This window comes from Gallinula chloropus, assembly GCF_964237585.1.
Source record: "Gallinula chloropus genome assembly, chromosome: 1".
Lineage (NCBI taxonomy): Eukaryota > Metazoa > Chordata > Aves > Gruiformes > Rallidae > Gallinula > Gallinula chloropus.
The window spans coordinates 87,006,820-87,259,160 of record NC_140085.1 but is presented as its reverse complement, the minus strand read 5'-3'; the positions used below and the strand labels follow the sequence as shown (position 1 = coordinate 87,259,160).

Sequence of the window (252,341 nt, the reverse complement as noted above, 5' to 3'; positions counted from 1 at the left end):
GGCTGCTGTTGATGGAGGACTATAGGCTGCTTCTGCCCCGTCATGACAAGTGCTGCTTGAATGAACAGGAGCACAGACAATCGACAGCGCCTGTTTTGGCTTTCTGCAGTTGAAGCAGGGCTCAGCACGCAGGCCAAAGCAGCTGCTGCTGCAAGCCAGGCCCGTCACTGGCAGCAGGTTGCTGCTAATGCAAAGGGTGAAGCTGTTGATTCTGAGGAAGGCCCCAGACGTTTCCTCTGGCTGCTGGACCACGTGTGCTGCATTATTGCTAACTCGATAACACGATGAGCATGGTCAAGCGCCAAGTCCGGGGTGACTGTACTGTCTAACCCCATTCAAACCAGTTTCTGTGTCTGCTTTCAGGCTAAATCAGTTTTTATCTGAGTGTGCTTGAGGCCAGGGCACTGCAGCTCAGGCTGAAAATAGAAATCTATTTCTCAAGCTGTCCCTGCTCCCACTGCAGGTTGGGAAGTCACAGTAGAGTGATGTCCTCTGAACATCAGATGATGGAGGGTGAGATCTCCGTCAACACCACAAAACAGGAATGTTTTAATCTTTTCTGTTAAGCTCCCAAAAATTGGTGTCCTCCATCCAAACTCCTCTTTTCCTGTGTTAATGCCTCCTTCAAACAGACTCAGATTAAACAGACTGTTGCTCTGTGAGAGCCGAGGGATTTGAAGATCCCCTGGAGGAAGGGCGGAAAAATAGCATCACCTCCTCCCTGACACATCTAAGGAGCCCTGCATGGGCACTGCCTGCTGTGCCAGGGCATGCTGCTGGGAAGTGTAACAGGGCCTGGGGAGGGGAGCGGCCAGCTCGGCTTGGGTCTCTGTCTCCCGCTGCTCCCCATAGGAGAGGAGAGAAAATTGTCTCAGGAACCAAATGCACGACAAAGCCTTCACAGAAATGAAAAGCTTAGGATCAGGTGGGAGGATGTGAGGCCTGTCAGCAGCAGGGCAAACCAGCAGGCTGTCCAGTACGCTCTCCTGGGCAGGCTGTGGAGGAGTATGTATTGGCATGAACAAGAGAGGCTGTGGGCTTGGTTCCGAGGAGGAGGAGGGCATCATGCACTGCTGCAGATCACTGCTCTGGGACTGGTAACCTCTGGGCAAGGTAACCGTGTCCCTGGCTGGTTTGCAGGAGGCTTTGCAGTATTGATCAAAGCCTGGGCAGCCAAGGATCTCTAAGCATCATGATACACTCCAGTTTCAAGTGCATTAACTGTGAGTAAACACGGCTTCTTCTCCAGGAGCGTGGAAGCTGGGACTGAAGAGTAGCTTCTGTCTGCTGAGCTGCTTCCAGAGTAATGATCAATATTTATAAAGCCCAAGGAGATCATCGCTCATAGGCCTGATAGGAGGCGTAGCCGGGCGCTTGAAGCTGTTATAAGATGCGATTGCGCACAGAGTCACGGAGAGGCCGCTGTCTAAAAGGAGGCAGCCCAAGGCGTGGGGAGTGATGTCTGATTGCTGGTGCTCCTGGAAAGCTGCCTGCCTGCCTGCCTGCATGTGCCCTCCTAGCAGAGCACAGCGCCGGTCTGTCTGGGACTTCAACCCTGTCACTCTGTGGCAGAGCTATTTTCTCTCTCTTTCAGAGTTATCCAGGGACATCTGGGTTTTTGCCTGTTTGGGGTACCTAAATGAGCTGCCAGAAGGTAGTTTCTTATTTACCAGAATTAATTAGATTGAGAGGGAGATTGAACCTATTTTATATTCAAACACAAATCAGTTTTTTGAAGAGCCTGCCATATCATTAAAGAATGTACTAAGGACAGTGTTTGTGCAACCTCCTGGAAGCAGCAAATGCAGAGTCTCTGAACAAGATGCTTTAAATATAATAGGTATCTTTGCTTAAAATATGTTTCTGACCTAAATATAATTTAATTTCCATCCCTTTGAACAGTTTGATGCTAATAAACCAGCCAGGGATGGCAGAGAGGCGGCTGAGCCAGCCGCATGGGAAGTGACTCGGCTCCACTGCAGTGCGTTAGAGACCCTTCCTGCACCCGGGCTGCACGCAGCCACCAATGCGCAAGTCCTGCCTAGAGCTGGCCACAGCAGCAGGAGGAAACCTTGGGCTGCTCAGCCAGAGAAACAGGCAGAAATCCAGCCTGAAAATTAGGGCTGATCAAATATTGTTCCACGAGCACTAATGCCTGTGTGGGGAAAAAAAAGGTACATCTGGCAAGGAGGAAAAATCACATCTTGTACAGATGTGATTAAAGCCCTGAAATACTGCTGCTGCTTATGTTTCACCTGGAACCCATGTTGCCAGTCTCTGCCATCCCATCGCTTGCTGGAAGAAGGAGGGTGAGCAGAGGTAATTTTGCAGCGAGCTAAAATTGTGTGTAGAGCTGAGAAACCTGGCTCGGTTCCACCCAGTAAAGGGATCCTCCTGTCCTTAATTTTTTTTCCCTGTGCTTCTGACAATGGAAATCTGCCAGATCCTACACCAAATTTGGCAGGTGTTGTCTGCGGTGTCCATGCTTTTCCTATGTCCTCTCAGTCCTCTTAACGTACATTGAGGGGGAGGAGGGAGAGCAGTATGCCAAGCACCTGCAATGGTCGCTAGGGCTGACCTGGGTGTGCTTGGGTTGCAGCGTCTGAACCACCCCAGTGCCATATGGGGGAAGGAATGGTTGGCTCATTTCGATCAGATTATCCATACCTGCCCTTTGCAAAGGTGCTGGTTGTTCTTCTTCTCCTGGTCAGCGCTGACAGACTCTGAGAAACTCAGCCCCTCTGCAGTCACACACAGGTGTCAATTTAAAATGACATTTTGGTCCCTTCTCTGCTACTGCCACCACCAGCAGCAGCTCTGGCTCTGGCCACGTCCGCTCGTGGGGCATGTGGCACTGCCACGCTGCAGCAGAGGTCCAGTGCGCAGGTCTCAGCCATGGCTGCCTCTGCCTGTGCCACATCCTGGCAGAGGGGATAAACGAAGGATGGGGTAGGTCTGTGTCTTCTGCAGGGATGAGGCTTTGGCTGGGCTCAGGGGCAGCACTTGTTACACCCCCTAATTTCCTACAGTGGAGAGGGAGGTGGCATCAGCCACAGGCTGGTCACTTGCTCACACCGCGATCTTTTGCTGCTTGAACTTGATGTCATTTGGTGGGATTGGATTTGTTCTTTATTTTTTTTTTTCACCCTTGTTCTTTTTGGTCCTTGGCAATATTTTGAGTGGCTGAATTTTTCATGAGGTTTTCCTGCTGCTTCTACCAAAAAAATAAAACAAACTTCTCTTTTTTTGGTTTTTTTTTGGAATGCAAATGAGACTGTAAAATCTTTTTAGGGAGATGTGTCTGCTCTCCCTGCGCTGTCACCACAATTACTCTTCCTTTGCTCTGCAAGTCTTTCTTCCAAGAAGAAGCACTTTCAACATCTCTCAGCCCTTCTGGTGATGACAGGAGATGAAAACTATCCCCATTACAACAGGGAAGATTGGAGGGAAATGGGGTTAGAAGGAGATAGGGCCTTCAGAAATTGATGCATCGGGAGAGAAATTTTACTTTCACACCTATTTCCAGGCCAACACGGGGGCCTTATCCAAGCAAAGAAAAATGCAATATACTGAAGAGGGACTTGGCTCACGGTGCGTTTATCCTGTCATATTCCTTGACCTCAGAGCCCATTAGGAAGGGTAATATTCTCCAAGCGTGCCAGCCTCTTGGGTGTTATGCAAAGGAATTGGGAAGGTCACAAGTGAAGCAGTCAGCTTCAGTGGGAGCCTGCAGAGCCGTTTGAATCACCCAACTCCTCCTTTCATGGAGCTGGAAGGTTTGGTGCATGAATAACTGGCAGCAAAAACGAGTCTGGTGTCACCTTATAAAGTTCCTCTTTCTCCCAGTGTTTCACCTGAGTGTGCTGGTATGTCTGTGTGTAAGACACCAGTGCATAACGCAGGGGCTGCCAAGCCCTCCCCAAACCTGTAATCCCTTCAAGAACGTTAGCAGGTAAGAAATTTTGTGTAGTTCCAGTAGCAGCTGCTGCCAAGAGCAGCAAATAAGAGTTGAAGTTGTTATTATCTAGACAGGCACGTTGCTGCAGCCCATCTGTAGTCTGGAATAAAAAGCTTATCTCCATAGATGGCAGGCCATGGGTTCTTCAGTTGGGCAGGTGTCCGAATGCCCCCTTTTCAGCCCTTTCAGAGTTCTGGGGGCTTTTTTTAACTCCTTGCGTTTTTCGTTCGGGCATTAGCATCTTCAGTGCACCGATGGACCAGGTGCTATCATGAACTGAAGACCTCTGGCTTGGAATCATACTAATGAGCTCCTCCTGGGACTGCCAATTCACATGCTAATGGAGTTTGCCCCGGGAAAGGTGTGAGTCAAGCCATTAGAAACACTGAAAACAAGCCAAATGAATACTCTGAATGGAAGCACATTTGTTCAGGTGGTCAAAACCAATAAACAGGAGATGAACAGCTACCTGCCTGCAGAAAAGTGTCTGGTGCACTTCAAGTTTGCAGTGGACATAAAACCTGCTCGTTTCTCTCTCAGTAATAAAAAGAGCATGGACTCTGGAAATCCATGTTGGGAAGGAAATAAATCAGTGCTAAGGTTTTACTTCCAACGTTTGTTGAGTAGAAAGGAGCAATGGAACAGGTCCTTTCTCTGCCCCAGATGAAACACCCTTTGGCATTTGGGAATGTAACAATGAAGCAGAAATGGGAACTGCTCTGACCACATGGCTGCTGATAGGTTGCTCTCAATGGGAAAGACAGCATTTTTTTAGCACTAGAAGGAGCTGAACTGGAGTGGGACTGGTGCAGCTTGTGCCACAGCAGTGACAACTGCAGAAGCACAGAGAGTTGTTGGGATTCAGGTACTTGTCCTCATCCTCAGTGGCTTTTAAAGGAGCCATGACCACATAGCAGGATTCATGGAGCAGGTTAGCAGAAAGAGCCTTATGTGGAGCATGGTCTGCTGGAGGTGGTTACTCTTGTTCCTTCCTGGCCCTGCTACTTCCCTCTCTTCCCCTCCCTCCCCCCTTCCATTGTATTTGAAGAGGGAAAATACAAAAAAAAATACTCTCCTTAAACTGGGAGTACAAAACAGATGATTCCCAAGCCTGTATCTTAATGGCAAGGAATTGAGAAGAAGCATCGGTGTTTGTAGGTGACTCTCAGTCCATCTTGCTGATAAGTTTTCCTCACACCAGGGGCTGTAACTGTACAAAATCACACAATCTCAGAATGGTTAAGGTTGGATGGGACCTCTGGAGGTCATCTGGTCCAACCCCCCACCTTGAGCAGGCTGCACTCAGGATGATGTCCAGGCAGCTTTTGAGTATTTTCAACAATGGAGACTCCACAACCTTCCTGGGAAACCTGTGCCAGTGCTCTGCCACCCTGAACATTTCCTGATGTTCAGGCAGAGCCTCTTGTGTTCCAGTTCATGTCCACTGACTCTCGTCCTGCCACTGGAGAAGATTCTGTTTCCATTCTCCTTATGCCCTCTCTTCAGATATTTATATACACTGATAAGATGCCCCTGAGACTTCTCTGCTCCAGGCTGAACAGCCCCAGCTCTCTCAGCCTCTCCTCAGATGAGAGATGCTGCAGGGCCTTCATTGGATCCTCTCCTGTATGTCCATTTCTTGTACTGGGGGGCCCAGAACGGCACTCCAAGTGTGTCTTCATCACTGCTGAATAAAGGGGAAAGATCACTTCCTCTGGCCTACTGGCAATCCTTTGTCTAATGCAGCAAAGGATACCATGTGCCTTCCTTGCAACAAGGCCACAGTCATGGTTCATGTTTAACTTGGTGTCCACCAGGACTCCTCAGATCCTTTTCTGTCAAGCTGCTTCCCGGCTGGGTGTCCCCAAAACATACTAGTCTATGGGGTTGTTCCTCCCCAGGTAATGAGCTTGTTGAATTTCATGAGGTTCCTGTCAGCCCACTTCTCCAGCTTGGTGAGGTCCCTCTGGATGGCAGCACATCGCTCTGGTGTATCAGCCACTCCTCCCAGCCTGGTCCCATCAGTAAACTCGCTGAGGGCACACTCTGCCCCATTATACAGACCATTAATGAAGATGAACAGGTTTGGATCCAGTAGCTGCCCCTGGGGTACACCACTAAGTTAGTAGCCTCCTACTAGACTTTTTGCCACTGACCACTACCTGGCGTGGCCCTTCAGACACTTCAGTCCCTTCAGTCCACCTCACCGTCTTCTCATCCGGCTTGTACTTCATCGGTTTCTCTATGGGAGAGAGTGCCAAGGCCTTCCTGGAGTCCAGAATATCCACTGTTCTCCCCTCATCTACCAGGGCAGTCACTTCATCATAGAAGCTTATCAAGTAGGTCCAGCGTGACATTCCCTTGGTGAATCCACGCTGGCTACTCCTGATGATACGAGTGCTCGGTGGTATGACTGCTCCAAGCAAGGGTTTTGCTCCTGGCTGTGCTCCCTTTGCCACCCAGCAGCAGTGCTTGCAAAGCTTCCACCTCTGACAAGTGGAACATCCTGGTGCAGGCACAGGAGAGGGGGAGCTGCATTGCTGGAGCTGGTGGGGGAGGAGAGAGGGGTTGTTCTCTTCAACCCGTCTGGAGGGGACAGGGCAGAGGGGTCCCATGTGCATTTTCAAGGCACTGCATGACTGCTGGGTGAAGACTGCCCGTGGAAGTGGACAGAAAGATGGAGAAGTATCAGGAGAGCAATAAACACAGCACTTACCTTCTCCTTAATCACAGCCCGGCCTTCAGGAGGTCTGCAGGGAGAGCTAATGGATTAAATACAGGTATTAAATGAAATCTTGGAAACGTTTCCCTCACCTGGCAGGACTGAGAAGCTGATGGTACATGAGAGCACTCCCAGCGTGTCTGAGCTGTAAGGGGCAGCCAAAGCAGCGAGGGCCACGGTTGCTTGTAGCTGACCATGGGCTTTAATAACATGGGTTTGCCCTGTGTGTGCCAAGGCCAATCCTGAAATTTCCGGATGATGCCCTTCAGCAGTCCCGGATGGACTCAACAGGGTGTTCTTCAAGTTTTTAGCCTGAGGAGGTCAGTCTGGTTGATTTCACTATGAGTACTTGCTGCAGTGCTTGATCATCTGGACACAGGAATAGAGGTGCAGATGACACCAAACTGGGAGGAGCTGTTGACTCCACTGAGGATGGAGAAGCCTGGCAGAGAGACCTGGAGAGATCAGAGAGCTGGGCAATCACCAACAGCATAGAGTTTAACAAGGACGAGTGCCAGATTCTGCACCTGGGAAGGGGCAACCCTGGCTGCACAGGCAGACGGGGGGATCAGATGCTGGAGGCCAGCCATGCTGAGAGAGATTTGGGGGTCTTGGACAACAGCAAGTTAAACATGAGCCAGCAGTGTGCCCAGGCAGCCAGGAGGGCCGACCGTACCCTGGGGTGCATCAAGCACGGCACAGGCCAGGGAGGGGTTTGTCCTGGTCTGCACTGCACTGGTGCTGCCTCACCTTGAGTACTGGGTGCAGTTTTGGGTGCCACGGTACAAGAGGAACACAGAACTATTGGGAGTGTCCAGAGGTGGGCAACAAGGATGGCAAAGGGTCTGGAGGGGAAGTCTTATGAGGAGAGGCTGAAGTCCCTTGGTTTGTACAGCCTGGAGAAGAGGAGGCTGAGGGGAGACCTCATCATGGTCTGTGGCTTCCTGACGAGGGGGAGTGAAGGGGCAGGTCCCGATCTCCTCTCTTTGGTGACCAGTGAAAACGCAAGGGAATGTCATGAAGCTGCGACAGGGGAGGTTTAGGTTGGCTATTAGGAAGAGGTTCTTTACAGAGAGGGTGGTTGAGCACTGGAACAGGTTCCCCAGGAAAGTGGTCACAGCACCGAGCTTGACTGAGTTCAAGGGACCCTTGTGGGTTCCTTCCAACTCAGCACATTCTATGTTTCTGTGGTCTGCAGAGCTGGGCTCCATTCACAAGGCACGTGAGCCAAAGACTACAGCAGCATCCCAAGAGATGCCTTGATCAGTTATTGATATGACCTGCACAAAATCTTGCAAAGGTGGCTTTTAAAATGCTTCTTTGGCTTATAAGTGTCTTTTTATCAGAAGGAAGCCTCCAAGATGTGTGCCTGAAGAAGAGGGGTCATCTCTGTCCTTGTGCTGTGGGTGGCCAGGTACAGATAGGAGCTCAGCAGGAAGGTTTTGGTGAGTAAAAGCACTGTTCACAACAGAGGAGTGGAGGTGGAACAACGTATGGTTAATCATATACCTTAGCACAGCAGGTTTTAATGCTGGCAACATTCTCGAGCCATAGGGTATCACCTTTGGTGCTGCTTTCAGCAAGGCTGCAGTAAGCTTTCCTCCTCCTTCCTCTCCTGGGGACTCCTTCTCCTTAAAAACATTAGGAAAAGTGGCATTTATCATAATTTTAGGTATTTATCCAGAATGTGGGAACTGGTCCTGCCCCTCAGGTGACAGCAGCACACCAGGAGGGCTTGTTTGCTTTCTCTTTTACTAAGTGGACGGGGTGGTTGGAGTCCCTTCATGACCAGGTGGCTTGTGAGCGTTCGTGGAGGGGACAGCTCTGCCCAGAGCTGAAACCAACACTGTGAACTCAACTCCAAAAAACTGAGCTTCGAGCACTGTGGGCAAAGCTAGCACATCTGCTGGGGGAAAGCAAATGGCATTAATAAATGGCATGGTAATTCAAAGTATTTTCTCAATGTAAGGCTAAATGAATGTAATGCACTTCTTAGGGACAAATCAACAGCAATCAGTCTAATCAAATCGACGTTTAAAATAATCCGACACAAGTAGAAAATCCTATTTAGCTAAGTAATGATGCTAGTCGTTTTATTCAATCACTTTCCCAGCATAAAGAGAATCCTTCATCTTTGAAGTCAGAGACCTTAGTTTCTCCCTTTCCTAGCCCACTTCCCCTTGCTTTTCAGAGGGTCACTGGCTAGGACATCCATCTCCTACAGTCCTCCTGCCATCACCATCTAAATAAAACCTCAGCAGGAGTCACGCTTCGTTAATAGACACCATTAACACCTTCTGGTTGCCTAATACAAACGCCAGGTGACATATTGTCATTAGAGATTGCTTGAGCATCACTGGGAGTGCACACACTACCACCCCCACCCACGCACCTCCCTCCTTCCCCATTAGATTTTAGGCAAGCCCACGCTGCACTCGCTCCCACCGCAGTTTTGGCAGTGGGGAAAGGCCAGGTCAGTGAGGTGTAGCCAAGCAATGGTCAGCATCAGGTCTGGTGTGTAGCTGCTGTGGGACCACGGGAGGCAGCGGCAGCGCAGCAAAGCTGAGCCCGCCGGTGGGTCCTAAGGTAAGTCAAGCAGCTGTGGTTATAACAAAGCAGCAGGGTATTAATGTGGACAATAAACCGGCCTTAAAATTTGGAGTGTCTGCTCGCAGACACAGGAGCTGGGAATGAGCAGCTGCTGAACTCGGCGGGCACACGCAGGCACTGCCGTCCTCTCGTAAGGCTGTAGCACACACAGTCCCAACACTGCACTCACTGTGCAACTTTAGGTCCTTGGCTTGGTTTGAATTCAAGGAACTTTTAACTCACTGCTAATTTGCCTCCTCTTTGTAATTCTGTTTCTGAAATTAAGAATCATCGTTTCCTTCTCCTTGTGCTCCGGAGAAGCAGCTGCACCTTTGTAGAGCTGTGACAGCCAGCATGGGCAAAGGTCCATAATTCAGGAAGGTGCTTAGACTTAGCTTCTTCCTCACCCAGGCTACTGTTCAGTCTTTTCTAGCCATCTCATAGTTTTGTGGGTGGGTGATCTACTGGTTTTGACTTACTAAGGCATCTTCTTCCTGCCCAGGAGTCTCCAGACTCCAAAAATGGTTTTGCCCCCCTACTTTTGCTCTTTTTAATTCCCAGAGTCCCAGCAGGGAAATAGCCCTTTCCTTTGGTCCTTGGCTCTGTCACCACGTCTACTGCCTTGGTTTCAAGGAGAAGTCCATACATGGGAAACTTCTTCAGAAATTCTCCATTTACCAGGGTTGAATCTCCCCAGCTCTGGAGAGAAATGGCAATGAAGTTGCTTGTCTGTTACATGATCTGCCATCTGGAGAGATTACCCTCGACATGGAAAGGAGCTTGTGTGAGCTGAGGGATTCAAGCACATCTCAGCAGTTTGGATGTACAAACTTTCCAAGAGTATCAGGTACAAAAGATACCACTGTGCCATTCCAGTACAGTGAATTCGAAGATGTAAATTTAAGGATGTAGCCAATGCAACTACCTGAGCTCTGGCTTCCCAGGGACATCAAGTCTCCTCTCTCTTTCCTCAGTCTGGGCATTGGAAGGTGGGATACATGCAATCTCTGGTCTCTGAGATCCTGGAGATCATCCAGGGGCTGGGCTACTAGGGTGGGCTGAAGAACCTCAGTAACATGGAACATAATGGAGAGCAAAGAGCAAGGGTGCCACAGGGGCTCTGCAGGGAGGGAGTGCGGGCTTGGGAATACTTCCCCATTCCTCTTGTTCCCATTGGCTCCTGCAGTCCCCAGTTCTCTGTTAGCATGGGCCTGTCCCAGTGCCCCTGCACCACGCTGTTCCCAGGGCACGAGGCAGTGTGGCAGAGAAATACACTGTTTGCTCTGGAACAGCAGGAATGCCATCAGAACAGATGCCTTTGCAGTCCACGTGGCTTTACACAGAGATTGCTGCACAGACCATCCCTGTGCCTGCCCTGTGCCGAGCTCACTGGCCCCATGGTTTAATCGCTGTGGCTCCACGCTGTGCAAATGCTGCCCAAGTGCTTCTGGACCGCAGCTGGTAACAGCAGCGATGGCTCTGCTTGCGGAGTAGGATGTCCAAGCCATGACACCACCCTGGACTTGAAATGGCACTACCAGAGCCAGGTCCCATGTCTCCATCTGTAGCACAACAAACCGATGGTCTGGACAAATACCATGTGAAAAGCTGGGATTTTATTGTATTTGCAAACACGTGCATCTCCACAAAAGTGCCCGGCAGCAGCTGTCCTGACAGGCATGGTGGCATGCTCAGCCACCCACCACAGCAGCACTGTCAGAAGGGGAGAGGGCTGCTGCAGGCTGCTCCCCAGGGATGGCGATGCTGCGAGCTCAGAGGAGGAGCTGGTCCTTGGGGAGGAATGGGAAATCATCGCGCAAAGGTGTCGTGTGAGCTCTGGAGCTGCGTGATCAAGTGAGCCAAACACCCTTCGTGTATCGCGGACTTGCTTCTTCATGCAGCCACCAAGAAGGCTCAGCTGTCATTTTTTTCCAGCTGATGCTGGTGGCAGATGCTTGGGGTGGGGGGTGGATGGCACCACACTGTGAACGGAAGGGTTTAGCTGCACCAGTGTACATCCCTGCTGTAATGGAGGCTGATGCCTGCATCTGCACTTCGTTCCTACAGCAGCTCTGTCCCCTCTCCCCCTTCTCCTCTCTAATAAAGACATCCTGCCACGCATCACATTTTTCAGGAAGGCTCATAGTTGCCAGTTGCCCTGGCTTTGTCTTTGTGCAGGCCTGGAAAAGAAAAGGCAGCCTCTTCCTCTGCCCCCATTAATTCCCCCGTTAATCAGATCACAATGAAAGGGAAGCGGCAGTGTAATTTAATTGTCCTCTGAGCACAGCAAGGTGGAGAGGGATGCTGGTGAGGAGGAGTCCTGCCCCTGAGATGGCTTCTTTATTTCCCTGGATTTTGCTTTGGAGGATGATGGGGGGAGGGGGTGGATATCTTGGTTCAGTGTCCTCTCTTAGGTCCCTTCTCACACTAGCTGGGGATGTATTGCTCAAGTTTGCGGTGCTGCAGCATCCTCCCATCAGGAGAAGGAGAAAATCGAGACATCCTCACTCTGTACTGGATGTAGGGGTGGGGGATGGGGATTAATTAGGCAATCGTTGCGCACAGCTCTGAAATACAAAGTGCTGTCAGGCAGCCCCTGTAACTTGGCAGAGCATCGTTGGATCCTGTCCTGTCTCCAGCGAGTGGGAGTCGGGGGAGAGATCTGTGTTTGGAGTATTTCCTGCAGAGAGACAAGCTCCTTAACAAAGAGAGGAGCAGCAGCAGCAGCAGCCAGAGTCACCGCAGCTGATGTGGGTTGTGGAGTGACTCTGGAGCTCAGTTTAAAAGCACCAGAGGCTCAGGCACAGCGCTGAGCTGCCTGGGGTGGGGAGGTGAGGTAAGCTCTGCTACCTGGGCACCAGTATGCCTCTGCACTATGGGGGTCTTGCCCCTGGGTTAAGCCTGTGGTACTGGAGGTTACAGCACGGTTTTTCCATCAGGGCTTGCAGCTGGGCTGGGATACCTTCTCTCCTGTGCAGGGTCTGCTACTACAGACAGACAGCTGCTGTGCTGCTGTGTGGTGTGTTTGCACTCTCGCTTTTTCTTCAGCTTTTCTTTAAAGACGGTGTTGGCCCTTTTCTTCCTCTTAAATTCTTTGCATTCTACTAAAGCTTTCCCCAGTTTGAAATTTCTCAGGAAATTGTCACTAACGATTTAGAAATCCCATTAAATCATTTTTTTTTTACTGGGAACCTACTAGCTGGCCTGGTGAGAAGGCTCAAGAAAGGTGTTGAGCTGGAGTTGAAGGACACTAGGACTTCCTTTTCCCACTTTGATCATGGGTAAATTTATTCTTGGAGGCTCTGATACACGTGAGCTTGTATGTGACAGAGAGATCAGCAGCAGGATCTTTCTCCATTGTGGTGGAAGACACTGCACAGCTCTCCTTGCCCAAATGGCTGGAACAAGATGGGGGAGGAGAGTGGGGCTACCCTGAGCTTCTCTGAAGGAGGTGAGCTGGGGATTCAGGTCTAATCAGCAGGGATCCACTGCAAATGAAGCAAAGGCAGGAGGTGACACAGCTGGGGAATGGGACTGGCAGAGGATGTCTCACTCAACATACTGTAAAACCCACGTGGGTAGATGGGATCAACTTGCCTTGCTATGAGCCATTCTCCTGGTTTCAGCCTAGGATAGAGCTGATTTTCTGTAACTTCTTATTATTGTTACACACCCCTCTGCTACCCCAGTAAACTCTCCTTAGCCCAACCTGTGAGGTTAGGTTTTCTTGGTTTTCTTTACCCTCCCTTCCCCCAATCTCCCCTCCTTCCTCCTTAGAACAAGTGGCTGCATGGTGCTCAGTTGGGGCGAAACCACGACAGCAGTGAAGGAAGGGAGGGTAAGCAGCTGTGGCCGGCCTTAGCATTGTCAGCCTGTCACAGAGACACCAAAGCCTCCTTCCTCTCAGTACTGGCCTGATGTCCAGGCCCTGCTGTTGTCCAACGGCTTGTGCCATGGCTGTAGGTGATGGATTTCCCATCTTGCCCTGCAGGGAGAGATGTTCTCTGGTCCTGTTTCTCCCGTGCCTCCACAGCCTTCCCTCTTCACTGAACACGCTGTGCAGGATGCAGGGGTGTCCCAACCAGCTGCGGTGAGAGGGTGAGAGGACTGTGTTCTCTTCCTGTGTCCAGGTGAGAAAGGGCATTAAAAAGATGATATGGGTTAAGGTAGCTCCACGTGGGGCTGCAGCTGCCCGACACAGCCTAAACAGAGAGAGGTTTTCAAGGAGAAAGTGGTGTGGGGTGGTACTGGTCTATCCTCAGCTCTCTGGGAGATCCCAGAGGAAGGGTGGTGGCTGCTCATAAGAGTGGCAGTTCATCTGGAACAGGAGGTAGGCTGGATACAGGACCAGCACTGAGAAAATGCTGCAGCAGCTCCGCAGGGGAAGGTATGTTGCTGTGCCTGGATGTGTGCTGTATGGCTGCCTGGAGAAAAGGCTGGAGCTAGAAGCAGCACGAGGCCTGGCAGTAACACCCCAAGCAACGCTTGTGGCTAACAACTCCACAAGCTTTCTACTGCAATCCTGAGCTCTGTTCCCCATCTTCCACCTGCTCCCACCCCCCTTGCATAACTGGGCATTTATTCCCCTATTGCTACTTCCCCAGCATCGATCTCCTTATGTCTCCTTGAGTTCATCCTACCGCCTTGCTCAGTCTGGCTGAGCTGTTTCGGTCCCAACCGTCCTTCCTTCCTCTAGCAAGGCCTCGTCTCTCTGTGGTGGCAGGGGGTGGAAAGCTGCAGCCCAGATACTTGGGATGAATTGGAAGCAAGTGAAAACAAGGTCACTCTAATTGCTGCCATCACTGGACTTGTCAATAACAGGAGTCTCCTGTTGATTTATAGATGACCTGGATTTAAATAGTCACATCACAGTGTGCTGCACCTGTGGAAACCTCTCACAAGCCCTTTAACTGCTGCTGGGCACAAGAGGCCATTAGCTGCATGAACTGGGACCTACAATTACACGCAAGGATTTTTGTGGATTAGACTGTTTGGTGCTCTCTGCCCTGAAATTCCCAACCTGGTCTTCAGCTCCTCTCCCTCATGAAGACCAAAAGGCCTTGCTGGGAAAATATTCCTCTTTCCTCACTTTAAAATGTCTGGAGTAGAAAGTCTGCATGCTCTGACTTCCCCCCCAGTATCTTGCAATTAATTAATCCCAGGTCACATCTGAATATCTTTTGAGACACAGGCGTGATGCTAATCCACTTGCATAGGAAAAGGCATATGAAGATAATTGCTTCTGCATCCCTTTTAATAGAGGAAGAATGTCTGATGGCTGGAGAATCCCTTCCTTGTGTATTACTGTTTTCATTTAAATCCTACAAAATAATGACGTACATTGATGTACTTATCAGAATTTTGACCCCTGAATTACCACTGGATCAGACAGCTACTGCTGGCCAGCGTCCAGTCTACTGCAAACTGGCTGGTTCTGCAACATCAGGTTGAGATGGGCTGGTAACAATCTCCCTGTGAAGAGTGGCCCTCACCTGCCCGGGTTAGGCTTAGGCTTCTGACCAGAAGTGGTGGGAAATGCTCTGCAGGAACATGGCCTTTCTAAAATCCTGAGAGAAGTAGATAGGAGCAAGGATATACGTAGTTCATCAAGTGACTTCACCTGCCAGGTCCTGATTCCCAGCCCCGTGTCTCTTCAGTAGCCATGTACTCATGGCTTCCAGGTCCCCTGTTCCTTGCCAGCCCTTCTGAAGTAATTTTTCCTGGTTTGGAGCTGAATATTTTTCTTCCAGCTTGTTCTCCTAACTGGTTAATACCCAACCTGTGTCTAAATCAGATCCCAAGTTCCAACACGGATGTCACTAACGGCACAGCTGCTGAACAGGCGAAGTAAGAAAGATGCAAACCAGAACGACAGGCAAACACACTCTGACACTTGAGATGTTTATAACCCAGACTATTTACAGTGAGATGTCAAACATCATCTGAAGATGAGCAGAGAGTCTTGTAAGCAAGCAAGCAATAAAAATAACACCAGCTTAAAAACACGCATAAAGTGCCTCTGAGCCTGGTCACTTGAAGGATGTCTTAGGTATGAGAAATCCAGCCCCTTTGCTTGCCATGTCATAAGGAACTGCAATATCAGACAACCTAAAAAAATGCAACCTGATTTCATTACTGGTGCATATAAGTCTAAATCCCATTGAATCACAGAATGGTTAAGGTTGGAAGGAACCTTAAAGATCACCAAGTTCCAATCCCCCTGCCACGGGCAGGGACACCTCTCACTAGACCAAGCTGTCCAAGGTCCCATCCAACCTGGCCTTGAACACCTCCAGGGAGGGGGCATCCACCACCTCCCTGGGCAACCTGTGCCAGTGTCTCACTACCCTCATAGTAAAGAATTTCTTCCCCCTTCCAATTTAAAACCATTCCCCCTCATCCTATCACTCCGTACCCTTCTAAAAAGTCACTCACCAGCTTTCTTGTAGGCCTTTTCAGGCAATGGAAGGCCGCTATAAGGTCCCTCTGGAGCCTTCTTTTCTCTGGGCTGATTAACCCCAACTCTCTCAGCCTGTCTTTACAGGAGAGGTGCTCCAGCCCTCTAATCATCTTCATGGCCCTCCTCTGGACCCATTCCAACAGTTCCATGTCCTTCTTGTATTAGGGACTCCAGAACTGGACACAGTACTCCAGGTGGGGTCTCACAAGAGCAGAGTAGGGGGGCAGAATCACCTCCCCTGACTTGCTGGCCATGCTCCTTTTGGTGCAGCACAGGATGTAGTTGGCTTTCTTGCAAACGCTCATTGTTGGCTCATGTCAAGCAGCAGGGCTGCTCTCAATCAAATTATCTCCCAGCCAGTATTGATGAGGATTGCCCTAAGCCAGGTGCAGGGCCTTGCACTTGTCCTCGTTGAATATCATGTGGTTCACATGGACTCACTTCTCCAGGTCCCTCAGGATGACATCCTGTCCTTTCAGCATCTCAACTGCAAACTTGCTGACGGTGCACTCAACCTCACTGTCAATGTCATTGATGAAAATATTAAATAATACTGGTCCCAGTATGGATCCTTGAGGTACACCACTTGCCTTGCCTCCACTTAATCAGCAGCTTCTGATGGGTTTTTCTTCTAAGTAATCTTTGTAGAGAACTTGTCAAGCAGCAGTCCCTGTTGGGGGAAAGCTAGATGTTGACAGCAGTCACTGCAACCTTGAAAGCTTAAAGAGAAGCTCTTTATTTTATAGATAGAGGATATCTTTCTGGAGACCAAATTGAAAATACCACGACTTGTTTCATTTGCGCTCACAGCACTATTCATCAATGCTGTGTGAATGGCAAATTCTAGGAAAAAGGCTCTTAAGCTGAAGGTGAGGCTGTAAGTACATGTGCTTGTGCCTGTCTGTATACACATTTTTATACACATACATATGCCCTTTATAAATTACTTGTACAAGAAAGAAAGGTACGGTTTCCCTCAAAGATGTTCTCCTCTACATGAGAGGCAAGGTGTGGGACACGGTGCCCTTAAGTCAGGTTGTCTTAGGTCCAATATCTATGTACTAAGTTAACTCAAGACTTACCTGATTTTAAACCCTGTATGAAGCTCTCAGGCAAAATACCCACAAGACCACTGTCCCTTCAGTATCTTGTATCCCTGCTTCTCATGCAGGGACCTTGACAGTCCCTTTTCAGCCTCCAAACCCATGACATTTTTGGGGAGTGGGATGTGCTGAAGTCACCCCCTCCCCCCACCCTTTCTTACTGGGGAGTAGTGATGGAGTTGGAAGGACTTAGACCTGGAAGATCAGCAGCACTGCCAGGTTCGCACCAACATGCGGAAGAACTTTTTCACAGTGAGGGTGACGGAGCAGTGGAATAGGCTGCCCAGGGAGGTGGTTGAGTCTCCTTCTCTGGAGATATTCAAGTCTCGTCTGGATGCCTATCTGTGTAATATGAGATAGCGAGCCTGCTTTGGCAGGGGGGTTGGACCCGATGATCTCTTGAGGTCCCTTCCAACCCCTAAGATTCTGTGATTCTGTGATTCTGTGGTTCTAAAGTAAGATAGGAGGAAGATAAGGAATAAGATATGTGAGGGACTGAATAGTTTAAGACCATTGCCTAGGAAGAAAAGGATGATGAAGCTCCCAGAGGAAGCATTATTTGCTTGCTTATGTGATTTCACTGGGTCCCTCTAGTTCATGGGTTTTCAGGCATCATCGTTGTGATCACCAGGAAGGGATTTCTCCAGAAAGCACCACATACAGTGTGGGACTGATCACTGTGGGATGTTGCAAGGGCAGAAACCATAAACATATTCAAAGAGACATAGAAAAAAAGAAATCAGTAGATGAATTTGGTGTTAGACAAGGTGTAATTTCTGACTTAGCAACTGTCTGTTTAGGAATGTCTTCTTCCCCATGGTCTTGGTTTTTCACTTCCTTCTAAGCTTATTCCACTCATTATATCAGTACCTGGTCCCAATGATCTCTTGCTCCCACTCAATATTTTTTTAAGTTTAATTTTTTAAGTTTAAAATTAGGAGATACAAGACTCTGTCCTTTCCGGTCTGTTCTTGGGAACTGCTAACATCCTTGGTGAAGGCAGCTTTGAGCACTGCACTGCTCCTGGGACTGTGGCCCACCACTTACAAGGTCTGGTTTTCCCCAACGTAAAGTGGGGGATTTTTCTCTGCTGGTTACAGAGCTCTTGTAACTGACACACTCCATACCCCTATTCTCAAGGGTCAAGGTGTGGATCTCATCCCACAAATCCCAGCCCTGATTCTGGAAGGTCCTCCTACTCAGATGACCCCTATTTACTTATTTCACCTGAAGATCCAGCCTTCACAGTGAAAGAAGGAGCTGGGGAAAAAAAAAGAAAGAATTTTAATTAACACTACTGGTGGTTTATGGAAGAAATGCAGTAAGAAACACCTTCAGTGTCAGACTGATATTAAACCAATTTAAAAATTACTTTTCCTCCTTTGAAATCAAAAATAATTAACTCTCCAGTGCTGGCAATGTAATAACAGCTTTGAGTGGTAGTGCATATCTTTAGTACCTTAGTTGTCCAGTTATGAGAGACCCTTGGGGATGGGGTTTATAAAAAATCTATTATCTCCGTATCAAAGAGGGTTTTTTTTTCATTTTAGAGAGTTCATGGTCACAGAAATGTCAAGTTTTGCACAAGCTGTAATAAACAGCAAGGATGACTGACTGCTGGGCAACACGGATATCTGGAAATGGACAGACATTTATTTCCCTGGATGCTTAGGAAGAGATTTTGGCGGTTGCATTTGCTGAAGTTAACCCCCAATTCCTGCGCGGGTGTCGGAAACTCCCAGTGGGAATACTGAGCAAACAGGAGTATTTTCCTTGATCAAGAATCATTAAGAGCAGAATCTCACCGTGCTTCAGTGGTTTTGCCAGCCACTGCCTGGCTTCAAGGCTAAATACATTCTGTGACAAAACTCTTCGGTCCTCTGTGCTTTAGGAAGACTCTCTGGATCTCTCACACAATTGACTGTACATGGCAAGATGCACAGATCTGCTCCGTACAATGGGATGAACACAACTTCCAGCCTCAGCTCTGGGGGGATCAAGCCACATCTTCCCAAAGTGGCAGTGGGCAGAAAAGGCACTGGGCTTGGCTTGCAGAAGCCACACAGGGGAAGAAAAAAAGCGATTCAATAAATGGAGTTCACAGATGCACAAACTAACTGAAGTCAGGAAGGTGCTCTGGAGGCCACCCAGTCCAAAGTCCTGCTCACAACAGGCCTAATTAAAGCCCAATTAAAGATTATTTATGGTTTTCTCCAGCTGAGTATCTCCAAGAAGGGAGATTTCATAACTTCTTTAGGCACCATTTCAGTCTTTGGTGACCTGTATAATGAAGAAGCTTTTTCTATACCACATTTGAATTTCTCACATTCCACCTTGTACCTGTGGCCTCTGCTGCTACAGCACATCTCTGAGGAAAGTCTGGCTCCATCTTCTCCATGCCTTCCCATGGGAAGGGCAGTAAGAGCTCCCCTTCTCATTTCCCCTCTCATCTTACAGCTGAAGAAACCCTGTTCTCACAGCCTCTCCCCATATGTCATAGGCTGCTGTTCCACAACTGTTTCAGCAACCTGCCACTGAACTCTGTGTTACTATCTATCTTTACTGGGGACCCCCAAATGGCACATGATATTCCAGATGCGTTGTTTGGATGGGTGAAAAAACCCCATGATTCTGCACCTGGAAACCCCAAATTTAGTGTCAGCAACATGCTCCCGAACCCCTCTCCCTTTACCTCCCAAGTTTCAGCAGGTGATTGGAAACAAAAATGGGTGTAGGCATCAGATCAGCCATGAGTCCAAACTGTCACAGCCCCAGGCTCTGAACATCCTCTGAAATGCAAGTGTTCCTGCAGGCTGTGGCAAAGGCAGCCGTTGAGTGTGAAGTTCAGCTGCACCCTGTCTGTGAGCAGTTGGACCAGCGCTGGAGCACAGCCCACTCCCCTGCTCTGGGATGACCACAGTGGCAGCAGATCCTGGGCTGGGAGGAGAACTGGGTACGGGACCCTGCAACCACATGCAAGGCAGGAGTGGGTTGTTGGGGTAAAGCTACTTAGAGAAATGACGTGAAATAAGAACATCAAGACTAGAAATGTGTAACCTTTGATGCTCTGTGGCTTTTGCAGGTGGAGGAGGAAGGCATGGGGGGTGCACCCAGGGATCTGGGGGCTGTGGGGATCCAATTTTTCTCCATGCCAGTTATTCGCTCGGCGCTTACGGAAGTTCAGCAGCTCCTTTCTCTGGCGACGAGTGGGTGGGTGGGGAGGGAGGCACAGAGCTAACGTGGTGGGTTTTAAGAAGCATCTGCTGAGGCAGAAAGCAGAGCCGAAGGAAACGCAAGGGACTGTGGAGCCTTCCCTCCCACCCGCCGTGCTGCTGTTACTGGCAGGCAGCAGAGTAATGTCTTCACGTGGTTTGAAACAGCTTGTTAAATATTGTTAAATGGCTTAAACATTCTCAAGGAGATTTGGATTAAAGTACAGACTTTCAGTACTTTTTACTATTTATATTTGCAACTGATTTCCCCACCCCCCCCTCCCCGTTTTCAGGCTGAGACTCTCTGTATATTTCTGTGACAAATCGCTCACCCTAATTATTGTGCCATTTAGAACAAAAAAGCAAGGGGCTGGCAGTGAGAGAAGGTTTTGCTATATTATGCATGTATATTTACATATTCCATTTTATTCTAATGGAATGTTCTAGGCACATGAGAGGCCCAGGTTAGCTTAGAGGCAGATAGCAGCCTAGAAAATTTATTTTCACAACAAAGCCTGACGTTGAAGCCAAGATGTCCCATCCAGCAGGCTGAATTATCAGGACATGTGCATGTAGGATGCTTCCCTTCACAGCCCTCTCTTGTCCTGCAGTATTCACTCATTCAGAGCTGCTGCCCTGCCATTTTGCTACATCAGAAATCCTCTCAAGAAGCTGTTTTTGATGCACGGGAGTGGTTTTTACTTTACCTTTGGCTTTCAGAAGCAAATGGGTGGATGCCTTGAGAGAGGAGAGCGAATGAACTTCACAAAACTCACAGAGGCCTCACACAGTCCATTAACATTGAAAGCCACCCTGTGCCGTGCTGCCAGCACCGTCAAAGCGTCACCGGTTATTTATGCCGCCGCAGCCAAACACTTCAGTAGCGACTGTAAATGAGCAGCGAGCTTGATGAAGATATGAAGTTGCCAAGTCCCACCCTGCATAACCCAGTGCCTGTCGCTGCCCTTGGGCACTGCAGGGCCGGCTGCCGCCCCGCACAGGGAGTCCAGGGCTGCATTCCCTGCAGGGCTGCGTTTCGTGGGAGCTTCAGCACTGTTGCCGCAGTCTCACGTTTCATAAAGTTCGGTGCTAGTTGAAAAGTGTTCGCTCTGGTTTAATTCAGGTGGCTCAGTGCTGCCTGTGTGGTTTTCATAGGGAGGAGTAAGCCGAATACCCTGCTTCTAATGAAGAATTGAGGTTGGAACATAAAGTAGCAACTCACTGCAGGTCACGTATGAAAAATGCCTCTGCCTGTCCGGAGCTGTTGTATTTCTTCAGCGCGCAGGGGATTTTTCTGACACTCCTGAAGTTAAGCTGCCAGCAGGTTATAAACCAAAAGGGATTCAATTAGAGCCTGTCTATTCTTCATCCAGGGTGCCCAGGCTTCCTTGCCACGCAATCTCTGTAACGGCAAGAAGCCACGTGCTGCTCCACCTAAAACACCAGAGGAGATCCCTGGGAGCTGCTCCATGGTGAGAAACGACCCCATCTGCAAACTTCACCTCATCTCTGGGCCCTCCACCAGCACTGTTGGGTCCCAGGCTCTTCTGGCAAGCCCACCCCATTAGCCAGGGCTTGGATGAGTGACAAAAGTCCCAACAGAGGAGCTGGATGCTACAGATCTGGAGTGAAACAATCTTCTACTTGCTGGGAAGGAGAAAGATTTCCTTTCAGAAAGGACAAAAACGAGTCACTCGGAGAACCAGAAATGGGTGGCTCCCTCCTGGAAATGCTGACAAACTCCGCTGTGTGCAGACTGACTCCCTCTGCACCCACAGTCATCCATTTGGTACTTTCCCAAGACAATTTCCAGAGGTCAACTACTGTCAAATAATTGTTACAAGGAAAAATGTTAGCATAAAAATAAGGATATTATTTTTGAGAGAAGCTAATTATATTCCCCAAAGCCTACAGCCTGTCATTCTGAGAAGCCTCTTGATTTCAAGTCCATCTTAATAGAGACAAGAAGTGAAAGTGGCAACCAGTAATGACCATTACAAACCTTATTATATATAACAAATGTGAATAACAGATAGTCTGAGAGCTGTGCAAACAAGTCACCAGCTAGGAAAGAGACAGTTGATGGAGGAAGATAAAACATTAATGAAAAAATCCTGGGTTTAAGGATTAAGAGCAAGAAGGCAATACTTAAGTATACTAAGACCTAATGAAACCCTTGCTATTATACAGGAGAATAAGACTTAAAGGGTCCTCCTGGGTCATCAAATCATCATGCTATCTGTAGTGCCATACCATATAATCCTCTTCACGGAAATAGTGAACCTAATGTTAAAGTAGTTCTTTTTGTCTCCCAATCCCAAGGGGAGCATAGAAACAATTCTATAACCCAGTATTTTGATTGGTTATAATCTCCTTGTGATTTCATACTTAAATTTGTCTCTTGGCATTTCACACCTGTTTTCCCTCACCAAAAAAAAAAACCAAAAAAACTCACTCATCAAGTTCAGTAATGCCTCTTCCCTTCATTAGTACTGGGAGGTCCAGTGTCGAAGAAGGCAGAGTTCCCAACTGTGGTACACAAAAAGAAGAAATATTCACTGAATATTTATGCTCTGTATTTGGAAACAAACGGGGTCTGTTTATTTCACAGGAAGGAAGAAGTACTTTCTATCTCATCAGTAGCAACGAAGAACGTCAAATAGCAACCATTGTAGCGACGTACGGTAGCAGTAGCAGAAAAACTGTGACCAAGAATATTTAAAGTGGTGTCTGAGGAGCTTCCAGAATCACTGACAGTGCTCTTGTATGAAATACTGAAAGAAGAGAGAAGCAAGAAAGAACCAGAAGAGTGCTGAAGTTACAATGTCGATGAAACAGCATGAACCAGGGTCGTCTTTAGAGATCACGGCATCCTGGGCACCACTCCTCTGCACATACAGAAGGCTTTGGTTGTATGTCTGTCTGGTATCTCCTGCAGACAATCCGAGCATCCGTGCAGCTGGTGTCATGCTGATCACGTGAGAGCCAGAAGCACGCCAGCCCCTTGAAACTGTGAGTCCATTCTTAAAAATGGTATTGTGATTACCTGGGTTTCCCAAGACCAATTGGTCTGACACTAGTCCCATGCAAGATTCTGGCTAAGCAGATGGGGGATGTAGATAAAGCATTAATGAAAGGTAGCACAGTCAATGACAGCCAATGCCAAAACCTATTTTCTTAAAAGCAATCAATGAAACCTCTTATAAAAATGAGATTTCATATTTACATTATTAAAGGTATCTTTATAGATCGCTGGAAATCAGAGATGGCTATTTGACAGTTTCATGTGTCTTTCTGATTAAAAAAAAGCAATTAAAAAAATAAGTGTAGCCTGGAGTACATTGGTGAGATTAAAGACTGGTTCATAGATGTCCAAGTAATTGTCAAAGAGAAAGAGCTCAGTAAGTAGTTTTCATGAGAGCCTCAAGTTCATCCAGAGAAGATCAAGAACTGACTTTGGTTGTGATCTATAAATACACGCCAGGGCAGCAATTTCTGGCAGTGGGTAGCTCTATCATCTCACTAAGCTGGATTTGTCAAACTGTAGCTAAGACTGGAGCTACACAAATTCCAGGTAGGAAGAAGGAAAGGTTTTGAACAGGGAGCAGCCAACAGCCAGCCCAGCTCCTCAGGCAGAGTGGATTTCACCACAGTTTGAAAACTGCCCTTTGCCCAGAGAAACTCAATGCCGGCAGCCCCTGCAAGGGCTGGTGAGCAGCGGAGGCAGCAAGTCTGACTCAGGGGAACTTAGTGTGCCTTACTGTTTTGGTAAGGGGCATGGGTGTCTTTCCATCTTAATTACTTCAGTTTCTTCCCCCAGTGCACAGTGGCGGTGTCACCTCACGCCACAGGACGTGCCTTGTTACGAGCTCTCCAGTTGGTGAGCCCGTCAGTTCCCAGGGGACCGCAGAGAACCAGCAAGAGCATCACACCCTGTGTGGGTATTTCGTGGCGCCTGTCACTGCATCTAAGCTTTGCCTCTCTCTTCTTCATGGTGCTGTGTGGGACAGCCACCAAACCTGGGTCAGATATAACAACACACATTCGTGATAACTCTTGCAGTAGCAAGCACCCGGTCATTGCCTCCATGCACTGTGTTTCAATCAGCTGCCTGGGCTATTTTCAAGCCAGGTGCTTGAATTTCACTATCTGATCTGCTGCAAGGGAATCACTCAGCTAAATATCTGATGTCGTATCACAGTACTTCTGGCACTGCAACTTCTGCGACGTTAGCTTGGGAAGAGAGGAACCTGCATAACCAGCTCCCTAAGTATCTAGTCTCAGTAAAAGACTTCTGGGGCAATCTGAAAAGCATTAGATGATGGGGGAATAAACTAACAGAGAGACTCAGCTGGCCAGCAATGCCCACCAGACTCCCAAATGAGAACAAACACTTTACTGGTAGGAAGACCATCTTGGCCCTGCCAAGTCAGTCAGTGCCACCTGGGGTATTGTTGACCTGTGTGGTTGCTGCTTAGAGGACAAACAGGTCTCTGCTTTTAGAACAAAAAGATGCACAAAGTGAAAACTTGGGGTAGTCATGGTAATGGTATCTCTGGCACTTTTCCATAAGCCACTGGTGAAGTAGCCTCAGAGCAGAGTGAACCAGTTTGTGTTTGGGGTGGGGAGGCTGGGATGGGGTTTGGACTGGTGCAGTGACTCACTGGAGTGCTTCTGGAGCAAGATTTTGTCTTCTATTGCACCCCAAAGGAATCTGCCTGTGTGTTCCAAGACTGCTCCACTCTGCAAGCCAAAGCAGGAGGCAGGGGCCAACCGGGAAAGTCTCATCAAAAGCACTCACCTAATCCAAACTAAAATGCTGATGCTGAGATGCCTACAGATGCTCACGCTGCAGTATGCAGGAGACTAATGGAGATGAATATTTAGGGTTATCAAACTGTGAGAAAAATTGCTACCATTGGCACATCTTTTTCTTATGGTGAAACTGCTTAAAGGAGGAAGCATTTTTTTCCTTCACGTCATCACAGAAGGTCAACCGACTTTGTATGGGTGCCAGACTCTCACGTCTGCTGTTAAAGTGATGGAACTTCTGTGCCTAATCACACCGTGGCTGATAATGACAAGGGAAGGGCAATCTTGCTAATTCACTTTTTTTCTTTTACTTAAGTAGCTTGAACAACGGGCGTATATATAAATATATATATATATATACTATGTGGCATCTTCATATGTCACTGGAAGGAAATATAAATGCCACGAGTACATTCTTTCTTGTACTCTCTCTGAAAATGCTGAATCTTAGCACATAGAAGTGCTTGCTTTTAATGCAAAACCAGCGTTGGGCATACTCTGCAGGATCTGATCCAAAGCTTGCTGAAGTCTATGGAAAGTTATCTTTGACGGGACTCTGAACAGGCTCACGGAGCTGTTTCCCACACTGTGAAGTGAACTGGCTTAGAAGTACCATGATAGTATCTTTTTCAAAAATGTCCACAAAATCAAGGCATACAGAGTGAGAGACAGACAGCATGTAGGAGAGATCTACCTGCCTGTCCTACGTATTTCAGCAAAACAAGTCAAAGCATCTGTCAAGACGTACAAGGTTGAGTCTACAAAGCTCTAAGTGTTGTTTGAGGTGATGAAAGCACTTTCATTGACCTCTCTGGAGAATCAAGCACTGTAAGTGTCAAATCCCAAGGCTTAGTGAGGCAGAAAGTATTTTCCCCTTCTCTTTTTCCTTTGGACATCAGTAGCTTTGCTTTGCTTTCCCCTGTTCTGGTTCTCTGTGTTGCAGGCAGGGAAGGAGAAAGGCTGAAGTACGCAAGCCCAGACATTTTCTGTTGGCTTATGACACGGCATGAATATGCTATAATGGCCAGAGTCTGTATTTATTGTCAGAATTTAATTTCAAGTCTTGATCCTTACCTGCCCATCCTTTCTAATATTCCCTGGATACAAGGAAATGCCATTGCAGTGGCCATTGATATATTGGATAGGGGATGGTTGCTGCCAAAGTAGTGATGATCAAAGGATGGCACACTTCTCTTTATATGTATGGAAAGACATTTTCAGTTATTCAGAAGCAGCACTGGAAAAAATCCACATCCCAATTAAGGCATGAACTGTGTGGCTTGCGAGGTGCAGGGAAGTGGTTGCGAGTCCCTTCGGCAGAGACTGCTTGAGAAATGGCAGCAATGGGTGCTGTAACATTGGCAGAGGGAGAAAACATCACGAATATGAATGGGATGGGAATAAGTGATGCCATCATCATCCATCTGTGTGAGCTTCTCCATAGCTGTTGTAAAAAGTTCCTAGTTTTTCTGATGCCTGTGACCACAGACTGCTGCTAATTGTCTGTATGCCCACCAGGCAGCATGGCTACCTCCCCTTGCTGTGGGTTACAATGCAAAAGCTTGATCCCTCTTCCCACTAGAAGGCTTTTTCCTTACCTAACATTAGCCAGCAGCTTCATGGGCCTTCTCTTCTAGTGGGTCAGTCATGAATTCTCATCTCCCTCTTCATCTTTTTCTAATCTCAGCTGAAAACATCACTGGTTGTTTTCCTTTTCTGTGGTCTCTTAACATGCTTTTTTTTTTTTTGGTACACTAGTATTTATTATTTAAAGCAGTGCCTGTATTATTTAACTCCCTGAGCATTTTTGGGACATAGTTCCCATGAAAGAGGCTGTGTAGCATCATGCTAACTGTGAAATAACACTGAGTGTGCCACTGGAACAGCTTTCTACTGTCAAAGTGTTCACAGATTTAGAAATACCACCTCTAGTTTTTCTCAGGTGGTCCATAAACATGTCTGTGCATGCACGCACATGTGTCTGTGCATACGCTTCCCTGTGTCTGTGGTATGTCTCAGGAGGATGCGATAACCTGCCAGATAATCTGCAGAGCCTTTGCCCTGCTGCAGCCTTCTGTTCCGGTTAGTGTGCATCCTTGGCTGCTCCGCCGGCACACCAGGCTGTTCCCTAAGTGCTTCTGTCTCAGATAGACGTGGGCTCTTCTCCCCTCCATGCCCAAGCTGGCCACTTCCTCCTGCAGATTAAGCTACAGGTTTGTGATAGCATGCATGTCTAATGCGTGAAACAAATCAGCTAACCATTTCACAAACACCAACTCTCTCTTTCAGCCCAAATGACATTTGTTTTACTTTATTTTTGGGGACAGACTGTCTCTGTCCATTCTACACGCCGACTGCTCTTTCTGCCAATCCACTATGGGACTATTTAGTGACTCCAGCTGAATTTTCAGTCCCGGGGATCAAGGGCTGTTACGTGATTTATTTATTTTTTTTGCCTGTGATTTGCTAGTCACCCTCTGACTTCTCCCCACACTGCTCCTCTTCCTCTCGTTCAGCCACAGGTTTGTCAGAGCCCTGGGCTATGTGTGCTCTGTGGGTCTGTTTTAGTCCCCTGTCAATTATTCTTCCTTGTTTAAGGTAACGACGCGTATCACATTTTATTACTCTGGCTCATGTGCCTTTCACATCATTGCTTTTGAAACACCGAATTTATTCTGAAATGCATCTAGCTTTTAGTCTATCTCCTCACCATTTCCTAAACCCAGGGGGATTTTGTGTGTCGGTTTTGCATCTCCTTTTGCTGGCCACAGCTGTGTCCATGCTCCAGGATTATTGCTCAGGCTTCTGTGAGAAACATGGAAATATTTTTCTTCTCTCTTCTCTGACTTCCAAGCTTTTTAGCCACCTCTGCCCCTACTTCCTCTCCCTTCTGAGCCTTAAGTGCTGTGCTCCCTTGTCAGCCATTGTGTCCAACACAATGATGAAATGACCGGGGTGTGTGGAAGTGCTTGCCGACACTTCAGTATTATCTTCTCCGGCAGGATATCACAGTTAACCCTCTGTCTCCGTTGCCCTTTATAACTGCCTTACTTTAATTTTGAGAGAATTCTCCACTTGCAGCAGCATGGGATTAGTGTCTCAGCTGCTGCTGCTGCATACAGGCAGAGAGCCAGTTTCCTCTCCCATCCCATCACCAAAACGTCTCACACTTGACCACCTGTATCACTGCGTGATTAAGGGCAGCGCTGAGCTGTTTATCCCTCTTGCAGGTCCTCCATGCCAGTATCCCCTTCTGGCAGGGATGAGTTTCACCTGTGAAGCTGAATTTTGTAGAGGGCACACATGATGATTTTAGAGGAGTTCCAGCTACCACCTTCCCAGATGCAGGGAAGCTCCTGGTTCTGCTTGACAGCTTCTAAAACTGAGCTGTAGCTGGCTGAGGGGGGTGGGAATGGGAGCAACACACGGTGTTTGCAATATAAACAGGATTTAAGACTTCCTCAGATGCCTATACTTTTGCCAACTCCAAATGATAAAAAGCCTCTGCTGCTGTATAGCTCCAGCAAAAGCACGATACTGGCCTTTGACTTGGGTTGAAGGGATTTCTAGCACTTCACAGGATCTTGGCAGTTGCCAGTGTCTTACAGAGCTGAGAAAGCTGAGTCTGAGGGGCTTTTATACTGTATATGCCAATGTAGCTGCTCTAGGGCCAGAGTTACAGGTTTCAATCCCATCCTGCAGCTCTCAATGAACTTGGAACAATCCCACACCCTTTCCATGCCCCAGTTTGCCTTTTCTAAGAGAGCGCAATAGTATTTTTCTCTTATTTCAGAGGGGCTGTTGAGAACATATTAGTTCATGTTAATAAAGCAGTTGGATACCCTTCAGTTATTGCAGGAAAGATATGCAGAGTATTTTGGTTTATTGTATTTGTATGAAGACTGAAACAACCATAAAGACTGAGTGAACTGGGGCTGTTCAGCCTCAAGAAAAGACTAAGAGGGGATCTTATTAGTGTTTATAAGTATCTTAAGTGTGGGACACAGGGGGAAATGGCCAACCTCTTTTCAATTGTCTGTGGGGACAGGACAAGAGGCAATGGCCTCAAGTTGGAGCACAGGAAGTTCCACACCAATATGTGGAAGAACTTTTTCACAGTGAGGGTGACAGAGCCCTGGGACAGGCTGCCCAGGGGGGTGTGGAGTCTCCTCTGGAGATATTCAAGACCCATCTAGGAACTACCTGAGCAATCTGTCCTAGGGAACCTGCTCTGGCAGGGGTGTTGGACCCGATGATCTCTTGAGGTCCCTTCCAACCCCTAAGATTCTATGATTCTTTGATTTCCCATTGAAAAGGATAATACCTTTAGAAAGCCTTACCTAACAGAAAGTAGGAAGCAATAAGACAAATCACAAGACAGATCTATGAATCAACTATCTGATCACGAAAGATCAGAGAAAACTGGAATATAGACTATTACACAATGTAGCACAACAAAACGTATGCTGGGTAACCAGCTGGATAATTACAACTGCTGATAATTACTTATGAGCATTCCTGAAAAGGAAGCATGACCCTAAACATTATCAACTGGGGAAGAGTATAAAACAGCTTCCCTTTCAAAAAAGAGAACTGCTTCCTTTTTATACAAGCAATGGAGGACAGGGAGCCAGAACACAAAGAACACTACATCAATAGCTAACAAACAGGTAGAGGAATTAATAAAGTAGTTGTGTAAGCAGCTACAGCAAAATAAGGTGATAAATAGCAGTCAGCTGGGGCTTATAATGCATCTGGCAAACCAACTTAATTATATTCTTTGATGGGATAACAAGCCTAGTGGACAAAAAATGCTCCACAGTAGCATTTTGTATAGTTCCCTGAGATGTCCTTATATATGGATTACTGAAATCTGAATGTTACTTCTCAACCTCCAGCCCTTCCAGTGTGTGCCAAGTGCAGGGACACGTGCCATTCCATGCAGTGTTTAGCAGCCAACGCACAGCTGTTTTAAACTATATGACTTTTTTAAGGATGTTTTCTCAACCCACAAATCTACAAAAGCCACTGAATGAGAAGTGGATTATACTACATCCTTTTACATAAGAAGGATTTGAATCTCAAACTTTGGTATTCCAGAGGGGCTCAAAACCACGACTATGCAGATGTTTTGCTATTAGAGCAGCCAGTAAATGTGGTGCTTATAATCTTGGTTTGTTTTGCCATCAGAGGGCAGTTGGCAGCTTGCTGGAGGTGGAAAAAATTGAGGGACCTGTGAGCACACACAGAAGGTTATTGCCCAAAGAGGCATGCTCACCTCCTCCTTGCTGACTGACACCACTTGCCTGCCTCATCTCTCATGCTGGGAGGTGACACTGTTCATGCGTCCGCACTTCTTTCAGCCGGCGCAGGAGGTCTTTCCCTGGCTTTCTCTCTAATGCTCTTTCAGGCAACTAGGAAGAAGCCTAGGAGAGGTGTAGAATGGTGTAAATCTAAGTAATGTCATGCCATGTCTGATGCTCTCTGAAGAGGTTATGAGCTCTGTTGGAAACACAAGCCATGGCCAGCTCGTTGGCATTACTACAGTATAAGGTATTGGTTCCCTGTGTCCTGGGTTTGGGTCTATAAACACCATGGGATCCAGTGGTTAAAAACTGCATAGCCAGCACAAGGACTGTGTTGCTGCTAGGAGGCAAAAGCATGAGCCAGGTATGGCATGGATGGCATGGATCAGATCTGCTAACACCAAAGTACTAGAAAATTCATGAATCTCACTGTGGTCTTGCTACTGGAGGAGGAAAAAAAGCCGTATTCTTAGGAGATGTCACACATGAACACAGTTTGCTCCATTTCTCCTGAGAAGGTGTGGAGCAAGTATTTGAACTCAGTTGTGACCTATAGTTGACCTCTATGAGTCGTCTCTTTAAGCTGAATGACAACAAAACCAGAAAAACTATTTTTTTTGGGAGATGACAACAGAGTGTCCACTACAGAAATGTCAAGTGGGGTGCGAAACCGATGATACGTCTGTCTTGTACAAAGCCTGGTGAAAAACTGCCAAGCACCCAGGGTAAGTGCTAGTGGCGGAGGATTAGGCAAGGAGGTCTCCTGTCATGCCCAAGCAACCCCTCTCAATTTGAAAATCTGCTGCACAGAGCCTAACCATACCTGCAGGGCAGAAGAACAGAAGCACGTACCTAACTCCGGAGGGTGAGAACACACAAAATTCAGGCTAGAGAAATGAGCTGAAATCAATAAACTGAAGTTCAACCCCAATAAATATAAAGGAAGGGATGAATAAACATGAGTACAGGGAAATGGAGAGAGATCACAGAAAAGAGTCGTAGGGTTAATGAGAACATGGTCAAGGGGGAACTGCTAGATATGGCTGGCACAAACACGCAAAATGCTGTATCGGACGGATATTGGGATTAATAGGTGTCATGACTTTAAGCAAGTAACATAGCTGGAGAGTATTAAAGAATATTTTGGTCAGCACAATTAAAGAATACCTAAGCCTGCTGAAATGAGATAAATGAATGCAAAAATGATTAAATCTGGGCCCATTCTGTTTGTTAAAAAATAAAAAGGCAACCTAACACTTAGAGTAAGGTTTTCTTAGTGTTGATATGGGTAAGTGTCCTAACTATGCGGCTTAGGGGAACAGGACCTCAGATCCCTCTATGTGATAAAATGGAATCAACCATTTCCAATTACCCACATTTGCAGGAACTACAGTTTTGTTTACTTGTGGCTTCATGTGCTGTGTATTTATGAATGGAACAACCCGTAACTAATCATACATTATTGCTGTGGCCGTGCCCATGGATTAGTGAGGGGGGAATGTACACACAGGCATAAGCAGCAAAACTGTCTCTGTTCTTCCATTTATACACCAGTAGCTGCTGAACAATGACGAGATGTCCACTCCAGTTTCGGATTAGGGAGGAGGTGAGCATGGGCTACAGCCTTGCCAAGAAACAGAATGGGATGGCAAAGGAAAGAAAAAAAGATCCCAAATAAGTCAAAAATTAAATAAGTTTAAAGTTAAAACATAACCAGGATACCTCACAGGTAATGACAGAAATTGTAAACATGATGGTGAAGTTTTAATCTTTAACTATTTTACAATTAGTTTGTTACATCAATCATGGCAGAAAAACCTTCTGAATACAAGCTAAACACAAACTACTGGCTTCTCATTCTGAAACAGATCTAACAGCAACAGCCCAAAGCAAAGTTGACCCTGGAAAGAAATTATAACTTGTCTCTGTTTAACTTCAGCTCTTAGGAACTACTGATGGTAGTTACTGGAGAAATACCCAGCTACCATTGCTACATCTACACAGCTAAAGGCCACTCAGAGACACTTGCCCCAATTTCTAAGCCAACTCATGAAGTGCAGCAGTGCCCCTGGCCAGGGCCAATCCTCTCTAGAGAGCAGCCACATGCATTCTGCCTTATGCTTGCTCTGGGAATCCTCTGAATTCCCCACAGAGCTCCCTTGGCCATGAGACACAACTCTTGCTTGTGCTTTTCCTTCTTTCTCAGTTCAGTGTGTGTTAAAACACAAGACCTGTGCTGCATCCCCACCTGTTTTTAAGTGGGTCCATGCCCCTACCAAAGGTTAGTGGAGGTATTTCATTCTCCAATCCCAGGTCTTCTGGGCTAGATAGTGACTCAGCTCACATGTTTCAGATCTACTTCTTTTGAGGAGAGGTGGTGTGATACAGGTCCTGCAGCTGTGCAGAAGATGAGAGTCTGTTATGCTTGCAAGACAGGTCTTAATTACTAAGTGCAAATTGTTATTTGGTGTTAAAGTGCTGGAAGAAGATAAATGAAAGCAGAGGAAATATTCAGTAGCTGCTGAAAAGGACCTACAACACCCAGACACAAGGAGGTAGCTCATTAAGTACTTGCTTTGGGCTCAGAAGACAGTGGCACTAGAATTACTTTTGTTTGCAGCTGTAGGTTCTGGTTTGGCTGAGATTTGTGTTTTCTATTTATACCTTAATGGGTTTTGATGTGTTTCTTTTTGGTATGGGAATTAATTGCCTATAATCCACCTAGAGCCTGTGCTTCAATCCATTTGTCAATCATTTTTCTTTCATAGTGTCTCTAAGCCAGCGGCAGAAATAAGGACTACTATATAAGCACAGAGAAATCCTTCCAGTACAGAGCAGACCATTCACAACTACCACTGTGAAATGCCAGCACAAATAAGTATGTGATATTCAATGGCTGAATTCCATCCAAAAAGTACACTGAAGTAGCAGGAGCTGTTGCCAGACTGAATTGCAGAGACAATCTCTCCTCCTAAAGACCAGTTTGTCATTCTGTTTTACCTGTCCTGTATTTTCTATTGCAAATCTTGAAGAAATTGCAGAGGAGAAAAAAATTAGCAAGGGACTAAGTTGCAAAGAAGTAGCAAAGTAAATCAGTATTTTTCCACAGATAAATCACAGCTACTTCAGAATGGCAAGGAGCCCCGACTTGTGATGTCACCCCCTAACCCAGGTGCATGACCAGAGATGTCTGGTGGTACCTTAGGAGAGCAGGACAGATGTGAAGTTTGACCTTACATCCGTGTTTCCTGAAATAAGAGGATACGGTGGGTCTAGGGGCTTGCTTGAGAGCTGCTCCTTGTTAAATGGAGCTTGTAACTCTCTTTACTACAAATCATCCATGCCTGTTTGCTGGGGAGGATCAGGAGGGAACATGAGGAATTGCAGCCACTCTCCAGCTAGGACCCAGAATGCGTGTCTGCCTCTGCTGCCCTTCCTGATCCTTCCCACTGTTTCCCCAAAAATAACAGAGCATATGAACAAGTATTTGGTCACCTCTCCATCGTGCTTTGTCACTGCTACACATGGCCTTGGCAGTCTATAGTTTTCCAGGGAGAGAGAAAGCGAAACAAACACACAAACAAAAACAGAAGGAAAGATGGAGGAGTGGATGAGAAGCTAACAATTTCTGAAACTGTAAAACGTGGCAGGCTTTGGTTTTATGGCATCATGGTGGATGGCTGCACAATGAAGAGCTGGCTTCTGTTGTTAGCAATGCTATCAGCAATTTCCCATCCAGCTGGGAAAGATTTTTTGTTAATACACATCATGATTTTAATAGCATGTGTGTAGGTGGTGAAGAATTGGATTTTTTTAAACTTTATAATCAAGGTGAGAGGAGGCAGGCACAGTACATTAAGAGAAGCATGCAGTGTCAAAATACTCTCATCTATTATCCCCCAGGTCACACTGGCAGATCCTTCCCACCTCCCACCTACTGACTGGTCTTAAAGTTGGGAACTGTACCCTGCTTTGAGCACTTGGCTTCCTTGATTTATTATAAAAACTGCACTAAAGGTGGAGAAGCAGTACCGCTGAGTGCATCTGTTAATTGCAGAGGTTAAAAGTGATTGCTCACACTTTGTATCCAAAAAAGTCTACGTGCAGACTTCAACATAATCTGGGTTTATGGAAGGGAATTTCAACACTGTTTGCTCAGTACAAGATGAAAAGGAATATGCAAAAAAGCAAAAACCTATCAAAGACAAGGCAATTAGTAGTTTTGCTGTTAGTACACGTAAATGCAATTGAAAACTGGAGCTTTGCACTCTGGTAACTTGGGTTTAAAGCACAGCCTGCTTCATCCTCATAAGAATGCTGATACTCCACCCTAATGACAGGGAGACAGACTCCAGAGCTGCTGCTTCTGCCGCTTTGCCCCCATGGCTGCTGGAAGGGGCCACCTCCCCTGCGCTCCTCCTACTTCCCTCACATTAGCCCTAAGCTCCAGAGGTTGTGGAACTGTGAGCTGAGCTGAGCAAACAAGCTGGTCTGTCAGAAAAACTGACAGAGCCACACAGCAAACAGTTTCAGCGTGTTGATCTGAGTTGTATGTGCGACCTGGCAAGATCTGGTAGGAGGGATGGAGCGCGAGGCAAGGGAGAGACGGCTGGTGTAGCGTCAGATTAAGCCAGGCCTGGGTTGCCCTACTATCATCAAAGCAAAGCCCAACTGAGTAGTCAACCATTACTCAGCTTAGAGACCCTCAGAGCAGTAGTCTGAGGATTCTTCTTCCTCTTTGTAAGACAAGGGGAAGATTGATTGAAAACTCAGGCAGTTGGCCTGGTGTCCTGTAATTAACACAAAACCATTAGGCCCAGTGCTAAGTTTGCTGGTCCACAGATGTGCTGAGGACTCCTCTGCACTCACGATGGGGAAGGACAGTGATCCATTCATCCTGCTGGCTGTTCACTCAATGGAGCTCTGACTTCAAATATGGCAGGGCATATGCTGTCTCCAAGGTTGGCACAGCATCCTCTGTGCTTTTACGTCAGCCACATTTGCTTTGGATGACATGAACTTTCCAACCCTTCCAGTGTGGCTCATGTCTGAAAGGTTTTGCAGTGGTTCCATAGTCTTGGCCCTAAAGTCGTTGCTTTTTTCTTCCTGCAGGCTCCCTATAATTTCATCCACTAACACAGATTTAACCACCATTGCTATACTGACATAGTACTCAGGTTTTGTCTGACATAATTTTGGGGCTAGCTAGCTGTCAAGTGAAATTCAGTATGGCCAAAGCAGAAAGGTGATTTTTTTCCCCCTCCATCTCTGTTACTCCCTCTTCTTTTCCCAAATCAACATTGAAAACCCATGTCCTCCCCCTAACATCGCTATCTATTCTGAATCTGCTTTCTCACAAGTGTCCCATTCAGGTTCTGTTTAAGCCTTTAAAATCCAGTCTGTCCTGTTCACTGACCCAACTACATCTCTCAAATGCCATTGGCTTATCAGCTCCTGCTTCTAATAATGCAGTGAGAACAGATATTTTACTGCTTCTGGCTATTACATTATTACAAAAATATTATCTGTCTACTTACCAGCCAGAGCAGGTTGCATGGCAAAAAAAAAAAGTGAGGCCCAAACAAGATGTTTCAAATAACATTTGCAATGCAGCCAGAAAATAAAGCACAAGAGCATCTTGTTTCACGAGTTCTGTACCTGTGAGTTATGCCAGGCAAAAACTGAGACTCAGTATGCTTTTATACATTGTTATTTAAAATTAATAGAATTAATATTTTTATCTCAGCACAATAGCAAGGGATTGTAAATATGGTATTTTATACTTAAAAATCATTTTAATGTAGTATCAGAAAGACTGTGATCAAGGACCTTACCTATCTCCTGGTATTTTATGTGTAACTGTTCCTAGAAGTTGGAAAAACTTCAAAAGGAAGTTGAAGCCAGCTTAACTGAGCTACCTTTCCTGAGGTAAACCAGCATCTGTAAAAATATAATGATCCCTCTCTTCCAGGAAGGATTTTGTGAGGTAGGATTCTCCCAGAGCTCTGTGAAGAGTCTTAGGGGATTTCCTTGCTGGATGAGTCTAGTGTGCAGGCTGTGTGAACAAATGCCTTAGATGAAGCTAGAACAGAATACCTGCTTAAGAAGATTAATGACTGGATTCCTTAAAAGCTACTTACAGGAGAGCTGATCTCTTATGCATGAGCCAAAGACAATTAATTAAAATGGGTCAATTAGCCTGTCAAATACAACATGTATCCAGAGTTCAAGCTTTTATGTATTCACACCAGAAATTGTAAAATAAAAGGAGGGGGAAGACCTATTTGAATCATACATGGTCGATGAAGAATATGAATTGGTGAAGAGGTAGAACACTTCCTTTGGTTTCCTTGAGTCCCACACTTGTGAACAGGTAAATGTTGATGTGGTGGGTCCTGTCATCACAGCAGCCCTCTGCATCTGCAGTGTCCACAGGGTAACAGAGTCAGAACAAACTAGAGAGACAGAAAAATGTGAAACAAAACCATTTATCAAGTGGAGGACTCAAGTCCCATTTATGTGAGCAGAGAGGGAATTGTAAGTAACTCAAGTCTTCTCTTCCTCCAAATAAATATAGTGGCATCAGGAGTACCAGAATAGAAAAACCTTAAAATGTTGAGATTTTTGTCCTAAGGATGCAGCACAAACTGAATATTTGGCACAACCTCCTGGAAAGAAAAGATAAACCCACTTCGATAGGATCAGTTTTGGTGAGCCTAAACTAAATGCAGTGATCAAAATACTAAGTCAGGCAGTTATGTCACATATTTTAAAGAATAGACTGATGAGAACTAGAAACCTTCTTTGTTCTATCAGTCATTCGAAGTGCATTTCCTTCCCAATGTGTCTAGAATCCGCACAAGCATCAATGTATGTAAATTCAGCGATGAAAGCAATAATTCATACTGGTAGGAAAGCATAATGCATTTCTAGTTTGAATGCCAATCATCCTCCATAGGTTATATTGCTCAGAAATGAATAGGAAGTGTATGTGCACCTGATCAAAACTGAACATTTCAAAAGGCACACAATCCATAAAATATCTGGGGATCTCAACGCTGCAAATGAGTGAGAACTTTGAGTTTACAGCTTGTCTGTGAGCATACAGCAGATGCAAAGCAGGGCTGGGATGCTGTGTTCACACTAACCAAGAATGGAAAGTTTAGACACTCTACCTGATTTTTCAAGAAATGCTGGGCTCATAAGGAAAAGGTCAGAATCTGTAATGTCAGGGGGGACAAGGGTAAGGAGTGTTTGATGAATCACCCAAACTCCTGCAGTCCAGGCAACAGTATGCAAACTTAAATATGGAATAAATTAGTATTTAGACCTGTTATACCTACTCACCTTCAAACCTGCCAATAGGTGAAACAAATGACTAAAATACATGACAAATGAAGGAAAAGTAGCGTGCTCAGGTTTGGGTGCATGTGATTTAATAAATGCCAGATTCTTAGTGTTATCCTTTAGACCAGGCTTTACAGTTTGATTTACCTTACAGAAATGAGAAAATAACTCTCAAACATACAGAAAACTGAATTCTTCATATCAAATATCAAAATGCTCCATATGATTTTTAGGTTTGAACACTTTCCTAATGCTGGAGCCAAACATTAAATGTGATTTTCCTTGTGGATAGAGATGAGCATGATGTGACCCAGATGAGTGGGCTACACAATTATTTTCTAGTCACTTATTAGAACAATAGAAAGAAAAATTTTGGAATTCTTTTCCTGTCTTTGGGCAACAGAGCATGGCTTTATGTCACAGATTGGATAAGTGAGTACATCAGTCTGGTGTATCCCTCCTAGAAGGCAGAGGGTCTGTCTGAGAGAGACTTGAATTTGCAATGTGGGAGGATGGTCTCTACCAGATTATCTCAGAAAATTCCCCCTGCAGCTTCTTGGGGAACTCGTTTGGTTCAACGGTCATCATACAAAGCCTGAGATATAGGACAGCTGCGTTTAATTCTTCGCTGACAACAGACATCAAACTGGCCAAGGTTAGGATAGACTGTCACTGATAGTCTGGCCCATATTAAGCTCTCCCTCACACAGACTTGCTCACCCACTAAGTGTAACCCTCCAACCAAATGAAGCGGCTGTAGTTCCTGCCCAAGCTGCAGAACCTGACTCACATCAGGTTTAGTGGTGGAACTTGCTTGCCACCCTTTCCTAAGAGCATGGGACTTCCCCTGTGCTTCAGTTCCACAGGGCAGCTGCATCTCCCAAGAACTGTGCCACAGCCCCTTGCTTCTGTTTCTTGGGCACTGCTTCTCCCTTCTGGCACTCAAACTGAGAGGCCCTTGTGCTCATCCCTAAATCTCGGTTCAAACAGACCATTCCTCCCGTTCAGCTTCAGTCCTGCAGCAAAACCAACAGAGCACATTTCCCTCACTCAATTGTGTGTTCTAGAGATACATGGCATACATGACAGGCTGATCAGAAGCTATGGGAACAGAAGCAACATGATGACCATAATCAGGTGAGGTGAGAAGAATAGAGAGCCTTTCCTGTATCAGCAATTAAAAAGCTTTGCTCAGCAAGAAGAAATGGAAAGAGTCACCAGTGTGATGAGACCAATATCCTGGCTCGCTCTTTGTTCTTCCTTAGAAGAGCATTTCTCTAGTCATCTCTTGCTTGACACACCTTATTTTGGAGTACAGTGGAAGAAGGAGCCTGGCACAACTCAGCTGCAGAATGTCCCTCAAAAATGTAATAAATCCAAGTTCTCCAGGTTCTTTCTTAAATGAAAGAAGTGAAGTTTAACAGGCCTGAGTCACTGGCAAATCCTTTATAAAGGACGGGAGTGGAGGTTGGTGACAGATACTTTGGGCTAGTTTGAGTCAACGGGGAGACTGAATAAATATGTCATGTCTAGAAGATAGTTCTACTATGAATAAAATGCAAGCAACATCTTGAAAAAATAGCTTTGATATTTTCAAAGCAAACACTTCCTATTTTAATTTACATTTAGACATTTACTGCAATATATTTACAAATATTTTAATACTGTTTTTAGCTCCTGAACTGGAAAACAAATTATTCCTGTCAAACTACATGAAATATACTGATTATATACTGAAGAGTTAAGCTCAAATCTGGCCTGAGGTGGATAGCGGGCATTCTCATTTCCTTCAGTGCTTGAAGAAATGGCCATATATAAGATTACACACAGAGCACAAATTGCAGGACAGGCTTTATATTCAGCATTATGTTGCAGACCAGCACCACACTAACTTTTTAACTGGAAAAGCACTCTGCAAATACACACTACTTGAAGGATGCGGATGGGACAGCAAGGATTTGAAGACCCTGAGACAACTCAATCCAAGCCAGGCACTACATACTAAGTTCCTATTTGATATATCACATAGGCATAAAGCAAATCCCTGACTGAGAGACAGAACAAGGGCTGAGGAATAATACAGCTGTCATTCCTGGCATGAAGAAACATTTTTTTTTAAACTTCTAGGACTGATTGGATTTTCACTGCTAAGATTTCTGCCAGACTTCCTTTCAATGAAGCCTCGAGATTAGGATGGAATATTTTATAGGATACTTGCAGAGGAGACAGAATGGTCTGATATGCCTTCAATTTGTTCTTAGATAAAAGATTAAAGGGGAAAAAAGGCATGACGGAGGGAGGGGGGGAGGATGGCAGAGGAGTCATTGCAGTGATCAAATTCAGCCACTGACTAGCTCAGCCTGATGCAATCCTTAGACTGGTGATTCGGTGGTTTACAGTCTTTCTGCAACGAAGGACGAAGGCATGGCTCTGGTCAGGAAGTGGCCCTGGTTTGGTGAATGGTTTGAGGGGATGACGCTATAGACTATTAGCTAGGTTTTCTTCACAGACTTCATAAAAGGGTTGAAAGTCAGACTGCAGGTAGCATTTCTTCCCTGGAGCCTTCTGATGAGGCTGTTTATTATGAAGTATTGCTTAGTCTAGAAGAGACAAGCGTATCGGTCCTGCAGGTCAATAGTAATGTATTTACAGAACATCTCAATTGTTAAAAATGAAAGATGCAGACATAAAACTGAATGCTCTTAATGACAGAAGGATTGAAATACTGGCATGTAGACTCCATGTTCCTTTTGCTCTTCTCCTTTTCTCTTCCTGCCTTCATCTTTCCAGCTCTTCCTTTTTGCAGATACCTTCACTAAATTTCAGGCCATCAATGCAAGTTGCCAGTCACCAGCTTTTGGATCAAGGTTACAGCAGGTCTAGACTTTTCTATGAAGATTTTTTTGCACAGAAACCCAGGATGTGATATCTGATGTTTCATGAACTGACACATTATATTTTTGGTTCCTATGATTCACTGAACTAGTTTGAGTGAATGGACCTTTTTACCCTGTAATTTAAGCTGAAGGATATTGAAGGGCAGCTGAAATTTTCCCCAGCTAAAAAGAAGTCTCTTTTCTGTGAGTACTGGAAGAAACCCCTCCCCCCAAAATGCAAATTGTGCTGATGGCTTTTCTGCAGAGCAAGTGTAGACTCATTAAATGTTGGTTTGTGGGATTTTTTTTCCTTTCTAACTCCTTATGCTCTTACTTTATAGTCTCCTGTAAGTGGAATATGAATTCAAAGATTATGTTTAAAACTTGCAAGACTGTGTGGGTTTGAAAGCAACCAAGAGAAGTAGCCCAGTCCTAATTGAGACCTTTGCTAGTGCAGAATCTAGTAAAACGAACCAACAATTTGCAATACATTAGCTGACATTTCAAATGCCACTGACAATTTGCAAAAAACTCAGAGCAATAATGGGAAAAGGCATAAAACATCAAATTTGTTGCAAAGCTGACAACAAAAAGAATATTCACCGTGAATTACAGTCTTCCTGATTTGCTAAAGCTCTTACTGATTCTGCTTTAATAAAGGATCTTGTTCTCTCAAGGGATTTAAATACAGTAGATTATCTAATGTGCTCAACTACTGCTTTGCATACTTTATCTGAATGCTTATCCTTGATGACTTGGAAATCCGTGATCCCTTGCTAACGTGTTTGAGAGGGTGACTGGACAGTGGGTGATCTGGCTCTGTATTACCTGGATAGATACAGATTTGGTCAAGAACCACTAGCCTTTCTTTCTATTGAGAACTATCACATGTTCATAGCTCTTTTTGAAAGCTGTTGTGAGAACTAATAAAAACTGACTTTGAAAAGGCATTGGTTCCTGCTGTTTTGCAGCTACTAGAGAAGATGAAAACATTCAGAATGGAAAAAGCAATGAAAATTTTTGGAAAAAAAAATCAGAAGACGTACATATTGATCAAAAGTCAGACATATGCTTGGTGGAAATTAAAACTTCAGGGTAAGAAAACAACAACTTTGCTTTCTGAAAATCTGCACCAGTTACTCAAAATGTTTTAATGAACCATTACACCTTTTGACTTATTGGATGTGTGTAGGCTGGGTTGCAAACGTGGGTCATTAGAGTTCAAATAGCAGCAGGACCTGGGTAAGCCAAACAGTTTTGTCTAATCCTTACTGAAGGACTAAGAGGCAAAAGAGGCAGCTAAGCTATGTGACAGGTAGTGATCTGTAAAATGAAGTATTAAGAAAAGGGCTTAAGAGGAAGAACTAGAAGACTGTGCATGGAATACAATGTAAGCTGGCTGCAGAGAGAAGGCCAAAAATAATCAGCCTGAGAACGACAGTAAAGACTGATAAGAAATCTGGGGCAACATGGTATATATTGACTCTCCTAGTATTTACCCAGCCTCTTAGGCCAGTTTTGTGACTGAGGCAAGGCCCCACATTGTTATGACTAGACCTCAAGCTATCCTGATTAGACATCCCAGAGTTGCCGATTTGCTGTAGTAAAGTAGTAACGACACAGCAAATAATTGCTGTGCAGATAATAATCTCCATTCCTTTAACTTTCATGTGGCTTCTGTTGCAGGCTGTGATTTACAATCTGTTAGAAAAAAGACTCCAGCCTTCAGAGCAACCAAATCTAGGCTGAGTCCCACTTCAGCCTTGGGAGAGCCCTCTGCAAGAAATACACTGCTCTACTGCAACAGGGCAGTCTGTAAAGACTAGTAAAAAAATTATGCCCCTGACTGGTGGCTTGTGATAATTTCTCATCGAGATATACAGCCCTTCCTGGGTAGGGCATATATTTAGAATATAACTCAGTAGGCCACTATTACAATGAAGTTATACTGTATGCCTGAGACAAACTAAGTTTAACAAAAAGGAGACTACCCTTACTTTGCTGTGCCCTGGCTATCTTTGCACTGGCTCTGGTGCTTGTCTGACCCTGCACAGAGGAAATCCAGCCCATTAATGCAAAACAAAACTACTGACTTTGCTGGCAAATTAATTTATTGCTGAAGGGGCAAAAAAACCTAAGGGCTCAAGTGGATGGAGGACCTTTCAACAGCAATGAGAATGGATCACCTCAATCTCTAACAGATAACTCTGTCCATAGGGTAATTTATACCTGTGCTTGACCCACTGTGCAAAATGGAGTTTTTATTATGGAATTATTTCTCAGTTTTGTACATCCCATCTTGTCACAGTTTCATTAAGAAATCTTGTCTCCAAGCATGCATGAAAGATCTAATTTTTATGGTAAGTATTTCCATCCTGTACTTGTGAAGCAAAAAAAAAAAAAAAAGAAAGATGATGTTTTAATATTACATGAAGAGGATGAATTATTTTTCTATCCATTGACACCTATGGAGGGTGAAAATGGCACTCCTGTTTTCCAGTCAGCAATCTCTGTGGCATCTGAGTATCCAAAGATCCTGAAACAGTGGGAGACTTCTAGCCTACTAATGTTAATTTTTAACAGTTCTCTGTTCAACCACAAATTCGACAGGCCGAAGGAAACCTCATGTTCTCAAAAGAATCAAGCTGCATGACCCAAGTAATAACAGCCCTGACGTCCTAAATAATCCTAGGCAAAACAGTGATGCTACGCAAATTAAAGCAGTCATGCTATGTGTGATTCAATCAATAAGGAGTTGAAGGGTGGGAATATAATGAAGGCAAGTCCACATGGCTTTATGGAAATAAGTCTTGACAAGCAGGCCTGACTTCACTTTTTGATGAGATTACAGGTTTGTTTGATCAAGGTAGCCACATGGATGTGATAGACTTGGACCTTCTTAATGAATTTGATTTAGTACTGCTTGACATTTTGATTAAAACATTAGCATTATATAGCCTTAATAAAACACATTAAATAGATTAAGATCTGGCTAATTGATAGAGTTCAGCAAGCTGTTCTAACCAGATACTCAGCACTGACTGGGGATATTTTTAGTGGGGCTCTGCAGGCAGGAACACTATGCTTGCTGCCATTTGATGTTCTGGAATTACATAGAAACATGGGTAATACTGGCAAACGTCCCAAAGTCTAATGAGGAATGGGCAGCTATGGAAAGTCACCGGTTAGCCTGCATTGGCATAAATGGGTTTCTGGTATTTGATTCTGATGTCTCTTCAGTTCTGCACAAGCATGGAGGTTTTCTTGAAGGGTATAGTTGCGAGGCTGTGGCGTAGTCAGCTGCTGATGGGCATACAGTGACTTCTCTCAAGGCTCAGTGATTTTAACTACTAAGTCATATATTATCAAAAAGAGTAGCATGAATAGGAGTCGGGTCTCTTTAGCCTGGAGGAGAGGAGATTGAGACGTGACCTCATCAACGTCTATAAAGATGTATAGGGCGAGTGTCAGGAGGATGGAGCCAGGCTCTTCCCAGTGATGTCCAGCGATAGGACAAGAAGCAACGGGTGCAAGCTGGAGCATAGGAGGCTCCATGCAAACATAAGAAAAAGCTTTTTCACTGTGAGGGTGAAAAGAGCACTGGCACAGGCTGCCCAGAGAGGTTGTGGAGTCTCCTTCTCCGGAGACGTTCAACATCTGCCTGGACACATTCTTGTGTGACCTAACCTAGGTGATCATGCTCTAGCGGGGAGGGATTGGACGAGATGATCTCCATCAGTCCCTCTCAACCCATTCTGTGAATCATTAGAAAAGTGTAAACTGTGGAACCAGGAGCCACCTATGAATAATCTTTAAAAGGCAAAGAAGCCTTATTGCACATTTCTACATGTCTTTATTTAAACTTGCACCAATACAAGCCTGAGATTAAACTATTTTTGCAGCTTTACAAGGTCAGGAAATTCTAGCCCACTAGCTGAAGCAGAATTTGCTATCAAAAAATAAAAGAAGCAAGCCAGATGAGGTAAGCAAAAATACCCACAAAAAAGAACAGACCAGAACTTTAATGATCAGTCATACAGAAAGCATACACAATCTCTACTACTATCAGTTTCTTGTCAGCTGATCTAAGCACATCTTTTTCTGATTCTCCACTTTCTCAGTAAACTCTTGAATCAGACTGAGATTAGATAATGCTGAATGAATATTAGTCTCCTTTTCTTGGTTTGATTCTGACTAATCTTTATAATATTACTACATGAGGTCACAAGCTTACCTAAGAAAAAAAGAGAGTTTGTATTGATGTTGATAGTGTAGACTGTTAAGGGTGCTCTCCTTCTCAGCAAAATCTTGCTAGGAAACTGTTATCCTTTTAAACACTTGGTTTCTGTCTGACCTTGCAGTACAAGATGACTGATAAATGTAAAAGATACTGTCCAGAAGAAAATATTGAGGAAATACTCTCTCCTCTCACTATCTAAAATACAGATTCAGAGACATATATTATTTCATTTGTTATCATTTTAACATCGAAAATCTTTCCACATTGTTTTATAATTTTGACAACTGAGAACTAAACCTCTTGGTATTCAAAGCTATGGAAACTCCGAAGTGTCTTACCAAACATCAGTATCATCTAAACATAGTGCAAAACCCCAACTGGACACCTCACCTGTCTACTGTTTTTTTCACCACTATACAAAAAGCAAATGTCTTTTTCTGTATCAAAACTAAATTATCATTTTTCCCCCCTTTTTTGTTGTTTAACAACACAACTCACCAGCTAGATTCCTCAATGGGACCCTTTTCTGTGCATGTCATCCCTATTACTGAGTTTTCAGCACTGTCCTGTCTCCCCCTGCACCACCCCACAACTCTCATTTCCATCCCTCTGCCTCTACTTCTGGATCTGTACGTAAATTTTGCTCAAAGTTGGACACAAAAGGGACCTACACGCCTTACATTCACAAGTAGTAAGCCACAGTATTTTTCTCAGTTGGTGTTTTTAAATAGGACTGCTCAGTGTTTTGTTGAGCAGTATTTGGGTTGTTTGTTGGCTGGGTTTTTTTCTTTTTTTCTTCTATAAGTCTGTTTTCCCAACAGTGCATTGGCAGTGTGAGGATCCTTGCCCTTTTGGATACTCTGACATATCATCTAATCATCAATATCCAGCTCTTCATACTGATTCTCTGAAAGACAAATGTTGCTGCTATTCCAAAAACATACGCGTTTTATTCCACTTCCAAAGGCTTTTATCATTCCTCTAATTTTGGTCCTTCTTTTTCTCCACTTAAAACTAACCACCATTACCTTATCAGATTTTCAGATTATCAGATATGGGGCCATTACATTATCAGATTTTCTTCTTCTAGCACCTACTGACTCCTATTCTTTTTTTCAAGTCCACCTGTGACATTTTCCTCATCCTAATTATTTATTTTTCAACCTTATTCTTCCCTTTTCTATTTAGAATTCATGTTTTTATCTTTCTTTGGAGTTTTGTTAGCTCTTTTTCCTCCTCCACTTGCACTGCCTGTGGTGAACGTATCAGTAGGACTCTTCAAATAGCTTCAGATGAATTCTGACTTTTTCTTTATTCTCCGAGACCCTACACTTAACATCTTTACAGACTTATTTACTCAGTTCCACACTCCTTTTAATTTCTGTCTCCTCGCCACACTCACAGATCTTGCTTCTCAGGCAAAGTTCTCTTCCTCTTTTCTTCTGGCTACAGAAAGTTATCAACCTTTCCAGTTTCATCAGCAACGCGCCTTATTTTTCAGGAGGGCGTTAAGTGAAGCTGCAGTTAAGCCTCTGAGGCTTTGTTATCGTTCAGATGGGGAGTACCTGTGGAAAATAAATAAATACGGAGCTCAGGGTAAGAAGCCAAAATAAACACTGCTGCCTCGCTTCACAGAACTGTAGGGTTTACCAAAGACAGTTTAGCTGTTAAGACTCTATACTAAGCACGCCTGAAGAACCTGCAAGATGAGGTGACCAACGGGCACCCCTTCTGCGCTTCGCACCCTCCAAGAGGCGCGACGCGTTTCACACCGCACAGCACCAGCCTGCTGCTCCTCACACCGCTCCAGCCAGCCCCAAGCTGCCAGCGCCACGCCAGAAGCCGCTTTCAACGGCTACCTCGTTTGTTTCTAACCTGACCAAGCCTCTTAGAGCGCCCTGCGTGCGGTGCAACGCTCCTCGGGACGCGTCGCGCCTCAGAGGCGCCGCGGACGCCATCCCGCGCGACTTCCGCCACCCGGGGGGCGAGCTGCCCAGAGCCACCGCCGCACCCACGGCCGCTCCCGGGCGGGCAGCCGCGGGTGACCGTGTTCCCCTGGGGAAGGCCAAGGGGATTTGCGCCTGTGGTGCCGGGCGGTATCGGCGGGCGGGCTGGACACCCTCCCGCATCGGAAATGGAGGCGCTGCCCTGCTCGGGGCCTCGCTCTACCACCGCCGGGCCCGCCGCCTCCCGTGACGTCTCGGGCTGGATTGGCCTGCAGCTGAGAGGCCAACTTCAGCTCTCCACCGACACACGGGCTGCTCTTCTCACCCCCCCGGCCCCGCTGCCCCTCCGGCCTCCACCGCGGGGAGCTCTTCGCCCTCGGAGCGGCCGCAGCGCTGCGCACGCCGCCGCGACGGAGGCCGCTCCCGCTCCCGCCGCATTGGGGCGTGGCCGGCGAGGGGGCGGCCCCGCCCCCACGCTGCCCGCAGGTTACCCGCCACGGGTCTGACCCCGCCCCTGGGCCCCCCTCCCTTCCCACCCGGTTTAAGCCGGGCGGCGGAGCGCCGTGGAAGGCAGGCTCTGGGAGGCGGCAAACGCGCATTGGATGCTTTTCCCATTGGTGAGAGCGCTTGCCCATCTCTGCAGCGCCCCAATCAGAGGCCGCGAATCCCAGTGGCGGACAGCCCCGCTGTCCCTACTGTAGCGAAGTGTCGGACTGAGGCTCCGCCGACCTGTTGAGAGCAGTCCCCGCCCTCCTCCCCTCTCCGCCAATCACGTCCACCCAACTTGCCCTCCGCGACCTATCGGAAGCTGCCGCCTCTGTCAATCACCAGCCTTTGCCCCGCCCTCCCTCCCAGTGGAACTTGGCGCTCGGTCGCACCCTGGTACGACGGCGGCGGCGGGGCGGAGCAGGGCGGGGCGGGGCGGGGCGGGGCGTGGAGGGGAGGGCGGGCGTGGGAGAGGAGGAGGAGCTGCGGCTGCCGCCGCCGACGGCGAAGGTTTCAGTACCTCGGAGAACGCAGCCGAGCGCACCGGGCGGGTGGGAGCCGCCGCAGCCGGCTGGGACCGCAGCCGCCACCGCCACCCTCCGCTCATCTGCCCCGCTTACCTGTCCCGCTCCTCTCCCGCCCCACCCCGCGCTCCCACCGCGCCAGGCACAGGCGCTCCCGGGGACCGTTAGGAACCGTCGCCTCAGAGCGAGCGGCCGCGTCAGGCTCGTCGCCCCGGTTACCCCCGGCGCTGAGGGAGTCCGGTCCCCCTGGAGCCGTCCCGGGGGTACGGCGTCGGCACAGCCTCGGTGACCGGGACGGGCGGGGAGGTCTGAGGGGGTCCGTCATCTCAGATCGTCAGTCCGGGACGGCCGGACTGGCTGAGGGGGTCGCTCGTTACCGTCGTTCGGTCCTGACGGAGCTGCGGCTGGGGCGGTGCGTGGCGAGCGGTTGACGAGGGAAGTGAGGGGCTCCCACCCCGCCGCGGGGCGGCCGCGCACCCTCCTGGCCGGCAGCCCGGCGGCGAGAGGAGGATCAAGGGCAGCAGCGGCTGCCGGCGCGCTCCGGGGCGGGCAGATAACTAGGGAGCGGGAGTCGCGGCAGCAGCTCTGGGAGGAGGGCAGCGGCGGGGGAGAGGGAATCCGCTCCTCAGAAAGCCTGGCGGCAGCGGTACCCCTGCCCCACAGGGTCTTCTTGAGGGGAAGGGGAAATTGAACGTAGCCGGATTTTTGTAGTTTTGGGAAGATAATCAAGTGTCGGAAGCAAAGCCTAGTCAGGAGAGATAGAGAGATGGAGCCTACTGTTTCGGATGCCGGCTTGATTTTTTCATTTACTTTCCGGTTTTAACCGCTGCTAAATGTGGATTTTGGGAGAGAACCCGATGGCAGTTGTTCCATTGTTCCTTATTTGAACGTAAATCTTAGTTTTGCTGCTTGTGGATTTTTTTTTTCTAAATAATTTTTTTAAAGGACCGTTGCAGGTAGCTTTTCCATCTGACAAAATGAAGCCTTTGTATTTTTCGATCAATTATACCTAATATTGGCATTCTGCTTGGTACGAGGGGCTTAAAGTGCTGCCTCACTCAGAGGATCATTAAAGACTTTTTCTCCTGCTACGTGTAGCTGAATGTGTTACGACACATCCTTTCTCTCCCCAAAAATCTTCCGAAAGAGTTTTCCAAAATGAAGAAATTTAATTTTCGCAAAGTTTTGGACGGTTTAACTGCCTCATCCCCTGGTGGAAGCAGTGGTGGTGGTGGAAGCGGGGCTGGTGGTGGCTCTGTGCACCCAGGAGGGACTGCAGGAGCTGCAGGGACTCCCAGAGATGAGATCCAGGAGACGCTCACTTCAGATTATTTTCAAATTTGTAAGGTAAGGGCTGTAATTTCTTCTACTATGAAAACAATAAACGCTACATTGTGTGCGAGGGCAGTTGTGTGATACCAATAAGCCTTTTACTTGAGAACTGCAGTGGTTGTATAAGGACTTTGGAATGGAAAGAGAGATCCTGATGTTTTTTTCTTCCTGCTGCAGAGTTGGAGTGGTCAGTAAATTCATAAAAATGTTTATTTCAGCATTCAGGACCAAATCCTAGGTTCGTGCTTGAACCCCGACTAGTAATAATCGTGGGCAGGAAAGCAAATAAATTGGTGCTAGTACAGGTAATGTTTACAAGTAATTAGAAATTCGAAATTCTGTACATTTGCTTCCCCTCCTCACTCTTCTCATCCTCTCTTCCTTCCCTTTTTTCTGAAGAAAAAGGTACAGGCTAGGAATAAAAGACAGAGCAGTGATTTCTGAACCTAGCACTTAAATTATTTGTGAGTGATTGGATGTGGATTCAAGGTGTGTTTTTTTAGCAGTAGTACTGACGATAATGATTTTATGATGATAAACTTAGTGAGCTAGCATATATACCAAAAGCTGCTAATTTTGTTTGGCATTGTTTTTCTCCTAGTTTCAGCTAGGATAGAGTTAATTTTCACGAGGAGCTGGGACTGTTTTTTCATGTGTTCCTGAGGTCTCTAAGTGGGATTTTTTTCCTTTTTAGTAGAAAGCATAAAGTATCCCTGTGTGTTTTCTGTTTTCTGCAACAAAGCTTTCAGTGGTGTTCTTAAATGCACAGGTAAAATAAACAAAAACTGATATTTCTGACCAGCCCTGGAATATGAAAGCCCTACTTCTGTAATGAAGACCAAAAATGTAAGGGGAGATAATATTATGATATTTGGCTGTTATCTTCAACTTTGACAGTTATTCTCTTGGCTTTACTAGGAGTTTTGTTTGTGTATTTAGCTTCAAAACCAGAAATTTTAATTAGTCCAATTAGTCCAATATTAAGAGTAAATGAACTTCACCTATTAAGTATACTTTCCTTTTATTACACAGATACCAACTGATTTGAAATTTAGGTTATGGGCAATTCCAGTGCATTCTCATTGGATTTTTTGTGTGCTTTGGGAAGAGTGAAGAAATACAAACAAACAAGAGAAACCTGTTAAGACAATCTGTGTGTAGATCAGGTCCTTGTGAAACAGAGAGCTTTCCTGATCTCAGATAACCATGATTCTCATTCTGTTTGGTTTTCAGCTACTGATGGTGTCAAAACTCTTATAAAGAGTTCAGGGGAAGAAGGATGAGCCCCCATGATTCAGAGACCTTTGGAACAGATTCTACATAAGTCTAATCTCTGGAGGTTTCATAGTTCTTTTCCATCCTGAACCAAAACAGGTTCGGGCCCTTTGAGTGAAATTATTCTGTAGTTTATTAGGGTGTCAGTGATCAGTGCATTATAATCATACCTGCTTCCCAGGGTTTTATTTCACTCCTTTTGCTTCTGCACACAGTATTTTGGCTTTTTATGAAGCTCCAGGTATTTAGTACAGTGATTTCCCATTTTTGTCACTTAAGTAGAAAGATAATGTAAATTATAAGAAGATACATTGAAATGTCATTAGATCTGACATTCTGAGACTTAGAAGTAAGGCTAAAACTCAACATGGGTCTTTGTTTTTAAGTCATTTCATGGGGCCAAAGATCTGTATTTAGTATGACATATTTTTATTTTGCATGGCATATTTGTAAAAATAGATAACAGAAGATAAATCGATATTAATATTCTGCCTAACTTGAAGACAGTTTGTGTTATGTTCTGTTAGGTCTACTTGGAAATGTGTCTGATGGATCTACTTTGAAACTGATCTATTTAGTGTGTAGGAATATGTCATTTTGAGAGGATTTCAGTAGGTGAAATCGGTAGCTCTTAGGTTAAAATGTTGTCAATAAAGTAAGTATTTGTATAGGAAGGCTTTTGGTTGCTTGCAGCAACACTTGCTTATGAATGCATGGTACTGCAGAAGTCTGGAGTACACAGAACACGGACTTCCTTTCTTCAAGACACAAAAGTATGCTAAAAGCAAACTTCTAAAATACTCAGTGACTGTGTGCTCAGAAAATACTGCAGTGTTTATTCAACAGGCTCTGCCTGATCAGCGATATTACAGTTTGGTAACATTACAAGCATGTTTGAGTGAACTAACAAAATCCCACAGGCCCCGGTCCTGTGTTGTATACCAAGCAAGTGTACCAAAGGCAGTAGGACTTGACGCAGGCGCAGCTTTCATCCTGCATGCTTCAGGGTGTAAGATCTGAGCCATAATTTGTACCTTAATCAATTGGAATTAAATTAAAAATACAGAAAGATAGATAAAAAACCTACTGTCTTCCCAAAGCTTTTGTTGTGTAAAGCTTCTGGTATTTCAGTCGTGCATTTTTATGTTAAGTTACATAAGTTATATAGGCTGCATATTTAAGGATCTGTGAGCCTGCTGCACACAAAATTGAGTAAAGCTAATGGCAGCTTTGGTTTGTTATGATCTGCAGGATCAAGACAGATGAGCTCAGAGTCTTACATAGCACCCCAAACTGGTTTTCCTTTCTTTGCTAATTATAAAAATCTTCATTTAGATATGAAACATAAAAGCTGACTCATAGTTAAGAATTAAAGGGCCTTACCCTGCAGTTTTTGTTTAAATAAATCACCTTTCTGAAGTTTGTGGGAGGTCTGCTTGACTAAAAACATAGATCCAATCCTCTACCAGAACACTTTTATTGGTAACACACCTGATGGTATTAGTAACACACCTGAAAGCACGCTCTCCATTTTGTGCCATTTTTAGGATGCTTATTACCATAATGTCTTTTTGAGATAGTTTCCTTCTATTGAGTTCTAATTTATGAGTATTTCATTTTACACTGAGATGTTCACAATGAGTTACTTTTGGCATTTGTATGTAAATCATTAATGTAATCTTCTCTATTGAAAGGCTTAAAAAGGAATATTCTTGAAAGTATTACATATGACATAACTATGACCTTTTGTAAGCATAATAGATTTTAATGTTGGTAGTTCTGTTAAGGAATCAGTGGCACCATTTTTGAAGTATTCATGTAATGTGAAATTTTGTCAGAATAATATTTTGTGACAACAGGAAGCTGAGGTATAGTTTTTTATATCAAAGGCTGGTCATGGGATTTGGGTATCCAAATCGAAGTCATGAAAATATCGATTAGAGTTCACTTGAATGTGTGAGATGGCCGCATCATGCTAAAAAACAGGCATGATCCAATAGAATATGTTAGTAAAGTCTGTGTTAATGGTGGTAGACCTAGTTTCCTTGGTTTTGCTTCTTTGTATTTTCCCTCTGTATATGTGTTGTTTGGGGTTTTTTTGGAAAGATTATTTTAGGCTTGCCTATGTTTGTTCATAGCATATGGAAACTAAAATACAGCACTGGGGACAGATCTCCTATTAATATATGAAATGAAAACACTCACAGCTAGCATGTTCTAAATCATTTGAGTAGAAATTTGAGCAGAAAGGGCATAAAAGGAGAAAACAGTGATTTTATCACTTTTGCAGAAGGTTGATTGTTCGGGGATGACGTGGTTGGGAAAAACTGAACCAGAATGAAGATGTACATTTTTGTGAACACAGAGTGCATATTATTCATGAAAAGAAGTCTCCCATAGAGAACTACATAAGCTTTTCTTGAAGAGCAATCACAGAGTTGGATTTGTAGAGCATGATGTTAATAACTTTCTGCAGAAAATTTTTGAAATCAAGAACTCAGTTAAGAGCATGGAAACAGTTGTAATTTACTAGACGTACAATTAATCTAGTCCAGTATGTTCTTGAGCTGCAGGCAGCAACCAGATACCCGAGAAAAGGTTCAAGAAGTGCTGAATTAATCATTTTCTCCCAGAATTATTCTCTAAGTGCTGCTGTTTATAGAAGCATGAGATTTCTGTTCTCTCCAAAACTGGTCTTTGGTGTTATTACTAGGTAGTCATGCTATCTTATAAACACCCCTTTGAATTTTGCTGTATTATATATATAGTCGTAGTTTCAATATGCACATTACCCAGTCTTTATACAAAACCCATGGAGGCCAGAATAGTTTAAGGGGTTTTGTTGAAACTGGTATGGAATCTGATGGCTGATTACAATTGTGCTCTCATAACCCTACTTATTTTTGACAAAAACAGGCTCTCAAGATGCATCCAACCAGTAGCTAATTTATATACCTTAATTATCTGTATTTTCTGTAAGGGGGTCTTAAAATTTAATTCCCAGAGTTTATAGATGGCAATACTTTATTTTGCCAACCTATGAAGATGAACATTTAGTCCCTATTGACAGCCATCAAGTGGGTACTTTAACTGCAAGTACAACATGACACTACAGTTCAGTGATAATAGAGAGAAAATGAATTTTGGAACAGCGGTTTAAGAACAATTCTGCAGTAGCACATAGTTCTATTTTTGATTATAAATAATAATAATAAAGTCTTTGTTATAAGTGTTAGGTTGAACTGTTCTGTTAATCTATGTCATTTCCATAGTAAGGTCCTGCAGGAGAAAAAAAGTTGTGAAGAGCTAAAATTCAGAGAAAACATATTTTGAAAAGACATTTTAAAAAAGTCTTAACCTTTAATTTTAAGTGGTCAGAGTTCTTAAGTGTTAAATATGATAATGTTGAGAAGGATTTTTCCTATATACCAGTGTTTGGATCTAATGTTAGGTGCAAAACCCTCTTCTGTTTAAAACTACAGATTCATAAATGGCACTTCTGTAATTAGATTATGGTAATTTTATGAAAGGTGTGATGACCATAATGTATTTTTAAAGTATGTTTATATTAGAAATAAGACCCATCAGTGGTAAAGAACATGGCATGTCAAAAGCTTCCTTTTAAAGATATTGGAAGATTTTAAGCTACTTATAGTAGTACAGCTGACTCTTGTTTTCCTTTTGGCAAATCTTTTTGCATCACTATTTTTGACTGTTAATCAAATACTAATCCTAAATGTATTAATACAGACCCTTCATGGCCGACACATGCAATTACTGCTTGAAATCCATTTTAAGACTTTTAAGATTGCAAAACATTAGACTTCAAACTTCCAAATTTCTTAAGTTTGCTTGTGCATACAACCTTTTAATTACATGATCCCATATTTCTTCTACAGGTCTAATTTAGTAAAACAAATTGCATTTGCTCAATGGAAAGCACTTCAATATTTCTTTACGTACTTAGAAATCAGAGCATACATGAATATTAAGTTCCCCATGGACTTTTGCAACAGAAGTGCTCACCACTGTAGTTTTGAAAGCTTTATAAACATTAATGAGTTGACCTTCATAATATTTCTGTGAGATGGAGATATTATTCCTGCTCTATAGATGAGGAACTGAGGCACAGAAAATCCCAAGCACCAGACTTAGTGTCCACTGTTTTGAGTTCCCAGCTTAAGATGCTTCGCGTCTGATGTTTTTTAGCTTAGTTTTTATACCACTGTTCACATTATGTGTCCCATTGTTCTCAGGCTGATGCAAGTATTCCACATGTATACAGAATACTCTTTAGGGTAGTTACGTATACTGCCAATTTATATGTCCAGCTTAGATAGTCAGAATGATTCTGAATTCCCTTTCTGTCTCATGACTACAAATGGAATTCTGGCTCCGTGTCATACCTGTGAAATGTGCCCAAGATGTATGAATGTCATCACCCTCCATTATCTCAAATTGGTCAATCACATAATGGAAACATGATTAGCAACTACAGGTGAAAAACTGTATTCATGGCCCTTGAATGAATGACCATTTATAAAACTAAGTGATAAAAGCACTGATAGAGTTTCCTTTCTGCAAATTTCTATCTGAATTATAACTTGCGCTTTCCTATTTTGTATGAAATAGACGAGTTTGTTAGACAGCAGCTCTTTGTTTACCCTTGGTCTGTCCATAGGACTGACCAGACTGCACTATGCATGGGCGGAGGCAGAAGTTCTGTTGCAGAAAAAGAAGATAATTTAATTAATCCCTACAAGAGGGGAACAAATTAATGTTGCATAGATTATTGCAGCAGAAAAATTAGAATGTACACAGATTTTATGGTTGACCTTGCATTTTTAGCAATATAAGAAACATAGAATATCTTGAGTTGGAAGAGATCCATGAGGATCACTCCTGGCTCAACACAGGAAAACCTAAAAGTTAAATAATTTACTGTAATTTTGTGTGCCATTTCAAGTGGGTTTCTTGAGGGTTTATTTTGGATATTAATCAAAGGTTTAATTGATTTCAGAGAGAATTATCCTCTTCACTGAAAGTATATATAAAGAATAGCTTAATATTTTCTATGTTATGGGCTCACTTTTTCACAGGTACTTGTTCAGAGATCCAAGCATCATTACAATTCAGTCTTCCTTCCCTGAGCTGATGATGAGATCGGGAAATTCCTGGATATCGTAGAAATGGTGAAATTTTAGGAGCACGAAGGAAATTCATCTTGTTGGCCCATATCTCAGGGAGTGTTCTGATCATAGAGCTGCTATGTAAAACAGTGGCTGTACAAACAACTTTTCTTTCCTATTTATAAAAAGACTTAATTTTTTAAACAAATGACTGAGAAATTACTTAGAGTTTCATGATTAAGAACATGAAGTAGTGGGAACTTTTTTTCCAAGTAGAAATACATATATTATATAAAGTATGCAACTGTCTTCAGTGGAGGTGGACTAAATCAAAGACAGACCCTGTTCTCACTTGTTTAGTTTAAATGAATCTCCGTTCATATCTGTCTCTTATTCTGAGACATCTGATACTCCCTGGTGTATGGTATATGCCCAGTATATGAGGTCTGTATGAAAATACTGTGAGAAGTTACTATTAATACATTTGCTTTATAAACAGAGAAAAGATAGCAATAGGGAAGTGAACTAATATACCCAAAACTACATGAATGGATGTATCTATTGGATATTCTAAGAAAAAGTGTTTATAAAAGTAGCTTATAGGGATATATTCATTTCTCACAATATATGTTAGAATCATTATAAGGGAAAGTTAGGGGACTGTATGATTAGAAGTATAAGTAACGTGCATCTGTGGAGAGGAGAGAAAGCAATATTGTTAGGTACAGATGGCTGGTAAATATGCTCAAATGTAATAAGATGTTATCTGTGTGCAGTGCTGTGTCCATTCCTAACAGATTACCAGCAAAGGCTATGAATAGTGAAAAATACTAGAGACAATCTGTCACCTGTAGCTAGGGTCAAAGTCTGATGAGGTACACTTTTTATGGTTCCTTTGAAGTTAAGTTGTATGAAGTCCCTTAATATTTAAGGCTTTGAATTGGTGAATGTATATGCTTAAATGTAGCCTTACTGAATTCAGTGGTATATGTGCAGATACAGGTGTATGTGGTAGCATGTCTTTTTGCAGAGTTTGAATTCAATCAATTAAAAATAATTGCTTATATTTCATTAAAAAATCTTCTACGTAAAAATGCTGTGAGGTCAAACACTCATAAGTCAGGTCCCTTATTCAGCAAGTACTGTTATGTCTATGTGTGGCATGTGTGGCAATCTAGTATTTTCTTTTTCCTTGAAATATCTGCTTGTACTTTGCTCCTGTCCTCCATCATATTTGGTTTCACTAGTACACAACATATGGGAAGGATGGATGCTATTCTCTATGTGTTCTTTTGTGTGTTCCTGTGAGGAAAAAATCTCTGCACTATCCACTTGATACCACCAAAAGTAGTATTAAATAAATTATGAATGCTTATTTCAGCTTCGTTCATCCCGTTCTATTGTATCCTTTAAGGCTTGATATGTGCTTTCAGTTACACCTGTTCTGCATCAGCTGTATTACAGACATATTATGCTGTGGTTGTGGATAAAAGTTAATTGTAGTGGGTCCAAAGAACCCTAATTTGTTTATTGTTTCACCCTACATGTATTTTTAAATGCTCACTGAATGAGGCAAAGACAGGGAAACTAGCATGTGGTTATGTAAACAGAGAACCGATTCTTATGATCTTTGGATATAGTGTCTTCATTTGTGTATGTGAGCTATGCCCTTGGTAGCATTATGGGCAGTGAAGTGGGGGATAGCCATGTGCAAGATCTGATGGATTTCACTGCTGTTAGAGGGCAAAAAGCTGCCACAAAATATCTCCATTTCATTTGGAATGTATCTATATACGTGAGATGAGATGCTGGGTAATATCTCCAGATTAAATTCTCAATTCAACATCAGAAAAAAAAAAAGTCATCAAATTGCATACAATATGTGCACAGAAAAAAGGTAGGACAAAATTCATTATGAATTAGTAATAAGATTCAACAGTCTTTTAAATACTAGTAATGAAATCTGATAATATCATTAGTATACAGGAATGCCAAATTATATTGCAAAATAAAATATTTCCACAGGAATACACTAGTACATATTATCTCTGTAGCAAAAAGGGTTTTAACAGTGTTTCTACAGCTTTAAAAAAATCCAAACCCAACAAACCCAACCTTCAAGAATTTTATTCTAGTAGCAAAATTTTCTTCTATTGTAGTAGCATGGAATTCTCCTGCAAAATTTTTTAAATTCTCCAATATTTCTAATTTTTTAACATTAAAATAGTCTGAAAGCAGCAAACAAAACATCTACTTCAAAACAGTAACCACAATCAACCATAACAGAACAGGACATATTTAGCCTGCAGTAGCTGTCCTGTTGGGAGGACATGCAAAATTAATTAGAGTTATTGCTATGTTGGTATGATGTAGCTTTAATAAAAAACAGATTTTAAAAAAAATGTTATTTCTCATTAAATTTATGAAATTTTTCTATTCGTTGCATCCATAGTCATCGTGAAGACAACAATACTTTCTTGTCAGCGTTATCACATATGTTGAATGATTTTACAATTCTTGTAATTTCTCACAAAACAAATCTCCATCAGACAACTGATATTCTTAATCATATGGTTAAATGATGCAAAAACAACAATAAAATGAATATGTACTACTACTTGAATTACTTTGGCTACAATGATTCCCCATTTGAACAGAAGTCTTGCTTAAAGAAGTAAGTAGGTCAAATTGAAGTTTGAAATCAGTGGTTTAGGGTTTGAGGGGTTTTTTATTATTTTACATTAAAGCCAAGGCCAAATGTAGTTTCATGCTAGTACGTAGCGTTTTTCGGTAGCTTTACGCCCTATTTATTCTGCCCTGTTAAATGGCAAAAGCGAGAAGTTGTTATAGCATTTTAACTGAACAATGGATGCATTCTCCATTTTCCTGCCTTTTTGTTTATGTCTTTTTTTTTTTTTTTTTTTTTTTTTAACTGGCTAGAGCTCTCTTAGAAAGACTAGGAAGGGAAGAGGTGAAATTATTTTACATATAACGTCTTCTCTTAGGATTTCCCCAGAGGTGATAATACTTACCTTGAGATGTTTATCTTCATGTATTACCCTGTAACATATTTTTTTAACTTACTATGCTGTAACTCAGTGCTGTAGTAGATGTGTCAAGATGGTGTAGTCAACTAGTGGTTGCTTGGCCACAGCAACACTGATTTAAATAGATCAAACAATTAAGATTAAAATCCAGCCACTCTGCTTTGAGCAGGTGGGTTTGCACTAGACAGTATGCAGAATTCCCCTCCAACTTCACCTGTGCTGTGCATTGGGAATAATGCAGTTCAGGGATCCATGTAAATTTATTTATTTGCGGATTTTTCTGTCTGAATTATGTTTTTGATACACTACAGTATATTTCAAAGAACAAGCATGAGAGGGATGCTTTGTGAAATTCAGAAGGACTTATTTTCCCCCTGCATTTCACTTTACTTGGTTGTTTCATTATGAATCATACACAAATAGGACCATCCTTATTTGATAGTCTTTAAAATCCAGTTTGCAGAACTGAAAATAACTGGAAAAAGTTCTGTGAAGTTTCTGCAGATATTTTTTACATGAAAAGAGGAGCTCTAATGAGGACTGCAAGTTTTGTTCATTTTATTTATTTTTTAAAACTAATTGTCTGGAAGATGCTTTTGGATGTGCTTTCTTTTTCAGGGCTAAGCAATATAAGGAAATTGAAAAATTAGGTAATGTCTGGTAGAAGTAGCATGTTTCCAAAAAAAGCCATATGGTCTGCTTACAGACTTTTAAAAATTGTAGTTAAAACAATACATATTAAAATATAGACTTGATACTAATTTTTGCAACATTCTGCTTTAGTTTAAGTGCACTGAGCTGCTTCCAAAGAAAAAGAAGGCTTCATATGTTCATTGTACAAAAATGTATAATATACAAGTCAGTGCACCTCAAGGAGGAGTTAAGACAGGGGTAAAATGATGCAGTAAATAAAGTGTTACCATTTTTTATTGTGTTTTGATACTGCCTGTCTTCCTGAAACAGAATGAATATTCATGGCTCTCTTGAAACATGAGGGTGATCATAGTGTCAGAGTTCAAGGAGCATCTGGATGATGCTTCTAGTCATATAGTTTAGTTTTAGGTAGTCCTGCAAGGAGCAGGGAGTTGGACTTGATGAGTCCCTTCCAACTGGAGATATTCTGTGATTCGCTTCAAATACTCTAGTATATATTTCTTATTTTTTCATAGACATTTAATTATCAGCGTATAAGATCTATGAAACTAAATTGCTAGAGTTCAGGTTGTGTGTTTAAAGTCTGGTTTTATGTCCAAGACAGCTGGTTTCACAAAATTCTACCATAGCTTATTGAATGACCTTTTATACCTAAGTTCTTTTGTCTTTTAATTTTTAAATTACAAAACTTAATTTGCCTATTTCTGAAAGTATTATTCTACTATGTCAAAAGTTGTGTATGTAAATATAATGGAACTTTTTTACTAATCTTACTTGATCCCTGCGCATATCTTCTCTTCTTGCTACGGTATTCCTTATTTCAGTAACACTTCTCTTTTCCTGTGTGTACCCATATTTTCCACGGGGTTTTTTTTACTATTTTCCTCCACCAATACTGATCTCCTTTTTCTTCCCCTCTCAGACGTGCTGCTGCTGGTGAAGATAATAAGCTCATAAGAAATACCCTGCTGAGACAAACCAATGGTCCGTATCACCCAGCAGTCAGTCTCTGACAGTGGCAATAGAATATGTCATTTAGGGAGAGTAATAAGTTAGATCACTTTCTGCAGTCCATTCCCTTTCTAATCTCCCATCATCCACCACCACTGGATTGGAGATGTCAGAGAGTGTATCCTTTTAGAATCCATTTATCCGTAATGTCCATGAATTTGTCTAATGGCTTTTTGAACCCGCTGATACTGTCAGCCTTCACAACCTCCTTTGGCAGCAAGTTTCAGAACTTCATTACCTGTTGTGTAAAGAAGTATTTTAGATTTTTTTCTGGTTTAAATTAACCTTCCATTTGCTTTGAGTTGCTCTGTGGTTTTGCCGAGTAACAATTCTGCATTTAGCTTACCCGCTCGCTTGATTATGTAGGTCTCAGTCATACCACCCTACAGTGTTCTCTTCTCCAAACTGAAGTTGCAGCACTTTTGGTCTTTCCTGATAAGGCTTGTGTCCATCACCTTGAGCATCAGTTGCCTTCCCAGTAGCAACTCTGACCTGACCACTTCAGATGTGGAGACTACAACTGTATACAATACTCGGTGGTCTCACAGGAGTTTTATATAGCAGCAAAGTGATTCCCTGTGTCTTATTTATTATACTGTTCCTGATGATTCTGAAAATTACTCGGCTTTTTGTGTTGCTGGTGCGTATTACACCAAAGACTTAAGTAGAATGTCAGCCATGCTCGCAAAAACACTTTCTTGAGCTGTGAAAGCTAGTTCCAAATTCAGCATTGCGTCAGCATAGTTAAGATAAATTCCCTTGCCCTAGATGCCTTATCTTACATCTATCTAGCTCTAGAGTTCCTTGTGTTGATGGCTTTTTCCAAATGACTGTTTCTAGCTTTTAGGTGCAGAGAAACACAGAGTAAAACAACAATCAATGGGTATCTTTATCCAAGAGAAAGAAAAAAAAAAAATGTAGCTTTTAGAATATCCTGTGTACATGCTCAGAAGCACTGGATCCTAATGTAGGGTAAGAGCTAAATGTCAACCATGGTTTGAAAAGTGAAAATTTAACTTAAAAAAAATCCCTCCTGTATCATTTTCTTAGGTTGGAAGCCTTCTGATATCTTGGCCTCTTTTTATCTTTCCTGAGCAGGGAGCAGTCTTACTAATCAGCCGTTCCAGTCACAGAAGCCTATAAAGGAAGGATGTCACGATCCTATAGCATGGCAGCTCATCTTTCTCATTTTCACTACAACTTCCCTGGAAGCTGTAATCATTGACTTTTTTTAGTTTCCTACATAGCTGAATAAGAGGCTAAATAGGTATCAGTCAATACTGCATCCTCTATTCCTTAAACCAATAATGCTTGCTTCAATGAGACTTTTGCATGTGGCATTTTGGTCACAATTTGGAATTAGATTCTATATCCTGAGTCCCAGACTTAGACTACATAGTTAATTTTTAACAAATAGAAATTTTCTCAAAATATTTGCCTCAGTAAATTGATTTTGTTGACAGATGTTACACAAAACAGGGTATCTGTAAAATACAAGCAGAAAAGTTACAAAATGGATGTTTATGCAAATTAGCAGGAACAGCTTTGACTATTAACCCTATTACTTAATTTGTACAGGTAAAAATCAAGTTTACTCACGTGTTTTTTTTTATATCTAGCGAATATAAAAGTCACTTTGAAAAAAATGGTGTCTTTATAGTCTAATATAAATTACCATAGAACAAAATTTAAGAAAAATTTATACTGAAAAAGTTCATTAGATGCCATGTGAATAATTATACTGGAAATTGTGTATTATTACTAGTGTGATTTTCTTTTTATCATGATATCTTAGTAAATGATTGTTGTTATGTTCTGTACAGCATGTTAAGATGTTAATTGGTAGAACACTGGCAAGCCCAAATAATCAATTTCCTATATTAATTTAGGTAAATTGGTTGTGTAAAGATTACTAAATGATATATACATGCAATTTACCAAAGAATATTTGCTTAAAAGTATTTAAAATAGAATTTAAGAAAACAAGGAAGCTGAACAAAGGTTTATGCTGAAATTGTAACTGCGTTTGTTCTGTTTTAAATAAATTATTTCAAATATCACACATGAACCTCATGTCTTGGGGAGCACAGACTGCATTTAGAGCAAAAAAGGAGAGATAAAAGAAAGCTGGATAATGTAGAGAAAAGCAGTCCTGGCTCCATCTGCTGTCTGCTTTTTCTCTCCACCCCCTGCTTTGCTTCTTTTTAATTTCCTTTCATCCTTAGGGCATTCAGGGTAGGTAGGTCCTGTGTTTCTTTGAACACAGACTGTTGGTTTTGGGTACTTTTTTCTGCTTGTCCCTGCTACTGAGATAGATTCCTCCCCCCCCCCCCCCCCCAATTACACTACCTTTTTCTGCATTTTCTGTTCACTATTAGTAGTTTTGGACTATATAGTTCCTACTAGACACAGCTCAGACTAAGTAGAAACATACTCTTTCTTTTTTTTTTAGCCTTGGATCAAGTCAATTTTGTGTCCTTGCCTATTTCTTCACCAGTGTTTGTAAAAGCTGTAAGGAAGCCCAGGCAAAGTTCTAGAATCTTTACTTACTTAGGTATTTATGCTCACACCTGCATTATCAATGCACAATTGAAAAATCTCCTTCAAGTGCTAGCTTTTCAAGTTCATTTTTCTCACTATCCTTGGAAATAGAAGGGTTGTTGGGTCAAGGCTGAGAAGAGTCTGGCTGTCTGAAGTGTTGGAACTTGTCCCTCTTCTTCTGTTGAACAGGCTTGATCTTCAGAACCACTTCTGAGACTGCTCTAATTTGTGCCAAAATCTCAATCATAAAGACATCTCTTTCTGCCTTAATTGTGTATAGTATATCTTTGTTATCCTTCCAGACTGGTTTTCTTTTATTAAGGGTCCTAATAAATATAAATATTTCACTTTAAAATTGTCATTTACTTGGAGGTTCAATAGACTTCAACAGTATTTTTTTAATGTCCCAAATGGCAGAATTTTGCATTCACAAGAACTTCCCAATTGGAATTAGAGTAGATACTCAAATTTGGAAAATGGCTGCAAAAGAGAAATAACACTTTTGAGCTGAGCCTAGAGTTCAATAATTTTAACTGAACTATGATCCTGAAAAGACGTGTATCACTGTACTTCAAAAACACGGTTCTGTCTGAATAACAGGATCCAGTTAAAGTTCTCCAAATGAAAACTCTGAATGTAGGTTGTAAAAATACTGAAAATACAAAGCAGATGCTAAATACATGGGCAAGAATGCAAATATGTCTTTAAAAATATTGGTCTTTATGTTCTTAAATCTAAAAAAGTAGTACTGAAAGCTCCAGTCATAGTTAAACATCAGAAAAATTAACTGTGACTCAAATTGCTAGAAGTTAAGAATTTACTTTAGAGAGGATTTCTAAAAATTATTAATAAAAAAGATAATTAGTCAAATATATGACATTTGTTTCAGAGAGGGAAGAAGATTTCTTCACAAGAGTTCAGAAAGCTCAGATATAATAGAAGATCAGTAATGCAGTTAGGCCAAACATTCAACAGACTAGAAAATACGACTCACAATTCCTGATCTTTTTGCAATATGAAAAGTGAAACCTATTTTATAGTATGTAAGTCTAGTTCCAGCTTAGATGTCAGAATAAAAAAAAACCAACAAACAACCAAACATTGCAGTGATCCTACCACTTGAGAAGATGGATAGGTTGAAAAAAAAAACCAACCAAAAAACCCCAACCCATGATAAAGCAAACCAAACTAGAAATAAGAGTTGGGGAGATCTTTGATAAATGTTTACATTAACATTAAAAATTAGTTACTTTTCTAAAAGTTGCTGAAGGAGCATATCTTTCTAGATCTTCGCAGTCTAGAAACTAATACTTAGACATTCTTTTAAAAGTTGCCCCTTATCAGCAATAATTAAGACATGAGATGAGTAAGATTATTTTTTTTAAGGAAGTGGTTATTTGCTGAAAAGCATACATTTGATTGTTCCCAGCCTACTTGTGAATATCAGTTCAAGTGTTTCCAGCTGTAGTGAAGAGTTGCAGTGATACAGCTGTAGAAATTATCAGCTGCCTTTTACTCAACAGGTTGGCAATTAAGGAATCCCTTTTGTTGAAGTTGTTCTATAAAGACTGCTGAATGCTTCAGCAGACACAGTTAATAAACAAGATAATGTCAAGTAAGAGAAAAATATCTCAAAAAGTTAAAATTTCCTAGAATTTGAAGCACTTCCTCCCCAATACCAATCATATAGCAAAAATAGAGTCAATCCTAGAGCTCAATATTAGATTAAATATTTAAAATTATTATAAATAATAATTATTATAATATTTTAACTCCATTTTAGGTTAGTCATGCACATAAATGAAATTAACTTCACTTTTTATGTTTATTTGTATAGCGTAGTCTAGTTATTTTCAATCTTTTTCTTATATTAGAGTTCTCCATCAGGTTTTTCCTCATAAGGATCAGGCAGGTCGTATTGGTCATAACCTCCAGGTTAAGATAACTTAAAATATTTGTGGCACTTTTCAAACTCAAAGATGCATAGTGCCATGCTCTGTTCATTTTCTCCCCAAGGTATCTCGGCGAAAATTAGAATGAAGAGCACAGTATTATAAATAAAGATTAAGAAAAGATGAGTGGTTCAGTCACTCACTTTGAGAACATCTTCTCTGGCAACTCTGGGTTTTTTAAAAATTGATATTAAGGATTTTAACCTTATAGATTTGATTCCATGTATTTGTTTATTAGATCTCTTCCCCTGGACATGTTCCATTTCTGTTGAGGCTGTTCGTGGCTGTTTTAAAAGCACGTTTGCTTTTTTCTATTCTTCAATTTACAGTTCAGCTGCCTTCCATATTGAGGTTATATTTCAGTATACCATTAAGCAATATGTACCAGTTGTCTATTGACGTATCTGTTACAACAAAATTGTGCAAAACATCATCACTGAGTATCTGGAAATTGGCATGAGTGAAATTCATGGAATCATGGAATGTTTGGGTTGGAAGGGACCTTGAAGATCATCTAGTTCCTACTTCTCTGCAGGTTGCCCAAAGCCTCACTTTATCCCTTATAATACTTTCCTTGAAATGTATTGCAAATACGACAAGATATAACAAAATACAGATCCTCTTGCTATATGCATATCACAAAGTATACATGCTGTTATCTGTGGTTCCCGTTCAATCACTTTGCTCATTTCTTCTGTTTCAGACGGTTCGCCATGGTTTTCCTTACTTACCTACTGCCTTAGCTTTTGACCCAGTTCAGAAAATTCTGGCAATTGGAACAAGAACAGGAGCCATACGAATGTATCCTTTCTCGTTCAGAATTTACATCGTTGCTATGCATTTGTAATACAGTGATGTGGATCATTTTCTACAAGCACTCAGGTAAGGTTACAGTTTCTGCTGTTATGTTCTAATTCATTTTGCTTTCATAGATGGGCTAGAAAAGGATGTGCTGTTGACAAATTACCATTAGGTCCTTAAGATGTCCAAAGAAAAAAGATAATTCTTTTATTTTGGCATATGTTTTTGGCATATGCTATTTATTATAATGCAGATTTATTTTTAGTGTTTTTTAGCATGTAAGGTAGACACTTTCAGTATGTGAAGGTAAACTACAAAGTGGTAATTGAGCAAGATGCAAATGTTGGGCAATAAATGAATACATTGCTGCAATGCAACTAGCCAGCTGTAGACATCTTCACTGTAGACATCTATGTATAAGATAGTGTTTAAACTCTTCTAAGTGAATGGTGGGAAGTAAGTGATTTTAGGGTGGAATTCATCACTTCCTGGTGGAGATGATGAAACACTATGAAAGTGCCTGTTTCTCTTCATTAATTATAAAAGTACATCAGTGCTAGCACTTCATGTGTATTTTTATACAGTAGGAATTTTGTTAGAAGTTGACAGAGAATAAATGTAATGAAAATTTGAAAACTCTGATTTTAAAAAACCCTGCAAATGTTTAACTGAGACATATTTCAAAATGCTTCTCTGCATAATTTTTAGCTTTTCATGGTTCAAATGTATTCAAATTTGGTGAAAATACAGATAAAGTGAGGAAAAAAGAAGAAAGAATATTACTGGAAGGTATAAAGGTTACAGGATAATAATAGTAAGTAATAACATGATATGTTTTGCAACCAGTTGCATTCTGGGTTGAAAGTAGGGCACAATGCTGAATAAAATAACAATCGGATCTTTTCTGGTTCTTTTGCTAGCCTTGTTTTCAAAGTAACTGTGAACCTGATGAACCCAAAGAAATGTTACAAAGTAAAGAATAACCTCCTCCTGGAGAACCAGTCTGTGCCTCCTGTAACATGACTAAAACCTTGTTTCCTCCATTTTTTGTGCTCTTATTCTGAACAGTTACATTTTTATACATTTTAATACATTTTCTATCTGATCCAGAACTTTTCACAAGACTTAACTAAACTTTGAGTTGTGTGACAGGCTTTGATTTGATAGTTCTCTTAATATTTATCCATTTGAAGTAGATTGAATATATTCTGTTCGATTACAAAGGGGAAAATCTCTTTGAATTTGTGCGCCTCTGGGAAAGTGCAAGTATATTAGTCATACTTTCTTCTTTTGGGAGGTATGCAAGTCTATAAAGCTGGAGTTTTGTCTCTGGAAGCTTCATTGGTATGTTCTGTGAGTGGGGTGTAGGGAATTTAATGAGTAGATGTAGGAAAAAGACCTTGCAGAAAACTGACTCCCGAGCTCACCTTTTCCTTCCATTTCAGCAACATGACTTTTGTGAGAGCAGTGCTGTTACTGACTAAGCATCCTAAAAATTTATAAATCACTCCTCAAAGAAAAATGCAGGTGCAGAGCCTGAATTAATACATGTTCATTTAGAATTAAGTTAAACCTGCATGTTCCCTGCCACTGGAATGGAACGTGCAGTGGAAAATCAGCTATATCCCTACCTTTATATGAAACTATATATATAAATCTTCCATTATAATGGATGACAAGAAGAGGGGAGAATGATTTTCAGAGCACCCTTCCCTTTAATATCTTTCCTCCAATTTTGCTAGCAAACACCTACCATGTTCACAGAAAATTTTCTACCACTTCTAGTATCTGAATCAAGCAAGAACATCAAGATTATTGGGGAGTTTCTTTTTTTTTTTAAGGGAAGTCATCTCATAACATAAATGCTTCTCAGAAGCCTGGTTTGCTTAATTGAGCACTGAGTTAGTTAATGGAAGCTGTGCTTTGAAGACAGGGTGCTATAAAAAGGATTACTTATTTATTCATTTTAACTAAGGCTTCTCCACTTGTCTTTCAAAGGTTCATAGAACATATTACATAAAAAGCCTAGATGTGCACTAATAACTTTGCATTTGTACACAAGGCTGAACAGTAATCAGTGAACAGGGCCTGGGATAACAGGCAGAACACTGCTCATATACGCAAATCTCGTTGCAACTGTTTGTAATTGTTGAAATAAAATCAAGGTGTAACAGATTTATAGTACATTTGAAAATACAATTAATAATGAAATTTCTTTAAGGAAACTGAGAAAATACAGATGTTGATGGCTCAGTTTTCCACAATAACCTGCAAAAGTACTATTTAACAGAGCTGTACAGTTTCATTCTGCTATGAATGTGTTAGGTAACAGAGAGACTTTGTTCCATACGTTTTGTTTGGTTGCTTCTAAATTGCAGTGTGGATGGAGTGAAAGGACAGACTATTTAGCTACCATCAGAAAAATGTATCGAATAATTTATTTGTTTATTGGTAACACCAAAAAGGCCTAGTTTGGATCAGACTTTGCTGCGCTGGGCAGCACAGGAGCATAGAAAGACAGAATTTATGATTAATATTCATGAAATGATGTAGAAAAGTTTTCCTGCAACAAGTGTAAGTTACATAATGTTATTCTTGCCTCCCTGTCTCCCTAGAAGTTCACCAAGTATTGGTATTTCTATTGGTTACAAGTTAACAGGTCTCAACGGACAAGCTGCTTGTTTCCAAAGAAAATGAAGCATGTACCTCTGTGTTGGGAATTAATGTTTAACATTGCACCTTCAGGTGATCATTTCAAATGATCCAGCAGCAGTACTGAAATTGACTATGCTAAATTGGCCTGAAATAGAGTATATTATTCATAAGTTGCCATTAGAGTACAGAGATAAATGAAAATTCATTTTGGTATGAGAGTCAATTTGTCTTCTCCTAGATTTCTTTCCAGGCTGCTTTAGATGCAACTGCTATAGCTTCTATAGCAATGGGAATTGCTGTTACTATGCTCTACTGATCCTAGCAGTCTCTGTGGGTTTCTCAAGGAACTTCAAACAACAATGTAGGTTTTACCTACACTGATGACTGCTGGGTACTGGATCCTCATAGGGACAGCTATACTCCAGCCTCAGAATGAGAGTGTGCTGCAAGTCATCGATGAAAGAATGTCTTCTTATTACCAATACAAGCTAACAAAACCTGCAAATAAAGGGTGAAAACCCCACTCTTTAAACAACTGCTATGCCATCTGGTCATTCTTTTCCTTTGTCCTAGACACAGCAAATTTTATTTCCCTTCTGAGGACTCTTTTAGTATTTGAAGCCTGTTCTCAGCTGTAATACCTTTGATCATTTCTGGTATCATTGCTTGATACCACTCTACCTGGACTATCCTTGCTTCAGGCAAACACATTCAGATGAAGAGGGGCTATGAAATTGAATTCCTACAACATTACTACAACTCTAGTCCCAATCTGCAGAACCTTCTGACATTACACAGAATAAAACAAAGTGTGCAGTCTTTGGTTGGTATCAGGGTTGGACTGGATCACCATACAAGGGGGCAAGAAAAAGAGATTTGGTCAGAATTAAGTCTCTTCCTCAGGAAAAAGAGAAGCCTGGGGGTTTGTCACATTCTTGATTTGAATAAATATATTATTGAATCATAGAATTGTTTGCATTGGAAGGGACCTTAAAGATCATGCAGTTCCAACTGCCCTGCACCATGGATAAGGACTGGACGCTAAACACTAGACCAGGTTACTCAAAGAACCACCCACGTTGGCCTTGAAGACTTCCAGGGAGGAGGCATCCACAGCTTCTTTGGGCAACCTGCCGGTGCCTCACCAGTGATTATTCCATTATCATGTCTGAACCAGTGGCATGTTGCTCTCATTTCAGGAGTCGTATTTCTCGATTTCATTTATTCAGCTCACAAATGCTTCTTAAAAATCATTATAGGTACTTTCTGGAGTCACTGAAACATTTTGTGACTGTCCAGATCTGGGGCCCCAATACAAGAAAGACGTATAGCTGTTGCAGAGCATTTAGAGGAGGCCATGAAGATGATTAGAGGGCTGGAGCACCTCCCCTATGAAGAGAGGCTGAGGGAGCTGGGCTTGTTCAGCCTAGAGAAGAGAAGGCTGTGGAGGGACTTCATTGCAGCCTTCCAGTACCTGAAGAGAGCATACAAACAGGAGGGGAATCAGCTCTTTAAAAGGGTAGATAATGGCAGGACAAGGGGAACAGACTAAAGCTAAAGGAGGGAAGGTTTAGATTAGATATTAGGGGGAAGTTCTTTACAGAGAGAGTGGTGAGGTTCTGGAACAGGCTGCCTGGAGAGGTGTGGATGACCTGTACCTGGAGGTGTTCAAGGCCAGGTTGGATGGGGCCCTGGGCAACCTTGTGTAGATCCAGGCCTGGAGGTTGGTGTCCCTGCCTGTGGCAGGGGGGTTGGAGCTCTATGATCCTTGGGGTCCCTTCCAACCCTGACCATTCTGTGATTCTTCTAGCACATCAGAGATGCGCTTAGCCAGTACAGCGACCTACTTCAAACATGTAGAGTATCTGTGTAATTTTTATATTGAACTGCTGATTATTTGGTGGTCTGTTGCAGTAAGAATTTCTGAAAGACTCTTCTATGGCAATTATCATATTTGTTTATTAAGGTATAAGAGAAAGTTTGCCTTAAATCCAGTGCAAAGAAAACAATTTACCATGTCCAAAGTGACCTCCACACCACTGAAAGCTTATCCATCAACAGATAGGATTAAATTAGTAACATATCTTTGGATGTGCGTTGATGTTGTCTATTAATGTCATTAATATATTTTCTTTAGACTGTTGTTGTGGATGCAGGTTATGGGGCATGCAAATCTTCATTTTCACTGTTTGTTGCTCGAGCAAAAAAAATAAGCCATCTATAACAAAGGCAAAGCCTTTCTAATAATAACAGCTTGCTGTATTCCAGTGCTATCAGACGATATAGTAGCCACTCTATTTCTAAGGAAACAAAATTATTCTGACTCAGTAGCACATGAAAGTGGAAGTGTGGCTCTGCCCTCACCTTTTGTTTAGCTGCATAGTTCTGACACTTTCCTTGCTCTGACTCTGGTGCTCACCAGATCTTTCTGTAAGTAATACATTTCACTACCCTGGAAAAAATACTTGTTCTTCTTTTTCTGTGCTACTTTTTTTGCCAGCTAGTGAACTGAATTATCTGGCTCCTGCCTCTGGTGCTAGTCAGAATGATGCATAGGAAGCTGGAAAGAGTGTATTGTTGGGACTGGACAGAGAGGGAGATAGAGGAAAAATAGAAAATTTGGCAGTAAGGAGCAGGTGATTAGATTGACTTGTCCGGCTATGTGAAAATGCATCACAGAAATCCAGCAGTGACAGAATGCAGTTAGCCACAAAATATAGAAATAGCCTTTCAATTTTGAAAGCTATGGAAGATAGCCTATTTTGCTTATGTTTCAAAATCTTCACGTAAAGCAATTTGCAAAGCACAAAAATTCTCCAGGCTCTGCTCACGAAAGATTCTGCTTTTGGATCATATTTGGAATAATTTTTCTGGCCTGTTTTATGTGCTTCTTCCCATGCTTTGATATCAAGGGTCATTTTTGAATGTCAAATACAGTACAGCAATACTTATCTTAATAGATACATTTTGTGAAAAACAAAACACGACTTCAAGAATGCAAGGAAGGAAAACACCATCCTGGCTTGTATCAGAAATAGTGTGGCCAGCAGGACTAGGGAAGTGATCATCCCCCTGTGCTCAGCACTGATGAAGCTGCATCGAGTGCTGTGTTCAGTTTTGATGTTAGAGTGTGTCCAAAGAAGGGCAACAAATCTGGTGAAAGGTCTCAAGCTTGGGTCTTAAGAGGAGCAGCTGAGGGAACTGGGGTTGTTCAGACTGGAGAAAGGAGGCTGAGGGGAGACCATATCGCTCTCTATAACTCCCTGAAAGGAGGTTGTAACCAGCTGGGTGTGAGTCTCTTCTCCCAGATAACAAAAGATAGGACAAGAAGAAATATCCTCAAGTTGCCCCAGGGAAGGTTTAGATAGAATATTAGGAAAAATTTCTTCATTGAAAAAGTTGTCAAGCACTGGAACAGGCTCCCCAGGGTTGTGGTTGAGGCACCATCCCTGTAGGTGTTTAAAATAAGTGTAGATGTGTCACTTAGAGAAATGGTTTAGTGGTGGATCTGGTGGTGCTAGGTTAATGGTTGGTCTGGATGACCTTCAGGGTCTTTTCCAACCTAAATGGTTTATGAGATAAGATTATCTCAGTTCTTTTTAATAAACAGGCCATAATCATATACTTGATGCCAGAGTTGTTATCGCAAGTAAAGGGGAAGGTGAAATCTAAACCTAAGATAGCCCACTTGAACAGCACGGATCCTCAGCAGCTGATGTGCACAGAGAAACTGGGAGGTAAAACTGATGGTGTTTGTGCACTTGAAGAAAAAAATCAAACAAAGAAAACAAATAGCACTAATTAAATCATTGCCCGAGGAGTTCTGAGGAAGCATGGAATTTTACAGTAGTTAAAGGAAGTGTGGTAAAAAATGACATCAGGTTGGATGTACTTTCAAAGAAAATAAGAGAATATAACTTGAGGTTTTGGTCTGTGAGAAGGATGGTATAATATCTAAATATAAAGTGTGACAGATTTACTCTCCCTGGAACTGCTGTCTCTTAATCTAAACAAGGTTTCAGTAGATCTTTATCCTTAAAATAAGCCAACTGTGTTCCATGCTATTTACTCTATGTGATTTATTGGGCAGATGGAATGGGGGAAGCACAGACAAGATCATAAAACCAAAGTTCTGTTATTTGACTTGGAAGAATCATTGATGCATTTCATCTTTATCTCATTGTGGAATACATTTGGGATTTTTCCAGAGCACTTGAGTGATTCAGAAACATAAACCTCGCTGAGAGTCCATGCTCCTATCACAAGTTCTTTATCCCCCTCCGGGAATCAACACATACATGCATGTTTTTTTCTATATATGTAGATATCTAACTAGGCTATTACATACGTTAATTCATCGATCCAAAATAATAAAAAATTATATAAGATATAAAAATAATCACTTTACCCGTATGATTCAATCTGACAGAACCAGAGTTTGGGTAATTTTAGACCTATGCTGAGATTACTATGCATCTGGTTAGGTGTGCTCTCATTTCTACATATTAGGTCTTTGCATAATCCATAAATTTGGGTCCATTGGTATCCCCGGCATCTTTCACACTTTTTAAGTAAGCAGGTTAAATATCTTACAGTTTAATGTACTGAGCTTCCTTCACTTTCAGTTGGTGTTCATTGAGGAGGTAAAAATGGAATCTGACATCTTCAAATAAATCTATTAAGGAAAAATAGATTTTCATCTATTTGGAGATGCACATAAAAATGGCACGCAGGTGGATGGATCTGGCAGCATTTTAATCAGAGCTGATGAATGTGTTTATTGATTTTAATAAAAAACCCCAAACAACTTACTGTGATATTGAAGTGATAACTAGCGGTGGTAGTCAACCATTTCAAAGATGCAATGTGTCTTAATTAGACTTTGTGTGAGCTTTAGAGCTTTTCCTACCTTTTTTGTTCAAAACTTTGTCAGCAACAGAAGTGTTGTCATGCATAGGAAGTAATGCACATCAATTTGCCTTCCTTTCCAGTCTGCTAATTATCTTTTTTAGACAAATATCCATGACCTAAATTTGGCAAACATCCTTAAAACACAGACATTTGCAGTCAGACTCTGCACTTATTTATTTTGATTATTCTTCTTTTGCTTTTATCTAGTGAATATTCTTTGTGGGAGACAGAATTAATATTTCTCCAGATGAATTAGGAATACTAATATCTATCAAAGAAGCAAACTCAAAGTACATAGGTACATACATACGCTGAGATTATTCTTGTGAAGAGAAACCTATTTCTGTCTAGCTACAGACACTCATTCCACTCAAATTCTTGATGGTTACTTAAAAGTTAGGTGTCTTTTTTGTATATAGGATGTTTATGGGGGAGGCTATGGACAAAAGGGAGCTGTGGAGGACTGAATGCCTTTTATGAGGTAGACTACAGTGACTGTGAATAATTGTCTCTGCATGGGTAATTCCGATGTAGAAGATCTTTGGGACTTTCTGAAATCACAGAGATCTTACTGTGGGTCTTCTGCAGCAAGGAACATGAACCACATGTTGGTGGTTCAGTATGAGGTGGGACAGATGTTGTTGTACACTATTTCAATCAAAAATTTAGGTATAGGTGTAGGAAAATGCATGATTTTCCTGAGGTCTCAAAAGTGGGAAGATGGACAAAACAGAAAATATGATATTATTCATGAGAGGGTGAAGGAAAGGTTTTCTTGAAGAGCTTTCATTTCCCTCATCTGGTTTCCTTGATGAGGCTCTTTTCCCCTCATCCACAGCCAGCTCAGTCCTTCTTAACTGTGACCTAGTTTCACTCTAGTTCTCATAGTTCTTAAGTTTCTGTTCCTCAGCCTGTATGTTATTAGTGGCAGCAAACAAGCAATATTCTTTCAGTCACCACCTTTCTTCTGACCTGTGCAAAGCAGCCTCTGAATGACATTTTTCTATGGAAACTTGAAGTCAAGGACCATGGTGTTTTCTGAGAGCTTCAGATGTAGCATTTAAAGGCACAGTCGTACAGAAGAAGGAATCAACAAAGAGCGCCACTGGAGAAACCAAGATTGTCTAAAAGAGACTGTGGATCAGAAAATGTCTAAGCCAAGTCTTAGGAGGCATCAAAGCATGTAAGCATAGCATCAATCTCATCCAGAGGGAGCCACAGAAAGGGAAATGACTTAGAATATTTGGGTGCATATTCCTTTTTAGTGCTGGTGTGATGAAGGTCAAAGATGTTTTAGAAATTTGTATGTAGACCTCATCACCTAAGCACATTTCTACCAACCTGCTCAATCCCTTTCTAGACACACAGTAAAGTGCATAGCCTTCCCAGTAAGATTGCAGAGTACCATCCTCAGCACTTGGATCATTTACAGAATATGAGAGGTAGAACTGGTCCTTATATTCTTGCCTGAATGGAAATGCTGCCCTAAGTCCCTGCAGAGGTTTTATGAGGGACAGCAGGCACAGATGATTTGGAGACAACTGGGACCATTAACCTCTAATCTCTTATATAACCCTTTGCACTCAGACAAGCACTTCTGACTTCATGTCTACATATCCTAGAGGCTAGTCAAACCAGAAACGGGCTCCATCATTGTCGAGGCATATTCTCATGACCCAGCAACATGGAGATTATGCAACATCTATTATGGTGTTGGCAAGCACCCAAGCAGTGTTAAAGATCCTGTCTCTGAATGTAAACAAGGCATTAGTCTTCATCTTAGGCCACAGTTAGGAAAGGCACAGACATTATGAGTACTACCTTACAGCAGAGAGGCTCTGCAATTCTTCTCCACACCTGAAACTTTTGCATCAGCTGCTGATCATTTCACATCCTGAGGATAATGCTACCCCACAAATCCTGGCTTTTTTTCTGTGACCAGAACCTCCAGTCAGTCATACACGAAGCAATCATGGTGGAAAGGACTCACAGAAAAATTATTTGGCTTATCTTCCTCTACAGAAAAGGAGGTCCAGGAGTTCATTAAGAGGTACTTCAAATGTAGGATTGACAGGTGCAGGATTAAATTGCTTTCCTCTTCTGAAAGACCTCACAACCTCACCCAAACTTGTACTGGGTAGTTGGAGGGACTTGTACCTGGAGGAAACAGGCACCATTGTGCTGGTCAGAAATGGTACAAGCAGGAAAAAGAAAATTAGAAGTAAGACAGACCTTATGTGGGCAGTGGTGGCCTGTGCAGTCACGTGGGCAATGAAGTGTTAATGTCATCTGAGAGAGAGGCACTGAATGCCAGTGTGGTACTGTCCAGATAGCCTGTAACTAAGTAAGGAAAGGCTTGTGGGTAAGTGCCTCTCATACTAATGTTAAAAAGCAGATCTCAAGTTTGAATTAAATCCCTTGAAAGAAATGAACTGAAAATGTGAGGTCTCAGCACAAACTTCTGCTTCTATTATAATGTAGATATAACCAATGTTCCTGCAGATTTCTTGTGGAAGGAGCCATGAATGATGCAAGATGGTGAGTCCTAATCTACTTATTTTCAGTTAAGTGCCACTTTATCATCTGGGATGTTTTTTCAAAGGAATTTTTTCAGTTGCTGGTCAAAAATGATCCTCTGGCCATATAGTAAACAACTAATATTGGTATCACATTCCACAAAATCATATACTGGTACCAGATTTATCAATCACTTCTTAAAGTAGTTGAAGAAACTCTAAAAAAAATCAGATGGGAAGCATGCCTTCATTGTGAAATATCTGGAAGGCAACTTCAGTAGTTTGGCAAAGCATCATTATTTGTGAAGCACATGGGAAGTTGTATCTCTTTAGTTGATATTTTTGGGAATTTCACCCTATCTTTTTTCAATGGATTAGGTGCATGAGGGGTGAAAACATGAAAAGGGAGAAATAGCTAAAAATAGGAAGACAGCTATCAGCAATGTGAAGAAAGTTACTAGTTTTCTCTTGGTAAGGTTAGTCCTTTGTGGTTAGACAGTGCTGACTAAAACTTAACCAGCAGGAGGTAATGAAAGCATATAGCCACAGCAGCTGGAATTGTACAGTAAAAGACACACACTCTTCTGGTAAAGAATGTACATTGCAAATTTTTGCTTAAGCCCCACAACGTAAGGGAATGAAAATTATGTCCATGCCAGGCTTCTGAATTATGCTCTGTGTTGTTACAGTAATGTCCTCATCACCTCTTCTGATTTCATGTTGATATGCAAAGATCAGTACAATAAAATCATCCCCAATAACTACTTTAAAGACTAGCTATCGTAAACAAAGCACATAGTATTTAAAGAATGGTCTGTCTGCCATTGTACTAACATTGTGCATGTAGGCAAAGGTGGACTTAGGAAGCATCCAAGTGATGCTGGCTTTTCAGAAAAGAAGAGTGCTTTCCTGTATATTCTGTCTTTGTGAATGTTTACATTATAGGCAAGGTGCATTAGGTATTACATCCCAGATATTGTAATTACAGTATCTTTCCTTGATTCTTTCTTGTGGTGGGTTGACCCAGGCAGCACTTAAGCAGCACACAGCTGCTCACTCCCCCCCGGAGGGGGGGGGGGGGGGGGGGAATTGGAAAAACAATTAGTTCAGCTAGAGGCAGTTAATAAGTAAAGCAAAACTGTGCCTGCAAGCAAAGCAAAATAAGGAATTTGTTCTCTACTTCCCAGCAGTATGCAGGGTTCCAGGCGCTTCCTAGAAAGCAGGTCCCCAGCATGTGGAACAGTTAGTTACCTGGGAAGACAAATGTCCCATCCACAAACATTCATGCTGCCTCCTTTCCCTGACAATCATGCTGATCATGTTGATGTATGTTATGGAATATCACTTTGGGTAAGCTGTCCTGGTCTGTCCTCTCCAAAACTGTTGTGTATTCCCAGCCTCCTCATTGTGGGGACAGAGTGGGCAAAACAGAAAAAATCGATGCTGTGCAAGCACTGCTTCACAATAGCAAAACCTCTGGTGTGTTATCAACACATTTTAAGTCACATACCTAGACTGCCATCAGAAAAATCAGCCCCATCACAGCCAGACTCTTCTGTAAAATTCTGAGGTACTCTTTTTGAACAGTTGTGGTTTTCAGAGAACGATGACTGGAAATCTAGTGACCTTCATGTGCTTTCATTGTAAAACTGCTGACTGTAGCAAAAACAAGATTTCACAATCTTCACTCTAATTAGTGATTATAACTGCTTTTCAGTAAACAGTATCTGGGATTTTTTTTTCATTTGGCTAACTAAATGTTAGCAAGTCTATATCAATGCATTGATATTCAACATTAGCTCTAAAATGCTCACAGATAGCATAAGAAGGAAATACTGTAAATTGATTCTTTTGTACTATGGTTGATTTCGGGGCTTGGTAGGGTTTTTTGATTTGGGTTTGTTGGGGTTTTTTGTGATTGCTCCATGAAAGCTAAAGCCCTAATCACCCATTACACTGCTAGATTTTAAGCAGCTACAGAAGGTGCATTTTCAATGCTGAGACTTTTAGAGGAGTTTGAGTTTCTGTTTTGTTATTTAGCTGCATTTTGTACCATGCAAAATTGATAGCTCTGTGGTGTTACATATTTCAATTGCTTCAATAAATAAGAATTGGATGAATTATGTGGTCTGATCTAAGACACCAACTTCAAATGCGCTGTGCTTTTATTATGAGATAAATCGATGTGATGTGTGGTAAAAATATACTAACGTTTGAGTAAATTCATGTAGTAGGCATGTACATGATTAGCTTTACTCAATTATATAGTGTCTTGGAAGCCTGTGATTAGAACCTGACAACCTAGTCCTTTAAAATAATTGTTTTAATTGTTGGGATTTTTTTCTTATATGATCCATGTAAGTTCACAGGTTTCTTGACTTCAGATGGGGATAGATATTTGCCCCAGTTCCTGTTATATTATGACAGTAATGCTTTCTTTTTCACAGCAGTTTTTTTAACCTTAATTTGTAGAGTTTGAGAGATTTCACTTTAAGTTAAATGCTTAGACCTAAGGAGTGGCTAACACAATAGAACAGTACTTTATCTATTGAGGAACTTGATTTAAAATATGTGATTTGGTTAGGGGAGGTGTCCTATATTTCTTCTACAGACATCATACACTTTAATCAGTAGACTATTTGCATCATTTTAATGCCAGTTCATCTTATCTTACTAGACACATTCATGAAAAGGACATAATTTTGAAACCTGAGAATACAGTCTCTTAGATAAATCTTAAATTAAAACTTGACTTTGGATTTGGACATTTTTGAGACAGAAAATGAAGCGCTAGGAAAAAGAAGTGTTTAGGTGCCATTGGTGAAATCAAGCAAGCAAAGTAATGTTTGTATTTCCCTGTAGTGTTATAATAAGAGGCTCCTGGAAGCTAAGAGTGACTTCAGGGTGATGCAAAGAAGAGATTCTTTACATATGTCCTATTTCACTGTGGACAGTAATGTAACTGCCAGCCCATAAATAGAGCATAAGTATCACTGTCTGTCTCTCCTGGTTTTTTTGAGAGTTATCCAAATAGTATGAAATGAGCTACTAAATTTCTATAAATTGTAAGTTGTACATGTCAGTATTTTTTCCACAATATTTTCAAGCCAAAGTGACTTGACAAATTCTCAGTTCTTACACATCTTTATTTTGTCCTTTTCCGCCTAGTCTTCTGCAAGGCTTGAGGTATTTCTCATGTTACTTATTCATTAAAACTGCAGAATATTTTCTTTGCCTTTTTCTAGTGTTACAAGCTACTTGTTTTTTCTCTGGTTTCAGTTTAGGAAGTGGTGTTTATCTGCTCATTCAAGGTGTGAGAGATTTGGTCTATTTACTTCCTGAAGGAACCAAGTAATCCAATTTATACGTGAGATACTTTTGTTAAGAAATCATGTGAGCCCTTGAGAGATAGGAGTATATACTCTTAGTGATACATCTGCTTGCATGGAGAACTGAAATAGTTAAGGGAGGGACTTCTGTAAAACCGCTATATGGAGATAACAGCACGTGAAGCCTTAAGACCTGACATTACTCACAAGAACAGCTTCACTGAAATATGTAATACTAAAACCTGTACTGGAGTGCCTAAGCAAGATTTAAGTGGAATTCAGACATCTAAACCAGAAATTTCTGCTCAGTTTTCTAACCTGGAAAATGCCCAGCCTCTTCAGATGCTTTAAGTGTTGTGGAGACACCCGCAAGTTACTTTAAGAGGGTCATGTAGTTCAGCATCTGTCTCGTGATAGAGCACTAATATGATTAATCAACCAGACCCTTCTCTAGCAACCTCTGTGAAAGGAGTAAGATCTGACAGACCATCTCATTTTTTCTCAGAAACTGAACATAAAATGCAGTGGTGGATGCTGCTTCTAAGAGTTTGTGCACATCCTGTATCCATTGACTTGTACTGTGGATGTACTGACCTGAGATAAGGGAGTATCAGTTCAGTTTTCTCAGCAAAAAGTTTAAACCTACACATCCCATTACACACAACAACGTATTTACTACCATAACATATATACCTTTGAGGTATTTTTCACCTTAAGGTGTTTCACTTGGCAGGAAAAGCAAGCACAACTTTGTCCTTACAGGATAATGGTTTATTCACATAATTTAAAGTAGGAATCTTGCACTCCTGTCCATGCTCAAGGACTGTCTATTAATTTTACTTTGAACAGTGATTAGATGCAATAATTTTAACATCTAAAATTATTGTCAAATTTGTAGATCATGGTATCTTAGCAAGACAGAGAATTTAATTCATAATAGCTTCATGTGTTTGTTTTAGAGAAGTTTTCCCTATAATACTTTACACTGAAAGATCAAATGGTACCTGATAGATATGTTAATTTCAAAGTAGCTCTTAATTTCAGAGTTGCCTGTCTGGGGCCATAGCTCTTGCCTTTAGTGAAGGTATTTATTTTTTATTAGCAAACCATTGGATATCACATACAGATTATAGTAAGGGCTGGAACACAACGCCTCTCCACTTCAGGTGAAAACCTGCTTGCCATGATTTCTTGTTCTGCCTTGCCTTCTCCCCCACACCTCTGCATCCTGCCCTTCTGAACTGAAAGAATCAAGAGTTACTGTAGTTCTGAGGAGACTGATCAGGACACTGTCCTCATAAAACTATTGTTGTAAGCAGGGTAACTGTTCATTTTTGGGTTGTTGTTATTTTTGGATGCAAGAAATGCTGAACAGTTAATGGGCAGGTTTTGCGTGCATTGTAAATATGCCTTTTAATTCATAGTATAAGGTGTTTGATGGCTAGAGACACTCACAAACTTAGAACTGCCTCAACAGAATTTTTGGAGATAAAAGATTTCATCTTTAGCAAGGCCCAAGACTTGCCTTTTCAAGTCTTTTGGCCTTTAATAAATAAAGCCTTTAACTTGGTTACCCCTGTTCCTACATGTAAAGTTGAAAAGCATCTACCAGTGTCACAAAGTCTTATAAAGTGTAGTTTTAAAATTCTTTTAGGATTAAGAATACCAGAATTATATTTTCCAAAGCTATAGCAATATATTCACAACAGAGTGGTGAGCACCGTTAAAAACATCTGTGAATTACCCTGTGCATTTTGGTCATTCCTCCACAGTGGTTTTTTATTAAAGTGAATGAATAGCCATGCTTGACCACATATTTGTCAATTAAAATAAAATTTAATATAAAAAATTGACATGAAATTAGTTTAAACATAATTCAACATCCTCTGTTCAGCTAGAATAGGGTTAATTTTCACCAGAATTTGGGATGGGAAACAGCCAGGACAGGTGACCAAAATTAGCCAAAGGGGGTATTCCATACAATATGATGTCATGCTCAGTATAAAAGAGGCACCATGGCTCCAGGATGTGCAGCTTGGGGACAGTCTAGCTTTGTGAAGGGTCTGAGTTGTATGGTTTGGTGAGAAATTGTATTGTGTATCACCAGTTTTGTATATTCTGTTATAATGTTGTTTCCCTCTCATTGTACTGTCCCAGTAAACTTTCCTTATCCATAACCACTGACAGGGTTTGCCTTTGTCTCCCCATTCTTCTCTGCATCCCTCCCAGGGAAGGGGGGAGTGTCAGGGGAAGGTGGTGAGCTAGTGGCCACATGATGCTTGGCTGCTTGGCTGGGGCTAAACTTTGACACTCACCTAAATAAAAAGCATCATCCGGACTGTAGGCTTTTCAAGGTGCCAGATGTCCCAGATACCAAGAAAACAAATCTGGAAATTCCAGTTTTTTCTGAAACAACAGGAGATGCAGATTCTTCTGTGAGGATCATGTCTAAGAATATCTACTCCTGTGCTCCTAAAGTTCACGGCTTAGGTTTCCTAGCATTGCAACTGTCAAATGAAGGGGAATAGCAATTGAAAAGCTGTTTTAATGTATCGGTTCTTTCTGTTTTAATTGAGAGGTCATTCTTGTCTACTTGGAAGTGGAAGAATCACTTCATTAGCCTGACAATTTTTACTACAACAAAGAAGCTTTCTCAATTTCTTTTAAGGCTAAATTAAATCACAGAGAAATCAATATCTGCAATAAGAAAACAGTGTAATTTTCAGGACTGCTGAACAACTTAAGGACTTGAGATGTTTTCCGGTTGTTAAAAAAAAAAAAAGCCAACATTTAAACAATTTTAAAGAATATAGAAATAATGCTACACATTCTTGTAAGGAGGCTATAACCAGTGTTACGTAGCGAATCAAGGTTGTACAGGCAAAATTAATCTCGCAATTGATAGTATTTTTGAATTCATGGTTATAATATACAGTCTTTTAACACTCCTATAACACTTCAGTATGATCATATAATAATTCTCTAAGAAATAGAGTTAGTTTTGCACTGGTACAGGAATCATAACTTATTTTGTTGATTTAAATGTATTTAAATCATGAGTACAAAAATTAATTAACTGTTATGTAAAATTAGCTGGATTCCAGAAAAAAACCAAAACCAACTATAAAGTAGCTCTGAAATAAAATCTGAATTAGAAATAGCCAAACCTATTAAAACCATTAGTTTATTTCCTTTCTCGTTAGCAGCTTTACATTTCTAGTTAAAACTGTAATAGGTTATCATCCTGCTAGCCAGAGATACCTTTACAGTCCAAGTTTAAATTGAGTATTTCTCACTTTTACTTTCTCTTCTTCTCCCTTAGAAGGGCGTGGAAAGAACTAATATTGTCTGTAGTTCCAGTGATGCTTATGTGGGAAAGCCTGTCAGTATGCCATGGAGCTGTGAATGTCTATTGTGAATGTAGTTGAGCCTGGCCTCAAAGGCATAGCAGATAAAATTTAATTTGCACATGTTACTGCTTGTAACATACCAAATAAAGCTTACCTAAACTAGATGATTTGAGATTTTGATACCAAGTATTTTCAAGCTGCTTGAAGAATTAGGTGGAGCAGCCTCATGCAAGCATCTTTCATTCAAAAAGCAGGAAAACCTTTCATTTCTCACAAACTTTCTTAAATGCATATATAGAGAATTTCTTATTAATCAACCAACTACAACACTATTAAGTGTTATTTAAGTGAGTATTTTTATACTACCCATGAAAAAGATGCTCTTTTTTAAAGCAGGGTTTTTTTTCAGTTCTAGTCAATCTATGGTTATATAATCATGGTATGTATGCCCTGGAGTCTTCTTGTCACTGCTCATTTCAGTTATTTTTGAGACATGATTCTGGAAATTTATGCAGGGTATTTTTACCAACAGTATCTTGTAAAGTTATATTTTAAAGAGAAATTGAGCTGTGAATCTTAGTGTCAGAGTCAAGCTCATAAGCATATAGGATCTCTCATGGGGCTTTTTTGTTGCAACAATTATATTCAACAAGCTGTTTACAGTTAGTTATATGGATTCACAGTTCTCTTCCTAGAATTCCTGCTGTAAGTTTAGATTCTTCTGATGTGCATAAGCAATTATACTTATTTTTCCTTCTTTTAGAAATTATGTTGAATTTGTTGACTTTTCACATGGCCATCATCTTGCTCTTTCACCAAATTTGTTTAGGTCTGTTTAGAGATTCTTGCTAAACTCGCTAAACCAAATGACCTTGTCACATATCACTTTTGAGGTCCTTAACAGTTGAAGAACTGTATCAAACATATTGTGACTTCAGTCTAAGTGACATTGCTTTTGGCGACACAGTCTTCAGAATGTCAAAATCACTATTGAAAATGGACTGTGCTTCTCTATCTCCCACACATTTTTTACATGTTTTTCTGTTTCTTTAAGATGTGACTGGGAATTTCTGAAGTTTGTTAGAATTCAGGAGAGGGGTGAGGGGTGGGGGTGAGGGGGTGGTGTTCATTTTGTTAGGATAGCTACTATTTCCTACCATAATTTTTAATCAGTGGAGGGATTTTCTCAGTTGCATCATTGTTTTCCAGTAAGGACACTATCTGAAGTGTTTTGACAACTGTGGAAATTGTTGTCTAGTTTCATTGACCAAGAAGTTTCACATAATACACCAAATCAGCATCTGTCTGGGTTCCGGCCAGGCCAGAGTTAACCTCCCCATGCAGCCATCTCAGGTGGTCTGAGTCAGCCCAGGCTGTTTCCACACCAGCTGACATCAGTCCCCCATAAAAGGGGCTGGCCAGGGAGGGTATTCTGGGTGCTTCCAGGGTGGTCTGAGTGTGGCTGGGGCATCAGGTCAGTCCTTGCATCTTGTCATACTCTCTTCTTGTTGGGTCACTAAGGTACTCAGCGGTGTGAGTGAAATTTGCTATGGGCTGTTATTGTTGCCCTTTCATGGTGCTTTTGTCAGTAAACTGTCCTTATGCCAGCCTATGGAGGCTCTGTCTATTTCTTCTCCAGGAGTGAGCAAGCAGCTGTGTGTTGTCCTCAGTCACTGTTTGGGGCTGAACTACCACAGTATCATATGAACTTCTTTGGAGGAATTACTGTTATTTTTTAGGGGTTAATGGTTAGCAGAAGTTCTTTATTGTTATATGTCTTGTTTAAATTTCAATGAGTTTGCTAGGTGTTCATGTAAGACTTACCAATTTGTAATTTCCCAGATCATACCAAGCGTGTAATATCATCCATGCAGTTTTGGGTGGGGGGAGGGTATGTGGCATGTTTCACTACCATCCATTCTCCTTCATTACTAGGCTTCTTCCAAAATATGATGTAAATATAATCTAAACCTACTAGTAATTTACTTAGGATATTATCTGTTGATTTCTGAACCTATGTTTCTGATATCCTCATCTCTAATAGTGTTACCTAACACACACAAAAAAAGGAGTGTACAAAAAGGATCCTTCACTAATACACTCTGTTAAAAGCTGAATCAAAGAAGCAATTAAGTTTTTTTAATATTCTTTGATTGTTTCCTTTAGCTCTGGGTAACCAAGGAGATTCCTCAGGTTTTGTTGTTGGTACTACTGTTCTGTAAGCTTGCTGTTTCCAATGTGATCAAAACATTTTGCATTTGTTTTTTTCCTTTACCTCTCTTAATACTCTGAACACTCGTGTAAATCTAGAGCAACTCTTCTGATTATTCCAGATGGATATTGTACTTAACACCTCCACACAGCTGACTACATTTCCCCCCAGGTTTTATTCTCCTAATTAAAATAAAATAAGATGTTTGAACAAGAACATATATTTGCTTTTTATGGTATTGGGCAAAGAGTTGTATTAAAAATTGGTTTTGCATAAAGAAGTTTGGACTGTTAGACCAGCTACTATTTTTATAAAATCTCCCTTGTAAATATTTTCCTCTATCTTCTGTAGGAATAATGGCATCCGTACTGGTTCCATCTTGTTTTATAGGTAACAGTCTTTACTTGAAATCTATTTGGACTTCCATGGGTTTTTAAAACTAAGATCTCTCTTATTAACCAAGGGTGTAACGCTAAGCAAAGTCTATGGAATCATATGGTTCTGCTGGATCTCTGTGAGGTTTTTTGAGAAAGGAAGTTGAAACACTTAAGAAGCATCTCCTGTAAAGAAAAACAGAATTCATTAGATCTTGCACTTGCAGGTTTGCACTGACTTTCAACTAGAACAGTTCTAAATCAGTATTTTTTTTAATCTATGCTGTTATGAATTCAAACTGCAAAAAGCAGTGCTATAGAATGGGGGGAAAGGCAGTATCTCTTAGGGAGACTTTTAATCACCAAGTATGAAAATGATTAAAATGGATAGTGGTAGTGACTCAACACAGCTCTTTAATGACAGATGGGTAAAGAACATAGATTCTTTGATTTCTAGGCTGGCACTTCAGCCAGAAGGATCTAATTCAATGACATTTAACCTGAAAACTAGTGTGCAAGTTTCTGGTGAAAATGTATGTGTTGTTTTCCAGACCATAAGGAATTCAGGACTCATTTCCATATTCTTCTGCATTGTGCTGCTGTAATAGCAACGTCAAAATAGCAATGTGTAATGTGTTATGGTTAAGCACATCCTGTTCCTTATTTTCTCAATACACTTTACTTTAGCTGAGGCTTGATCCATAGGTTCTAGATTACATATTACAGTCATTGGATGGCATATGTGGCATACATGGAAATTGTTCTCAGAATCAGGTTTTGAGCACTGTGATGGCATATGCAGGCATTTGTTTAATGTTTACCTACATACAGAAATGCTGTATAAAAACATGGGATAAATAGGTTCAATGTGCACGTTCCTCAAATGTAAGAAGAGGTTGTAAAAATTTCATGGCCCAAATGTGCGTCACTGTGTTATTTTAGTTCCTGTCTGAAGTGAGGAAAAAAAGAGAATACACACAAAGACAAAAGAAAGGAAGATATTCTTGGCAGTTGTATACTTCCAGATTGCATTTGCATCTTGGGGGGGCTGGAGGGGGTGTATCTGGGAAAATGCTGTGTAATGTGACCACCTGTCAGGAAAATCACCACCTGTCTCCAGTCTTGATCTTAGTTATTTAGAGTATTAAGAGAACAGGAAAAAATAGTGGTATCCCTGTAAGTGAAAACAGTTGATAGCTTGATATTTTAAAATTACAAACTATTGCCTAGGTAATAAAAGGCTGAGTAAATTGTTTGTACTGTGTATCAGAATATCAGTCTAAGGCTGACAGAACTGGTTCTTGATATCTATATGTATGTTAATGTACAGATTCTGTAAGCCTACATATTTGGTTTAAATTTTCTTTTATCTCACACTCCTTTCAGTCACAGTGGCAAATTATAATCACTATTGCTTATGAGTTCAAGCAACCACGAACCTTATCTATACTGTGGAATCCTGTTGTTGGCTCTTTTACCACCTTTCTTCCAAACATGCAATGTGAAGGTTGTCCTTTGTCACTTCTTCCTTCTAATCTAGACAATTCTGTGATTCTACGATTCTGGTGTAGAATACTGTTCTGCTATTGCAGGGGAATCTAATATTCAGTTCCAGCATCTTCACAGAATCACAAGATTGGAAAACACCTTTAAGATCTAGTCCAACCCATCCTGTCCTATGCTAAACCATATCCCTAAGTACCTCATCTACCATTTTTTAAACACATCCAGGGATGGTGACTCAACCCTTTCCCTGGGGAGCCTGTTCCAGGCCCTGACAACTTTTTCAGTGAAGAATTTTTTTCCTAACATCTAACCTGAACCTGCCCTGGCACAGCTTTGTGCCATTTCCCCCTCTCCCATCACCTGTCACCTGGCTGAAGAGACCATCTCTCTACAATCTCCTCTCAGATAACTGTAGGCTGTGATAAGATCTCCCTTCAAACTACTTACTCTCCATATAACGTGGTATTTCTTCTATTTCACAAATCTGCAGCCCCTTTCCTGCATCCTCTCCGTATCAGCAGATACCCATATTAAAGCTGTTTTAGCAAACCCAGGAGACCCAAACTCCCCCTTGCCTATTGTTCCTCTGCAGCTTACTATCCCTGTGGAAGTTTCTCAGCTCTGATAACTTCTACAGTGTCTCAGTTCTCAATATACCTGGTGAGACTTATCCTACTTGTTCATCTGCTAAAGCTGCCAGGTTTTGCAGAGCCCTGACCTTCCTTTGCTACTGCTGTGCAGGCTTCCACCAGCTGTGGGCCTACCTGAGCTAGGTGCCTGGAGTACAGTTGTGGTAGGAAAGAACTCACTCCCTACTTGGGAATATGTGTATGTGTTGGGAGGCTAGCCCATACTGATCAGTCTGCTGCTGCAGGTGATGTTATTACAGTACCTATGCTTTGTGATTTACCTGCCTGAATTGTAGTCACATCTTTGCTGGGTGTATGATTGTCTTTTTGTAACTAGAGGCTGTGCTCTTTTCATACTTTATTGTAACTCATAAATGTTTAAGACAGCTTTTGAGCAATTAGTGCTGCTTCTGCTCTAGGAGTTATGAATTTGTTATGTGCAGTGATTTTCATAATGTGTCACCTTAATTGATTTCAGTCAGTTTGGCAAAGAAAAGCAGTAAAACTGAAAACATGTAAGATTGCAGTTTTCTAGTTGCATGAATAATGTGCAATATGAATTCTAATTTATGTTCATGGGAAAAAAAAAAACAAACCCAAAAATGGCTTATTCCACTCTATTCTTAACCTGGAAATATGCTGACACATCTAATACATCATAAGATGTACTTTACACGTGATTTACCTTAGTTAGCAGCTCACTGGGTCCCATACTTGTGCTTCCTATTTATGTAGTGACCTTACATTTGAATGCAACTCGTTTTATAATGCTTAAAGACAAATAACCTTTCACAGCTATTAAAATGTGGGGAGAAAAAACCCAACAAAACCTGTTGGACTAGAAATGCCTTTTTCTACAAGTGTGTATTTCTTATTCATCCCTTATGCATGACCTATCAGACTGAAGTGGCTTGTGGAGAGGAAAAGCAGTCACAAGATAAAATACTAGGAGCAGCACTAGAAGAATTCTGGTGCATGTTTATTTTTAAAAATCCACACCAAAAAGTTGTTTAAAGGAAAGAATTCTTGACTTGTGACCACAGGCAAACATTTTTCATGAGTAGGAAAATACGTCTACTTGTTTATCTGTAATCATTCTCCTCTCATAATGTGATCATATGTGCCTGATACTTCCTGGATATCTTGAGAATTCATGCCTTAGTGAGTTCTCTGTTTGGAGCTGAATTTGGCTATTTGACCTTGATAGAGAAGATCACCTGCCAAGGCTCGCAGTCGCCTGTGTAACTGGAAACGGTGAGCTGTGCTGTGTACATACATTAGTTAAGGAAGTACTGAGGAAGAGTGGTGCTGCAGTTCCTGGGACTAGCCTTTCAACCACTGCTTTCTCTGATTAGATCTTATTCATTTGCCTTTTTTAGCCTTTTTTTTTTCCCTGTGTGTTTTGGGGGAAGTCTAAGTGAGGCCTTTCTAGTATCTCCACAGGAAAGGTCAGAAAAAAGCATTGAAATCATGAACTTGTTTCATTTTGTGTGAGAGAATATGCAAATCCAGTTCTTTTGTCCTGTAATTGGGTTTTCCCAACACCACCTATTTCAGAATTTAGGATCACAATAACTCAAGCCATTTTGAAACGTAATCCAGAGCATATTGTGCCACAGTGGGTATTCAAATTTAAAAATGTTGTCCTGGATGTCTACTTGATAGACTTGATCTAGATTTAGAATTCCAATTGTTTGGATTAATTTAAACTGAAAGTTGCAGAAGAAAACCTTGCAGCAGAAAATGTGTTCTCTTTTTGCTGCTTTAATGTGTTCAGAGCCAATTCACAAACTAAAAAAATAAGTTGTTTTTGATTTAAACACTTCAAGGGGTTTTTTTTTTTTTGCTTTTAAGATTCCTTAGGCATTAAAATTTGTATGACTGGTTATATATTTACCTAAAGCCTCAGGTCATCATCAGATGATGCCTCCATCATTCCTGACCTCAGTGAAATCTTTGTTTGAAGTTCTAATTACATGATTAGTTTTATTCTATTGGTACGGTGAATGGCTGGAAACCTCTTTGTTGAAACTGTTCACAAAATCCCCCACTTTGTGCTGATGCGAATAGTGCAAGGTGTTTTTTCCATTTGCATACTCTCCCTTTAGTCAAGGATTAATTTACAGCCTTTTCCTTTGTAAAATACTGTTACAAATAGGAAATAAGATTAACAGAGTCACTTCCTGGTTGCTTTTACTTGCTGATGTTTTGCTGTGTAATATACACTGATGTGAAGTATGACAGTTTCAATTTGATTGTCATATAGTAATTTAATACTACTGTGGTTCCAAAATCTACAGAAACTAATTTAAATTAGAAACAAAATTGTCAAAGAGAAGTTAAATATACTAAAAAAAGTAGTGGGAAAACCCACCAAAGTATTGTAGGCTGTAACAATATTTTAGAACCTAGATGCCTTATGTTAGATTTCTAGTCTATTTAGGCAGCTAAGAATAGTTTTTTTTTTTTTCCTGAAGTAACAAGCCAACAAATCAATATAATTTAATTTAATAAGATTTCATATATATATTTGTGTGTGTAATGAACACCCACAAAAAAAATCAAGCATTTTATCTCTTTTTTTTAAAAAACTATTTTTTGATTTAAGGTCTTCAGGACTAAAAGATGAAAAAAGTTGGAATATAGTATTTAACATCTTAAAAGGTTGCAGCAGCACAGTTGATTTAAACTAATCTGCATGTATTCCTGCTCTCAGGATCGGTTCCATTCAGTACTCTTCACCACCAACCAGCATCCCCATCAATTTGTCAGGCGTCTTGCATGTTTTACTGACAAAAAGACAAGGCAAAGCAGAAAGATCATACAAACAAGCAGGATAAAGACAAGTCACAGAGTTAGAAAGACAGTAAGATCTTTCAAAAGATTGAGTGTGATTATATATCAGTCTAGATTTTTTTTTTTTACTGAAAACTGCAAAACTCAATGAAGAACATCTCTGTTTTCAGCAGCGCATCTTGAGATGTAGGATAACTACTCTTTAATCAGAGTTTTCACATATAAGGCCTTATCTCAACAATTATTTTTTTCTTATTCCAGAAGGATATCTATATACGTAGTACCAAATTCCAAATAGCTTTTTTTGCCATCAATTTAAAGTGATGTCTGCATGAGCTAATTAGTTTTAAATAATACCATAGTCCTAAGCTTTAACCTTCCTATTCAGATGTTACTGGAAAATGTGACTATGCCCTCCCTAACTTTAAAATTTATTTATATACATATTTTTAATCACAGTTTTGCTTTATTTTTTTTAGCCTGTCAGATGCTACAGGTTATCCAAAAACTCTAACATAATTAATCCACAGTTCAAATATTTGCATGAGTCTCTAATTTCCATCCTACTGTCCTTTTGCCTTTTAATTTCCCAGTTCTTTAAGGGAATTGTCACTGATGTTAAACGATCAGCATTTTACAGTCTGCTACCAGAAGTGAGTTATTGTTGACAACATTCCTAAATCAGTTAAAAGCAGGTTCCCACAGGGCAAATATTGCATGTGTACACATTGTTTACAGCTTCTGTGTGGTCGTTTTGATAATAAAAGTAGGAAAAAGGTCCTGGGAAGTAAGCCATGCAGAGATTTGCTCTTTAATTTTGACAGTATGTTGGCTGCTGCATGATCTTCATGAAGGCTAGAAATAAAAAGTGCAGTTCTTTTTAAAAAAATCACCATCAGTGACTGAGACAGATGCTCTTTAGAATGAAATTTAATGATATGTGGCATTCAGGTAGTCTAAATGTTTTTTCACCTGTCAACCTATTCCTTATCTTATTCTATTTAACTAATTTTGTCAGATCTTTCTGTATTACTGATAGCTTGTCATGAAATAATGAAAAGTGTTATGACTCTCTTTGCTCTGTCCCCTTTCCTCTTTCACTGTTCTCTAAGTGAACACTTTACTATTGTGAGCATTTTGTGAATAAGAATCTTTTCTTTGAGTGGCTGAGTTTTAAAATGTTTTATAACAACCAGATATCAGTCTTTGAGCTTCTGTTCCTTTTATTTCCTTGTTGCAGTTTCATTATTGCTGATGAAAATCTTTTATATATATACTGAGTTGTTTCAAAATATTTTTAACTGATATAAAAGCAGGCGTGTTTTATCAGTCAAGCATAAGTTTACAGTTTAACAAATATTAGAAATCAAGCAATATGTGCAGAACAGTTGTAAATATAAACGTACATTATACAAAACAATATACATGGGAAAAATATGCATAGAACAGAGCAAATACTATGAGATATGCTGTATGTTGAAGCAATATTCAAGTCTTGTTTCTTAAGGTTGCTGAACTCAGTTGAGAGGTACTAAATTACCTATGTTACATTTTATGCTTCAGATGGCTGTGCTAGGGAGTTTGCTGAGTACATGCCCTTGCATCCTCAGAATGTAGGACATGTGTAGCAGTTGCATAAGCAGAAAAGTCCTCAGCCAATTTATATGCTGGATTTTCCTGTCTGTATTGTGAAGACAGAGGAGCGAGATGGGGATAAATCAGAACACATTGAGGATAGATATCTCTCATACTTCAGGATTTTCCTGAAGCCAGGGAATGTTTTTGCCATCTATACTTATTTTAGAAAAACTCAAGCAAGCCACGTAGTTCCCCCACTGACTTTTGCAGTCTTGGAAAAGGATTCCACAGCGCTGAGGTTCTTAACCAGGTTGTTTTTTTTTTTTTAACATTCATAGAAGCAAATCCTTCAGGATTATTTTTTTTTAACCTCTAGAGCCAGAGCATTCTTAGCCTGCCATTTTTTTTAACCATAGCTCATCTTCCTTTTCATCACTCCAGATGTTTTAATAGTAAAGCAAAGTTTTTACGTAGCTGGACTTAAGATCGTATGAATAAGATTGCATTTTACACCTGATTATTTCTTTTTTCCCCAATCACTATTTATGACTCTCTTCACATGTTTCAAATTTTCCTCACCTGTTTTCACTTTTTTTTTTTAGTTGTGAGTAATCAGACTAGGTATGGGCGGTGCAAAAATATGTCCCTCTGAGGGAATACTTGCTGAACTCCAAGAACTGGAGTATTGTGCCTCAAAACTACTCATGTTTTTCTGTTTCCTGAGGTGTTATCTAGCATAACACTTGACCAGGATCTATTGTGGGCCCAAGGTTTTTTCCTTTTGCTTTCTATTTTCACTTCAAAGTCTCTGAAATAATGTGAGGGCTGTGTTTCAACCCTATAGCATAGTGTTTTTTATAGTGCAAGACAAAGAATATGTCTTACAAGCTCCAGAATATGGTAGGAATGCATGCAGTGGTATTTGAGGATGAAATCATTTGGGGATGCAGCTGAAGTATCTGTTGAGCAGAAGAAGCCAAACCAGGTGCAGCCTTTTCATATTGTCTACGGAGAGTGCTCCTTGGAATATTCCTCCCTCTGAACCACTCCCTTGAAGGACTCTGTCACAGTTCTGCATAACTGGGTACTGGCAGGGAATGGGAGGCTGCAAAGGATGGCTGCTGTAAGAAGCAGCTAGAAACTCTCTGCAGGCCTCAGAAGGTAAACATTGGTTGATTCAAGGTCAGAGTTGCTGCTGACCAAGGCTGAGCCAATTGGTGATGGTCACAGGGCCTCTGGGAATCACATATAGGAGAAAAAAAGAAAACCGCAAGCAACTGCTTTTTGCCCCCAGAGAAGGGAATGAGAAGATGTAAGAAACTGTTTAGGCACCAAGGCTGTTGAGTTGGGGAGGAGAAAGATGCCCCAGCAGCCCATGGAGAAACCCACAGTGGAGCGGGTGTTCCCTTGCAGCCCATGGAAAAGACTGAGACCCCACCTGCAGCCCGTGGAGAGGCTCCATGCTGGAGCAGGTGGAGACATACGGGAGATGCTGTGACGCACGTTGGAGCAAGCCCCTGCCAGTACTTGTAGCCCATGGAGAGAGACAGACACACAGAGATGAGCAAGAGAAGAGATTTACACCAGAACAGGTTTGCTGGGGGAGGCTGGTGACCCCATGGAGGACTGGGACTGAGAGACATTGTGATTTATGACAGCCCGCCATAGCAGTGACCCACGCCACAGCAGCTGCTGAAGAGCTAAAGCCCTGTGGGAAAGGACTCATGTTGGAGAAGTTTGTGGAGGACTGTCTCCAGTGGGTGGGACCCCATGGTGCATCAGGGAGAGGGTGTAGAATGAATGCCCCCCCAGCCCCTGGCTAAGAAGGAAACCAACTTGCAAGGAACTGACCTAAGCCCCCATTTCCCCAGTCCCTGCCCCCCCTGTGCTACAATGCCGGGGGAAGAAGGGAGCGAAATCATGACTAAAGGGACGTCTGCTAAGAAGGGAGGGGTGGGGGGAAGATGCTTTAAGATCCAGTTGTGCTTCTTTAAGATCTGGTTGTGCTTCTCATTATCCGACTCTGGTTTCACTGTGTGTGTAGTGTAATAAATTGATAGTTTTCTTTCCTTTCACTCTGTGTTGAGTTTGTTTTGCCCACTGATGTTGATTACAGGATGAGCTTTCCCTGTCCTTATCTTGGCTCCTGAGCCTCTCAATGTATATTTTCTCCCTTGTCCTAACTAAAAAGGGGAGTGATAGACTGACTTTGGTGGGCGTTTGGCCTCCAGCCAGGCCCAAACCACCACGGACTCAGAGCTAGCTAAATGCATGCCTTCAAAACAGCCTGGGAGCTTGGTAACAATTACATTATGTGGACAGTCAGGGAATCTGCTCCTAGCTTTGCTCCTGGGTATTATTGTACTTAGCAGAATAGGTACAGTAATCTGCCTTCCAAGTGCTCCTTACATTTTGGAGTACTTACACATTTATTTACTGCATTTATATTCCACTGTATTTAAACAGTAGATGCAAATGAATTTGATGTTGTCAGAATCAGGCAGTCTGAATACTTAAAGGTCCCTACCTAATTAACCAGGAGTTATGTCAATTATGGCAATGTCACTGAGGTCTTTTCTTGGGATCAGGCACATTATCTAAAGACTGCATTCCTTGGGCTTGTCAGCCAGCTGCTCTTGTCCAGCATGAATTTTTTATTCTGCAGACATTGAGTTACTAAAGCCACCTATACATTAATTTTAAATAGTACACATGATATCTGCTATGCTTATATTTTACAATCTTAGGTACCCATAGTGTCACTGAAGTGTCATATTAATAAATGAACATATGATGCTTCATTATTTATTTATTATAACCTTATCAATAAGACAAGACATGAGACTTGTGAAGGCAAACTGCAGAGTTCACCGTTTTTTACTGGTTTCCTGTATCACCCTCGTTATTTTAAAAATAACAACTTTGTCCCAAGATTCCAATTTGTGCTTTTTAAAAAAAGTCAGCTTTCAGGAATTGCTTCTTATTATGGCTTTCTCAGATTGAAGAGCTCTTTAGCAGTACTTTTTTTTTCTTCTTGAATCAGATTTATAGACAATGAGCAAATCACAGGATGTAATGTGTTGGAATGGACCTTTAAAGGTCATCTAGTCCAACTGCCCTGTAGTAAGCAGGCACACCTTTAACTAGATCAGGTTACTCACAACCCCATCAATCCTGATCTTGAATGCCTCCAGGGACTGGGACACCACCTCTCTGAGCAACCTGTTCCAGTGTCTTATCACCCTCATAGATTAGACATTAGGAAGAAGTTCTTATCTAAGCCTCCCCTGCTCTAGTTTCATGGAATCATAGAATGGTTAAGGCTGGAAGGGACCTTAAAGATTATGAAGTTCCAATGGCCCTGCCATGGGCAGGGACACCTCTCACTGGGCCACACTGCTCAGGCCCCATCCAACCTGGCCTTGAACACCTCCAGGGAGTGGGCAGCCACCACCTCTCTGGGCAACCTATGCCAGTGCCTCACCACCCTCATATTGAAGAATTTTCTTTTCCTTATATCCGATCTAAATTTACCCCCTTCCAATTTAAAGCCGTTTCCCCTTGTCCTATCACTACATGCCCATCTAAAAAGTCCCTCCCCAGCTTTCTTCTAGGCCCCCTTCAGGTACTGGAAGGCTGCTATAAGATCCCCCCCTAGAGCCACCTTTTCTCCAGGCTGATTAACCCCAACTCTCTCATCCTGTCTTTACAGGAGAGGTGCTCCAGCCCTCTAATCATCTTTGTGGCACTCCTCTGGACCTGTTCCAAGAGTTCCATGTCCTTATATTAGGGACTCTGGAGCTGGACACAGTACTTCAGGCGAGGTCTCACAAGAGCAGAGTAGGGGGGCAGAATCACCTCCCTTGACTTGCTGGCCATGCTCCTTTTGATGCAGCACAGGATATGGTTGGCTTTCTGGCCAGCGCTCGTTGGCTCATGTCGAGCTTCTCATCCACCATGACCCCTAAGTCCTCCTCTGCGGGGCTGCTCTCCATTGCATCATCTCCCAGACTATATTGGTAATGAGGATTGCCCTAACCCAGGTGCAGGACCTTGCATTTGTCCTTGTTGAACCTCATGTGGTTCACATGGGCCCACTTCTCCAGGTCCCTCTGGACGACATCCTGTCCTTCCAGTATGTCAACTGCACCACTCAGCTTGGTGTCATCTGAAAACTTGCTGAGGGTGCACTCAACTTCACCATCAACGTCATTGATGAAGATACTAAATAATACCAGTCCCAGTACAGACCTCTGAGGGACACCACTTGTTACAGATCTCCATCTGGACATCGAGCCATTGATGACTACTCTCTGGGTGCAATCATCCAACCAATTGCTTTTCCACTGAACAGTCCACTCATCAAATCCATATCTCTCCAGTTTAGAGAGAAGGATGTTGTGAGGGACTGCCAAAGGTTTTACAGAAGTCCAGATAGATTACATCCATCACCCTTCCTGTGTCCTCTGATGCAGTCATCCCATCGTAGAAAGCCACGAGTTTGGTCAGGCAGGACATGCCCCTGGGGAAGCCAAGCTCACTGTCTTGAATCACCTCACTGCCTTCCGTATGCCTTAGCATAGCTTCTAGGAGGATCTCTTTCATCATCTTCCCAGGCACAGAGGTGGTTTTAATAGCTTAAAAATCATTGCTCCTTGTTCTACTGCTACATGCCCTTCCCCAGGTTTCCTGTAAGGTTCCCTTCATCTCACTCTTCTTTTTGATAAACTGTACTGGTAGCTTTTATACTATCTCTGAGTCTTTTCTATCTTCCCTTTGTGTCTGTGAATATCACAATATTCCATTAGCTGTCTTGACACTGTCTCTGATTTCACTGCCATGTATCCAAAGGCCAAGATAGCAATTGGTTTTAGAGGTAGTTCATAGTAAGTTGCTTGTGTGTTATGATTCCCGAATCCTACTTAATCACGACTTTTTAGGATTTGGTCCTTCATTTTGTTTGTCTGGGTCATGGGCTTGGGAATTCAGCAGGTCTGACTTTCCTCCTTTTTATTTTTCCTCAAAGAATGCCTGTTGTGTTGATTGAAGATTTTACTGGCACTGGTTTAACTTTAAAGTGACTAATGAAATGTGAGAATAACCTTGATCTTTGGAGCCTTACTAGAAGCATCACAGAATCATCATGGTTGGAAAGGACCTTTAGAGATCTAGTCCAACCCCACTGCCAAGCAGGTTCACCTAGAGTTTGTCACACAGGTACACATCTAGGCAAGTTTTGAAAGTCTTCAGAGAGGGAGATTGCACAACTTCTCTGAATAGTTCATTTCAGTTCTCTGTCACTCTTGTAGTAAAGAAACTTTTCCTCATGTTGAGGTGGAACTTCCTACATTCCAGTTTATGTCCATGCCCCCTTTTCCAATCACTTGGCACCAGTGACGAGACTGGCCCCATCTTCTTGACACCCACCCTTCAGGCATTTATACATATTGATCAGATCTCCTCTCAGCTATCTGTTCCCCTGGCTGAACAGACCCAGGTCTCCCAGCCTTTCCTCGTAAGAGAGATGTTCCATTCCCTTAATCGTACTCATAATTCCCTTAATTATCTCTCTCATGACAGAAAGGACCTCATGAAATTATCTGGTACCTTTGTTTCTGGCACATTAGCGGTGGATTTTAATAAAGTAATTTTGGGACCACCTAGTGAATTCTGAAGAATGTAATTTGGCAGTCTTGCATTGCATTTTGTTTAGGAAGATCATCTGGCTAAAAGATTCTCTGTGTTATATCTGTTATATGGTTTACTGTTTCTCAAACATGTTTGTGACGTGAAATGGATTAAAGGATCGTAGAGATGTTGCAGCATGTTCCACTTCTTGGTTTTGAAGGGTCATCTCACTAATTTTTAACTCTAATATATGGTAAAAAACTCCACCCTATATCTGATGAGATTCGGTTGGCTAGTTTTCCAAAAATGCAGGCAAACCTCCAGAAGGAAAAATTTGTTTCTTTCTAGGCGTTTTCTGTTTGAGGAAGCAACTTCATGTTTACATAGCTATCCACCTTCCATGTCAGAGTTTTGCATGACAGCAGTATCTATGTTTTCAGAAGAGAAAAGAATGAGTAGGAATCATGTATTTCTCCATATCAAGTAGGGGAACTCTCATGGAAGGCTGTTGTCTGAGTGTGGCTTTGTAAGACCGTTCTGCAGGTCAGTGTAAGAAGTGAGAATGTACTGTCTGTACCGTTGAACAGTGCTTAGTGTTGACATCCTTAAAGCAATATTCAGTCTCTTTCTAACTTAGATATGTCTACTGAAACAGAATTACAGTAATGCAAAAAACATCTAACAAAAACCTGCAACCTGTGTCATGTGAAAGATAAAATTATCTTATAGTAATAATTCCCTTTTGCTTTAAAAGCTTGTTATGAATCTCTTTTTCTTTTTAATGTAATCATTAAAAAATCACCATACACAAAATCGGGAAGGCCATTCCATTTTCCAGTAATTTGTTCATATGCCTTTTGAAGATATCCTAAAGATCCTGCTAGCAAATAATTTGATTACATGAAACTATTTCCTTTGCTGTTTCCGAGCAAGATATTACCAAATTTAATAGCACCAAAATATACTCCATAACTTGATATTTATAAATTGCCACAGTCCAAAATGAAACTGGATTATTTTTACTCCTAAATCCAGAATGGCTTTTTGAGATTCTGTTAAGACCTTTTATTTTTCTATGTCCCAGACAATTTAGAGTTTAAAACTAATATAATTCCTTGAGGTATCTAGACTTTAAGGGTGAAATCTATCTCAAAATTGCTGAAAGCAAACTTGTGGGCAAGCTGCAATAGATCACTACATCACTCAGAATTATACTGACTCAAAGGAACATTGAAAGGTTCTCTCAGTGAGTTTGTGTGCAATGAATTACTGTTGTTCATATATCTATTACCTAATGGCAATATTATATCTAGTATTTATTTTAAGTTAGAGACACTGGGAAAATAATTTTTATTATGGTAATAAGAGCAGAATATAACTCAGGAAGCCATGTGTTTAAAATAAAAGCTGCTTATGTCTGTCATTATAATTTTAATTCTTTCTCTTGGAAATACTCTAGAGGTGATCTTTAATCACCGGACTAGGCAGTAATTTTTCCACAGGATTCTTAACATTAAAGTTATCTGATGGATTATATTTGGATTAAGATACACATTAATTTCTTCTTAGATTACTTCTTTCTATTAGCACAATCTTGCTGCCATCATAATAATGCTACGTAGCTTCCAAGTCATTGGATGTGGCAAGCATTTGGTCTATTTGAAGTCCAGAAAACTTGGATGAGTTACTACAATTTTCCATCTGGGTATACTTAGAAATACCTTCTGGCTGATGTTTAGAAATCTTAAAAGAGGAGACAAGAAGAGTACTTGTGTATCCTCCATGCAAAGCTCCCATAAACTCAAACTTATGCATTTTTTAGTTTGAAATGTACAATTATATATGCAAAAGGACACCTGTTATAATATTCTGTAACTATGGCCTTAACATTTAGATACCCATCTATTGGAAGTGATACCTTAAAAGAATGAGATGAAAGAAAGATGAAAGAAAGCCTATCAAATGGAAATAATAGTAGAATAGAAGTAGCAGAAGCTTCACGTTGCTGGAGTGTGAGGGTAAATTTGCATTGAATGAAATTTAAAATGGTCATTCTCACAGATTTATAAAATGTAGAGGTAACATCACGTTTCTTTTCAAAGCATGAAAGTGTTATCACTGGTCTTTCTCCTCAATGTAGCAAAAGGAGAAAGGGTAATGACAGTTTCAAAGATAAGCAACATGATTAAAAAACACTGACTAATGCTTTATACAAATGCAGAAATGGCAAATGGGCATTTTGACTGCAATGTACTGCCTGAATTATTAAATAGCTGAGGAATGAAAATGAGCAGAATTTTGGCAGGCTTCTTAAAAAGCTCATGCAGAGTTTGCCTTTTCCTTAATTGCTGCTCTTTCTAGGGGAAAAATACATAGATTTTATTAGTTTGTTTCATCTATTTAGGTTAACTCATTGATATTATTAGAACACAACATTTCAGGAATCCCAAAATCTGTAGAACAGTCTGCCCTCTGCTGCTTTTCTTAATAAACTAGATATAAGGAAGGCCTGAATTCTTATGTCCTTTCTTCCTTTGACTTGTTCTTACAATTTTGTTATGCTTCACAGTCCTAATCTTTGTTGACCAAATTTAATTACCCTGTAGGTAATTAAAAATCCCTGGTAGGATTTTTTGGGCTTCAAATGCGTGCCTACAGTAGTGTTGTAATGTGTAATCCTTTAGCACCCCAGCACCAGAAATGGGTTCATAGACAATGTTCCAACTTACATTTAGATATTCACATCACCACTGTGAATATACAGCAGATTCTCTCACCAGTGTTAACAGTATACACTGCACAAGTTGGATGCTGCACAATCAGTGGGACTAAACAGATAACTTATTGTTGCAGAAAAAGATGAAACATGGAAAAGGAAGATCCTTTCTAAGTTTCCAGAACCTTGAAACTCTAGAAAATTATTCAGCTGCCACCTGAATAGTTCTTTTTCATTTCTTTACTGCTTCAGATGGAGAAAAAAATGAAAAGTGAACCAATCTGCAAGGAAAATAAATGGCAGGAACTTACATTTTTATTACTTAAAGGTTTTGTAAGTAGGTACTGTAAGGAAGTCAAAGAATTCGGATTAATGATTTTTGGTAATCAGTTAGACAATGCACAATAAGAGGATAGACTAAATTATGTTTTTAAAGTCTTTTGATCTGATAAACAGAACTTTTGTTTCTCAGAGTTCTACCCTTTTTTATGTTACAGCAAATATCTTGGTTGCATACAATTTGAAAAATGACAAGATATATTATCCTACAGCATATAAATACGTACTACTTTTTCCAATCTGTGTAGCCATTTCTAATAAAATCCTGACTCTATGTGTATAGTTTTTCTGCTTTAATACATTAATTAATTGATACATACTTCAATGGATTTTTCTCTCCTACCTGCATGGTATGTGCAACTAGACATTAGAAACTCATGGTTTTGTATAATGAGTGCTGTACACAATATCTTTGTTTGCCAAGTTAAAGGAAAGCTTGCTTAGCTCTAAAAAAACCATTACATTTTAAATTGTCTGTAAACATAACTTGAGGGTTATCATCTTAGGTTCATAATTTGAGAGTTGAGGTGATTCGTGCTTTCTTGGCTTAGCAAAGGATGGAAATGAAATAAATGCTTCAGTAAGGATTAGTTGGTGTTGATACTATTGATTTGGTTCCTCTTGGGACCAAAGGTCACACTGACTGCTAAAAAGAGAAAGTGGCTGAGCAAAAGGCCACTGACTTAGAGCGAAGTTGTTATTAGAGGTGGCTCAGTAAATATTGTCCTTTCAGCTGTAAGCTGAGCTGGGACTTCTGCAGAAATTGTTGCTTCTTTTTTTATTTCACTGGGTTCAAGAGGGCAATTCTGAGTACTGTATGGAATAATATGAGTAACATAAACTTTAGGAAAAGTACAGATTTCAAGTACAGCAGTCATATTCTGTCAGTTGATTTATATATACAGAATATGTCTGTATGACAGATATTTGTGTATATATAGGTACACGTATGTACTTCCAAGTTCTTTGTTTTACTAAAAGGATTTAGCAGCAATTGGAAAGGGATTAAGTAGATAGAAAGTGAGATCACCTTCTTGCAAAGCTTGTGTTAGTTTATGGTCTGAAAACCAGAACCAGGATTGGATTTATTTTTTCTGTTTTCTCCAGGTTATGTGCATAGCTCAGGTTTTTATGGTTATTGCCTAAGGTTAGTTTCTATCTCCACATGTTACAAGAGGAAAAAAAGATGAATAGCCAATGTTTGCTAGATTCTGATAAATTAACTATTGCACATCCATGAAGTCTTTTGACTTCCTTTGTCCTCCTTTATGATTTTCTAGTGTTTTCTCTTTTTATTTGCATCTTGTTTCCAAGGTCTGGAGGAGGAAAATTGAAGGATTTTCACTGTAAAATTCTTCTGTGTGCTATGAACTTACATCAGTCCAACATGGAGGTTCAGTATTATGGAAACAGAATTGCATAAGCTGGGTATTGTTTGTTCCTGACTGTTCTCCAGATTGAAGTAGCTTCCTTTTCTAAGTTCTTTGTTCACCATTCTGGTCACTGTGCTTTTCACTTGTTCAGGCAAATGCACGTTGACTATATGGAGTGCTGTGGTCTACTTTCATATTATCCCTAATCTTTCTGATTTTTGGCTTGCCTTTCTAAGGACTTTTCTTTCATTCTCTCAGTATTTTGCGCAGTCCAACTTTTACCAGAATTTACATTATTGGTTTCAGTGACTGCTGCCTCTGAAGGGTGGAGAAGCAGCACTGAAAGCTTACTGCAGGGTGAGTCAGATGAAACACAATGAAAGAACATTTGAGGGAATTCTAGAGTTCCTTCAGACTTTGGGACTGACATTGACATTTTTCAAGGTAAACTTTGTGTCTCTGGAGATTGCCTATGCAAGTGTTATACATCATGCAGCCTCACTTAAGGTCTTTGAAAGCTTTAAATGTTCCATGGTCTTCATTTGTCCTCTACAAAAGAATAAATTTCACTGTGACTGAGGCAGTGTCTTGTTGAGCAGACATTGACCATGTGCCAAATGCAGAAGTGAACAAGTTTGGTTTGCTTACCTTGAGATTTTTTTTTTCCAGGCTGGATGACTTTTAGTTTTGTTTTCTGGAATAGTAGCAGAAACATCTTCCAAACAGCAGTACACGAGAAAAATTAAATGGGGAGGTGTGGGGTCTAGGGTTCGTGTTTTGGAGGGGCAAGTTAACATGTGAGATCTCAGCTTGGTCAGCTCTGATTACATGTGATTCAGGGTGGATGACAGCATGTCTGACGGAACAAGATGGGCCTCTTACATACACAGAACAGGAACAAAAAGTGGAGAGTGTGCAGTGAGGCCTCTAATTTTGTTAGGAGGGTATGGGCTTATGGCTGAAGAATGGAACACTCAGGTGCTGTGGCACAGCCAATGGCTAGGAGAGTGGTCTGGGGGTGGTACCTTTCACAGTTAAATCAAGACTTTTCCTATGTGCCTCATAAAGAAAGGAAGTATTGTATATTTATCAAAGCTGCAGTCTTCAGGTTGGAGACTGATGCCCAGACAAACATTTACATCCTTAAAAAGGATGAAGTGAGAGATATTCTCTCATTAACAGTTCAAATATATCTGTAGTTCATGGACTGTAAAATTTTCAAAAATCATTTTATGTTTATATATAACAGTAATTTAACTCTTCTGAAAAAAATAACACCCTCATAGACATTAGTACATGATTTTTGCACCTGGGTTAAGAAAAGGTCACCATCATCATTATAATTGTCTCAGACTTTAGCCTAGAGCTGTGGAAAGATACAACAGATCAACTATTTCAGAGTTGGCAGGGCTCATGTCTTTAGGGAGGCCAGGCCTAAGGTGAAACTAGACTATTTTCTGTTCCTTCTCCCATTATATTACCTTACTTTGTTCTGTGAGTTGTAAAAGTCTGAATACTCTGTTTTCCTCTTCTTTCTGCTGCAGTCTTTCCATTTCCCATTTAGGTATTCATGGGAGTTTTCACACAGTGTAAGGATAACCAGTTTAATTATCACTTTTTCGTGCTGAAGAAATAAGCATAGTGAACTATTTTACTGAAACACTGAAATAAAAAGGAATTACAAGTTGATAGTGAAGGATAAATTACCGCCTTTGCTATTTTAATAAGTAGTATTTATTCAGTTACAGAACCATATAACTATTTTCTGTGATTATATAAATTACAAGATAACCTGTATTTTAAAGTACAAATAGCAATAGTAAAAACCATGTAAAATTTATAACAAATTATAAATTATTACAGTAGACTGAACAACTGATGCATAGCAATAAACAACTGTATTTTCCTTTTATAGACTTACGAATCTTTTAGTAAAATAGTCATGAATTTTCCAAATATTGCTGGTTTTACTAACATGTTTATGTCAAATACTCTGTGTAGATTTTGTGTGCCAGACCTTGTTCTACTGATTTTGGGTGCCTCATGGGTACCTTAAATGAGAATGAGGGTCTAGCCTTTCATAGGAATCTGACCACAAGTACTTTCTCACTGAAAATTGAAGATTCTAATACATATACACATAATACACAAATATGTTTGTGTATGTATTTTATTTATATGTGTGTACATATATAAGCTCTAATGACCAATAGTGTTGTGCATATAGAGTAAGACAGATGATTTGATAGATAAAAGCTGTATGCATTGAATGGTGAAGGGTCTGGAGAGGAAGTCTTATGAGGAGAGGCTGAAGTCCCTCTGTTTGTACAGCCTGGAGAAAAGGAGGCTGAGGGGAGACCTCATGGTGGTCTGTGGCTTCCTGACGAGAGGGAGTGCAGGGGCAAGCATCAATCTCCTCTCTTTGGTGACCAGCGATAGAATCCAAGGGAACAGCGTGAAGCTGCAGCAGGGGAGGTTTAGGTTGGCTATTAGGAAGAGGTTCTTTACTGAGAGGGTGGTCGGGCACTGGAACGGGCTCCCCAGGGAAGTGGTCACAGCACCAAGCTTGAAACGTCTGGATGATGCTCTCAGTCACACGGTCTGACTTGGCTGGCCCTGTGTGGAGCCAGGAGTTGGACTTGATGGTCCTTATTGGTCCCTTCCAACTCAGGATATTCTATGATTCTATGAATGTACAGACAGTTTGAATTTAATAGTTTTCTGTAGAATTTAAGAAGTCCCTTGTTTTGCCTCTGGATATATAATTTGTGGGGGGTAGAAGATACTTTTCTGGAAAAAATATCAGCCAGTTTAGAACAAAACCTCAAAACATGGAGGTCAGAAAAAAATCGTTGGGTTTAGTTATTTTATATTACTATCTGAGGTTTTCTTCAAGTATATTTAGTAGATCTGATATATTTCTGAATCTGTTAAATGAAGTAAAGGTATCAAAACAATATATTAACAATGGTTTCATGCATATTAATATATCTGAAATATTGTAGTGATCAAGCTATGTACAGCTGTCTGAAGACCTGCACAGCATCACTTTTTGTTAAAGCAACCAAAAATAATGAATTCCTTTATAGCTGATGCATTTTTAAAAATAGTTTATTAATCATGGGAATAGTGTGATACTGTAAAAAGATCATATGGCAACAAAAATAACTGTCAGAAAGACATAACTGAACATGCAAAACATATTGTCTATGCTTCCACAAGCTTTTTTCAGGTCCCAGATCACAGTTATTAATTTGTAAGAAGTCCTCTGCATGTTTGGAGTAACAGCAAGTGTGAGGACCCCCATAGGTACCGACACACGTAATGTGGGAGAAGTGTATTCCGCCAGCAGACATACCATGGGCATAGTATGGTCTTCACCCCTTCCAAAGTGGGGACCATACCAGTGTCTACTTTGCAAGTATACAGAAGAGAGGTTCTTCTCATTAACTTGTGTCCAGAGCTATCTCACTCCCAGTGGATCTGTTTCTTCCTTTCCCTTTTTTTTTTGGTTTGTGCCCTGAGAATGTCAGAAATTCTAAGCCCTCAGGGAGGTCTGGGGGTTGCCTGCTTGGATGGAAAAGAGTAGTCAGTTCTGCTGTAATGTGGGATTGTGGTGAGGCAGAGGGGCAATGCTGCTCCTGTGTTCTGGGTAGGAAGAAGAGAGGCAAGGCTGTGCTGTGTTCTCTCACTCCACTCTGGGGAAATGTCCGAAGCTGTGCTTTTTGCTTTCCACTGATGTAATCCTTTCTTTCCTTGAGTCTTAGGGTGGCTTTGCGCAATGTAATAGATCTTCTCTTACTGCTTGGTGGATAACTTCTCCTGTTCCCTTATCTTCATACTTAAAGGCAAATGGAGCCTGAAGGACGGGAAGAATTCCTGCTCTTCCTTATCTTTCATGATTACAAAATTGTCTTCATGCTTGTCCTTAGTTCCCTACAGTTTCAGACTTTTAAATGAATTAGCCTCTTAGTCTAGCAGTATTTGTCCCCAAGCAGACTGTGTCAATTTCTGCTTCAGTGACCTTTTTATTATGCACACCTGGAACAGATTCTGTATCAGGCTCTGTATCGTGCATCAGAGCTTGGTGAAAATTTCAAATGTACTTTTTCATAAGTTATTACAAGGACTAGTTACTGGGTTAAGAATGTTTTCCTCTGAAATAGTGAGAATTTTTTTTTCTATAACCATACATTCACTAATTCCTGGAGGAGAAACAGACAGAGCCTCCCTGGTTTGGGATAGGGACGGTTTACTGACACCAGTGCAGTGAAAGGGGAACAGTAACAGCCCATGGCAAATTTCACTCACATCTGGTGATAACACAGTACTGCACTAACATGAGGATGGATCCAACACCCCAGCCACACTCAGACTGCCCTGGAGGCACCCAGGAGCACCACTCCTGGATCAGCCCCTTTTACAGGCTGAGTGGTGCCAGGTGGTGTGGAAACACCCTGTGCTAACTCAACTCACCTGGGCTGGCGGTTTGGGGAGGTTAACTCTGGCCTAGGCAGGACCAGGAGACTTTCATACTGTATGAAGGGCGATGATAATTAGAAAGAGCACAGAAAATATTCTAACTTCAAAATATCAGGTAAATATTGTGTGCTGTTGCTTACCTGACGTGATCTGTGTTACATTTGTCCACCTGATATTTTCCTCAGATGCTTTTTTAAAATAATGCAGTTTATATAGCTAAAAAAATCAAAAGCCTTTTCTCTGAAGTCCAATAAATTATTAGTGAAAACCAAGGAATTAGCAGCAATGAGAGCTCTGTGGCTAATGAAAAATAAATCGCAGTTGAAATGTCTGACTTTTGAAAAGCCATGCTGCCGTGCTTGGGAAATGTATATTTTAGTGTATAGCCAAATGTTTATTTTTAAAGGTTTAGGTGCTTTCTTTGAAACAAAAGGCATTTTGTGTAGTTCTTCAATAATTCTGGGATTTCTGTGTTTCTTTCTCAGTAGTAAGGAGAAAAAAGGAACTTCTAAAGCGCATTAATGAGCTACATAAAGATTGACCCTCAAAATGAGAGGTGCTGTTAAAGGTGAGGAAGGCATTCCTCAACTTCTTTTTGGTGCTTCATTACACTGTAAGGCTAAAAATATTTTCACTAATGAGTTTTCACATTACCCAAGACTTTATATGTTGAATAGAATACCTGGAATGGTGCAATCAAAGAATTTAGAATTCTGTATTGAATAGCTAATTCTATAGCTAGTGACTGTGCTCTGAGAATCTGCTTTAGGACTGGGTTAATGTTTTTCATTAACTTGGGTCTGGAGATGATACTAGGATTCTTCTTTAGTTAGAAGTACAGTTTTGAATATGATAGACATTTGACAGGTGAGAACTTCCATTTTGAGCCACAGAGTGCACAAGAGAGTCTATAATTTAGAATGTCTAAATGTCTAGATGTCTTAAATCACATCAGAAGACAGGGTAGGTGAGAGGAGAATGAGACGGCAAAATAATTAACATTGAGAAATCTGTTACTTGGACAGGAAATTTCCCAAAGTGTCCTAAAAATTTGTCTGGCAGTCTCTCTCTCTCCCTACTGCACAGTAGCAGAGACTTTGATTATACCAACTAGCTACAGACCATTACTTTTCTGGCAGCCTTCCTGGTTAGGAAGCACACAAATCTGATATACAAGCTCCGGCATGTTTGTGAGTAGCAGCAGCTGCAGTTTACCTACTGAAGACTTCATAAATGCCATACCACACCACAGCTTAGTCTCATCTTTACCTGTAAAGAAGGTGCAAAGAGAAGGAGCTTGCATTTACCTTTTCTGATCAGGGGCATACAGGCTGCCCCTGGACTTAGAGATGACAATTTTAGATCTCTCTTAAGCGTCTGCATAAAAGACTAATAGATTACTTCATCTTCAGAGGCAAGGCTGTCTTCTTGTGAAACAGTTGGTAATTTAGATAAAATTAATAAATTATTTCAATGAAGAAGCAGAATGCATGTTTAATTTTCTTTAAAGTGAATACTTGATATCCCTCTCCATTTATGATTCTATATCTTAAAGTAAGGGTTATTATTTAGAGAATTGGTTGATTGCCATACCAAGAGGAGTGTGTGTTACTGACACTGAAGTTTAACAGTTGACTGCTACATCACTAGCTTAATTCTGACCTGGTGGTTGAGGTAATACTTGTAGTAGAGACATAAATTACCAGTCTGAAATCATAGAATCATAGAATGCTTTGGGTTGGAAGGGACCTCGAAGGTCGTCTACTTCCAACTCTGCAGCCATGGTCAGGGACACCCTCACTAGAAAAAGTTGCCCAAAACCCCATCTAACCTGGCCTTAAATGCCTCCAGGGATGGGGCTTCCACAACCTCCCTGGGTTTAGGACTGCATAAATGTTTTTAGTGTGTAGCTAAATGTTTATTTTTGAAGATTTGGGTTTTAAAGAAAATCTAGGTATGACTATGTAGCGCGAAGGCAGTGCATGTTAGGGAAGCTTTCACGGTTTTATCACTTTTGCTTGCCCTTTTTTTGTGAGTTTTTGTGATTGTAAATGTAGAACTCTTGAGAGATTTACAGGAGAGAGACAAAAATTATCTGGCTGGAAAAAGTATGTTATAATGAGAGACCTGAGGATCTCAGTCTGATATAGTTTATTAGAAAAAAGACTAAATGATGGTTTCACTACTGTGTACATGTCCTTTAACAGGAGTAAAATGGTTGCTTTAAAGGTTTTCTAAACCAACAGAAAAACACGTTAGTGGCTTGAAATTAAAGTCTGACAAATTGCTTTAATATTTTTAGCAATATGTGTAGTTAGTTTTGAAATGAATTGTGAAGGAAAGCCGAAGTGTCTTAATTTTAAAAAAAATCTTCAACGTTACTGCCTTTCTGGAAAACAGGCGTCTGTTAAACAGAATTGTCTTCATTGAGGTTATACAGGAGGTCAGACCAGACCTTGTCATGCTCCAACAACCAGGAACATTTGCTGGTTTCTCCATTAACTATCAGAGAATTTTAGTTTTAAAAATTTAATATTACTCAGAGTAATTTTTTCTTTAGTACCTTGTTTAGCTTGAGTTTTGTTTGGGTTTTTTTTATCTCCTCCTGACTGTTTTAATGCTAATCCAGCAATTCTAGTATGATTTGTAAAACTGGAGCTGGCAACAGAAGAGAGCTAATGATGAAAGGGCTTTATAGTAAGAGCTTTGGTTAGACAATCAATAATTGACTAGTCGTATCATTTATAATAACATGATATATTACACAGCAATCTGAAATAAATTCAGTGCTAGAAAAAGTGAGAATCTTGGAAAATTAAGCACAAATCTGCTTCAAATTTAATAATATTTCTTGTAAAAAACTTGCCAAAATATACCTAAATTAATGCAGGACACTGACATGCAAGGCAGCTCATGGTATCTCACTCAAGGCTTAAAACACAGGAGGAGCTGCCTTGATTTCTGCTTTGCTACCTGTATTTCTAACCAGGACTTTGCTGGTAAGCAGCTACAGTAGCTTTGCTTGGCATTGTTTCCTTCATGTGAAGAATTTCTGATCTTCAGCAGGCTGCAGAGCAGTGATATCAGGGTTCAAGTATGGCACCTACGTTATGCTAGAGGAACAGTATTGCCGGGAATATCATTGTGGGACAAATATGGCCAGCATACAAGTACGTTATATATGCGAAGACAATGCCTGTTACAGGAAATACACCTCTTTCATGAAGACAGGCTGAGAGAGTTGGGCTTATTCAGTCTGGAAAAGAAAAGGTTCTAGGGATATTACAGCCTGCCAGTACCTAAAGGTACAGGAAAGATGGAGAGGGACTCTATCAGGGACTGTAGTGGTAGGACAAGGGGCAATGAGTTTAAACTAAAAGAGGGTTGATTTAGATTAGATATTAGAGAAAAATTCTTCACTGTGAGGGCAGTGAGGCACTGGAGAAGGTTACCCAGAGAAGCTGGATGGGGCTTTGGGCAACCTGGTCTAGTGGAGGGTGTCACTGCCCATAGTGCAGTGGGGTTGGAACTGCATGATCTTTACAGTCCCTTCCAACACAAACGAGTCTGTAATTCCATGATTCTAAGAACTCCTGTTGAATGCTGTGCCTCTTTGGGCAAGATGGTGGTGGGTTGACAGTTGGACTTGATGATCTTAGAGGTCTTTTCAAACCTTGAAGGTTCTGTGATTCTGTGAAATAGGGTTTTAAAAAGGTTGTAGTGGAGTGCATTAAAGCTGGTGTCATTGTCCACAGTGAACTCAACTTGAAATTTAGAGACTTTAACCTTTTACTGAGTTGCAAAGTAAAAATTCATGAAATCTATGGTGTTTATTTGAGTTATTAGGTAGATAAATAATTCAGATACTTTAATTGCTATTTGATAAATATTGTTGCATATATCCTTTTTTGATGTCAGACCGTCCACTTAATTCTGATACTATCACTATCATTTTACAGTCCCATTAATAAGAAGTCTGACAGATGATTAGTATACAATGAATATGGATGCTGAAGATTAGAATAGGCTGTGGGAAATATAAATGTCTTCATGAATTGGATTTAATATCTGCTTTGATGTGCATGCCTTAATTTAAAAAATAGATAATTTTGTTATGGGATCATAGAAAACAGGCTGAGCAACCAATGCCATCTAACTCTTTGTAGTCCAGCAAATGCAGATCTTAGTCCTGGGAAAAGTTCTGGTGTGGCAAATTTACGATTATCTTATTCTTGACAGGATTGGCATGGAAAATGTTTGTTCACAGGCTAGAGGTAGGGCTCCTTTTCAATAGCTGATTGTTTCAAACCAAACAAAATTGAAATCAGGCCACAAGAAAAATGGACACTGACTCAGAGATCAAAGGTCTAGTTTAGGAATTAACCTCCTTTGTGTACATAGAACTGAACTCATAAGCAAATCCAAACCTAGAAAAGAACTTTTCACTATAGGGTACAACAGCAGAAGACTTTTTGTGTAGTTTTCTTGTTTTTGTGGAGAAATCAGTACAGGTATTGAATGTACATATTCTACATAATCATAGTTTAACTTGCTGGAACATAGGTGTTGTAGGTACCTGTCAGTTTCAAGTTCTGATTCCTGTCTTTGGCAGAGAGGAGCAGAGAGATCCACACAAATGTTTCTTCTTTTTTCATTTTCTTACTAATCAGTTCAGGTTTTCATGCTACAAATTAGTGTTATGATGCAAAAATCAGTAAAGTGTGTAACTTTATCCAAGCCATGGCCTTAGATTTTTATCGTGTATTAGGATGTGAGTTTAGCTCATCTTTAAGAGATATCCATCAGCAAATTTGGACAAAAAAGCCTCCAACCATTGTCAATAGCTGTAAGTATATCTTGTCAAAGCTTGTTCTAATATATCAGTATTCTCACAAGACTTTCTAGTACAGCTTCTGCCTTATCCATACAGATACTGTCATTTCCTTGTGCAAAACTAAACTCTGAATCTGTTTACCCACTCTTCGAAGATTCTGAGTCCTTCCAAAGTATAAAAATTACATGAGAAGTCTTTGTTGAAAAAACTGAGAGTTTTATATTGTTTATGGGTTTTTAGGGTGGTTGTTTTGGTTTTTTCCTGGAGTATGTCAGAAAGGAAGCTTTTTCTTCTACTGCCATACCGCAATTTTAAAATTCCTTTTACATTATGAAGTTTTGATTTTCCTATGCTGAGTCAGTGACTTGCTGGATAGAATGATCTCATTTTTCTGCCTCTTGCAAGCACTGATCAGCTATATCCTTCTTTCCTTGCTATATTCCCCTTACCCTGCCTCTAAACCTTTCTCTCTCTTCCACTGAGTTTCTGTGTGTATGTGTGTGTGCACTTGTCTTTTATAATCTGATTAAGTATTTTGAGCTGATTTAGAAAATACATTGTGATCCTGTCCCACAAGGGCTTCTCTGACAAATCCATATTCCTTTGGGAAGCTGATAGATACTTGAGCTTCAAGTATTGGACATCATCTGCTTGTTTTGGTAAACTAAGCCACAAGGTGGGGGGTTACAATTGAAAGTGGGCAGTCCAGTTTTCAGGATCCCAATGTTTTACTAGACACACATCCTAAACAATGTGATATTCATTGAAGTGGAATGAAGATAAGTATCTCTCTTCCCCCAGGCTTTGCTCCATATCAAACCTTTGTATTTATATTCTTTTATGTACCTTAAAATTAATCTAGATGTTCATTTTTATGGTGTACATGAAATAACAGTTCTAGGAAAAATAAAACATTTTTCCCCATTTAGAGTAATAACTTGTATTAGTACAAAAGCAAAACAGGGGTGCAGAGGTGCAGAAACTGTGCAGAAGTGCTCTTTATATTTTAATATTTTTCAAGTCATATAGACAATATAGGGTTATAGAAATAAATGTTTGTGATTAATGTAATAGATATAGCCTTTATGTTCCTGAATGTTAGCAATGTTTATTAGGATTTAACATAATGAAAGCTAACACAACATTTCTATGTTTAACTTCCCAAAGAAAGTCTCTGATTTGACTTTGACATTAGTAACAGTCAGAGCCTTTAATTAGTCAAACATTAGTCACCCTTCCCAATTCTACCTGCACTTTAGGTACTAAAACTTTAATATAGGTATGCAAGTAATATCCCTGACTTCTGAAAATCAGTGCGGGGAGAAGCTCACACAGTGTGTACACTGTCAAGCTGAATTTCTCCCTATCTTGCTCCAAGTTTCTCTTCTCCATTTGCTCATGCTACATCCTAAGATAGCCCTTAGGATTCTGTATATGCCGTAAAAGCTGTCTCTCCCTAGGTTAATAATTAAAATTAATATGGGGACTTCTCTAGTAGGCAGTACGGGTGGCCTACACCATGTCTTGCTTCCTCTGCCCAATTTGTTTCCCTGCACACTTTATCCCTTGCATCACACTGCAGAAAAGCAAGTTAGATGGGTTTAAGGTATTTTACTCATTGTCTCGAGTAGACGGGGCCCTGGTGCTGTCTTATATTGTGCTGGGCTGGATCTGCAGCTGTTACTGCAGATCTACTTCCTGAAGTAGATAACAAAGCCTGTAGATCTTTGCCAAAGATGATAGCAGTGGTAAAACAGGGTTGGCTTGATAGCCAGGCAGCCTCAGCAGTTTCTGCTGGCTCTCTTCATCCTGTACAAAGGGATTTGAATTATTGGAAGCCACTATCCCCCCCAGCACCATATTGCTGTCAGCTACCTGGCAGAGCATCAGCATGAGAGCTATGCTTCAGTTATGGTAGTCCTTCAGTTCTCTCAGATTCTGTAATGAATAATCCCTTGGAGGGAGGTAGAGCTCTCAGTCTTTTAAATTTGAATTGCCAAGGAAGTGTAAAAGTAGCTTTGATCCCTTCTGATTCTTGTCCAACAAGATCTAGAATTGGGTTATTCTGAAACTAATACTGTATTAGTATGGCATGCTCTGAAACTGTCCTGCTTCACTGAAACATTCAGTCTTTCAGTAATTGGCATGGAAAAACTGGAATCCTGAGAGATTTCCGCTATGCCCTGCTTTATTCCCAGAAGTAATCACACTTTTCTTAAAATGATAATGTTCGTTGGAAGTTACTCAGTATTCGCTAACTCTGCTTTCAAAACGTTACTCATGTTTTAACCCATGTTAACTAATGTGATTATAAATTTTAATGCAAATAAAACATAAATGCTTAACACGACTGACATCAAACATGAACATAGTTTGTATAACAAAATCTACAAGTGTCAGTTTCAAGTGGAAAGTCAGTTCATACTCAATTACACCAAAAGAGCTTATTGAAATACAGTTTAACTCGCTGCTTATTACCTATTTCATGTAATTTGAATGGAAGGGCTGATTAACAGCGGTCCATAGTGTACTTTACTTAAAATATCTTATGCAACTCAGAAGAATTATAAGATTGATGTAATGTAGATAACCTTTTACCTATATTTTGCTAGAAAGATAGAGAAAAAGGGTAATGCCTTTTCCATGTAATTTTCTGCTGAAAATTTATCTTAAAATAATTTAGGTATACAATAATAGAAATAAAAACTTTTTAAGGTTTACTGTCAGACATTTGGAACGCTTTTTAACATAGGTACATTTACAGTATCCTTTATATTGAACTAAGTCCAAGAAAAAAACTTCACCTGATACTTCAATAGATTTTTGTCAAACTCTAAATTTTCCTAAATTTTTTGGTTTTTTCAAATTGTATTTCTTCCAACTTGAATAACTTCATTGCAAGTTTTGACATCTATTGATAATATGTGAGTTCTTGTGTGTTTATATATCTACTTTTACTTAACAATTGAAATTCTAGATTAACATCTATCTCATTAAGTGTCAAAAATAAGTTTATAGATTTGTGAAAGTGCTGGGTATTAATACAGCTTAACTGAAATTTATGGAAATGTCACATACCTGCTTTTCTGGGGCAGGAATTACTCCCTAATTTAACAAATTGAACCTGCTTTTAATAAGTCTTGGAATGTGAAGTATTTTTGTGTTATACCAGAACGCTCCTGAAATCATCCAATACTAAACACAATGATAGAACTGATGGAGTTGATGAATTTGAGGAATTGCTCATAAACTAAGAAGCTGTGAGCAGTTTCTGTTAATTCATAAAACTATTTAGTCTTTTAGGCAGCACTGCAATGCCTAAAAAGAATATAATTTATGACTTCAGCATCTATATTATCTTGTAGTTGGATAAACACTGAAATACCTGAATAAAAGTCTTTTAAAGTAATTATTTCCTTTGGCATATTATAGAGCACATTCCTTGGAACAATGGAAACGTTCAAACTAACAAGCAAACAAACCTATAGGTGACAACTTACAAAGCCTGAGTCAAGATCAGGTGCTGTCTTAATGCATTAATACCTGTGTATTAGTGCATTTTAGTCTGACAAAAGTGCTCTTGCATAGTACGTCTCTAAGTATATGCATAATTATGCTAAGATATCTCAGTTAAAGCCAAATGTTCTGTGATGTTAAACATGGGAATTTTGAGGCTTATTGGATAAGGTTGAAAATGTCTTTCAGGGACTAAGTTTCTTTAAATTCATTCTGTGATTTATTTTGTTCTTATTTAGGATGTTGATTATTAGGCTCTGCATATAATGGTGAATTTAACTTTGAAAGAGAACAGGTAGATTATAAAAAGCATTTATTTTGTATTTTGTGCTTAAAGAACTCCTTAATCTTGTTGCTAAGATGCTCTTAATTGTTTTGAGAAGTATAGAATTATCTCACTTTTTCAGTAGAAATTTTTCATTAATTGTTTTGGTTCTATGTTGAATTGTTGATAATTCTAAGCAAAGCAGGTTTGGGGTGATCTTAGCACCTGGTAAGAGTAAAATCCAGGACATTCTCTTTGCGAGACTGAGCACAAAATGGCCTGTGTTAAGCAGTCACATATGTGCTCCTGATTGCACAGTAGAGCTCATCTTAAAACTCTGTAATTGCTCATGAAACACAGAACTGTGGTTGTAAAGCACTCATTGCTATGAAGTACCTGGCATGAAGAATTAGTCAGAATTAATCAGGGCAACTGTTAATTATTGTAAAACCTGTAAACAGAGATTTTTTTCATCCCTATATCTGTATTAGACAAAGTAAACAGTGAAACACTTTCAGGTTGAGAAGAGAACATCAACTAATAATCTTTTCTCATCTCCTACAGACTACAGACTTGGTCATAGGACCTTCATCACTTTATTCCTAGTCCAGTGGTGGAGGCTGGGAAATACACTGCATGCAGTCTTCTTGTAAAAATTTCCAGTAATGGCTAATTGCTGTCTCTGTTTAAAAGATGTGTATTCTCATGCTCTTCCTTGACATGGATGAAGGATTATTATATTATTTTAGTTACATAAATTTCCATAGCAACTGCAGGAGGAATTAATATTTGGGAAAATGTCTTTTTACTTTTAGATATATTTAGTTTGACATGTCTTTTGACCTTTTTTTATAAAGACTCGTTATGTGATCAGTTTTCATTCTATCTTCTGCTGTCACCAGTTGTTCTTCATAACTGGCAGCTATGAAGAACATCAGCACCTTGTGATTACTGTTACAAATTGATAAAAACTCAGTGACCACTTAAATCAGTGCTGTACGAAAATATTATGTAAATATTATATAGATAATCTTCCATTTTCTTCTTGAAGAGCACAAGCAAAACTTCCTCAAATCTTTTTTGAACCTGTTACCAAGCAATCTGATGATACAGAGTACAAGCAGGGGTAACACCAATACTAACACAACGTTTGCACTTAACTTTTAAATGCAGTGGGCTTTAGTATAGAGTCATTGTAGATGGTAGCTTTTGTTATCAGTAATCTGCATGTGTTATGTGTGTTTTGGGTGTACAGATACACATGGAGCAAATACTGTGTTAAATATTAATATCTGAAGGCTGAGAAGGAAAAAAATAAGGCTGAGTTAAAGCTACCTCTATGATTTCTTTTGTAAGAGAGTGTATGTTGTTAGACTACCATCTGTGTCCAGTGTGTACAGATGGCTAGCAAATGGTATCATTTGCATAGTCCTCTTAAAAGGCAGTAAATTGAATAAAATGCAGTTCTGCTATCAATTTTTTTATCTATATCTCTATGTGTTGCTGTGCAGGCTCTTGGTGATGTTAAAGTGACTTTTGGATGTTAGAAGATACACAGCCCTCAAATTATGGCTCAGTTTAGTTTTCCATAGCATCTAGTATACGTTAGGACAAGAGCATCATTCTCTGCCAGCTTATGCTCTCTGTAGCTTTTTACTAGGTGTGTTAGTAAACAAGATTTACAGATATGCTCCTCTTTGGCTGCATTTGGACATTTGTCTGAAAGAACAGCCCCTGTGATTATGATCAGTACACTCTTCACTCACTTCTGCACCCATCGTCTGTCATCTTTTTATGTGTCAGTGAGCTTATGGAGGTTTCTGACTACCTAGGAAAAAAAAAAGAGGGAACACATTGTAAATGCAGATTCTTAATGTTGTTTGTTACTGCTACAAAAGTACAACCACAGATTAGTAACCAAATGGCTCCCTTGGAGGTGAATTTAGAGCTAGGCCATTTCTGTTAATTTATATATATACACACACACACGAATGGAAATGAAAAAATATTTATATTCCATGAATATGAAACTATTCACCTACATGTTATTTGCAAAACATTGCTAAAATCTTTCACAATTTTCACACTTTGCTATTTCAAGTTTAGGGTTGATTGAGTGCAATCATATGGTGATTGTATGTGTATTCAGTTTCTGGAACAGATGATTCCCAAAATGACAAAGATCTTGGAAGGTAGTCTCACAAAGAGGTGAAAATATGAGTGTTGGTAATGCTTGTGGGATCTGTAGATATTTTGGGAAATAAAATAGCTTCTAAATTCATAGGAATCAAAAAATTGTGAATAGTGTTGATGTGAGTTTGCATTTTACTTGGCTAAATGATCATATTTTTCATAGTAGTCATTCAGCTATCCAACTGTAGTCTGTATAGAGAGACTTGTCATTAAATAGAAGATATCTGTAAGTGCTTTAACCTGGAAGAAATTAAAGTTGATGAAAACATTTTTTTTCAGCCTTTATATATCATAATGGATATTTAACTGTTCCTGAGATCGACTCATATGATTTGTATGCATGAACAGAGAAATCTATGTCGAGAAAAATAAACAAGACAAAGGTCACTGTAGACCTAAAGCTTACACTTACTGGTGCAAAAATGTTTGTCTGTATTTATAAAACACATCATGTTTAGCATCCTAAGAAACATGCAAGTGCAGCAATATTTCACCTTTTCATACTGGAGGGTAAATGAAAAGGCTCTTTATCTAAATAGCGAATGAACTCAAGACGTAATGAAGCTCATTGTAAAACTGACACCTATGTTTAAAACAAACCCCACTAAAACTTACTGTTTGAAGCAGTGTCTCATGAATTGACAGCAAATAGAAGACCATAAAACTAGAATTAGGTTCCATGTCCTTTTTAAGGAATTTGGCGAGCTGAACTACATGTAGTTAACAGAATTAAGCTCAGTAGGGAGGCGCTTAGTTTTTGCAAAGCAATGAAGGTATCAAAACCCACAAACAATATGATTTCCTGATTTGCTAAGGTAATTAAGAGGTGTTACACAGACACATTAAAAACTACATTGAATATAACGAATAATAAAATGTTATATACATTTCTAGATTATATTAAAGAATCCATTACCAAGATGATATCACAGAATTGTAGGGCTTGGAAGATTGAGTCCAAAATATGTGGCTCTGTTTTTGATAGTAGGAAGAAGTTGAGAACAAATTCTAAAACATATAGGAAAAAACATAGCAACTATTCAAAAGCTAACAAAGCTGCTGTGTGATAGAGAATAAAAGATCTCAAGGCTTTTTGTTGTTATTTATACAGAAGGTTTATGTAGAAACAGCTTTGTCACAGTTTTAAAGCAGGAAACTTCTGCTAATATAAAGTTACTTAATATAGCATTGAAAGGCATAATGAGATCCAAAGACTTGAAACTGAAGCTAAATGTATTGATTCTAGACTTAATTCTATAGCATGACATCCTTAATACTCAGGATAACTAAACACTGCAGCAATATACTTTAGAAATCAGGGATTCTCTGCTGTTTTGAAATGTGTAAATGAAGATAAAATATCTCATGGAAAGAGAAAAACCCCTCAGTTTGAAGCCCAATTGAAGTGCAAAGCTGTGGCATTTATTTGTACCAGAACATGCACTCTCCTTGTTAGACAGAAAATTAATGTATGTGAGACTTACAGAAATTCCATGAAGGAGCTGTAAAAGTACATATTCCAGGAACTGAAAGTAGCTGTACTCAGAACTGCAAATCTAGATGATGAAGATGTTTTCATCATTGTTATCTTTTGACCAAATCCATCCAGTGACATAGCTACAACTGATTAACCACCTGGTGGTTTTAGTTGGTTAAGGGTATGGTTGAATCCTTTGACCATTCTATTATTCCATTATTTAGTTAAATAAGTTGGTGCTTTTTAAACTGATAAATCACTCAACCCAGTGGAATAGGTCTTCTGCAAGAAAAAGCTGTCCTATATTCAAGTTACACGCTAAATCAATTTTACAGTTCGTTTATATAATGGAGTAACACCAGCCCACATGCATCTGCTCTTAGGGTGCTGCATATTCCTACTCAAACATGTACAAGTGAGTGTACATCAGATGATGGGACTTCTTCAAGCAGCAAAGCTACTTCTGCACCTCCCCACAATTCCCAAATGTTTTAAAGAAGACGCTATAAATGGGGTTTGCCTGGCTGGACATCCAGGCCCAGAGACTTGGGAATGGAGCTAAATCCAGCTGGTGGCAGGTCACAAGTGGTGTTCCCCAGGGCTTGGTGCTGGGGCTGGTCCTGTTTAACATCTTCATTAATGGTCTGTGCAAGGAGATTGACTACACCTTTAGTAAGTTTGCAGATGACACCAAATTGTGTGGGAGTGTCAATCTGCTGGAAGGTAGGATGGTTCTGCAGAGGGACATGGACAGGCTGGATTGATGGGCAGAGTCCAGCTTTATGGGGTTCAACAAGGCCAAGTGCTGTGTTCTACACTTTGGTCACAATAACCCCAGACAGTGTTACAGGTTGGGGGCAGAGTGCCTGGAGAGCTCCCTGGAGGAGAATGACCTGGTGGTATTAGTCGACAGCCGTCTGAACATGAGCTGGCAGTGTGCCCAGGCAGCCAAGAAGGCCAACCGCATCCTGGCTTGTATCAGGAACAGTGGAACCAGCAGTAGGAGAGAAGTGAGAACTCCATTATACTCAGCTCTGGTGAGGCCACATCTTGAGTACTGTGTTCAGTTTTGGGCCCCTCAGTACAGGAAGGATATTTTGATGCTGGAGCACATCCAGAGGAGAGTAATGAAGCTGGTGGTCTTGAGCACAAGTCCTGTGAGGAGCAGCTGCGGGAGCTGGGACTTTTTAGTCTTGAGAAAAGGAGGCTGAGGGGAGACCTTATGGCTCCCTACAACTATCTGCAAGGACAGTTGCAGAGATGTTGGGTTTGGTCTCTTCTCTCTAGTGAAAAGCAATAGGATGAGAGGGAATGGGTTGGAATTGCACTAAGGGAGATATCAAGAAGAATTTCTTTACTGAAAGGTTTGCCAAACATTGGAATAGGCTGCCCAGGAAGGTGATGGACTCACCATCCTTGGAGCTATTTAAAAGGCGTATAGATATCGTCCTTAAGGACATGATCTAGAGGTGGACTAGGCAGGGTTAGTCTGTGTTTGAACTCAATGATCTAAAGGTTCTCTTCCAACCCAGGAGATTCTATGATTTTGATGTGTGTCTTTTAATAATACAGTGGGTGTGAGATTATAGTTTGTGTTTAATAATTATTACTCCTTACTTTGGTGGTCATTTCTGTACATAAGATTGTTTTTAGCCACAGAAGTAGTTAGTTAAGTAGTAAAAGAGTTGCTTTTTTCCATAGCTTGGTGTCATATTCTTCTACAGAAGCGGTTTGGTTTCAAAAGGTGCTGTATGTAGGTTTTTTTGTTAATTTTTTTACTTGACAGGGGATATTTATTAGATGTTTGGCATGCCTTGGCAGGAAATCTTTTTTAATACCATGTCTTCAGATCCTCAGCCTTGCAAGGAGAATCAAAACAGACTACAGTTCTTGTTATTGCACAAAGATTTAATCTGAAAACACTTGGATTTCACCCTACTAAAGAATCACCCATCTTAATGATGAAAAACATGTCTTACCTTTGTACACACAGGTCCTAAAAAGTTAAGTAGCTGTTGCAGGTAACAGTAGTCTCAACTCCAGAAGGCAGCAATATCTGCACTTTTAGTTCTCAGCAAATACTCAAGACTTTCATGTCTTCGGATTCCATCAGTACTCACCTCTGAGAAGAATGAGGCATCATATTTAAATATTTCATGGAATAAGAAAGGTGTGGCTGCTGTGGAAAGTTTGGTTGTAGGTGATGCTTATGAGAACCTTTGCCCATTGATACCACTCCTATGTATGTAGATATTCACTGGCAACTTTGGTTTCCAGTAAAATATACCCACATATGCGTGTGCTCTGTCATCAGGCATTCAAGATACTATAAGATGGATATGACATGAGAATATCACATAAATATTTACTGATCTTTATATAAGTGACCAAAAAGATTTAGAGGGAAAATCTTAATCAAATTATAATATTGGGAAATGGAAATTTTCTTCAATTTGTGATGGAATGGCCCAAGAATTGAAAATGTTCATTCATTGTTAGTAATGTATTATGCTACCATGGAAGTCTACATCTTGGAAGTGGAATACAGGTATTTAAAATTAGCCATCCTAACAACTGATTGTTTTGGGTTTTTTTTCCTGAAATAATGATAAACTTTGGAAGAACAGGGTGTTGAAGTGGTCTATGAAAAACTTTTGCTTTCAAGTAAATACAGAACAAAATATCTGATTTCATATATACAGATCTTAAAACCAGGATTGAATGTTGTTTTCAGAAAGTATATTGCTCTGTTAGAATGTTAACTACTCTCACGCCTTCACTGCTTGATGTGCATAGTTCTGATTCTACTTCTTTCACTCTGGATCCCAACAGACATGCAGACTTAGTTTTCATCTTTTCCCCTTTTATGTATAAATTAAAATAATCTGGCATAGCTATGAAGGCCCCTGGGAGCCCCAACATTCTGTTAAGAGAAAGAAGATAAAGTCTGGCTTTTACCTTCAGAACCTATGACATCTACTTTGAGGTATTCGGATGCATCTGTATTAGTCCTCCCTTTTCTTAGTGTCTTCAGAGATAGTCCAGTCTCCCCAATAGCAGACTCATTATTAAATAAAAAAGCAAAAGTTAAAAAGTTCAGTCCAAAGCCTGTACTGTATCTGCTTTTGCTGCATGTCCTGGTGAAGTACACTGGTATGAAAAAATTTCATGAGATAACGTTGTACTTCTCCATGCTTGGCAACAAAGTGCAGAATTTACAGAAGATGGGCTGAAGTGCCAAGAACATGTGCCAAGTCATCATATCTCTTCATCTCCTTCTGCTGGAAGGTCCTTCACCATATTTGAAAACCACCAGCAATCAGTGATAATGCTGCTATTTCAGCATCCGTCTTTACTTCAGGGCAATTGGCCAGACTGAAGCAGACGGCACCATTTCTCTCTTATTTTAGTAATCTGTGAAGTATTTCAGGGTGAACACTTATGCAAATAAGTGTGAATTATTGGAGAGTGCTTTGTTTGTTTGGGATATGCTGAAATAAATAATCTACTTTGTTAGGATGCTTCGTAGAAAACTAATTTAGTGTGATACTGATGCTGAAGGTGACAACTGCTTAATCAGGGCAATGCTAGCGTAATTTTCATTACGGACTATCATTAGCTGGTGCCAAGTATTTATACTGAATATAAAGTTCAAGCTAAAGGGAAAACACATCTAAAAACTACCACTCAGTTTGAAATCCTGTGGGTTGGTTGATTGCTTGGTTTTGGCACCAATCTTGCCGCCTCTTACCTTACAAGAAGTAGTGTGAAACAGTACAGAATGCCACAGAGCACTCCATTCAGAATGGACCAGAGGATTACCATCAACCCTTAAAAAGTATCCTAGACTACCATATATCTTTATTTCCCATTTTAAATAGTTTGTTTAAATGAGGCACTGTTTTTTATTACTCTGTGGGTTATGACTGTGTTCAGGACTACAGTTTGGGATCAAGGGGCAAATAGAATTACTTAGATTTTTTTTCTCTACTTTGCTGTCCTCTAATGTAGTGATGATGTTTTATACACAGCTTTTCATCCATAGATACCATTACATTGAAATGACTGTCAAAGAAGACACTGTATTCTTTTGTAAATCTCTCTGTCTAGCTTTCAAATAGGGAATTGAAGGCACAGGGTAGAAAATATACTCTTTATTTTTTTTTTCTCTAAGGTTATCCAGTAGACAGGTTGACAAAGTCAGGAGTAGAGCTCAGGTCTCTCAAGGCCAGTTGTTTCAATTAAACTACTCATTTAACCGATGGAGAAGTAATTACTTAATAATTTAAAGTTTTAACCCTCAAATTTGCTAATCAATGGTCTTTACTTCCCTGAGGCCAATTTCAGAATAGTTTGCTGCAAGTCTCTTTACTTATGAAAGAGGGAATAAAGATCTTGACATTTGTCTGCAGTATAGGAAGAGAGTTGGGATTTCTGTTCAGGATTTTCCAGTAGTATGATCATATGTAGCAAGTAGATAGGAATTTATGTTGTAAAGTCTTGTTCCTCATCATAATCTTGGATTTAGAGGTGTTTCACTTGTTTCATACAACATAGTTGATAATATGTTTCATATATATATATAATCTTTCATTATAATAATATATTTCTTGCTTTATTTTTTATTTTTAATAATTTTCTGGAGCAACAGTTTCTTGTTAAAGTGTCTGACTGAGATGGGAAAGGTATTCACTTAAGTGAGGGAGATGGCAATTTAGTGTGCAGAGGAAAAGACTGAAAGAGAACAGCTCGAAAGCTACATTCATGATCTATCCAGACAGCAAGACAGTGCTGCAAAGCAGTGTGTCGATGTTGATTCCAAGTGCAGTAGATGGGTTGCCAGCAGCAGTGTAACTGTGGTTTCACTTGAACTGGAGGTTGGACCAGGAACGTAGTTGATAAATAGATTGGGGTAACTGCATAGCAGTGCATTGTGTTTCTCTTGATGATACGGGGAGCAATAGCTACATGTGCGCTTTTATGTAAGTGTTAAATGACTCACTCTAAAAAGCATTTTCTCAGATTTAAAAAAGAACGTCTGCTACAGAACTGTGTTCCTGACCTTATTCTTAAATTATTAATTTTATGATGTTTTGATAAGTACAAAAATTAGATACATTCACGGGTTGTATGAACCAATAAGGGATAAAAAGAAATTTTAGATGCATCCTGCTGAGCTTTTGTGTTAATTCATGTACTTTATTTCATAGGCAAAAAAACCCAGGCAAGAACTCACAATTGCACATGTTTCAGGCTGATGATGTTGGTGCTTTAATTAGAACATTAGAAAGTCAGCATGAATTCTTTTGTTTTACAGAAAGCAAGAAGAACTGAGGTTAATTAAAGGTTAATTAGAATTTAATTGGTAGCTTGTGGGGTTTTCCTCCCCCCCCCTCTTTATTTCTGGTGATAACAGGAATGTTAGAATCCTTGACTTTGATGGCAACAGATTGGGCAGGCCTGGTGTTGATTGCTACTGCCAACATGAAAGCGGTGCTGCAGTCCTGCAGCTCCAGTTCTTAATCAATGAGGTAAGAAAATATTTATTCTGATTCTTTTGTATAAATTTAGTTGAGTAAGTCCATTAGTGTATTGTAACTGAGCGATACAACTTTTCACATTGACAAATTATGCCAACAAGTGAGTGATATGCTCCTGCGTATGCATCAATATAAAGTACGGAGCAAAAGGCAGTCAATATAGGAGTGTGTGCAGGTAGATGTAAAGTCCATTAAATTATTACATATGCTGCACAGTCCTGTCCCAAATAAAAATTAATAAATGAGTTAAATCTTTCTATGGAAATATATCGACAGTTACTGGCTGAAAACTCAATAGTTGGGGATATGCTAGTACTTGAAGCAAGGAGAAGCAATTGCAAGGGTCATCAATCAAACCAGCATGCTTAGATTTGTAAATGGTTTGTTAAAATCAAGCTTAGACAACAGAAAGAAATGGTGACAGATTATAGTTTACTCTGTGCAGAAAACCTCTGGAAATGGTAATAGATAATAAGACTTTCTGAACCATATAAATCTCAGGGTTTTGTCTAGAACCTCTTAACTAGGCTAAAGTATAAGCTAGTTTTTAATTCATTTTCTCCGATGATATAAGGAAAGTCTTGGTGGTTTTGCATCCTCTTTCTAATCATGAAGATCTTCTCATGAGACCTTTTTAATGAAAGAGTTTTAGGTTTGTGGGTTTTTTAAAACCTGGAAGATAACTTATTTTTTTTCTTACACTTGTTGAGAGCAACTACCCAAACCACAGAAACTGAGGACGGAGGACTAAAACTTTAGTCCAGCAGAATTCTTTAGAGGAAGGCAGAGATGAAAACAGGGAGTCCAAGATTCGAGTCAGTGTTTTCTTCTGATTATGTGACCAGCAGAACCCATAATACATAATTTGATTTCTGTGGTGGAGCTTCTCTCTGACAAACTCTTGGGGAGATGAGAATTAAAGCATGGATTACAAGTCCCACCTTCGTAAATTTTATTTATGTCAACATTAAAAAGAACAGTTGTCAGGATTAGGAAGGAAGTCCAAGATGCAAAAACGATAAATTTATCAGTCAGAGTTCATATGATTCAATCTTCCAGTTATGTTCTTGTCCTTTCTCAGAATTATGTTTTGGCGATATCTAGTTCCTATCTGCCATAGTAATACACAGGGGTTGATCCTTTGTACTAGACCTGATCTGAGGTGTAAATGTGGTAAACCACCATAGCGGCAGTAGAGAGCCTCCCTGCAGTCCATTTTCACATGGGACAACTGTTTCATGGTTAGGAGAAAGATGGTAGGAAGGAAGTAGAGGAAGTCCACTTCAAGTTGTCCAGGCAGATAGAGGTCTGGACCTTGGAAAATGCCCATTTTGGGGGCATCAGAAGCAGTCTACAGAGTGTTTCTGAGTGTGATAAAGGCTCTGTTCTTTTGTCTACATCTCTTAGTTCTTCTTAAGTCCTCTCCCTCTGCTACCGATCCCCACTCTCTTACCTTCATCTTCTTTTCACAGTTTTAATTTTGAAATTCATGTTGTCCTGATATGACTATTAAACTGTTCTTAGTGCTGTCACTTGTGTGTATGTGTGTATACTAACCCCTTTTTCCTTTAGATACATCCTTCACACCTTTTAAAATGTTGTCTGTCCTCCTTTTTATTGCTGTGCGTATTTAGAAATATGTGAGTTCACATTTATAGCCTTGGTACAAAGCTTTATTTTGCATTTTAAATTGTAGGAATTTTAATTTAACTTTGTCTGATCTTGTGCTAAATGAAACTATTTACATTTAGCAGATCAATTTAAATTTACACTTATGATAGAATATATTTTTATCAAAGAAAGCAACCATTTTTAATAAACTGTTATCATTTTCTACACACAGATCATTAACAGTGAGGATCACTTAGGAATAAGAGAGAATCTGCCAAAAAGTAATCTTTTGTGCTGCATTTTGTGTCTGCTCTAGGGTGCTTTGGTCAGTGCAAGTGCAGATGATGCACTTCATTTGTGGAATCTCCGACAGAAACGGCCAGCTATTCTACATTCTCTGAAATTTAACAGGGAAAGGTAAGACTATATGACACAGAGGAGCAATCTCGTAATAATATTAATGCTTTCCTGATTTCTAATAACAGCTTATTAGTTTGCCTTTCTAAAAAAAGATATAGTTTTGTCTTGTAATTATTTCTTCTATTATTCAAGTCTTGTTTACACAGGAAAAAATCTTCACTTTATTTTTCTACAGCCTCTCAGAATTAGAAAAAATTTGCCTACTATTTGTCAAGATGTTTTTTATTTTACCTTCTATTTGAATGAGCCGGTATGAACAGTAGTGTGTTTTTCTTAACACCAGACATCAGCACTGTAATTCTTTCAGTTGATCAGCTCTTCAGTACTAGCCAGAGTACCTCAGCTGGCTTTATCAGGGAAATAACACTTTTCTCTGTCTTTAAAAGGGTTTATTTTTCTGAAATACTGGAAGTTTAGCAGAAATAAATGGTAAATCTGAGGAAACTAAATTTTACTTTATCACTACTAAACTATAGAAATTCTTACTAATAATAGATTGAATGAGTGGTTGTAATTTTCAAACTCAAACAGAAGCCTAGCACTTTAATCTGTATTTGGTCACCCAAGTAGAACCTGCTACAGTATTACAGAATTTGAATGCTCTATTTTTATTAAGAAAAAGTTCTGTGTTTCTATAAAAGAATTAGGTCAGTAGTCAGAAGAACAAGGTTCAGTGCATTAATGCAGCGGTTGTTTTTTTTGTGAGTCCTTGAGCAATATAGTTATTCTGTATTTCATCTTTTGAAAACATAGGTATAATGCATAGTATGGGGTTTTTTGAAGTTTAAGTGATGCTGTTATTTTCTTAGTGTATATATATTACTTCTTGAGGTAGAGCAACTTCTAGGTATTTTTATATATGCTTTTGCAGTGATGAAAGGTATGGTACTTTGCTCTACCTATGAACTAAACAGGCTCATCAAAGCTTAGCTGCTGCAAATCTGGAAATTATTATCGAAATAGAGTTTTTATTTGTTGATATATTTCTGAATAATGAACATGTTTTCACTTAACTCGCAACTTAGTGACATTTGTGGGAAGTTCCATGTAAATATTTAGAAAATGTACATCTTAAGTCCACAGGGTTTAAAACCTATAGCAAAAGTTTATCAAGTGGCTTGGGACTGCATGAGGGAAGATGAAAAAGAAAACTTTTATGTACCTTTGCTATCTGCTTTGGGACAGTAAGTCATCATTTTACATATGTTGAAATATTTGAATATTGGTATTCTCATCAGGTAGGTACATTATCCACAATCTGTCATAAACATCATTAGAAGCTACTCTAGTTCTCCCAGCCAGCAACTTTCCATACAACATAAGGAATCAATGCTTATGAGAATGCAGTGTCAGTTTGCCTATCATTTCTCTTCAGAGGCACACATGGTATCTTGGTCAGAATTTTACCAGAATCTCTTGATGAACTCACACCCATTTGGGCTTTGCTACAAGCAAAATGTTTGTCATGACATTACCTAAATTTTTTTTTGCTTCTGACAGCCTAAAGCATTGAACAAAATATTTGGAAACATGTTGTTCAGAGTAATGAAAACCTTGGCATAAAACCAAGTATCATATAATGACATTTTTGAACTGAAGTTTAAAAAGAATCTGAGGATGTAGCTATTTGTAACAATTACATAGCTAGCTATACTGCCTTTTGGGAAAGACTGTATGTTACAAGCAAAAAAAAAAAAAAGCTATTTTATGAATATTTTAAGTAACTGGTGCAATCACTTCCATTTAAATAATTTTATTAGTATATCAAAGGCTATGAGGTAAATATCCTGATGCATTGCTATATAATACTGTCAAATAACTAACCCCATTTTAAAATTATTTAATAAAATTTTCAGTGAGGTTTATAGGCAGTCCTTTTCTTCTCAGGATTCTCTAGAACCACCCCTAAGTTTTGGGGGGGGGGGTTGTATTTAAGCACTTGGTTCCAGAACAAAATCTCTTAATTTTTATTTTATTTTCGTCTCACATACATGTCAATTAATTTCAAATGATCTAACTTGCGTTTTTCTAAACATGATTAAACATTTAGTAAGTAAAATTCAACATAAGCTCTAGCCAAGTAGCAAAAAAGTAACGCTAAACCCCTCACTAACCCTCTCATTAGCATGGAACACTTCTCTGTATATATGTTTTACAGTTAAATCTGAAATAGAGCATTGAACTTTTTTCTGAATACATTTTTTTGTGTTTGAGCACAGAAGTTACGGATTCTGTGATGCTCAGAGAAAGAGCAAGTAATGGTTGCCTTAGCTATAAGAAATTTATGTTAAATGTATGTAAGGGGAAATTAGGAGGATGTTAAGGCAGCAAGATAATTTATTTTCTTCAAGAAATTCAAAGGCCCATCTTCACTGTTGGAAGAATTAAAAAATATTTTCACTCTCTAATCTTGCAGAGGGAGATTGAGGGAAAGCAAGAATCATAATTTAGAGAGAAAGGCTCTTTTGTCGTGTTTAACACTTGTGAACCAACAAATGAGCTGGTTTTCTTATTTCTTAAATGGGGAGAAGTGCTTGTTGACAAAGAACACTTTATAAAATACTGATGCATGTTTAGCTTATACAGAGAAGTGTTTACACAGGGAAACACTCGTTCTTACAACCACACTATTTTAAAATTAAATTGAATTATGAATTAGACAGCTTTTACAGAACAAAACTAAAAATTATTGAGATCCAGTTTTCCTTTGAAAATGGAGCATACTGTTGCTTCAAATTCCCTTATTTGCATGTCTCTCTTGAGGATTTATAAAAATTGAAATTTTATTCATTATTTGTCTTCTTGATACATGGTTTATTTCCAAATTATTTGCTCAACAATTGGGATATTTACTTCATGAAGTGATGCAATATGATGCACTTAATTACTTGAATTTCTAATATGTTATCTGCTTTTGATGAGGAAGATCATTGTGCTAGTCCAGATTCTTGATTAATTTGACTTCAGTTAATTAGCTTTCATGTAGAACTCGTTTATTCTGAGTTTTTAAAATATTTGATGCATGAACCATACAGCTGTTGGATTCTGTTAGGTGGATAAATGCTGCTTAACTCTTCGGCTATTACTCAGTGCAACAGTCTTCATGTGGTTGAACTGTTTAATTTGTAATTTGCTTCTGTTTCTTGATATTTAAGATTGCAGGGTAATGGACTGAAATCTGCTCTTAGCAGTGTTTATGTTTATGTATATGTTTATGCAACTACTTGAGTCAAATTTTCCCAAGCGTATATATATACTCCCTCCCACAAAAATCAAAACCATGTTCGTTCTTTTCCTCGGGTGTTGGTGACAACATAGATGTAAAAAGCAAAGAACTCTTAAATACAAACACAAATCTAGTTTGTAAATAGGTTTGCAGCACACTGGTTATATTCCACTTGTCATGTAGTGTTCAGTATTAAGGCGCTGGACAGTTTATAAATAATACTTCACTAAAAATATTTACTTTTGTATCCATTTGGTCATAGTTTGCAACTTCTCCAGATTCGTTGTCTTCTATTGTTAAACTATTTTTCTTCTTGTGAAGGATTTTATATGGTATGTTCTTAGCAACAAGCTTTCTTCTAGAATAGTGTTGTGTTGCTCAAATAATTCTGGGATATGTTGATGCAGTATTAACAAAATTAACTTGGCTATGATAGTTCACTGCTCCTTTACTGTGTCTCTCAAGAGCAAGTGTAGAAGGAACACTGAAGAATGAGACATAATGGCAAACTTATTTTTGTTCTATAGTCTTAATTACATGGACTTTTTAGCAGATTATATGGTTTTGCCTTCTACCAAAATATAAGGTTATCATCTTAAATTTCTATTGCTATAGTTAGAAGGTAATACAATGCATTAAGAACCTTCAGGAAAATGTGAATGTAAGTAATATGTTTCAGTGGTCAGCTCCATACTAAGAGCTGTAATGGTAACACAGTTATTCAAAGCCATACTTGACAGTGGAATATGGTTGATAATATATCAATTTCTGTTCCATTTACAAATACAAAACACAGGTAAAGCACTTTAACCTCTGGAAACACTCCATAAGAATCTCTCCAGTACTTTGGAAGGGTATGGTTATGTTCCTTATGTTAATCCTTCCTTTTCCTTCTTTGATGTCATAGAGATGCCAGATTCATCTTCGGTAGATGTTTCAGGCAAAATAAGTAACTTGGCTACTGGAACTAGACACTGCAAGAAACATAATGATTAATCTAAACCCCTGAAAACTCTTATAGGCCTTGTTGGTTTTTTTTTAATGCAGTCAGAGCAGGCTTCAGCAAGTAGAGCTTTGAATATACAACAGTTTACATACTTCTGTTACAGCACAGTGCAACTGGGATAGGAAAAACCAGCAAGGATTACAGTGTGAAATCCAGGTCATTTAGGCCTGCGTGCATTAGTTTCACATTTGAACACGGTTCATGGCCTGTTACTCTGAAGCTGAGCTAATTCACTGTGTTGACTGACATGTGGGTTAGCCCTTCTTTTAGCCCGTGCTGACTGGCGTGTTACAAGTAAGCCAACAGCACTGCAAGAGTTTATCCACTGGTACTTAGCAGACCAGAGCACAGTGTGCAAGTTCTGCTGGGTCTTTAAATCCGTCTGCATGCACTCTGCACAAATGCCGTACCGGTACTATAAATGTCCTTCTGCAGGGGAACCATCAGGTGACACAATCTGTATTAACTGGCTTTGGGGCTTTGATCTGGAACACTTTCTTCTGTTAAGGGTATGCTGGCACAGAGAAGAGGAGCCTTTTAAAGCAATGATCTCAGTCAGCTGTAACTTACTGCAAATTAGAAACTTGAAATTTTTGCAGTATTTGAACAAGGTTCTTGAAAGTGGTACCGCAGTGCTAGGAAGCAAGGAGAGAAAAAGGATATTTTTTGATCTGCTGACTTTTCTTTTGTGTGTTGGTCTATATTCTTTCCTGAGAGCAGCTGTATCTTTGTCTACCTGTCTTGTGGGATTTTGTATCCTGTGTTATTAAGAGTTTACCTCATCTAAATGACAGCAAGATGTTACTGAAGTAATACTGGTGACTGGCTGTGCAGTCTCAGCAGTAGGGATTTGTGAATTACTAAGATGATGTCTCATTGGCTGTTCAAGGAACTAAATTCCTGTGGTTGCCCACTCATAAGCGAGCCTCCTGGTTAATATTGTCTAAATGCAAACTCTTTATATGCTTTCAAACTAGTCAGAGGCTCCTCATCGAGCATGAAAAGTAGTTCATAGGCCCAGTGCAGTTGCACGGTCATGCTACAGTGCAAAATAGGTTCTGATTACATGGTGTGGTGCAGCATTTAGCTGTACAGAAAAATCACAGAATTCAGATACAACATGATATTTCACAGTATAATCCTGCCTGTCTTTTACCCTGAGAGACAGATTGTGGAAAGGATTTAAACGTTTTTAGGCTGATGATGGAAAAAAATGAGGAAAGCATGGAAAGTATCCTGTTGATTGCTATTCACCTCCACATCTTGAAAAAATTCTTTTCACAAAACTTCTTTGTGCAGATTCTTTTCTTTTTTGTGTGTGTGTTTTTTTTTTTTTATGAAGACAGCACAGATCTCAAACATGCAAGGTAAATATTAAATGTGTGTGGTATGGTCTTGCCTCAGCATTTGTCACTTTTTAAAGAATTATGCTTAGGTGTTTCAGTAACCAATTAATTTTGTTTGCATGCAGTTATTGAGTGTGGGAAGGTTTCTGAAGCTCATAAAGAACTTCAGGTCTATAGGGCTGTGCATTAGTACTGCAGGGCAGGAAAGCAAATTTTGTCAGATGTCAGTTCAGACAGGCAAAAGACTGGATACCAAGTTGGGACCAACCCAAATTATGTTGATGTGATTACTAAACACCTCTGCCTTCTCCATTTAAAAATAAAATAAATTCAAAATCACAACATTACATTCTTTTTTCCAGTCTTGTGTTATGTTATGGAAAATTTCTTAGTATGCTTGATCCATAGGATTATTGAAAGCCATACACTCATCCTGGAAGGGTGGTATACAACCTAGTTGAAATGGTGAATGTCTTTGTCATAAAAAGAAGTCTAGACAAGCATTTTGGAGTTTGGGATTTGTTTTTTTTTCTTCAGTATGCATTAGCTAAACAATCAAGAAAGAGCAAAACATACAAAAGATAGATTAACTTGTTGCTACCAAGGGAGCAGCAGTTTTAATTAGATTTATGTGATTATGGAATTCCGGTAAAGTAGAATGAAAATTCATGTAATCCATAATATTTTCTTTTAAATACATCTTAAATATGTGGACCTTATGGATTGGAGTTGAAGGGAACTTCTCAATCTAGTTCCCTGCAGTTGCAGACCAGACAACTCTTATATCTACTTCTACATAATGAACAAGCTGATTGTGTTTTGCATCAAGAGATGCTGGTCCCTTATGATCCCATAAGAAAGGCACTCAGACTCTGTAAGGTATCATTCAAAATGTTATTGATTAGAGCTAGCACTATCAACTACAAGAGAATAGTACTCAAGATCATCTTACATCCCTATAGATGCTGCGAACACCAAGTTGTGCAGCATCAAATAGGCTTCCAGCCAGTAGGCTGTGCAGACCCCATCCATACATAGGGGTATCCCATTTTGATCCTTCAAGTTATTATGGGATTTCTCTGATAGGAAAACAAATGCATTCCTTATTGCTAGTGTAAAACAGAAAGGACATTCACACTAAAACTTCCTGCTGCACTCTTAGGTAAAGGTACCATGCAGATGGTGCAGTCGCCAAGTGGGACCTGCCTGCGGCTCTGCTGTTAGCAGGAGCTGAGCCTGTCCTGCGGCACGAGGCAGCCTGAAGGCCGCCCTGTACACCAGCCAGCACAGGCTCAGGTTAACTGCTGCACAGATCACTAATTCCTTTGCATGCAAAGGCCTTCTGGTCAGGATCATGACACTATCATATCACTATTCAAGCTTAAGGACACTGTTCTTCCTATTATGGAAAACTGTTCCATGCTAATTTTGTCCTGCTGATGTCAAGAAACCTTCTGTCTTCAAGATTAAATTTATTTTTATGATGCTTTTATACCCATTTATTCTGATATTCTGGTCTCTACATTGTCAGACATTTTAAATAATTTGTCTCTCTACTTTGCAGTTAAACAGCTCATTCATATCCATTCACAATCTGCTTTTTCCTTCTTTTTCACTACAAAAATCAAGATTCTCTGTTTTCCTTTGTAAATTTGTGTCTTCGTTCCCTTTTCTTTTCTTTGGCCTTTCTTCTCATACCAGTTCTTGCTGAGCTGATGATTACACAAGGAAACATATTCTATCTAGAGAGGGTCCCATCTGTTCTGGGAGCACAGGCATTACCATTTTCTTTTGTAATCTCTGCAGGAATATGTTTACTGGTGCATATCATAATAATGTCTTCCTTTTACATGGCTTCACCTTATCAGTGATAGTGGTCTTGCTGTGATTGACTAATAAACCCATTACACCTCTTCACTGGTGTATATCTAGCTAGCAGGGAATATGCTGCTTTGCAGCGATATCCTTTAACAGTGAAAGCAAAATGAGACAAGCAAAAAGGAAATTATCTCTTTCCATCATTTCTGTATCCTGAGTTCCAACCCTAAAGTGGAAGTTCTTATTCTTTGAAGTTTGAGGCCTTGCCCTTTGCATTTTGAATTTCATTCTGTTTCTTTTACTCTTGCAAATTGTCCTTTCTCTATAATATTGTGTCCCTGAGAGGTTTCATTAGCATTAGAACCAAGATCAGCTGTAAAACTGATACTTGAGAATCCCTCAAATATCCAATGAAATATTTCCTTTTCAGTAAAATCAAGTGGAAAACAGACATTAAAAACAGAAGTTATTGCGATGGTTTTTATAAATGATGCATTTAATTTTGACATACTGTAGATATCCTGCAATTGGAATCCATCATGGAATAGTCTACCTTTGATAAAACCTACCTTCCCTATTTTACCACAGCTTTTCAAAATTTGTCCTTTTCAAACTCCAAAACTTACAGTATTTTTTAAAGTATATTTGAGCAGTTAGTATTAACATTACAGTCACAGTAGCATAGAGGACAATATGACTTTATATAACTTTTTATTATTTTTTTTTATGCCTGCATTCCTGGGTGGGATTTATAATGCAATCTGACATGTGCCACTGTAGAGAAAGTTTTGCAAGAAGTTAAGCTGGCTAGTTTAAAACTAGGTTGATTTCACCATGCTTAAATTACACCAGCGGGTATATTATTCTAAAATAACATCACCTCTTATTAATTCATTGACTGTTTATAAGAGAAATCTCTCAGTTGTAATTTCCAGGAATATCTAGACCTCCAATTATTAGCAATACCTGTTTTCTAATCTGAACACAATGCAGTCATCACTCTTAAAATTGCAGAAGTTCTGGTAATATTTTTCATTCTAGAATATTAAAAAGATCTCTGTTTATATCCAAATCCAACCTTGAATTTTAGAATCTGTGTTCTTTTTTTAATGGTGATTTTTACAGTCTTCCCCCAAAGTAGTTTTTAGTCTCCACCAGGAGTCTGCCAATATTATTTTCCGTTTCAATTAAAAATGTCCTTAAGTGCATTATACCACAGTATCTGGTTTTATACCTGCTAGCTAAAGAACTTATCTGAAGGCAAATAAAGCTGTTTAAGAGATTTAAGATCTATTTTTACACTGTTCTGTACGTAAAGCTTCTATTTCCATAATCAGACTTTAAAATATGCAATAATAACATTAGCACAGTATACACATTCTGAATTACTTAATTTTTTGACGTCACCTGGCCACCTCTGGTGGTGTGCCTAACTTGTGCATTGCTTGCTTTCTTCAGGAAAAAATCCTTTAACTCTCAGCAGCAGCCGTAATGTTGCTGTACACTACAGAACTTTAGTTCATATGCTGAGAAATGTTTGTTGTTTCTAATGCTTCATAGGAAATAAAGCATGTTTGTCAGTAGATTTCTGCTTTTTTAAGAAAACACAGGGTAATGTGTTATATTGTATTGCCAAATTGCTTGAAGGCCAGGTTTGGATAGTGTTGCAGTTTTGTGTGGCTGGGTTCTGGTGGAGGAGGGGGCTGCAGGGGTGGCTCCTGCAAGAAGCAGCCAGAAGCTCTCTGCAGGTCCCCCAGAGCAAACAGCAGCCAGCTCAAGGCTGGAGTTGTTGCTGACCAAGGCCGAGCCCATCAGCGACGGTCACACCACCTATGGGAATCATATTTAGGAGAAAAAAACCTCACAAGCAGCCACTCCTTGCCACCAGAGAAGGGAGTGAGGAGATGTAAGGAGCTGTGCAGGTACCAAGGGCAGTGAAGGGGGGAGGAGGCACCCCAGGTGCCGCCAGAGAGAAAGATTCCCCTGCAGCCCACAGAGAAGACCATGCTGGAGCAGGCTGTCCCCCTGCAGCCCATGGGAGAGGATGGGGAGCAGAAACCCCACATGCAGCCTGTGGAGAGGCCCCATGCTGGAGCAGGTGGAGATATACAGAAGATGCTGTGACCCCATGTTGGAGCAAGCCTCTGCCAGAACTTGCAGCCCATGGAGAGAGAGACACACACAGAGATGAGAGAGACATGTGCCGAAGCAGGTTTGCTGGGGGGGAGGCTAAGAAGGAAAACCACTCGTAAGGAACTTACTGAAACCCCCATTCCCCCATTCCCTGCCTCTCCCAGTACCACAATGTGGGGAGGAGAAGGGAGTGAAAGCATGACTAAAGTGCAGTTTGCTAAGAAGGGAGGGGTGAGGAGAGGTGCTTTAAGATGTGGTCGCACTTCTCCTTATCTGACTTTGGTTTCACTGTGTATAAATTAGAGTTTCCTTTCCTTTGTTCTGTGCTGAGTCTGTTTTGCCCTTGACACTGATTGCAGAATGATCTCTCCCTGTCCTCATCTCGACTCCTGAGCCTCTCAATATCTATTTTCTCCTCTGTCCAGCCAAAAAGAGGAGTGATAGAGCAGCTTTAGTGGGTGTCTGGCCTCCACCCAGAGCCAAACCACCACAGATAGAAAAATTGAATATTTACAAAACGGCCACAGTTTGAATAACCATGATTTGCAGCCATGGTCATAACAAACGAGAAGTCCAATACTGTAATAGAACTATGCATCATTTATTTCATACCATACATATTCATATTAGAAAATAGCTAAAGAAGATGTCTCTTAAAATTTCAACAAGTTCAGACAGCATAAACAGTCCACATTATCAGTGGGAATGTTCAGCTTGTTGCAGTATAGTTACAGGCATTCCGTGGTTTTATTTTTTGATGTTTTCAAATTTGAGTTTTGAGATGTAGATTCATAATCCTGTTCATATCTGTCCTTTGTCTTTTGTCACATTAGATTCCCAGGCACATATTAAATCAGTGAAGAACATTCACCCATTCTGTTGCAGTAAGTCGTTTGGTTCTTGGAAACCACAACACCCCTTTCCTGCCCAGGCACATGGCAGCTTCAATCAGAATCCAATGCAATGATTTAGGATACTTTTCCTTCTGTCACAATAAACTCTGGGCATTATTCCAGTAAATCAGAAATAGAGCTAGTAATGTCAGTGTTGAGATTATCTCATTAAACAGTACATGAGCAGGAAGAGGAGAGAGACTACAAATTGCAGAAAAACAAGGACCGTTAATCACAGAGTCCCTGTCTACTGAAGCATAACAAATGAGAACAGCTGGTCTCCAATAAGTCTACATGATTTTAATTGATGGAAGCTGTTAAGAAAAAAAACTGTGTATGCACAGTAAAAGTATACATGGTAAAAATGGAAGTTTTTTTACTTTGAAGTCAATTCAGTATTTCAATGAGTCATTCAAATAACTTGATCAATATGGATATAAAATAGGTTTTAAATTTATTACAGTAAAAATGTATGATGAACACGGATCTGTATATGTTGCAGCAAGCAGGGTATAAAATACTATATTTACTTTTCTACCAGCTGTGTAAAGTCAAGCTGATTAGCAAAAAATAAGTTTCAAACTTCCATCTTCAACCTCGGTCCAAATTTACTGTTTTGAAACTGTAAGACTGGGAAGCAAAACCTGCATTTTTCATTTATAGCTTCTATGTTGGGTAAAAGGATGAGAGAAACTCTACCCATAGGTATGGGTTGGGTTTTTTTAATGCAGCTGCTACAAAATCGATGAAAGAAATAAATCAAAAACGTCTTTTATGAGAACTTATCTCAATCTTCTGTCCTTTGTTATTTGGCTTTTTTTATTGTAAAGAAACTCAGTAGCCCTTGTTATGGTCTGTTTTGCCCACCACTGTCATTATGCTTGGTATTACAATTCCATTTTTACACTTGCTTTCCATTTATTTCTTTGATGTTTAAGTACTATGACTGAGAAATGGTGATTTCACAAGCTAGCAGACAGGAGAAAAATCACGTCCGCTGTCTTTCCCCTAAAGAAGAAAGCATAATGAGGTTTGCCAACCCCATTTCATTGATTTACTCCACTAACTTTGTGGAAATTTTATTTTCATTTTTAGTGTCTAATGACCTTGAGTTGGCATCAGAAACAAATTGGAAGCCAATAAAAAGTACGCTGGTTTCTTCCAGGATCTTTTTCTCTTTAAGGAAGCAAGTTTTCTTATAATTTCCTTTTTTTTTTTTCCATGGGTCCAAGTCTAAATGTTCAACTTGTTCAGTTTACTGTGTTGCCATTGTGTAATACTAAAGATCTAACCAGGGAGAGTATGCCACTGTCATTGTCAATGATCCTGCTCCCACATGTAAAACATCCCAATGCATTTACAGTCAAAACTGTAACAGGGACTTGACAAAAGAGGGGTTTTGCTGTACATATGTGCAAGAAGAAAGGAAGTAATTTTCTGCCATCCTGAAGATTAAACAAATTATTAGTTGCACAGGCTACAAACTTTGTCATCCATATGTGTTATGGCATGTAGAACAGGCCAGGATGATCTTCTGTGGAGTTGTAAGAAGGGGTAGTTGTAAGAAATAAAACTGCTAAAAAAGAGCGGACCTGTTGCATGCTCTATGCTTCGACTGTTGAAGTAGGATAAAGAGAAGCAAACCCAAATATTAGAACACCTTCTACCCATCCCTCTCTTCTTCCCAGGCTCGATTTCACTCCTCATACCTCTATGTCCTCCTCCCAGCAACGCAGGGGGACAGAATGGGGGCTGTGGTCAGCTGTTGTCCCAACCACTCCTTCCTCCTCAAGGGGAGGACTCCTTACACTCTTCCCTTACTCCAGCATGTGGTCCCTGCCATGGGGGACATTCCTCACCAACTTCTCTAGTATGAGCCCTTCCCACAGGCTACAAACTGCTCTAGTGTGAGTTCCTTCTACAGGGTGCAGACTTGCAGTAACAAGCTGTTTCAGCGTGGAGCCCCCGTGAAGTCACAAGTCCTGCCAGAAAACCTGTTCCAGCCTGGGATGCTCTCGCTATGGGGCTACAGGTCCTTGCAGAAGCTTGCTCCAGCACAGGCTTCCCACAGGGTCACAGCCTCCTTTAGGTGTCTCCACCTGCTGTGGTGTGGGTTCTTCCATGGGCTGCAGGTGGGTATCTGCGCCACCATCATCCGCCGTGGGCTGCAGGAGAAGAGCGTGCTTCACCATGGTCTTCTCCATGGGTACAGGGGAATCTTTACACCAGTGCCTGGAGTACCTTCTCCTCCTCCTTCTTCACTGACCTGGGTGTCTGCAAGGCTGTTCCTCTCAAATGTTCTCACTCCTTTCTCTGGTTGTAATTGTTTCTGGTGGTTTTACACACACATCTACCCCCGCCTCCCACGCCCCCCACCCCCCCACCCCCCTTAACTACATTAACCCAGAGGCTCTACCAGTGTTGCTGATTGGCTTGGCCCTGGCCAACAGCAAGTCCATCTTAGAGCCATCTGGCATTGTCTCTACTGAACATGAGAGAAGCTTCTAGCAGGTTCTCAAAGAATCCACTCCTGTGGCCCCTCAAGCTACCAAAACTTTGTCACACAAACCCAATACACAAATTGAGAATGGGCCTAACTTTGGACTTGCAGGGTTCTTCCACTTGTCCAAAAGTTTCTCACAGAAACTTGTAGCATTTGAAGAAACAGAAGAACAGCCTATTTTTACTCTAGATTGTTTTAATCAGAAACAAGGAAAATGAGGAATTGAATATACAATTGATAGTTCTTTGTTTTGCACTTTATATTTTAGGTTTTTAACACTTCAAAAGATTAATAATCATTCCTAATTTCTAAAATTCAGAATGCTTCAGAATGTGCCAATAGATCCAAAGAAAAGTGAAATCCAGCCACAGACAAAACCAAAATACGTCGAGAAAGAAATAGTTTGTTGACAGCATTTCTTAAAATTTTCCAATTTTTTTTCCTGCTTCCCGTATACCTCTTTTTTATTCTTGTAGCTTATGTGCATTTCAGGTAAGGAATGACATGAAAAATGCATGTATCTTAAACACTGAAAGCAGCAGTGGACAACCAGCCAGGTGACGTCTCTAAAGAATTTGCAGAACAGCTGCATGAGCTTTTTTTGTTTTGTCAAAGCAAAAAACTATATAAGGAATCCATGAGTGCTTTTTAAGCTTATTTGTCCAAAATGAATCTGTAAGGTCAGAATGCTTTCGTAACATTTTTTTCTAAGTAGAATTTATAGAAATGGGAAGGAGGGGTGTCTTAATTATACACAGCACATTCACAAGTAGCTATAAGAGTACTTTGCTTGGGATATATTTATATTGAAATTCTACTTTAAAGATGGAATCTTGATTTGCTGTCCCTCAGCATTTGTAAGGAATCTACCGTCATTTATATTCTTTAAATCAAGACAGGTGTCTTTCAATATATGCTAGTTCAAGTGGTGATTAACTTGCAGAAATACTTTGGCCTGTGTTAAGCAGAAGAGAGGAACTCCAAATGTTTATTTCTTGTATTACAATTGACAGATTCAATTATTGCTGTTGTACAAATAGTGACCAATATAAAATAAAGACAAATAGAATTGTTTTGTGAACTGATTGGGTGAACTGAGTAATCTGAGATACAAATCTTGAAAGGGACTTTGGCAAAGAGCTGTACAGCACTAGAAAGTTACCACTGCTTTGACTCCGTATCTCGTTCATGTTCCTTCGTAAGGAATATGTATTGAATTCCATCATGTAAAGCAATTAATTTTACCATCTCTTTCTTTAGAACATTGATTTCTACAGACTACTTTAAGAGAACTAAGATTAAGTAATGGCTTCAAGTGGTCATTTTATTGATAGTTTGGTCAGGAAACAGGCACAGTAGTATGTGAACTAAATGGTGACTTGTTTCACAGTGTTTGATTGTAAATAGACTTTCATTATTAACTTAGAATTTCTTGCTACAGATGATTCACTGAGTAGTTATAAACAGAATAGTCACATTCATCTCCTGACTAATTCGATGGAAAAATAGAACTAAGTTCTAAATATTACACTCTTCATTAGATACTCTACACCTACCCAGTCCTGTGATAAACTTTAATTGCAGTGTATGCACAATAGTCTTAAAACAATAATTTATATTTGAGCAGTCTGTGTAACACTCAACTGGAAAAAAAAATCCAGAGATGGAAATGTTTTTGCAGTATTTGGTGTTCAGATATCCCTAAATTCTCCAATACCTCTGTTATTGCTGTCACCAGGATCCAATACAATTTATGAACAGTGAGTTTTCAGCTCCACTTCCTTCTACAGAAGTAATGAACACATAAAATAAGGAGGACCAATTGTTTTTAACTCAAAAGACATGTTGACTGATGCTAGCAGAAAATATATGTGAAACACAAGATTTTGCTTAATTTAAATTAAAACTAAATCACACATTTAAAAAACAAGTGGTTCCACAAGAATCAGTCTCAAAGGCAAGTTTGGTTCATTCACTGTCTGCTAGGATTGGCGGGGAGGGGGGGTGGTGTTCCTAGTAAGTTTTTTAAATTCTCTTGTGTAGTATGCAGAGAATCTAATTTGAATAGGAGAAAATTTCATGTTGTGATACAGTATCACCAAATCCTGAAAGGAAAAACTGTCCGGATGTATGAGACTACTATGTATTTCATTTGACTCTTAGTCATACCAGTTAGTTAGTAATTTAACTATTTCCTGTACTCTTATGTCAGCCCAAACAGTAAATTAAACTTCTAGTTTAAGTAAAACATCAGAAATCCTAATAATGGAGTTCATCTTGGATCTTTGCCTTCCTAGGACTTCCTGGTATATAGTGACTCAAACAGACCATGCTGCAGGGGAGACACTGCAGCCATTAACATGCACGGTCGCAGCTCACATCTATCTGGGGAACTGCACAGCCATCTGCTGCAAACACATCACCTGGTATGGACAGCAGACTGAATGGATTGCTGCTGTTCTACGTGGGTTCTACATGTCTTACAGAGCTGATGAGCTCCAAATTTATACTTATTTAAAATTTATTATTTTAATATATATATATAGTACAGGGAGAAGAGTAAATGCCTCCAGAGGCCAAATACCTCATAATTTACATCCTTTGCTTGATCTACTGGAGACAACTCCTTTTCTCCATTGTCTATAGCTTTAGCCTGTGCTTCTGTTTAGGCACTTCATGTCAACTACAAATTGCTTTTTATCTGTCTAAAAATTCTTATGTGTGTTTCATGACTTAAAGCAATAATCTCAGCTTCAACATTCCTCTGCCCCTGTAAATTTGTAAGATTTCCATCTTTTCTGAGTGCCTGGATGGTTTACCTTTTTTGGGTAGGATTCTGAGAGGGATTTCAAGCTGATGTTTGTTTTTTTGTAGGATCTTAGAGAAACTGAACCCTTCTGCTAGTCAGTGCTGTTATACATGTTCTATGCTTGTCCATATCTGTATAATGGGAAAAGGCATAGTATAAATTTAGTTGCAGTTTTGATGTCAAGCAATGAGTAATTAAATAATTAAATTGGAAAAACTGTTCATCATTTTGACAAAAATCCATTTATTCTTCCCCCCCCCTTTCGCAGCTCTCCCCACTCTCCACCAGGAATAGTGTTCCAGGAAAATTTTCAGTACTAACAGCAGAAAAACAAAAATAACAAAGCAGAGGCTGGAGGAAGTGCTCTTAAAATTATCTTTTGTTTTTCTTGGAGCAACATGATTAGTAATAAAGATGATTTTTTAATTTGCTTGTGGGATATGTAACTCATCCACAATGAAAACTACAGTATGAGACTTCATTGTTTTCTTTTGAAGCAGCCATGACGTAATTTCAGCTCTTACATCGAAGGTGTTCATTAAAATTCTGAGGCTCATTTCAAAGCTTTCAAACCTCAAAACTGAGTTAATATTTTCTTTAAAAATGAAAAGTCAATAATATGTAAAGCAGTTTGCATTTAATTCACATAATGTAAGAGAAAACTACTCCAGAGCAGTGCATAATTTTCTAGGAATATGAAAATCATGTGACTTTGGTGCAACAATGGACAAGGAGAAACAGTTTTAAACCAAAAGAAGGTAGATCTAGATTAAGATAAAAGGAAGGAATTCTTCCTTGTGAGGGTGGTGAGGTGCTGGCCACAGAGAAGCTGTGGCTGCCCCCTCCTTGGCAGTGTTCAAGGCTGGGTTGGATGGGGCCTTGGGCAGCCTGGTCTAGTGGAAGGTTTCCCTGCCCATAGTGCAGGGGGTGGTGAAACTAGATGATCTTTAAGGTCGCTTGCAACCCAAACCATTTCATGATTATATGATTAATCAGAGTACTGAAAATCAATATGCTCCTAGGTAGACTTGAACCTGTTTAGTCTGATGACAACTGCTAGAATTTGGATTAGCAGCATTCGTGTCAACTAAGGGTCACTTTGTAGCTCGTGAGTTGTTTGTCAGTCACTAGACAGATGCATTTTCAACACTTCCAAGGTCGCAAAAATTTTCTTTTCCTGTAATGTAATAGTTTGCTACAGAAAAAGTGCTGAATGAACATCAGTGTGAAGAGGTTAAGAGGATTTATCAACCACAGGCGAGGGAGGTTTTTGCATGGGCTGGGACCTAACAGAGTATGTGTGTATTTTGGAGTGCAAAATAAAATTTGAGCTAGTTAAAAATTGAAAGAAATAAGAAGAAATTGGACTAAATGTGAATCTAACTGCAGGTTAGTTAGTAGAATTCTCTGTATGTTTATGATGTTATACTGAACTGTACTTGGTAATGTTGTTATTTATTGCCCCGTGCTCCCAGACAGCAAATAAAGGGAATGTTTTCTTGTGTGAATGATGGTGTTACACATCTGTTGTACAAAACATTAATCCTGCTGATGTCCATTAACTTCTGTTTGTTGAATTGGAAAAATTGCTTATTCTGAGAAAGAATATTAAAAAGCCTAACTTAGATACCATCATCCTGCAATTTACTTACTTGTGGAGCTTCTGTTTCCTGCCCTTAGTTTAGGCAGACCAGATGGCTCTGTTTTGTTTCATGTTCTGTTTTATGATTTTTCTGGAGATGACCACCAAAACATGTACATCCTTCAAAATGCTGTGCCTGATCAACAGGCTTTTCTGAAGTTATAAAATAGAAGGAACAATTATTTCACCTGTAAAAGTGTTAAAAAATATTAATACAATATTCAGTTGCTTTTTTTGTTTTTTTTTTTTTCTTTCCAGGATTACTTACTGCCATCTACCTTTTCAGAGTAAATGGCTTTACGTTGGAACAGAGAGGGGAAATACACACATTGTAAATATCGAGTCCTTCATTCTTTCTGGATATGTTATCATGTGGAACAAGGCAATAGAACTGTAAGTGCAAAATTTTTTCCATTTGTGTCTATGGTCATTGTTTTAGCTCTCTTAAGGTTAATTTTTAATAATAATTTCTTTCTGTAAATACTAACAAATATTTTGAAAACCTTTTATTTAATGAATGCATATGCTGTATTAACTGATTTATTATGGGATATTATGAATTCAAATTTATGATAGAGACCATGTAATTATGTTGTATATAGAAGAAAAAGTTATTTGGCAATCTGTTTAACTATGCAGTTACATGAAATAGGAACACGGTTTGCAGATGACACCAAGCTGGGCAGAAGTGTTGTTTTGCTTAAGGGTAGGAAGACTCTAGAGAGGGGGCTGCACATCCTGGATCAATGGGCCAAGGCCCATTGATGTTCCACAGAGTCAAGTGCCAAGTACTGCAGTTGGTTCACGACAACCCCATACAATGCTACAGGCTTGGAGAAGAGGGGCTGGAAAGCTGCCCAGTAAAAAAAGACCTGGGTCAACAGCTGGCTGAATATGATCCAACAGTGTGCTCAGGTGGCTGAGAAGACCAAAAGCATCCTGGTTTGTATCAGAAACACTGTGGCCAGAAGTACAAGGGAAGTGATCATCCCCCTGTGTTTGGCACTGGTGAGGCTGCACCTTGAGTCCTGTGATCAGTTTTGGGCCCCTCACTACCAGAAAAGCATTGAGGTGTTGGAGCATGTCCAGAGAAGGGCAATGAGGCTGGTGAAGGATCTAGAGTACAAATCCTATGAGGACCAGCTGAGGGAACTGGGGTTGTTCAGCCTAGAGAAAAGGAGGTTGAGGGGGGAACTTCTCGCTCTCTACAACTACCTGAAAGGAGGTTGTAGCCAGGTTCACATGGGTCTCTTCTCCCAAGTAACAAGCAAGAAGACAAGAAGAATTTTTCTCAGGTTGCACCAGGGGAGGTTTAGGTTGGATATTAGGAAAATTTCTTCACCAAAAGGGTTGTGAAGCACTAGAATGTGCTTCCCAGGGGAGTGGTTGAGTCACTATCCCTGGAGGTATTTAAAATATGTGTAGATGTGGTGCTTAGGGACAGGGTCTCATGGTGGACTTGGCAGTGCTAAATTAATGGTTGGAGTTGATGATCCTAAGGATCATTTCCAACCTAAATGATTATATGATTCTGTGAAATACAGATAATCATTAGTCTCACGAAATAAAATTCTACTGTTTTTATGAGAGTAGCTGGATCACCACCTCCTCCAAACATCCTACAAATAGAATAATGCAGAACTTTTTTTCATTGAACTGTAGAATAATTTAGATGAGAAGGCACAAGAGGTCTCTAGAGCAAGCCTCCTGCTCAACACAGGGCTAAGTTAGATCAGGATCATCCAAACGTAATGCAGTGATAGGAAAGGTAATAAGTGTCTGTTGAATTACATTGCTCTGACAGGCTAACACTGGTGCTTGTGTTATGGGTATGAAATTGAGAGAAACTTGTATAAAAATCCAACTGGGATAAATCTACGCTTCCTGCAAGTAAAAGTGTTAACAGAAACTCTGCTGTTTCATCCATGAAGTTCCAGCAAGAGGAACTGCTGCAGGCAAACACATAGTACTTCATGTTGTTTTTGAGACATCTGCTTCATCATCTGAGGAACCTGTAACCTCTGGTAGTAAACTGAAATTCACCAAGCTCAATGAACCAAGAGGACAGTATCTAAGAATAGGGCTACAGGACTACAGTGTTTAATCTAATTCTCTGTACATAGCTGAGATGACATTGATAGCAACCACTTTTCTCCAAAATTGTCCCTTTTCCCCTTTTTTGCCCTCCATTATCATTACTGGCTTTCACTAATCACTGTGTCCCCCAGCTTGACAAAACTGATGCCCTGTTTTCTGCCTTCCACTCTACCTCCATCAGACTTCATAGGCACAGTTATAAAAATCTGCTTCTGTCTTTAAAGGAGATAAAAGCAAGGATTCAAATGGAATTGGGATTCAGAAAATCTGCTGGTTAATCTTTTGTCTGGTTCTCAATTTTGGAATGTTTATTTGTCCTGCCTTTGTCAGGCTCTGCTCAGTAGCTTTGGCTGAAAAATTATTGCTGGAAAATATGGTTTAATCATTAATATGTTCATTCTGATGAGTTCTTCAGGTGGGATGTATCTTAATTATTTTTTCTTTCTTACTTTTTCTTGGTGACATTGACATATTAGAGGAGTTTTTTATTCCTATATTTAAAAATGTGTATTTATAGATTATATCGTGTTCATGACCCCTTTGAAACAAAGAAACACATTTTTGTTCTGTGTGCATTCAGAATTTTCTTTCTTCCAGATATTAGGATTTTTCTATTCTATGTGGAAATAAATCTGAATTTTTTTAATGAAGTGGAAGCCACCAAGTTTCACTTCCTAATTCTTTCAAAATTATTTTGGATAAATCTGTTTTTTTTAATGGCCACAACAGATATATTTTTTTCATAGGAACAGAGCAGAACGATGCCTCTCTTCAACAAAAAGTATTTAGGAAATAAGGGCTGACTACTAACAAGTTTCAGTACTGAGTTGTTTTAGGTAGGCTAGATGTGCAAGAAGATACCTCTCTAGAACTTCTAGTTAACAAGCAGCTTCTCCTAACTATGTTCTTTGTATTGCCTAGGCAGGGGTATACCTAGATTTTTGCAGGTTTTTTTTTCCTAATCTTCTGTAAGCTGTGAAAGGTAATGACTATGTAATGCAGATAGGCCTTGTCATCTCAAGTGCATGGAGGTGTTGGGTGGTTACCATAATAGTTGCTTCTCCTAAAAAGCTAGTTTGCCATGTACTGCTTTGGTGGCAGTTGAGCATGGGTGTTACTCATTCATTACTCTATCTAGTTCTATAAATTTTACAAGTATAACTCGATCCCTCTAAGTGCTGTGCTAGTTAGTCTAAGAAGGCTGTAACCTCTCCACTCAATCTCATCATGTATTTCTTGATATGGAATCAAAGTTGTTGTTGTCTGTGTTAAACAGGTACACAGAGAGTCCTGTATGTCTCCAGATTTATTTCTCTGTGTTAGGGTAAAAGGCTGGTGGGCCTAATGGTGGTGTTTGCCATAGCAGCCACCCTTAACAGGTGCTATAGCAGTGCTGAAGTTGAAGCTTGGTGACTTTTCTCAGTAATTTGAACTTTCTCCGGTACTATTACTTTCTTGTAGGAAAAAATGATTAGCTTTTAAAGGGAATGTAAAATTCATAGGATGGGCTTATGGTAGTACACTTTTCTTTACTTTAGAATTGTTCTGAGACATATTCTTGAGATAATTTGGGGGGGGCCATGGACATGTTCTTATTTTATTTTTTAATCTTTGCATTATTTTCATATAATCTTCACATAATTTTCCTATTTTAGTATTACAGAATCATACAGTAATTCATGTTGGAAGGCCCCTTGGGAATTTTCTAAACCAATTTCCTACTCAGAGGAAGATGAGCTATAAGATCAGGTTGTTCAGAGTTTTATAGGCTCATAGGACCAGTTGTTATTAGGTACTTTAGAGGTTGCAAGAAAATAGGAAAACATATGTATGTATGTAGCAAACAATGCAAGAGGTAACAGTGCTCGTAACATTATTTTTCATTCTGAGATAGATTCTGTTATTTCAGTTAGTTTGTAGATGTTGCTATTCTCTATAAAGCACGGAAGGAGAGGGTTTGCCTTTTGTGCAAGCATATTTGTGTCAAACTTGTTGGCAAGGTAATCCAGTAAATGAGATTGCTCTGCTGCTACATTCAAGTCCTCAGTTTAGATGGAAAATGAAATTTTGAGTGTGTCCTATTTGTGTGTCATCTGCACAAACAAGCCTGAAGGATAAAGTTCTTATCTCTTTGTGCAATTCTCATCCATTTTCTAAAACTGCTGTCTAAGTCCACCAAGATAACTTGAGTTTCTTTCAAAATCCCTTCTCAATTTTTTCACTAACTTGTACCTACTTATAGTGAAATTTTCATAATGCAGATTTAACTCAGTCATCCTCAAGATTTCATTTTGTCATCAAGGCTTTGTAGAGAAAACTGACAGGGCATTGAACCAGTTAATTTTTTTAAAACCTGAAATGCTTCAACTTTGGAAGGTTAAACTATGTATTACCATACCTAAGTCACTGTAAAGCTACACTATTTGGTTAGAGTAGGAAAAAAACCCCACAACAAAAAACCAAGCTGAAATTCCAGTTCTCTTCGTTTTTCAGAAAGTGGTTGAAGAGGGCCTTTATATACATTGCTGGTTGTTTCAATGGACCTAGCCTTGTACAGAACTGAGAAAGAACATGAGAATACAAGGATTTTTAGAAGAATTTTCTGCAGCAATTCTTGTCTAGGCCATTTTCTACCATCTTATGCTTTGTCACTGCTTCAGACCACAGTGAAACATCTTTTCATCTAAGAATGAAGAATAACTAAAAATGTTTTCACTTGCCATTTCTGTCATGTAGCAGAGCTAGTCCTTTGCCAGAAATGTTTGGGGCTCATGATGCTGTTTGGCTTTCTACTCTTTAATAAGAAAACAGTTTCTCACTTTTCTTTCAAAATGTGTAGAAACAGATCTGGAAGACAAAAATAGTCAATAAGTCTGTCTCCATTTAGTCCAACTACATTGAGATTAGTTTTCTCAGCCTGCAGGATTTTGGAAGGTCATGTGGCATTGAGAAGGGAATGAGGATCTTAATGTGAGTCCAGTGAACTCCAAAAATGAGAAATCTGCATTGTTAGCTTCCTTCCCAAGCATAGATTCCAGTGTCTGAACACCCAACTAACAAATGAATAACAAACTTGTCAAAATTTATGGGCTTTGGAATGTCAAAGAATTGGGTAGATTGGAACTTAAATATGGCAGAGGTGTATAATACGATAGAGTCTTCCCTCTCTTTGCCCTTCCCTTGCCCAGACCCATTTTCTGGATGTGTCTCTTTGCACTGCACCTCTGTGACAAGCAGAACTGTGGAAGATGTCTGACTGCTGGTGCTTATGCACATGCATTTCTCAGCACTGTCACATTCAGTCATCTCCAACTCTGTAACAGTGACTCATAGAGATGTTTTTTCCCCCTCTCCTGACTCCTTTTACCACTTTCTACCACCAGATCTTCATTCTTCTCAAAAAGTGTTTCTGTAGTTGTGCAGGCTAATTTTTTTCAGGAGGAAAATTGTTTTCTCTTGATTTGATTCTATTTTGTCATATATTACTTTTACCTGTTTTAAATATTATCTTCATACTTTAAGTTCTTAAAACAGTTAGTCATTGTTTCTTAGAGTGCATAAAACTTCACAGCATGATGAATACATCATATATGTATTTTCCACATTTTCATGGTCCAAATGATAACTTTGCTGAAGACTTCTTTTTGAGTTTTCTAATTTTAGAATAAAATAATTAAAAGCTTCCATCCTTACAAGTTTCTTGAAGACTCCTGCTTCACAGTGAATGGTTTCTTCATTTCAGTCCTGTTATTCTGAGCAAGAGTCAAGTCTTAGAGCATTTTAACTCTCTCATCTCCCAAAATGAACATGTATTAAATAAATTAATGCCTGCTGAAGTGCGAAACACCTCAAACTACCACCAGTTTCTTAACAGACTTCTAGTTCTGGACAGCTGTCTTGGGAAGCCTTTGTTACATTTTTCAGTTCTTCTGCAGTCTGTTTTTGTGGGCTTTAAGACCAGCAAAGGCTATGAAATGTTGCAGTGTTTTGTATCATTAGTTCATACTTTCTTCTTGCTCTCTTGAAGGCAGCTTTTACTTCAGGAATTTCTAACTGCAAATCATTGCTGCTATTTTTTTGGACTTGACCTTTTTTTTTTCCTTTTCCCTTTCTGCTGTGTATGGACTCAGCTTTCTGTTTTATCTCTTTTATGGTTTTTCAAAGCTTTTATTTTATCAGTCATCCTGAGCTGTACCCCAGCCAGTATTTGGGAATGAAGAATTCTCTGCTTAAATATTTCACTTGTGCCTTATTTTGACCCACTCTTTCTTCATTATTTTCTCCCTTCTCAAGGGATAGGATGTCTTTAGTTTTTGCACAGTCTCCTAAAGCCAGCTCCAAGGAATGCCTATACACAAGTATCTGGCATCAGCACTAGTGTGTTTTATTCACAATAGCTTCCAATGTGGTTGGTTTCCCAGTACCTCTTTATCCCTTCCAGGAGCTGTTGGATCTCTGCATTTGTTTTTAATGTAATTCAACAGTACTTTTCTTTCTTTTTAAGTTGTTCCACAATGACAACACGCAACTTTACACTAGAGTTGCCAAGGAGACTGAAACAGCAGTGAAGGGAAAGAAAACATTTTCTATATACCCAAGCTACATGAGGCAAAATCTTTTTGTATGTAGACATTTTCACATGCAGTATGATTTACTGTATCAAAGTAGTATTTACTGTATCTGTAGCCCTGATAGTGTTTCATGAGTTCTGTAAACTAAAATTATTGATAATATAGTTAACTAAATAATTGCTTCATTTAATCCTACTTGTAGTGTGGTCATGATGTCTACCCTTAGAAGAAATTTTAGACCCCAATGGTGGACACTCCTTTTCCAAGCAACACTTCTCTAAGGGCTCAAAAAGCCATTGCTATTATTTCTATTTATGCATACTTTCCCTGAAGAAACAAGAAGATACAAGTCATAAGGCAGTGATCTTCCTTTGGCAGACTATTTCTGGACTTAGTGTGGTGCACATGATTATCTTTGGATAGTCCTACACTATAAAGATGAAGAAAGGAAGATGTGTTGCCAGAGAAGGTTCATCACAGCTCTCCTCCTGTTTCCAGACATAGGGCAGATTCAGAGCAACAAGCAAAAAACTATGCCAAATGGAGAAGGTTATAACTCTTTCTTCCATAGTTTTCTTCCCTGCTCTGTCGGAACTGGTGTTATTTTGTATGGGTATATGCTCCCCCAGAATATCTACCCCAAGATAGGACTGTGCATGTCCCATCTCAATCCACACAAAGAAATTTGTGCTGCACCTTGTGAATATTCCTTATTGTTTAGTCCAAAGAGGAATCTGTTTTGATGCAAGTATTTTACTTGATATATATAAAAAAAAATTCTTGGAGCACCAGAAAGGCCATGCAAGAAAGCAGTCAGGGAATAGCATCTACAGTTCCAAAATGCTTCATGAACATCTGATGTGGTCACCCCAGAAACAGTGTGATCTTATCTGTGATGGCATATCTAAGAAATGAGTTTAAGTTATACAGTTGTTTAAGACCCTTTCTCATTTCCTGACAGAGTAGTTGTTATGACTGCCAAACTCAGTAGACTTTCTGTTTCCTCCTGCCTATGTAGAATGAAAGCTGGCAGCTGTTCAGTGAACAAGGTATTTGTGGTGGGTGGACCCTGGCTGGTTGTGAGACCCCTACCTAGCTGCTCTTTCACTCCCCATCCTCAAATGGACTGGGAAAAAAAATAAGATGGAGACCTTCATGGGTGAAGATAAAGACAGGGAGATCACATACCAGTTACTGCCAGTGGACAAAGCAGACTTGACTTGGAGAAAATTTAATTTCTTGCCAGTTAAAATAGAGTAGAATGTTGAGAGATGGGAAAAATTGAACACCTTCTTCACAACTCTCAAATTCATTTCTTCATTCCCAGCTCCTCTTTCTCCTTTTCCCTCATTCCCTCTGAGCAGTGCAGGGAGATGGATGAGAGTTGTGGTTGTTCCATTACAGCTTCTCTCTGCTGCTCTTTCCTCCTAACACTTTTCCCGTACTCTGTCACAGGTCATTCCACAGGCTGCAGTCCTTCAGGATAAACCTGCTCCAGTGTGGGCATCCACAGGCTCCAGGGATCATACTGCTCTGACATGGTCGTTCCATGAGCAGCAGAGGAATCTCTGCTCTGGTGCTTGGACTGCCTCCTCCCCTCCTCTTTGCTGACGCTCACAGGGCTGTTTCTCACACTGTTTTGCTGTCTGCCTGTGCAGCGGATTTTGCCCTTTCTTGCACACAGTTTCCCAGTGGTGTCACCGTCTTGGCTGAGGGGCTCAGCCATGCACTGCAGTGGGTCTGTCAGAGCCATCTGGAGACAACTGTGTCTTCCACAGGGCAGCCCTGACCTCTCCTCACAGAGATACCACCCTACCTCCTCTGAATTCCTCACTGCCAGCACTTAGATATCTACATGCTGTATTTAACATAAAAGAGCTAACAAGAATGGAACCAAAGGCTAGTGGTATTCATGTGAAAGCAAAACAATGGTTCATTGAGTCTTTTGATAGAGTGACATACCTGGCAAACAACTAAACTATTAAAATACTGAGGAGTAAGATAATATTAAAAGAATGCTTATATCACATATGGCAAAAAGAGAATGAGGAAAAATCAAATCTCATACATTTGGTTGATAGACTGCTGTGTTTGGTATCAACTTTGCTGATAATGTATATGAAGCTCTTACCCAGCCAAACTAAAGAAATATCTAGGAACCTAATAATGGAAGCATAATACTTCTAAAATAAACAAGAAGTGGGTAATATCCCGAAAAGCAAACAATAAATTTGTAAATCCCAGGATCCCCCAACTGTTGTTTACAATAGATTCAAGAGACAAATGGAGAGGGCAGGAAAATATTTTGTATTGGTGAAGGTTACCACTTTTAACTGAGGTCTTAGCATGGAAATCTGAGGCTACTCCCCTGCGAGAATATAAGGTAGCAGTAAGACTGGTAGTAAAAGACAATTTTATATCATTTACACAGGAACAGCTGGTTTGTGTGACAGTGAAAATATAATTAGCCTAAGGTTAGATGTAATGTACTATGACTACAGATCATGTAAGAGTTTGCTTACCCAAAGACAAATGGGTACATTCTATGGTAAGCAATGACATATTTATCTTATAACAGTGGCAGAGATTTATCTAAATCGGTTTTGACTTCTAAAAGTGGTAGGTACAAAGAGCAGCCTAGATGGGATCATCCTGTAGCTTGGAAAGACAGTGTGCTTTTTCCCTTTCTCTCTCCATTTGACCCAGTTTTGCCACTAGTCCTGGTCAAGCACCAGTATTGCTATGGCCAAGCAACCCAGCCTGGATACTGGTTGGTTCAGTAGACTGTAATAACCACCAAAACCAGTGTGCCTTGCCAGCCTATGTGTGCCCCTTTCACTATTTTGTCTGCTGCCAGCTTGGTCATGCCTGATGTTTGCTTGGCTCTGCTCCCTATTCTATCATGTGTCAGTGGTTCTTATCTGGCTAAAAAGTGAAGTTTCGTATGTTGCCTCTTCATGGTTTTTTCCTCTTAATCTTTTCCTTCCTTCTTTGCTTATCATGACACAGGCAGCATGTACCCCAAACAGAACTAGTTCTTTCCATCAACATACACTGGCCCATTCAGTAGATGAACCTATGTTCACTTCAGCCTAGAATGTCCCAAGATTTCATATTCACTCCTTCAGAATAGATGTACAAGATGTGTGTGGGTCTAAGCACTGCTTTCAGATATCCTTGTCTCACTCCTCAGTTCCCCATCACTGCCTATCTACCCTGCCTGCTCCAGTCTGGTGTTGTGGTAATTATTTTTTATTCCAGTAGAGGTCACTCAGAAACTCAGCCAGAGGGGACCCTTCTGGGGAGTTGTCTTGGATAAGAATGACAGCCAGATCTCCCACCAGCTGCATCTTTGCAAAACTTGTTGCATGCCATGTCTCAAGCCAGATGGGTACTTGCTGCTGACACTAGTAAAGATATTCTGGATAGAATGTTATCCTATAAACTGTCTGTCCACTGCTTTCCTGCTGATCTCATTTCTGTGCTGGGCTATGTTGCAGAAGCCATTGTCACCAAGAGCTCATATAGTAACGTGCTGCAGGTATCTGTGTAAACTTGATTTGTCAAAGCTGAAGATGGTGGCATGGCATCACCTCATGGACAAAGCCCACTAAGGAAAGTGCTTGCCATATTGCTACTAGCTTGAGTATGCAGCTAGGAGTTATGCTGAAATATATGTGAAGGGGTGGGGTATAGTCTTGGAGGGTTGTCTAGCCTTTAGGTCACTTGATGTTTTCTATCCATTTGGCCTGCAATAAACTTAGTTTGGAAGGTCTAAGGATGTCTGGAATAATTTTTCATTGTCTTTAGCTGAGAGGTAAATATTAGACAAGGTATTTGCCACTCTGCTTTGGCCCAGCTTTGGTGCATGACCAAACAGATTAAATATTTAAAACATTCTACTGGCAGAAAATAGAGTCCAGAGGAAAGTAGGTATGCTTTTAAGAATGTTGGATTATACTGTTTTGGGAAGGGGAAAGCTATATACTCCACAGTATTTTAATGTTTGAGTTGTGTGGGAATTTTTGCATAGCACTCTGATCTTTATTTGAAGTCTGACCTGGTAGAACAGGGGTCAGTTTTGCTGTAGTACCATATTTGAGACAAAGGAAGAGAAATACTTTATATTTAGGAAAATCCTTTGAGCAATTTGGCTGGAGAACCTTGTTTTGGTTTGGTTTTTTAATTCTCTTGCAGATTTTTTAAAAACTTGTAGCCTTGATGGTTTTAGGGATGGCTTCTAGGTAAACTTTTAGCTTTATGGTCCCTGCCAATCTCTGTCATATTCTTTGTTTCCTGGTGACCTATGGTGAACCAAGACCTGACATGCAAGCCTAGATCTTAAGCTGAACTCCAAGGGACATGTGCTCTCACCCCAGAAACTAGATGGAAGAAGGGTCCTGTTCTGTGTAGGCATTCAAATAGCCCGAAGCTTTATGAACTGATGCTTGTCTTCTTGCTCTGTACGACTGCCAGGGCCTAAAGGTCTGGTCAGAAAAGAGGACAGTTGAAAAATCTTCATCTGTCCATTCAGTTTCCTATGATTTGTGTTTGCTGGTCAGGTGCTGGACATCAGTGACTTAAGCAGCAGTCCATCTATGAAGTTGCATGCTGCGTTGTTGGTACATGTTACAAAAGAGAGGGGACAGCAGGAACCATAAGTAATCTTTATAGAGGCTTACGAAGACTTTTGAGATGGGTCTCACTGAACATGCATTGTGAGTGCAATTGTATTGGTCTGAAAATGTCATAGGGCATTACAAAATAGACAAAGCCAAGATGCTGATGCATTTCCAAAACCTCACTGAAGTAATGCTAAGAAGCTGCCTGATAGAGCAACGTAGATGAGATTACTGAAGCCTTGTCATTAATGAGACTGGATCTTGGTGAGTCTTGCTATTGGTATTTTAAATTAATCCAGTGAAGACTTTGCAATGCTTGATAGATTATCCTTGAAATCAAGCAAGTGAGGAGGTAAGGCAGAAGGAGAGAGAGTAGAGAATAGAAAAGGCAAAAAGCCTTTGAAATGAGAGAGAGGGAAATACAGTAATAGGAGGAATAGTGCTTGGGTTTTTTTTTTTTAAATAGAAGAATGGATTCATCAACAAAGGAGAATATTTGCCTCTAATGGCAAGAAGGAAATAGAGGAGAGAGAATCTGAAAAGATACAGGTAACTTTCAGATAGCTATCTTCCCCTGTAGGGCTTTTTAGAATTACTTTTAAATAATTGGAGGTACATGTTAACACACCTAGAAACTAAGGCAAGCACCTAGATCTTCATACAAAAAACACTTACAGATTTGAATTTATTTTTGTCTTGCAGATCCACAAAGACTCACCCTGGGCCGGTTGTACATTTAAGTGACAGCCCAAGAGATGAGGGAAAAGTGAGTACAACTAATGGTATAAAATATTTCAATATTTCATAACCTTTATTTGCCTTGATAGCTCTTTCTTTTTTTTTTACCCACTAACTTTATCATGTTTTCTTTAACCCTTACTATTTTACAGTGTTTAAGAAAGAAATTCTCTTTGTGCAGTTTTAATGAATAAAAAGCTGATAGAGACAACATACTGTACTTTGAAGCTTCATAACAAATCAAACTTTGACTTTGCTTAAGTAAGAATTGAGTAAAATTATTTCAGTACGTGGATAAACACGCTATTGTGAAGCCATGATAGTAAGTTTTCATAAGATAATCAGTCTTTTCTGATACAGAAATACTAACTACATAGTAACCCGCATTTGGAACTTGCTGCTGTTTGTAAACAGAGTTAAAAACAGCAAAGAGCTGTCAAGTGGAAGTAAAATACATAGTCAGCATGTTAGGGTCATGATTGATATCAGGAGGCAAAATGGGAGGTGGCTTTACTTGCATGGTAGTTTGTCCAAAATGAGATTTGGTTGCCAGAGTACCAGTTTTATTAGAATTTTTTATTTATGTGTGGCTACTGAATTTTTGAGCATTAGGCCTGTGTGGAAGGGGCATTTAGCTGTCTCATCTTTTCTGATCACTTTTGCCAGTTGCATTTTAGTGTGTATTTATGAAGGGCTGCATCTTACAAATAGTGTATCTATTTGATACTGTGCCTCACGTAGCAGCTGATGGTTATTGAAAAGTAGCAGCAGTTTGAATTCCTGATGCTGATATGGAGGATATCAAGCTGAAATGAATATGGGTACCAAGAAAAACACTGATGACTACATCTGAATTTCATTTGCATTTTCCAATCTTGGACTTATCCATATTGTAAGGTGATCTGTATGCACTTGCCATCCAGCCAGCCCTCCAACAAGCTAGAGCAGAACTCTAAGCCTTCTTAGAAGAAACAAAATAGGTTGAGCAACTTAGAATACATGAAATAAATTAATTAAATGCTACAAAGCATAGTGTTTTAACCTCAAACCAGAAGCCATTAAGAGATTCTATTTAACTATCTATGGCAAAATACCTGATAAAACTGAAGGCTTATTGATGAGGCATAAGTCTTGTTCACTGGCCACAAAATGCTTATGACTAATCTAAAGCACATGATGTAGGGAAAAAGAATAAACTGCTAAAAGAAAAGAAATGTCTTGTGAGTGAACATCTCTTACACGAATGTCATGCACCGTGTCCAAACAGAAACCTAAAATATTTTGACTTCAGCATATAAAAAGAAGATTAAAACGTCCCTGGAAAAGGAGTTAGAGGAGAGCTTACTTGCAAATACGATTGCTTGTTGCTCAGAGGGCACACTGGAGACATCTGGGTACTGATGAAGTATTAGCATCATAACAACAGCAACAGCAAAATGAGATGGATCCCTGTGAAAAACAAACATTGGAAATTTATGAGAGAAAGAGTAACAAATGTAAGCGATTCTGAAAGCATCCCAGTGCAATTGCTTATATCATTGATAGAGGGTGATGTAAAGAACAAATTGGTGCTAAAAAAATGCCTGCAGATTTGCTGAATGTGGAATTTATGGTGTTTGATGTGTATAAGGAGATATCAGTAAAAGGCACAGACAGATATAAGAGAAGATCCAAGCACTAAATCAAAAGATGTAGTCCTAGATCAAGAAAATCCAACAGTAGAGGGGGAAAAAAAATTAAACCGAATTTTTCAATTAAGTCTCATTAAGCTTTGGTTGAAAGGATGAAGGATAAAACAATCTTTCTTCAGAATGGTGAAAACATGGGGATAAAAACACTTCTTGAGTTTGGCATAGTCAGAAACAATCTATAAAAGAGAATAAGAATATGTGATCAGGTTTTCTGGACTTCAGGAGGCTGCGAAACTGAACAGTGAAATGGTAGGTTAAATACTTTCTTTTGTAAGTATTCAGTGTAAATTATGTGAAGTGATATGTGTGCGGGAGAGTATTTCTGACTTTACATACACAACAATCGGTTTGAGCTGATCATTGCTGCTTGGTATCTAGAGCTTAATGAAAATTAAGAAAATTGAGAGTTTAATTAAAATGTTAGCTCAATGCTTGGTAGTGTCCAACAAAGAAAATCAAAATTAGGCATTACCTGGACAAGATTAGAGAACAAAACAGGGCTATTGCTTAAATGCATGGTTGACTTGCCTGCTGAATACTGAGTATAATATTTGTCATTCTGCCTCAAAAAGAAGGTAATTGTGCTAAAGTAAATTCAGAGAAGGTGCAAGGTTTTCTGTGTGAGACAAAACTAAGTGAGACAGGACAATTCACTGTGGAAAAGAGCTGCTTGTGATTCCAAATCTGAAAACCATAATTGTTACAAAAAGGGTACAAACAGTGCATAATCTTTTTCAATGCAAAAACTAAAAGGATATCAAATGAAGCTGACAAAAGCCAGATTCCAATAAGGCAATTAAGTTCCTCAAATGTGCAAATAATAGAAGCTATAAAGCCTTCTCCAAATGGTGTTGTGGGTGCTGAAAATTAATATTGGCCACAAGGGACACTAGAAAACTTAACACAAAGGAAATCAATTTGAGGGTTACTAGAGAGGTTTGCTGAATTTTCCTAAAAGGTTATTAAAGATGAGGCAAAACGGAATCATGTCTAGTTGAGGAGTTGGCTATCTTTGACTGAGAAAATTATGGTTTTAGGCTGAGAGAATATGTGAGAGTATGATAAAGGTACTTGCCCTCTTCATATTGTTCTTTGATATTTCCTCTTGGCCGTTGAAGTACAAGATACTGTGACATGTAAACATTTTGTTTAATTTATCAGAGTTGTTCTTAGGTAATAGAACTGTTTCAGGATAGTGTGACAGACTTTGCTTTGCTCCTCAGCTTCAAGTTAACGAAAGACTACCAAGAGGTGTTGGTGGAGGAAATCTCAGATTCCTCACATTACCTCATGGGGGGCAGCAGAAGAAAGTGTTCTTTACCTATGCTCCAGGAATTAAATAGTAGGTACAAATCAGTCATTAACATGCTCAAAATACAGATATTCTTGTACTCTACAAGTACAAGAGTATTGTACTCTGCAAGGGTCTAGTAGTATATCCTTCTCTGGAGTATCACGAAGTTGTTTACAGATTTGGGCATGTTTCATTGGAGTAAAAAAGTAGCATTCTCCTATGGGGACTAAGTGGTTGAGAGTCCTAAACTTTTCCAGATCTAGGAAAATCATAAGATCTCTTTTTGAAAGCCAGGAAAATTTGTGTTCTGACTGTATATTAATCTTTTAAAAAATCTTTAGATATCTAAAAGTTCCGGTTTGTATCTGTACAGTTTTTCTGTACCAAGAGAGAATGTAATTCCAGAATATTTCTGCCATGCAAAATTTTTCCAGAGTACCCTCCAGGCAAACTATCAAGACAGACTTTGGACGTGGTCTCTTTTATGAATCTAGCAAGCTGTGACGGGAAGATAGACGACAAAGAGAATTTGTGTGTGTAATTTGTCACTTAAGAACAATTTGGGGACCTAGTGATTAAGTCCATGAAATATAACTGCCAAATCAATGAGTAAGGGTACATTAGGAACAGACTGAAAGTGCACAGACATTTTTAAGTGGCAGATCCATAGCAAACATGATTTTTCTTGCTGACACAGGAGAAGACATTAACTGCAATGATCTGCAGTTTCCCAGCAACTGGAGAAAGCTTAATAGGAAAAGGTTTAATGTTATTAACTATTAGCTGGTGAGCTAAACTTCTGATCTCTGAGTCTGTGTTTTGAGATCTAATAACACCTAAATACAGTGTGCATTTAACAGGCTTAGTTTTTTCCTCACAGCTGTTTTGTGCTACCAGGATGAGTAAGGGGCTGGCTGGCACGTACCAGGATGCAATTAATTGATTTTAAAGGAGAAATCTCCCTAAAACACCACCATCAAAAGCTTTACATAAAGAAGGATTTATTAAGTCACAATGTGGAGCAACTCCACTAGACAAAGAAGATGTTTGCAGGACTCCGGTTTCTTCTGCCTTCGAACTCTGCCCAGCATTCTACATCATTTTTAACCTAATTAAGCATGAGTAATTAAATAAGGTGCCAGAAAACACAAGCTGAAGAGAAATCAGGTTTTTACTTCCTTGACTCTTTTTACATGCATTTTTCTTCTTTTTCTATGTTTTCTCCCTCAGTTGCATTTATGGATGTTTTATTTTTTACCTCATCAAATACTACGGACATAGAGCTTGTTCTATAGGTGTCCCAGGTGCTCACTGTGGCCAAGAGGAGTACAAATATTTGAGTTTCCTATGGTTCAACCAGGTCAGAGTTCATCATAAATATACCTAGACTAATCACATTCACCCAGTTGGAATTCTGACTTTATTGTCATACCATAGTACTAGTGGTTTAGCTGCCTGGCTACCGAGAGAGACAGATTCCTGGCCACACAGCAAATCTGTTTGCAACTTCTCTGAAATCGCAACACTTTGTATCCTGCAATTCAATAGTGCTGTTGTGCATTAATCATTTCAGCAATAGATCAGATGAAATGCTGTCTCTAATAGGAGGTATTTAACCTTTCAGTGTGATTACCTGGAGTGTGATCTCTTTGCAAAAGAGAGTGATAAAAATCAAAAGACAAGCCTGCTTCACCAGGGAGAAAGGCTCATTATAAAACAGGGTCACAAACTACATGCTTTTCTATTCCTTCAGTTTCCTGAATATATGTGTACAAAAACTGAGGTGAAAAGAATACTGGTAGATATGAACTGAATTCCAGTGGTTTGGTACCCAGCAGTAATGCACTGTAGCAAATCCTTGTTAGGATAACAGTAAGGAAGGCAGTCAAACTCATAACATAATGATTAAAATACCATGTATTGGTATTTTAATATATGATAATTATCTTACATTCCTTCAGAAGGTAGGAACCCCAACTTGTTCAGATGGATGGACCTACAATCAGGATACAGCATGCTGTGCTGGTCCCTCTGTGGAGAGGTTTGCCAGCATTTTGGTCTTTAGAGATCTCAGAAGAATCACAGAATCACTAGGTTAGAAAAGACCTTTAAGATCATCAAGTCCAACCATTCCTGTCCTATGCTAAACCATATCCCCAAGTACCTCATCTACCATTTTTTTAAACACATCCAGGGAAGGTGACTCAGCCCCCTCCCTGGGCAGCCTGTTCCAGGCCCTGACAGCTCTTTCAGTGAAAAATCTTTTCCTAGCATCTAACCTGACCCTGCCCTGGCACAGCTTAGTGCCATTTCCCCTTGTCCTATCTCCTGTCACCTGGCTGAAGAGACCATCAGCCACCTCTCTACAGCCTCCTTTCAGGTAATTGTAGATGGTGATAAGATCTCCCCTCAGCTTCCTCTTCTCCAGACTAAGCATCCCCAGCTCCCTCAGCCGCTCCTCATATGATTTGAACTCCAGCCCCTTCACCAGGCTGGTTGCCCTTCTCTGGACGCACTCGAGGACCTCAATGTCCTTCTCATGGTGAGGAGCCCAGAACTGAACACAGCGCTCAAGGTGTGGCCTCAGCAATGCTGAATACAGGGGCACAGTCACCTCCCCAGACATACTGGCCACACTGTTTTGTTTGTTTGTTTGTTTGTTTTTTCTATTTGTTTCTACTGTCAAGCGAAAGGATATTCACATGAGAACATGCTACCTTACATTAAGATAACGACAAGGTCACACAAGTGCTGTAATGACCTTTACCAAGTGGGAACTGCCTGCAGGCTGCTTCTTTGCAATTAGACAGCAAAGTTTACCTTGTGGCCATGGAATATGTGCAGCACAACACAGGCTTGGTAGCCAAGTGCTAGGCGCAGCACAACATCACACAGCACAGGCCTGCACCTACCCAGGTTAACTGTTGTGTGGATCACTAACTCCTGGTTATACATTTGTCTTCCATTTAGGATCACTAAGCCAACAGCAAAACCAGTTGCAGTAAGACACTTCTTTGTTCATTCTCTCAATGGCAATCTATTATTCCAAAATACCATATGGCATCCTGACACAAATGCTATCCAGTTAGCTGCATGCTTTCTGAACAGGATGGCTTTACACATTTACTCTGCCACAGAATCCCATATGGACCCGTCCAGAGAAAAAATGATAAATATTCTGGAGTTTCTCTGGGACACTTTGATTTTTTTTCAGAAGCAGAATTGTTAAATAATCAGATACTGTTCATATGCAGGTATTAAATATACTAACAATAAATCATTCCTAGATTAGGTAATACATCTTCCTATAGTGAATATTCTCCTGGCAATATAAAGAATCATATCTAGTAGGACTGAGAGTATTCCCAGCCTCTTTTATAGCAGTATTGATGTATCAATTATATTCAACTTGGAAATCAAGTGATGTTTTGTTTAGCAGCCCAGCCAAGTTTCATTTTTATGGTTATGTAAGCTAAAGTGAGTGAAGGCAAAGATGCTGGTAAGGTCTCACAGAGTGAGACAGTCTCATCATTCATCTGCTCATATTCTTAATATAGAAACTGTAAATTCTTGTCTGCATTCTGTGATCCATGTGTTTATGGACAAAGAACATCTGCAGTTATCACTGCCAGTTGTATAAAATACTTAATAACTAAAATGTGTAAGTCTGTCAGTTTGTTCTTTTTCTGTCTTCATGTCCAGGACATATTCTTAGGAAGATAGGCTCTATAGAAAACTATTTCCAGGACACCTAAGTAGACCAGACTTCATACCTTCCTTAAGATCTGCAATTAAATGTGTTGAAATCTTCATACTGAAATACTCAATACAGTGCCAGAACAATAATTCAATTCTTTTCAATAGAGACAAGGAGAAAGGATTGTGTCTTATTTTTCTCCTGGGCACCATTTTTCTTCTCTTTTATCTTTTGACAAATCTTACTTGCTGGTATTTCCCAGGTGTGTATGATGATATGACATGCTAGCTCTAGAAGTAAAAATTGGCATGCCAGTTAATTTTTAATTTCTAGGAAAGCAAGCAATTTATTCTCTGCAAGAGGAGGAGTTCAAAATGTTTTAATGTAATAGCAAGCAGAAATTAAAGGAATATGTGTAGCTGAATGAGAATTTAATCTGGTGATTCTTTGATTTGAAGTTAAGTGATCTCTTAGGTGTCAGTTTCCCCTCCAACCAGGGGCAAGGAAGGGAAGAACTAAGATGCTATGATCTTCTTTTCTCAGCAGATACACAATTGTAAAGACTATCCAGGAACATAATCTTTCAGGGAAAAAAAAAACACAAAAGACACAAAAGCAACCAAAGAAACAAACAAGCAAAGGAACATGAAGCATGTTTTTCCTTCCATATTAAAACTTTCATTGTCACTAATGAGAAGTAATTTATACTGAAAGGCAATTTGAGAGCTGGGTATTACATGTAGTACGAACTACAGTCCAATCTTGCACATACTTTTGGCTTTTCTTTTTGTAGTGCGTGTTTATTTTTTAAAATATATCTTGAAACCACAAAGTTCTTCAATATGTGTATATACCTTTTGACTCTGAAAGTATAATAGTGTTTGTTTCCCTTTTCCAGCTACTGATAGGCTATGAAAATGGGACTGTAGTACTGTGGGACTTACGATCTAAAAGAGCTGATCTGAGAGCTTATTATGATGAGGTAAGCAGTTTCCATTACTTCAGTAAAACTGTTATTCAGCAGTTTGTCCTATGTCTTGTTCTGTAAATACTGTTTGTGCTATGCTTTTCATCAGGTTATTGACAATAGAAATCAAAACCTGCAATCTGTAGTCCTAATGATTTATGCTCTCATGAGTGTCTTACAACACAGAGTCTCTTCCCCTTGATTCTGACAAGGTCATCAGCTGCTGTGTGGGGATCCTTAGTTGAACGGAGCTTAGTAATGAGCTGGTATGAGATATAGCTACATTAGGAATTATATAGTTGTCTTTACTCTCTTTAGTATTACTAGAACATTAATTAGAATATTAGACACATTATTTTGTAGGGTTATTGATATTACCTAGTAATCAAGACCTGATTAAAAAGTTTTCAAAATTGTATTCTCATAGTTTTATCAGACAATTATCTCTTGTCATCTGTAAACAGATTGTATCAAATACAGACACAGTTCTTGTATCAATAAACAGGCTGTTTCAAAAATAGCTATATTCCTAGCTGCTATGTTTTTAGTACTAGGCGTAGGAAAAACATCCTTTGTTCTGACAGCCCTTCTATAAAGTTCACTGGGAATGAATGTGAATGCAACTACAACTGAAGGTAGAAAAGGTCCTTTTCTTTAAAGTGATCCAGGCAGTAATTGGTTCCCTGTAGTTCTCTTTCTTTTTTTGTCTTGTCATCTCATTACATTTAAGTAGTATACACCTTTATTTTTGCTCTAAAAAGTAATTGGAATATATCTGAATCCTGCACTCTTTCAGGCCTGTTTTCACAGACACATTAGCACTACACTGTGCTTCAGGGTTAAGAATCTGAGCATCTACATAGCAAATGTTCTAGAGGACAGGGTAATTTGGAGCTTATACAGGCTGGCAGTGAAGCCTCAAGACATGCCCACCAAACTGTCTCTAAATGACAGTCTATCTGTGTGAAACTGTACATGTTATATTACTTAAGGCTGGACAACTTCTTCCTTTTACAAATCTCCTGGGAGTGAAAGTTGTTCACTTGATGTCCTCCCTCGTCATCAGAATGAGAGAACATAAACCAGGATCTTCATAATACTGTTCCCATTTTATTTTATATTTTTTGCTTGTTGAGGCAAAGTGGATGGGTGTTGAAAATTTCTCATACAATTTAGTTGTTCCACATTTTTCAATATTGGCCTCAGGAACCTTTCTTGGCCTTCTTATCAGCCATGTGCTTTCCTTCTCAGTGGTTACCTGCTCTGTCATTATTCCACTTTGTGCAACTTGTGATGAGTTGCTATCATCTGCTTGCAACTGAAATTGTTGCAAGATTCTTCTTTTGTCTTTAAAAGGGTTGTGTCACTAGCCATTGTTCCAGACTTTCAGGCTCCAGACCAATAATGTTCCTGATCTGCTAGGATTCCCCTAGGGAGCCCCTAAAAAGCGGTCCTTTTTAAGTCCTGGGTTATATAGCTTTTGTGAGTCAAAAATTACTGGTTCAGTATGTGTTACTTGGCATTTAGCAACAACCCAAGTTTTGAAACCTAGGCCTCTTCTTACAGATTGGTCACCTAAGATCATAGTCCAGAAAACATTGCTCCTGCTCACCCTCACCATTTTGTCTGGACTTCATGTAAGGCCTCTGTGTCCCAAGGCATCTGACCAATCCTCTGATACCGTTCTGGTGCTGAGCCAGCCAGTCACAATTGCAGGGTATCTGTGGGGTCTCAAATAAATTGCTGTAAATGTTCTGTATCTTCACTGAATACTGAAATGCCTCTTTGAATGGGGCCTGAGTGAAATTAATCCAGCCTCATTTTGCTATCATTATGCTTTCTTTAACACCAGTTTTTCTGGTACTTTCTACTAATGTAGTCACTGGATTTGATAGTGAAAAAAATTGAAATCTCCTCTATCTCACCGCTTCCTCTTCTGGCATCTTTAAGGATCATCAGATGGTATGATCTTTTCTGGCTTATCAGTTGAGCAGATATTTCTGTTCCATATCAAAAATTCCCTTGGCACCACACTTCTCCATTAAGGGAGCACTTGGTGTGTATTGTAAGAAACAGCTCATTTTCTTGTCTTTGAATGGACTGTGAGCATTCGTCACCAAGGCAATTTCTTTCTTTGCAATCTTCTTCAGATAGCTGTCCAGCTTGATAATGTCACTCAAAATAAATGTCAGCAACCTCAGGACTCCATCTGACTACTCATCCTTTCACATGATCAAACCTAACCTAGATTTCTCCTGTGTTACCATTGATGACATTGGTTTTTGGTCTCCTCAATCAACTGTTGAGAAGGTGGCTCTCTCTTGTTATTCAGATCTGTAAGATCTGTCATTGTGCACTACAGGAGTGAGAAGTTAACAGCGGATATTTTTTTAAAACAGAAGAGGAAAAAAGGCTGGTGACTGATTGTCTATCTACAAATCTAAGTATTTTTCCTCTTTAAATTCAAGGTGGGGACTATATCTGCTGAGATTCAATTGCTATAGTGAGGAATACTTTCAGATCTCAAAAACTTAAGGATATTTCTTTTCATACAGCCACAAGAAATACTTTTATTTCACTGTTAGTGAGAACCACTATTAAAAGGTTTCTTCAATTTTTCGCTATATTGAATGCCACTTTTTAATTGAATCTTAGAATTACTGGACACACAATTCAGAATCGGTCCTCTTTATTTGCACACTTGATCAGTTGGCTTACAAAATAATCATCAAGAAATAACAGTTCTCAGTCCACTAGGACATGACAGCTGTGAAATCTTGCCTATCTTTTCTAGGCTGCATGGCATTGTCATACCAATGTGATGATTCACATCACATGAGACTTGCAGACATGGATATGAGACATGTTGTATTCTTCTCCCCAGAATATGTGTAATGTCATGACAGGGAGGTGAGTTTTTTCCTACAATATTAGTGGGATCTGTCCAGTACTTGCAGAAGTATGCCCTTTCATTTTCCTTGGTGTCCAGATTAATGTTATGGTCATATGTTTAACACCCAATAGCTTGTAAGTGGTGAAGCTGAAGACTCTGCCCCCTCCTCACAGACCAGCTATTGCAGCATTTACAGCTGGATTTCTTACTCCATTTTCATGTCTTGAAGACTGGAAACCTTTCACAGATAAAACATGTCTCATTTCAAATGGGAGAGGTTCGTACCAAGGGTAGAAAAAGTTCTACAAGTTGTATCATCTGGAACTTCTCTGCTTGGTGTTCCTGTAAGCCTGCATCTTCCCTTTAAAGCTACTCACCAGAGATAGTAGTCCTGTGTCTCTCGTAGCCCCACTGATGACCAGTTAGAGGCTGCCTCAGATCATCAACTCCTCACACAAGGAGTTTTTATGTGTTAGTCAAAGCTTCTCAAGAGACTAAAATGTTCTCACTTATGAAACACCTGGTGCCGGAGTGGACCTTGAACCTAAAGAATCTTGTGCCTGCTCATCAAAATGTCAGCTGCAAAACTCTTTCTTTGTGTGATTATGATTCTCATCTTATCAGTGGTGATATATATGAGATATTCAGGTCCTTTCAATTAATGCTCCTATATGATGCCCTCTATAGAAGACTTTCCTTGCAAGCCCTTCTATAAATGACTTCAGAAGTTTATTACCATCAGCTGGTATAAAAGGAGAGCACATAAACAAGCCAGGTACTTCAAAGGATGTGCAAGTTATTGGTAGTTGTCAGACCCAAAAAAAACATCCACCTGCACATGCAGACTGTTCAAAAGTTTGACAGGTTGTGTCAATGCACATGCAGAGATTCCTGAAGCAGGGTCATCATCTTTCATTAGAACACATCTCCAAAATGAAGCTGCAGATTTCACAGAGATATTTCCTACTTTTATCAAGCCCTGTGCCATTGTGGAAGTATCAAATATGATGTGGCCCTTGCTGTAATGGTTTCAAGCAGTGATGTGAGATGAGCGTGGTGCTTGCTTCAGACAGGGTTAAAAGTGGTCTTAGAGTCCCCATGAGTTCTCGGTGGAGGAGGTTTGTGGTTGGGAAGGAACTGAAGTGGTGTCAGGCATGCTTAATTTTAGTACATGCTGAGTATGAGAGAAGATGGAATATGTATGCAACCACTGTGGGTACCGCAGAAGGAGAAACATACCCAATCTGGTGTGATATGCTTTATGTGCATACACTGTGTGAACATTCACATGAGTCACCCACAATGATGAACTCCCTTTCTAAGCAAATAACTGCTCCTTTTTTTGTGTGGATGCTAAAGAGGTGGATCAAAATGTGAGACATACTCTAGCAGAGAGAAAATTAGGGTGTTGTTCAGCACCACCTTTCAGTATTAGTCATGACTCCCAGCTGAGACCCTCAAAAGCAATTCTAAGTATTTCTTGCCCATTTTGGGGCAAAGTCTGTCAGGTGAGTTTGAGTTGCTGCTATGCCAACTATCTGTGACAGGAGTATGGCTCCTCAGCACCACTCAACAGGAGGCTTATGCTGGCAGGTGGCACCTAGCAGCTGAGAGGCAGTTTAACCAGCAGCTTGGTATAATATTCAGCTGCTAGTTACTAGCTCTTGTTCAGCCACAGTTAGCAACTGTAACCATGTGAGATGTTTCTATGTGTAATAACATATCAAAAGCAGATTCAGATTTGGCATGATGGCAGGCATGAATGAGCTCATGTCAGAATTGCATGCACGAGGAGGACAGGCATACCTTCCATGCAAGTGAAGCAACGTTCCCTGCAAACCTAAGGGGCATTGGCCATATGAAGCATTGTTCATACAGCAATGGCTGCATGAACCAGCTTTCAACGTTACCTTTTTCCACTTCAGTTTTAGTTTGGTACCTTACAGCCCTTTAAGAGGAATCGTGAGCCAACAGCCCCCTTCCCAGGAGGAAGAAGGTAGAGTGACACTTTTAGCATTTGATGGCAGCTGTCTAGAGTTCCCTTTGTTCAGCTCTGTTTGTTGAGCCTTGGCGTGACTAGTTACTGGTATGGTTGGACTGCATTCATATACAAAGCATGTCAGATTCCCATTAAAACTCCTGAGTCATCTTAATGCAAAAGCTCATTTGTGGCAATGCTGTCCAGCCTCAGGAGCCAAGTGAAGTATTGGGAAAAGGTCACAGCCCTTTCACTGGTTTCTACTGATACTTCCTCCAGACCGTGGGCTGTTACCAGCCATAACAATCAATACACTTATTAAAAGAGGAAGACCAACAGGGAGTTTTGAATAGTGATCAGCATCATTAAGGTTTATTTCTTGTCAGCTTAAGAAAAATTGATATGAACAACTTCAGTGCTGACTTAGGCAGGATTTTAAAGTGATTTGAACAAATCAGGTAAATGTCCATATGCAGTTCTAACTGTAATCAAGACCTTAGCATTTCTTGTGTTGCAAACCCAGAAATTTATTAAACTGGATTCAAAAATAGGTCTCACATTTACATTTGCATAAAAATACACTGTGGTTTTGCTATTTGGTAACTAACATTTCTGCAAGGGAAATGGATTCAAGGGAAAAATTCTGTGCGTTTGTGCTTATGAGGGGTGTGTGTGGAAAACTGTGATATATAATGAAGCAATACTTTGTTTTGTCAGAAAATGGCTTTTGTTAGCTTGCAGCACATACCAGTGAAGATGAAGGATTTAACCATTATCTTTTCAACTTGTTTGATGTAATTATGGATATTTTCAGTTACACTAATTATACAGAAAATACTAAGAATGGTCTATTAATTAAGTGTTGCTTTTTGGCATACATAACATTCATCACATGGTACATACATTGTGTACATAGGAGTGCAGTATCCCTCTTTGAAGCACAATCTGTTCCACAAGTATCTTGCATCATTGTTTTGTTGATTTCCTATATGAATGAAACAATCCTGGTCTCTTTAGTAGTCTTATTTTTATATAAACATTTCAGATTTCTTTGTTCTTGCTCTGAAACTTAAAATATACAGGGCAGGGGGGAATAATTCAAGAACAGAGTACTATTTCTTCTTTTCCTAAATAGTCCTCTGGGAAAGGTGGCATGTGTTGTGTGTTAACCTGTAAAACCTGTCATACAGAATTCCCTGTACCTTTGCAAGATTAAATACTTATAAGGAGAGCTATCAGACATTACAATTGCACTGTATGTTCCTTGTTCTTTTATTGCAACATCCTGATCCTTTAGTCAGGGCATGATTCAGAACAGGCTTTCTTGTGTTATGTTAGCATTTATAATGAATAGTTTTGCTTGACTAGCAGTAGATTGCAGCCATCGGTTACTAAAAAGTGCTTGTAATTGACTTTAGACAAACAAGTACCATCCAACTGCTGATATACCATTAGATTAATATAATCCAAAGTCATCTATTAAAACATCATTAGTGTAAACACTGTATTCCATTTCAGTCTCAAGTTCTTCTTTCATTTCTGTAGGCTATTCATTCCGTTGCTTGGCATCATGAAGGGAAACAGTTCATGTGCAGTCACTCTGATGGCAGCTTGACCCTCTGGAATCTGAAAAGTCCTAACAGGCCATTCCAGACCACAATTCCACATGGTAATTTTGATGTTTTAAATGTATAACTAGGAAACAATACAATAGTCTCCATGCTGTTTGCTAATATCTATGTTTGTTTCATTTTTATTGTCTCTTGCATACAAATTTTAATTGCAAATTAGCTGCAAAATACTATGAAAAACAGAGAGCAATTTTGGTCAAGCTGGATTTTTTTTAATTCATGTCAAAAAATACCTCTTCTTGGATATTATTGCTCTAATGTCCTTTTTTGTCCAATTCATCTTGATAGTCTACTATTAGTCTTGACACCCTCAGGCTATGGGATTTTCACTTTTCTTACTTTTATATATTGTGCTTGTATATGCAATTTTTACAAGAAGTGTAATACATTTTGAACAGCATAGTGTTGCTTGTTATGGAGATGGTACAAGGCTTCCCAAGTCACTGCAATTAAGAATTTAGAAGAGCCATATTAAAAAATGATTGTATATTTCATGGCTTGGACTTCCGATGTCATTGCTTCCTACAAATGAGGTTAAAATATATTGATTCTATTGCAAATCAGCTCATCACCAAGAAGCCTGACTGGGGGAGAGAGAGGAAGAAGGGGAAGGCAAGATCTATTGTAGCCCAGAAAAGCTTTAGCATTTCCTTAAATGTCCTAATTCCTTTTATTTTATTGTTTTTAGTCATAGAATTGTACTTCGTGTTAGAAGGGACCTCTCAGAGGTCATCTAGTGTAATCCCCAGCTCGAAACAGGCCTGCTTGGATCAGTTAGCTCAGGCCAGTGTCCACCTGAACACTGGACACTTGAACACTTCCAACAGCAAATTGCACAGCCTCTCTGGGCAGCACCTTCCAGTATTTAATGACCCTCATGGTACAAATGTTTTTGCTAATATCTAACCAGATTTTCCCATGTCCCAGCTTGAGTTCTTTGCCTCCTGTCATGTCACTCTGCATTTCTGAGGACAGTCTGGCTCCACCTACACTGTATCCTCCACACAGGTTGTTGTCAAAAGCAAGCATAAGCTTTCTGAAGTAGAAAAAACAAAATTGGTTGGGGTTTTGGGTTTTGTTTAGTTTACAAGTGACTTTTCTCTGACTGGAAGAAAGTACTGAGCCACAATTAAACAAGAAACCATTTCAATTGTATGCTTTGTTTAATTTTATCACTCAACTAATTCTACTCCAGAGCATGTAACATTTTCTCAGCGAAAAGAATTGAGTCAATCTAAGAGTGACCTAAGAAAAAAGTAAGCTGTTTATGGTCATAATGTGTTCAGGCAAAAGGTATGCATTTGGTCACATTCATTACTAATAGGTGTTATCCTTCTCAGTAATCTGCATGGTTTTGTAGATGTCTTTGAAGTGTGATCTGTGGTCTTCAGATGTATGTGGCAGTAAAAACATAAACTCATAATAAGTGTAATTCATTTAGACAAATGCATATTTTACAGAAGTGGGAGCTAATACTCATAATCTTCTGTAGCTTTAAAGTTTGATCCTCCTACTGCCTATACAGCTGCTTCAGCGTGCATGTGTTATTTTGATAGTTCCCTTACTATGACGTTTTAATACAGTTTTGATCTTCTTTCTTAGGAAAAATTCAGAGAGATGGAAAAAAACCTGAACCTTGTAAACCGATTCTTAAAGTAGAGTATAAGACCTGTAAAAACAGGTATATTTTTAATTCTGTAATTAATCCAATGTTATATTCCTGAGTTACAGTCCTTTTAGAAACTTTCTTTCTTTTTGCAAAACTGTTTATTATGACTATTTAAAGGTACTAAACCTATAATGGAAACTTGTGTGTACTATGTAAATTTATAACTACTATGTGTTTTTTTTTAATACAGTGAGCCATTTGTGATATTTTCTGGTGGACTGTCATATGACAAGGCTTGTCGAAGACCAAGCTTAACAATCATGCATGGGAAAGCAATTACAGTTCTTGAAATGGATCACCCTATAGTTGATTTTTTAACTCTTTGTGAAACCCCATATCCAAATGGTGAGTTTATCAGGCAAAACATGGTTATGGAAAACAAAAACAAAGAGATCTCTCATACCTTAATTCCGTTCCAGGGACTTTCACAGTTGTCTCTAAAAGCTCGCCTCAGTATTGGATAGTCAGTGACATACATAAATGTCCATATATAAGCTTGAAACACATGGGCTACTGTGAGGAAATATTGCTATTAATCAAACGTATGCTTGATGGCATTTTTCATGAGGCTGAAAATCTACAGATTGCTAAACTGTTGAAGATTAAGCTATCACTTCTCTGTAAAAAAATTCTTGCACTTCAGCCCGAATTGAACTGTTGAAAGTTTTTTGCTGCATATTGTGGGGCTTGCCATATTCTGAAGAACCTCCACTGAAAAGTCCATAAAGTAAATTAAGCTATGAGTCAGAAAGAAACTCATTTTAGCACTTTAAGTCTCAAGCAGAAAAGTAAGATAAATCTTACATATCTCACTAAATCAAATGTATATTAGTAAAAAATAAAGTGCATATTGTTTTCAATGTCGTGCAAAAAATTAATTTTCTGTTAATTAAAATTTTCAGTTAATTGAAGTTAGTTTGGGCCTTCATTTAGCTGTGACACTTCCCAGTACTAAGTTTTTATAGCCCCTTCCCTTGCTCACACACTAGTATTTGAAGATTTTAGTTTAACATGAATAATTCCTAGCTACAAATAATGTATACTCATAGCTGTCCTGAAAGAAAGGTAAATCAGTTGCTGTCAGTTTACTCAGCCTTTTGGCATCACCCATCTGAAAACTGTATTCTGAGATTGCGCATACTGGAGTGGTTTGCTACTGTTGAAAAGACAGTTGTAATTTCACATTTGTGTTTTATAAAGTAACATTTATTCTATGTGAAGTAATGCACCCTGTGCATCAAGGGAAGCATTTAGTTTAAATTTTCATTGTTTATTATTGATAAATGAAAAAAAACATTAAATGAAAACCCAAATGACATTGTTACCTAAAGAGTGTATGAGAGGAAGTAGTATGTCAGCAGATTTACAGGCTTCCTTTGGAATGTTCCTTTGGAATCGCTTTGGAAATGTGAGTATTGTGTACCATCAGGTGGACTGGACCAGCTGTTCACAATCTGTTTTTGAAGAACAGTTGTACACAGTAGAAGTATTACTACCAAACAGCAAAAATACGTTTTATGTATAATAATTGGTTCAGCAAAGCAGTGATTTATTCGTATTTACATATTCATATTTTATTCATATTTACATATTTATTCACACAATTTATTCATACTCTGGTTCTTTATTTTCAATATGCCATCATGCTGGCATGCTATAAGATGCCAATTCTATTTCTGCTCTGTATGTTGATCAGCAATACTGCCCAAAAATCATTTCTCAGTTCCTGTCTGGCCCTAGTTTGCAGATACATCTAGTTTCTGAATATGTCTAGGATTTGTACCTTGAAACCTTTGTTTAATATACTGTGAATGTTTAGAGAACATAAGTAAGATTTCTTTGTTTAAAATGAATAATAGGAGAACTCCATGTCTTTTATACATGATTCCTCACTTACAGAATTTCAAGAACCATATGCTGTAGTTGTGCTTTTGGAAAAAGATCTCATAGTTGTTGACCTGACACAAAGCAGGTAAGTATGAAATCTTATATGAAGTTATTTGTATATCTTAACTGTCCAGCAAAGTATGATAAAAATCCAGATGTTATGCAATGATCTCTTTAATATCTTTATTAATGAACCAGAAAAAGGGGATTGAGTGTACCCTCAGTAAGTTTGCAGATGACGCTGTTAGGCAGGAGTGTTGATCTGCTTGAAGACAGGAAGGCCCTGCAGAGGGGTCTGGACAGGCTGGATCAATGGACCAAGGGCAATGGCTTGAGTTTCATCAGAGCCAAGTGCTGGGTCTTGCATTTGGGTCATAATCACCCCAAGCAGTGCTACAGCTTCGGGGAAGAGTGGCTGGAAAGCTGCCTGGGGGTGTTGATTGACAGCCGAGTGAGTATGAGGTAGCAGTGTGCTCAGGTGGCCAAGGCGGCCAACAGCATTATGGACTGTATTAAGAATAGTGTGGTGAATAGGACTAGGGTAATTGTCCCCTCACTACAGAAGACATTGAGGTGCTGGTGTGTGTGCAGAGAAGGGCCACAAGGCTGGTGAGGGGACTAGAGAATAAATGTGATGAGGAGCGGCTGAGGGAACTGGGGTTGTTCGGTCTGGAGAAGAGGAGTTTGAGGAGAGATCTAATTGCTCTCTACAACTAGGAGAGGTGAAGAGGTGGGGGCTGACCTTTTCTCCCTAGTGACAAGAGGTAGAACAAGAGGAATGGTGTCAAGTTACACCAGGGGAGGTTGACATTGGATATTAGGAAAAAATTCTTCACAGAGAGGGTTGTTAGGCATTGGAATGGGATGCCCAGGGAAGTGGTGGAGTCTCCATCCCTGGAGGTATTTAAAAGATGGTTAGATGTGGTGCTGAAGGACATGATTTAGTAGTGGATGGCAGGTTAGGATGATGGTTGGACTTGATGGTCTAAAGGGTCCCTTCCAACCCAGACAATTCTATGATTCTATGATTTTACCATCAAAAATAATTTATTCTTGGGAATATATGGTTAACTCCACCTTAAGAGCTAAGATCAGCTGATCAACAGGAACTTGTGATAATATTTGCAAGAGCAAATACTTGGGAATAAATCTAAATCTGTGGTTCCTTCAGCACAGCCCTTAAATATTCACTCATCATCAGAGTTAAGTAATACTTGGTCACATGCTGAATTATGACCTGAATGTGTTTTTTTGGAAACTGGATTCAGCTACTACTTATATGCATACCTAACTTCACTAGGCTCCACAGGGACTACCACTTAAGTATTTACTTAAGTATTTTAATAAATAATGGCATTGATTTATAGTGTATTTACAGGATTATTTCATGATGCAGTCACTGGTTTAAATGACAGATAGTTCTTCCACATCAGAATCAATGTTCATATCAAAGAGGAGCTATACATCCTGTAATGCAAAATCCAATTCTTACTTATTTGTACTGCCTCCAACACTACCAGTAATGTACATGCAGATACATACCAGTATAACTAGCAACAGATTTTGCCCTTAATGTCTTGAAACATTTTAAGTGAATCATACTCTGATGTCACTTACTTCAAGAATAATTCAAGTCATCCCAGCAATATAAAATGGATGTAACTGAAATCAGAACCAAATTTCCTACATTTTTGAATTGTGAATAACGTTGTATAATATGCCAGAAGTGAGGCCTTCCGTCTTATCAGACTGTCCAAACTGATGGAAGTGAGAAATAAACTGTGATCTACTTCATCTGTTACTGCAATTGTTAATTGTAGAATCAGTAGTCTACCAGCCCAATAAGTTAAGCTGCTCAATATAAAATCCACAGTTGTGTAAGTGTCCTTAGGTCATAGCATATATCATATCCATGAACCTGAATCATCTAGAAAATGTGTGACTTCTGTATAAATAAAATTTTTAGATGTTGGGAAAAATCAGTTCTTAATCCTCGTTAGCCTTAGTAATGATTCCTGGGTGTTTATGTTACAGGAAGACTCTTGTCACAGCAGTGGAATTTTTATATTTTTGAGTGACTACACATTGTTATTAACATTAAAAACAATACATTTGTTGAACAGATAAAGGAAAATATAAGTAATGATTATACTTTGATTCTCTTATACACTTTAATGTAATACATTTTCTTTTATGGCTCAGTGCATCACAGTTGTTCTAATAAACTGTCTTCCTTAACTAGTTTTCCAATCTTTGAAAATCCATATCCTATTGACATTCATGAGTCACCTGTTACCTGCACAGAATATTTTGCGGATTGTCCTCCAGACTTGATTCCTGTACTCTACTCTGTAGGAGCAAAACATAAAAAGCAAGGATACAGCAATAAGGTAAACAAAACTAGTATTTTTTTAGACAAAGAAAGTAGATTTACAATATATGTTTTTGAACATCTTACCAATTTTCCTTTTGCTTCATTAATAATCACGCTTAAATTGATCCAACCAGCAGCTAAGCAGAATGCTTATGGCCTGTTATTTGTCCCTCATAAACGTCACTTAAGTAAAACCATAAATGACTATTATATAGGACTTAATCATTAGATTGCTGGAGTTATGCCAGATCAGATTTAGTTAAAGGGAAGCCATCATTGTACATTTCAAATTTGTATGGATAAGTTATCTCTATCAGAGAAAAAATGAAAGCATCATAACTGGAAGAAGTTAGCAGAAGAGCTTCAGTGAAAGTTGACAATTGACAGCATGTCTGTGAGATTTATAACAAATAGGGCTATTAGTAATTATTTTACTGAACTACCAAAGTCTTAATGTAATGCTTTTAGAAATAGGACAAGCTGCAGAAATAAAAAGAGGTAATGAAATTATTTTATAAATTCCAAGCATTAATCTGGTTTATGTTTTGACTAGAACTAGCCCATCCTAATAAACAAATTAGAAATAATACCAGGTAAACAAATCTGACATCATCAGTTTTCCATTCATATTAACAGAAGTATTCTTGGAGGTGCCTTGTTTTCCATGCACAGAGAAAACTGGGCTCTGTCTAGTTATTTTGGATCTTGTTTCATCAAAATACTTTAGAAAAAAAAATTCTTTTGTTTTAATTTGTCTGCTTATCTGCCCTTACCTAATACACATAGTTAACCAAACTTTTCACCACCTACCTGTATTCATTGCACACTTTCTTGTCCCCTTGCTTTATTTGTGTACATACAAATATAAACTCTGAATGTAGGTAGCAACTCATTTGCCACCCACCCATATCTGTACCCACAAGCATCTACTCCAAGTATCCACATAACCAGTTTGTACTCCCAGGTTTTTTTCCCACCCTCTCATATTCTACACACATCCTCACCCATGTGACCTGTATCTATATGCATAAACCTTTAGGCACAGACAAACATTTTCTCTACCAGCCTCAACCAAGCAAGAAAAGGGGAGTCTTAACACTAGTGAAGAAAAGACAGAGAAGGACTGATGATTTCATGTTCTGTAAAAGTGGCATAGCCTTATCTCATATCTAGACGCATCATGCTTAGAAATTTGTTTCTTGGCCAGCTTCTTCAGTAGTCTTCATTCTCAAAACAGATTCTCAGTCTATTCAGACTCGAAGAGCCAAGTAATATGAAAAGAGCAATAGAAGTTTGTTAGTCCTTCCTCTAATTCCTGTGTTCTAAAAATATAGAACTGTAATTAATAACATTAAAATGTTACTACGTTTCAAAAGCCTTAATTGATAATATAAAAATGTTAATCGACTTTAAAAATTTTGAATGCTACTTTTTTTTTTTTAATTTCTTTTCCTTTTGTGAGTTGTATTGGTTTTTGGAAGAATATGTTATCTATTCTAGAGTTTAAAAATTAACCAAGCAAGATTCCTCAAAATTAATTTTGATCTCTGTACTCTTGTTCCTTGTTTAGGAATGGCCAATCAGTGGTGGAGCATGGAACCTTGGAGCTCAGACATATCCTGAAATCATTATTACAGGGTGAGAATGAAACTGTGGATTGGTACTTTTAAATTGTTAGTGTCTACAGCTTTTCATGGTGGGTATGTTAAGAGCTGACCCACCACAGATAATGCATAGCCTGTCTCTTTCATTTGAGATACACACATTTTTCCCTTGTGCAGAGTCACCACAGAAATTCCCATTTGCTGTAGTAAAGAAAGTGTTGCACTCAGGAATGAATTACCATTTAGAATTTGCCATTTGAGGTCCCCATGTTAGACAGCAAGTCTATGTATTTGTGAAGGTGGGATCTTTGAAAAGGAGAGTCCATTGCAAGAGGATGTTTTGGCCTTGAAGGGCATAGAGAATAATATTAAAAAGGGAAGCAGACGTTGTACTTTGACCTTCTGGGGACTTTGTATCTGGAGAGAGTTTGGGGATTTATTTTACTACCCCAGCATTAGTGAGGGGGTGGTACACTGGGATGAATTTCTCCTTGTGAACAGCAAAAAGGCATCGAAAGGCTCAGATTGCAGTAGAAGTCGCATGAGTAAGGCCTGATGGATTTTCAAGTGTCCATGCTGTAAAACAGAAGCTCATCTTGTCTCCCTATGATATCAGTCATGCTGATGATAGCAATATATTTGATAAATTGTTATTGAGATACTTATCATCTGTTTTTAAAAATAAGAAGGGAATATTCTCACTTTAAACAGAAAGGTATCCTTTCTCCAGCTTTACTTCAGGGATAATTTTATGTTACTAAAAATAACAGCTGTAAGGTATTATGCAAAGTTAAGTTACCTCAATCATTTCAAAGTCTGCTACACATGTCATTTCTGGAGTACATAGGCTTGATGCTGGCCCACTGCAAAGCCAAAGTCCTGTAACTGAAATTTGTCGTTAGTATGGGACCAAATTTCTTCCTGTTGCAACTTTAAAACTGACTGGGGGTTTCGTTCTTTGTAGGAAGTGCATGAAGTGTTTTATAAAACTAATCAAACTAATAACAAAATGTATTATTGGTGTATATATCATTATATATTGACAGTAAGATATAGAGCAAAATACAGTTTTTCTGCTTATATCTACCGTAATACTGAAAGTAGAAGATGATTTAGAATTGCATCTTGGTTTAACACATTTAATTTTTATATTTTTTTAAGCCATGCAGATGGATCAGTAAAGTTTTGGGATGCTTCTGCCAGTAAGTTTCTAAAGTTCACTTTTGTATGATACTGACAAATCACACACACACATATGTATATAAAAAATATGATATTTAACAATATGAGTAGTAATACATGGAATTAATTGTGAATAGTGAAGTGAAATTTAGGATTTCTCATTAAATTGGGGGAGGGGAAATACCTATTGCTAATGAGTTATATTATTAGACAGGAAAGAGTGAACATGTTTAAGAGGAATAAAAGCTCTAAATCCAACATACCAAAACTGATGAAAGCAAAAAATCCCTAGGACATAATCTTCTTCTGTGTATGAAAGAGCAGGCTCAATTAGATCTAAAATTCAGTTCCAGTTGTCATGTCTCTTCTATTCTGAGTACAATATAGTCATTTTATAGCTAAGTAAAAATAAAATATTAAAATATGAGGGTGGAGATGACCTAAATCTTTTTCTCATCTGGTCTCCAGTTCCAGAATATAATTGGGAAGTATTTCCATTCATCCTAGTGGGAAAAAGCTTCACTAAATGCATGTTCCATTCTAGCTATAACTACACATATCAGAAAACAGCATTTCCCCCTATAGAAGATAAATATGGTACTTAATGGTAAAGCATATATATAAAAAATATATGCACATTTTGATTGAAAGCTCAAATATTCTGGTTCAAACAATCTGACTACTTCACAAAAGTTGCAGTAGATTTCCCTCATATTCTGTCCTTTCTGTGCTACAGGGATGTCCGGGTAGATTATCTCTTTTGTGATGTATTAGTCCCTTAAGATAAGAGAGTATGAAATAAACTTTATGAAACGTTATAGAGAGACTTAATTTGACTCTAATAACCACTCTGTTATTACCACCAATAACATGGAGTACGTGATACCTAAACTGTCTGCTAGTTCCACATTGTGCCACAGAATTGTAATGATTAATGGATTAATGAATAATCCATTTCCAGACAAATATGGGGAATGTTTACAAGATATTTTCATCTGCTAAACCCCATGACTTTGTCAGGTAGTTCTCTTTTAGTCTAATATCAGTTATTTTCACTCATTAGGACATACAAGGAGAAAATTAAGATTTCCAAGGCCTCATTTCACAAAGAAATTTTATGTAGGCGTGTCAACCTAACATGTCTATGAGTTAGGTTTTTGTTACATAATTCATCTACTTGGAAATGGAGGAAAAACAGATACATGCTGCTTGGAGTTCACAAAGTCCAATATTTGCAAGTTATAGTGAACACCAAAAATAAAATAAAATGAGATCAATGGGAGTTTATCTGCAAAGGCAGAAGCTTGAGAGCACTTTGATATGAACAAAAATAGGATAATTACTTTAATGTAGAGAAGTAGTGTGAGGCATTAGACCTTGTCTTATGCATACTTTGTTACATACTTACGCTCTTGACAAGAATGTGCAAATGCAGGCGTTGAAGTTAGGATAAAACAATGCAGACTGTTAAAGACCCCAAAGCATTCCGTATGTCCGCTGAACAGGAACCAGCGTGCTGGTCATTTCTTCTATAATTCCAGCAGGAACAGGGAAAGGAAAAAAATTCTGATAGGGAATGTAATCATAGCCCACTAAACAGTACGCACATGCTGCACTAGGAATTTTTCAGAAAGGTAGAAGCTTAGGCTATCATGAATATTCACAATCCTTTCAACAGTAGTGATACTTTCAGTCCATCTCTGATGTCCTGGTCTTACTCCTGCTGCTCAGGGCATGTACTGCTTTACTGGTACCGTATTTGGTACCTTTTTATTTACAAGGTTTTAATTATTACAATGTTGTATTACTTACAAGGTCTTAAATTCTTAAACAGAGTACAACTTTTGTTCGAGATTTCATAGCAAATATAATATCCTACTAGTATTTGAAAGCAAAAATACTTTTAATTTTGTATCTGAAAGCACAGATTTGTGGAAGAAAGGGAATTGATAAGCCACTGAAGCAGTTTTCCAAATGTATCATTGCTCAAAAGCCAGGCTCTTTCTGATTTTCCCTTGTGCAGATGGTACCTATTAATTCACAGAAGCCTAGAGGATCTTTCCTTGTATTTGTGTCCTGTGATTCTGTAATTCTTCCAGTCCTAGTATGCATAGACCCATAATGTATGACTTGAAGTGCCACTCTAGATTTGCCATTGGGACTAAGGGCATCCTGGGAGCTCTTCCACCACCACAGAAGGCAGTAAAAGTTATGTATTCATTAAAGAAGCACTTTCTGTAATTTGTGAAAAATTGGTGGCATTTTATACACTAAAACTTTTAAAAATACAAAAATTATACATGCCAAAAAAATCTGCAATTTATCTACACTGTAAATGTAATTTTGCTGTGTTTGTCATCTGGTTAAGTAACTAAACCACTGCTTTTCTATCTTTTTGTTGCTAGTGTTACACCAGCTAACTAGACTGTTCTGTCACAATTACACTATTATATAATAGCTTTGCCTTTATGTAGATACATGCCTTTATAGGTATGGGTCTGAGTGGCTTTTTCTGACAGTTATTAACTAATGCCATGGATAAACTAATGTGCAAGTATTAAAAACCAGGGAGGAATGTCAATAAATCAAAATGGAGTTAATTATGATCCTTCATTTACCTCCAGAATTCACTGCGGTGGAGCTTTAGTTTTGACAAAGGCTTCTGGATATTAAGGTTTTATATACAGGTATAAATACAGATAAATATGTACTAGTCAAGAAATTCAAAACATTTTAGAACTCCTGTTCACTTAGGAAGTCTTTGTGTTGCCCAGGCCACCAGAATACTTTCGTAATGTTTCTTCTTGAAGTTTCATACAGTCTTTACATTTTAGAAAATAAACTCAGACAAATAAAATTTTAATTTCACATCTCGTTAGGAAAATAGCAGCATTATCAGAGCCTCTCTATTACATTGAATGTAAGCCTAATTATGGACATAATCATTAACATACACGTTTGACATCCTAAGAAGTATTTCAAAAACTTACACCCATTTTGGAAGTTTTAAATACATATTGTGCCAGAAGAATATCTTTACCAGGAGAATATCTCTGTTGTATCATACACATCTTCTTCTCCTCTTAGGCCTTCATAAGTTTCCTTGTTTTGCCACAGCTGAAAAGAACCATGTGAACTGATGAATTTTATAACTGATTTGCTTTGTGCGGTTTAATATATTCCAGTTACACTACAGATGTTGTATAAATTAAAAACATCAAAGGTCTTTGAAAAACAGAAACCAGGAGAAGGAAAAGCAACAGCTGAGATTGTGGAAGAAGATCCTTTTGCTGTTCAGATGATGTACTGGTGTCCCGAAAGCCGAATTTTCTGTGTGGCAGGAGTTTCTGCATATGTCATTGTTTACAGGTTCAGCAAACATGAAGTAAATACTGAAATTGCAGTAAGTCCTCCAGAATTTTACTCTTATAAAAGAACAGTTTCTAAATCAAATTGCCTTGCTGTGTCTGTGCTCATATACTTGAATGAAATTACTATCAAGCTATATAAATATAGGTTTAGGGACATTCCATTTTAAATCTTTTGAGTGAAATCTACTTAAGGGAGTGACAAGAATCTAACTGAGTTTTTGGTAGTCGACTCTCCAAAAACAAACAAAAAAAAAATTTGCTTTTATAGTACCATACAGTACAGATTTCAGACATAGTTTCTTTAAAGGCTTTATGGTACAGTATATGTGTTGTACTTGCCTGTTCTAAAAATACTGCCTGCTATATGTTTTTATCAGATAATGCAAATTGCATACATGCATAATACTCTTGTTAACTCAAGTATTTGATCTCTTTATGTTCCTACTGTTTGTACTGAAAATTATCACTGGCTTTAACAAAATAGAGTTGATTTTTTTTTCAGGCTTATGCTGACTTTGTTTCCCTAAAAACAGACTCTATATGAAATGCCAGCTTATTTTCTAGCTAAGCACTTGATATTTTCCTAAGCTTTCTGTTGCTTTATCCTGTTCAAATACTCCACCTTCTGTCTTCACATCTTAAGCAGTCAACTTACTTCAGGTAGAATCACACAGTTCATGTTCTTTTAGCTGCACTGCAGTCACCTTGTACTCATCATGGCTATACAGCAAGTCTGACTTTGGTTTAAGCATTGCATATTTGCACAGCAGCTACAACTACTGCTAGCAGTATAGCTGAACAGCATTTATAGTGTAAATTTTTTCTTTAGTCAAAGAAGTTTAACAGGAAACTACGCTTAAGGCAAAGCTAAACTAAACGTGACTGCTGCTCCTTCAGGCTCACCATTCTCTGGTGCTGGAGAATAGTTTGCAATGCCAGACACTTTCTTGCCAAGAAGTGTTTCTTTGTGTCTTCCAGCTCTCAGCAAACCCCAGGGGCTGACCCAAAAATTCCCTTTCATCTTTGACCTTCCCTGATCACAGTTCTCCTTTTCACACTATTTTAATGTAGTTTAGAAGTATATAGTTCTAGCTTGGCAAAAACATGTCATTTTTGGCCTGTAGCCGTGTGCCATCTGGTAAGGAAATTCATTACCTATAGCTGTTTTGTTGGTTTCCTCTCATTTTTCCCCCAGAGGTAATTATTAAGCTAGCTGAATGTATCCTTTCAGGAAAGTTTTAAAACTAGCGAACAGTAATTTCACCTTACAGACCAGATCATGTATAATGCTGCTAAAAATACTGCATTTCAGTATTCTTACATTGTTCCATAGCAAATGCACCTTATCTTTTATTACCTATAATTTAATTTCTTTATTTTTCCTGTCGTTTGTGGATGAATTACATCAGAACTGGTATTTTCTAAAGTGCTATAATATGTGCAATTTAACAGTTTCTCAGGTTTCATCTGTAATTAAGGAGCATTTATATAAGGAATTGTTCTCTGAAGAGTTGCTTTAATATTGGCTGATCTTGGTGGCACAGTCACTGAGTTCCCCTGGGTTTTGTGCATCCCTGAGAGGGGCCTTATCTCTTGGTTTCTGTATTCAGGCATTCAAGTCTTCACTTTTAAATTGTGGGGATTTTTAAAGGTTTTTTAAGTTATGGGAGTCTTTGTTGGAATGTGTACCTGACTTGAGACTGACTGGCTTGTCTATACTGAGACTGAGCTGGTCAGTCTCAGGATTTCTTTGGTTCCTGAGGTAAAGCCAAGTTAGTATCCTCTCTTCTCTAGCAGCCAGCCTGAACTCACTTCAACTTCCATGTCCAAATCCCAACATTTTAAGGACCTTGTGTTGGTTTGACTGCCTGATGTCTGGTTTGATTGCCTGACGTCAGTCTTGTAAAGTTATTGCTGCAGTAAATGAGAAGCATAGAGACTACTCAAAGGTTTCTCCATGTAGCAGGAAGTCTGCTGCTAAATATGCCTTAGAGGCATAGACTGTGCCTGAGATTTCCCAAATAGAAGTATTATTTGCATAATTCCAGATCAGGTTCTGGAGGCGAGCAGTATGCATGAGACAAATTCTGCTTCATAACCAATCTTGGAGTCACTGCCATGCAGTTATGTAAAAAGCATTTGCTGTTGTTGTTGCTTTCTCATTGGAATCTACTCCATCCTGTCTCAAAAAAATATCTAGGTATCTGGTAAATGTGATCACTTTCTCAGTGATCATTCTTTCCTCAGGGAAGCTCCTCTGCAAAGCTTTTGAGAAGAACCATAGGAAAAAAGTTTACATTAGTTTGAATGTAGAAAGGAGAATCAAATAAAATAAAATGGTACAACAGGTCTATATCCTTTCCAAGGTTCAATCAAAGCAAGGACCAAAACATGAAAAAAAATTCAAAGTCATGGTATTAGACTATTTTTTTCCTTTTCTCTGCAAATGGAAGATAGCTAGAACTTAACAAAATGAATTTTAGTAGAAAAAAAGGAAGAAACATAGAAACATCCAAAGAATGATGCACTTCTAACATGGCAAGCAGAAGAACATTCTCTTCAACAGTTACTCCAGTCCGGCATGAAGATTCAACAGCATTATAAATTGTTTTGTTCAGAAGCAATTACTTCCAGGAGATTAGATTTTCCTGAACTTGATATTTCACTCATTAGTCTTCAAAGAAAAATGTTGTCCATAGGTTTCTTAGCTGACTCAGGCGAAAAAATAACCGTGGATTTTGCAAGGAGAAAACAAAAGTGAAATTTTGAGAAAGAATCCTTTCTCTTCTGATTGAGCAGAATCACTTTTTCTGAAATCTTATTTTCCTTAACACAATGGTTGAGAAACAGAAGAGTCTTCAGGATTGATCTTTGTCTTTCAATTCTCATAAAACATAGGTATTTTCTTAATACTGTCATCTCCATTCTGGTACAGATGTTATCTCAGTGAGTGACCACTAACTAAGGTGGAGTTTCCAGTGTCTAAATCTGCAATTACTCTTGTTCACTTCGAAGTACCACTACTGAAATTACTATGCAGCCAGTAATCCCAAGACTTTAATCCCTTTGAGGGCTGCATCTTGGTTTTTATTTTCAAAATAGGGATCTTCTTGGACAATTCATGAGGTAGGAAGAATTGCCCGATATTTACTGTGAGCCTTTGTGATGATTGCTTATACAGATTTGAACTCTCTATCCAGTTTCCCCTGTGTTTAGGAGTCCTTCAGTTAAAGTTTCCTGCATTAGTGGAAAGAATAAAAGGGTGGTTGAGCCTGGTTGATTTCCTTTTCTAGAGAACCCTGAAGGAAAGAAATGTAACTGACTTAAATTTTGCTTTCCAGAATCTGCTAAACTCATGTTCAGTCTAAGAAAAATGGAGTTCCCTGTGATTTTATCTCTGATTTCCTGACCCCCACCTGTGGACAAATTAAGTTGTGCGTTAGTATTACCCCCAGTGTCAGGGTTCTGCGTACTGGCTAGAACCTGTCTTGAAGAGACTTTTTTGTACTAGCAATAAGGAAGCAGTGTTGATGATCATCCCTTTAATGAGCTTGCTTAGGAAAAAGTAACAGACAATAGGCAGAAAACTTCCATGACATTTGTCCTGAATAATACATTCTTAGTGTTATGATATCAAAATAGTATTTATTTGGGGAGTGAATAACTTGTCTTTTCATAATAAATGCTGGAAAGTTGTATTTTTGCCTTTCATTTTCAGTAAAAGGCACGAATCAAAGCCAGCACAGGAATAAGAATATGTCTATGTATTTCTCCATCAGCATAGGCTAGATCATCAGTTCCTATCTGATGTTTCTGTTAGGCTGTGTAAATAACAAATGACACTATTCTTTCACTGTAAATGAAAATGATAAATAGAGGGTGTATTTCTTTAAAAGGCATGCTTATATTTATTTGAAAGTAACAGAACTTTCAACAGTTTGCTTTATTAAATTATAACTTAGCCTCTTATTTATTTAAGTCATTAGAGGTACGACTTCAGTATGAAGTAGAAGATATCATTACTCCTGAGCCGGAAGTAATTCCTCCATTTCCAGACGCCTCCTCCCAGCTTCCTTCTTTAAAGAGCCTTTCAGGCAGTACCAACACTGTAGCATGTGAAGGAACAATGAAGGATAGTATCCCATGCCTTAGGTATGTCTATTCAAAGATTTGTCTTTCTGAAAAACTTTCCTGTCTGTTGTGTTAACAGGTTAATTATCAAGAAAAAGAGGTTAATCTTTTAAATATTCTTAATGTATGTAACGCAATATGGGAAGAAACCAGAATATCTAACATGAAAAATGATTTATGCAAAACACTTATCAAGAGATTTTAAAAGGATGTGAGCATGGAGAAGGTAAACTGTTCCAGTAAAGGTTTGGCTGTAACTTTCCATTATCATCTAGGAGTAAATCTTCATCTCATACCCACAATTTTGAATGGAATCAAGCACCACAAAATATATTAAGGAATTTCTGAGGAACTTTGGGGAGGGGGGATCAGAAAGACACTTCCATAAGGAAGATGTGCAAAACTTACCCTTCTTGATTAATTCTTATAATACCAAAATTTTTCTTTGTGAAAGAAGTATATGCATTTTATGGTGTGTAAGGGATGGAAACGGTGTGCATACTAATGAAACAATATTTAGCACATACAATTATTGAACAATTGTACTGTGTGAAGTGTCTATCTGTTTAATGTCTAGAAAGAAGCAAGTTGTCTGCTAGAGTATAGATTGCCACTGGAGTAGATTAGTATGTTCTTGCTAATAACACAGATAAATTATGGTTTGAATAGTTTCAAAACAGAATTCCATAGAAAATTCCATAAAATATAATTTCCCAACAGTGATAGTGCACAGCTGATAGTATTTCCTCTTACTTTAGTGAATTTGTTATTATTTCAGTCTGATTAGTATTAAATATCTCAATTCTTTCAAAAACATTTTACATGAGAATTGCTTGACTTTGCAGATACAGTGGGCTGTTGAGCTCCTGAAAATTGTATATAACATTTAAAAGCAGTATCATTACATTGTTCTTGCAAAATTTAAAGTATATTTTGGCATCCTGTTCATTTGTCCACCTCATTCAGTCAGGCAGTTGAACCTCTGACCTTAGTCATTAATATAAAACATGAAAATCAATAGCAGAGACAGAGAGAAGTTATTAAAAAAATCCCAATGTGAAATCTGCTTATGCCATTGAAATCAGTATGTATGTAATTGGTCATTTCAATAGCTGTGATTTTCCTGTAAGGGATTCTTATTCGATTTTGTCTGGGGAGAAGAGAAATCATTGATCTTGGATGCAGAAAATCTGTAATGAACCAGTTGAGGTTCTGCTGGTTAGATTTTAGGAGTTTGCTTAATCTCATGTTAAACTGGCCAACTGATTTTTGTCCCATTTTACATAAAGTAAATATAAATTTATTTTGACAGAAAAGTGATTTTTGAAAGTCAAATTAACTATACTACTAGAACTGCTGGCATCCTCCCTTTACATCTGGATAAAAGTATACTGTGTACAATCTCATCCCTTTCAATAGGGGAAGGCATAGAAATACCCACACTTTTTCCTTGAACCCTAACTGGGTCCACATTTCTTTTCTGTCAAAAAACTTCTGTTCTAAGCAGAATTATGATGATAAAAGTATATGCAGGTCATTCAGGTGGGCAACAGTGCAGAATCTAAGATACAGTCATGATAGTGTAAAGCTACAGCCACCTACACATCGAGGGTGAAGGCATAACTTGAACTATATTAGTAATCCAGATAAAAACTTTTATATAGACCAGCTTTTAATATTGGGTACCTTGTGTTTACTTTCATATCTGCTTCTCAACCTTATTACAGCAAATGGATGGCACTCCACACTATGTATTTTTTCCTAGTCAGAATTCACAATGACTGAATGTGTTTGTGTCTGCAAATAGGTACTGGAAAGCAAGTGATTGAAGGGACTGAAATAATGAAAACTTGGCATTTTTCTGCAATCAAAAGTAAATGTTAGCAAGAGAGGCAAGCAGCAGTGTGGAATAAATATTGTTCTTGCTTATTTCAGAAGATTTTATAATCAAATATACAGCTGTAATAATGTAAGAAACTGATATATTTGTGATTATCCAGATAAATATTTTTGATGTAAATACTTTAATCAGAAAAACTGTACCCAGAATGTAAGTCTCTGTTCCTAGACTTTTAACATCATCCAAAAATTAGGTCAATCAAGGATTTTGACAGTAGCTCTGAAATGATAAAGACCTTTATGTGATTATCTCATGAAGAAAACAACCAAATTCAGTGCAAAATACCAAGAACTTGTCAAGGAAATCACTGAAATATCTACATTTCTTCTGCATGTACTCCTGCAGTCTGTTTAGGCTTATAACATAAACTCTTCAAAAAACCCAATCCAAAACACGGCGAAGAACTAAATGTCAACATTACTGTCCAAGCAAGATGGTTAATGAAACCAGGGAAATAGTTCAAATATCCTTAAAGAGGAAGGAAGGTGTCACAGGAACATGGGAATGACAAGCTAAAACACAAAATCTGAAACTATTTTTCCTCAGCAAACTTGACATCCACACCCCTGATGGCGTGTACCCACGAGTGCTTAGGGAGCTGGCAGATGTTATTGCTATGCTACTCTGTCATCTTTGAAAGATTATGGAGAACAGGAGAGGTCCCTGAGGACTAGAGGAAAGCTAATGTCACTCTGGTCTTCAAAAAAGGCAAGGAGAAGGACTACAGGCCAGTCAGTCTTACCTCCATCCATAGAAAGGTGATAGAATGGCTTATTCTGGGAGTCATCTCTAAGCACGTGGAGGAAAAGAAAGTTATCGGGAATGGTCAATATTGATTCACTAAGGGGGAAATCATGCCTGACCAATCTCATAGTCCTCTATGATGGCATGGGTGTGTGAAGGGAGAGCAGTAGATGTTGTATACCTTGACTTCAGCAAGAAGAAAAATGTGTCCCATAACATCCTGATACATGAGTTTAGGAAGTATGGGTTAGATAAATCAAGAGTGAGGTGAGTTGAGAACTGCCTGAATGACAGGGCTTAGAGTTTTGTGATAAGTGACACAGTGTCAAGTTGGAGGCCTGGAGCTACTGGTATGCCTCAGAGGTCAGTACTGGGTCCAGCCTTGTTCAACATATTTATCAAAGACCTGGATGAGGGGACAGAGTGTGCCCTCAGCAAATTTACTGGCAATACTGAACTGGAGCATCTCTTGTATGAGGAAAGGCTGAGAGAGCTGGATCCATTTAGCCTGGAGAAAAAAAAGACTCAGAGGGGATCTGATCAACACTTATAACACTTATATGTAAAAAGTGATGTCAAGAGGGTGAGGCCAGACTCTTTTCAGTGGTGTCCAGTTGATAAAACAAGGGACAATGGCACAAACTGGAACACAAGAAGTTCCATCTGAACATGAGGAAAAAAAAATTTACTGTGAGGGTGACAGAGCACTGACACAGGCTGCCCAGAGAGTTTGTGGAGTCCCATTCCCTGGAGATACTCAAAACCCACCTGAACACAATTCTGCACAACCTACCCTGGGTGAACTTGCTTTCACAGGGTGGCTGTACTAGATGATCTCCAGACATTCCTTCCAACCCCTGTTATTCTGTGATTCTGTGGTTGTGCTTCACTAGTATTTTCTCATGAGAAGCAGTTGTTATTCATGGCCCAGACTGTTTGTTTGTTTGTTCTTATTTTGTACCTCCTCTTCTTAGTGTTAAGACTCGACCTGTGCGAATGCCTCCTGGATACCAAGCAGATCTTGTTATTCAGTTGGTGTGGGTGGATGGTGAACCTCCACAACAGATTACCAGTCTTGCTGTAAACTCTGCTTATGGACTGTAAGTAACTCAAAATTAAGGTTGCATTGATTTATTGTTTATTGCATAAATCATGTGTTTTCCAGTTATGCTTTGAATTTTCCTGCAGACAATTAAAGTCAGAATAAAAATAGTAGAAAGATGCTGTAACCCAGATTCTTGGGGGAAAGTATTTGAACTCACATAAAGATTGTCATACGAGATGTTAAACTGCCGTTCTTGCTCATATTTTTACTATTCTTATTTAAAGACTGAATCTTTTCACATTATCCTGTCTATCCTTTCAAATAAAACCTAATTACCTTTCAAATATGTAATTTAAAAAGTTATTTTGAAAGGATCACCAAGGTGAAATGCATTTCACAGAAAATGATGTGATTAAGACTTAAATGCCATTTATCATGACATCATATCTTAGTTGGAAATTGTCTTCTGAGAACAGCATTTTTATGTCTGTGCTAATCTCTGTTTGCAAGAGAACCAGTGACCTGAAGTTGAAAATTGAATGAGAAACATTCAAATGCTAAATTCTGTATGGAAATGCAAGTGAGCATATTTTTTGACTCAGGTTCAATTTATTTGACAATTTTTAATGTTTTCTGTCACTGAGCCTCACCCAGATACATTAAAATAGTTTTCCCTGTAGAAGGTGTTACACAAGTAAAAACTATAGGCTTTAATGGGCGTTAGGTGTCTGACTCTACCGATTTTCAGTAAAACACTTGACTCTCTTCAGAGATTTTGGAAATTTTATGCAGGGCTTTTAAAATTGTTAAAAAATATTCCTGTTTTTTGGGGCTATTCTGCCTGAATTTCCAGCCAGTTTCCAATTCATGAACTCTAGAAGTTTCTTTTGTTTTACCATACCTAGATGCATTTGTCACTTGTGCAAATTGTTGGTTTTTGCCTAATTTGCTGCCTTGCAGGCTGTGGGCCTCAAGGCAGCATCTGACTTCAGGAATAATCACACCATTTCCTCACTTGTAAACTACTCTGACAGGTTGCAGTACTCCTGGTAATCACATTGGTTTCTTTTATGTACCTGATTCAAACAAATGTTTTAAATTATTTCCTTTGCTTGGAGCAGTAATAGTTTACAGGATAACCTCCTTTAATGTATCATGTTTGTAGGACGTGTGTGTTTCAGAAATAAATGCCTGTGCCCATTAACCTAAATTTAACATTCCTACAAAAGCTACCAAAGGAGGGCCTATTTCTTTAATTTTTTTCTGCAGAGTCTCTTCTCTCTCCCTCTCTGTTCTCTCTTTCAACTCTTTCCCTATGCCTGGAACAAGGTACTATCCTGTCTTTCATCAGAATTTTGTTTAACACTTCCGTTTTCTCCTGTAATCTAGCCTCACGATGTGGATAAATGTTGTCGCTTAAGTGTGAAGCTTCAGGGTGTGTAATTTTTGCCATGCTACTTGTAGGGTTATTTGCGTCATCAATTGCCTAAATTTTTAATTAGAAGGAAGGATAGGGATAGTGAGTTCTGGAGTGTCTGCACACAGTATTCTAGAAAATAACAGGAACTCAGTGTTTCTGATGTTACAGCAGCTGTGAAACAGCACTAAAGTGAGATACATATAAAGAAAAACATTATCCCCAGCAAAGATAAAAGACTTCAGACATTGTGAAATTTTATTTAATGTATTTTGGTTACTTTTAACAGTACCAAGATACAAATTAGAAGTATTAACACCTGGTTTATTTGTGTTGAAGCTAATCATCAAAAAATTCCTTTGTTATAAAAGTGAAAAAGAAAAATTTACAGAATGCTTCAATTCCCACTGAAGAGCTACAAGTATTTTATGAAATTTCTCTGAAAGACACCAATAGAATAGAGTATCTCCCAGAAACTAATTCTAGTCATCACTCAAAGTTGACAAATTCATTATGATTATTTTCTATTTGATTTCATAAAGACTTTCATGTTAGTGATTTATCTTAAGCCTTGTTAATGGTAACGTCTGTTTAGATTTTCTTATAATTCCTCAGAAGTGTTACAGTATTAATGAGCAAATTCTGATTTTTCTTGGTAAAGTACTTTTTTTTAGGTATAAGGAATATTATATACACACTAGTGTGTAAACTTAGAGAAGTTTAGAAAAATGCAGGTCAGGAAGTGATCTGTTTTAATTTGCTGGCCACAGAGTGAATGATCAGTAGCTCTTCTTGTGACTCATTTCTTCAAAAATTAATAAATCTCAGGTTAATCATTTTCAAAAAGCAGATGGCTATAATTTTTGTTCCCTAAAGAATTAACAATGAGGTGATTGATATTTGTCATTTTTATTCCTTTATTTTTCTTCTCCACCTAGAACACAGGGACTTATGGACACAGGAGTTGCTGTCACACTTCGCACTAGTAATATTTTTTTTACTTCAACACTTTTCTCTGACAATGCCTATTAACATATGCTTTAAAGGAAAATACAAGAATGCCCAAAACAGCAACATAATTTTTCTCTTCTGTATCAGTCAAGTTGTGTCAAGAAACACAAAGACATATAAAACCTTGCACAGAATGGTCTTCTGGAAAATGTGACAGAGTTCCTTTTTGACCCAAGGAAACTCTCTAAAAATTATTTTCTTCTATTAAACAAAATAGGCATTAGTAATTTCCAGAATAGATATTACTCTACATTTGTAAAACAAAAAGTTTATTCCTCAGTCAGTGCATCTTACGATCTTTCCACAGAAGCACAAAATATTGACAAATAAATGCTTAAGCTACAGATCAGCGTAGAGTCAATGGGGAAAAAAATATGTTCTTAGTTTTCCCATAGATGCTGTACTAGTCAGTGGTAAGCCAAGGGTAGAAAAAATGGTAACCCGTAGAATTTGAGCCACTGCTGCAAATGATGCCTTTAATATGCCCGTTTTACAAATAAGAAAAACTCACCTCATCTTCACCCTTTACCTTTTCTATTTGCTATATGGAACCCTTTTTTTTTGTAATGGAAGCAGAGGAAGAAATCGTACAATGGAGGAAACTGTTCTAGCCTGCTTCTCCTTCCTCCTTCCCTCTGTTACTCCTCTCTTTCCTTATTGTTTTCCCACAGATAAATTCATATATCTCCTTTAAGGTATTTTGGACCTACAGTAAGAACATTCAGGTGGAGGTGAATGTGCAGCTCACTTTAAGAGCTGAGTGCTTAAATAAGTTGCATCACTTTAAACTGACCACCTTAATCACTTTTTACATAAAATGATGAAACTTGATCACAAATGATTCCTAATCTGATTGAGCATGGTTTGGGATTTTGAGTTTCATTGCGGCTGTACCTGGAGTCCTTTCTATATGGAAGTTACAATTCCATTCTTAGAGAAAAGGAGACTTCTGTAAAATGATTGTCAATGTATAATATTTCTTCTTAAATCACGTCTCCAACAACGTAGTGTCTAGAGTATGGCATCTGGATCCTTTCAGTAGTCATATGGTCTGTGAATTTATTTACCATTATTTAAATCAGAAATAAATGAGTCAATTTGCTTGTCTCTCTTAATATTAAATCTTAAATAGGTTTAATGCTTCAGTGAGAATATGAAGCAACAATCTTATCTGTTGAGATATATGGGTTTCCATGTGCTGTGGTTAACTTCAGACTTTCTCCCAGGTCTTACACATAGAAATGTTTAGCATTTTATTGTTGTCTTCAGTTTCCCTTTTTTCTTCCTCTTCATTTGATAGATGTAATATCGTCTTCTTCCCCACTCCCCACCCGATCTCTACCTCTCCCAAGCTGAAAAAAGCAAGACCAGGAAAGATTTTTATGGGAGAGGAGGAGAAAGTGCTGTTGGTCCAATACAACTTCTTCCCTCTTTCTGAAACTGTTTAGAAGGAAATCAGTAGATGTAATAGAGAAGAAATGAGGCAGAATCCTTCAAAAGGTCCTTTCTAGGCAGCAAAAGAAATAAGTTGTTCCAACTTTTTTTCCTTCTGACAAGACTGCAGTCCAGATCTTAGGTAATATTATGCCAGTTGAGAGATCTTTCCCATGAATCAAGCCACCGTCAAAATGCCATTTTTAGAAGTATTTCAGAGGGGTCAGAACTGTTTTAGCAGGATTCTACTGTAGCCAAGGTGACAGAGTCAGAATAAAATTTTATAATTGCCTTTCAGATTCAGGTACCTCCAAAATTCAGCTTAATATATCCTTTCATCATCTTTATTTAGATTAAAATAATTAATTATACATGTCTTTGTATTGAATTCATAATAATATTCTATCTATATGTCTAACCACTTTCGAAGATCTATGTCCAGATTTGTTGGCTTAATTTACATCATTATTACTAGATGTATAGTGTTCAGTAAAGCAACAGTTAGACATTCTTGTGTTTGACACAGTAAGTTAATTAAAGTTAATTAAAGTGGGAAATCTGCCTTTGGAAAGTCAATTACTGTGTTTCAGGACAAAGTTTTGTAAATTCAGAATTACAAATTTGTAAGAATTATAAAATGTAAGCTTTGAGTAGTTTCTGAAGAAATAGTAAATAATAATTATTGTTTGCTTCACTTAATTACATATTATTAACACCTTGAGGAACATTTCTTTTCTTAGAGTGGCATTTGGAAACTGCAATGGTTTGGCTGTTGTGGACTTTATGCAGAAGACAGTACTGCTGAGCATGGGAACCCTTGACCTATATGGATCAAGTGATCCATACCAGCGTCAGCCCCGTTCACCTCGTAAAAGCAAGCAGTTTGCTGCAGGTAGGAAATAAAATACTGTGGTTATGAGCCTGATATGTTCTTCGGTTTTTTTGCCTGTGGCTTTCTATAGTGCTTTTGAAATGCATGACTATTTGCCAGGCAATGGAGTTTCTATAACTTGGCAAAAGAAACCTGACATGCTTTAGGTACTGATACTTTCTGAGAAACAAAATGTTTTATGAAATTTATTCTTTTGGGATGGAGGTCAGCAAGTAATTCCTTAGCTGAGTCTGTAAAAAAATCATAATGAGCAGAGCAGTAAATTGTTCCTCTGGCAGTCACTTGATGTGTGGTCTATTTTCTTTCTGGTTTCAGTAAGTTCATACTAATAGGTAAGACTCCAATTTAAACTTAATTGTATCTTCTGCCGAGTGCTATTTGAACAGGCAGTTCTGTTTGGAGAACTGTAACGCCTGAGAGACATGTTATGTAGGCAGCACAAGTAGCTCAAATTAGCCACTTTGTTAGTGAATTGAAGCTCTTGCTATAGACTTAAATCCAGCTGTACCCCATTTTAAAATTTTATGTCAAGAAGATCACGTTTATGAGTCATAGCTCTTATTATGCATTGTGAGTTAGAAATATTAGTCCATCAATGCAGCTAAATTTTACTGTACATTTTTGGTTATCTAAAAAAAAATTACTTGTATGAGAAAACTGTCAGATCTTCTATGCTTCAAGTCTTTTTTCTCTACATATTCCATAGTAGCATACTAGACTCAGACACAATTATGAAATGTGTTTTACGTAGCTGTGAAGTTTTAGAATTAGTTTAAAATTTGTTTGAAAATGTTGAGCTTTAAATCTAACCATAAAATTATAAAAGCAGCAAATTATAGTGGGTTTATGACATCAGCATTTTTGTCAGCAGACCCTGCACTAAATTTCTCCATAGAGTCAATGGAAACTTGTTTTAATTGGGAATATGTTTATACTCCAAACAGAAAGTAAAAATTAGAGAATAAAATCTAATTATTCAGGCCTACTCCTGTTCCTGAAAGACCATTTATTTGACTTTATAGGCACTTAATCATAGCAAAAGTAGTTCTTATCTGTGCCAAGTCTTAAAGATGTAAATTTGGCACAGCTGAGGAGAGAAGACACAAGCAGCTCTAAGCTACCTCCAGCTTTTAAGCTACCTCCAGCTTTTCTGTCTGGTTCAGGCAGTTTCCCAGCAGCTCCCAAAGTAATTTGAGCAGCTAGCCACAAGCAATGTGCTGCAGAGCCCTGTGCAAAAGGTGGAGGGTAGATGATGTACTACCAGCCCTGTACCACATAGGACCAGTCAGTCTTGGCCAGTCCTTTGAGACAATGTTCCAGCTATGCAGCACTGCTCGAATGGAGCCTACTGAGGATGAGTAACCACTCAGAAGGAATATAGGAATATGCGCTTCTAAATCACTCACAGAAACGATGCATCTAAAAAAAGCCTCAGCTGCTTTCTCACCATCCATCCCACATCCTTTACTTTTTTGATTATTTTTCTTGTTATATCTCCCAATTGGAAGGTAAGCATCTGCTGAAATTTCTTCACCTTGGCTGTTCTAGATGCTGGTTATGATATCACTTCCTTTCACTTTAGACTGTTTTTTCTCTCTTTCCTCTGCCTGCTGCTGATGCTGGTGTACTGGCATGTTCCAAAGACAACTTTTGCATGCGTGGCCTGTCTAACTTTTATCCAGATTTAACGAAACGGATCCGTACTTCCTATCAGAGTAAGTTCTATAAAGGTTAGGCAAATAGCTTTATCATGATTGAACTATGCCTGACTTAAACCCATGTGTTTGCTTTGTAATGTGTTTTTTTAAACACATTCAGCATGCATGCAAACTTACTACATTTTGTGATGTCAACCATGCTTAACTTTGACAATTATCTTTATTGTACAGATATTTCAAATTTGTTTTCTTCTTTCAAAAGAGTCAATGAGAAACCCCCAGTGACTTCTATGGGGTAGATTGGGCCTTAGAAATTATTATTTCAAGGATGTTATTTTCTCAATGACAGTATCTTTCTTTGGTTTTGTATTCATTTCCATGTACATCTACTTATATGAAGCATTTCTTGTTTTGCAATGGCACTGGTGGTAGTTATTAATTAATTATTCCCTATTTTCAGAAAACTGATCTGGCTTAGAAGAGTACCAATTGGCATGGGTACTGTAAAATTTAAAATTTTAATCTTGGTTTGGTACTTGAATATTTGGCTTTGGGGAACCATCCCATGCTTCTGATCTTTAATGGGGAATGTAAAGTGTGTATAAAAATACATACATCAAAGTGAGCTATGAAAATTAATGTTTTTAATATCTTTAAATTTTGAGTTATAGTGATATGTAATTTAAATATTAGTATTCATCACTGCAGAACAAAGCTATAATTAATTTTGCAAAAATTACTGTTCAACAGATGAGCTGTATGTATGTTAATTAACTGCAGTACTTATATGTAATTAGGTCTCCAGGATGCCTCTTATTCATCTCTCTTTAAAGCAGTTTTCACAGAACCACTGGATAGTCAATTTTACATTAAATACTTGGCATAGGCAAGATAAAGGGCTGGCATGTTTTGAAATAAAATACAGAGTTGTATAGTTATCGAAATACATTTGTACAGTCACACCAGAAATTCTTTTCTGTCCCTCTAGACTGATTACTCAACGATTGTTTTCTATGACTATTTCTTCATAAAAGGTGGTGTGTTTTGGTAAAAGACTAGTCCAGTTACAAATGTAGCAGTCCATAAAAAGGTTTGGTGTATAATGTCATAAAGTTTATTAGTCTGGTCTTGCTAATTTCAAGTCTATAACAGAGAACCTAAGGAACAGACAGCAGCAAAGGCCTGGGGGGTTTTCCCCAATAAAAAATGAATACATTCTAAGACCAAAAATGGGCACTGTTTTCATTCAGAATGATAAACACATATGATAGTCTTTCATAGCTGAAAATACACTATCTTGTTTCCAACTTCAACCCCAAAATTGGAAAAGTCCTCAGAAATCTGTCTGGTATACGTCATAACTGCAGAGTATGAGTTTGGCTCTTGTGCAAGATCATGAACAGCTTCATTTCTTTCATAAAGAAATTATTTGGTTGCTGCTTTTGCCATGCAGTACTTATACAGGAACATGTACTATATAATCTGAAAATGCAGCAGGCAATAAGATAAAGATCAGGAGAAAAAAAGTATCATGGACTCTAAAATATCTTGCCAAGTCAGTCTCAAATTATGTTTATTATGTCTTCTCTGAGATACGAGTTTTAAAAGATGTACCGAGAATGGATTTAGGACTTTGCTTGTAAGTTTCTCTCTTCTCATAAGGGATGATGATGGGAAAAGAAAAATAAATTATTTTTGGATATTGTGCAGTTGAAGCTGATATTATTAAGGCAAAAGCAGGAGCAGCCATGTGATAACATAAGCATTAGGTCTAAAGTTTTGAGGGTTATATAAATGAAAATGGAAGATAATGGGAAGATGTACCAGATATTGATTCAATTAAGTAATGAACCAGGAAGATAATTTCATGAGGATCAGTTTGAGAGAATAAGTCTTGCAAGGACTGAAGCCAAAGAAGAGCTTATCAATGAGCAAGATTTTTGTCAGTAGTTTTGGAGGGGATTTGCCAGAAGAAAGAGTCTGAAGTATCTAGCCTGAATCTGGAAATGTGATATTCCAAGGATGAAACCAATATTATGGATTAGAGTAGCAGGAAAGACATTAGTGCTGTTGACTGTTAGCAAAGAGAAGATTTCCCCACAAAAAAATAGATTTCAACTTGCAAAGTTAAGTTTATATATGGACACTTGGGAGTAAAATTTAGAAAGGCAGAAATCTTACTAGAGATGTGTATTTATGAATCATTAGGGTAAGAAAACCCTTTTTTCATTGTCCTGTTTATAGGAGAGAATCTCATCAAATACTGGGACAGAGAGATAAAGGAAATGGTGATGTTTCAGTCTGGAGTGCCTTGCAACTGAGGGGGATGGGGGAGATCACAGAAAAGAAGCAATAGGTTGGGGAAGAGAGATTTCCCAAAGGAAAGACATAATCAGCAATGTCAAGGGCATCCAATATGCAAAGCACAGAGGTGGAATAATTTTTTTTAATTTTATCCAATAAATCTATAGAGACCTTGGTAAAAGCCATGTATACATGCACAAGCTAGACTCAAGAGCATCTAGAGTCGACTTAGAGCATTGAGATAGCTTGGTCTCTGGCCTGGGAGGTGAAGTGGGAAGGGGGAAGCAAGAAGGGAAGAAATTAGGAGAAATGTAATCAGTTCCAGGCATACATAATTGGAGAGACTGAAACATAATTGTCCTATTAAGGGAAGTAATTTGAGGAAAATAAGAGGCTAAGATGAGGGCAAGTGCAGAGTTAGAGCTAGCTTTCTGCTGTTGATGACCTGTTTCACTTGCTGCATTTTCTGGCAGCCACCTTCCTTTGTAGCAAGAATATGTGCCAAGTCAACTAAAACAAACTCTTTCTACAGTGGTGTAGAATTATGTTGTTCTTTGGTTTTCTTTTTTTTTCTTCAATTGAAATAAAATTGTACATGTTATTACATAGTGGTAGATAACATATCTTCAAGTATTAAAACAAGTACATTTAGTGCATCAAGAGATACAGTGTTTGCAGCAAAATATAAAAAAATCCAACTTGCAAAAGCAATTTGCATTTTCTACAAGCAATTCATACCATCTGTTGGTAAAACAAGAAAATAAATAGTCTTTATGAGGCATCTGAAAAGTCAGCAAGTGTAAAAGTTGTTGATCCATTGGAAAATAATTTTCAGAATGTAGATTCTTCAGTGAGAACCACTTGTTCCTCTTTCAGGCCGGTCCCTTGAGAGGATGTGAGCAGAAGTAACCTTGATCTGAAAGGAGGACACAGAAAACTCTGTGTTATGAATCATTACACACCAGTTATTGACACTTTAAATCACACCTGACAACACAGAAGCAGCTAATATAGCTTGAGTTTAAAGTTGGCAGCTATATCCCAAACTGTCATTTCCAAAGAATGCATCATATTTAAACATAAAGAATATATATGGTAATTCAGTGTGAAGATGATGGATTGAGATAACACTGGGCTTATTTATTGTGAATATTTATTGTCATTTATTTCTAACTTGTTTATTTATAAACCAAGATGTGTTGGCTTTGGGTGCTTTTAAGTAAATGTTTAATCTGACTCATTTAATCATAGGGATAGCAATTTAAAATTTAAAAAATAATTGTAAATTAAACTGTGAGTTCATAAATGTTGTTACTCCATACTAGGCAGTACATTTTTGATCCCTTAATGAAGAGGAAATGGCAATCACAGTAAACTTTGAAAAGTATCAATGGGATATGTTTCTAAAAATGTTTTAGTGCCTTATGTGATATATTTACGTCCTACACTACTGTCACATATTTGTTCAAATCAAAGCCCGTTTCTTTATAATGTCAGTGGGTACATCTTCTCACAGGTAGTTCTTTACATTGCCAATCTGAGTTACTTGCCTTTAGCTTTGCTACTATGCTGTTCTTGCTCCACCTGACTCAAAATTTGCTGGCACGGATTTGTTGGGGTATTTTTGCTAAATACAGCTGACATATATCAGGACCAAGATTGGGCCTACACAAATTCAAAATGAAAAGTGAAAATCTTTTTTCTTTTTAGTCTCTCAAACTTTGAAGGAAAGCTGACTGCATGGAAATACTTATACATGATAAAATATTGAAAAGATTTAGCTTGGTTTACTTAAAAAGGAAATAACAGTAGAAAATAAGTAATACTACAAAGAAAAGCTTGATTGCTCAGTTTCTTATCTTAAAGGGAAACAAAAGACAACATCTAATGGAATCAAAGGTACACATACAAATTGACAGATTTATGTTTATTCCTTTAAGTGAATGATGATTTTGCAATCCATTGCCAAATAACATCTTCGGGATTTATGCTTTTTTAAGATTAATAGAAGCTTTGGCTACATGGATGGATAATGAGTATAATAGTATTTCTATGCAAGCAAGATTTATGGCAGGAGAAAATCTGTAAGTGGCAGTGCAGATTTTCAGGAAGTGAATCTGAGTGTCAGAGATGAAGATGGGCATATAGTAACACTTATGCCTAACATGGGGTCCTACTGCAATTTTTTTCTCTAAAAAGCATCTGTTGGTGATCATTGTTAAGAGCTGATAGTGGCTTGACAGGAAGTCTAGATTTGTAGTTCACACGTTCACCATTTTTAAATACCATAATATGAAACGTATCTTTACTGTTGTAAGCTGTAAAAGTGTTGCCAAACATAAACTGTGGTATTCTCACCATGGTTGCTTTTGGGTTTTCAGGACAGTCTTGTGATTTGGTACATTCTCCACTTAAGTCAATGGTACCATCATTTACACTGAGCTGTAATATTGTTTCTGTAAACTCAGGGGAGAGGAAAAAAAAAAAAAGAGAGAGAGCAAAAAACCCCCTGAAACAACAAACCTCTATTTAGAAGCAAAATCTGACCTGGCTTTGAAGAATTTCATTAATCAGAATATCATAACTATAGTGTTAAAATTTTAATACCTCCAATACTGCATCTGCAGAAGAAACAGTTTAATATTTCATTTTATTTACCCAAGGCCTCTGATGCTGTGTAAATATACCAAATTCACTCCCGCTCTACTGGGCAGCAGGTATTCTGCAGCAAAAATCAATTAAGTCCCAAATCTGTAGGTACATACTGAAACCCCACAGTCAGGTAGAAGTAAGATTTGCTGTAAGAAAGTTATACATAAAGGGGCTCCGCAGAGGTTTGCAGCTCTTGAATTCTGTTGTAGCTTCAAAAGTGACTGCAGTCAGAATTGATTGGAATATAAAATTTTCTTACAGATTCTAGGTTGAATCAAAGAAAGAATCAAAGAAAGATTCAAACATGTCTCAAAAAATCTATGCTTTTCAACATGGCCCACATGGATTGTGGTCTTCTGTTGTTTAAATTCAGAGCAACTATGTCGTGACTACTGACTTAACAGGCCTATTCAATACTCCTGTTTTTCCAAACCACTCTCAGGGTTGTTCTTGCGCTTATGCAGCTTTATTAGTGCTAGGACCTTTTATTTGGCTTGTTTGGGCCCTGGATTCTCAGTTCAAAATTGCATTGTAATAAAAATATCAGTACCTACATTAAGATCCCACTATTTTTAATAGAAAGAGAACAGCATTAATGACAGGAGTAGCAGCAGAACTTTTTTAAAAGTAAAGTCTGTTTGAATTTTATAGATGAGGGTCTCTGAGCACGAGGGTCTAGAAGCTGCAAAAATGAAAACACACCAAGTTACAAGAAATGAAAGCATTTTGAAAGGTTGTGATAAGATGTTGGACTTCCAGGATACAACATCAGCAGAGTGTGTGTAAACACAGTATCGGTACTACAGTAAAGCATATCTGAACGTGGCCTCATCTGGTAGGCTCTATGGCCTGGGTGCTGTGAGTCCTCATTGCTAGCAGATGGATGTCTGGTGCTGGGCTGTCTGACAGTCCCAAGTAGCCTGTGGCATGAAGTGTCAGAGTTCCTTGTAACAAGTGTGAACCACTTGGTGGAGGTGATACAGGGCACCATGGGATGCGTACAAGGGTATCTTTAAATAAGTATGGCCGTGTCCGGCTCAACAGTTAGCCCATGGTAAAGAATAGCATGAGCTCAGACATTCCCTCCCTAGCACGCCAAAAGGCATGTTTAAACTTGTATATGCAGCCTGTGCCAAAGATGGGTCTTAGTTTGATCACAGAAACAAGCCCAAGCTTAAGGAGTATAAACTAAGATTACTTTACTTGTTGCTGTCTTCCATAGTAAACTGCTAAAAATCAGTTCTTCACAAACATGTATTAACAATATATAATGCATCTTGTCTGGAAATTCTGTTCTGTTCAGACAGCATTATCATTGCCTCTGTGTCCTTTAAAATCACGTGTGAATTCATATAAAAGTTCATAGTAGTGGTGATATTTCTGTATTCATTTTCTTCTTTCACCATTACTATTGTCTTTTTTTTTCTGTCTTGTCTTTTTTCCTCCCTGCATTCTGCAGCAGTTGAAAGCATGGAGTTGTTTCCACATCAGTTTGACAGGGATAGATGAGTTTGATTCGTATCACAGACATCTAAATTTTAAACTATATTTACTTGTTTTCTCTCAGTAGATACATTCACTCTTTGTCTTCCCTGAGGAACTCAGAACACAAATCTGAGTTAACAAGAGGTGTGATTTTTTTTTTAAACCAGACCTAAATTTCCTGCAGTGACAGCCTGATAATTGCACTTACCTGAAATAAATATTTCCCTCACATTTCACACTATTCCTTTCTCCAAACTGACTTTAAAGTGCAGAATATCATCAACCAAGAAAGTTGAAGCATGCCCTCTTAGATTGTAACTTAACTTTTCAACTCCATTTTTTCAGGCCTGACTGAACTCAGTGACAGTCCAGTTTCCCTGGAGCTAGAGCGTTGCAAGTCTCCCACTTCAGGTAAAGGTGATTGGCTTCTCTTCCTGTAGTCTGTATAAGCCATTCATGTCATGCATCACTGTGTTTCATTAAGCCCTAAGAAGTGAAGTGCATAGTTACAGTTCCAAAGAGAAGAAATCGATGGAGAAGGGCTTATTACATAGCACAATGGAATCCTAAGTCTGTTTGCTTTAAGAAAAATTAAATGAGTGTTGCACATCTTGAGGTGAAAAGTATGAAAACATTTAAATTAGTAACATCGTGCAGATGTAGTCCTATGTCCTCCTATTAGAGGCTCCTTTATTTTCTTAAAAGGGTTTCTGACTTCCTTTCTTTTCAGTAGGGAGCCCTTATAATTTTATATATATTATGCGTAAGTGCACATAGAGAATTTATTTGGAAAACAGCAATATTAATTTTCGCCATTAGAACCCACCAGTGCCTAAGTTACATAATATACAATGGGAGCATAGCCTTAAATAAAAACATTCGCTTATCAACCACACTTTGGCCCAGCAGTGAAATCTTGGCCTTTAAAACATTTATAAATGTTTCCCATTTTACCCCTAGTCCTTCAGAAGGTGGAGTTCATCTCATCCCTAGTGACTTTTTCTGCAAGTGCCTAGTCTGTATTGATCTCTTCAATGTGAGTTCCCTATCTTAGAGATCGTTGCTTAGAGCTGTTTTCTAGTAGTTTTAAATATGATAGAAAAAAAGCAGGTGTAGTTTTAATACATTCATTTTACTTGTGGTATGCATATCACACTACTTTTCCTTGTAGTTTGGTAAGTATTGATAGATACTTTTTTTCTTCTTCTCCTTATTTATAGTAACAAATCCCCACAAATATGCTATTCAAATCCTCTGTTCTTATTTCACCTATTTTATTATAGCAGGACACATTAATCTTGAATGGATGCCACTAATTAGTAGTTTACAAAAAGCTGGAACTGATCAAAGTGCTTTCCTGACACATCAAGAACTAAAAGAAAACAGCTGTTTTAAAAATGTATTTTCTTATACTATCTGCAACCCAAATTCTGTAGACATGGGAATATTAAAATGAAATAGGCTATAATAATAATGGTATAGTAATAGGAGCTCAAACTCTTGAGCTGGGCATCAGAAACACGTGATACGGGCTTTAAAATAAAATATTTTATAACCTAGTACAGTTTGTTTATTGTTTGTCTCACTGGGATCCATCTTCTCAATCTTTTGTCCAGAAACAAGCTACCCTTTATTTTTTTTGGTTGAAAATCAAGACATCACTAACTCAGTAAACACATGCTTAGTTTTATAATAGCGAGTGACTCCTACAGTACCTTATTTTTTCTGCAGTTAACTGCAGAATTTATCTTTCAGATAAATTTAACATAATTTGCTTGAAAAAAAATATTATTCTTTTCTGTTTCAAAGACCACTCAGCAGGGAAAACATGGCATTATGAATGTTTCCTACTTTAGCCCTTCCATGTTGTTTTCCAAGCTATCTTTGAATCTTTTAAATGTGAAATCAGGTGCAGTTTTGCAGGCAGTAACTATTATTAGAATTAACTGCTGTTTAAAATAGAAGTTACTTTTACTGTGACTGGTATTATTTTTTTTTTAATTAATGCTTTGGCATACCTGTTCTAAAACTGTGCAAAATCCAGCCTCATCATCTGGAGTGACTGACCTCAAAATTGTGACCTCCAAGAACTTAGGAGTGGAACTACCTTGTGCTCATCAACATGGCTTCCCAGTTACATCAGCCTTTGCACTGGCTAGCATTCCTTTCTCATACAACACAACTCATTGATCTGCATAGTTACGAATTCATCAGGCAGGGTCCTTCTGCTTTCAGTCTTGCCTTTGATCTTTTTACAGTTCACACAAGCTTCACAATGGAAGTGTGCTGTACTCCGTACAGTCCCATGATACCTGTCTTTGTAAAACCAGTGGCCATATACCAAGACTTTATCCTTCATAAATTTAGCAGAAACAGAAAGAACACTTCATTGCTGAATCAAATGATTTAAGTTGCTGCTCAACAAAGGTTCTACTGGGTATGAATACTTCACCAACTCGTGAGGTTGCAATGACAGAAGGAACAGAATTTGATGTTTTTGCAGTTCATTATGGTTGTTAGACCACATCCACATTGCTGCTTCACCTGACAATGAAGTTCATGCAACCCACAATGCATATACAATGAGCAAGCTGACAGAGGACACTAGTCTATCTGACAAACATTTCACACATGATGGCACGCTGGTGAGCAGCATCATTCTTATTTCCATCAGAAGGGGAATGATTTGAAGGACAACACTGATGTGTTCAGAAACATACTCTGAGACTCCAAGACAATGCTTAGGAAGAATCCTTCCAGCACACTAATTACCAATGTAGATGAAAACACTTATACGTCTGAGAGAGCCACTAGTAACTTACATTTCAGTTCCTGCCAGGCCCATAAGAATAGTGTTGATAAAGGCTTCTTGGAGAACTTGAAAAAATCTCCTGTCTCTGCATCTCCTGGTCTGATTCTCAAGATTGCTTAGCCTGCTGGAACCCTCTTGTTTTCCCTGAAAAGTGTGTTTTGCCTGTAACATCCTATTGCTTGTCAATGTTTTAACCTCTGACTAAGCTGCTGTGAAGCCAGCCTAGGTCAACACAGTAATTCAGCTTTGTTTTTCTTCTCCCCTTGCCTCAAATCAAAGTTTGACATTTGTGTTCTACAACTGGTATGACTGTTAGAGCACTGGGCAAAAGGCTCACTGCTGAAGAATACTCTTTATTTTATATTCAGGACTGGTTTCTGATTCACTGCAAATTCAACTTCTTCAATTAAGCAATATTTTAACATGTTTCACAAGACTGTCTTTTCAGATATTTCTCCTGTACTATTTACTTTAGCATGACTTTACAGTGTAAGTGAAAAATCAGATTCCTGTTCTGAACATCTTCAGACTAGAACATGAAATTAAGTCATTTGAAGAAAATTTCCCTGAAATTCACAGTGCCACACAGGGAGTAGCAGCAAATCACTTGTCTGTGTATAGTATAGTTCATGATCCCACTGATGCAGTATGGCATGCCATATAATGGTATTTGTTTGGCTCACAAAAATCCCCTCAGATCAGATCAAGAACAGTAGATTTTTCAATACCATCAGAATATTTTATTCCTGCTCATGCATGGCAAGTTCTTTCAGTGGAGAAATTCAAACTGCAATTCAATTGTTGTTTGTGGTTGGGAGGTCAAAAGTTAGGCCTTGAACTACTTTCACTCTACAACAGCATCTGAGAGCTTAATAGCTCCAAAACAAAATAAAAACTGAGGTCTTGTACCCATGATGTAAATGGTGCTATATGTAATGCTGGAGTTAATTACTATGTAATGTGTTACAGAACAGTTCCCATTCCGGTAAAGTTTATTTTTATCATCTCATTAGGAAAATTTATTCAGGGGCTCTTAGGAATATAATATATATAATATGCTTCACTATATAATATATATGTCCCTTGCTGCTTTAGCCATTTATATACAGCTTTATATTGAGGCATGTAGTTGAGCATACATTGTAAGCACAAGAAAATGAATCTTTGAGAGGTCATTTAACTTGGTTGTGTAATATGCAAAAAAACAGAAGGAAAGAATTTCATCAGTCTGTGTATAGGAGTGAATTCTCAAATGTGTGTTCTAAACTGAAAATGCACTTGTGCTTTTTCTTAAAAAATCACCTTCATACTGGGGGCTCACATCTAAAATGCTTTTAAGACTACAGAACTTAGAGAAGGCTATGGAAAGATTTCCACAATTGATACCCATGAGCTTTGGAACAGGTCCGTGATGGCAAGATTACAAGTTTTTATACATCCTGTGATTTCTAAGTGCTGCTATCCTGATTCATTCCACTGGTTAAATCTGCTGGGATTAGTCCCATGCCATGCCAAACTCTCACTTTCCTACATGAAATGTTTTTAATAAGCTTTGTTTCAAGAAGAATATTCTCAAGGTTTTTTTTAACAGTTGCTCTTTTTTTAATTTATGGGTAACTGTAAAGTAGCTGAAGAAATTTGACTCAGGTTGAAAATTATATTCTTATGGAAAACAAGCAAGCAACACTGTGTGTGTGAAACATAGAATGTAATTTATTTTGAAACTTTATTATTGATAACACTGCCAGCATAACCATTTCTATTTATTTATATTAAATGAAAAAGAATGTTTGCTAGTCAAAAGGCAAGTTAATCTTTGTAAAAGGGATTAGCTCCTGCACTGTGGACACAAGTTGCATTTTATGACTTTTTATCACTTTTTCCAATCTGTGAGGGCCTTTCTGATCAGGTGAATTCGTGCTTGCTTAAGATCTTGAGAAGGGATGTGCATGCAGGGGTTAGGATGGAACAGGGAGCAGGATGAGCTGGCAGAGGGGAAGAAACAGGGAGCGGGGTTTGGGCCATGGCGCTTGGGTCAGGGGGAGCAATGGGGGTAGCCCCCGTGCAGCCCGTAGTGCTCATGGTTCCAGGGAGCCCGAGCTCACCAACAGGGCCCCAGCAGCCAGGAGGGACCAGGAAGACAGGAGCTAAGCAGGGTAGTTCTGGGGAGGGTCACCAGGGCCAAACACAGCCTGGCAATCACCAGGCAGGTCCAGGGACGGGGAAGGATGTCTGTCCATGAATCCAGGTCTGCATGAGCAGGGCACTAGCCAGGCACAGGCATGGCAGCAATGCAGCAAGGAGCTCTAGCTCAGGGGTGGGGTGAGAATTTCAGCTTGAAAGCAGCTCCAGTGGGGAAGGGCTGCCTGGGGCGCTCTGCCTTGGACCACTAAAGGACAGCTGTGTCTATGCTGGCTCTGAGCCCCAGCAGCCAAACCTCCAGGACATTACCATGTACCTTGTCCAAGTGAGTATCTAAATATTAGGCTCTTAAATCCATGTTTTAGCAGAAGGAGACTGGGACTGATATTCCAAAGTACTATGCAGGCAGAAGCTACCTGACAGGAAAAGAGCTGTATGAATTCCCCTTAATTTTGAAAAATAATAAATTCTCTGACTACAGTCCTGCTGTAACAGCTGAGGGAAACACACCACCGAATATCATAGCTGTGAGTGCACATTTGTTTGTAGGTTGTGCCTGGGTGTTTTCACTGAAAGACAGGGAAAATATGGCTGCAAGATAGGGTGTTGTCCAGGCTGGAGACCTGGGTGCTCAGTTTAGTTAGCTGCCAGACTGTACCTATGAACACTGACTGTGCCTCTTTCACATCCCACAGTTGGGTAACTTGACTGTTTACTCTTTAAGATCTTTTGGGCAGGGGCTGTCTTGCCTTGTGTGGCATCACAATTTCTGCTGGCTGCCTCCAGCATGAATGCAAGCAAATAATGGTATCAAACTCTGCTAGCTTCTTGAACCTTTATACTCTACTTCATTCATAATTTAATCTGGTTTTCAAAAGCTCTTTCTCAGCAACATAAAATATCCATATTCTGATCAGTTTAGTAGTAAAACTGTAATTTTACCAAAAAAAAGTAACATGCAGAGCTTTAATCACAGTAAAGTGACCCCCTCCTTTTTGTTTTTGTCCTTAAAGATATGGTCTATTGACAGTGGTCCATGCTGTGTCCTAGCACAACAATGTCCTACGCCAAAAATTTCCAAATGTGGAGATGGTGGTAGGAGTACCTCTTGGCTTCTTCAACTGTACTTCCTTCATTTTATCATGCTGTGTGTCTTCTTTGTCTTTCAGCCCTACTCACCATGTCACCTACTCTATCCCTGTACCCATAAACCAGCTCATCAACTGTATACTCCTTTCTGATCCTCAGCCCATTGGCCCCCTGTGTTACTTAGCTCGCAGCCTTCACCATGGTCTGTCTAATTTGTGTGTAAGCAGCTGTGGCAGCTCCTGAATCAAGCCTGTTTAGAGTCCTTCAGAGGAAGCAGAAAGTGCATACTTTGCATGTCCTGTATGAGCCTTCAGGCAAACAGTTGGGAGCTAGTCCTGCTGCCTTGCAGTGCAGACATACATACAGCACAATTTGGAAGCAGCTGTGGCATATAACACAAGATGTGTAATTCCTGTTATACAGAAACACCTGTAACATAGAAATAGAAGAGGTTAAATCACCACTTTGCAAAGCTCAGAGCCTCCGTGATGACAGCACTAATGAAGCTCCTTAGTGTTAAATGCAGCTAGGTTTTATAGCCCTGAAATATCCTAATCTAGATTTTTGTCTGTTAGTAAAGTGTCTCACAGTCTTCCTTAGGAATTGTTAATCCTTTTTCAGAGGGCTGGTTGGACCAGATGTTGTCCTTTCCTTTAAAGGAGATTGTATCACAAGTGATGCTTCTTTCTCTTTCTCTGCAGCAAAGCACTGATTTGCTGGAGCAGTAGCCTCCATTCACAGCCTGAAAGAGTGCGTGACAGCTGCTCAGATAAATTGAATGCTTTTCAAAGGCTGTTCTGAAAATCAAACTGCCCTTTGTGTGAATGCCTAGAATGGATGTAGGAGGTTAATGCTTGCTATCCAGATTAGAGAATTTTCATGTAGTGGTGGTGTTAGTGATGTATGTTTTGATGTTGGGTTGATCTGAAGAGATCTCTTCACCTTGTCCCAAAGCATCCGTCTACAATGACAGCTAGAAATGGGTTACTGGGAGGGCTGTTCTGGTTCTATAGATACCGAATTGTTGCTCAAAAAGCCTGAAGGGCTCCCTTACACTTCCCCAAAGAAAGAAAAACACTTACTGTAGGTGCCAACTGATGTTTGCTTCTGCCACATTACAGGCTTTGTAGTATATGACACTTTGCAAAAAAACCAAAAAAAAAAAAAAAAAAGCAACAGATTTTCTTTTTAGGAGCTCTGTGACTTGAAATGGTGTCTGTTTGGGGCATCCTTCTGACCTAAAAGCTTATTAAATAGGAATTACAAACAATTTGTTCCTTATATTCATAATGTCCCAGTGTTTCTGTCACTGTGAAACTTACCATGTGGGACTTTATTTAGAACTAGACCAGTTAACTGACAAACGCTTAATTGTTTATCTCTATTAACAGACAGTATGGGTAAGGGGTAAAAGCCAGAAAACAATGTGAAAAATACTGAATGAATGCAAGATGAAAGAATCATATTGGAAATTAAGACTTCTGAATAACTAACAAAGGATTTCTTAAGGCGTTCTTTTAATAAATTTAACACTGTTTTGACTGCTACAAGACATGCTTCATTTCAGTCCTCTGGTGTTCATTGTTTAAAAATGTGCTTGTGTGTAAGGAAATGAAAACATTTTTGAACAGAAGCAAAATCATTGTTTTGTTGCATAACTGGAACACAACAGATAACTAAAACTTCACTAAATTAAGTGCAATATTTTGATATCTAGATAACACCACATTATATCCTGAGGCTGCTGTATTTAGTTTCTGTGCAATCTGTCTTCCTTTCCATAATACTAGAATAGTGTGTTCTGTCTCCATTACCTGTGCAATATGCCCTCTCTTTTTCAAATGTTTTCTTGAGGTATGATGTCATCAGAAGTCATAATGTCATTGCATTTCTTACTAAATTGGTTTCCAGGTGTTTAAATATTTCTGATATGCTGCATAACCAGCATTTGCAATATTTGCCTTAATCTCTCTTTTTTTTTTTTAATCATTCCTGTCACCACAAGGTAAGATATTGCAGCACACAGCCAAAGCTGTGTAAAGCACCATTCACTTCTTGAGAGCTGGAGTACTGTTTTTCCAGTGCTGCTTTGTTCAGTTACGTTTATTTTGCTGAATGGTGTACATGAAAATATTTAAACCATAATTCTGCCTTTATATGCTGATTTTTAAAAGGTGCTAAAAATTTGCAACATGGTATTAACCAGAAGATGGCATGTTGTTTTCCCTCGCTCCTTTTTTTCTTTCTTACTTATTAACAACTGCCTTTCTCCTTTTTCTGTTGTTTCAGTTAAAGGATCAAGAAAGTTAAGTCTGCCAACAGATCTTAAGACTGATCTTGGTACGGTAGGCGAAAGCCAGCAGCTTTAAACTTCCTTACATTCATTGGCAAAACATTTTACCAACTGATTCATGAGATAACACAATAACCTTGGAGGTTCCGTCTGAAAAGGCTTTCTAAAACCCACCTATTAACCCATACAGTTCTGTTGGCAGCTCTCAGCATTTTGCTTGTTTAATATTCATTTATATCATGTAGACACATTTTGCCAGTCATTACACACTGTGTGTGTAATATTTTATTATGAAAAGGCTCCAGAACTTTTGACACCCTAGAGCCGTTACAACTGGTCATCAGTGATGTTTATCTCTGCCTATGACACCCAATGCATGCGCCAGTCTGTATTCTTTATTTGATGTACAGATTCCATGCCACAACAGCAGTAAGATGGTTGAACATGTTTATTTTATGGTCTCTTTGAACTTCTGAGAAATCAGATCAGAAATCACTCATTTGTGTCTCAGTTCTCTCCTTGAGCCTAACCTCAGCCAACCATTAAGTACACAGTTTGCTGTAAACTTTTTCTCAATTCTTTAACATTTCAGTGGAAATGCATAGTAAGGGAGAGCAGAAATTTCACCTCCAAAAACCTAAAATGAAAATTCAACATCTTGCATCAACATTACAAACCTAAAAATGTTTGGGGCAGATCATTCACATAAATAGGATTTCTCCTGGCATTTGGATTGGAATATGTGGTTCACATGAAGATTTTTGTAATTGTCTTTAAATATTCTCAGTGTCAGAGTCCTTTCTAGTTTTGCTCTCCTGGGCAGTTTCTCATGTAAGATCACTGAAAAAGCCATGTAGCCATGCCTCATTATGTTGAGTGTTGTTTTGGAGATAGAAATTAAAGTTGGATCACATCCTTGCATAAAGCAGATGAACTTAATTTCTTTCACTAGGAATTAGGTGCATGTATTAACCAACGTAGCACTGTTCCCAAGGCAAAAGTCGGGGAAATAAATATGTCTTCCACATTATAAATGACTGAGGAAGTTAGAAAATCACTAGCAGCTCCCAATAAAGTAAATGTTGAAAAATTGCTTGGGAAATTCAGCCCAGATTGTGCAGATTTCAGCACAGAGTGATTTAGTTGAAATAACTTAAAGTTAAAAGCAATGTTTGAGAAATTAAGAATGTAGGAATACACCCCCAAAAAAAATTGGAGTGAAAAATTGTAGTACTGATAATACTCCAGAATGGTAAAATGAATGATGTAGGCAGCTATTGACCTGCAAAATTAATATTTATCACTGAATTAATGGCCAGCTATTAAGAGGTAAAGTGAATACATAGAGTATCAAAATATCCATAGGATAGGACCTAAAGCTAAATGGTATCCTACAAATCAAATTTCTTTTTGTTACTATTATTAAAAATATATAAACTTGTAGGACACATAGTATGAAATAGATTTAGAACCTGAATCAGAATACAAGAAAAAAAAGACAATCTCTTTGTATAAAAGACTGGATTTATAGTTTTTTTAGGAAAGGAAGAAAGAAATCATTGAACTAGAAGTGATAATGGCTTTATCAGAATCATAGAATCACAGAATAGTTTAAGTTGGAGAAGACCTTCAAGATCATTGAGTCCAACCATCTCTCCAGCCCTACTAGGTCCAATGCTAGACCATGTCACCAAGCATAACATCTACTCTTCTTTTAAACACCTCCAGGGGTGGTGACTCAACCACCTCCATGGGCTGTTTGTTCCAATATCTAACAACCCTTTCAGTAAAGAAATTTTTCCTAATATCCAACCTAAAGTTACCCTGACACAACTGCAGACCATTTCCTCTTGTCCTGTCACTGGCTATCAGGGACAAGAAACCAACCCCCACCTTTCAGGTAGTTGTAGAGAGCAATAAGGTCTCCCCTCAGTCTCCTTTTCTCTAGACTAAACAATTCCACCTCCCTCAGCTGCTCCTCATAAGATTTGTCTTCTAAACCCTTCACCAGCTTTGTACCCATGATACAATACTATATTGTATAATATAGGAATCAGAATTAAGATTCAATTCTGTTCAGCATCTTGAATCAGACAACTTTTAAAGTCACATACCAGAGAAGAAGCTTCCTTACCGTCAGCTTTCCTGTAATCATGCTGGAAGCCAGACAATATTTTAAGCACTGCTTGGAATATATTGACTAATTGAAGGCAGATAAATGTTTTTTTAAAAAAAACAAACCAAACAAACAAAACCACCCACAATACCCTAAAAATTGGGAAGCAGGATAATTAAGGAAAGCTGTAAAAGTTAAAGTATGGCTGTTACTCCTGACTAATCAACTGCAGAGGAAGGGTTTAAAAAAAAAACCCCAAACTAAAACTGAAACAAAACAAAATGTTTAAATTCTCCTTCGTGATTCTTAGAAGGGCAAAAAAATTCCTGTTGATTATTCTAGCCATTAAATCTGTGCGGAACTGTAGATAGCATAGTTTACAAAAGGCTGGCAACCCCCTTTTTTTTTCTCCAAGGCACAAAATTTAAATGAAAGTTCCTGGAAACGGTGATGAATAATGTCTACATTTCATTTTCCTCTGCTCCAAAATGTCCTGGATACACTGTCAGAGCTCTTAAAGATTATTTATCTACTATTTGGCTGTTGCTTGAGATTGTACCCGTAGCCTGATTGTTAAGGGGATAACAATACTCTCAGTGAGCCCACAATTCTTGTAGATATTCAGGTCACATTGAAACAGTAAGATACTGTACATCCATCCCGTTGGCCCTGGCTCATGGCTTTTTACAGAGTGCTGATACATTGACTGCTCCCAGCACTGAACGCAGTTAATTGGGAAATACATTAGTATTTGGCAGCTTACACAGTTCTGCTCCATCCGTGGGATCTGGCTCCTGTGATGTCCTTGCTTTCACTTTGCTTTGAATTGTGATAGCAGAGGTTAAGTGGAAGTTAAATCTATTTCAGGTGGAAGTGCTGCCAGTACTGAGAATTGCTTGGGGAGTAGTTAGCTAGCATTTAAGGGAATAATGTGTGAACTTAGGACTGAGGGTGTTCTAGTTAAACTTTGTCAGTATTTTCATAAAGGTACCTTGGGACTTCATTTTGACCCTTGTATAGCTGATGAAGTTGACCTCAACATCCTTCTGTTTTGATGTAGTGATTATTATCTATCCTTGCTCAAGAACTTGTCACCTGTGGATGCCACCTCTCCGCACCCAAATGTGAGACCTCGCCGTAGGTGGGGATACCTTGGAACTTCTTGATAGTTTTAGCTACTGTGGATCACAGCAACCCCATGTTTATTTGGGTTGGCCAGAAGGAGGATGTCATATTGCTGTTGCACATAGTGTACAGTTCCCCTGTTATCCTCCAGAGGCAGCTCTGAATAATAATATCTTTAGTTTTGAACCTAATATTGCCTCCCAAACTTTTCCAAAAAGAACAACTAGGTTTCCCTGCACTGTTGCAGTGAAATTAATTATGGGCCTAATCCTAATATAATTTAATCAAATAGATAATCTGGGATCTATCCAGACAGATAGAACTGGAGTTGTCTAAATTTGCTTCAACTTGAAGCATAAGCTTGTATTTTTCCTTCAGGAAGTATTTGTGCTCATTTCATTAAAAGCTTTCAGAGTTTTCAGATGATCACAGGAGCTAGACAGACATCTTAACTAAAGATGGAGATACTCGGTAACCACTAATTTTTATTTAATTGCTGTGAACAGATGGTTTCACTGTAGAAGTGTATCCTATCACCTAGGCTTTATTAGCCAAAGAACAAAAGAAAATGCAAATGCAGACAGACATCTTTTGTTTCCTCTTGCTAGGCTGTGATCTTGAAAAGATTAATATAATTTCCTATGCTTTTTGCAGATATTTGCAAGCAGTGACTGAATTCTGTACCAGGTCAGAGTTAATGACAGCAGGGAAAAACTAGACAAACACCCAAATAAGCTCTTTTTTTTTCAAGGATTTGAGAAATGTCTTCTGATGCAAGGGCCCAAACCCTTTAATTCTCAAAGTTGGCTTCATAAAACACAAAAGAGCTTTGGTTGTCACACTGTATTCCGTTTTGCCCATTTTGCACAGTTTTGTGGAACGTGTTTTTTCTTTCCTTGAAGTTTCATGCATATTATCATAGAATTAGAATATGAAAATATCCACCATTCATTGCCCTTGTCTTTCATTGCGAGAGAAGTGTCGCTGCCTGGATGCCTCCAAGACTATGAAACAGTAGCTGGATATTGTAAAGATGACCTCATTTTTATTCTAAGGATGAGCAGTGGGGTTACAGCAATTCTTGCTTTACCTTTTCAATGTATTTTACAGCAGATATTAGACACTGGCAAAGTTCTGTAGCTTTCAATCTGTTTTTGCTTAGTGCTGCATTGAACAAACTGATTTCAAGTGGAGCATTCTGTACTAGTTTTCCTGGCTCTGAATCTGTAACTCTGTTTACAATGCCAAAGAATATTCCAGAATTTCTGAAATTATACAAGCTGCTTTCCTCCTTGGTCTGACACTTTTATAAAAGGCAATGCAGACATCTAGCTGTAACAATGCTCTTCATTAATTACTTGGCAATATAAGTTGAAAATTACATGTATTTTTACATGCAAAGGATTTTGTGGACTGCCCAGTGTGTGCTTCCTTCCAGAAGCATGGAATAATTTCTGTTCAGTTTTCAGTCTGGAAAGAACAACTGAATTGAGGAATAATCTGAACTCTTCTTGTAGTTAAAATTATAGCATAATTAAGGTTGGAAGGGATCTCTAGAGGCTATCTAGGTCATCACTGTGCTCAAAGCGTGTCTAGTTAGACCAGCTAGGTCAGGGCAGTGTCCAGGTGAGCCTTGAATACCTCCAGGGACAAGGAAACCTCTCTGGGCAACCTCTTCCAGTTTTTGATCATCTACACAGGAAAAAAGTTTTTCCCTCATACTTTAACAGAATTTCCCATGTCCCACTTTGTGTTGTTTACCTCATCTGATCACTGTGAACCTTTGAGAAGTGTCTGGCTCTCTCTTCTCCATAGAAGAAGATCTTACTCAGATCAGGTAGTTGCAAACAGCAATAAGGTCTCCCTCAGTCATCTCTTCTTAGGGCTGAACCCCCTCCCCCAGTTCTCAGCCTCTCCTCCAACACCCTGTGTGCCAACTCCCTTACAAGCTTGGTGGACAGGGCCCTGCTGAACTGGAGCTTGTATGTCAATGTCTTTCTTGTGGCAGACAGCCCAAATCTGGGTACAGGACTCGAGATGCAGCCTCACAAGTTCCAAACAGAGGGAAGGATTACATCCCTCAAGCTACTGGCTGTGCTCTCGCTGATTCACGGGAGGAAGTGGTTTGCATCTTTTGCTGCAGGTCTGATCACTATTAAGATGAAAAGCATTGCAGGTTGGACTAAAGGCTCTCACTTTTACACAGGTGGTTTTAACCATTTGGCCTCCCTGCAATTTCACGTTTTCAGGTTTGGATTTGATATTCTGTAGCTGTCACTCTGCTAGACAGAAGTCTCCTTTCATCTGCCGAAGGTCAGGTGTGTGATAGCAGCAGTTTCTTCCTTAATTAAATAAGAGAAGGTTTATGGTCAAGCATTTTTAAGAGAGAGCCAACATTAATAGATATATTAGCACTCTGCCAATCCAGATAACCATAATAATAATTTTTTAAAAGCAACAAGAGCTGATCAGCAGGTTAACTCTGCCAATTATTACAATGGAATAGGCATGTGGTGTGTGGTTATATTTCAAATGCAGAAAGGGCCTGTGCTCTGACTTCTAATGCTTCCAGATTTAAAAGTAAAAAAAAAAAAAAAAAAGAATTGATCTGTATGGAAGATTTAAGAAGCAAGTATTTTTAAGGAAAGGTAAGTGCTTAAAATTCTCAAAATGGTACTATAACTAAAATGTTTGTAACAGGTACAGTTAAATACAGTCACCACAAAACAGCAGTGGAATTTGCTAGCTGAAACAACAAAACAAGCAGTAAAGATCATCATACATGGAAGAGTTGATGATAACTGATAGGCAACTGTTAGGGTCACAATGTAATAGATATTCATTGTTCCTAAGTTCTCTATTTTAGAGAAGAGTTCCTTGCTGAGGACTCTCAAAGGTAAGTCATTTTCCACTCCTTTCAAGCAGCGCAAGCATATATGTAGTATTCTTCCCTTCTGTGGTCTCTCCACGATTCTCAGGCTCTAATACCCTCCCACAATCAAAATCTGGGGCTACACATAGATTTACCAGACCTGCCTGGACCCAGAGGTCCTCTGTAGCAAGTAACTTGGTTTGAGATTGAGTTCTCTCACAGCCTGTCACCTGTGAGCAGAGATTCAGGCACAAGAGAGCTGGTCCAATCACCTTGTTGGGATTTAGAGCAAAGTCCAAAGTCCTAGAAACTGACCTGGGTGTACAAGCAGAAAAATGTTTAGAAAGTGATCATTTTCCATGTATAATTATTTTGACAGCAAGGTGATAACAAAAGAAGGATAAATAAGATCTCTGAAGCAGAAGTTATAAACTATAAAATCTGGGTTTGCAACATTAAAATAAGAATAAACAATCGTTACAAGTTAATTTATTATTATCTACCTGATATGAAACCTGTCCAAAATTAGCAATGCATAATGTTAACAATTTGGGAACTTTTAAACTTTGATTTTTTTTTAGAATATTTTGATTGCTGCATAAAAATTAAGCTTAATTATATTTGGAATTAGTCATTTGCCCATGTTTGTGCCTCTTTCTCTTGAGTATTTGCAAGCAAATTATTTACATGTTAGGATTTATGGAGTGGTGCTAGCTCAAACGAAAACAAGATTTTTTGAAGTCAGTGCAAGAATCTCCTAAAGAATCTGGTTAGACTAGACTACAAACACATTTGTTGTAATTATCTTTCATTTTGTTCATTAATTTCAGATGGAAAAATGGAGTTTTCTTTAGAAATTCTCCAGCTCATATGTGTCATTCTTTATTTGTCAAGTTCAAGTTAAAAATGTTTCCAGTCCAACTTCTTTGAAAATTTTTTCATTTCCAGAAACAGATAATTAAACCCAGATTTTTCCATCTTGAAAATGCAGGTGCAAAGCTACCAGTAAGGGATGCACAGCACTAGTTGATGTCCTAGGTAGTCATGTGGTTCATCTCTATTGACATATTTCAGTGTTGTGCTCTCTAGAGCTCAGGATGTATCATGCTTCATGCTTATGTTTCAGAATTAAATGAAGTTTTCCATCTGTGTTCCCTGTTTATTGCACAAAGCACAGCAACAATTTATGTTACATTATTCTGCAGAGGCACACTGAGTGCTAGGTACTTTTTGAGACAAGTCAGTCCAGTGGCGTGGTGTTATATGATCACTAGAAATTCAGCAGAGAAATCTGACAAGCAGCATTAGATCCAAGTGGTTCAAGCTTTTCCCCTGTTCTGAGGGAACAAAGCTAGATTTATTTTTAGAATTACACTGCCAGGTTTGGTTTCTCAGCTGTAGTAACATAAAGGTGATGTTATGACATATGATAATATATTCTTAGTGTTCTTTATTTGCATAGTGTTTATTTTGCACTCTGTTTTCATTGTTCATAACTGCAGGCAGAAATGCTAGTTTTACAAGGGGCTCTGCCAGTGAAAACGCAACATTTTCAACCACTTCACAGTGTTTTATTTCTCTGAAACACAATTGTGTTCACCCTGCTTTCAGAAAACTGTCTAGGATCAAGCACATCATAGGAATTTGTTATCAGGATAGGAATACTATTCTTTTACACAGGCAGTATATTACAATGGCATTATGTTGTACTCTTAGTGTGGACCTAAATGTACTAGGAGTATATCAATAGGGCAGTTCGTTCTTCCTGCTCAGACTGAAGAAGTCGTGAAAATATACGTATGTGTACTGACCTCTTCTGCCCGGGCTCACACCTCCTCTCCTGCCAGGGTGACAGAACGGCACTGAGAGAAAACTGTGGTCCTGACACCCTGTAAGGGATTTTCTTTTAAGAATAAGGTGTTAAAAGTTTAAGGTGTCAGTCTGTGTTCTCACTAATGAATGATCATGATGCTTTTACACCAACCTTGGTTATTTTACATGCAACCTCGAGACCGTTCCACAGGCCGTGTGTACAGTTATGAGATCTCTTTTTTCTTTATTTAAATGTGTATCTTTTTCCTGTGTAGAAAAAAGGTTAGTCACAACCATAATTATTATCCCACATCTAATTTACTGATAATACATGAAAATCTCCCAGTGGAAAAAGATAGACTTTTCCTCCCTTTAACAGCAGAGCCTGGATTCATTAACACTGGTTGAGGAGATTCTCTGGGATCAAATTTTCACATTCTTTCTACTTCACGTTAAAGCATCTCTCTCTTGTCCTCTCACCTGCTCTTTTTTTGATTACTTCCTTACAACTTAGCATGATATTATAATGCTTCTAATTAGTTGTATTTAAATTCCTTTGTTCTCAACCTCCCAGTTTAGTAAAATCATTAGTAAGAACTGATTTTCAGGTAGTTTTTCTTGTGAAAACTTCTTCAGTTTATTAGAACTGAAAAAAAAATGGTTGGTCTTACATTTTGGGTTTATTATGTCTAGTGTAACAAAAATTTCTAGGAAGTAACTGCAAATGCATGTTCCTTTCTTACTGAAATTTTTAAGAACTTTTGTTTTAGTAAGGCTTCCACTTTTAACTGGTAAATCCTTCATTTCCTTTGCTATTTGCAGAGCTCATCAAGTAGTTTAAAACAGCTGTATGACAAAGCAGGTTGTATAATATATACGCATTACTGTGTGAAAACTAAATTCAGCATGCAGATATGTAATCTGTTTCCTGTCTGCATAATGGTCCTCAAAAAATATTAGATCAATTTGAGGCTCTCCAGCAGGCTTGCTGCTGTCATGTTGCACATTGCATCCCTCGTAAGGCATCTCTCAGTACTTCTATCAAGTTCACAGTAATGTTACTTCTTCGTTTTTTTTCTTTGTCTCATCATCTCACTGGTAATTAGTGTGACACAGTGGCCTTCCACCCAGCGCAGGTATTTTATTAAAGCAGTTTTTGGGGTGCACACTGCACTGAATGGTGCTACTGTTTGACAACAGGGATAGCTAAAGCATTTTTAATTTATATGGGTAAAACCATGAGCCCAGACAAAGGGAAACAATCAGGACCTGTACTGTAGAAGCACCATGTGGAGAACATTAGAGAACTTTATGTCATGAACTCCTCTGTTGTATATTTTAATACATCTTATAATGCAATGTTACAATCATTTTTTAAATCAGTGGAGTTAAGTATCTATAAATGGACTAATGTATTGTAGCATGGGGTAATCTGCCATGATTACTTCCAATGGCTTACATGAGCCATTAAATTAATGAACAAAATAGCTGCAAACTGAGCCCTGGCTATTTAGTTCATTGTCTACAAACAGGAGAATAGGCTGCTGCCCTGGCCTCAGTGACCACATGACAAAGCGGTAAGCCAGCAATGGAAAAAAGTTAAAACTGTTGTTCTTCACTACAAATTGACCAAATCTGGAGAAAAGCCAGGTTTTTCTAAGCCTCCTCTATCTGTTCTTTGGGGTGATTGGAAGACATCTGTCCAGGTGATTCAGGTCTCAGAGGGCTACTAAATCATCACAGTCATCTTGGCAAAGGGCCTGAACATTCTCCATCTCCCTGAGAAAGCCTGCCGTAGGAAATCAGTATTGTTTTTACCTTATCACTTCTCTTGCACATTTCATTTTTTAAGACAATGTGGTAAAGAATCTTTTTCTTAGATAGTGCATAAGCTTTCTTTAGAAATATTTTGTATCCCTGAGCTTACACCATACAAGCTGTGGGAATTTAATTTTTAAATGCATAGGATTTTCTCATAGATTTGGGTGGTCTTTATCTGCTTGATTCTTACCAGCTTCTCAGCAAAGATGTTGCAATCATAAAGCCCATAATTATATTATTCTTTGTATGATTTTTTTCTATTTACTAAGGTTTGAAGTGCTGCATTGCTCCTAGTTGTATACATTTAAAAAATAATATCCAATCAGAAGAACAGAGCAGTTTTAAAATATTGAAAAGTCTGTTGGTGTTCACTGAAATCCCTCTTCCACTCATCGTAGCACTCACTAACATTTCACCAACTTCAAGACTTGAAGGGATATCCCTGCAGCTTCTAGGATAAGACTTAATGTTTTTCTAGACAGGAACTGGCTTTACATATTCAGAAGGGCATTGTCAAAATAACTAAATGGATCTAGGTCCCCAAATCCTAATGGTTTTCTTTAATTTGAGCCTTTGAAGGTAGCTGAGATAAGCTATCATACTAGGAGAAACGTAGCTGCATTTCTCTTACAATTTGGCATAGTGAATAGCAGTTTAAGTGAACTGTACCCGTCGCATACAACATTCATGGACAGGAATTCACAAATGTTGTTGGTGTTTCTATAGAATATGATTCCTTTTTTACTCTGTTATGTTCCTCACCACTTCCTAGGATCCCCTGGAGATAATTAGATATCATGCTGAACCTCCTTCACACAAACTGAATTTTGAAGAAAGGAAGCAGCTGGATGAGGATGTGTCTGTTGCTGAGGTTGAACAGTCAGCCTGTGCCCTTGAACAAAGCCCCTGATCTCAAAGGAACTTCTACAGAAATACATGAATAGTTCCAGCATATTTTCTAAAATTCCTTAACCATAAGTTGAATGAATCATCCACATCAGTTTTATTGCCTCTGTTAGCTCAGTTAACAGCCATGTATTAAGAAACACGATAAGAAGCATGAAAGGTGTGTCTCCTACAGAGCCATCTCATTATGCAGCACAGATACTAAATTGCTTTCTAAACCTTAATTCTGAACAATTCTTTCCGAATTTGTTCATTAAGACTGAACTGCTTTCACATGGAAGGCATGTTACTTACAGGTTGGAAGACTAGATATGATAGCACAGTGTATGTTGGATTCACCTGAATACAGGAATAGCTTTTCGTCGTGTACAGTGCAGCTATCATGGCACTGTAACTTTACTTAAATCAGAAAGTATGATTTGCCTGCTGTCCAAAAATAATTTAATTATACCTGGGTGTGTATCCTTTGACATGTTGAGGGGAAAATTCTGTTCATGTTGCCTTAGCCAACACGAGAGGAAGAAAACTATCACATGAATGTTTTGTCATCTGGTCCAACCCACTCAGAATTCAGGTCTAAGCCCTGACCAGTAGTTCATTGTGGTTTAAAGACCTGTTGTCAGGAATGAAGAACAGACGAATGTTGGCAGAGTTTCAAGCCGCCATGTTTTGTTTCTCGGCCCATGAGACAGCAGCACATACTCTGCTGATTGACCACGGCCTCTAGCAGGGGTCCAAGCACTCAGCCTCGTATCGTTAGGTCTGTAACAGACAAATAAATTGTTCAGCAGTCAGTTCCCTTAGCAGTAAAATATATCTGTGTGATACACAAAGAGTAAAAATACTTGGTGATATTATGGCTAGTTTTATGATTATCCCAAATAGCAGCAGTTCGATGTCTGTTTCAAGCAGCTGTAGGTCAGGTAGGAAAGATGCCTAGCTCTGAATTCTGTCCTGTGCTAAATTACTCTTGCAGCTCTTTATGAGAGCAAAAAGGAAAGATAGTTTTCAAATTTATTTGGTATTTGTTAGAAGACACAACTGTGTCTAACAGGGATGACAGCGTTACCAGCTTTATCTTTTTGAACTGCCCGTGTAGATAGGTCAACAAAGTGCTGTGAGACCTGCAGCTGTAAGAATGTGTAGCAGTTCTGTGATCCTTGGGTTTTTTTCAAAATACCTTAACGATTATGGTGAGTTATCCCTACATACACATGTTGGATTGATAAAACAAACAAGTAGTCATTCTCAGAAGATTTGACTTACCGCATGCTTAAATAGCAGAACGTACCATCTCTCCTCCATTCTGAGTTTTGGGAGCTGGTGCTTTACCCAGCACTCTTTGCATTCGCTTTCCAGATCACGTCAACGGTCACTGCACGAGTCCAACGTCCCAGAGCTGCAGTTCAGGAAAACGACTGTCCAGCGCAGACGTCTCGAAAGCAAACCGCCGAGGGCCTGGGAGGCCCCCCTTCAGAAAAGCACAGTCTGCAGCCTGCATGGAGATTTCTCTCCCGGTCACCACAGAAGGTGGGTGGCAATGGATATTTCTCTAGCTATTTGTGAAAGCAAGTAAGTTTAGCATCATCCTTGTCCCAGTCACTGCCCTGAACTGCTGTCGTCACCTGATGGTTTAGAATGAGAACAACCCTTGTGTGTTAGTGGTGTTACTGACAAGCCTGGTCCTGAGCTCTGTGCTGCCTCGGGATGCAGGATGCTGAACCCCACCAAACCCTTACAGCCATCTCCTGGCCTGTATGGCTCAGGTGATTTGTTCCCGGAAAAGCGCGTGTTCATAGCTGCTTGTGTACAGTTATTGTGACAGCTAGTAGAACTAATGTTGAAACCTCTCATTGTCTCTGCTTAACAAGTCTGAAAATGAGTGAGATATTTTTAGAATGTGAGTTCAGGCTTTGCACATATTTATTTATTTATTTATTGGTACAGAAGGCTTTATAAAATTCCACAATCCCAGGGATTGTGCTGAGGGGCTACAATCCCCTAAGCAAAATTACAGCCTGTAATCTAATCATTTTTTTATATTTACAATAAGTCTCTTTCTTTAATGGTTGCAAAAAGTCTTCAAATCTTGATCTACCTGAGTGCAGAGTTTTGTTTTTTTTTTTATATTTACAATAAGTCTCTTTCTTTAATGGTTGCAAAAAGTCTTCAAATCTTGATCTACCTGAGTGCAGAGTTTTTGATGAAATGGAGATACACAAAGTGAGCTGTTCATAGCAATGCCTCATGCTTAAAATTTAGAATAAGCCCATTTAAATTTCAGCAGTGCCAGCTATTTCACTGCAGATCATTTGAGCAGAAGCATTTAGCTGATGTGTCTTTCTTCAATCTCCTATTCCTAACTCTGTTTTTGGTGGCCTTGTCCCTGTTACCCAGGCTTCCAGCTCCCCCACATTCTTGCAATAGCACAATGTCTTGTCTGTGCAGTAAAGCTTCAGTCTATGAAAAACTGAAAAAGCATAGCATCAAAACAAATGCTGTAGGACTGTGATGTTGGGTGTATGCAATTTTAGTAATAGTAAAAATTTAATAATATTTAAACAATAGAAATTATAGGGGCTTCAATGTTAATAATAATTAAATTGAACAATTAACTCTTTCTAAAATCTGAAGTTTAGTTTTAGTCACGTTGCAGAATTATATCCAAAGTACCTGAGAGAATGATCTCCTATGGCTATTGTCTGGGCTGTAGTATGGCCTGAACCCCCATGAGATGCTATAAGTGACAGGCAATGGACAACACCGTGACCCTAGCCCGCTGTCTCACAAGGGTCATTTTTATCCCAACTCACCCACCTTAAAAGTTTCTGCACCACTGAAGTTTTTTACAACTGCATCCAGTACTCCTTAATTTTGCTGATCATTAATAGAGACAAAGCAAGAGGAATTACATCAGTCAGTCTGTTTTTTATTTTTAAATACAAATTAATGCAAGTATCTCTGTTAATAGTGGCAAATTGCTAGCATCTTTTGTTTTAATTTTTTCTTAATAACATAAAACAGAAAATTCTTTTTCAGCCTCTCTTCTGATTAACTGTGGGGATCACACAACAGAAAAATAGTGTCTATATGTGTGAGACCCTATAAGAAAATATCATACTTTGGCATAGATGGTTTCAAGTTTATGTTCTTAACTGGAATGGAGCTGATATCCCAAAGTCTGTTGCAGTGCCATGTAGCAACTTCTTTCATTTGACTAGAATAGCATTTACCTACATTCATCCATGGGAAAGAGTAAAACCTGGTTAGAGGCTCTCTGCAAAATGGTTCCACTCACTTCCAACTATGTCATTAGATCTTTGGTAGAAGCCACCTCCCATCATCAGAAGCTATCACACTAAAACAGATACTGGTAGAAGAGGGAACCTTTGAGTTGTCCCTTTCTGCTTAAGTACAGAAACATTTGGTTTAAACAGCTTTCTATACTGGGTTACTTTATCTAGCTGCCTTTGCTCAATAGCAAATGAGAAGTGCCCAAATGATCTCTTTTTCTGACTTTATTAGACAAGTATTAACCTTCTGCAGGGGAGCAGTGTCAAAAACTTGGGAGTAGTGACATTTCAACTGGCACTATTTCTTTGGTGACCATCCAACCATCTCTCCTTTAAGAGAACATTTCAACATCATGGACTCTTCAAATATTGTCATAGGCTGAAGAGCAAGACTGTTAGATCACATTGTGGGCTTCATGTAACAATCAGCAATCAGCTATTAGAAGTAATCCTACTTCAATACTAAACCTACTCTAAATTTCAGTTTTAACCTGGAATAATTAATGGCTCTCATATGAACATTGTACTAAAGCAGATTTATAGAACTCTGTGTTGTCCACAAACTCCTGCACGTAAGGGCAGTTTTCATCTGCACAATCACCATTCTTTCCTCCATGTTAGTTATTGCTTTTGATCATAACATGGACCTTTCATCCACTTTCTTATGCACCCCACAAATATGGTAAGTACCAATGTCATATCACAGAATCACAGAATCGTAGGGGTTGGAAGGGACCTCAAGAGATCATCGGGTCCAACCCCCCTGCCAAAGCAGCTCCCCAGCTCATGTTGCACAGAGAGGCATCCAGACAGGTCTTGAATATCTGCAGAGAAGGAGACCCCACCACCTCCCTGGGCAGCCTGTCCCAGGGCTCCGTCACCCTCACTGTGAAAAAGTTCTTCTGCATGTTGGTGCAGAACCTCCTGTGCTTCAACTTGCAGCCATTGCCCCTTGTCCTGTCCCCACAGACCACTGAAAAGGGGCTGGCCAATTCCCCCTGCATTCCCTGCTTCAGATAATTATAAACTTTACTTAGATCCCCCCTTAGTCTTCTTTTCTCAAGACTGAACAGCCCCAGCTTATTCAGCCTTTCCTCATAGGGGAGATGCTCCAGGCCCTTAATCATCTTTGAAGCCCTTCTTTGGACTCTCTCCAGGAGATCCCTGTCCTTTTTATACCAAGGAGCCCAGAACTGGACACAATACTCCAGGTGGGGCCTGACCAGGGCAGAGTAGAGGGGGAGGATCACCTCCTTCGACCTGCTGGCCACACTCCTCCTGATACACCCCAGGATCCCATTGGCTCTCTTAGCCACCAGGGCACACTGCTGGCTCATGGCCAACCTGTCATCTACCAGGACCCCCAGGTCCTTCTCCACTGAGCTCTTCTTCAGCAGGTCATCCCCCAGCCTGTACTGATACAAACGGTTGTTCCTGCCCAGGTGCAAGACTCTACACTTGTTTTTGTTGAACTTCATCTGGTTTCTCCCTGTCCAGCTCTCCACCCTGTCCAGGTCTCGCTGGATGGCAGCGCAGTGTTCCTGCGTGTCAGTCACTCCTCCCAGCTTTGTATCATTGGCACTTGCTGAGGGTGGATGCTATTCCCTCATCAAAGTCGTCAATGAAGATATTAAACAGGACTGAAAGAGCTCATGGTGGAAAACATATCACTGCCACAGCAGTTTCTATTGCTGCGTGGTTTTCTACATCCTATGAATTCCCAAACTCTTCTGGAATTCTTGTATGCAGGTCCTGCTGTACACTACTTGTATACCACTGGGCTAAGGTACTACCTGATTATTTTATGCCGCTTCTTTTCTTTTTCCCTCCCCTCCTCCCAAAGTAAGTATGGCCACTGGCAGACAGAACCTACAACCCCTTAAGGTCCCACCTACCCTTTTGTACAAAACATTTAGTAACACAGTGGTACTTTTGAGGGTGTGATGATGCTTTCGTTGTATCCGTATCACAAAAGATCCTATTATTCATCACTAATTATAATACCTGTCAAGTTTAATATGCAAGTATTTCCCTTTCTGGAAATGGTTATCCAGCTTCCTTTCAGGGATGTAGAGTAAATTAAAGTAAGTGACAGAAACAGTCCCTATCAGTGGTGTCACTTAAATGCTATTACAACTCTCAGTAAGGTCAGTGAAATGATTGCTGAAGAAAGAGCGAGTCAGACCTGAGAGTCATTTATATTAACATGTAATATGGTGGAGCATGGTTTGGGTTTGCCCTTGAGTGTGCATGTTTGTGTACAAGTCACCTTTCAGCAGGTCTATAGACTGAAATAACTTTCTGAGTCTCTATATTCTCTCATTAAAACAAAGCCATCTGTCCAACTTGTCTAACCTTTTTTTCAGATGCCTCTGGTGTTAATCTTCTAACCCCTAGCTCTGCTAAGGGATCTGTCTGGAATGACTGACATTCTGGCATTCCTCATGCATCTTGAATTTCGAAGCGTAGTGTTTTGGCAAGTGGTTTGATTTAGTTCTGAAGGTTTTTATACTAAATAATGTGGTGGAAGGTGACATGATCCTTGAAAGATTCTTAGGCTGGGGTTAAGGAGGCGGGTGAGGGAGAAGGAAGGTGAGAAGTTAAAAAGTTTGAGAAGGAATATACTGAGAATAAGCTTTCTCTCCAAAATGTGGAACTGGCTTTAATCAAAACCTTCTGGTTGAGCTGTTAGAAAATAAAGCAAAAAAATCCTATCTGTGCTAAGAATTTATTGGCTTCTTAGGACTATAAGCCACGGTAAACAATAGATGCATTCACAAAGTATTTTTTTAATACGTATTTCATGTGGTGAAGGAAGATTTTATGTCCTTGCAAGAGAGGTAGTATTTCAGCTTAGTATTTGGTGGTATTTTATTATTCTACCTGAGTAGAATTTTGATTAGAGGTTGCTATCTCAGCAGTGTTAAGTACTTTTATACATTTTGAAAGAAAGCCTTTGTGTGTGGGTAGATGGTTCTTACCTTTTCTTAAGCCTGTCTCTGAGGCACTGATAACGCTCGGATATTTTTTTAATAATGCTTCCAGTTCCTGCTCTTTACAACATCTTCTAATTGATGTTATTAAGAGGATAATACATTTTGGTGACTAATCATAACATATCTATTAGAATAATTAATCAATCTTCTCACACTGGATTTCAAAATCTACTTCTTTAAATCCAGTCTTTTGGTACAAGAAGGATCTGTATTTCCAGCTTTTTCACCAAGTGTATTTGCAAATAACTTTCATACAATAAATTCTTCTGACTTCATTCCTCTTAGGTGATTGTCAAGATTTTGCTGACTCTTACCTCTTTATATGTGCAGAAGTATTCCTGATAGAGACAAGAATCTTTGAAGAACATCTTTGCAATGATGAATCATAGGAAGAAAATGGAGGGGGGAGGGATGGTCAAAATATTGCAAACTGTTCGGTTTCATAAAGTGCTGATATTTCTTCCCCACTCAGAGAAGAATAATTCAACAGCCAAGTAACTGTAGCTGAGGAGTGGGGTCTATGCTTGCGTGGTTCTGTTAGTGCTTAAACCCATGTCTTTCACAGTATCCTCACCTAACATGGAAAAACTTGAAAAGCTCTAAAGCTTTTTAAACTCAAGTAGATTTTTTTTCCAAGTTAAATATTACTGCTATTTCAGTTTCAAAGCCTGGGGTTTTTGGTGGTTTTTAGGGTTTTTTTTGGGAAAAAAAAACCCTCTAGTATCTAGATGAAATAGCTTGTTACATTTTTGTCAGTAATTAGCCAGCCATTTAATGCAGCACTACCATTTATACTATTTAAAATGTTACATATTGTCCTGCAGTATTTTCTGGTTTCATCAGTGCAGTAATCTCACAGCAATACTAAGAAATTCTGTAGTCGCTCAATATATCTATATCTAATTTTAGCAAGAAAACAGAATTTTACAAGTTCTTAACAGCATATTATTGATTCTAAACAATCTTGTTTTCACATGCTTTTAAGTAAATGTTTCTTCCTTGCAATAAGATTTTATTTGCATTATAAACTTGACTACAAATATAGTAAATTCCATTGTTTAATTTCTGAATTCTAAATTTCTTCTAGTCCTTTTTGAACAGAAGTTTTTGAGATTTTTTTGGAGTTAGTAGTTACATTTCTTTGACTTTACTGAACAGGGTATAAACTACATTGTTTATTATCAGATCAAGATTGTGCTTTTATATATCAGCAACAATAAAACATATTTGAGTGCAAGTTATTCTTAGTCAATGAAATCCTTCAACAGATCCAGAACAGCCCATCTCAGTCTAAAAGCTGCATTCCTGCATAGCTGTTTAAGCCCCCTTTCTGTCTAGAACAGCAGAGATCCCAGCCTGGCCAGGAATTTCAGTCTAGAATAGGCCCAAAACATCTGCCTTTCTTTCTGCATAGGAAAAGAAAAATCTGTATTTCAATCGAATTTTTATGTGTAATTTTGACGTTCTGGTGACATTCTAGAATAAAAATAAAGTAGTTGTGGGAGGAAACTCAGTGCAGTTATACTTTTATTGCTGGTGGGTATATGGATGTGTGCAGACATAGATATGCTGGCATGCAGTCCTCTTTGATTTGATAGATTACAACTAACTCTGAGAAGTCTTTCAGATTTTATATTTCTTGGCTATTGTTTTCTTCCCAAGTATTCTGCTTTTTTAAGTCAGTTTGCATTCTCAAAATGGTTCCCTGCCATGACTTCCTAGTTGCCTTCAAGAGATTGTGCTGCCAGACTGCCAGTTTTTTCCTCCTTGCCTGTATTCACACAGAAATTGGAGCGTTCTGTGCATGTATGTCCACGTGTGGCTATATGATATGTCTTGGGGAGAAAGTAAAGGCCAAGAGGACTTTTTCCTGTTTTCTTGCACCAGCAGTGATTGAAAGCTGCCTTTCTTTAGTAGTATTTTTATTTCCCAATATGTAGGTTTTTTTCTGGCTTAATTACGCTTGACTAGAAAGGCCTTTTAGATATTAGTGCTAGAAACATGCCTCTGAACAAGGAATCCTAACATGGATTTGCTGTGCATTGTAATTTTTTAGGAATGCTAAGAGCAGAGTCATTGCATTTTCTGTAGCTTTTCTTTAAAATAATTCCATTGCAGCATTTACCTCAGCTTTCGGATTAACTCTTTTGATTATATCTAGTTAAAATTTCATATAGAGCACTTGAAATGAAACGTCACTGTGAGTTGGCAAATGAACCACTCAAGAATATTTAGTCATTATCTCTAATAACCTTATCAACAATTCTATGGCAAGTACAATAGAATTTCCATTTTAGTAGATCCAGTATACTTTTATGCTTGAAGTTTTTCTGTTGCATAGGCACATACAGAATGGCTAAAACTGTTTGGGGGATATGTTGTTTTGTCTCTTGTGTGATTTTGTCCAATTTGTTATGGAAATGGGCAGTATTTGGTATATGCTATGTTAAACTTTTTTATTATTCAAAAGAACTTGTGAGGATCACCGTAAGAAGCTTTGTAGTCAGCCTGGCAGCTGCTTTAGGATTTTTTTCCTGATGGATTTTGGTTTAGATTTTGGGGTTCTTTTGGCAGATTATTTTTTTTTTTTTGAGGCTGTGTGTATGCATGTCAGCCTGTTATTTTGGTCTGCTGCCTCTATAAAAAGGTTTCCCAAGTCTTAGGACTGATCTGTACTTTAATCAGCCTGTAAATATGTGTGTGACTGAAGCCACAGAGGAGGGCTGACATTTGCTCTCATAAGTCCAGTACGGTGTAGTCTGGGTCTTGGAAATATAATACAAGAGTGTTTTTTTATAAAAAGCCCACAGCCTGAGGAACCATGCTCAGTTGATGTTGTGCTGCATATTGCAGTATTTCCTACATAACTTCTATACAACTTATATAATTTTTTTCTCTTAATTATGGCTAAACTGTTATGCTCTCTGCAGCACTGCTGTATGCATAGCACAAGGGTATTTTCAAGAATAGATAAGTCAATGTGACCATTTGGTTTCCTTCCCCCATGGTGAGGTGGGGGGGAAAAGAGGGCCATTCCTGTTTATATCATTGACTCCTTTTTTGTGGGTCTCTTGGGTCTGAAGCACACATATGGATGTGAAGTAAGAGATGATGGCCTAGATGATCACTGCATTTCCTAGTCCTCCAAGGAAAGAGAGAAACAACCTGATTGCTTGATCTAGAAAAATATTGAAGAAAAAGCACAAAATTATTCAAATGCATGGCAGGGTACTGCAGAGAGAAGGGAACAACCTGCTGTCTGTGTCTGCTGAGAACAGGACAGGATGTAATGGACATAAATTGCTAAGGCAGAGCCAAGACGTCAGGGAGACAGTAGGGGATTCATTTCGATCACAAGGGTAGTTAACCACAAAAAAATGGATTCTCTGAGAAGGCTATTGCATCTCTGGCAGGTTTTCAGAACAGCTCATCCTCTCCCTCGCATTCGCTTTGCTGTGAATCTCCATATTGCAGAGTGGATGACTTTGGGTGAACTTCCGTGCCAAAGCAGCCAGCCAAACCGACACTTACCTGATCCATGGGGCGTGCTACAGCAGTCATGGGATCACTGGGTGCTGTGACTTTTCACAGCTTGGCTTTCACAGCAGATGGAAAAACTTTTGGCTTGATTTTTATTTTTTTTTTAAATTTATTTCTCAGGGAGAGGATGATGGTGTTGGTTCTGCTTGTGAATAATTTAAATTCTGTTAGCATTTTAAGTTACATCGTTGTAACTAGTAGCAGTAAGGATACCACCATAATAGAAAATAACTTAGAGACACTATGGAAAGCCACAATCTCCATTAACTACTCAGTTTGTCACCACATTTCTTTATCTGTGCAGAGAAGAAGGTAAGAATGTTGCCTAAAGGACCTGTCCTGTATCTAGAAAGTCTGTTCCTTACTGTAGAAAGCTCTATTCAAATGAAAAAGAAATTATTAGGAAGTTGAAATTAGTCTTTCCTGTATTGAGAAAAAATCACTGCACTTCTGGTGTAATGGGCACTGCAAATTCAAAGATTGCCGAACATCAAGTTCTGCATGGCTGCAATAAAACGTTTAGCACCTAAAAAGCAAGTGTTCCAAGAAGGAGAGTCCAGCTCCTTCTGTAAGGTTCTCATATCTGTTTCAAAGTATTCAAGTTGGACACTGAACTATAAGATACACAGGTTATTCCTCATGATACCTTGTGGCCACAGGCATGGGTGGATGGAGTCGGTCCTCTTAGACTGATTTGTGCTTACAGCTCACAGCCTCAAGTTTTCTGCTGAGTGCTGCAGTCACTAAACCCCGAAAAGCCAGTGGGGCTGTCGTTATTTAGACTTAATCACTGACTTTCTTGGATCTAACCACTGGTTTCCCTCAGAGGTTCAAGTGGAGTTTAAGTGTGTGTCTGCCTAAATCTGGTCACAGCAGGACTCACAATGCCCTATGTCCCTGGAAAAAACAGCATAGGGATATTGTATAATGGCTGAGGTGCCTTGTGAAAGAGCACAACTAATGGCCTGGAAAGACCTGGGAAAAAATGGACAAGAGCCTTGCATGGATGCATTTGAGCTGCCTAAATTCCAACTTTGTTGAGCTTGATTTTTTCTTGGAGTACCTTTTCTGGCAGGTTCTACTAGGATGTTACTAGGACTGCTCATTTTCTTACAGGAAAATTATTCTTGTTTTTAAAACATCCAACTAAATTAAAATGTTGTTCTCCTTGCATTCACTGAACATCTAGTCAGTTTTAATTTAACTGATGAATTGATTCCAAGTTAGGCTAAGTTCACACCATACTCCAGGCATGTTGAATTTGGAGGCTGTGTTTTGCACTGCATGTTCAACTTTAGCATTTTTCTGCTTGCGAGCGATCGCATCAGATCAACGTAAACTGTTTTTCTACATCTCAAATAATTTTTGAAACGTTTTTGGAAGTGGAACACACCATGGGGTGGTTCCTGATACTTCTGTGGCAGAGTGGAATAGCTAGTGGGCTGTTATGTGTAGAGAACTAGTGAAGACTATGGGAATACTCTGTGATTGTTCAGTTACGTGAAAATAGCTGTTCCAAGGGGATTTTTAAAAGCAAAGTTTTTTCTAACTATACTTCAGTTACACAAGCAGAGGCTCTATCAGGGTGGGGGGGAGTGGGAGAAGAGAAAGAGTCCTTTAAAACACTTTCACTTGCTGTGTTATAACATTAACTATTTTGATGTATTATTGAATGCACACAAGGTTTTTATTCTATAATGCCTTTTTTCTCCACCTTGTTCTTGGATACTTCCACATAAGAAAGTTACACAACATACTGTTCTTTCCCAAGCCATCAATATTACGAACAGCACTTCAGCAGAATAGCTATTTTAGGTTGGGATTTGAGTTCTAGAGAATTATAATGTCTTCTTGATTAAGACACATATGTCCAAACTCATACCCCATAACCAAACTGAGCTCTTAGTGATCTGAATGTGAAGACAGTTTGCTTGTGTAAGTCAAGGGAAGTGATTCATACAGTTGAAAATTGAAGCTTGATAGATTACTTACTGTAACAATCCCTTGCGTTTTTTAGCTTTCTAAAGAAAGGCTGAGTTCTGCTTCATTTTCAGCCTGAAGAATAGTTCTGCCCTGAGAGTTCCCTCCTGTTTTTAAAACATGATGAACGAAAACATAAGCCTGAACTTTACCTTATTCTGGAAATAGCTAAATAAAGATCCAAGTCTGGTGGCTTGGATCTGTTTTCTCTTTCAGGTCTGTATTTGCCATCACTTACATCAGTCTCATATCAGTACAATTCCATGAAGCCACTCAGGTTGCACTGCTAGAACCATAGTAACTTGAGGGTAATACACTTCAGAAGGTTTTCCAGGGAGGGCTAAGCATCCCATGGCTGTGAGCTCCCTGTGAGTGCAGACAGAGCCACCCTGGTTTGAATGCTCAGCAAGCAGCATATTCACAGGCTTTTCACCATCATTTTAGGGAAACTAATTTGAGTTGAGCCGGTAGGAAATCATTCACAGTAAAATTCCAGGTTACTACTGCACTGTTTGTGTTTGCTGAAGCATTGGCTCCGTCTCTGTGCCTCTCTGACGTCACCCTGTGCACATCCCTGTTTGCAGCACAATGCCTGTACTGTACGTTTACAGGGGCGATCAGAGCTTTGCATGCTTTCCTGACTATGTGATTTGGAAAGTGAACAGATTTCTCTTTAAATTTTGAGATGATGATCCTTGAACCGGCAAATGTTTGAACAGTTTCATTAGCTTCTGTTAGGGATGATATTTGGGATTAAAAATTCTAGAAAGCTCCAAGTGAGGAGAATATAGGCTGTTTAGCTTTTGTTTCCAGAATGTAATGATTTCCACTTCAAAAAAAAGTCGATTTTTATATATGTTTCATAAGCAGATCGGTTACTCAGTGTGTTAAAATTAGGGAAGGACCTATAAATAGCATCCAAGGCATTGGCAGTCAATTTGCAAAACTCTCCGGTAACGAATGTAAACATTTGCAGTGGAAATGTTGATCTTTGTAGCTGGCAGTTGTCTTTCATTCCTCATAACTAGCAATACTTCCACTTCCATGATCCCTAGCTTGAAGAAGAAAATTACGTTTCCACATTAGTACCAAATCCATTATTTTAGAATAATCACAATGACATGTTGGAAGAGATGTGAGGATGTGTTCCCCCTACAAAACCTTTTCCGAGCTGAGAATAGAGAAGCCAGAACATTCCTGTGAAGATGCCCAAGTCAGTATCATTATGTATGACATTAAGTATGTTCACTAGTATCCTCCTTGTTCTTTTTTTGTTTGGTTGGTTTTTTAATTCCATTGGGGGAAATTCCAGTTCTGTTTCCACTGAACAAAAGGAAGTTTAAAAGAAAGAAAAATCTCCCTAAGTGGGAGTCTTTCACTCAAATTCTCCTTTCAATTCTCAGAAACCCCCCCAACCCCTAAATTAAATCTCCCCCCCAGACACCAGGGTGCTGCAGCGTGCAAGGAAAGAGCCGGGGCAGTACCTGCTCAGGGCTGCCTTTGTGTAAGTGTCACAATGGTGGTTGGCTCAGTTGTTCTTGTCCTTTTGCAACACATGTGATCCTGTGGCAGTAGGTTGCATTTCCAGGCGGGCAGTGCTTCAGCAATTGCATGGGATCAGCACGTTCTCACACGGCCAGCGTCACTGTACTGCTCACAGGTGGATGAACAAAGGTAAGACTCAAACCCACTGGCTCCGTGTCTGTCCTGGCATGGGAGCTGAAGTGTGTCAGTGAGGAGGGTAGCAGGTTAGAGGTTTTGCAGTTGCTTTTAAACCCAAAATTTTCTATTTCTGTGCTGCTGCTCATAGCTGGAGTTGGACAGTTAGTCCAGGGCTAGGAAGTTGTTGCTGAATTTCCATCTGCATCTCCCTAAACCAAACCCTGCGTAGGACAGGGCTGGGTGAAAGCAGGAGAGTTTTGGAGAAAGCAGGAGTACAGTTAGGAGAGTAGTGCTGTTTATGTTGTGTGGTTTCTAACCCATGGAATGTGGCTTTCTGAAGTGCACTGACTGCAGACAGTGACGCTTTTGCTCAGAGCTGCTCACAGTCTTAACAGCCTGAACAGAGCATCTCCCAAATGGCAGTCAGTCATTAGCTCTCAGGAGACACTGGACCCCTCTGATGGTCTCTCAGCAACTCTGCTGCTAACTGCAGGAATAGCTTGGAGACCTATTTGGAAAAAAACCCCAACAATAAAAGCCAAGAAATCCAGGTCAGTGAGAGGAAGGAAAAGGACATTCTCATCTGAGAGAGATGGCTGTGCAGGAGCAGAGGGATCCCAGGACTTGGATAAGTGCTTCTCAGAGGAAAGGGAATGCTGGGCTCCATCAAAAAAGGGAAAGAGACCTGAGGAGCAGAAAGGTATCTTTGCTGTTGACGTATGATTGTCCCATCCCCTTATTGAAGCAGGGAGTCCATATAAAATTTGTCTGACCTAGGCTACAGGAAATTCCTGGAAGGAGTCCTGGTTCAGATTCATGCAGAAAGATGTTGTAGCTGACATTCTTGTTATATCCATCATACAGCGAGAGACAAAAATGTAAGGGAAAACCCAGAATATGGCAGTTGGGTTAAGGATTACTACAGATGGGCAGTGTTCATAGAGGTCAACTTTTAGAAGATGGGTCATCGTTTAAAACATAGGAAAGGATATGGAGAGTTTCATAAAATTTCCCAAAGTGATCTTACAGGTACAGTGGAATGGTTTCTACATAGACAGTTTGTGGTATAATCTCTTTGAAAAAGGAGTCCAAGGGAATAGGCCTAAACTAAATTTTATCCCAAAATCTATGAAGATTAGAGATTTCTACCTTGCTTTAGAGCTAGACAATAAAGTCACCTAGTGATTGCAGCCTTTCATAGTTTTAGGTTACTGTTCAGATATGTATAATGACATCACATTTTGACATGTGTCGTGCTGGTCCTTAGAATTTCAGTTTGAGTAGTGTATTTAATAGAAAATGGCACAGTATGTTCTCAAAAGTATCCCAAAGATTCTATCTGTTAGTGTCAGTTCTGCAAAGATGTATTAGTTAACTACACTGCACAGGAATGAGGAACATTTCTTGTTAATTTAGGGAGGGAGAAAGCTTGATGACACATGCAAATGGCACATCATATATTTTAAGTTCTGTGTATGTCGCCTACACTAACTGCATTTGTCCTTTCAACATCTTTCTCAGTTTGAGCACCACCATATTTGAATTTTATGTGACTGTGATATTAATACACCTGTTAAAGAGAAAATGAATTATATAATTTTTTTTTCCAAATTAGCTATCATAGAATCACGGATGGTTTGGGTTCAAAAGGATCTCAGAGCCCATCTAGTTCCAACCCCCTGCCATGGGCAGGGACACCCTCCACTATACCACGTTGCCCAAAGCCCCATCCAGCCTGGCCTTGAACACTGCCAGGGAGGGGGCAGCCATAGCTTCTCTGTGCCAGGGCCTCACCGCCCTCACAGGGAAGGATTTCTTCCTAATGTCTAGTCTGAATCTCCCCTCTGTTAGTTTAAACACATTACCCCTTGCCCTACCACTCCAGGCACTCCTAAACAGTCCCCCTGAGGAAAACACTAATATATATGTGGAGCCCTGATGATTTCTGCCTTGAAATTACTGTCTTCTTTACCTGGCAGCTCTCACTGTGCTTAGGAAGGAGCTGGGCCAACAAGTCCACTGCAGGAGAAGTACAAAGTGCTTGTGGTTATGGGGGACACTAATTCTCAAGGTATTAGAAGCTGTGTTTACACATGAATAAACAACCCCAGTTTTATGCAGATACATTTACCACACTGAGACTGAGCCAGAACTAGAGACCTGCAACAGCTCCTACGTGAAGGTGAAAGAGGGTGAGGGCAATGAAGTTCAGGTAGACAAGCCTTTCTCTTCTGTGGTAGTGGGACTGAAGATCAAGGGACAGCTATCCACTAGAGCTCCTGTTTGACAAGATGTGAATGCCCTCAAAGAACAGAAGCTGCCTTCCAAGTGTGAAACAGTGTCAGGAGAATGTGCCCTCATCCCTGTGGGCCAACTTTTAAGGTCACATGTGTAGCAATGCTTGGTGTGTGGTTCCTGTAGTGCTCTGTTATGGTTCCCTCCAGTCTTTCCCAAGCAGCTGCTGTGAAGAGGATGATTCCAACGGTTTGCACTGAGTCATCTGGGTAGGGGCATGCAGTGCTGCAGTGCTTCTGGTGGAGGATACCGGGTTTAGCCCAGTTTTAAGTTGGAGCATGCAAGAAAGTCCTTTTCTAATTTTATTCTTCAGCCATGGCAGAAAATATTCCTCTCTTTAGACCTTTCTATTGGCTCTGAAGAGTCATACCAGACACAGATCTCCTTCATAGTAGTAATTCAGAAGTGAGCCTTTTATCTCAGGTCCAGTAGCTTCAACTTTTTCTCTACCTTCAGAACCTCCTGGTGTTGCAGAAGTGCATGTGAGGTTTCCAGTGTTCAGGCCCTACAGGTTGGCATATGGCAGCACCGGCACAAATTACTTTGCAAAGGCTGTGCTAGCAGCTAGTCCTACTCTCTTCTTCCTTCCAGCTCCTGCACTCTCCAGTAACGTTTTAGCCCCAGTGTGCTTTAGAGCCTCCAAGATGTTGCCAGCGCCAGGAGCTCCCTCACATGGCTTTGTGCTTCCTGCCTGGCACTGGGCAAAGAGGAGATCCTGAGCCCTACAGCAGTCAGACCCTGTTGCTCCTCTCCGAAATGCGCACTATCTTTGTATTTGCAGCAAGGACAATACAGCTCTGTCTCCAGCTGGCTCTTGCTTTTGCCTGCTGAAGTTTAGGCAGAAAGAGGAGCCAGTCAGTGCCGGCTCACAGTGCAGTTGTTGCCAGGGGTGCAAAGCAGGTTTCTCACTTTACTCCCTGGGATGCCAGAGCTGCTTTGTAGCCGGAGACCCTTTGTACCCTGCTGTGGATGCTGGGATCAGTTTAGCAATGGGTGTCTTTTTTTCCCCAGAGAGCAGTTATTAATAGCTTGGCAATGAGCAATGGCTGTGAACGTGGTGCGAGAACGTCCTAGTGATGGCAACGGGAGCAGAGCAAAGGACATATGCTCTGAAGTCGGTGATGGTGTCTCCCTTCATGTCCTGCAGCAGTGAGATACATGGATTAATTTTAAATGCATTGGTAACATATGGGTCTAAAATTATTTCATGCTATTTAGAACAAGTCCTTTGAGCTAAGGCTGTTGTAAATTCTAATTAGTCTGCGCTAATCTCCATAATAAGCAGCTATTTCTAATGCACATCTAACTGATGAGGTCTGACAGCATTTTCCACGCTTATTTATACACTGGCAGCAAGCTGGTACCGTGCTAGTGTCAGAATGTTTGCTCGGGTTACAAAAACTCTGCGTTTCCTGTGCTCTGTGGGGAGTTGGTACTTGCTGGAGGCTCGTGCCTGGCCCTGGGCTGCCAGTTTATGCCTCTTCCCTTCTATTTGTTTATGCAGAAAACAGGGAAAACTCCTTCAGCCGTTCCCGAAGCTCCAGCGTGTCCAGCATCGACAGAGACTCAAAGGAGGCAATTACTGCTTTGTATTTCATGGAGTCCTTCGCCCGAAAGAATGACTCTGCCGTCTCCCCCTGCCTCTGGGTTGGAACAGGCCTCGGTATGGTCTTAATCCTCTCGCTTAACCTGCCCGCTAGTGACGACTTACGGCAGTCGGAGCCGGTCATGGTGTCGCCAAGCGGTAAGCGTGCAGCTCTCTGCCTCCTCACCTCTTCTCGGTACCACAGGGGGAACAACCGCACGGTTTTGTACAGCCCTTTGGGGCAGAAACGTCTTGAGGCAAGCAGGGGTTGCCCACTACACAGCACAAGCGATGCACAAGCAATGGCTGCCCGCTACACAGAGCACACACCGCTGGAGAAAGGTGCCTGTGAGAGACCTGTGGCTTCGTGAGCTTTAGTTGCATTCCTTCCAAAGATTACTTTGTGACCGGGGCAAAGTTGCCTGCTTCTCAATGAGGGTAGGGAAATTAGCAGCATTCCTTCGTGCCGTGGCATCGCGGTCGTGTGTACAGCTCTGATGTAATCCTATCTGGGCTGCTCTGAGCAGTTTGGCTGCTTTGCTATCAGAAAGCTGCAGGGAAGCAGAAGGGACTTCAGGAAAGGAAACAAAAATTTTGGCAGGTTGAAGTACCAGGAGACATCCTTGGCTGAGTGAGTGACAGATGGCACAGCAGAGAGAAGAGAGGGCTGAGCGGGGTCAGGTCTGAGGAGAGGAGGTATGCGCTTAGTGTGTTTAAAGTAAAATAATGACAAAAACCAGGGAATTTGCAGGGACAGAGGTTTCCCACCTCCAGTTTGTTCAGAAAAACAATGTTGGAAGGTCACCAGATAACGAAGAGCAGTTTTACTGCTGGTCAATTAATACCTCTCTAGGTTATAAACGATAGCCTATCTTCATGGTATTCAATGGCATGTGTTACATACATTATGTGATATCAGCTGCCCGAGCCTTTTCCAGTACTGGCAGCCTGTTTGTTCATCCTCCTGTGTGGTCAGGAAGAACTGAGCAAGCGAGACTCATCGCTTTCGGTAGGTTAAAGGGTTTGTTCTAGTTCCAAAAGCAGAACTCACAGTGCTGACAGCCAGCTGAATTGTGGTGCCAGCGCCCGTGAGAGGGAATTATGTTTTGCAGGCACAGTTCTGACACTGAAAGGAGCCGTGCTGACCTTCGCATGCTTGGACTGCATGGGGACATTGACACATCCGCCGTATGAAGTATGGAGGGACCCACACAGTGCTGATGACAGTGAAAAAACAAGGAAAAGGAAGCTTGTCATGCATTCCCCTTCCTCCTCCCAGGATATGGGTGATCATCAATTTGCAGTCATTTGTTCAGAAAAACAAGCCAAAGTCTACTCATTGCCTTCCCAAACATGTCTTTATGTCCACAACATCACCGAAACGTCCTTTTTATTGCGAGCAGATGTGGTCACCCTCTGTAACAGCGTCTGTCTGGCGTGCTTTTGTGCCAATGGGCACATCATGACACTGAGGTACTTATCTAACTAATCTTGTGGCAAAACTAAGCAAAGAGTCGGCACAGTGCTGGCACGTTCCACTTGTGTTTGCTCTGCATTAACTCCTTGCTCAGAGTACTTAATGATTTACTGCCCTACCTTGCCTGCTGCTGTACCTGGTCCTTGGCCTGTCTCCCCATGGGGAGCCAAGGCAGCCGTGCAGCAAAGCAAATTCCTTTTTTTTTCATAATAACCCCCCACCCGTGGTAATTGATGGCTGATATAACTGTCATAAAAGAAAACCCTGGTAATTTGCTCAGTTACAGTAGATCAGGTATAGGGGAGTACAGAAAAACTGATGCACAGAGAGTGCTGTTTATCTGGCATGAAGTTGTGAGTCCCACTCGAGCCGTTTCAGACTTTCTGCTCAGAGTACCTGGTTTCCTCCCCTGTCGTCTCCAGCACTGAGCTGACTGGGCAGCAGCCCTGTAGTCATGCCCTCACCTTGCCGCACCCCCTTTGTATGGCTGGCCTGTTTAAATTTTGGAAAGTGCCATCCAAAATGGCAAACCAGGAGAAACTGGAGGACAGCAAAGGCGATGCTGGAGCCTTTGTCTGCAGGGTGCAAGCAGGGCCCTGCTATGCCATTTCCTGCGACCCACCCAGTCTCGTGCGACATGCACATCCCAAATCCAGGCAGTGGCAGAAGCCTGAGGGTCACTGAGTCAAGGCTGCTGAAACTTCTTCATGCAAGGAAGCAAAGGCAGCCTGGTTATGGCAGAACTTTTCAGCTTAGTGCTGCACTTGAGCTTTTCCAGTTATGAAAAGAATGAACTCAAACTGTTGGTTTAAAATGCAGCCTCAGAGTTGGGGGTTCCACGTGCAGCAGCCAGGGAGTAACCTGGGTATCTGCTTCTCTTCAGCTTGCCCAGCCTTCGTCCTCTGCTGGACATCAACTATCTGCCTGTGACAGACATGAGGATAGCACGGACCTTCTGTTTCACTAACGAAGGGCAAGCTTTGTATCTCAGCTCTCCCACTGAGATCCAGCGCTTGACATACAGCCAGGAGATGTGTGACAACCTGCAGGTAGGCCTCAACCCCTCGCTTTGCTGCCTTTGTGTTTGTGTGGAAGGGCCAGCAGCCGGACTCGGCAGGTGTAAATTGCCACGTGTTTGCTGCTGGGCTGCTCAAAAGTACGTGTCATGCCAGTCTGTAGTTTCTATTCAAAAGGCAAAGTTTTAAAGGGTTAAATAAGTAACACTGGCATTGCCAGAGGTGGGGAGGTATTGTCTAATAGCAAGGGTAAGGGTTGGGAGGGGGGAAGTGTCTTAGTCTTTAATCATTTTGAAGCAAAGGCTGTGCTGTGGGAGCAGGACAGGCGTGTCGCTCCCCGTGTGCCCTGGCTGCATGATGCCAGAGCTGCAGAGAGATGTCAGCAGCTCTGTCACTGTTTGGATGTTTTTGTGACAATGCCACCTTGCTCCTGTGCCCCAGTGCCTGGCCCGAGCCTAAAGCCTGCCCACACGTAAGGGCAATCTCTGCTGGCCCCATACAGCCCTGTGGGCCTCCAGAGCCTGCTTCATTCAAAAGACCAGCTCTTAAAAATGACAGAGTGGGAAGAGGGGGCAGCTACAAAAGGGGAGCAGCTGCAGCAGTTGTACCAGCATGTTTCCAATCACACAGCAACCGCCTCGGTGAAAATGTGAACTCCTTCCCGCATTTTTTGTCATCATTTTTTATTTTTAACGCTAAAAATATCTTCATACCTGCAGCTTCCTGGAGATAGGTGGGAGCATCAGACAAAACAGCACGGTTATGCTCTATTTTAATGTATTTTTAATTATTTACCTTTGTTTTTACTCGCATAATTGGTACTCCCCTTCTTCCAACATGAGGAAAGCATCTCCTGTTGTACGCTAAAATATAGGAGCTATAGAAATGGTCTAATTAAAATAATTTATTTTGAGCAAAAGGTCTTTGCAATGTTAGATTTGGGCTGGTTGGGTTTTTTTTTAACAATGAAAATGCAAATTAAAATGTCATTTGCTGAAGAGGAGGAATTGTGAGAGGTTACAGGGAGAAACATGAGTAATAAAGGGGGAAAAAAGAGGAGGAATAAGAAGTTCTAGGATATATAATTAGCAGTGAGCTAGGGTAGAAATATAGATAGAACTATAAAAGAAATGGCCCTGCCAGCACTCACTGTGCCCCAGGGAATAATGTGTGCTGCGCTGCTCAGCTCCCATCACAGCTTGGTCTGTCTTGAGTCTGAAGAACCACAGTGAAGGGCGAGCGCTGCGCACGCACCTCTGCGCATCGGAGAAGGGATGTATTTTGCAGGGCACCACTTCTCAACTCATCAGAAGGCTCGATCCATGTGTCTTAGAAGACAGACCTGTAGAGAGAGGCTGTTGGAAGCTGGATTTTATTTTTCTTTTTAAATTAACCTTAAGCAGCTACAATGCAGCAACCAACCGGAGGGACAACCGGCCCTTGGTTCTCTGTACAGCCGGCTGTAGGCTGCCTGTGTCGCGGCCTGTTTGCAGGGAGGGCGGGAAGAAGCTGGTGCACTTGTTCTGTGGGCACAAAGACCCGATGACCCAGCGCCACCTGCTTCCCTGGAGAACACAGCAGGCTGCACCAGAGCCTCCGCTGAGGCTCAAAGGGCTGCAGCAATGTTGTTCCCCAGAGCAGGTGGCTGCGCAGCCCCAGCGCTGTCCTGGCACGCAGCCTCCCGGGAGCCAAGTGCTTTGTGCAGCCCTGTCTGCCTGCTGGGGCTTAGCAGAGCAAACACGGAGCTGGGCAGCAGCTGCTCTCGCCGCTCGGACTCACTGGTTTCAAACAGTAACAAGGGCTGCTCGCTTCCTTTACCAGCCTTGTTCCAGAGAGCCCGCTGCAAGTACACAGAAATCTGAGCCCAGGATTTGTTTAGGTCGACTCCTCCAGGATCTGGCGCCGCAGCAGGGCCTTCAGTCAGGCTTATTTAGCATTACTGATGGCACTGCTGAAATGCACAGTGACAGCGGGCATGGCAGTTGTATGAAAGGAGATGGGATGTATGTGGTAGGATTTTTTTGGTTGGTTTTGGGGTTTTTTTAAAACAAAATAATTAAAAAAAGAAACCCCAAACCCACAAACAACCAACCACCAGATTCTCTGGCCTGCTGTGAGCACAGAGCTCAGGTATGCAACACAGAGAAAACAGGAAGTGCCTGCCCTGCTTGCCTGCGTAATCACTACAGCAAAACACATAATTCACTGCAAATTGTTTATTCGATTACAGCGTCGCCTCTGCAAAATGTGACCTTATCACTGGTGTTTTCACTCTGGAGTGCTTAGAAACCTTTTCCTCTCTGGTAACGAACATAAGTTTGGGGCAGCGGTAAACCAAGTCCCTTTGAAACCGTGTGAGAGTCTGGTTAGCCCAAGTATTTGCCTGTCATGAAACACAAATACTCGATACTGTACACAAACCAGCATCTTTTAAAATTCATTACGTAGAGCCAAAGCATGTGGCTCATGAATGCAAATAAAAACCATGGCCAGAGCTGCTTTCACCTCACTGATTTTTTTCATGTGGACTTTTGTCTGACTTCTTTACTAGGACATGCTTGGGGATTTATTTACTCCTGTGGAAACACCAGAAGCCCAAAACAGAGGCTTTCTCAAAGGACTCTTTGGAGGGAGTGGACAAGCTTTTGACAGAGAGGAGCTTTGTAAGTAATGTACTGAGTTGGGTTTTGCAAAAAGTAATTAATGGGATCCCCCCGCCCCTGTCAGCTAGGCCTGGCACAGTATACAAGCTTTAGATCTTGATGACAAAATGAAGATGGCATCATGAAGAAAGGGCAGCTCCTTTTGCACAAATGGGGTGGGGGGTGGTGGAGGAGGAGGGATGGGGATGTTGCATGGCTGCACCCTGGTTGCACAGGTGCAGAGAGCATTCCACAGGTGCCATCAGCACATCACACACCATCACCAGTGCAAGGCTGCAGCTCGAGGGCAGGAAGCACTGACAGAGCCATTGCCAGGAACTCATTTCTGTCTGTCTGTCCATCTCACCGTTGCAGTTGGCGAGGCCACGGCAGGAAAAGCCTCTCGCAGCCTTGCCCAGCACATCCCTGGATCGGGTGGAATTGAAGGGGTGCGAGGAGCTGCAGGAGGAGTCATTGGGGACTTGACTCGTGCGCGCATTGCCCTTGACGAGCGAGGGCAGAAACTGGGAGAGCTGGATGAAAGGACTGCGAGCATGATGGCCAGCGCAGAGGCGTTTTCCAAACATGCACATGAGGTAGGGGCCTGGCCCCACACACCCAGAACTAGGAGCTGTCACCCCTGCAGCTGGACCTTTGCTTCCCTTTGGGAACGTTGCATGGGGTTCTCCCCATGCCAGCCAGCCGTGTCAGGTTAGGTGCGCTTGTGTTACCTGACACACTGTTCTTCCTGCTCCCAAACAGTGAGAATGTCAAAAATAAACTTCCCTTGCACACCCCTCCCCTTCCTGTTTCCAGCACCTGTTGTTAGCCTTAGGATTTAGAGCACAGCCGTTTCCTCTCTCACCTTTCTCACCAATTCCCTACGATTTATTTGGGTTTTTTGAGCCACTTTGTGCTGCAGTTCTATATGCAGTAGGGCAGAAAACGGGTATGTAGATGTGTGTGTAGGAACTTCTACAGATCTTGTTGGGAAGGAGAGGAGAGTGTTTCCAGTGCAACACTGCAGTGCAGTGATACAGAATAGGGTTTGCCTGGAATAGATGCTTCTGTGCTTAGGGCTGGAAATGGAAAGCTTTTCCATCCCACGCTCTAAAGGCTGGCAATCAACTAAAGTGATTTTCTTTGAAGATAAAACAACATTTGAGAATATTTCCCCCCCAAAATGTACATCTTTCATTTAAAAATGCATCACATCTCCAGACAAGACCTTTACAATTTCATTGGCTTTTGTAAGCACGAGGAAAAAAAAAAAAACCCCACACAGAAAGGACATGCTCTGAAGTGCAAAAAGTTTGTATATCCAGGACGTACCTACTCTGCCCCATAGACAGGCTTCTTTCTGTAAGCGTAAAAAGCAGGTTCCTTGTTATTCCCACACCTCAGGAAACAATCTCGTGATGAACAGCAACAGCAAGTAACTTCTTTGGGTTGGTTTTTATTTTAAAATGCTGCAATTACAGAATTAAATACAAGGGCCCAGTGGAATCAGGACCCAGGGACACTGGTAGTGCCGCACTGCATTGCTCTTCCTTTTGCTTTACTTACCAGGTCTGTGACAGGTGGTAGGCCCAGGTCAGGCGTGAGACCTCGTACGCAGAGCAGTGGTTTATACCTGTTTCTTTGTTTCCTGTTTCTGTAGGTGATGCTGAAATACAAGGACAAGAAGTGGTACCAGTTTTAGACTTTGAAAGAAGCTGCTCGTGGCTTTATAATGAACACTGTTCAGGGAAGCGACATTCATTCCCAAATCTACCAGTCACTGGCCAGAGACAGTGTTTTTTTTTTCTCCTAGAAGATGTTTTCCTGTTCCAGTTACTGGATTCATCACAGTGGGAGACAAGGAGAAATCACAGAGACCACGAGGCGGAAGCCAGAGTCACGTGGGCCTTGCTCCAGCAGCTGGCTCAGGCAGCAGCCAGGTCTTTTTCCAAAAGGAACTCAACCATCACTGTGGCATGTAGTTTTTCAGAAGCCGTAGGTATGAACTGCGGGGAGTGCGTCTGGTTAAAAATACTCTGTACAAATTCGAATGTTAATGCACTTATAAACCTTTGCATGACTAATTGACATCTTAAAAAAAAAAAAAAAAAGAAAAAGAAAGCATGTTGTGACCGAATTAAAATGGGATTTATTTCTATTTTGAGGGGAAAAAAAAAAAAAGAGGTCAAATGGCAAAAATCTTTATTTTTTAAAAGTGACATTACAGAAAGCCAGTATGTTTCGAGCATGTTTGCCCCCATTCTCCACGCAAAAATGAGTTGAGCTGCATTTTTCTTACCTGCTGTTTATTTATTTCCCTTGGAAAAAACCCTCGCTTGAAATCAGCTCTCCAACTCCTACCGGAAGAATAAGGAACATCAAAATCCTACACCCCAAATTTACCAATTCTTCAAGTAGCTAGACAGGCACGATCTGCAGTGTCATTAAAACACAAGTGCAAATGGTTCATTTGCAGTTCTGAGCACAGGCCAGGTCATCCTTATCTCTGCTTTTTAAAATGCGCTGGAGATTGATCTGTTCCCCCTGACGGGGGCTGCGGCATTTTTCATCCCCGTGGTGTCGGTAGCGCTCGGTTGCCTTATTTCTCAGTGGCAGGAACAGAAAACCAGCTCAGGAGATTGCTTCTTCAGGTTAGGAAGGGCAAGATGGGAAACCACAGGGCTACAAGCTGGAGAGTCCTGTCAAGTTCTGCTTATAGGAGCTCCCAAGCAGTGGTTTTTCTGCGGTGGGCAGATGAAATTATGCTAAGGACTTGGTACAGTAAATGCTCCCCCCCAAAACAGAGGGAGAGATATCACAGCAGTGAGACACACAGTGGGTAAGTGGCAATTGAGTCTCTGCTCATGTTGCTGATGACAATTTGCTTCTGCTCCAGTGTGGCCAGTGAGCTCAGCAGAAAACACTCCCACCTGCAGCTATGGAAGAGAGTAAGACGTAGAATCTAGTACCTGTCTGCACAGAGTCCAAGTCCATGGGCACGCTGCAGCCAGGGCAGCCTACGGGACCCACGCTGCCACGCAGGTCTCCGGTTATAAGGTAGAAATTCTTCCAAGATTGACTTGGAAACAAGGCACTAAAGGCTTATTTACTTTCAAGTCTGGACGTAAGTTTCACGTTAGACGAGGAAATGAGGAATAGGTGGAAAAGCAGCATCCAGTGGCAGACACTGATGCAGGCAGGCAGCATCCCCCTCCTAACTGAACCATAACTTTACTGGTGTTTATATCATTCCAGTGTTCAGGTGAGCTCTCAAAGATTCCTTTCCCGTATCCTTCCTTTTCTTACAACAAATTGGAGCCCAGGAAAATGTGCAGTCCAAAAGTCAGGTCTTACTGGCAGCCCACCCAGCTGCACAAGTTGAAGGGCTGGAACAGATCTGGTTGTGAGTTTTAAATTCACAGCGTAGCACAGTGGGAATTTCATCCTTTACAGGATGTAAACACTTCTCTGGGGGCAAAATCAAAATGGTGGTCCTGACAGGTCTCGCTCAACTGGGAATGAAACTCAACAGGTCCCTCTCTGTCGCAGGAGAAACTGCTCTGTTTATGGGAACTGTGGAAACTATGGAAAATTGTTGGGAAAAGGTTCCAAGCCCAAGCTTTGCCTAGGTTTCTGCTGAGAGGTAAGGAACTGGAGCTGTCCATGAGCCGAGAGGATGCCTGTGTGTGAGGGAACAGCAAACTTGCCTCTCTGGTGCAAACAACTGGGTTGGGGATCTCCTTTCAGTGGCCATGTCACCAAGCCGGCCACTTGTGCGTGTGAGGAAGCCCCAGTGTAAGCAGGCACCGCGACCGAGAAGGGAAGGAGAGCAAGCCCAGGTTCTGGCTAAATGTACGTTCACTCTGCCTGTGCTCTGGCCTGTACTCTAATGTAGTTCCTGGGCAACAAAAAACATTTGGGGCAGCATTCAAACCCTCCAGCCAGCATAACAGACCCTGTTCTTCCCCTGCTCTGCTTTTGAGAAGCTAAGCATCTTCATGAACACCAAGCCAAGGCTGCACCGACACCATTTGCTCTGTACCCAGCTCCGGGCTCACTTCTGCCCCGAGCCCGTGGTGCAGATGGAAAGGCCACGGCCGGTTCCAGTGTGACACCAGTTCCCACTACGAACTGGTGTAGCACAGCCCGGGTGAGCAGCGGCACGTGGTGCAGGGCGGAGGCAGCAGTCGGTTTGCTTCCATGGCATGGGAGCTACTGGTTCTGTGCAAGTTTTTGGCTGTACCTCAGCGGGTGGCTAATTGCCGCAGAGATGTCGGGTCCCTTGACGTCAGTGGAAACTGAGCCCGCTCACTCATTGAACAATCAAATGTAAAAAGTTAAGAGCCACTTTTAATAGCTAATCTTTACAGCACACCCCGAGAGAGGAGTGTCTTCAGCAAGTCACTCACACACCTGACTGACTGACTCTGGCTGCCACCAGTCCTTAGCTTCACACTGGTTGGGGGGTGGCGGGGGGAACCTGCCAGCGGATTCCGTTTGCATTTTTATGCAACAGAGACATGAGAAGCTGGCACCTCACAAACTTCCAATTTTTAATACTCAACTTTCAAGCGACTTTTCTCGAGTACTTCCCGTCAGGTCACAGCTGTATCTGGCTTTCCGCTCTTACATCTTTTACATATTTCCAGACAGTTACAAAGTACTATTTCTGTTCAGTTCACCACTTGTGACTATAATTATCAATTTTCTTGTAGTCTGTAGAGATCTAAAAAGTTGTACATGTTTGTATATAGAACATAATATATATAAAAAATATATATATGTAATGTATATGTTGTATAAGTTTGTTAGTGCACACTGTTAAATGCTTTCTATCAAGATTTATCATGTATGTGGAGGGAAAAAAAAAAAAAAACAACCCAACAACTTCACTTTAAAACTTCAATGAGGGAGGAAAATCTCTTCCCTGGCTGATTGATTGTGAAATGAGGGGGAGTGTGGGATTTTTGAAAGGCCTGACCTGACCGCTACTAAAGGCTGTTGGTGAAAGGAGTAACACCACAGCATTCTGAGCAACAAGCACGGCAGCTGACCTGGCCTGCTCTAAGAAAATCGAGGACAGTGGCTGTGGCTGGGTGTTGAAATAATTGTGCTTTCACCTTTCCCACTAAGGCACCACCACCACCACAAGCAAAACCCTAAACTTAGAGGCGTTAAGTTAGAACAGCCCGGATTGAACAAGTATTTCCAACCAATTTAAAATGCTTTTTGTTCCTCTGGATACCCTGTTCCCTCACATTCTTCTTTACAGGAGCTTGCTCTCACAAGGACATTGACCAGACACATGGAACACCCAGCAGCACTCTCGCGCGCCCCTCTGGGTCTCACCAGATGTGTTGCAACTTATTGGCAGAGCTGTGGATAAGAGTACACAGTTTTGTTTTGCATAACATCCTGATCTGTTCTCCAAGGTTTTTTTACAGTTCCACTACATCCATCAGTTCGGTTTTTCCCTCTTATTACCAGAGCATAGCTTCTAACACCAACATTTAACAGAAACACCCTATTTGCTGTACAGAACTGTCTCACGTGGAAATTCTCTGACAGTGCTTACGTAGCCCTTCCATGGCACAGCACGTGCACGGTGAGGGAGGTGAGCATGCAGCAATTTCATTTCAGCCCACAGTTTCAGAGGTGACACAAACACTGCAGCTTAATTAAGAGCTGTGTTCAACCTCAGGGCTCCTCCGTTTGTAAACTCCGTGTTTTGCAACACGGGCAGAAAGCCAGATTTTGGTTAATTATGCCCCTTGAATACCCTGCCCTCCCATATATCATTTTCCATAACCTAAAGGTGAATTCAAGCACAGCGTATTTCAGTCTTGAATGAGTTTTTTTTGCCTTGGTAAGGTCTTAGTAAGAACACACTCTCTCTCATTAAGGAGCTCTGCGTGGCCATTTGTAGTCAGCTCTTCATCTTAGGTGTATAAGCAATAGTCACGTAACTGAGTGTTTCCATTCATGTGTTTTGTTTTGTGAGTAAATCAACAGATCAAACCTTGTACTTTTTTAAATAGCAGCCGGTACTCGGATTGAGTGTCAAGGAACTGCGGGCAGAATACGTCTGGGGTTTGTTACCCACAACCTGTACTTCAGACCGAAGGCTAATCTGGGGTGAGCCGCAGGCTCCCGCGCTAACCGTGTCCTGTTTCCACAGGTATCCTAAATCAGCGTCACAAAAGGCAAACTAAGGCATCTTTAACTGAGGCTGTTTCAAGTCCCCAGTAACAACCAAAAAAAAAAAAGGAAAAAAAAGGGAAAGAAAATAAAGGAAAGAATTGATACTGGTTGCTGTAGGTCTCTTTCTTTTCAACCTCTACACTCCTAGATTCTCCGCAGTGTTGGAAAGCTGCGTGGTTGACGTAAAGCCTTTGGATGGAATTGGGAAAACGCAGCCGTGGTTGTTGCTGTTGGGGGGGGAGGGGGGATGGTCACCTCCCGTCCTCCAGCAGCTCGTGCAGGGCCAAAAACCTGGACCCCAGCAACCGTCTCTATACTTTAATGAGGGAGCCCACACGGTGCTCATGATCCCAATGCCAGCCCCAGGAATAGTATCCTTGGTAGCTGGGCCGCCTCCTCTGCTGACCGAGCACACCCTTCCTGCCACTTCCACTTCAGGGTACTGGCAGCCGCCCAGGAGCTGCCGTCTCAGAAGGGCAGAACTGAGCTGGCTGGAGGGCACTTACCAACAATGCCACCGAGCTGCTCTGCCAGGAGAGGCTCAAAACCACCACCCAAAGCTACCGAGCTTCCAGCTCCCGCTGTCCAGCTACAGATTTATAAGGAAAAGAACCAGCAGGAAAAAACTCTACAACTTTCTTTTTAATGCGATGCAAATAGCACTGGAGGAAAGCAAAAGACCAAACCAGATCAGATTGTGTGTGTATGTGACGCCTGCCTCTCTCCCACCCCTGCCCAGCTACAAGCAAGCACACAAAGCACTCCCAGCAGGCCAGAGAAGAAGGAATGCTGCAGCAGAAAGACCAAAGCAAAGCAAGCTTCTGGTCTGAGTGTGAGGAAAAGGACCGAGTAGCGGTATCAAACATCAGCAGCAAAGGGTTCTGCCCAGTAGCAGGCTGGATCAAATTTGAGTCATTTTGACAAGAAAGCAGGTATGACCCAAGGAGAACAAGGCTGCTCAGCAACTGAAGGGGATGGGCTCTCCCCTGCAAGGAGCTGGGTCACACAGGTTCACTCAGTGTGAAGACAAAGGTGTTCCTGGTGACCACAGCTATTTGCCAGGCCTGTATCCCAACCCAATTTCTTTTGGCAGCCAGACACCCACCTTCTGGCGCAGCAGCCAGGCAAGGGTGGCGCAGGGCACAAAGCAGCACTGGGCTGCAGTAGCAGTTCTGCCTACACTGAGTGACAAGGCTGCCATAACAAACAGTTCCTACCCGTTTGGCAGCATTCATCCATTGCCTTCTTGGGCTGAGGGACCACACATATTGCTACACGTGCTGCTCAGCACCAGCTAACAAGAGGCAGGAGTGGACTGCAGAGAGACACGTGCACAAACCAGTTGAGGAGCAGAGAGAAAACACAATCCTGTCTACAAAAAGACAGAGAGTAACCTGCACTCTGGTTATCAGGTCCTGAACTAGAAAAAAAATCATAGAGTCACAGAATGTGTTAGGTTGGAAGGGAACTTTAAAGGTCATCTAATCTAACCCCTCTGCAGTAAGCAGGGACATCTTCACAGGTTGCTCAGAGCTTCATCAAGCCTGACTTTGAATGTCTCCAGGGATGGGGCCTCCACCACCTCTCTGGGCAACCTGTTCCAGTGTCTCACCACCCTCAGAGTAAAGAGCGTCTTCCTAATGTCTAATCTAAACCTCCCCTGCTCTTGTTTAAAACCATTGCCCCTCGTCCTCTTGCAACATGACCTCGCAAACAGTCCCTCCCCAGCTTTCCTGTAGGCCCCTTCAGGCACTGGAAGGCTACTATAAGGTCTCCTGAGACCCTTCTCTTCTATAGACTGAACAACCCCAACTCTCTCAGCCTGTCTTTGTAGGAGAGGTGCTTCAGCCCTCTGATCACCTGGTCAGCCCTCCTCTGAATGTGCTCCAAAAGGCCCATGTCCTTATTGTGCTGAGGGCTCCAGAGCTGGATGCAGCCCAGTTTCCAACTAAGCAGAGGCCTCAGCCCATCAGAGGAGGGGGGAGAGGGGTCTACAGGCAAAAAAAAAGTCAGTAACGTGAGCAGCCAACTTCCCTCTATCAGAAAATAGCAGGTACCCTCTTCCATACAGTTCTGTGCAGTGCTTCTGCTTACCTGACCTCTCTCTGCTTCCCTCGCTTAGCCTCATGAACAGTTAAAGCCTCCACAGCATTAAGGAATGTAAATAGCCGGAATCAGGTAACAGATCAGAGCCAGTTCTAACACCAAACGCTGCAGCCACCTCGCTTGCAGAGCGGTGACCAGCTTTTATCTTCTCATTTGCTCCAAATTACTACGCAATTAAGATGAACTCACAGAGATTATTTAGCAAAATAGGTTTAGTTCCGTGTCAATCCCCCGATCGATTAGCATCACCCCTGTCAGGAGAGCTGAGCTTGTTGGGAAATACGCACGAGATCCACCCTTCCGAAACGCTGCAGACAGCGTGTGGGAGGGCAGCCGCGCAGCGTGCCAGAGAACAAGCAGCTCCAATTACAGCAGCTCCGGCGAGGCCTGAAATACAGCACAGGTGTGTCACTGCACGACACCCAGGGACAGGAAATCATTAGGCCATGCGAACCGCTAATGAGTCCAGCCCAGCATCTTCACAGGCAGAGCTCACAAATGGCCAGACACCAGGGTGCCGGGGCTCGGATCTGCTAATAACAAAAGCTTTAATAAGCTAAGAAAAGAAACAACTGCCTGCCAGGCGAGCGCTGCGGATAAAGAGCTCAGGCACGAGGTGACAGAGGTGGCAGAAAACCACAGCACAGAGCAGGCAGGAAAGAAACAAAAAGT

The 252,341-nt window shown here is 39.9% G+C and overlaps 1 protein-coding gene across 2 annotated transcripts; it reads left to right on the top strand.

Annotated features, from left to right (window-relative positions):
• Positions 1-48,739: 48,739 nt before the first annotated feature.
• Positions 48,740-245,064, top strand: STXBP5L (syntaxin binding protein 5L; the record flags this gene model as incomplete). 2 transcript variants are annotated; one of them, XM_084276049.1, is made up of 27 exons in its annotated part: positions 48,740-48,928; positions 65,226-65,323; positions 123,452-123,533; positions 125,470-125,570; positions 143,208-143,342; positions 154,942-155,005; positions 162,558-162,641; positions 169,043-169,166; positions 170,731-170,809; positions 170,988-171,142; positions 172,697-172,769; positions 174,927-175,074; positions 176,629-176,696; positions 177,824-177,864; positions 181,030-181,247; positions 185,195-185,367; positions 188,965-189,090; positions 193,638-193,789; positions 195,433-195,504; positions 202,234-202,299; positions 222,236-222,406; positions 238,147-238,392; positions 239,346-239,700; positions 240,588-240,753; positions 243,272-243,383; positions 243,738-243,958; positions 245,023-245,064. In XM_084276049.1, 27 exons carry the CDS (start codon positions 48,740-48,742, stop codon positions 245,062-245,064), a joined length of 3,561 nt encoding a protein of 1,186 aa, XP_084132175.1. The 2 variants fall into 2 exon arrangements, with proteins under 2 accessions (XP_084132175.1, XP_084132176.1); XM_084276050.1 differs by lacking the exon at positions 195,433-195,504.
• Between the last annotated feature and the right edge of the window lie 7,277 nt (positions 245,065-252,341).